This window comes from Buteo buteo, chromosome 26 (genome assembly GCF_964188355.1).
Source record: "Buteo buteo chromosome 26, bButBut1.hap1.1, whole genome shotgun sequence".
Lineage (NCBI taxonomy): Eukaryota > Metazoa > Chordata > Aves > Accipitriformes > Accipitridae > Buteo > Buteo buteo.
Window position 1 is genome coordinate 1101477 of NC_134196.1, and position 206430 is coordinate 1307906.

The window sequence follows — 206430 nt, forward strand, 5'->3', positions numbered from 1 at the left end:
TTCACAGCAAGACATTCATTCAGGTTCAGTGGGAACTTGAATAGGCCAAAACTAAAACAAATAAAGCAAATTAGATCAAAAAGGGCTTCATCGGCTTTTAGTAACCTTACCAGTAGGTTCAAATTAATTTTTTGAAAGCATTCCAGAATAAGACCGGCTGCTCTGGTCTCTGGTCTCCGGTGTTTGTGGGACTTGCTGAGTTTGGAGAAAGCTACAAAGAGCAGGGCAGGGTCGGGGGAACAGGACAGCCTGTGGGATGGAAACACCTCTTGTTAGTTCCAGTTAAGTAGGATAGTAGCCAAGTGCATTGACTGTGCCTGCTCCTGCTTTGTGAGCAAGCATTCATGTAACAAAAATACCATCCTAAATTGCCTTGTCAAAACACTGCCAGCAGTGTTTGCAGAGATCAAGTATTTATTTGGATACGGAGAGCGAATTTCTGCAATGGACTTAAACAGACCAGCTTATACTGCCATTTGCCACCTTTAATTATATGTTTCAGTGCAGGCTGTACGGCATAAGGCGCTCTCTCTGACGCACGAAAAGACAGCTCCCCACTTAGCCCATATGCCTCCAGCCTTGCCTGTGGCTCAGCTGACGTGACCGTGCGGCTGTGTGCAGGTTCTGCTGAGACCCGTGCTGCTGGAGGACTTCTCTCTGTTCGGTGTCTCAGCAGTAGCAGCAGCAGCACCGCAATGAGCAAGTCTGGCTACCTGTACCCTCAAGCACTGTAGACAATAGGGAATCATGACGGTATTTCCAGAACTGCAGAGAAACCTAATAGCTTGGTGAAAAGTAGAAATTAGGTAGCCTGGTTTCTTGTAGCACTTTTCCTGTGGACTTCTTGATGGCTGAGCTCACCTTGCAACATTTCTCTTGAAGGAAACAAGAGTCTGGGTTCTTCTCACCTACAAAATTACTTAGTTGCATGAAACTTGCAAGAAGTTTGTGACTTTAAAACCTTGACTGCTTTGTCAAATTCTGGCTGAGATTGCCCAGGAAGCTCAAAAGCTACTGGTTGACAAAACTGCCAATAGCCCCATTCTGTAACCCTCATTTCTTTGAACCCCAGTTCAAATCATTATTATTTTTGTCAAGCCAGGACTTTTATTTTTAGGTCAGGTCTTCCATTCTCAAAATATGATAGCTGCAAGGTGATTCCCAGGGCTGGGAAAAGTAATCAGAAACATTTTGTCCTATTGCCAGTGTGCTTTGAGGGAGGGAGAAAGGGAAATGCTTCCTCACTAAAGGCCAGACCAATCTTTTTGTACCTTTGTTCGCATTAACATTAAGGGATAACCTGGTGCGAGGGCCTCAGAAGTTGCTTATTACACACTTCCCAGACCTGATCAGAAAGAATAGCTGTCAGTAATATAAACCTATTTGAAGGGAAATTCATGAAGAGCGGGTGGTAGTCTCATGAAGGAGCTGGGGACATCTTTCAAGCCTAGTACCAACTCTGTTAATGGGAGATCTGGCAAAAGCAAACCACCACTCCCGTGAGCCCTGGGAGCCTGCGCTTCCAGAAGAGGGGAAGCTGGCTGTCTGCAGTCAGGACGTGATGGGGATGGGAGCTTGGGTTTCTCCCAGGCTCCTAGTTCAGATGTGTGCTGTGCCTGAGCACCCTGCTGCCCAGTGTCCCTGAAGCAATTTCACGAGACTACAGGGATGGCCAGCAGATGCTTTTGGCCCAGATGGATTCAGCCTGCTCCCTGCACCCTCCTGAACAAATGATCAGGACATGGGAGGGAGGAAAGGAAACCTGGGAGAGAATGTGCTTCCCTGCATCTGCAGATACGCCCTGCACGGTTAGCAGAAGCTGTAAGGGCAGGGCATGGCTGAGTGACCCTGTGGTTTGCAAATACATGCAGTTTTAAAAAATACTTTCTAAAAATGGCATCATTCTGGGAGGTACAAAGGCTTGGAGGGGTAGAAAACCTCTCCAGTAGTGTCTGATCAAATGCAGCCCTTGGAAAGATCAGGTAGTGCCTCTTTTTTACCAGTCCAGTAATACAAGAAACCCCAGCCCACCCCAAAATCAAACAAACCAAGCAAACAAGCAAAAATGAAAAAAAGATATTTCCTCAGCTATTCTTTGTTTTTTTCTAACCCACTCCAGACACAAACAGTAAAGAAAGACCTGGCTTTTGTGCCTAGCTGAGCTGGGCCTAGGACAAGACACAGAGGACTGTAAAGCTGTTTGTATCTCCCTAGGTTGGATGGAGCCAAGATAAACCCTGTTGTCACTGAGGGCAACCCAGAACAGGTTCTGCCTTACACATTACTTCTCACTGCCAGAAGATGCTCTGCTGGCAGCTGGAAATTGCTGGGGTGAGATGAGGAGATTCTCCTCCGAAATACCCAAAAAAGTATTTTCAAGGAAAATTCTGTAAAAAAAACATTTAACAACAGCATTTCCTTTGAGTTCCGTGACATTTGGAGCTCTGGGGAAAGGGAAACCCTAAGGTACCCCAGGGAAGAATTAGATTACTGAGGACCACTCTTTTGACTCATGCTTACATCAGGATCCTGGTCCATACAAGTATTATGCAGAAGAGATGTCTATGTGGAAGGCAATCTCCTCTTTATTTCCTCACAGACTACACGTGGCTACATGTTTAATTTAGTTGTTAAGATAGCTTTTCCCAGTTTATTTTGTAGCCTGTCTCCTCACTATATGAGCTCTCCCTTTCACTCTCCCTATCCCATTCCTGATTAGAGGACACGTCCACGTGGCTTGGGAGGACTGCTCCAGAGGACAACCCTGGAGTAAGCTGCCAGACTGAAGTATGCCATTCCCATGTACATACAGGTTCTTGTGGCTCATGTTTGCTCCACACCATATATACAAAACCCTCTTCTACAATGCATGTTCCTTGCAGTATCCCCAACAGGGCCCTTTCAGCACTCATCCCCCCCCCCCCTTTGTGCACACACATGGGGTCCAGCATCCAGCTTTCCAGCCTAACTCCTCGTTTTGAGACACAGGTGGGGAAGAACTGGGGCTGGAGGGCTAGAGGAGTTTCCCACTGCTCTGGGGAAGGACGTGAAGATGACAAACTTCACAGGGTACATGGGTAGCCCCCAGGATAAACCAGAGAGGCATTCATTGTCATGGTCTACTTCGGTACCTGTGTCATAGTGAAAGGAAGGAGAAAAGCTCTGGATGCAGTGTGTAAGCTCCTGGGGAAGAAGATGAAAACCAGAATGTCTGTGCTTGCCTGGTGCTGAAAAGCTCCCAGTACGCTTCTTGGGACCGGGAAGGGACGTGGATGGCAGTTTCACAACCTGGCTGAGAATAAGGTTTCAGCAGGGGCTGGGAACACTTCTGTACTACAGAGCACTTGCACAGGAGGGATGGATCTCATCTGGATCAAAAGAGACATGGGCTTCTGGCTGTGAGTATTCAGGAGGTTGTCAGTGAACTTTTTAACTGAGGAGTGGGGGAAAGCCAACCAGTGGTGATATTTTTCAGGATGGTGTTCCCAAGCATAAGACATAGTAAATTCTGTACCCTCTAGGGAAGGATACATCATGGGATAGCATAAAACAAGAGGGTTAGCATTCAAAGAAAAGGCCAGGGAACAAAACCAGTGCTGTCATTGTCTCAACATCAGGGCTTGAGGCTGGGAAAAAAGACAGGAGTACTGGCCCATTTTGCTAATATGGTAGGCACTTTGGAAACCTTGAGCTTGTTAAAATGAAGCTCAAAGGAACAGCTGGGAGGATTAAATCCTCACAGGTTGGTGGAGATGGCTGAGGTGACCATGCTGGGGACACAGTGGTAGGGCTACCACCCACCCAGAAAGGCCTGAAAAAGGGAAAGATGCTGGCACTGATAACAGGAGGGAGGGTTGAGAGTGAGAAAGCATCATTCAAAAAGCTGCAGGTGTATCTGAGTAAAGAGCACAGAAAAGAACATAAACTGAAGCAGATTAAGCATAAAAATATAACTGAGCTGTCCAAAAAGGGATTAGAAGATCAGCTAGTTAAAAATTCAAAACTAGTACGAAATCCTCCATCTGTCACAGCATCAGCAAAAATCCTACCTGAGAGCCTGTCAGACCATAGGACTGGCTGTGGCAAATGCCAGTGGAGCTATAATGAGGGTCAGAACAGCCTTCTGGATAAACATAGCCTTTTCAATAATGTCAGCATAGGTTCAGCATGCAAAGGCAGATCTGGCCTTACAAACATCTTGGAGTTTTTTTGATGAGGTCAGCTAGTATGTGGGGAAGAGTGATCTGGTTGATGTGATCTGCCTGGATTACCAAAGGCTTTTGACAAAATTTCGCTGAAAAGACCTTAAAGAAAAGTCAACAGTAGCAGGATAAAAGGGAAAATCTAGCATGGATAGTTGATAGAAGGTTGAAAAAATCATAGGACTTCTGAAGGAAGGTCAGCAGGGAGTTCTGCAGGGTTCTGCACTAGTCTCTGTGCTCTTTAACAAGTTCCTAAACGATGTAGGAGAAGGGGTGAACAGTGAGATGATGTGGTTTGCTGACAGTATGACTGGCCAAAGCACTGGTGCAGTTGTTTGTTTCAGTAAATAACAACATAAATGTAATGTTGATGTCCACTAAGTATCATCTTAATCCATGTTTGCTCTTGCAGCTTGAGGGGGTGGATAATTAAAAAAGATAATTTGCAACCTTGACCCATAAATCCCATAACTCAAACTGGAGCCATTTAATTGTTATTAGTGGTTCTAGGCGTCATTCAAGCTGAGAAGCTTTGCAATAGGTTAACATGAGAGGCAGCAGAGCTGTGGTGTGGAGGGCAGTCACTGGTCTGCCATTTGCTGCTGCTGAGAGCAAGGATGCTTTTGCCTGGAGCATCCCCACCTCCAGACACCCCGGACCTCCCTGGACTGGTCCTGTGCACTGTGGGGACGGTTTCCTTCTATACCTCCCAAACATTGCTCATACAGGTACCACTGCTCGCATCCGTACTGAACTCAGTATTTGGCAGGAGGTATTTGGCTGTCGCGACGGCCTTTATGTCCATCTTGAATCAAGACTCTGAATTTGACAAACCTGCTCTGGAGACTGGTTGTGGACTCTGCCTTTAAGGATAAATTGCATTCTTGATACCTAGATCAGATTTTAATCCAAATCCACGAGACTAACATCTCTCGGAGTATCCTAGGGCTCCCCTCTAGGCTGGGAATTATTTTATATTTGCAGCACATCAGAGATTGAGTGACCGTACAGATCAGATGACAACATTTTGTACTGAACTGGTATGCTCTAGAAAAACGTTTTCACCCTTGAAGCAGCTCTGCAGGCTTGGAGAACTGGAACTGGGCGGAGGGGGTGGATATGGCCTCTCATTGTCAGCCCTTGCTTGAACACAGTGCAGTCAGGGAGCTGGATCAGGGCTCAGAAAGTAAATATGTTGTTCTATCTTGTGCCTCTTTAGAGAGGTGTCTGAAGATGAGCATCCTTTTTTCAGCTTTAGTACAGACCAAGCATTGCATCTGAAACACATTTTCCTCTTTAGCCATTCTATATGCAGGTTTTCCCACGGTGGGTGGTTATGAAGGAATCTAGCAAAAAGCAGTCTCTTTCCCTGAAAATCTCTTCCTCAGTAGGAGTCTTTTCCTCCTTAGCACAGTAGACTGTAAGTAGGCATTGGTAATTGGGCCGCCTACTTCTCACCACCTTTTATGTTTCAGGAAGCATACAGTGGCTGACGAATTTCCTGAAGTATACTCAAAAATCACATCATTTTGGATCCAGGACCTCTGATTACCAGCATGAAGCTACAAACAACTCACACTTTCTTGCTCTTCTGCAACAATTTCAACAAACTTGGGAGGTGTCTGTTATCACCTGATGTGCAGGGAACCAGAGGTAGGGAGGAAGCTGGGGGTTTGCTCATTGCCTCGCGGGCAGAACCAAATGGTGAGTGTTGGTGGTCTCAGTTTCAGATGAGTGTTTGCTCCCTGAGGCTGCCCAGGGACCTAGCACAGCTTTTGTAATACCGATCAGGCCACGATTTTAAATTCCCCTGTTCTGGGCCTCTTCAAGACTGGAGGGTGAGACTTTCCCCATTTTAAGTGTATATCATACTTCTGATTCTAGACAGCTTGATGTGAGGAATACTAATTTAGCCTTCAAGGCCACAGCATTCTTTTCTTTATATTTCTTGGAAAAGAAAAGGCATCAGTAGGCCAACAGGAATCTTTCCCTAGTAAGGCCCCTGGGACAGAATTTCATTTTTTTCCTGAATATGGAAGTGATGGGACAGCTGTCATAGGAATTCTCATTTGAATACATGCCAGCAATAAGGAAAAAATATTGCTCCAAGCAGGTAATTTTTAAAAACCTCTTAGAAGCTGTTCATCAGTTCAAAACTACCAGAGGAGTCTAGTGGAAAAGGAACAAGAGACATGGGTGTATTCACGGTCCCAAAACTAAGCACTTTACATAACACACCTTACATATGCTCAGAAAGAAGGTGGCAAAACAGCCCATCAGAAGTATTCCTCCTCCTCCTCCAGCTCTTCTCTGAAGACGTCTGCTTGCCCAGCTCCACGCAGCTTCCCTCTTTTCACAGGTGCAGTGATGCCAGCAGCTATTTTTGCGCTTAGCTCAGGGCAGCGCTTCAGCTGCTGGACATCTGTGCCAAAGCGCCCCTTTCCTTTGCAGACTCTGCATCCCAGCGTCCTCCAGGAAAAGTGCAGGGAACGTCGCCTGCAGTCCCTGCCCTCCAGCAGCACTGGGAGAGGGGCCAAACTCTCCTCCCCCCAGGACGTTTGCCCACCTGCGCTGAGCCACTGTGGGCTTGTTTTTGTGAGGCGGCAGCTCATCTCCCTGGCTTCTCTGCAGAAAGTGAGGGGGTTGCAGGTGGTATCTGGGTGCTGTGGGTCACTGGTGGTGGAAGGAGGGAAGCGAGAAGAGTTAAAGCTCTCAGTTAGGAAAGGAGGAACAAAGCTAGTAATGCAGGATCTTTCCACAGAGGCTGAGGAGGTGCCTAAATGCAGCGAGAGCTCTTCTGCAAGCAGGTCTTTTCCCAAACCGTGGGTCACAGCACTCAAGAAGTGAAACAGGTCCAAAAGGCAAAAAGGCAGCTCTTAAGTGTCTCGATTAATCACAGAACAGCTAATATGCTTAGCTGCTGATAGTAAGTAAAGGCAGTCGTCCTTTCCTTGCCCAGGGTGGGCACCAACGGGGAGCAAGTGAGCCCCAAGGGCTGCACGCCAGCCAAAAGTTTGAGACCAGCTGCCTTAGAAGAAACAAAACTGGCCGAGGCACCCCTGCGACGTGTGTCATGGTTCAGAGTGGCGTGGGCAAGGACGGGAGTTCCCACCGACGGTTGGTAGGGAGACTTGTACATTGTCATCCAGACCAAAACTGTGGGTCAGCCAAGCCTTTCCCACATTTTGATGTGTTCGATGACAAAAGAGTTGGGGATCGCTAAACTGAGGTGCAGGAACTGTTGTTCTCAGCTGTCTTGAACCCAGAGCTGGTGACTACATCCGATGTCAAGCGCAAGTGGCAGCAGAGTTTTGTTATAAGGGAAATCTACTTGGCTGCCTGCTGGGACTGTGCTCAAACATTTGCATGCGACTTGGCCGAAATTGCCCTTTATTGTCTGGATCCAGAGGGGTGCTGAAGCAGCAGCTTTGAGAGCCTTTTGTAGCCCCTGCTCCACCAAGAAGGGCTCCTACCAGGGCACCACCAGCCCTGCCTGTCCCTGCCCAGCACCTCCTGGGGCTCCCCGCACCCTGCCCGGCTCCCAGCACCCCTTCAGCCCCTCGGAGCCGCCGTGCCGCAGCAGCGCCAGTCTCCAGCTCCCCACAGCCCTGCCCGGCCGCGGCCCCACTGCACTGGGGAGGTGCCCAGTGCCCGGGACTGGGACTGGGACTGGGGCTGTGTCTGACCCCGGCGCCTCTCACCGGGCCTGATCCTGACCCCACCTGCAGACCGACGTCCTGGCCTGGCCTATGTGCGGGAGAGAGACGAGGTTTGTGACAAATTAAAAGTTAAAATGAGCAGACAAATTCATTGCATTTTGCACAGGTTTTGTTTCTTCCCCTGCAAAATTAGATGAATCATCACTGAACCATTTTTCTGCTGACAGGAAATGGTGAGAATTAACATATATAGCTGGGCCTCAGCAGGAGGAGGGTGGAAAACATGAACCAGACAAAAATTGGAGGATCCAAGTGACTGCATTTTTAAGAAATGTGGAGAAGTGACTCTCAGTTCTTCCACCTCCAAAATGGGGATGGGCTTTGCGCGTTTGGGAACGGTGCGGCAATGTGAAATGAATAAATGCAGTGCAGTTAGATACTCATGTGGAAAAGTCAGAAGGAAGGGGAGGAAAAGGAGCAAACAGTTCAGGAAGAATTGTCTTCAGTATGTGTACAAACAGCTGAACACCGAATCTCTGTAAGGTGCTTTTCCTAGGACTTATAATGTCATCTATGGTGGCCACTATGCTTTGTCACCTAGTGACAGGTTAAGCATTGCAAAAGGGACATGCAATAAATGGAGAATTACCTTAATCTTGCAAAAATTGCTTGTTGTCTTGCAGGCATTAAGTTTAGTTTGGATTACTATGTATTTTTTCAAGTTAGTAGGCATATATTACTGGTTATAATAATCTATACTTTTCATGCTGGCTGCGAAGTGCCCTACAGAGGCTTTCAGATCTAGCCCTGCAGTCTGAGCTGGCTCACATTGGTAGCACCAGTAAAAAATGTTCTGTAGGATTTGCTGGCAAATCTTCGTTACTCTACGAGATATCTCTGTTCATTCTGACAGATCATGTAGAGACCGGCAACGTGGAATACCATTGAGGTCCTGTTGTTCTTGTGGGTCTCCTTGTCTAAGGTGAGGCAGCAAAACTTGCTGTAATCGTGATGGCAAATGCATAAGAGGGATGGAGAATCTCTCCCAGCAAGTGTCCTTCCTATCTGCTCCCTTTTTGTGTCTGCGTTGCAGGGAAATGTGTACTACTTCCATGTATCCTAATTAAGCCTGATCATGACTAGAAGAACGACTTCTGGGGCATAATTTCAGGCTTTTCGTGCTGCTAATCACACAAGGGATAGTAGTATTTGGGGGAGGAGGGCAAATTGTCTTTGTGTATTCACTACTGAATGAGGTGACACTCTTCAGCTCTCCTCCTAGGCCTTGATTTTTCTCTGGTACTTCTGCATCCTCCCCCTAATACACACGGCTTGACTGCTTGTGACATGGTCATGAGACTGTATTGTCTTCTTAACAATAAGGGAAGGCAATAATGGAGTACACACATAAGTGGGAAATAAATAAGTAGAAACACTTAAAATAACTACAAAAACCAGCTTCAAGGCCATTTAACATTTGATGGAGATCGATAGCCTCAAAAGAGGAGTAAGACAAGGACTACAACAATGTGCTACAGTGCTGCTCTGGCACAGGTTGAGAGGCTTTTCCTCAGGAGACGGTTGGTGTTGTAGTTATCACTGCTATACAAGATTTAGACATACAGCTGTATTCCATCTGACTGTGTGTGTGTAAGGAAACAGTCTTGAAAATATCAAATTACAGACTGGAGGAAAATGTGCTATTGTGCTGCATTATTACTCTTGCAAAATAAGAGTTGCAGAAAATGGGGGAAATTGTTTTATAGTGAGGTAGAAAGGCTTCTGTCCCAACCCCAGTATTGGCATTGCCCCAGTTTTGGCACTGGTAATGTGAAAAGAATTGGTGAGTATAAAAAGATTCAGCTTACAGACACTGTAACAAGTTTAGTTTTTAAAGGACATCAGGGCTTTTACCAGACCTAGGTGGGATGGAGCAGACATACAGTCATCCACCTGATTTCATGAAACATTAGGAGACATTAATAATTTCACTATTCAATTCTTTATGCCCGCTATTACTATATGAAGTAAATGTGTTACAGTCAAGTTCTCTTGCCTTCGTAGAATTCCCAGTGAACATTGCTCTTATTATAAACCAGCCCACTTCCAACACAACTTTGAAAGCCCAGATCCAGTTTTGCTGAATTTGCCATCTTATTCACCTTCCCTGCCTCAAGGATAACTCCTCAGCTAGGAGACCTCAATGATGAGGAAGAGTTAGAAAGGAAACATAAGTAGGAGAGAAAAATATGTTTATTTTCCTAAAGTCCTTTTTACCATAAATATACGAGAAAAGGTCAAACTGCCTATATGAAGTTTTAAAGAATGGGACTTTGTGAATTAATTGAAGATTAAGGGTCACCCAAAATCTTCAAGAAGTTCATTTGCCTTCCTTGTAGTGGAATCAGAAAGAGGAGTGAAGTGATGTTTTTCCACTCACAGATCTTGTGTTTCATTGAAATAGTGAAGTTGATCATCTGGTCAGCGTCATACGTAAACTGTGCAAGTGCAGTTTGTATACATCAGGTACAAATGCAGCAATATGATGGTGCTAAACTGGCTGATGGCCATTAAACTTCAAGGTAAATGAATTAGGAGCTCCTGCCAGAGACACGAAAATATATACAACATTTTAGCTGATAAGGAGGTGTGCATGCTAATAGAGTAGTCACCATGCTGTAGATAAATAGCTTTGTGCTATTTAATAATAATAGCATATTATATAATAGAAAAATCACTTTGTGCTGCAGCTGAAGATTTTATGTACAGAAGCTGCTGTGACTTGATCTGTAACCTGGAAAAAGAGCAGTGAGCAAAACCTGCAATTTTTCTTCCTGGCTTGGCAGCAAAATATGAATAAAGTGGTGCTTTCACATCTCTTGTAGACTCAATCTCTGCCATTTTTTTCCCCGTGTAACTGAATCATACCAACAGATTTTACAGAAACAACACTGTGTGCTTTATTTAGAGTGTGGTCTGTTTCTGTATGCCAGAGACTTACATGAAGCTCAGTGATTTGACACAGACCTCTTCATCTTTGGTCTTCGTGTCCCAATTTTTTGCATTAACATTAGAGAGCCTTTTGCTATGGTAACAGCAGCAAAGAGTTGCACAGAAAGTAACCCATTCTCACGTAAATAAAGTATACGCTGTCTATTATTTCACGCACAGCCTCTGGAAACTTTAGCTTTGGAAGCACGGGTCAAAAAAAATCCCTCTCTGAGTGTTCCGCTGTAGCCAGAGGTAAAAACCTCGGTAAGAGAAGCGGAGGCACGGCTTGTGGGAGTTTGTGCTACCTCACTCTCTTTGAAACCATTTTATTTTAAAGAATGACACTCTAACTGTTCACTTTATTCGCTAATGTGACAAAGACCTTCTGAGGATTAACACTGACTTTCCTGTCTCTCGTTAACTTTGAAGGACAATTTCTAATTTACAAAGAAAAACAAAACTTTCGCGCTCTCGAGCTCCGTTCGGTTCCAGGACTCGGGATTTATGGTCCCCTCCCTACCCAAACCCCACTCTTTTCGCGACAGGACACCGACGGGCGAAAATAGGCACTTCCACGGCCTCCCACATGTAGGAAAGGGGCAATTTGGTGACAGATAAAATAGAAAAAATCCCGTTTATTATCCCCGAAGAAACACAAGCCGGAGCGCGGGGCGCCGGGCGGCGGGGGGCGGGGCGGGGCGGGCGGCACCAATCAGCGCCCGCCGCGCTCCTATAAATGGGGGCGCCGCCGCCGCCGCCGCCCAGTGCTGCCCGCGCCGCTGTCATGGCCGAGACCGCGCCCGCCGCCGCGCCCGCCGCCGCTGCCCCGGCCCCCGCCGCCAAGAAGCCGAAGAAGGCGGCGGGCGGCTCCAAAGCCCGCAAGCCGGCGGGCCCCAGCGTCACCGAGCTGATCACCAAGGCCGTGTCCGCCTCCAAGGAGCGCAAGGGGCTCTCGCTCGCCGCGCTCAAGAAGGCGCTGGCCGCCGGTGGTTACGACGTGGAGAAGAACAACAGCCGCATCAAGCTGGGGCTCAAGAGCCTGGTCAGCAAGGGCACCCTGGTGCAGACCAAGGGTATTGGTGCGTCTGGATCTTTTCGTCTTAGTAAGAAACCCGGTGAAGTAAAGGAAAAAGCCCCCAAGAAGCGGGCAGCTGCCGCCAAGCCCAAGAAGCCGGCAGCCAAGAAGCCCGCTGGTGCCGCGAAGAAGCCGAAGAAAGCGGTGACAGCGAAGAAGAGCCCCAAGAAAGCCAAGAAGCCGGCGGCCGCCGCGGCCAAGAAAGCGACCAAGAGCCCCAAGAAGGCGACCAAAGCTGCCAAGCCCAAAAAAGCGGCGGCAGCAGTGAAGAGCCCGGCGAAGGCGAAGGCGGTGAAGCCCAAAGCAGCCAAGCCCAAGGCGGCCAAGCCCAAAGCGGCCAAGGCGAAGAAGGCGGCGCCCAAGAAGAAGTAAGCCCCCGTGGAAGAAATCTCTTGCTCCGCTCTTAAACCCAACGGCTCTTTTAAGAGCCACCCACATTTTCTCAAAAAGGGCTGAAACGCTGTAGCTACCACCCGGTTGGGGGGGGGGGGTGTTTAGGGAATGGTAGTGCGCTGGTGAAGGCGCTTGGTGTCAGTTTAGGGACAGGCAGAGCGAGCAGCGAACCTCGGGGCGGCTTTCAAACTCCTTTACGCTGAGCCAGGGAGAGCAGCGCAGCGCGCTGGCGGCTTTGGAAAGCCCGCACGGCGCGGGGATTGGCTGCGGCTGCGGAAGGGCCGGGCGGCTTCGCGGGAGCCCCGTCAGCACCGCCCCGCCCCCGGGACGGGGTAGGGAAGCGGTGCGGGGCCGGGCGGAGTGTTGGTGTGTGGGGGGGTGTGCACAGCCTGGGACCCCGCAGCTAATGCGGATGTTTAGCTGCAGCCAACCCTTTCAAAACGTGCGGCGGGTTTTTGCTACTCTTTCAATTTTATGAAGTTCAAGCTCTTTTACTGAATTTGTTGGTGGCTCTGAAAAGAGCCTTTGGGTTTCTGTGGGAAAAGCTTCCCGGGCGCTGTTCTTCTTCGGCGTTTACTTGGCTTTAGCCTTGTGGCTGTCAGTCTTCTTGGGCAGCAGGACGGCCTGGATGTTGGGCAGCACCCCGCCCTGCGCGATGGTCACCTTGCCCAGCAGCTTGTTGAGCTCCTCGTCGTTGCGGATGGCCAGCTGCAGGTGCCGGGGGATGATGCGCGTCTTCTTGTTGTCGCGGGCCGCGTTGCCCGCCAGCTCCAGGATCTCGGCCGTCAGGTACTCCAGCACGGCCGCCAGGTACACCGGGGCGCCGGCGCCCACCCGCTCCGCGTAGTTGCCCTTGCGCAGCAGCCGGTGCACGCGGCCCACGGGGAACTGCAGCCCGGCCCGCGACGAGCGCGACTTGGCCTTGGCCCGCGCCTTCCCGCCCTGCTTCCCGCGGCCGGACATCGCAGCGACTCAGCACCAAGAGCTGTACGGAAATGAAAACAGCCCCGCGACTCGCCCTTATATCCCCTCTCAGCGAAAGGAGCGAGTTTCGATAGGCTGAGACGGCGACAATACGAAAACAGCCAATGGGAAGTCGGATCGAATTCTAACCAATGGCGATGAACTACGGAGACCAATGACTAAAATCCTCCCTCGGCCAATAAAAACTAAGGCTAGAAGAAGCCGTAATTTGCATACCGTTGCTATAAAAAGAGGGCGCTCACGCTGACTTTCACTCCACGATCAATTTTTTTTCTACTAGAGACGTAGTGAAAGATTGATTGTAATGCCCGAGCCGGCCAAGTCCGCTCCCGCGCCCAAGAAGGGCTCCAAGAAAGCCGTCACCAAGACGCAGAAGAAGGGTGACAAGAAACGGCGTAAGAGCCGCAAGGAGAGCTACTCGATCTACGTGTACAAGGTGCTGAAGCAGGTGCACCCCGACACGGGCATCTCCTCCAAGGCCATGGGCATCATGAACTCCTTCGTCAACGACATCTTCGAGCGCATCGCCGGCGAGGCCTCGCGCCTGGCGCACTACAACAAGCGCTCCACCATCACCTCGCGGGAGATCCAGACGGCCGTGCGGCTCCTGCTGCCCGGCGAGCTGGCCAAGCACGCCGTCTCCGAGGGCACCAAGGCCGTCACCAAGTACACCAGCTCCAAGTAAGCTCTCTGTGCACTCTGTGCCGGAGCTGTTCGACCCAAAGGCTCTTTTAAGAGCCACCAAGTTTTCAGTAAAAGAGCTGATGCTGTGGTGATTTGTTCTTGGTTGTCTCGGAGATTAGAGATATAATGGCGTGAAAGCGCTGCCGGTTGTAAGGAACCCAGTGTATGTGCCTGTTTGCCGTAATCGCAGTGTTCTACATGTTTCTCGGTGGAGCAGAGAACGCTCACGAGTCCCTGAAAACACCCGGGGAGCCTGTTTCACTTTCACGTCAGGTTTAGGGGCGGTTGAGCAATGAAACTAACGAGGTAGGTGTTCTCTTTAAGTGCCCGATTCAAGCGTGTTCTGGATAGGTGGTGCGTCCTACCTTTCCCCGTGAGGCACCGTAAGGGAACAGGGATACATCGAAAGCACAGACGGATCAAGATCACCGTATGCTTTTTTTTTTTTTTCCCGCAACAAAAAGCTTCAGGCTGGACCTGCAACCCGCCCCCCCCCCCCCCCCGACACACACACCGTTTAGCGTTCTCGCGGGCGACCGGGGGAAGCAAACCGGAGCGCTGCACGGCGTTCTTGCCCCCTAACGGCGCAGCCCCGCCTGTGGTCCCGAGCGCGGTGTCCGTCGCCTCGCAGCGCCCTTCCCCGGCTCTCGCCCGCTTCTCCCTCCGCCGCGCCCCGTAAGTCCTGCGGCCCGCGGGGGCGGCGGGCGGGCGGCAGGACCCAGCGCCGCCGCCTCCGCCGGGCTCGGTCCGACCTGAGTGAGGACTGCACGGCGCTGCCCAGCGGGCCCGGCCCGGAGCGGCTCCCGAGAGGGCGGTGATTGGTCGCGGCGGCGCTCGCCGCTCGGAGCCCGTCCTCGCTTCACCAAGGCGCGCTCCCCCGGAGAGAGCCGGCCCTTAAGCCGAGGCGGGGGAGCAGCCAGGGGACGTTCGCCTCACGCCAAACGCCGGCAGTGCCCTGCAGCGTTCCTGCCGCGGCCCTGCACCGCACGCGGTTACCGAGTTGCAGGACAGGGCGAGCGCTCGGGGGAGAAGGAGGCTGCCGTGCGGAGGAGCCTTTGGCGGCGGTCCCCATGCCGGGGGAACGGGGCGGGGGGGGTGTGCGTGAGGGGGAGCGCGTCGGGAAGAGGCCGAGTCCGAGGCACGGGCGGCGGGGCCCTGTTACACCGGTCACTGCGGTGGTTCCTGCCACCTCCCCGCCTCGCAAACCGCTCGCTGCTCGTGGGGACGATCCGCGCATATCTCCTCAGGCAGCCGGCGCTCCAGCGTTTTCTGGGGGGCCGGGAAAGAGCAAGCGGCCGGGCCGGGGCAGGCCGTGGCGAGAGGGGCAAGGGCGGGCGGGTTCGGCGGAGGCGGAGGGAGCGGGGCGGGCCGGGAAAAGGGCGGGTTTCCCGCCGTCGGGGGCCGGCTTGTCGCATATGCTCGCGTCGCCCAATGGCAGCCGGCCTCGCGCGGACGGCCAATCGGCAGGGAGCTTCGGCTATAAATACCGCCGCCGCCGCCGCCACGGCGCGGAGTCCGGCGGGCGAGAGCGCGTAGGGTTGGGTGCGGAGCGATGGCGCGCACGAAGCAGACGGCGCGTAAGTCGACGGGCGGGAAGGCGCCCCGCAAGCAGCTGGCCACCAAGGCGGCCCGCAAGAGCGCGCCGGCCACGGGCGGCGTGAAGAAGCCGCACCGCTACCGGCCCGGCACGGTGGCGCTGCGCGAGATCCGGCGCTACCAGAAGTCGACGGAGCTGCTGATCCGCAAGCTGCCCTTCCAGCGCCTGGTGCGGGAGATCGCGCAGGACTTCAAGACCGACCTGCGCTTCCAGAGCTCGGCCGTGATGGCGCTGCAGGAGGCGAGCGAGGCCTACTTGGTGGGGCTCTTCGAGGACACCAACCTCTGCGCCATCCACGCCAAGCGCGTCACCATCATGCCCAAGGACATCCAGCTGGCCCGCCGCATCCGCGGCGAGCGCGCCTGAGCCTCCCGCCGCAGCCCCTTCCCAGTTCCGGCAGGCACCGAGGCAGCCCACGCAGACCCAAAGGCTCTTTTAAGAGCCACTAAGTCTACAATAAAGGAGCTGTTAGCGCTCTTGGTTTTTAAATGAAAATAAGTCTGCTCATTTTCATTCTAAATCATTTCCATGGATTTCCTTATTCTGCCTTGTTTAGTGTAATAATGAACTAGGAAACAATAATGATGTATTGTTGTTTTCCATTGTGTTTTATAATTTTATTTAAATTCTTCACTGAAATTTCGACAGGGATTTGAAACTGAAATTCGATCACGTTTTGGTAATGTATTTACACACTCAGGTTACACAGAAAGCGTTAACAGCTCCTTTATTGTAGACTTAGTGGCTCTTAAAAGAGCCTTTGGGTCTGCGTGGGCTGCCTCGGTGCCTGCCGGAACTGGGAAGGGGCTGCGGCGGGAGGCTCAGGCGCGCTCGCCGCGGATGCGGCGGGCCAGCTGGATGTCCTTGGGCATGATGGTGACGCGCTTGGCGTGGATGGCGCAGAGGTTGGTGTCCTCGAAGAGCCCCACCAGGTAGGCCTCGCTCGCCTCCTGCAGCGCCATCACGGCCGAGCTCTGGAAGCGCAGGTCGGTCTTGAAGTCCTGCGCGATCTCCCGCACCAGGCGCTGGAAGGGCAGCTTGCGGATCAGCAGCTCCGTCGACTTCTGGTAGCGCCGGATCTCGCGCAGCGCCACCGTGCCGGGCCGGTAGCGGTGCGGCTTCTTCACGCCGCCCGTGGCCGGCGCGCTCTTGCGGGCCGCCTTGGTGGCCAGCTGCTTGCGGGGCGCCTTCCCGCCCGTCGACTTACGCGCCGTCTGCTTCGTGCGCGCCATCGCTCCGCACCCAACCCTACGCGCTCTCGCCCGCCGGACTCCGCGCCGTGGCGGCGGCGGCGGCGGTATTTATAGCCGAAGCTCCCTGCCGATTGGCCGTCCGCGCGAGGCCGGCTGCCATTGGGCGACGCGAGCATATGCGACAAGCCGGCCCCCGACGGCGGGAAACCCGCCCTTTTCCCGGCCCGCCCCGCTCCCTCCGCCTCCGCCGAACCCGCCCGCCCTTGCCCCTCTCGCCACGGCCTGCCCCGGCCCGGCCGCTTGCTCTTTCCCGGCCCCCCAGAAAACGCTGGAGCGCCGGCTGCCTGAGGAGATATGCGCGGATCGTCCCCACGAGCAGCGAGCGGTTTGCGAGGCGGGGAGGTGGCAGGAACCACCGCAGTGACCGGTGTAACAGGGCCCCGCCGCCCGTGCCTCGGACTCGGCCTCTTCCCGACGCGCTCCCCCTCACGCACACCCCCCCCGCCCCGTTCCCCCGGCATGGGGACCGCCGCCAAAGGCTCCTCCGCACGGCAGCCTCCTTCTCCCCCGAGCGCTCGCCCTGTCCTGCAACTCGGTAACCGCGTGCGGTGCAGGGCCGCGGCAGGAACGCTGCAGGGCACTGCCGGCGTTTGGCGTGAGGCGAACGTCCCCTGGCTGCTCCCCCGCCTCGGCTTAAGGGCCGGCTCTCTCCGGGGGAGCGCGCCTTGGTGAAGCGAGGACGGGCTCCGAGCGGCGAGCGCCGCCGCGACCAATCACCGCCCTCTCGGGAGCCGCTCCGGGCCGGGCCCGCTGGGCAGCGCCGTGCAGTCCTCACTCAGGTCGGACCGAGCCCGGCGGAGGCGGCGGCGCTGGGTCCTGCCGCCCGCCCGCCGCCCCCGCGGGCCGCAGGACTTACGGGGCGCGGCGGAGGGAGAAGCGGGCGAGAGCCGGGGAAGGGCGCTGCGAGGCGACGGACACCGCGCTCGGGACCACAGGCGGGGCTGCGCCGTTAGGGGGCAAGAACGCCGTGCAGCGCTCCGGTTTGCTTCCCCCGGTCGCCCGCGAGAACGCTAAACGGTGTGTGTGTCGGGGGGGGGGGGGCGGGTTGCAGGTCCAGCCTGAAGCTTTTTGTTGCGGGAAAAAAAAAAAAAAGCATACGGTGATCTTGATCCGTCTGTGCTTTCGATGTATCCCTGTTCCCTTACGGTGCCTCACGGGGAAAGGTAGGACGCACCACCTATCCAGAACACGCTTGAATCGGGCACTTAAAGAGAACACCTACCTCGTTAGTTTCATTGCTCAACCGCCCCTAAACCTGACGTGAAAGTGAAACAGGCTCCCCGGGTGTTTTCAGGGACTCGTGAGCGTTCTCTGCTCCACCGAGAAACATGTAGAACACTGCGATTACGGCAAACAGGCACATACACTGGGTTCCTTACAACCGGCAGCGCTTTCACGCCATTATATCTCTAATCTCCGAGACAACCAAGAACAAATCACCACAGCATCAGCTCTTTTACTGAAAACTTGGTGGCTCTTAAAAGAGCCTTTGGGTCGAACAGCTCCGGCACAGAGTGCACAGAGAGCTTACTTGGAGCTGGTGTACTTGGTGACGGCCTTGGTGCCCTCGGAGACGGCGTGCTTGGCCAGCTCGCCGGGCAGCAGGAGCCGCACGGCCGTCTGGATCTCCCGCGAGGTGATGGTGGAGCGCTTGTTGTAGTGCGCCAGGCGCGAGGCCTCGCCGGCGATGCGCTCGAAGATGTCGTTGACGAAGGAGTTCATGATGCCCATGGCCTTGGAGGAGATGCCCGTGTCGGGGTGCACCTGCTTCAGCACCTTGTACACGTAGATCGAGTAGCTCTCCTTGCGGCTCTTACGCCGTTTCTTGTCACCCTTCTTCTGCGTCTTGGTGACGGCTTTCTTGGAGCCCTTCTTGGGCGCGGGAGCGGACTTGGCCGGCTCGGGCATGGCAGCAAAGGCGTGGCGCTCACTCACCAACTACCACCACGGTCGAAGCAGCACGTAACGCCGCCTCCTGCGGCAGCTCTTTTATAGCGGCGCTGGGCAAAGCGGCGGCTCAAAGGCCGCGCATCGCCATTGGTTGGAAGTTCTGCCTCGTGTCGTCACGCCGCACTAAGCTGCGCTATTGGACACCTCTCGATTCGCATTCCCATTGGTTGCCGGTACAACGCCTCCCTCCCAGCCTATCAGCGACGGCGCCGCCGCTCCTGCCGGGCGGTATATAAGCGGGCGGGCGGGCGCGGCAGGGAGCAGGTCGCTGTTGGTGCGAGGTGGTTTCGTCTGCGTTTGCCTGAGTCGCTGCGATGTCCGGCCGCGGGAAGCAGGGCGGGAAGGCGCGGGCCAAGGCCAAGTCGCGCTCGTCGCGGGCCGGGCTGCAGTTCCCCGTGGGCCGCGTGCACCGGCTGCTGCGCAAGGGCAACTACGCGGAGCGGGTGGGCGCCGGCGCCCCGGTGTACCTGGCGGCCGTGCTGGAGTACCTGACGGCCGAGATCCTGGAGCTGGCGGGCAACGCGGCCCGCGACAACAAGAAGACGCGCATCATCCCCCGGCACCTGCAGCTGGCCATCCGCAACGACGAGGAGCTCAACAAGCTGCTGGGCAAGGTGACCATCGCGCAGGGCGGGGTGCTGCCCAACATCCAGGCCGTCCTGCTGCCCAAGAAGACTGACAGCCACAAGGCTAAAGCCAAGTAAACGCCGAAGAAGAACAGCGCCCGGGAAGCTTTTCCCACAGAAACCCAAAGGCTCTTTTCAGAGCCACCCACTAGATCATTGAAGAGCTAAATTGCTTTAAATGTGCTTGGAAACACTTAGGAAGCACTAATATTCTTGTCTTCCTTACTAAAAAAAAAAAAGCCATACTTGTATGAATATATTTTGATTTTCAAATGCTACATTAGAGTGTTTTTAAAAGTATGTCTTGCTGCGCGCACAGGCGAGATTATAGAGCATCAAAAAAGTTTCAAAACCTAAAGTGTTTAGTATTTTGGTCTGCAGTTGGATTTACAAGTGCAAAAGAAAGCTTTTTCTGCACCATCGTAGCTTCCTGCTGAGTCGAACAGCCGGGTAGCAAGCGAAAACCAACCCCGCCCCTCCACTGTGCTTCCCCTCCCACGTAGGCGCACACAGGGACGCGGAAAAGAAAGCGTTAAGTACCGGCTACAAAACTGTTTAAAAACAATGGAGTAAGTTATCAAGTCTCTAAGTACTTATGCCGCCTTGAGGCAATGTCCGCTCTCAAATGAGCGAACGATCTCCCCAGCATTGCAGCGGTAACGATTAGAGCAGCACCCAGGGCTGCTCCTATTGCGGGGAAGTTCCTCCCAGTCACGGCGCACACTTCACCAGCTGGTCTATGGCAGACTCGAAAACTGTGAAGCCATGTCCGCTCTGTACTCCCGATATATATATATATATAAAAGAAATATAAACTCCCCTATTTCAGCCCTTTTTGAGAGAATTTGGGTGGCTCTTAAAAGAGCCGTTGGGTTTAAGAGCGGAGCAAGAGGTTTCTTCCACGGGGGCTTACTTCTTCTTGGGCGCCGCCTTCTTCGCCTTGGCCGCTTTGGGCTTGGCCGCCTTGGGCTTGGCTGCTTTAGGCTTCACCGCCTTCGCCTTCGCCGGACTCTTCGCCGCTGCCGCCGCTTTTTTGGGCTTGGCAGCCTTGGTCGCCTTTTTGGGGCTCTTGGCCGCTTTCTTGGCCGCGGCGGCCGCCGGCTTCTTGGCTTTCTTGGGGCTCTTCTTCGCTGTCACCGCTTTCTTGGGCTTCTTAGCAGCACTGGCGGGCTTCTTGGCTGCCGGCTTCTTGGGCTTGGTGGCGGCGGCTGCCCGCTTCTTGGGGGCTTTTTCCTTCACCTCGCCGGGCTTCTTGCTGAGACGGAAAGAGCCGGAGGCGCCGGTGCCCTTGGTCTGCACCAGGGTGCCCTTGCTGACCAGGCTCTTGAGCCCCAGCTTGATGCGGCTGTTGTTCTTCTCCACGTCGTAGCCGCCGGCGGCCAGCGCCTTCTTGAGCGCGGCGAGCGAGAGCCCCTTGCGCTCCTTGGAGGCGGACACGGCCTTGGTGATCAGCTCGGTGACGCTGGGGCCCGCCGGCTTGCGGGCTCGGGAGCCGCCCGCCGCCTTCTTGGGCTTCTTGGCGGCGGCCTTGGCGGCGGGGGCCGGGGCGGCGGCGGCGGGCGCTGCCTCAGCAGCGGGGGCTGGAGCGACCTCGGACATGGCGGTGGTGCGCGGACGGAGCGCGGCGGCTGCAACACCCGCCGCGGCGCCCCCATTTATAGCAGCGCGGCGGGCGCTGATTGGTGCGTTGCCGAGCCCGCCCCGCCCCGCCGCCCCGCGCTCTGCCGCTCGGCTTGTGTTTCTTCCTTCTCAAAAAAGTGTGTTTTCCGTAAAAAAACCGTGACCGCGGCACCCCGTTTCTTAGCATTCTTGCTGGGGACAGAAGATATTTTTATCTTTCGGCGTTTCTTTTGGCTGAGAGTTAAAATGAGTTTCAGGCAAGGCAATAATCCCCGAGTTTGGGGATCGCACGCGGAGCCGGGCGGTGAGATTTTTATTTTTCCTTTTGAATTAAAGCTTTGCTTCTGACAGCACTGTCACAGTGGCAGCGGATTCATGTTCCCGAGACGGTTTTTCATCACGGTAGTGCAAAATAGAGGTAATCCGGAAACATTTTGTTAGCGTAAATTAGCTTTGAAAAGAAGCAAGTAACACAAAGTAGCCACTCCGTTCTGTATCTGGGTTAGGGTTGTTTCCCGTAACGCGGCTTCATCTCTTAAAAATAATGAAACCTTTGGACGTAATGCCCTATTTCGCTCTACTCGGAGCTAATAAAAAGTAAAAGAAAGACGGTTTTCACCAGAAATGTTAATGTGAAAAAGCTCTTTTAAAGCAGCAGGTACCTTCAATATCTCATGAGAACATCGAGAAGTTCTTTCATTGTTTCCCTCAGTTTTCTGCGTCCTTGTATTAATATTTTAATAAACTATATTCCCTTTTTCTTCTCCAAAAGAATTCTTTTGATTAAGCGCAATACATCAAGACATTAATTTGTATGTTCTTATTTTAGGATAGAGTTTATTTTTTTGCTTACTTCTACACTGGACTTCAGGTATTTTGTCAGCCAGAATCAGCAGTTGTGCAAACCCCCCCCCCCCCAAATATGGTGTACATATTTTCTTTATGAAAAACAGAGGTAAGGCTGCAGGCATTTCTTTAATAAAATAATATAAAACAAGTGGCTTAATCAAACAATTTTGTCCTCAGAACTGCTGAGATAAACTAGGGCATGGCTTTTTCCAATCCATATGAGTTTTGTGATGTGAGATAAACTGAATATACATAAAATGATTTTTTCTTGGGATGAGCTGGACAGAGGATTGTCTTGTTCAAAAATATGTAGTACAATGTGGGAAAGGAGACACTGGTGATTAGTTCATTTGGCTTCTTTCACTTTTTCTTTCACTAATGTAATATCACACACCATCTTGTGGAGTTCTGGTGAGGGAGAGATCAGTTTTAAGAGCTTGTCAGTGGTGCCAATTTAGCATGACTAGGATGCACCTAAAGTGTGAGAAACTGCCAAGAGTAGCATTTCAGAGGGGCTTCTGTCTAGAGAAGACAAAACATCAGAATAACATCATATGCGAGAGTATAAAAAAAAGATCATGTGGATTTGGAGCCAATGTCTCTACTGATGTTATATTTCATGGTGGTTTCACCTGCTGACCCCACTGTGGATTGCGGGTTGTGAACTACATCGTCATGGAAGTGAATCTGCTGGGAAGGACACATACCTTCGAGGAGAAAGTTCTGGGGGTTAGTTCAGTAGCATACAGATTTCCTTCAAATTCTGTATCTTACTCTGTTCTATTCACTCATGTCAGAGTCAGTCTACTAGTAGCTTTACCTCAATTCTTTTGATCCTTTGCAAATGCATTTTCCTGGGTTTAGGCTAGGCCTCTGTCCTTCTTCCAAACACCTAATGTAGCAGCACAGTCCTGGAGCAGTCTATATGCTTTCCTAAAAGCTCATTTTTCTGGTCCTCCAACTTTTTACCATATATCTGGACTTCTTAATTTTGTTTTTTACACTCATAGACAGTTAGTTCTACGCTCAGCAAAGGAGGAAATGCAAAGGGATCTTGCAAATGTTATCAGGTGGAGAAGAGGAAGGAGGAAATAATTTTATAAGTGCCCTTTAATTCCTTTAATTTAATGGGCAACCTTATTTAAAAAAAGTTAATTACTTATTTCAAATATTATCTTGAAGAAAAAAAGATTTTAACCTTTTTTTTTCTGTTATGAAGCTTTGTACGTTGATGTATTCAGTAAAAACAGACAGACTTCTGCCTCCTATTTTTCCCTGAAAAAAAAAATAGTCAAGCAAACAGAACATTTATTAAAATACAAAAGGTAGAAGGTACTGCTCACAGTGGACTGGGATATTTGGATGTGACAGAAATTTTTCAGATCTTCAGTCAGAAATGCAAGGACTCATTTTTCTCCTGCTCCGGTATTGGATAAATGCTTTCATGAACATCTTTTTTTGAGCCCATGTGACTCGGTGCCCTGTAGAATCATAGAATGGTTTGGGTTGAAGGGACCTTTGAAGATTACTGAGACCAACCCCCCCCTGCCATGGGCAGGGACACCTTCCACTAGACCAGGTTGCTCAAAGCCCCATCCAACGTGGCCTTGAACACTGCCACTGACGGGGCATCAACAACTTCTCTGCCAACTTGTTCCAGTGTGTTCCACCACTTTTGTCATCAAAAATTTCTTCCTTAGAACCACTCTAAATCTACCCTCTTTCAGTTTAAAACCATTGCCCCTTGCCCTGTCATTACAGGCCCTGGTGAAAAGTCTTTCTCTGTCTTATTCTTATAAGCACCCTTCATATAGTGAAAGGCTGCAATAATGTCTTGCCTCAGCCTTTTCTTCTTCAGGCTGAAAAACCCCAACTCTCTGAGCTTTTCTTCATGTGAAAGAGAGGTGTCCCTTGAGGGACACCACTCATTACTGGTTTCCATTTGGATATTGGGCCACTGACTATAACTCTTTGGTACAACCACCCAGCCAATTCCTCATCCAGCAGTCCATCTATCAAATCCATACCTCTTGTCTATCACCTCCCTGTCTTCCATATACTCCGACATAGCTTCCAGGAGGATCTGCTCTATGATCTTACCAGATCACTGAGGTGAGGCTGACTGGTCAGTAGTTCCCAGTGTCCTCCTTTTTACCTGCTCCCTGTTATAAAGGAATATCACACCATTTTTTAAAATGGGTGTAACATTCCCTTTTCTCCAGTCACTGGGGATTTCACCTGACTGCCATGACTTTTCAAATATTATGGAGAGTGGCTTGGCAACTACATCTGCCAATTCCCTCAGGAAAACTGAGACAAAAAAATTGCTGAGTACCTCAGCCTTCTCTGTGTCAGTTGTCACTAGATCTCCTGTCTTATTTATTGGGGGGTACATTTTCTGTAGTCTTCCTTTTCTGATCAACTGCAGAAGCCCTTCTTATTGTTCTTCATATCCCTTGTGAAATTCAGCAGCAGATATGCCTTAGGTTTCCTGATCCCATCTCTACACACCCAGACATCATCCCTATATTCTTCCCAGGATGCACGTCCCTGCTTCCACTGCCTGTGCATTTCCTTCTTGCACTTCAGTTCAACCAGAAGGTCCTTACTGAACCATATTGGTCTCCTGCCTTCCTACCTGCTTTCTTACATATGGGAATCAAGAGCACTTGTTTTCTAAGAAAAATGTCCTTAAATAGCTGCCAGCTCTGTTCTGCTGCTTTATCCCTGAGGGCAGTTTTCCAGGGAGTCTTATCCACTAGTTTCCTAAACAACTGAAAGTTTGCTCTGCTAAAATTCAGGGTCTTGACTTTATGTTTGCCTGGCCCATATCCCTCAAGTTCCTGATGGGCCTGGGCCCAGGCTGCCGCCGTCTTGACCTCCCCAATTTGTTCATTTGTGTTGGTGAGCAACAGGTCCAGTAGTGCTTCTCCTCCGGTTGGGCTGTCTTTCACCTGGATTAAAAAATTTTCCTCAACACACTCCAGGAGTCTCCTGGATGGCTTACAGCTTGCTGTGCCGCTTTTCCAGCAGATGTCAAGTTGACTGCAGGATCAGAGCCTGTGAGTGTGATGTTTCCTGTAGTTGAAGTACGAAAGCTTCATCAACATCCTCCCCTTGATTAGGCGGCCTGTAGTAAATACCAACCATGAGGCTTCCTTTGTTGGCTTGGCCTCTAATTTTTACCCGTAAGCTCTCAACTGTTCATTGCTGTTTTTCAAAGACAACTTTGTGCAATCAATCCATTTTTTTTACATAGAGCCACCCCCCCCCCCCCCCCCCCCAACAAGCTCTTTCCTTGCCTGTTCCTTCTGAAGTCGATAGCCACCAATTGCAGCACTCCAGTGTTGTGATTCATCCCACCAAGTGAACTATGACTGTGCTGGACTTTTACTGTTTGCTCAGGAGATATATGGAGGCATCCATCTCACAGACGCAGCTGAGGAGGCAGGACTGCAGCATACATATGCTTATTTCAAACAGGGTGAACAAGATCATGCATTAAGCCTATAGCTGCACAGCCCCATTAACAGGTTTTTCACCTTGGCCTGCCTAAGGCTGCACAGCATCTTCAATATTTTCTCAAGCAAGTAGCTCTTCCTGGTGCCTGTGCTGCTGAGCTTCATATTTTATGTGATCCAGGTAAATTCATTCCGACTTATGGGTGCTCCAGGTACACAGAAACATAAATGAAGTCAGAGAGTCACTCAAGGCAATTCAAATCTGCCCTTGATGTAATTGCAGACTTGGGATGATTTGGGAGATATCTGTTGTCCGTGGATGATGGATTTTATTTTAAAACTGATTTATCATGATGTTCTAATTCATAACCATTGTTACATGAGTAAGAAAACTTCATATCTCAATAGGGAAGTGGTTACGACTGCATACTGTTAAGTCTCCAGCAAAGGACTCTTCCTCATGGTAAAAGGTTTTTGTATTCATACAGATTTAAAATACCCAGATACATCAGTAATCTCTTAAAATAAGAAATCCATGACCAGAGGTATGGCAGGCATTAGGCAGAAAATTTAGTTATTACAAGGGGAACCATGGATACAGCTTTCTTATTTTCTTTTTTAAATTATCTCCTTGCAAAAATATTCAGATTTTTTAAAAAAGTTTTGTTCTGGTTCAAAGCAAGAGAGAAATAGCTCCTTGATCATTCCAGACCACCTAGTTTTTGATAACTTCCAAGCTCAGTTAAGAGATAATTCCAAGGATCATTTCAGAGCAATCAATCAGTCAAATTATAAAGTTTGTTGTTTAGTATTTAATGTTTCAATGTGCTATAAATATAATATGTATGAAAATGTTACTGTATTGGATGAATGTATACGTGTATATTAATGGTTTAATAAAAGGCTTAATTTTTCCAGTAGGTAATGTGAACTTAGGTAGAGAGAAAGCAGCCAGTCACGACTCTTCCTTTCTGCTTAACCCATGCCTTTAATAAGCTGGGGGGTACACAAAATACGGCACGTCTGGAAAATGTGTGCACAAGCTGGAGACCAGAAGGATGTGTAGAATGGAAACTCTGGGTATCACTAATTCGAATATTTCTAACTGTTCAGGCAAATGTTCAAGATCTTTTGGGGGGAACATGAACAGGTGAAAATGCATTTCAATGCCACATGAATGTGACATTTCCTTTGCTGCTGCACACTCTGTGCATGTGCCTGGGATCTCCCGGTGCAGCCTGCCTGGGCTGCCGTTGCCTGCCCTGTGCATTGGGGAACACCAGCTCCTTCCCTCTGCGGGTTACTCTGGGGAAGGAGGCAGCACTCCCTTAGGCCGTCTACTCCACAAACAGCCTCAGCAAAGGTGCTGCGCCACATGGCCAAGTTTTCATTTCCATTTCAAGATGGTGAGAACAATATTTTAATTTTGACTTCTGCCTGGCCTCTGCGACTGTGTGGGTCTGGTTTTTGTCAGGGTGAAATAAGAAGGGACAAAAATGTAATGGTATATACCTTGTTGCAGAACTGAACTGTCCTCTAGGTCTCCTACAAGCTGCGGGCAGCGCAGGCAGAGATTGAGTGGCTGAGCCAGTTCCTAGCTGCCTGGTCCTTTGGCTCAGGAGACCCGTGATCGATGGTGGAGAGCAATACTACAAAATGGGAAAAGTGCAATCCGCTGCAGTACTTCAGGATGTGGAAGCCACCTAAGCTACCCATCTTCCTTGTAGGCTCTGATACATGAGCAGCAGAGCATTGCAGGTGAGCACTGAGAAGAAAGCTGAGACACTGGAATGCTGATATACATCGCTCCTTCCCAGACATTTTGGGGTTGGGAAGACCTATGCATTTCAGAAGGAGCTTGTGCTCCTCTCCTTCCAGGTGATACCCAGGAAGTCACAATGGCCTTTTTGCTCCCAGGAGCAACTGTGGTTGTTTGCTACAGTCCCTAACTGCTGTTTCCTCCACCTCTCTCCTCAAAAAAAAGTGCTACAGGCCTTGCAGATTATTCTGGAATCTTCCTTGACAAGGTTGCTCTGCATGCAGCCCAGTCTTTGCAGAATAAGTGAATCTCATTCACAGAATTAGGTCAGCAAAATCAATGGCATGTACCTATAACACCGCTAATTTTTGATGATTCCTTCTCTTAACATGTCTCATGAGTTCCCTGGCTGCCCCACCTGTCAGTATGACCACTGCAGAGGAAAGTGTGGAGCCACCACCAGCATCCACCTCCCTACAGAAAGCTGCCAACTATCCCTCGGACATACAGGCACTCGAGGCAGGTGGTCAGTGTGGCTCTGCTTTGATTCACAGATTCCTTGAGATGGCTTTCTCTCCTCAGGATATCCTGCATTTGCATCATTATGTCACCTCTGCCACTAGCTCTCTCCTTTGTCCATTGCTTTATTGCCTGACTGCACACAGACAACTGAAGCAAGATAGTGAGGGTGGTAACTATTGTCTGTTCAGCTGGACAAAGAAATTGTCTTCTCTGGTGCTTAAGAATACTCACCACAAACTTCTCCTGTCTGTCTAGGCCTACCATAGTGATATTCAGGACATTCCTTGGCTGAGTTGCTACAGCTCAAAGCCACAATTCAATGCCACAAATCAGGAATCAGGACATTTGATGAGGCAGGGAAGAGGTGGATGCTACATGTTCAGTAATGACAGGCATTGCTTGTATGCTGTAAGGGAGAAATGGTCCTTCCCTAGAAGAAGGAGTGGGGATGGGAGAGAGCTGGTATGTGGCAACTTCCTGGGAACAAGGGGAATAAGGAACAGAAGGCACCTTCAGATGGGTGAGGTGGGTAGGAAGGACAGGAGAAGGAAATACAAAACAGACTGATGTCCAGTATTATTCACACCTATGATACTTTGCAGCCAATATTCATAGAAGCAGATGCAGTATTGAACCGTGTCACTCCAAGTCAGCAATAGGTCATTATTATGCAAATCAAGGGGAGCCTGCCCTGATACTATCCCAGCATCAGGTATTTGAGAAGGTGATGGCATGTGGAGCTAGAAAAAGTAATCTGTACAGGATCAACAGTGAAGGCTGATGTCTCAGGAACTGTGAGAAGTGGCCGAATGTTTAGTTCAATCCTCAAATCTGTCCTACCATCACTAACACCCTAGATGGGGACAGATGTGTAAATGATGGCTATTTGAAAGGGGAGGAGATTCTATATTAAGTCTAAGTTAACTTCAGTAAACACACTCCTAGGTGGACAAACAGGTTCCACAAAGTCTGGGGGGAGCAGCAGGAGGGGGCTGCCCCACAAGGGCAGCTGAGCTGGGAGATGAGGGCGACAGCGGGGCAGGCAGGGCCGTGCTGTCCCCACCAAGGACACAGCCCCGCAGCGGCCGCCCATGGTGAGTGGGGCAGGATGGTGGCAGCGATCAGGGACAGCCACAGCCCCCGGGCGCTGGGCAAGGCCACGGGGACGAGGCTGGGACAAGATCGAGCCAGGGAAGTGCAGCTAGTGGAGTCAGAGATGCCCAGGCACAGCGTGTAAGGTAAAGCCTGAGCCTCAATACAACCCCAAAGCCACGAGGTTAAAACCCATGGGTGAAGGGCAAGATCTTGAGAAATCCTCAAACAAGTCACCTTCAAGTCTGGCAAAGGGAAAGGCAGAAAGAAGGTCCTAGCAACAAGCAGTACGTTTTCCTAATGGAAACAGCATTCTATTGGATGCAGAAGTACGGGTAGAACAGCAATGAAATCTGCCTGTACACAGTTAATGTGATGATTAAAGCATTTTTGCTCTGGACTGGCGGCCCAGGGTCCGATTTTCCATGGCGTGGAACCGGCGCCCAGAACTCCCCTTCCAAATGTCAGTCTGTGTTCAGGGAACCAGTTCTTCCGTAAGAGCTGAAAGAACACAAAAAGTTAGGAGAGGGCAGGCTGGCCGAATAGCTCTGTGGGCTGTTCCTTTGGGAAAGACAGTGCTTTGCAAGAAGAAAAGGGTGCTAAACCCCCTGTCTTCAGATGTGCAAATGTTTTTGTCTTAGATACGTTCCCATTTCCTTTGATATCGGGTTGGTAGATCCACCCTGAGCAATGAGTTCAGCTCGTTACTCGTTTTCAGCTCTCCAAACAGTTTAGTTCATGTCTAGAAAGAAATCAAACTAACCTTTGTGGCTCATATGTTTTTGTTTCCCTATGCTTGTGGCTGCCAGGCAAAGTTTGATAATCAGCTCCCAAAGGAAAACTGATTTGTACTGCCTGGGATTTTTTTTTTTTTTTACTTGGCCTTCTGATGCTGATTCCAGCTGTTTCCCACCACCTCTTTCCATGGCCCTTAGCTTTCTCTCCCAGACAATATGCAATACACACCATTGTCTATTAGGAAGAAGACTTCGGCAGGCGATGAATAGCAGAGAGGTGACACACATCTGCAAAAATCCAACGCGAAGAGGGCTGTTTCCCGAATGAGCGAGCTCCGCCACAGCCCTGGGCACCAGCAAATGGAGGGACAGGGGGTCTGGGGAGGGGTCCAAGACTTCCATACAGGGCAAACCACAGATATTCGGCAGTTCCCACACTTAGAAAACTTGCACGTACAATCGCTTTTCCCTCACCACCCAGCCGAGGCGGAGCCCCAGTACCGGGAGGAGAAGCAGGGCAGGATCACCGCCGGCCCCACGCCGGTCCCTCCGCGACAGGGCAGGCGGGGTGGGGTGCAGCGGCCGCGGAGAGGGGCTGCTCCGGGACACGGCCGGGAGTGGGCGCAGCCCCTCTGGTTCACCCCTGCTGCTGAGGGGCGACAAGGGTTAATCTGGGACCCACGAGTACGAGAGCTCCGCTCAAGGGCTTCGGCAGCGGTGCAAGAAACAGGTTTCCGGACCCCTAACACGGCCGCTTCCAGAACGGAATAGCCCGTGATCGGCAAAGGGGCCGGCGGAGCGCCCCGGGCAGCGGGTACTGCCGGCGCGGCGCTGCGGCGGCTTGCTGGACCGAGGAAACCCGAAATGAAACTGGTAAAAGATGATCGGCGCGAAGTGCAGCCACGCTCGCTCCCACGTCGTCGAGCAGCAGCAGCAGGAAGACCTGGTGTCCCCTTCCAAGCGCTCGGGGGTCCCCACACGGAGCGCTTGTTACAGCTTCTCGCAACAGCCCGCTGGCGTGTTCCAGTGCACTGCTTGTTTCAGCGTACACATCCTTCGCCTCCTTAACGTTCCCTATGTTTACCGTAAAATGATAGGCACACACACATCCGTAAAATGACGTGCAGACACACACACACAGTGTGCCTCCGACACACACATCGCACTGTGCTCCCGGAAAAGACAGTGCGCCCCGAAACGCACACTAGATTTTTCACTCCCCGATGCAAACATCGCCGTGCACCGCCCGACACACGCATCGCCCTGCGTGGGGCACCGCCATCCCTTACACACACACCGCTCCGCACCGACGGACACACACATCGCTCCGCACCGACGGACACACACATCGCTCGGCGTAGGACACGGCGATCGCTCTGCCCCCCCCGCCCCGAGCACATTGGCCTTATGTCCCGACACACAGCGCCCCCTGAGACCGACACCACACGCACCACTCTGCCCCGACAGACACGGAACACACGGCTCCGCTCCTTCCCTACACACGCGCGGCTCTGCGCCGAGGGACACACACCTCACTTCTCGCCCCAAAGACGCTCCTGTTGTCCTGAAAGCAGGGTCGTTACCCGCTGTGCGACAGACCATCTCACACGCTCAGGAGAGACGCTGGTTTATTCTGCGCAGGGTGCCCGGTGGACATTCCACAAATCAAGCACACCAGATTGATCAGGTGTGTCCCTTTTATACAGTAACAATTGCATCTAATTTATTAAACTACTCCTATCTAGTACGTATTCAGACTACCTAGTGCATATGCATAGGATTACATACATAACCATGACACATCAATTGCCTTCTCCGCATGCGCGGGCGTCTCGGGTGGCCTTCGGTGGTCGTTTGAGGAGGTATCCCCTCCTCACTTTGACTGCTAAGTCACTCTATATCGAGTCAATGTTTCGTTTTTCTGCCAAGAGGGACACATCATCAATCAGGAAGAATAGAAAGGATCAGAATTGGTACTCCAGGTGAGGCACCATTAATCAGGAAGAATAGAAAAGCTCAGAATGATCTTGGCTAACTAACTTAATTTAAAACAGGATTTACTAACTTAATTTAAAACAGGACTTTCTAGTCTACCACAGGATTTGCAATTTCTGACATCACTCCCATCACCCTGCAACCTACGATCCTGCCACCTCTCTGCTCCCCAGCACACACAGACAGCCGCGGATATGGCTCTGGGGTGATGATGAACACATTGCTCTTCTCCCCACGACAACACCCATCGCTCTGCAGCCCCACAACATGCATTGTCCTGCACCTGACTGAAGCACATGTTCCCGGGGCAGAAACTCCCCACGCTCCCCATTTCCCTGACCTCGCAGAGTCACGGGGCCATCGGAGCGGGAGCTTCCGTACGTGTAACTGGCAGCCCACTGGAAAAGGGCTCCCATGGGCAGTGGTGTTACGTGCTGCTTTGATACTGGTGATAGTCGGTGAGTGAGAGCCGTGCCTTTGCTGCCATGCCCGAGCCGGCCAAGTCCGCTCCCGCGCCCAAGAAAGACTCCAAGAAAGCCGTCACCAAGACGCAGAAGAAGGGCGACAAGAAGCGCAAGAAGAGCCGCAAGGAGAGCTACTCGATCTACGTGTACAAGGTGCTGAAGCAGGTGCACCCCGACACGGGCATCTCCTCCAAAGCCATGAGCATCATGAACTCCTTTGTCAACGACATCTTCGAGCGCATCGCTGGCGAGGCCTCGCGCCTGGCGCACTACAACAAGCGCTCCACCATCACCTCGCGGGAGATCCAGATGGCCGTGCGGCTCCTGCTGCCCGGCGAGCTGGCCAAGCACGCCGTCTCCGAGGGCACCAAGGCTGTCACCAAGTACACCAGCTCCAAGTAGAGCCTCTCCCGGATCCGCAGTTCTAACCCAAAGGTTCCTTTAAGAGTCACCAATTCTTTTGTTTGAAGAGCTTTGTCATTGGTGTTTTCGGACAGTTATTTAGTTTCTTTGTCTTGTAAGTCTCGCTTGCATAGTGTCCTTTGGAACGTGTTTTTCATCGGTTATTGCAGTTTTTCCTATGTGTGTCAGTCTGAGGTCTTAACCTGAAGCTGTAAAACGCAAAATGACAGAAATTTTGGAAACGCCCATCAGAGGGCAGCAGGGGCTAAGGAATCGCAGTCATTGACGCGCGATTAGACCTTACCCATCCGAATGTTAGTCTGTTCTGAAACCATTAACATTGTATTAGGAACCTTAGAATAAAAAGTACTAGGAAATAGCTTAATTATTCCTTTAAGACATAAATTTTAAACGGATTTTTTTTTTTTCCCAGGTAGGAAAGACCAATGAAGCAAAACACTAAAACCAAAAAGTGTTTCCTTACTAATTAATTACTTAAATCCTCAAAGAGTTTTACACTATGTTGGCACATATTTATGACTGATAACATAGTTTATGTTATGAGAACAGGGAAAAGGGATGGACTAGAGCTGAAGACACCAGGAACTTTGATTGAGCAATGGCATGCAGCAAGCAGACATAGCAGGGAAGGTGCCCAACGAGCTGGCAATCGAAGCAGCCCACAAGAGTGCACACATAAGAGGCAGTGTGAAGAAGGCTTACCAGGAAGGGCTAGGTTCAGTAGGGCATAGGAAGCCATAAAGAGTTAAGTGTACAGACCAGAGTTAGAGGTTCTGTTCTAAACTATGTTAGGGGCTTTAGATCACTGGAACTGAACATTGGTCATTAAGGTAATCAGAGAACACAGCATCGGTAAAACTGGAATAGAAAACAGAAATTAAAGCTCTTTTATTGAAAACTTGGTGGCTCTTAAAAGAGCCTTTGGGTCGAACAGCTCCGGCACAGAGTGCACAGAGAGCTTACTTGGAGCTGGTGTACTTGGTGACAGCCTTGGTGCCCTCGGAGACAGCGTGCTTGGCCAGCTCGCCGGGCAGCAGGAGCCGCACGGCCGTCTGGATCTCCCGCGAGGTGATGGTGGAGCGCTTGTTGTAGTGCGCCAGGCGCGAGGCCTCGCCGGCGATGCGCTCGAAGATGTCGTTGACGAAGGAGTTCATGATGCCCATGGCCTTGGAGGAGATGCCCGTGTCGGGGTGCACCTGCTTCAGCACCTTGTACACGTAGATCGAGTAGCTCTCCTTGCGGCTCTTCTTGCGCTTCTTGTCGCCCTTCTTCTGCGTCTTGGTGACGGCTTTCTTGGAGCCCTTCTTAGGCGCAGGAGCCGACTTGGCCGGCTCGGGCATGGCAGCAAAGGCGTGGCGCTCACTCACCAACTACCACCGCGGTCGAAGCAGCACGTAACGCCGCCTCCTGCGGCAGCTCTTTTATAGCGGCGCTGGGCAAAGCGGCGGCTCAAAGGCCGCGCATCGCCATTGGTTGGAAGTTCTGCCTCGTGTCGTCACGCCGCACTAAGCTGCGCTATTGGACACCTCTCGATTCGCATTCCCATTGGTTGCCGGTACAACGCCTCCCTCCCAGCCTATCAGCGACGGCGCCGCCGCTCCTGCCGGGCGGTATATAAGCGGGCGGGCGGGCGCGGCAGGGAGCAGGTCGCTGTTGGTGCGAGGTGGTTTCGTCTGCGTTTGCCTGAGTCGCTGCGATGTCCGGCCGCGGGAAGCAGGGCGGGAAGGCGCGGGCCAAGGCCAAGTCGCGCTCGTCGCGGGCCGGGCTGCAGTTCCCCGTGGGCCGCGTGCACCGGCTGCTGCGCAAGGGCAACTACGCGGAGCGGGTGGGCGCCGGCGCCCCGGTGTACCTGGCGGCCGTGCTGGAGTACCTGACGGCCGAGATCCTGGAGCTGGCGGGCAACGCGGCCCGCGACAACAAGAAGACGCGCATCATCCCCCGGCACCTGCAGCTGGCCATCCGCAACGACGAGGAGCTCAACAAGCTGCTGGGCAAGGTGACCATCGCGCAGGGCGGGGTGCTGCCCAACATCCAGGCCGTCCTGCTGCCCAAGAAGACCGACAGCCACAAGGCTAAAGCCAAGTAAATGCATCTAAGACTAATCAGGAAGCAAAATGGACAAAAAAAAAAGGCTCTTTTCAGAGCCACCCACAGTGGTCATAAGGGACTGAGTCACTCTTTGCTTTCGGTTCTTCTAGGGAATGCAGACACAAACATGTAAGCTGTTTTTCCTTAAAGTGTTTACCTTAACTATGCTGTTTTCTCTGCCTGCTGAAGTTTTTTTTAGGGAGCTTGTTTTATTAATATTAAATGTTACTTTTAAAAAATTTGGGGCTGATCTACTGAGGGATTCAATGTACTTGTTTGTTCCTTTTTTAGAATTCCTATTTTTTTAATAAATCATTTTGATGCCTTAAGAAAACCTGGACATTCTTAACATGTCAGTAGTGGCGCCTGGTTTTATACAATACTAGAGTAAACATTGTACTGCCTAGTAAGAGAATTCTGGCTTTGTTGTAGTTGTTCTTGCAGTATTTATTGGAGGATGATATAAACCAAAGTATTCATATCAGTCTAGGTTATTTCTGTTCTGTTGGAAACTATTAAAGAGTAGCAGATCGCTGTCACAACTCTGGGCAATGCAGCTCTAAAATTTAGAGAGAAAGGGAGGGTGGGGAAGCAAAGAACACACAAAGAAATAAAACCCTGAAGAAATGATGCGGTCCTGGCAGTGACCCTGAACCAATTATTTCACAACAGGAGGGATGTTCCCTCCCTCGGGCTGCTTGTTGATTTCTATTTTTCGCTGCATTTTAATGCTGTTGTGAGAGAGTCCTGCTGGCTTTCCTTGGCAGAATTAACTCTGCAGAACACTAGGGAAGGATTTCGGCCAGGGTTACCGGTGTTCTCAGTTCGCTGCCTGATGTGATATGCCACCACACTGACAGCTGCTGCTGTATGCCTGGAAGAGCACTATTGCTTTTAACTTTGTTTTTCTCGCACTACTGACTGGATCCACCCCCTCTTTCCCATGAGGTGTGGGGAGTTTTGAGCTCCCACCTCATTTTGGGAGCAGGCAAGTGGCTCTTGAAAGAGCTGCTGCTGTTCCAGCAGGGCATAGTGTTGACTTAAAGTTTTCTCTGCTTTGATGTTGCCCTGCTTGCTTCCAATTTCCTTCTGGCTTCAGTGGGGCTCCTTGCTGCTTTTTTAGCCTCACAGTCTTGTGCCGACTCTTGGCCGCAGAGGCCACCAGCTGCCTGACTTTCCTGGGGCTCCTTTGCGCTCTGTGGAGGCAGACACGGCCTTGGTGGTCAGCTTGGTGGCACTGGAGCAATAGGAGGGGTTTTCCGTAGGACCAGTTTTCCCCATCCCTGTCCTCCAGTATAGGGAAAAGGGAGATGTGGACTATTGTATCTGTGGACCTGGTGTTCACTGAGTTTAGCTGTCCTAAAATTGAGTCGGTAAGAAGTTCACTTCCCCCTTCTACAGGGGAGGGAAGTTTCCACTCCCCGCTGGGTCTGTCTTTGTTCCACATAATGAAACTGCCGTCTGCATATCAGAAGCACTGGGAATTGTAGCAAAAATGGGGAAGAGTCCTGTGAACCCCCCGGGTATATGTTCGTTACCTCAATGTTGTGTGAGAGGATTTAAATTCTAGGCTCTAGACTGTAGAAACTTTCAAGAAGACAATCTTTTGGATTTCTTTCCCTTATAAATTGGTGCTCTGGTATCAGCAGTACAATTGAAATAGTACAGAAAATAGTCTTCATTATCATTCTCGTAGCTGTGCCTCTTATTTCCCTGTTGCAGAATGCATTTAGGCAATATGTGGCTCTAGTTTCAAGTTGTCCATGTGGGTAACAGCCTTAAAAACCCGATAGGACTATGTGAGGTCTAAACCGTGAAGGGCCAAAAGGCCTCAAATGTATATTGTACAGCCAGACACGTTCGTGAAGTGCGGTTTACCACAACTGGGCTAAGTGGGCAGACTGGTTTTGAAAACAGATGTATTTCTTAACAAGGCGAGTGTGAACACCCGCAGTCTCCTAAGCGGCACAGGCGGAGTTCCCGGTTCTTTCTTTAACAACAGCTCGGGTTTCCAGCCGCTGAGTGGGGAGGAAGGTGCAAACGCCGGTGACCCAGAGACAAAGAGCGATCCGCCTCCGGGGCCCGGGTGACTGGGACCCCTCTGCAGCCCTGAGGAGCCGGCTCTGCGGGCGGCCGGGCAAAACAAAAGGCAGCGCAGCCTCCGCGCCCCCCAACCCCCGCGGATGGGGAGCCCCCAGCCCTCCGCACCCCCCGCGGATGGACAGGGGGACGTGGGCTCTTTCGGACGGCGGACCGCCCAGTGGCACTCGGATTGAAGGGCTGGCTGCTCACCGAAACGAATTAATTATGTATGAATTTGTTTCTTCGTCGGGCGTTTTATTCCTTGAGAGAGGGAAGCAGAAAAAGAACCGAAACACTCAAAGGGCTTTTCATGTCTACGAAGCAGCGTTGGGTTTGCTGCGTGATTTCATCCCACGAGTTTAACTTGGGCACGTTAACGGGGGAGAGTTTAGGCTGAAGCCGAATTATCTCGTCGCTGCGTAAACGCAGCGGGTGGCGGAAAACGGAGCGGACGGGCCCCAGCGGGACCCCTCGCTTCTCCAGCGGCGGCGAAACCCTCCGGCTTTGTCGGTCCGGCCGTGGCAAACGCAGGTTTTCCTGCCTCCCGCGCCGGTGCCGGTGCCGGGGATTCAAGGACCGACCCTCCCCCGGGGGAGGAGGGAGCCGGGCTCCGTTGCGGCCAGGTCGAAGCGGGGAGTGCGGCGTAAGACGGCACATTCCGGGAGGAGAAGCGGGGAGGGGGCCTCGGGCCGTGCGGGGGTCGGAGGCTGCGCCGCTCTGCGGGACCCGGCGCCCCCCGCCCCGCAACGGGCTCCGGGGAAGTGGGGGAGAAGGGAAAGGGAAGGGTCGGCTGCCTCCGGGGAGGCCGGAGCAGGGCCCCGGATTTCTAAACCCAGAAAGAAGCGACTTCCTTTTCACTTTTTCACCAGCTGAGGTATTTTTAACTCTGTCATTGTCAAGAAATAAACCTGTAGGGGAAGGGGAAGAGCCCGCAGTATTCAATTCGGACAAATGCTGTAAATAAATCCCGGTTGTTCTGAAGCTTCCTGATGTCCCCTGTTGTTTATAACCTGTGCCATTTGACTTTCATGCAAATGTTCTCAGGTGGAAAGTACTGTAAGAATGAAAAAAGTGTGAAAGACTTATCTGCCTTCACGGTGTTATGAAAAGGGTTAATTGTTCTGACTGTCTTTATCAACGTTTCAGAAACACTCATTGTTTGATTTTTGTCCCGTCAATAAATGCACAACTAGAGGCTGCTTCTGTACGTCTGGAGTACAACAGATACACGTCCCATGAGGTTTTGCGTGACATTTAAGTATCGATTAACGTTAAAACTCGAGGAGCTAAATGCGCCTTACACCCATGTGGCCATTTCCCTTTCTCCGTAGGATTTGTACCAGCGATTTCAAAAGGCAGAGTTTAAAAGCTCCTGCATGTAGGGAGTGGAACCAATCCGGAGAAATTGTCTGGGCTTCCTGAGCCAGCTCAGTTGAGCCCAGGCACCCGGCTTTGCCTGTGATCCTGTCAGTCCGGTCTGCTGGTGCTTGGAGCGCGGGAGGTGGCAGCCCTATTTAAAGATTATTTCAATGTGTAGAAAGACTGGGGCTATGATATTGCTATGGCAATTCTTCTCCTCTTTTCTAAGCGGGATGATGAAACATGCTAACCTTGCTGTGTCCCAAATGCACAAGCCAAAAAACCCTTTATCATGTGCAGTGTTTGGATTGTTTCGCGTTGCAGTGGCTGCTACTTGCTGCAAAAGGAAAAGGGGATGCACACAAGAGATGCATGCATTTCTTCATAGCTCTGATGCTGCATAAAGGTAGTGCAAGATCCCTTACTCTGTCTGAAGTCCAAATTTCAATGGTAATTCTCCATGTGTGCCATCCTCCTATTTTGGGAATTATTTCTTCCATTTTCCTATGACCCTTCCAAGCACAAAATCTACATGCAATGCAAGCAGGACTACAAGTACAAAAAAAGGTTGTGGATTTTACTGGTGATGAAAATTCCAAGCTGTCCTGATATTCCTTTCATACACAAACTACTTATTTTCTATTTTTAAAATGCAAGTATGTCCAGAATTGCTTCCTGAGCTTTTCTGTGTTAAAAAATGAATGTAAGAACCTCTGTGATTAATACTTAGTATCATTTTTGACAAGGAATGCTTTTGGAACCACCTCTCCATCAGGACAGGCCATCAAATAATTTAGTTCTTTGCAGCCACCAAAGAAGTGCAACCCAAAACCTAAAAAACCCTTTCCACCTACACAGGCCTCTGGTTCTGACCCCAGTTCCCGAGGAAAGAGCTGTCCCTGCTCACTGTAACGCTGCTTCCTTCCTTGTAGGTGAGTGAGCGGGGAAGGCAGAAGGGGTGTTCGCAGCTCCCTCCCCCTCTACTTCCAGCCCTCTTCTCCAGTGAGGTTTGTGCCATGTCTTGAGCTGCGCTGTGCTCTGATACAGCACAACCCCAAGACCAGGTTTTTGGAGCCCAAGGACTCAAGTTTTTCCTTTACAACGTGAACCAGGAACATTTTCATTACTGGCCAAAAGCATTACATCAAGGTGTATGTAGGACCGAATCTCTTTCCCTAGCTGCAATTGATACTTTCTCCCTCAAGGCTAATTATTTTGAAATACATTCTTTTCTATTAAAACTGGAAAAAAAAAAAAGTCTCTGGGAAAATGACATAGCAATAATTTGCCCTATGTGTTGAGTAATTATAATCTCTGGCCATTAGGAAAAACAATTTCATAAGTAGGGGAGTGGATATTGATTTACTCCATTAAAAAAAAGAGCAGGAAATAGTATAAAATTGCTATAGCCAGGGTGTGATTTGTTCAGGTTTTGGATCAGGTGTATGGCATTTATTTCTTGTTTCTGATTCACTGTCCGGTCAGTTAACTAGAGAATACAGTTATTTGTTTACCCAGTTAGTGTATTTCGTTTTTGCAGAAATAAAAGCACTTTTTTTTTAAACATGATGATTTATAAATATAAATTTTCCTGTAGGTATGCTGATCTAGTGAAGATATAAGTCTTTCCAAGAATGCTGCTAACTTTATTATTCAATTAAAAATAAGATAGGGGAAATTTTTTGTAACTGTTCAGACTGTTCTTCAGTGTTCTTTACAGCTGGTTATCCACTACAGGACTAAACTGTAATGTAACTGTTAATTTGATATACAAAAGGTTGCTGATATTAAAAAAAAGAATTTTGACAAAAATGTTTGTATAACCAAAAATAAATATACCCTGTATCCTATATTTCAGTTGCTGTGAATAAAGAGGTATTTTGAAGATAGACATGGAGGGTAGATAAAAATACAGCACAAAGGTCCTGTTTAAAGATTATGTATTCTAGCACTTCCCAGTGTTGAGAATTGTGAGGACTAATAGCCTGGTTTAGCACTAGAAGATAAAGTAGTCGAAGCCTTAGTCCACAAGAGGTGGCTGAGAGTAAACATTTTGTTCAAACCAATGCTGCAAACACAGAACTAGCTGAAACCAGCAAATACAAGCAGAATGAAGAAGATAAGGACCAAGGAAACAATTCCAAGAGAATGAGGTAACTTCAGAAGGCGGCCAGCCCGGCGAACAACAAAACCAGTAAGTCAAGAGACCACAGACCAGAAGTAAGTGACTAGACTTGGGGATCGGGTGATGGGTGGTACAGGTACAACTGGGGGCACAATCTGGGGTAGGGGCTCCCTCTTTGGAGGCACCCGGCTTGAACTGCTCTGCACGTGGGGTAGATAAACCACTTATTTACTCAGCGGATTGGAGACTTGTCTTCTTGGAGCAGGAGCGTAGGGCCGAGCCCTGTTGAGGTGGCGCGTGCATAATTCCTACCGTGGTGTAGGTGGCAGCAGGATAATTCCTGCTGCACCAGGATGATGTATTTGAACGCGGTGCCATCTTACTGCTGTTGGGTGATGTCATCTGGGTAGAGTGGATTTAAGAATAGAAAGAACACTGCTTTGGACTGAATAGAAAAGAACATTAAAGAGCATGAATGATGGAAGAATATGCTGTCATTTGATTTTATATGCACATTATTTGCTTTATTAATTTTGCATGTTCATCCTCCTGTGGGATAAAATTGTTATGTTTGTTATATTTACTAAGCCTAACTCTTACTTTTACCTTTGGTTAAAAGAACAAGCACACAAAATTTTCCATGGTAGTTGTTTTTTGTCATGTCAGAGACTTTGGTCTCAGCACTGATAGAAAAATAACGGATGTGATAGAATCAGATCTGATGACACGCACATGCAGGTAGAAATGCTATGTTCACGTTATAGCCCCTAATATTGCTTTATCATTCATACTGAGATTGGAAGTAGCAATCATAAGCAACATTTTCTTTTCTGTTGCATGAAGAGTTCCAGGAGCCTAGAAACAATTTCACATACTAAAAGAGCCTTTAAAAAAAAAAAAAAATCCCCTGAAATTTCTGTGAAAGCTATGTTAATGAAGTGTGCAGCATGCAGCTTACAAAGACAGGAAAGGCAAAAAGAATGCTTATGGATTCCTGAGCTGGGAGGCCAAAAGACACCACCAGGCTCCTACTTCAACTCAGGCAACAGGGCTGCCCTGTGGTAGCTGTAGTTTGAACTAGGGTTTATTTTTTTAGGACAAGATAATTAAATTTGACTTTTACGTGACTGATTATAGAGAATAATAGCCACTGACAAATTCTTCGGATGATGATCATCACTGTCAAAATATGAGCACTTTTAGTATATGACATTTTCTAAAGTCCCTTTCTAGTGACCCACATATCCCCTTACACAAAAACCTGGAGACTGAAATATGCCATGGTTCATTAATCTTTTTAGATATTAGACATATACAGAGGCCCAGAATGTGCAAACTATGTTTCAGTTTGCACTAAGGCACTTGGAAAGCAGGTCTCTAATCTCCATTTGAAGCTGCTAAAAAACAGAGTATGGAGGATGCCTCTTCCCACTCAATACCTGAAATCCCATCCAAGAGGTGCCCATCAGCCTTCAAGCTGAAAGTAACTGATAAATTGATGACAGATTAACGAGACCCCTCGTGCCTGTCTCTGTACCTGTACTACCAAACATGCAGTCAGTACGGGAAAGGTTGACTTTTGTGATTCTGTGGTCCCTGTATGAAGTAAGTGTGTTCAGAAATCCGCAGAACATGCTTAGAATGCAGGATTATTCAGATCCCTTTTGAAATAAGGCAATACTGGCTTTGATCTGCATCTACAGCAGCATCTAATTATCCAGGAATGAGGTGGAGTGATTTAGAAAGCCTGCGGATTGAGGCTGAAAGACTTTAGGGCTGATTAGTAGCTATATGATAAACTCTGATAGTTTATGAAGCCAGCCCATAGTGCCTAGTTTCTTAGATTTTAATAGTTTTAATACATTTAATGACATATAAATACAGGAAAGGTCAAATAGGTATGAAAAAATATTCATCTTCACTTTGTGTTTTTAGTTACAGAGGAAATATTCTCTACCTAAAGCAGTTGTAGGGAGAAGCTATACACGCTATTATAAAAAAAATAATCACACACAGAGTAGAATTAAGAAAATTACTGAAGATAAATAACTTTTAGAAAGGACTTCTGTGCTGTATTAATCACTGGGCTATTGGTAAAAGCTTATTAAGATAAATGTCACTTACTACTACACAAATTCTTTCACTGTAACCACCTGTCCCTTCAGCTACAAAAGAAAAGATGGAGCACCATCAAGTGGTAGACATTGTTATAGCAGTTACAACAATGTACGTGGATCAGCTTCCATTAGTAATAATTTTGACCCTTTCCCGACTAGAAAACTACAGCCTTTTTTTTCCTTCAATTTACAACGCATATAACATGAACGTACTTAGAATTAATAGCGATGTATTGCACAAGAAAATAAACACATCACAATCTTAGAAAGAACTGTATTAGAACTAAGGAAACTACCACCTAGAAAGAAAATACAATAATAAAAAAGCTTTGGTTACAGTAATTTCAGTTATAACAGATCATTTCTTACCCAGATAAAGTCTATGTTCCCCAACACAATACTGGAGAACAATTAATTCATCAAAATTAACCTTAACTGGGACTTAAAAAACTGATCGCAAGAACTCACACTGAAGAATTGAAAGTGTAGCCCTTTTATTGAAAACTTGGTGGCTCTTAAAAGAGCCTTTGGGTTAGAACTGCGGATCCGGGAGAGGCTCTACTTGGAGCTGGTGTACTTGGTGACGGCCTTGGTGCCCTCAGAGACAGCGTGCTTGGCCAGCTCGCCGGGCAGCAGGAGCCGCACGGCCGTCTGGATCTCCCGCGAGGTGATGGTGGAGCGCTTGTTGTAGTGCGCCAGGCGCGAGGCCTCGCCGGCGATGCGCTCGAAGATGTCGTTGACAAAGGAATTCATGATGCCCATGGCCTTGGAGGAGATGCCCGTGTCGGGGTGCACCTGCTTCAGCACCTTGTACACGTAGATCGAGTAGCTCTCCTTGCGGCTCTTCTTGCGCTTCTTGTCGCCCTTCTTCTGCGTCTTGGTGACGGCTTTCTTGGAGCCCTTCTTGGGCGCGGGGGCGGACTTGGCCGGCTCGGGCATGGCAGCAGAGACGCGACTCCCGCAGACCCCAACCGCGGCACAGACAAACGCAAAGAGGCGAAGTGAGAGGAAGTGGCCGAATGCCACGTATTTATAGCTCCCTTATGCAAATGAGCAGCATTCCCTCTGCGTACTTCCATTGGCCAGAACACGAGCGCGCGTCATAGCTCCCCTATAGCCGCCTTTCATTGGTCGGAATTCGATTCACCGCCTCATTGGCTGCTCAGAGGAGACCTACTTCTCAGCCTATCAGCGAAGGGGCGAGGTGGGAACAGTGAGGCTATAGCTGAGGAGCGCTGGCTGCTTTGCTCTGTTCTGTTGCTGGTTGCTCTTAGAGGCGAGCGAGGAAGCAAGGAAAGCAGCAAGGAAGGATGTCCGGCCGCGGGAAGCAGGGCGGGAAGGCGCGGGCCAAGGCCAAGTCGCGCTCGTCGCGGGCCGGGCTGCAGTTCCCCGTGGGCCGCGTGCACCGGCTGCTGCGCAAGGGCAACTACGCGGAGCGGGTGGGCGCCGGCGCCCCGGTGTACCTGGCGGCCGTGCTGGAGTACCTGACGGCCGAGATCCTGGAGCTGGCGGGCAACGCGGCCCGCGACAACAAGAAGACGCGCATCATCCCCCGGCACCTGCAGCTGGCCATCCGCAACGACGAGGAGCTCAACAAGCTGCTGGGCAAGGTGACCATCGCGCAGGGCGGGGTGCTGCCCAACATCCAGGCCGTCCTGCTGCCCAAGAAGACTGACAGCCACAAGGCTAAAGCCAAGTGAGCCCAAGGCAGCACGTTTTCTCTTCCGGAGAAAATAATCCAAAGGCTCTTTTAAGAGCCACCCACAAAATCATAAGAGAGCTCAGTTATCCATAGTATAGTTACGCCAGTTAATACGAACTACTCGACCCGTGTTTTTTCTTATTTTCTTCATGTTTATTAACAGTATTTTTGGCTTGGTGATAGTAGCAACGCTTTCCATGTTTTTGTTACTGCAAAGTCGTGCCAAAATGTCCTCTCAAAGCAAGTTTTTTCCTGGGATGGGCTCTTTCCCGTTTAGTCCTAAAGCCAGAGAACACGGGAACGCTGTATTTCGGTGAGAGCTCCCGTCCCTCCCCCCTCTTCCGCCCTTTTCTTCTCCGAGAGTGGCTGAACCAGCACCAGAGATACGGGGCGTAATCGTCTTCGGGGAAGGGGGGGAAGGGGCAGCGGGCCGGGCTCTCCCCGGCCAATCCTTGGTCAGGGCGGGCTTTTTCAATACTTAAAACTCGCTCTTTCTCCTCGGGAACAAAAGGAACGGGAGAGCTCAGGGCTATTTTCGGGTCAGTAACGAAACCCTCCCCTCCTCCCCCAAACAGACACACCACCATTTAAGGAGACACCTTCAGAGAAATAATACAATAGATTAGACATGGCTCAGTAGTAGCGTGCCCGGCAATTGCATTACTTTTGTTACAAAATATATCCTTAAAAAAAACGTACATCCGATTTTTATCAAAACATTATAAAACATTGCTTCCTGGTAATCAAACCAATTACTCGGCAAAAAAAAAAAAAAAAAGATGTAAAAGTCTACACTTCCCTAAAGCCGCCGCGTTATACCGTGCTCGTTAGCGTTTCTTTCGGTAATTGCAGGGGAAAAGAAGACACAATTGATCTCTGACGACTTACGAATTACTGGATCCTTGCTGCAGGTTACTGACGACCTCGGTGCCTCAGCTCGTTTAGGGAAAGTGTGGGTGGCTCTTAAAAGAGCCGTTGGATAACAAAAGACGGAGAGCAGGACTCTTCTAGTATAATTTACTTCTTTTTAGGCGCCGCCTTCTTCGCCTTGGCTGCTTTGGGCTTGGCTGCCTTGGGCTTGGCTGCTTTGGGCTTCACCGCCTTCGCCTTGGCCGGGCTCTTTGCTGCTTTTTTGGGGCGGCCTGCCTTGGTGGCCTTCTTGGGGCTCTTGGCCGCTTTCTTGGCCGCGGCGGCCGCCGGCTTCTTGGCTTTCTTGGGGCTCTTCTTCACCGCCGCCGCCTTCTTGGGCTTCTTGGCGGCGCCGGCGGGCTTCTTGGCCGCCGGCTTCTTGGGCTTGGCGGCGGCTGCCCGCTTCTTGGGGGCTTTTTCCTTCACCTCGCCGGGCTTCTTGTTGAGACGGAAGGAGCCGGAGGCGCCGGTGCCCTTGGTCTGCACCAGGGTGCCCTTGCTGACCAGGCTCTTGAGCCCCAGCTTGATGCGGCTGTTGTTCTTCTCCACGTCGTAGCCGCCGGCGGCCAGCGCCTTCTTGAGCGCGGCGAGCGAGAGCCCCTTGCGCTCCTTGGAGGCGGACACGGCCTTGGTGATCAGCTCGGTGACGCTGGGGCCCGCCGGCTTGCGGGCTTTGGAGCCGCCCGCCGCCTTCTTGGGCTTCTTGGCGGCGGCCTTGGCGCCGGGCGCGGGCGCATCGGGGGCGGCGGCGGGAGCGGTCTCGGACATCGCGGCGGCGGCGGCGGCAGCGTCCTCTGCGGAGCAGGCGAACACAATTGGGCTGGCGCGGGTCAGATGCTCGTATTTTTAGAGAGGAGCCGCGCGGTGATTGGTGCGTTGCAGAGCCCGCCCCGCTGCACGGCCGGGGAGCCCTTCGGTGTGCTCGATTTGTGTTTCTTTGGACTCACAAAAGTGCATTTTCCTCGGAATTTCTGCCACCAAATCGCCCCGTTTCCCCGGTGAGGGAGGAGAAGAGCAGGTACTTGCGTTCGGGAGAGTTTCCAGCCGCAAACACGCGGGCTGAGTTAAAGGAGAGGCGATAAATCCCGTGTGCTGCTGCTGGGGAGACCTCTGAAGAGAGAAACTTTTGTTTTTCCTTGCAAATTAAAAATTTCCTTTTGACATAAATGTTGCAGCAACGGCTCAGTCTGGTTCTTTAGAGGGTTTTCTTGGGGTCGAAGTTGAAACCGGCCGATTTAAAGCTATTTTGACAGTTTAAATTGATTTTGCAGAGGAGGAAGTAACACAAACTCCTCTTTCAGCTCTGAATATGGATTAAGAACCGGTTCCTTTGACCATGTGTTTTACCTCCTAAAACGCTAAAGTCTAGTGAAATAGTGTCTCGTACAACCTCCTATTGCATTTTTTATAGAGCCATAAGCAATTTGTTAAGATCTGGAGATTTATGAACACACAGTTGCTTTATTTTGTCTTCCTGGAATTTCAGTAGAAGGGAGGCAAACTTACCCTGCTACCTTGTGCTGGGTGTTTTCTTTCTTTTGTTTGTTTTCCATATGAATTTCTGGGCCAGTTATTAAGTAAATCAAGCTATTTGCTCTTCACGTTGCATTTGAATTTCAGGTAAACAGTCATTTGATATCTGATGTTACAAAACTGAAGCCTTGTAAAAGAAAGCAACCTCCTAAACTTCTGGTGATACTGAAATTATCTGTTGTGTCTCTAGTAATTTAAGATGTGCAAGGACTAGAATAGCAGTTTAGTAGTTATGCTCTTCCTTCCCAGAGAGTATTATCTTGCTATGTATTTTCTCTAATAATAGTAGAATTTAAAAGCGTGTTAACTGTTTGGTTTGGGTTTTGGTTTTTGGGTTTTTTTTTACATGTTTCACACAATATGTCTGCACAAAGGTTTATCTAAAGCCAATTCTGAATCCTCTTCCCACTCTAAATAAAACCCACCTAATTCTTCCTTATGTATTTTACAGCCATCACTGAAGCGAGGAAATGCTTTCAGGACAAAAAGTAGAGCACTTTGTGATAACCTGAGTTTTAACAAGGGGACAGAGAGGTAGGCCATAGGTCGTTCCTAAAGAACCAGGAAGAATTCAATCAGTGTTGATATTTAGTGGAAGATGATGTAATATTCTGAACAGAACAGAGCTCTGGAGTAATATTCCATTAATCTTTACCTGATTATAAACAAGTGTATTATCCATTGCCTTTTCTAGTTATTTAAGAATCACAAAGGCTACACTTCAGCCCTGTCCTCTAATTTCATTTGATATTGCCAGATATAACATATAATGTGAACACAGTATTTAAGTACGTATTAGCAACCAAAATTTCAGATTGTATGAAAAGGTAGTTTGGGGTAAGTGTAATCCTATTTCAACTTCATTGCCTCATTTACAATGGCTGTTTTGTAAATACTGAATGTGTATGTAACACGAAAACATTGTAGTTTGCTGTAAAATTGGGTTTCAGTGAATACGAAACTGTGAATAAATGCAATGAAGGGAAAAATTGCAACCTGCACCCTTGAAGCAAAAAGTATCAGAAAAAAAAAAAAGGTTGCAGGAAAAGTGCACCTAAAGCTCTGAAATGCTTCAACAGGAAGATAATTGAGAGAAGGGCTAATCAAACTGGGAATTTCCTAGTCTTGTTTGTAAAAGTTATGTAGCATAAAATATGGATACAGGAATGAAATAAATTGGAGTGGATGCGGTATTGAAGATATACCTTCAGGAATTACCAAAACTGAAGTAAATAAATACATTTTTTAAGCCTGTGTCCTCTACATGTGTTTGTAAATTAAGGAATGAGACTTTCCACTGACTTGACTACATAGTGAAATAGAGTAGCAGTGCTGGGAGGAGAAGACATTTAACAGCTACCAAGACACTTCATGGCACACAGACAGGGGAAAAGTGTAGACCATGAGTGACATGTCAGCAAAATGGAAACTCATGTTGCCTCCTCTTGTTATTTTGAACTCATACATATTTACTTCAGTAACCTTCACTGGAGGAGATTTAAATACTCCAGCCCTCAGCTGTGGCTTCACAGAGTGTTGATTCACATTTATTGGTGGCTGAATCGAGGTGGCTAAAATGGTCGCCATCCCAGTTGTCTGGCTTTTCTCCCAGCAGTTGCTACCCTCTCCCTGTTCCCAACAGGGACAGCTAAGAATATGTGTAGCAGCTTCTGATCTCCAACAGTTAGTCTACTGTCTTAAAATAAGCTTCAGAAATTTTGTGACACAGAGAGAAGCTCTGATATTTCCGTTTTCATGGCTTTGCAGCAAAGACATAAAATATCTTCAGCAATGTAGAATTGCTGATTGGGACACGTGTTCTCCTTTACATGAAAGAAATGTATGCAGGAACATTTTGGAAAGTCAAGGTGCATTTTAAAAAGAATTTGCTCCACAGTCAGAGCAGATAGCGTAGAAGGAATGGACAGATGTACTCAGGCAAAGAAAAAATGTGGTGAAGTGTTATATAAAAGGCAGGAATGGCAATTTCACCTCCAGCTGAGCAAATGAGAAAAGGAAATAATCCTGGTTTTGGTATAGGATGTTGTAGAAAGTCTTAATGAAGAAGGCGCCACATAGACTCTGAATTGCAGTTTGGCTTTTCCAATGAGACTGGAGGGAGGCAGACCTCATCATTCATTAGAAGAGGAGAACAGTGATATCAGGATTTCCAGAGATACTTTTGGAGAGAGCATCACTGTAATGTCTCCTACATCCGAATTACTTCAATCCTTCTCACCTCATGGGCATGCCAGCAGGCCACACTACATCACAAACCTGCACAAGATTGCAATCTGAACCCCGCAACTCACTTCCCTTCAGATACCCGGGTCTGTCCAACTTTTGCAGTTATCTATTAAGACCTCTTGGCATAAACAAGGAGACAAATGAACCACAGCCAAGGGCTGGCACTGCACTTGAGAGCTATCAAACATTCCCATCTCCAGTTTAGCACCTGCCAGTACTTGTTCCTAAGAAAATGAACTCTGGGTTATATTTAGATATTTTTGCAATAATGAGAGGTAGCACAGTAAGCGTTCTTCTCAAGAAATTTTGTTAGGATGCATTAGCATGAGAGCTAGCCACACAAATGTGGCTAATGGGCTGCTATACCTGCTGTAGGTGAGTCCTGTGGTCAGTCATTCTTGGACAGCTGGAGGAAATGCAGCTGATATGCCTGTGCACCACAGCCCCTCTCCTTCCTTCAAGTGATAATTTCCAGAGAGATTTAGGTGAGGCCTTTGCATTATGTGCTGTACTCCAGCATACATGTTCCGCAGGAAAGAAAGAGGTGTAAATACTCCCTACAACCATGATTACGCTCCTATTAGTGTTACACCCATGCCTTACTTGCCCTTAGTGACTTCATCCTTCATTTGAGTTACAAATGTAGTAACTCCTGTGATCAAACCAGCCAGCACAGTTTAACTGCTTTTAACCCTTAGCTAAACAATTTTAAAGTGGTACCTACCAAACTACAAACTTGTTGCAGCTCAGCCAACAAGTCTCTGCCTTCATAACACTGATGTTGTTGCTGCTGCTGCTCTTAAGACTCCTAAGTGCACTGAGGCCACACAAGGCCTTTTAAATCCAGTGCACGGCTGAGCATCTCCAGTGGGCAGGACAAATAGGGTAGGGCATCGGATGACTGTCCCCATAGACTCAGCTTCCTGGAATGTTGCACGCTCCTCCCTGTACTCTTGGTTAAGGGTTGGGGCACCTATTGTGGCCTCTCTTCATCATTGTCATGGCATGTCATTTGGGAATTGAAAACCTCTAGTCCAAAACTTGGATATGTCCGAAATTAGGAGGCACTAGGAAGGATGTCCTTCCTAGGAAAGCAAAAAAAAAACCCAGCAAAAAATCAGGGGGCCAAATCCCTTCCCAGAAAAGCTAATGAGGAAATAAGATGCACTTTATCCTCTACTGTATGGGAGTTTACCAGGTTAACATGTTTTTACTTTTCTCACACACAGGCACAGAAAAGGTCCTCACTGTCGGTCAGATATCAAAGAAAAGAATTATTTATGTCTTAAAGTACTTTGGTCTTCTAAAACTAACCTAAGGCACTTAAGAAACTGTCTTCTGGACCACCCTGGCATGCGTTGAATGCAGTCATCAACCAGCGACTGAGGACCTCAGGCCCTGGGCAAACTGTCCATGAGAGGTAAGCAACATTACCAGAAGCTCCATCAGCCATGGCTCCCCAAAGAAATGGTCTCCTCCTGAACTGACAGTGCCCCTCCTTCACCTGCATTCAGTAGGGAATTCCACCAAGGAAGGGTGGCACCACACTGTCCTTTCAGAGCAGCCTCTCCATCAGCACTGAAGCCTGGCTGCTCAGGGAAGTGAGCAGCCCCCACAGAGCAATGCTGAGCAACCCACTCTTCCTCCCCACAACACCCTGGCACTTCTGCGTGCTTTCTGCCCTCCACTCTGTCCTGTGTGTGTGCCAGGGCTCCTGTGAACACTGGTAAAAGGGAGGGAGCAATGTGGCCAACCCACATGCCCCCTCCAGCCAGAGCCGTGTACCCATGGGGGGACGAAGTGTCCTTGGGCACGTAGTGCGGGCACAGCTGCCCTGCAGTCTGCCATCTCCCTGGCTGGTGACACCCCAGGCACTGATGTGACAAGCTTCCAGGTACATTTGGGTTAGCAGGCAACCCATTTTTTTGCCACACAGGCAGTGATGGTGGCACCCAGACACTGTGTAGGCTGGACTTCTGCCATCGATGAGAGCCAAAGCATTGTCACACACCATGTGAAGATGCTCTCATTAAGTGATGCTGCCTTGCCGGTTTTCCTCAGAGGTGTGGGGGTGAAGCAGATACTGGCTCCAGATAAGGCTGCTTGTGCCATCTTTCTAGAGCAGGAGTACCGCAAGGTAGCAGTTGGGTGCCAGCAATATAGGTTGGCTGTCTTCCCATAGAAGGGAGCAAAAAAGTTTTGAAGAGTTGTTCAGTGTGTAAGAGTGCTGTGCTGTAGCTTATGTTTTTTACACTACGTGGTTTGCAGCTGTGCATTCCGTGGCTGGTGCCAGAGTGGTACTGTCCCTGGTTAGGATGTCATCCAGACTGCCAGGGACACTGGAAGGGCCGGCTGGTGCCCAGATTTCCACATAATATACAAATGAGGCCAGTCACTCAGCACTCCTGCTATCAGACAGTTAGGAAGTCAGGAATCTGGCTTCACAGGCTCATGAGAGTATATATATACACACATATATATATACACACCGTGGGCAGATTCAAGAATAATGTATTTCACCTATTTTGCCTGCAACCTGCCTTGTATGGTCTGGTCCCAGAAAGAAGGATTGGCTTCTGTAGTTAAGTGTATTAAATCTAAATCTTGGTCTTCCTGACATAGTTTTTTTCTGTTTTGGACACTGCAAATGCAATCAAGTTTTGGCTGATTCCTGCATGAAATAAGTAGAATAACAGGTTTCACTTTTGTGTGCTGTTTGAGGTTAGTAGTTTGTAACATCTTACATTTAATTGTATGGTTAGCAGGATCAGCACACAAGGCCAGCACTGAGCAGCTAAGAGCAAGGATCACCCTATGTCCAGCTATATGGAGGTGGTAAATAAAGAGAAACCAGCTGGGGTTTTGGGTTTACCCAAACTGCAATAGGAGACACCTACAAGAAAGGAAACTTAATAGCCCAAATTACCCAAAGGTGTTGAGAAAAGGGCCTGCTGATCAATAAATTGTTTTGGGTAATTCTGATATTAACTGTCCAGATCTAATGCATGTTCCTTTGTACAAATATCTTCCCTGTAGAAAAAAAAAAGAAGAAAAAAGAAGAAAAATACTAAAGAAAAAAGAACCAAAACCTAAGTGGATGCAAAGGTGTAATTTGTGTTTGTTTTGTTAATTCTTTAGAAGAAAACAGGCCTTGACATGCTTGAGTACATGTAAAGAATTTCAAGGGTTACCGCTGTGAGCCACATCAGTGGATGAGGACAGAAATGTTTGTTTGCATTTGACACTAATGAAAATAAAAAGTTCTTACACTTGAAAATGGTTCAGATTTACATTTTTCTTTTTTTTTCATTTTACAACGTGCTTATTCTTCTAGCATGGTGAATGGTCTTAGCTCCGGGGTTTTGGGCGGGGGTGTTGTCATCTTCTTCTCCCTAGGGTAGCAGGGTCATCTGGTTATAGTCTCTTCAGTGTTAAAGGAGACACTGGCTCTACTGGGCTAGTATCGGGGACACACAGTCCATAAGTCTGGGAGAGGACAGATGAAGAATACAGAGTGTAGTAGCAGAACATGTTTCTGCAGTTAGGAATATCACCATGGATGCAGTCTGGGGAGAAATGAATGGGCAATATGAGTGGGGTAGCCCTGAGATTGTGCTGCCCTTTGAATTGCATTCTGGATGGACACTTATGGTCATAACACTGGAAGAACGGAGTAATTCACAGGGAAGTTCCATCTGGGCCGATATCCCATCTGTGACAGAGGCCAGTAAAAAAAAGAGTGTAATAACAATAGCTGATATCTCATCAAAATTATGCCTTAGGTCCTAGTGATTTGTAGGCCAGGGATTCACCAGGTCCGGGGGTATCTTTGAATTGGAGAGCTTTGAATGGATTTTTCTCCTGTGTATTTATTGATTGCTTTCTCTGGACATAAAATCTCTCATTTTTCATGCTTTAGGATGTGGCTTTAGCATGACAAGTTATAAAAGGTTGAGGAACAGGTACAGAGAATGGTAGATGGACAAATGGGTGACAAACATGTATACTACATGGAGTGTATCCCTTCCATAGAGCACATACTCATTTATATACACTTAAGTGTCCTCAGTGTATCTGTGTGTGTTACAAAATGGTGCTGGAAAATATGCTTTCTATGGTGTAGATGAAACGGGACAAAGTGGCAAAGAGAGTGAACTGAACGCCTTTTCCTGTAGCTGAAGAGAGGTGAAAAGAATACATTTCAAGCAGAGGGAATGACAAGTCATTTGAAAGAACAGTGAAAAAGAAATCGAGTCTTCAGGGTCAGGCAGAGACATTCCTATATAAAATATCTGAACTGAAAGATCCTGGGAAAAAATTACCTCACCATTATATTTTTGGATCCCATCACTCACACAGACCTTCCCTCCTGGAGTCACTGTGACTGAGGCAGAACCAAATGCCAATGTCAGCGAGACAAAGGGTTGTCAGAGTTCACAAAGATCTCCCTGAGACCTTCAGCCTGAAGGGCTCTCCTCTGTCTCTGTGGTTAATGACGTGTGTATTCAGCCATGATAAGCACAGGCAAATTCTCCATATTGGAATTATGCTAATCTCATACCCCAGTGGGCCCTGAGCTATGAAAAGGAAGACTGCAAGAATAGCCAGCAGAAAAGAGGTGTGGATTTAACAGTCATGATGACTGATTTTCAGAGTTATGAATCATACCAAAATAACAAAGAGAAATGTTGTCCCTGGCAATGTGCACTGGTGAAAGGAAAACATGTTATATGAAATAAAGAGTATCTATCCACTCAGAAGGATGTCAGGCCTTTGAAAACATGGAGGTACACACGCACATAGCTGAAGTAGCTATTTTGGTTGTGCATTTGACATACATGACTGATTTTTATCATGTTAGTAGCAGTGATCTAAATGGAAACATAATGCTTTCTGAATGTGACCAGGATGTCCGGGACTTAATATGAAGCAACACTCCAGACAATAGGATAGAAAATGAAGGGTCTTCTCCAGTTCTATGCTGAAAAAGCCCTTTCTGGACTCACCAGTGATGCTGTTATCTGAGAGTTAGGAATAGTCAGCTTCTAGAAAAAAAAAAATGTTTATAGATGTGATTTTCCTGATGCTTCACAGCATAAGGCCACGGAGGGGACATGTCAGTTCTTACATTTAACAGCCGGTTCTCAATACTACCGTCGAGGTCTTGCAACGTGAGCTCAGAACTAACGAGACATGGTCAGCATGACCCTAACAAAGGTCCGCGGAGGCCTCAAAGCCCCCGGCTCCCTGCTCAGTGGCACCCTCGGCCGTCAGAGAAGGAAGGTCTGCGCGCCGTCGCCCCGCCGGGGGGGGGGCGGGTAGATGCCGGGAAACGGCGCTTCAGGGGCCGCGGGGCCGGGGAAGGCGGGCGAGGCGGAGGCGGAGGCGGGGAGCGGCCGGCGGGGAGCGGCCGGCGGAGCCGAGCGGGGCCCCGGGGAGGGGCCCGAGAGCGGCGAGGGGCGAAGGCCCCGCCCCGCCCGCGGAGAGGCAGGCCCCGCCCCCGCCGGCCGTGCCCGCCCCTGCTCCCAATCAGGTCGGTCCCCTGGCTATAAAGGCCGCGGCGCGGGCAGCTGCGGCTCACAGCTCGGAGCGGCTGGAAACGTGAGCAGCATGTCCGGCAGAGGCAAGGGCGGGAAGGGGCTCGGCAAGGGGGGCGCCAAGCGGCACCGCAAGGTGCTGCGCGACAACATCCAGGGCATCACCAAGCCGGCCATCCGGCGCCTGGCTCGGCGCGGCGGCGTGAAGCGCATCTCGGGGCTCATCTACGAGGAGACGCGCGGCGTGTTGAAGGTCTTCCTGGAGAACGTGATCCGCGACGCCGTCACCTACACCGAGCACGCCAAGAGGAAGACGGTCACGGCCATGGACGTGGTCTACGCCCTCAAGCGCCAGGGACGCACCCTCTACGGCTTCGGCGGCTGAACGTCTTACTTCGCTCCCCGACCGACCACCTCGAGAACCCAAAGGCTCTTTTCAGAGCCGCCCACTTTTTCCATTAAAAGAGCCGTGTCGCGTTGCCCCCCTTCCCCGAGTTGTTGCCACGTTTCTGCTCCCTTCCCTTCCGTGTCCCCCGTCCTCCTTATCATAACCCCGCCCCCCCTCGCTTTTTTCGTGCTGGCCTGGAGCCGGGCTGGCGAGCTTTGCAGTCCGCCTCTCGGTTTCTCTCTAGCGTCCTGCTGCCGCATCGATCCCCTTCCCAGCTCTTCTGCCTCCTCCTTCTTCCTTTCCGGCAACCGCTTTCGGAAGAGCTTGCTGGGGCACTGCGCCCTGCCAGGCGAGCGCTCTCCTACTTTGCGGCTCTTCCCGAGGCATTTACCGACGCCCAGAAGTCCCTGGACACCGCCGGGGCCCTGCAGGGCGAGCCTAGAGCCTCTCTCATCCGCGGCTGCGTGCGGAAAAAACACGGGCCGGGGCAACAGCTCCCCTCCTGCCCCAACAAAAGAGAAATAAAATGGAGGAAAGCAGCGAAACCCGGCTCTGTCTCGCCGAGTGCAGGGCGGCGCATCCTTCTCGTCCTCCTGCCCGAAGCGGGGCAAGGGCCGTGACCACACCGGCTTCACGTCGGGCGGCGAAGCGGGGAAGGGAGCTCGCTCCCGCGCGGAGGGATGGGGGGGGGGGGGTGTCTGGCGGCCTCCGACAGGAGCCGGGCCCCGCCCCGGCGGCGAGCGGGTTAAGCGCCCTCGCTCTTTGAAGAGCCCGCGCGGGCGGCGATTGGCTCCGGGCGATTCCGCGCTCGCTCGGCAGAGCAGCGCGATCGAGCCTCCGCCCGCCAGCCGCTGCGGGGCCCGCGAGCGACACGCTGGCTTCCCTGCCGCGCCTGAGCGCGGCGGCTCATAACTGCCCCGGGGCGCCTACAGAGGGAGTCACCCGCCACCCCACGCCCCCTCGGAACGAGCCGACCCTCCCCTGAGGGAGGAACGCACGCACGCCGTTCCCCTGCCCGCCGCGCAGCAGCATCTCCAGCTCCTTTGCGAGGCTGTTGGTGGCTCTGAAAAGAGCCTTTGGGTTTCGCTTCTGTGCTCGGGGCGCTCCTCCCGGCCCGGTTCACTTGCTCTTGGCCTTGTGACTCTCGGTCTTCTTGGGCAGCAGCACGGCCTGGATGTTGGGCAGCACCCCACCCTGCGCGATGGTCACCTTGCCCAGCAGCTTGTTGAGCTCCTCGTCGTTGCGGATGGCCAGCTGCAGGTGCCGGGGGATGATGCGCGTCTTCTTGTTGTCGCGGGCCGCGTTGCCCGCCAGCTCCAGGATCTCGGCCGTCAGGTACTCCAGCACGGCCGCCAGGTACACCGGGGCGCCGGCGCCCACCCGCTCCGCGTAGTTGCCCTTGCGCAGCAGCCGGTGCACGCGGCCCACGGGGAACTGCAGCCCGGCCCGCGACGAGCGCGACTTGGCCTTGGCCCGCGCCTTCCCGCCCTGCTTCCCGCGGCCGGACATCCTCTCTCCGTCGGTCGGTCACTCGCTCCCTCGCTCAGCACTAAGCTCCCGCCGCCGCCGGACAGAACCAGGTGAGTTACCCGCGCCCTGCGGCCCGCCCTTATATCCCTTCCCTTTGCGCCGCCGGCGGCTCCTGATAGGCCGAGGCCCCGACCGGGGAACGCGCACCCAATGGCCGAGCGAATCCCGTCCTGGCCAATAGCGAGGGGCGCAGCTCCGAAAGGCCTCCGCCCTCCCTCTCGAGGCGCCCAATGACGAGGCGGCAGGGGCGGGATTCGGCAGGCGGCTCCGCCCGGAACGAACGATCTCTCCCGCCGCCACCGCCGCCGCCCGGAGCCGCGGGGCCCGCGCCGCGCCGCCCCGTAATTGCCTGTACTTTCTCTTTGGTTTGAGTGTTTTAGAGCAGCCGGGTCGGCAACGTGCGCCTTGGGAGGCCGGAGCTGAGGAGGGGGGAGAGAGGAAGAGAGAGGCACGGTGACTGTGTCAGCGAGCGGGAGTAACGGAGGGGAAAGGGGGGGGTTTACCGGGAGAGCCGAAAGGCGGTACTCCTCCTCCCCGCGTTGTTTCACGCTGGGTCTTTTCCCCGCGGGAAGATTTCGACCCTTCCCAACACCGGGTCACCCCGACGTTTTCCGGCCTTTCACAACTGTACGCGGCTTCCATGCAGCGGACAGTCACCACGGCTCCCTCCCTTCTGTCCTGCCCACCCCAAATCCTGAGGGGAACGCTACTGGAACGTGTTTCATTAGGATGAATCTTAGGAATAATATACAGTAATATTATTAAGAAATAAAACTTGTCCAGCCGTGGAACAGCTCTTTTATTGTGTATGGAGTGGCTCTTAAAAGAGCCTTTGGGTTTGTTAGAGTACTTTCTCAAAATAGGTGGTAAATTTCCAAAGCGGTTTATGCACGCTCTCCGCGGATGCGGCGGGCCAGCTGGATGTCCTTGGGCATGATGGTGACGCGCTTGGCGTGGATGGCGCAGAGGTTGGTGTCCTCGAAGAGCCCCACCAGGTAGGCCTCGCTCGCCTCCTGCAGCGCCATCACGGCCGAGCTCTGGAAGCGCAGGTCGGTCTTGAAGTCCTGCGCGATCTCCCGCACCAGGCGCTGGAAGGGCAGCTTGCGGATCAGCAGCTCCGTCGACTTCTGGTAGCGCCGGATCTCGCGCAGCGCCACCGTGCCGGGCCGGTAGCGGTGCGGCTTCTTCACGCCGCCCGTGGCCGGCGCGCTCTTGCGGGCCGCCTTGGTGGCCAGCTGCTTGCGGGGCGCCTTCCCGCCCGTCGACTTACGCGCCGTCTGCTTCGTGCGCGCCATCGCTCTGACACCAAGGAGCCGGCAGGGAAGTACCAGACGCAGTGACTGCCGCCCGCTAGTCGGGGAGTATATATAGCGGTAGTGCCTTCTCTGATAGGCCGAGGGCTACATCCTGGTTGTCATTGATTGGTGGATTCGAAGTTTAAAAATCCCGCCAGGGGCAAGTACCGCCCACCCCCTCAGTTATTGTTCTGGCTACAGACCGCTGCCGCCTCAGCAGGCCGTTCCTTTATCACTGTGTAGTTTTTCCATTTCTGGAAACCCCTCATGCACTATTGATTTCAAATTCTTTTCAGCATTGTGTGAGTTAATAATTAAGACTTCCCTTTTGAAAGATTTTATTCATTTCACTGTGTAATTTTCCATTTTTTCAAGCACAGATTTCTGTGCAGAGTTCAGAATAATAAATTTTCACTGGAAGATACAGAACTTTTTATTTAATTACTTTAAAACATTTCAGAAACAAACAGTATATGAAAAGAGAATAGAGGGAAAAAGGATGGCAGTTGAAAAAGAATAGGCTGGAAAGGAAAATAAAACTAAGATATTAGAAAAAACCCATTTCATTAAAGAATCAAAAAGATTCACCCCTTTTATTCCCTTTTTATACTAGATGAACACATAAATGGGGCTGAAGTTTTAGGTGCAATCGGACAGTGACTGCCGAAACCGGTTTCCAGTAGCGTTCCCCTCAGGATTTGGGGTGGGCAGGACAGAAGGGAGGGAGCCGTGGTGACTGTCCGCTGCATGGAAGCCGCGTACAGTTGTGAAAGGCCGGAAAACGTCGGGGTGACCCGGTGTTGGGAAGGGTCGAAATCTTCCCGCGGGGAAAAGACCCAGCGTGAAACAACGCGGGGAGGAGGAGTACCGCCTTTCGGCTCTCCCGGTAAACCCCCCCCTTTCCCCTCCGTTACTCCCGCTCGCTGACACAGTCACCGTGCCTCTCTCTTCCTCTCTCCCCCCTCCTCAGCTCCGGCCTCCCAAGGCGCACGTTGCCGACCCGGCTGCTCTAAAACACTCAAACCAAAGAGAAAGTACAGGCAATTACGGGGCGGCGCGGCGCGGGCCCCGCGGCTCCGGGCGGCGGCGGTGGCGGCGGGAGAGATCGTTCGTTCCGGGCGGAGCCGCCTGCCGAATCCCGCCCCTGCCGCCTCGCCATTGGGCGCCTCGAGAGGGAGGGCGGAGGCCTTTCGGAGCTGCGCCCCTCGCTATTGGCCAGGACGGGATTCGCTCGGCCATTGGGTGCGCGTTCCCCGGTCGGGGCCTCGGCCTATCAGGAGCCGCCGGCGGCGCAAAGGGAAGGGATATAAGGGCGGGCCGCAGGGCGCGGGTAACTCACCTGGTTCTGTCCGGCGGCGGCGGGAGCTTAGTGCTGAGCGAGGGAGCGAGTGACCGACCGACGGAGAGAGGATGTCCGGCCGCGGGAAGCAGGGCGGGAAGGCGCGGGCCAAGGCCAAGTCGCGCTCGTCGCGGGCCGGGCTGCAGTTCCCCGTGGGCCGCGTGCACCGGCTGCTGCGCAAGGGCAACTACGCGGAGCGGGTGGGCGCCGGCGCCCCGGTGTACCTGGCGGCCGTGCTGGAGTACCTGACGGCCGAGATCCTGGAGCTGGCGGGCAACGCGGCCCGCGACAACAAGAAGACGCGCATCATCCCCCGGCACCTGCAGCTGGCCATCCGCAACGACGAGGAGCTCAACAAGCTGCTGGGCAAGGTGACCATCGCGCAGGGTGGGGTGCTGCCCAACATCCAGGCCGTGCTGCTGCCCAAGAAGACCGAGAGTCACAAGGCCAAGAGCAAGTGAACCGGGCCGGGAGGAGCGCCCCGAGCACAGAAGCGAAACCCAAAGGCTCTTTTCAGAGCCACCAACAGCCTCGCAAAGGAGCTGGAGATGCTGCTGCGCGGCGGGCAGGGGAACGGCGTGCGTGCGTTCCTCCCTCAGGGGAGGGTCGGCTCGTTCCGAGGGGGCGTGGGGTGGCGGGTGACTCCCTCTGTAGGCGCCCCGGGGCAGTTATGAGCCGCCGCGCTCAGGCGCGGCAGGGAAGCCAGCGTGTCGCTCGCGGGCCCCGCAGCGGCTGGCGGGCGGAGGCTCGATCGCGCTGCTCTGCCGAGCGAGCGCGGAATCGCCCGGAGCCAATCGCCGCCCGCGCGGGCTCTTCAAAGAGCGAGGGCGCTTAACCCGCTCGCCGCCGGGGCGGGGCCCGGCTCCTGTCGGAGGCCGCCAGACACACCCCCCCCCCCCCCCCCATCCCTCCGCGCGGGAGCGAGCTCCCTTCCCCGCTTCGCCGCCCGACGTGAAGCCGGTGTGGTCACGGCCCTTGCCCCGCTTCGGGCAGGAGGACGAGAAGGATGCGCCGCCCTGCACTCGGCGAGACAGAGCCGGGTTTCGCTGCTTTCCTCCATTTTATTTCTCTTTTGTTGGGGCAGGAGGGGAGCTGTTGCCCCGGCCCGTGTTTTTTCCGCACGCAGCCGCGGATGAGAGAGGCTCTAGGCTCGCCCTGCAGGGCCCCGGCGGTGTCCAGGGACTTCTGGGCGTCGGTAAATGCCTCGGGAAGAGCCGCAAAGTAGGAGAGCGCTCGCCTGGCAGGGCGCAGTGCCCCAGCAAGCTCTTCCGAAAGCGGTTGCCGGAAAGGAAGAAGGAGGAGGCAGAAGAGCTGGGAAGGGGATCGATGCGGCAGCAGGACGCTAGAGAGAAACCGAGAGGCGGACTGCAAAGCTCGCCAGCCCGGCTCCAGGCCAGCACGAAAAAAGCGAGGGGGGGCGGGGTTATGATAAGGAGGACGGGGGACACGGAAGGGAAGGGAGCAGAAACGTGGCAACAACTCGGGGAAGGGGGGCAACGCGACACGGCTCTTTTAATGGAAAAAGTGGGCGGCTCTGAAAAGAGCCTTTGGGTTCTCGAGGTGGTCGGTCGGGGAGCGAAGTAAGACGTTCAGCCGCCGAAGCCGTAGAGGGTGCGTCCCTGGCGCTTGAGGGCGTAGACCACGTCCATGGCCGTGACCGTCTTCCTCTTGGCGTGCTCGGTGTAGGTGACGGCGTCGCGGATCACGTTCTCCAGGAAGACCTTCAACACGCCGCGCGTCTCCTCGTAGATGAGCCCCGAGATGCGCTTCACGCCGCCGCGCCGAGCCAGGCGCCGGATGGCCGGCTTGGTGATGCCCTGGATGTTGTCGCGCAGCACCTTGCGGTGCCGCTTGGCGCCCCCCTTGCCGAGCCCCTTCCCGCCCTTGCCTCTGCCGGACATGCTGCTCACGTTTCCAGCCGCTCCGAGCTGTGAGCCGCAGCTGCCCGCGCCGCGGCCTTTATAGCCAGGGGACCGACCTGATTGGGAGCAGGGGCGGGCACGGCCGGCGGGGGCGGGGCCTGCCTCTCCGCGGGCGGGGCGGGGCCTTCGCCCCTCGCCGCTCTCGGGCCCCTCCCCGGGGCCCCGCTCGGCTCCGCCGGCCGCTCCCCGCCGGCCGCTCCCCGCCTCCGCCTCCGCCTCGCCCGCCTTCCCCGGCCCCGCGGCCCCTGAAGCGCCGTTTCCCGGCATCTACCCGCCCCCCCCCCGGCGGGGCGACGGCGCGCAGACCTTCCTTCTCTGACGGCCGAGGGTGCTCCCGCGGCCGCCGCGTTCTGCGGGCGTCGGGGCCCTGTCTGAAGAGCCTCGGTGGGTCGCGGCCCAGCGCGCCCGTACGGCCGGTGTCGGCGGTCTTGAGGCCCCCGCTGACCTTTGGAGAGGGTCGGCAAGCGATCGCCCGGGACACCTGTGCCTGGCAGGGTTGGGAGTTAATTTCCATCACTTCGCCGGTCTTATTCTCTCCTGCCATCTTCTCGGCACCACTTCATGTTCTTCAAACGTTTTCTCATCACTGTTTTGACAAGATGACATAAGTGTTAGAAGCCTCTGTTGGACTTTCGATTGTTGTTGTTATTTTTCACAGCATTATCATGAATATTTTTAATATTACTGTACTGCTATACATGCAGCACAACATACGTATCTTTTGCATATCAACATTTGTTTATAAATTACCCAATCGGCAAGTACTAATTATTTCCAAGAATGAGTGCAGATCTCATGGTTTGGTTTTCCCTTGTGCATAGCACTAATCCTTGAACTCATAATTTCTAGTTCTTTTGATGATTGGTAACTTATACAGGGAATGAACATGACAGTACATTATAAACTACCTGAACCGGGTAGAGTTTACAGTGAATATGGCTGTCAGAAACGATATGTAAAGTTTATTTTCCTTTCTCCCATTTGACTTTTTTAGATATGGGTTTGGGGCCTACATATGCCCTGGAATACTCTTATATAACATTCCATATGAAAAGAAATATATATTGCCTAGAAGATTACGCACAATTGTTAATTTATAAAGCAATAGGCCAATTATAGCAAATATGGTATTAAGTACCCATGAAAATTCTGAAAGCACTTCTTACAGTTTTTCTTAATTCTGTTCCCTATTATTTTATGTTGTCTCCAATCAAATTTTTCTCACAATTTTCTTCTTAGCTTCTTACCTTCATAAATCATCAGCCTCCAGTCCACAGTTTGAGAGTTTGGGGTTTTTGTTTGTTTTTCAGAAAAACAGCAGAAAAACATTTTTATATGTGGATGAATTTCTGATTTATATGTTACAATCATGAAGCTGACCTCTTTATATTTCATCAGTGAGGACCACCAATGAAAATGTGTAATTTGAGCATGTCAGCTGTAAACTGAATTTCAGAATGACTCCCAAATGCACCAAACAACAGAAATCACTTTGAAATATCTGCCCTGGCCTTTGTTCCTGTATATGCCCCTAAATGCTTTCAAATATGTGAAGCCTTAGAATGTAATATTTTGCGCACATCGTATTTGACATGTTTCTGAATTACATTTCCACTCAGTTATGACTTGTCTCATTATCTTCACCCTCTCTCTCCACATTGGTGCGTGCTGAAGAATTCACCTGATAACCTTCTTATGCGTGCAAGGGTTAAAATCTTTACGAAATAACAAAGCAGCAGGGTTTAGGCTGCTGGGACACAGTGTCCCGTGAATTTTGGGGGGTTACTCACAAGTTCCAAGCACCAAAAACTGGGTGGAAGCTCTCTTGACAGCTTTGCCTTGTTCCACTGTCAGTTTGCAGCCATTAGGTTATAGGTAAATCATTCTCTTGTATTATGTAAATGCTCGGTTTAAAGATTCATCACCGTGGTATTAAAGGACAAGAGGAGCTTCAAGAATTAGAGGAGGAATGGAAGTCTCTCTTTTAGCAGAAGAGGCAATTGGCATTTTATGTTACTGTAATAGAAAGTGAAAGAAAAAAAAGTCCTGTTATTTTCTTGTGTTACAAATTTTATTTTTTTTAATGTTAAAACTACAGCATTGATTTAATAGGCTTTGAAGCAGGCAGAGACACATTCCTTTCAGTGTAGAAATACCTAGAGATGGGTCTAAAGTAGCCCTCAGAGCTTGGGCTGTTACACAGCAATAGGAATTAGGCTAACTGCTATCAATGGAGTTGGGGAACTCCATGTACTGCTTTTGCATCATGGAGGAAAATAAAAAAAATTCCAAGTGCATAAGGAGTTTCACAAACGTCCTTGCCTTCCCTTACTGCTATACCAAAACTTTATCTACTTGTGCCATCTCTGGGGTTTCCAAAGGGTAGTAAGTGCCAATTGCTTGTGGGCAAGAAGGTCCCATTCACATCCTAACCCTGCAATTCTGGAAGGAGCTCTAACAAGATTTTTAGAAAAACACTCTGGGTCACCTCATTCTTCAATCAGTTTTGGGAATCTGCAACTTGGAAAATGATTCTTTCTAGCCCATACTTCGATCTATGCTGTCGACTAAGCATAAATTGTTCCTTCTCATCATTCTCACCTTTATGCCACTAAGCCAGCTCCAGCAGCAGCTGTTAGTGTTGTGTCAGCCATTAGTTAATGCTGTGTCAGAAACTGTTCTTGCTCCACATAAGAAAAAAAGAGAAATGAAAAGTACCAGTCCATTGGAGCTTCTGAGTGCTGAGCAGCAGGGTTTCCATCCTCTCAAGAGTGCTAGAGGACAAAAACTGGAAGATAGAGAAATAATTTTCATCTGTATTTGAATGGTGTGCCTGTGATTTAAAAATTATTCCATTTCTTGACAATGTGGCATGTTCTGTTGTCTGAAAAAAAACCCCAAGATTTTGAGATGTCTTTCAGATGTGGAATGCAGACTCTTCTGAACATTTTGTAGTGCATATCTCACTATGACCTACAGCCTATATCCAGAAATTTGTTGGAAGAATAAACTAAGATTGACCTACAACCAAGGAAGACTCTCATCATTGTGGAAGCCACAATTCATGGTGAAGAAATTAGCTGCTGTTCATTTGTGCATGGTGGTACTGAAAATACTGCATCAACATTTATTATAGGGCATATTTAATGGCCTAATAATTCAGGAAAATAAATGTCAGGAGAGACAGAGAAAAAAACAATGGGAGCCTATGACTTTTAAGCAGAAAGAAGCAGAGTTTCATGATTTCCTGAACGTTAGGACACCTGTGCTTGCCATCAGCTTTGAAAGAGGGCATTAAAATGCAGGGCAACAATCATGTGCTACTACCTACCCCATTCTTCCTTGGAATAGGAGTAAAGGCAGATGTCCACTTTCAGTAAGCAGTCTGCATAAAGTTAAGTTGATCCAAAGTAGGTGTGGGGTTTTGATGCAGAATCAGAACCGACTACATTCTCCTGTCAATGATTCATTTCATTTCCTAGTAACCTGTTAAAGCAATTCTGGGTAGAAGTTCTTCATAGGCCTGTTCTAATTCATGAAAGTGTTTATTTCCTGGAAGGAAAGTAACACTATTTTATTAAAATGTTTCAGTATTTTCATTGACACTTGCTAATTCTAAAAATTAAGGAAAGGTAGATGGCGTGGCAATACCCAAATACAATTTCTGCCTGAAGAAATAATGGAATATCAAAGCCTGAGGAAGCCTTCCTGCTGTACCTGTGTAACTGCACCAAGTTCCTGTGTTGAGCACATGTTCTCTGTTTTGGTACTTACCTTAGTTTTACAGGCTGAAATGCATTCGCTGGGAGACCTCACAAAGCTGTATTTCTTCCCACATTTCACCTCCAAGCAGAGAAAAAGGGAAAAAAAAGGTATGTAAAATCAGTAGAATAACTGTAGTCCTTGCTTTGATTTCAGTCCTTTAGCATTTTCAGTTAAACATGCGTGATCAGACGTTTCTCGAATGTCACATGGAGACTCAAATCAGTGTATTTGTATGTTCTCACAGTCCCAAGTAGCGGGAACTCTACGTTGTACCAGCATTTCATGCACCCTGTTACACTTTCTTTTAGCCCTGAATAGATCTGCTCACCCGTTTTTAGGAGCTGGTAGTAGCCTGGTACCTACTGTATGAAACACAACATTATTGCAGGCAGACTGTTAGCTGTTTCGTATTAAAAAGAAAGCAACATGCCATTGAAAACGAAGGAAGAAAGTGAGAATTCATCTACTGTTTAGAATATGGAGCTGCCAATGACCGGGGAAGGAATCCTCTTGAAAAGGTTTAAATTCGTACCTTACTTCTGAAAGGAGAAAAGCAGTGAATCACCACATGCTGTTATCAAAGCACTTAAAGTGCAACATTCATTCATTAGAACAAAGAAATTAGTTTTGCCTAATAAAGTGTCCTGAGTACCGAAGACGCCCTCAGAGGACCGAGTTTTCAGCTTTAACTCCCCGTCCACTTCAAATTTCATCACACCCCAGATTCTCTTTCCCAATCAATTTTAACAAACCGCGGTGCAAAGACAAGTACATTTTACACGTTGTCAGACTAAAATCCGACACATTGCGGTCGCAACTATCCCGACTCCTGAATATAACAAACGAAAGCGGCTTCGTTAAGGCGACATGGAAGGTGCAGTGACACAACATCAGCCTTCGGAGGGGCCGGTCGGTGCTTTGTTCCACTGAAGGACTGAACCCGGCGTGAAGTGCCATCGGCTTTCACACCCGATGCTAAAGCACAAACGTCTCCCCCGAAAGCATCAGCTAAAGACACGGCGGTCGCTGAAGGGACACGAGCGGGATTGCGGGATTTCGGAGGGGAGCGGCGCGGCCGAGGCAGGCAGCGCTGCAGGCGCAGCCGGGACCGCGGGGCGAAGCTGTGTTACTTCCACGGCTTTAATCTCGATTTACCCCGAGACCAACCGTTCAAACCACTCTGTTTTTTGCCCTGTGCTGGAGCGGACCTTCTAAAGCACAAGATTCCACGCCGGCTGTGCCCATTCAGCTGTTGGCCAAATTTTAATTTAAAAGATAAAAGGAAAGCTGCTCTCTCCCGAGGTCTCTGCGGCTCCACGCCGCGGAGTTTCTGGGGTCGCTTTCCCCTCATTTCTGCTCCTTCCAAGGGGAAACTCCGCCAGCTGGTCGGACAGGCGCCCCCCTCCCCGCCCGCGAAGAACCGGGGTGCATCGGCGGTAAATTTCGGGAAGAAAAAGCCCTTTTGGGACCGGCAAGAAACACAACGGGCGCGGCGGCGGGCGGCGGGGCGGGGCGGGGCGGGCGGCACCAATCAGCGCCCGCCGCGCTGCTATAAAAGGGGGCGGCGGCGCCGGCGCTGCTATTGTTCGCGCGGACGCGGCGGGAGGCGCCATGGCCGAGACCGCGCCCGTCCCCGCGCCCGACGTCGCCGCTGCCGCCGCCCCGGCCCCGGCCAAGGCTCCGGCCGCCGCCAAGAAGCCCAAGAAGGCGGCGGGCGGCTCCCGAGCCCGCAAGCCGGCGGGCCCCAGCGTCACCGAGCTGATCACCAAGGCCGTGTCCGCCTCCAAGGAGCGCAAGGGGCTTTCGCTCGCCGCGCTCAAGAAGGCGCTGGCCGCCGGTGGTTACGATGTCGAGAAGAGCAACAGCCGCATCAAGCTGGGGCTCAAGAGCCTGGTCAGCAAGGGCACCCTGGTGCAAACCAAGGGCACCGGCGCCTCCGGCTCCTTCCGTCTCAGCAAGAAGCCCGGCGAGGTGAAGGAAAAAGCCCCCAAGAAGCGGGCAGCCGCCGCCAAGCCCAAGAAGCCGGCAGCCAAGAAGCCCGCTGGTGCCGCCAAGAAGCCCAAGAAAGCGGTGACAGCGAAAAAGAGCCCCAAGAAAGCCAAGAAGCCGGCGGCTGCCGCGGCCAAGAAGGTGGCCAAGAGCCCCAAAAAGGTGACCAAGGCTGCCAAGCCCAAAAAAGCGGCGGCAGCGGCGAAGAGCCCGGCCAAGGCGAAGGCGGTGAAGCCCAAAGCAGCCAAGCCCAAGGCGGCCAAGCCCAAAGCGGCCAAGGCAAAGAAGGCGGCGCCCAAGAAGAAATAAATCGTCCTGAAAAAATCCTGTCTGCCTTGCAGATAAACCCAACGGCTCTTTTAAGAGCCACCCAAGTTTTCCCAATAAGAGCTGAAACGCTTTATTTAAGTTTGGGGTGTGTGTGTGTAATCCTTATTTCTGTTTTTTTAGCACTACTCTTCTGCTTAATCAAGGTGGTTCCGATAAGAGCACAAACTTTCTCGCTCTTGTTCCCGCTGTACGGCTCCTTTCAACACAGCCGGGCGGGTGTGGGTGCAACCAGCTTACCGTTAGCCGCAAGAAACCGGTGCGAGCCCGAAGTCCCCGTGGAAGTCGGGCAGCGCTCACGGCGGGGGGGGTGTGTGTGCTGCAGCTCCCCGTAGCTTCTCTCCGATCAGCCGGGGGCGAAGAGCCGCGCTCGGAAGCGCTCCCGCCCGCTCCCGGAGTTTTACCGGTTTCGAAAAGCCCGCGCTGCGCAGAGATTGGCCGCGGTTCTCGGGCTTTTCTTGTGTACAGCAGTTTTCGGGTTAAACAGCCGCTCCACTTTTTTTTTTTCCACTCGGCGGAAGAGGTTTATGAACTTCCTGGGTACGCGCTCGCTACCCCTCCCGTGGGCTTTTTCACTCCCAGCCCACTTCTGTCCCCTGCAAACTCGTCCCTTCCCTGGAAATCGCAGGACAAGCGGGGTCCGAAAGGACACGGGTATTTTGAGGAGCCTTGCGAGAAGTCCTTGGTGCTGCCCGCCGGTCCTTGGCCGGGGGCCGGGGGCTCATTTTGGCAACGGAGACTCTGAGAGCGGTAGGAACCCGCGGGGGTCGGAGCCTCCCGCGCATCTCCCCCCTCGCTTGGGTTTATGACCTCTTCCGCTACATAACATACAAACCTGCAGTCATATCCCACTTTTTTTCCCCTGAAATTATCAGGTAACATCCCTTCACCCCGACAGCCCAAATTCCTGAGCTTACATGCCTGGGCCCCTGTTTGGAATGGAGATGTGCCTACCAGACCCTCAGAGTTACCATAAGCAAAGGGTGTTGGGAGTCACACCCACAAATTCTCAAAGGGTTTCACCCAACAAGTTGCTCTGACCGGAGGAGAGTGGGTCAACTGCTATTTTCCAGCCTGCTACAACTAGTCAGAGGGGAATATGGTCAAACAGCAGGTACGCTGCTGTAGCAAACGTGATATTCATGCTTAATTTATCTTTTTACAGCTGACCCCAAAAAGGCAAAACCCAGCTACAGTAGCATGGGCAAAATGGTATCACGCATCCATGCTAATTGAATTGACCTCGGTGGGACGGCCCTGGAATAAACATTTCAGCCCCTGGAATGAGTCGGAGTAATGACAGCAGTTCATTCTTGGCCTGTTGCAACTTACACTTCCTGCTCGCTTGGGGAAGGCATCAGGGCACTTCTTTCCCTTTTCTGAGAGGTAAGGGGGAAAACTCAAATTATTGTAACTGTTTTTTAAGAAAATTCTGTTGGAGCAGTTACCTACCTTGGCTACTGCAGTAGTTGAGATTTAGAAAATCAGTGCATTACTGAACACAAGTGGTAATGGAGAGCACTGCCCTATGTACAATAATACCAGTTTAAAATACCGTTACAAGCAGAGTACATAGCTGTGGCTTCAGCTGAATGGACTTTATAGTCCTTAGCTGGAGATAGCTGCCAAATAATGTAAGAGATTGTTCTACACTACAAACAAGTGTATGTGTATGCAGGAACACTGAATGGAATCTGTACAGGCTCCAGTGGATATATTGTCCAGTACAGGGACAAAATTAACATCAAACCGAAAAATCCCTCTAAACTTGTAAAGCTGAGCTGGGTAGCCTAGCATAGATACCCACTGGATAATTTTTTTCCCAACTGGAAAAAGTGAGTACAGTGACAAAGAGCAAGAGTGCTCTGAGAAAAATCAGCTTTCAGGGACCACCGTAATGTCATGTCTATGCCAATTGCACACTGGCGTATCAGTCAGTACCCCTAATTCATTGTTTCTCATCCCCCTTCCCCCTTAGCCTGTGCACTGCTAGCCTTGTGGATGCCAGCTCATCTCAGCTGAGCATGTACAACTCCACACTGATTGTCCCTCAGAAATAGCTTATCTTAAATTACTGAGTCACTGCCACAATGTTTGATTACTGTCTGTCCCTCAGGGCCCCACATCATCTTCAACAGGCCACTTTCCAGCTTCCTAGGAGCAGTTTCCTATTCTGGTCATAAGAGAAGTTGATATGCTAAGAAAAAATCAGGGGATACTACTCTGCTGTCATGGTTCAAATTTCTAGCTAACCTGCTGAGCTGAGGTTGAAGCATGTGATTTGTGATTGCAGTGGAGAGGGAACATATCTCACTGTTGTATGGCATCCTTTTTGGATATCTGGGCACTAATTTCTTTCCCAAGACATCTCCATGGCCATGCAGCTTCTATTTACTGAACTTTTTATATAGGCTATTTCATATCCTTAGCTTGTTCCATATTTGCAAACTGCTCAGACTAATGCATATTCTAAGATGAACAGCAGATTTCTTAAATTTCTACAATACCCTCACTGCATGGACATTTTCCCACCCTACAGACTCCAGGGAACATGAATACCGCTGCCTGGAACACAGGTAATATGGTAAGCAGAGCTTTAAGACCTCGGGCACAAAACACATTTTGTTTTTTGTTAATAGTGCTGGCCTGGGAACTGGATTGGAATCAGGCTGAACAGTAATTCTGTGTAATGATTTGATGTGGAGAACTGAGCAGCTGGTGGTCAAAGAGGAGGTGGCTTAACAGGAGGCAAAAAAAAGGTGGTGTTTAGTGAGTGGCTATGCTTTGACAGAATACACAAGTATCCACTTTATGATTTTAAATGTTAAGCTGCTCAAAAATTTGGAGGAAGGTAAAAAAAAAATGGGTTCAGAATTGGAAATTATAACAAGGAAGACCTGCTTTCATTTGTTTTCTCTTCCATAGGGTGAACTTTTTATTTCACAGATTTACTTATTTATTAAAGTAAATAAATATCAAAAGTCTGTGATGTTCCAGCACTAGAAGTAAAAATGGAGAAAGAAAATAATGGCAAATGAATCCATGAGTGAGATAAAGGTCTACATATAGCAGAACAGACTCTCAGCAACCTGGCAAGAATTCTGTCGAAGTTACGTTACTCCCTCACAGAACAATAAATCACTGTGTACTGATGAACACTTTTGTATAATGGGGTTACAAAATTTTTCATCAGCGTTAGTCACCACAAAGCCAGATTGCCTGTCAGATTACCACAAAACCAGGTAATTTCCTGGTACATGTATTTCTTTACCTCTTTGTTCTCTGGTAGTGGGTTCTGTTACTCCTGTGTTTTTTGTGTGTGTCTGTCTTTTACTGTAATTGTTGTCATGCGGGAGTAAGAGTTTATTCTGCATAGTCTCAGCATTTGAAAAACAATAAAGAGGTCTCTCTTAAAGGCTCACTTCTTAAAAACATCAAAGCTGGAGTTTTATTTCAAGTGAAACTATTCCACTACTATTATAAAAAAAATCTTCTGCATTTGTTACAGAAAATTGGAAGCTGGTCTTCAATAAAAGGCTGAACGATGTTAGTTCGGGCGCAAAGATGTTTAAAATAGGGATATGCTGTTGTTGCATATCCTCGGTAGTAGTGAGCACCCTAAGCTGAATAAAGCAAAGAAAAAGCCCTTCATAGTATCCTGGGCTGAATAAATGGAGAGATGTAAATGCCTACATTTTAAGACTAAGTTTACAGGTCCTCAAAAGGAAGGAGCTGAGTGGGGAGACAGCTATAGTGTATGGACAGGAAGGTTGGGACAGCTGGTGTGGAGTCCCCAAAACTAAGAGTGTGATATGAATATCATTAACACCAGACCTGTTCTCAGCTGCTTGCATGGCAGTATAGATTTGGGCCAGCTTGGGTTTGGGTACAGAATTTTGCCCAGACACCTTTGACTTAGCAAGGTTACACAATAGAGCTTTTCTGCCACAAGTTTCTTTTTTTTATGACCTAGATCACAATGCACCCAGTGCGGTGCTGGGCAGTGGGGAATACCAGCCACATTTCTCTGTGGGGATTTGAGATCCCTCTTCTCCAGAACGTGTGTTTCTGTCATTGTCCTGGTTTCAGCTAGGATGGAGTTAATTTTCTTTCTAGTAGCTGACATAGTGTTATGCTTTGGGTTCAGTATAAGAAGAATGTTGATAACACACTGATGTTTTCAGTTGTTGCTAAGTAGTGTTTAAGCTAAGTCAAGGATTTTTCAGCTTCTCTTGCCTAGCCAGCATGAAGGCTGGAGGGGCACAAGGAGTTGGGAGGGGACACAGCCAGGACAGCTGACCCAAACTGGCCAAAGGGATATTCCATACCATGTGATGTCATGCCCAGTATATAAACTGGGGGGAGTTGGCCTGGGGGGGTGGATCACTGCTCAGGGACTAACTGGGCATTGGTTGGCAAGTGGTGAGCAATTGCATTGTGCATCACTTGTTTTGTATATTCCAATGCTTTTATTATTATTGTCACTTTATTATTGTTATTATTATCATTATTAGTTTCTTCCTCTCTGCTCTATTAAACTGCTTTTATCTCAACCCACGAGTTTTACTTTATTTCCCCTGATTCTCTCCCCCATCCCACTGGGTGGGGGAAGTAAGCGAGCGGCTGCATGGTGCTGTTACTGGCTGGGGTTAAACCACGACATGGGCATACAGCCTTGTGTTATTCAGTGGATAAGAAAACAGATGAACAGGTTTTCTTGAGGTGTTTTTTTCTATTGATTCCAGTGATTAATAGCAACAAAAGAAAAAACAGGAGAACTGCAAGATCCCGTCCTGCTCTTCTGGTAGCTGATTAGCAGACCCAAGAACTTGGTAATTCTCTGCTAGTAGATGCAACATCTGTATCTGTGGCCTATGGGAAGATAGAAAGTGATTACTGTTTTATATTGTATCTTTATGAAAGGATACATTATATAAAGCCGCCCATCTTGTAAGGGGAAAAAACCAAACAACGTCCATAAGAGGGCAGCAAACCCTCAATACTGGAAACTTTTTTCACCCTTCCTGATCATTTTCAGGTCGAAAATGACCGAATGATTTTTGTTAAATATTGTTTCTTGTTTTCAATAGTAAAACCTCAGAAGATTTTCCTGCCCCAAGGCAAGAAAACCCAGAGTTGAATACCTTCCCCTGAAGGACAAAACCACCCTTCTTTTTATGTAATTAATTTTTCAATCTCTCTAAAAAAAAGCCACATTGCTGTCTATGCCACCACAAGAATGGAAAGTACCATAAAAATATTCGTCCAAACCAACCGTTTTACCTTAAAAAAAATAAAGTGGAGCACGTAAGGGTTAAACTCTCCATCAGTGTACCTTTACTGCTAAACTCTCCTTGAGAAAACGTTCAGAAAGGGCGGGAAATGGAGATGAGAAAGAAATTCAAGGAGGGGTGGAATTTCTCAGAAACACGATTGGGCAGATTTTGCTGCAAGATGCTCCATTAATAAAACCACGAGGAGCAGCTGTTTAAAACACTGAAGCCACACGTGAGAATCAATGCAAGAAGGTGAAATTGCACTACATAACACCTGCCCGTAATTTAAAATAATTACAGTAAAAATTCAAAGAGTAGTTTAAGTGATTCAGTAACTGGGATAGCGTTCTATGATCGAGGTTTTACATCTAAAGGATTACGACGTATCAAAGATTTTAAAAATTATATAAACTATTATACACACAGACCCAATGTCTTTCCTATCTGGAGGAAACGAAAGGACCGGGAAAGGGCGGCGACACCGAACCGCCTGTGCGGCGGGAAGGGAAACTCGCCCGGAACCCGCCGTTTCTCTGCGAGCGGGGCGCGCGGTAGAGAGAGCGGGGAGATCCGGCGGGAGCGAGCCCCAAGCCCCGCCCCTCGTCGCTGCAGTCCCCAACCAGGTCGGCTCCCACCGCATAAAAGCCGCCGCGCCGCCCCGCTCCGGCCACACTCCTTCCTCGGGGCTGAGCAGCGGCAGCATGTCCGGCAGAGGCAAGGGCGGGAAGGGGCTCGGCAAGGGGGGCGCCAAGCGGCACCGCAAGGTGCTGCGCGACAACATCCAGGGCATCACCAAGCCGGCCATCCGGCGCCTGGCTCGGCGCGGCGGCGTGAAGCGCATCTCGGGGCTCATCTACGAGGAGACGCGCGGCGTGCTGAAGGTCTTCCTGGAGAACGTGATCCGCGACGCCGTCACCTACACCGAGCACGCCAAGAGGAAGACGGTCACGGCCATGGACGTGGTCTACGCCCTCAAGCGCCAGGGACGCACCCTCTACGGCTTCGGCGGCTGAACGTCTTACTTCGCTCCCCGACCGACCACCTCGAGAACCCAAAGGCTCTTTTCAGAGCCACCCACTTCCTTCTAAGAAGAGCTGTTACATTGTTTTCTCTGAGGGGACAACTGAACTATCTGCTCTCCGATTTCCAAAGCTTATTAAAAGTAGCGATTATGCAGTACTGCAAAAAGATCTTATGATAAGATGCGATCTGATGTTTTAATTTTGCTGTTACTGGCAGAGCTGGTTTTGCTGTGTAAAAGACGCCTGTTTCTGTACTCTTTAAATTTCCTTGCAAATATGTACCCCACTAAATATAATTTCAATTGCTCTTTGTAATCAAAAGGGAATGTTTTCCTTTTTTTAATCTTTGCTCTTTAAGTATGGTTATCTGGAGCATTCAATGTCTTGTACTTTGAAATTTTCATTTAACTGGGGGTAGATAATCAACTGCACGGAAGAAAGGGAAACAAATTTGTCACCTAGGGAAGAATACGAAAGTCGGTCTGAAATAAATGCTTTCTTTTTGACATTTCGAAATAAATTTTTTTTGTTACTATAGCCTGTCTTCAGTTCTTTGTCAATGATTTTTTTTTTTCTTTTTGAAAGCTACTTCAGGAGTAAATCTATATTAGATTTCCAAAGTAAATAACGGGGAGGGGGGGTGGTGGATCATGAATGAAAATGCGTCCCTGGCAGCACATTTCAAGTAAATGCGTCAGAAGGAGCCTTTTGCAAAGACTTTTCTTGTTCTCTCATAAAGGGAATACTCCCGTCCGGGACGCGCCTCTAAAGTATTGGTGTTCTATTTCCTTCACCACCGGAGGAAAAAAAACCGCAAAACCAGTTTTTCGGGTTTATATAAAACCATCGCTAGTTATTGACTGCTCGCAAACAAGGGCGATCAATAACTACTTACTGTCACTTCTGTTTTTCATACAGCCTTAACGAGTAGGGGCAAAATAAATAATAGAATAATTCCCTATTCCTTTTAAAACTCTGAATTTCACAAAAAAAACCATTGTCTAAGTATTTTACTTGATGATACTGTGACGAATTTCCTCAAGAAAAAAAATATGAGAAAAATAGCCTAAAAGATGCATCTCGATCGTTATAGCTCGTTACATGTTTGTTATGGATACAAACTTGCATTACAGGGTTTCTAAGTGTCTGTATCTGTGTTTTGACGTACCAAGGGCTGTTTCCTTTGAGGCTTTGGGAATAATGTGCGTGTTACTGTAAGATGGAGCTCTGTATGGCTGTGAAGGAACTTTTTTCTTCTTTTGTAATCAGCCCACTAAAAAAAAAAATTAAAATAACTCGCGCTTTAAGAACAACTGCTGAATTTGAGCCTCCACAGAGCACTGAATATGTCAGCAGCCTGGCGGAGAGGGGAACGCAGAGAAACAGAAGGGATCCGAGCGCTGACTCTGCAATGCCCGCCCGCAGGCTTCGGGCTCGCCCCGAGGGAGCCGGGACTCGGAACGGGGTCGCGGTGGGGGAGAGCGGGGGTGTGGGCGTCGGCGAACTCCTCTTCCTTGGGCCCAGGCTGGGATTCCCACCGTAGCCAATGAGGTCGCGCTCCCTTTCATCCAATCAGAGACGCGGCGGCGCTATAAATAAGGGGACTGCAGAGCTTCCTTCATTCACTTCTGGCCCTGACAAGGTGAGAGTTGTGTCCGGTTACCGATGGCGCGCACGAAGCAGACGGCGCGTAAGTCGACGGGCGGGAAGGCGCCCCGCAAGCAGCTGGCCACCAAGGCGGCCCGCAAGAGCGCGCCGGCCACGGGCGGCGTGAAGAAGCCGCACCGCTACCGGCCCGGCACGGTGGCGCTGCGCGAGATCCGGCGCTACCAGAAGTCGACGGAGCTGCTGATCCGCAAGCTGCCCTTCCAGCGCCTGGTGCGGGAGATCGCGCAGGACTTCAAGACCGACCTGCGCTTCCAGAGCTCGGCCGTGATGGCGCTGCAGGAGGCGAGCGAGGCCTACCTGGTGGGGCTCTTCGAGGACACCAACCTCTGCGCCATCCACGCCAAGCGCGTCACCATCATGCCCAAGGACATCCAGCTGGCCCGCCGCATCCGCGGCGAGCGCGCCTGAGCCTCCCGCCGCAGCTCCTCCCCGGTTCCAGCAGGCACCGAGGCAGCCCACGCAGACCCAAAGGCTCTTTTAAGAGCCACTAAGTCCACAATAAAAGGGCTGCAACACTGTTTCTAAATGGGCACGCTCTGAAAGTAACGTTTTCTTCCTTTTTTCTAGACTGTAGCATTTGATTTTATGGCCCTAGCTCTTTTTTTTAAAATTGTTATTTTTATATATTGCCTGTGTATAAACATTTGTCTTTCATAAACCCCACAAGGCTCTAAATTTCCTGCTCTGCAATTTACCAGGGTGCTTTGCAAACAGTGGAGGGGAGCAACAGGCACTTAATGAACACTGGGTGAGGAAGGAGAAAAAAAATTCAAGGGGCGGGGGGAGGAGGTCAGTATATTAAAGGACGGTGAGCAGAGAACATCAGGCAGAACAGAGTTTTTTACATCACTATGACTTTGCGGAAAGCAAAACAGTTTTCAGGGAGAAGGGGGCAGGGACACACCACTCGCTCTGGGACAGGCCCAGGCTCAGGAGCTCTGCACCTCAAACTCTTCAGGCTGGCTGGGTCTAGGCAAGAGCAGAAACTTCCTGCAACTCATTGGAATTGTGTTACTGTTGAACCCAGCTAAGGCAGTCTGTTTTAACAATACTTAATTCCAGGAGCAATATGTCACAAAATATCGGTTTTGAGGCTGGCCTCAGAATGATGGATGATCATGTTGAAAAGACAAGGCGTGTGAGGCTGCTTTCTCACAGCACAGAAGCATACCTATGAAGGCCAAGAAACTATGATTGAAAAGTACTATACACAGGAATAACTATCAGGTTTGTTCAGATATGTTACCTTTATTAATACAAAATTTTGAAAATAAGGTTATGTATTTCCGTTCTGGTTTCAGTTGCAGAGGGGAAGAGAAAGACCCTGGTTCCTCTTCATCTTTCATTAAGTGAACTGATCCTTTTTTGTATGTTTCTTCTTCTGTATGGGGGTAACTGGTACTGGTAGCCACAGTGCCTGTCGTGGTGGTTGGAGTGGCCACAGCGCCTGTCACTTTGTTGTCAGATCCAGAGACCTTCCCTTCCCCTTGAGGGTGCTGAATAGTGGTGAACGGGGCTTGACAGGCATGGACCAGGCCCCAGCACATTGCAGTGACTTGTGTCTCCCTGGAACTATCGGGATGACAGCATACTTTTTACAAATGTTGCACTAGTTTTTCAGGATTCTGCACTTGTTCAAGGGTGCAGTTCCAAAACACTGGAGATGCCCACCAACCATTTGCCCATACTACCCCACACACTCTGCCACTCATAATTTTTCCAGCCTTGGGGCAGATCTCTGTGTGATCTTAAATAGCTGTTTAACCCTAAACAACTAACCATATTCTTGGAACCACAAAAAATAAACCACATGGATAAAGACAGGCGTTGTTAGGTTAGAGGTGACGGGGAAAGACAAGTGGATGGATACTGAGAAGAATTAAAACTTGTGAGTGAAGGAAAAGCATATATATGTGTGTCTATACATATAGCATATGTACACATATGTGTATATACATTCATACCTACATTGCTATGCTGTGACTAATAGTTGTATCTACCTTGCTTTCCCTTCTGAGTAGTGTTTCAGAAATACACCCTATGAAACTTCTTGCAGGGTTCCCCAGACGCCATACTCAAATACCTAAATTTTTATTTCAGACTGACTTGGCTGGTCATATTTATAGAAAGGTATTGGACAGGCCAGGTAGCATTGTCAAGGGCAGAGGAAAAGATGTGACAACAAAGAAGCAAAAACCAGAGGAATCTGAATGTTTTATTTGTCAATGAATAAAAAAAAAGGTGACTTCTCCAAAATACTAAAAGAGCTAGAGTCTGCAAGACTTGACACAATCAACAAAGAAATTGAGCTAGACACCAACTGTAATTTCCTGACTAAAACACTGTATTGAATCAACTGAACTATGGTGAACATTGACCTTCTGATTCTTCTGGGGATTCCTCTATTGCCTCCACCTTCTTTTTTTATCATCAAACACAAAATACTTGTCCTCAGTTCTCAAAACCACATAAGTGTATGTCCTACAGGCCTGTCATTGGTTACAAAGCTGCCAAGGCCTGACAACCACTTCCTTTCCCTCAGCTGTTTTGGTCCCCCCAAAAAGCCACAAAACTTTCCCCTGTGCCAGTGCTCTCCATTTATTTGGAAAATGGGAGGGGAGAATTCCCAGAAACACCCACCAGATTCTCTTCATTTCTACCAAGATGTCCTTTGTCCTCTGAACCAGCCTTTCCTCAAAGTCATAAAGCAAGCAAATAAAATTAAGACTAAAAATGACAATTAGACTAATTTATTGAATTTTCCATTTTTATCCTTTGCATAAGGCTTATATTCATAGCGCTTTATTTTTATTCATCTCATACTTAGAGACGTAGGGCTCTGAGATATCAAATACAATGTTAGGATTTTTAGGGTATATCCTAGTAAGAGCAACAGTAGAGTAAATTTACAGCGTTTTTTAATAAAAAGCTGTTCGAAGCTTTTTTCCCCAATGCCAACTCATGTTATACCTTCCACATTGCTTAAAAGTAAAAACCCACACTGCTCCATAAAACTGTTGCAAAATAAAATATTTTACAGGAAGCATCAAGTCTGGGGAGGGTGCAGGGGATCAACTATCATAGGTTTTCTGTCCTACTCTTTTTTTTTTTTTTTAATTATAGCTCTTACCACTATCCATAGTATTTTCCATTTACCTTGTCCGAGCATTTTTTCCAACTTGTACAGTTACTTTTTCTGTATAGTCGATTAGACATTTCCAAGCCCCTTGCTATACAGCATGTAACAGTCCGCTCAAGAAATCAAACATTTTGAAACAATTCCTTAGAAAGCCTTATAAACATGTTTTCTTTGGAATAGCAGTATCTGATTCCAAAGGCCTCTTGACAACAGAGTACAGAGAAAGCAGATGAGCACAGACATAGGGAGGGTGGGGGAAAAACAAACTAAATGCTAGCATTACTATTTATGTAACAGCCAAAAAATTTACACTACCTTAAAAGAATTTCAGGATTTAGTCTTGTATCCAAATATCAAAAAACACCGTGTCACAGCTCTCTTGTGCAATGTGGTGGCTCTTAAAAGAGCCTTTAGGGTGGGTGGATGAAGGATGACGGAGCGGGGGCCCCCGGCAGGAGCCTCAGGCGCGCTCGCCGCGGATGCGGCGGGCCAGCTGGATGTCCTTGGGCATGATGGTGACGCGCTTGGCGTGGATGGCGCAGAGGTTGGTGTCCTCGAAGAGCCCCACCAGGTAGGCCTCGCTCGCCTCCTGCAGCGCCATCACGGCCGAGCTCTGGAAGCGCAGGTCGGTCTTGAAGTCCTGCGCGATCTCCCGCACCAGGCGCTGGAAGGGCAGCTTGCGGATCAGCAGCTCCGTCGACTTCTGGTAGCGCCGGATCTCGCGCAGCGCCACCGTGCCGGGCCGGTAGCGGTGCGGCTTCTTCACGCCGCCCGTGGCCGGCGCGCTCTTGCGGGCCGCCTTGGTGGCCAGCTGCTTGCGGGGCGCCTTCCCGCCCGTCGACTTACGCGCCGTCTGCTTCGTGCGCGCCATCGCTCCGAGAGACCCGAAACGCTTCTAGAAAGCCGCGCCGTGGAATGACACCGCTCCCTTACCGGGGCGGCTTTTATAGCATGCTCGCCCGTCTGATTGGCTGGCAGCAACACGTCGTTATGATTGGATACTTTCGAATTCGAAAAGCGCGCCTCGGAAGGGCGCCTTTTCGCCATCCGCCCTGACCCTCCCTCCGCCTTGCACTCGCCGCTCTTGTTTTCTGGTTTATATATTTCTTGTAGCAATTTTTTATAGTGTATCTCGAAAATGAAAACCTGTAATAAAAAGTGTCGAAAAGGGAAATGCTTAGTTGTAAATTTTGCTGTCCTGAACGCATAGAAGGTTCATGTTCATTTTGTGTTAATTCACTGAGGCTTGAGCTTTGAAAAATAAGTGTTGTACAGCGTATCATCAATAGGATTCTTTATAACAGTATTTTTGGGGCTTGGGGTTTGGTTTTGGGTGGGTTTTTTTTGTTGGGGGGGGCGGCTTTTTTTTTGGCAGGGACTTGTTTGCTGCTTTTGGTTTTTCTGTTGTTTTTTTTCTTTTTTTTTTTTTTTTTACCTAGAGTAACTTTAATCTGGAAATAATAGAAAGTAATACCATAGCTAGCACAATAAATGCTTTTGGATTGAGGTGAATTCACGTGAAAATGCAATAGTTCAAGGGATACTGTTTTCAACAAGATTAAATTTCTTTCAGCCCAAGTAGGATTCCCAGGCTGTTGCTTGCTGAAATACAAACTTCTAGTACATTTCCATTTTTCCCCACTGTGTTTTTCTGCTGTTTTGCTAGCCAGGAGAGCTCTCCTCAGAGCCTGAGCAGAGAAGAGCTGTCAGGTGAAGGGAAAACTGCTGCTGACCCTGGATACAGAGAACTGCTCTAGCTTCAGCAGCCATTAAAAGAAAAAGCTTCCCAAGCTTCAACTCACTGGATGCACAAAGAATAACAAGACAGCTCCCTAAAAAGCAGTCAGGTGACAGACTTGGGATCATTCTGGTATTTATAAAGTTTTATGAGAAGGGGCTCAGGGGGTGACCAGCTGGGACACCTCCCACCCTGCTCCCACACATTTTCACGTGCCAAGAGCATTGTTACAGGGATAACGTAACTTAAATACGTATCTACTGCTGTTTACTCCATCAGTGGAAAAACACAGACCAGGAGAGATGCCCACAGAGCGATGTGTAACTGCCTCCAAGCCCGGCCAGATCACTAGCTCAGAACAGGATTAGTTTATAGTGTTTTGCTTTTCAGCTCATTTATTCGGGGAATAAACAAAAGAAATCATTTAATTCTAATTGCACTAATTTGAAATCAATAGCTTGGAGTTTTACTAACTTAATATTTACTTAACCTATTAACACTATACACTTTATTATCGGGGGCTTAATCTTAAGAACTACCTATATAGTAACTTACAAAAAAACCAATAAATTAAGAAAAGCAAGTTTTATAGAAATTCACTTTCCTTTTACCAGCTTTGAAGCAATACAACTCTTTTCCAGATTAAGTGGGTGGCTCTGAAAAGAGCCTTTGGGTTCTCGAGGTGGTCGGTCGGGGAGCGAAGTAAGACGTTCAGCCGCCGAAGCCGTAGAGGGTGCGTCCCTGGCGCTTGAGGGCGTAGACCACGTCCATGGCCGTGACCGTCTTCCTCTTGGCGTGCTCGGTGTAGGTGACGGCGTCGCGGATCACGTTCTCCAGGAAGACCTTCAGCACGCCGCGCGTCTCCTCGTAGATGAGCCCCGAGATGCGCTTCACGCCGCCGCGCCGAGCCAGGCGCCGGATGGCCGGCTTGGTGATGCCCTGGATGTTGTCGCGCAGCACCTTGCGGTGCCGCTTGGCGCCCCCCTTGCCGAGCCCCTTCCCGCCCTTGCCTCTGCCGGACATGCTGCCGCTGCTCAGCCCCGAGGAAGGAGTGTGGCCGGAGCGGGGCGGCGCGGCGGCTTTTATGCGGTGGGAGCCGACCTGGTTGGGGACTGCAGCGACGAGGGGCGGGGTTCCCGCCACTTCTTTCTGGCTCCGTCACAGCGGGATGGAGCATCGCCTGCCGTTACCTGTTAAACAGTGCTGTAGGGTCTGCGAAGTAAACACAACATTTCACCCTCCCCCCCACACACAAAAAAGAATCCCAACGTCGTACACGTTCGTAGCAACTGGAGAGGTTTTTTCCTCCTCCTTGGATTTGTATAAACCCATTTGCTGTGCATATGTGTCTGTATTGTATTTTCTTGCAATGACCGAGGTTTCTTTGAATTACTGTAAATTCTCATTATTTTCATGCTGTTGTTCATTAACTGCTTTACTTTATTTGTATTCAAAGTTCTATAAACTTTCAGGATTGTTAATGTTTTGAAATCTCTTACTGGCTTTAGGGAATATTCCACAATATCTATGCTGTCAGGCTTTCTAATATATTGGGTTGGTATTTAGCTTTCCACGCCCCATTTAAGAAAAGGGAAGATTGATTCTCTGTTCCCATTATTACATAACCAATTTTTTATGTAAGCACATATTAACCAGAAGGGGGAATGGAATCTCTTTTATATTATTACCTTTATATTAGAGTGTGACTTTTCCTAATTTTGCCCCGTTGGAGTTAGTGCTGTGGGGATTTTTCCTTATTTTTTACAAAATATGCTTTAATATAACTATAGATTTACATTTCTGCTACCTTATTTAGCAAGAAAATCACCTTTCTTTTGTACTGCAGATCAAGCTTTTCAATCTTTAGCTGTTGTTTTATGGGTCTAAATCTATAGTGGATACAGACAAGATTCTGAATTAGTATTTATGAAAGTAAGGAGCAATCCTTGTCTAAGGATGTTACAAATGTCACCTTATAAGAACATCCTGAGCTGGAATAACTACTAGACTATCACATAAAGATGGGTTTCTTTTTTTTTCTGGGAAAAAAAAAGGTGGGGGTGTTATAATTTGGTTTTCTTCTATCCTTTTATGTAGGAAAAGGATACATAATTTCTACATACTCTTTTAAACTGTGCCATGTTAGAACATATGCTAAGTAGTTTTTCTCTATTGTGCTACTAAACTGGGAAGGAATATCTTCCCTCAGTCTATTTAATAATGATGGAATTCCAGTCCATCATAAAACCAAAGGAGTGTTTTGCTCTCTACAGTCATATTAAAAGCTTAAAAGAGGATCTCGTTATCCTCTTAGCTCCACTATTGTTTCTAATACTGTCCCTAGATGTTTTCATGGTCAATATCAAATCTATGTCTTTTCAGCATCAGTTTTTGGGGGGTGAGGGGGAGTTGGTTTTTTTTTTCAGAAGATGATGACATATATGATTTAGATGAAAATTTTCTTCTCCCTAACTAGTCTGCATCACTTCAGAAAAGGAGTATATTAAGAAACATGGGAATGACCTTTGCTTTTCCCCTCTTCTAATATGAAGTAACCATCACTGAACTCTTCTAATCAGTTACTATTGTTCCCCTAGCAGAGGCATTCACAGCTTTTACCTGGGCTGTAGCAACTGTGCTTCCTGCTGCAGAGGTGCAGAGGAATGCATAGGTGTAATGGGGAGTGTCCTTAGATTTTGTCTAGTCCTAAGCATAACTCCTTTCTCTTCCTGGGAGGAGTGAACAAGTGAGCCGAGTATGGTACTGGCACTTAAAAAATGTATTATGCTTGCTACAGTTCTTGTTTATACAGAACTAACAGGTCACAAAACAGTAAACAATCTCAAGCCTTTTCTGCTGTAACTAGCCTAAAGAAGGATTCCAGAATAGTTTTTGGTTTTTTTTTTTAATTATGACTTTCTTTTCTTCACTTACTAGTTCCTCACTAGCAGCAGAACACCCGATTTCAATACCCCTCCCTTTCTGCTCCCCAACCCCTGCCCATACTTACTAGTGACAGTGCTCAAGCAAAACCACTTAAAATGTTGTTCTTTTAGCACATGTGTAGATTAAACACAAATTCACAACAAGATGGAATCAAGCCAGATTTAATTATTTGAGATAGAGGCAAATGACTAAGCCTCTAGTGTGCTGAGAATATATGCTGTCTATACTCATGATTTTTACACTCAGCTTTTGGTTTCCATTTGTAAGTTTTCAGCTACCTTGCTTATATTCTGGTTTTGCATCCTCTAGGTAATTAATTTAATTGTTTTTCATATGTGTTTAAAGTCTAGCACAATAAGATATGGGTCCTGTAGGGTATTGTGTCTGTACTGATAACCTCAGCGTGAATAATTAGAATACGCAATTATTAATTTAATACTGACTTAAAAAACATAACTCATTAAATGCTAATAGAACTTTAGGCTTCAAGTTTTAGATCAATATTAGGCAAAAAGTTTACTGTCAGACACTATATTGTAAGAATATATGTGAATAAACTTCTGGAAAGGTATTAATATTTTTCAAAGTAGTAGTTTTGAATTTTGTATGAGTATTGGACAGGTTTTCATATTCCTTGTGCTTTCCACTCACTGGCAGCTGGTGCTTCTTTCCCTATTCAAAATATTCTCTGCCACTTTCAAAGGAAAAATAGAATTGCAATCTGTCCTTTGTGAATGAGACACGTTGCGCAGACCCCTGCTTTGCATTATTATCATGCTCCTGTGATCTGCCATGCTGAAAACATAGTAGATCTCATCTGAACTATCTGAGGGAGAGAAACAAACTGTTCCCTTGCACCAAAAACCTGGGCAGTTTTGACAGACCAGCACACCCCCACAGTGGAGGAGAGCTCGGAAGAGAAGGGCAAAAAGCAATGAGCTTGGGGAATAATGTACAGTAAAGAAAACTGCACTTATCTCAACACCAGGGACACTGGATGGTTACCATGGTTTTAGGTCAGACAGCTACACCAGTGAACCATCAGGTTCCCTCAGACAACTAACAAAGAATAACGTCCTCCTGAGCAAGCCAGACCAGCATGACAGGGGAGCAACGTAAAATATAAAAACTGGACAACAAATAAATCAAAGTTTGAAGAGAGCAATGGGCTTGAGATAGTTTCAACCAGCATATTCCTTCCCAGTGACTGGGGAGGTCCAGCATTGTGACGATAAGCATATAGAGACCAGTAAAGAGAATCATGTTTGCACTGTGATTCATCTGTATATTGCAAATGATACATTATGCTTGTGATGCGATTTCTTACTTCGCTAAATCAAAATCCCATGTAATGCCAAATATGCTCAATAAGGGTATTTGATATTAAACATTAAACTCTCCTCATGCATAATATCTAAAAGAACCTGGTCAGAGAGTATTGAACTCTGACAGCACAGACATGTGGTCAGCTGGGACCTGTCTCTACACATGAGTAAGACTGTAAACTGCACAAGGTCTGACTTCTTTGGCATGCTTCAGTCTTCTAAATCTACCCCGGTGGTCCTCATTCTCTGTATACCCATGCCTACTTACCCTACCTTCAGTTCAGCATGTAAGCCATGCTACAAAGCTGTGCTTACTGAGATTGAGCAGCCCATGTGATTTTGGTAAGAAATATTTTAAGCACAGAAAGCTTTTATCTTGAGGCTGAGGCCCAAGTCAATGTTTGCATGTGTGGATTTGCTATTTGGAAGGAATCTCCTGGAAGTAGCACAGTTGCAGAAGTGGTTTATGCTGCTTAAGTAAAGCTAGCAAACAATGTCACCTAATGTTTAAACATCGAAATGTTACAGCTATCAGCTTCCCAGTGTGTGGATCATACCCATCTATTTGATAGGTATGCCAAGAGATCTGGCGGGACTGTGGTCATGAATTTAGTTTAATGATTGGTACTTTGATAACTAATTTCATCTCTCCCCTCCCCCTTCCCCACCAGATGAGAAAAGTCAGAGGTGGAGAGACCCATTCTCATCTTTTTATTTAAAGGCTCCTCCTCAGTCAGAGATACAAGAGGTTGGGCTGCAGCTCTGGTTTGGACTGTTTCCAACCTTATTCTAGCTGCCAAGTCCAGAAATTACACAGGGACTGATAAATCAAGAAAAGACCTCTGTCAGCAGCCCAGGCTGACCTTTGAGGATGCAGTTTGCCTTGCACAGAGAGTGGCTTCTTACAGATCAGAAGATGATCCACAGAGGGGCAAAATCTTCCAGAAATCATCTCGCTTCCCCTGCCCCATGCCAGCTGCGGGCAAGTACATGTTGTCTGAGTCACTGCTGTGTTGCTCTGCAAACCAGCAGGAGCTGAATGCCGTTTCCTCATGGAAAACAATGTCACAGGATTAGTCTCCAACAGCGGATCACAGGAAGGGACACTGCACACGCACTTCCGAAGGAATGTTGTACTTGGCAGGCACCGACACCGAGGCACTCACATGGTCCTGCCACCACTCACACCTCCTCCCTACCAGGCCAGATGTTTCAGGGTTCCTTTCAAAGCAAAGCTGTTTGTTAGAATCACAAAAATACGCTTTCTGGGGCGTTTCTCTCACACAACAAGGTACCAGCTGTCAGGACAGCTGTTCAGGGCCAGCCTAGCATGCCTTTGGAGTAGTGAGTGTGGTGTGTCTCAGTCTACCTTGGAAAGAGAAGGCTTGCATGGGCTTCACCCCCACCACACCATGCACAAGCTGCAGTCGTGCAGGCTCACTGAAGAGCTGGTACAGCTGAATAGGTCTACAAAGAAAGGCTGGAGGAACTCCAGGCTGGGGTGTTGGGAAGACAGTAAGATAACCAGTTCCTCATGTGAAGCTGGTTTAGGACATGGAAAAGAAGGGACAGGGTCAATAACCTGCAATCGGGGGGCAGGGGCATCCTTTTGCCTATGTTGTTTTCCTCCCTTGGCTCTGGGCTTCCCCCAGGAAGACAGCAAAGGACTTCTCCAACAAGTGCTCCAGGTGGTTTCCCAGGACCAGTGTGGCCCATGGAGCTTGGAGCTCTATAGCACACCATGCAAGTCTGCTCCTGCATTCGTGTAAGGGATGGCAAACAGCAAACCAGCTACTTGGCAACCCCAGCTGATGCTTGACTGCTTCTCTTAAATCCTTACTCCGCTTTCTAAACTGGCATTTGAAGCAGTACAGTTCTCCTGATTCGTTGACCGTTGATTAAGCTAGAAAGATGTATTATGAAAGCATTGTAAGCACAATCTTTCTTGCACATCTGAGACTGATCAGCTCCTCTCCTTGCCTGGGCTCCTGCGGTAAGCTTACTGGGCAGTAAGTTTTACTGTTGAACTCGGCCAACTCTTGCAGAGTTGTAAGCACTTAACAGCAGCTGAAGTAGTGCCCTGTCCAAACAGTCTCTCTGGGGCATAGTTTTCCAAGTAATGAATCTACTGTGGGTATCCCTGTAGGAATATATTGAATTTTGTCTTGGGCTGTGTGTTTCTGGAGGAAGCCAAGTCTGGAAAATGGTGACGTGCATTGTGTCGGTGTCTCCAGACACTACTGCTGTGCTTTGTCTTTGTTACAGTAATACTTGGTTAGAAAACCAAATACTTCAGTTGGAAACCCCAGCTGCTTACAGGGTTTTATTTATGCTAAGGCTCTGGACGCAGCAGCAGGCTTGCCTTTAAGGATGCAGCAGTTGAGAAAGCCACCACAACGCCCAGGCCCTGTCCAGGTCAGACCAGTCGTTTCCCAGCCTGTGCCAATGCAAGTAGCTATTCTGCTTCAGATGCAGAACTTTGCACTTCTCTTTGACAAATTGTGCAAGATTTCTTTTGGCCCATACCTCAAGTTTATTAAAGTTCCTTTTAACTGAGTGTCTTACTGTCTACCCTTTTAATTTAGTATCATCCACACATGCTAAGGCTACCTTCTCTCTTATCATCCAGGTCATTCCAGAAAACACCAAATGATATCAAGTATTCGGCCCAGAGGCATTCTTTTCTTTACTGGTTGCCCCCAGACACTAAGTTGTTAACTACAGCCCTTTGACCCTGTGCTACAGACAATTTTCAAACATCTAACAGCCTGCTGATCCTGCCCGTACTCCCTCAGATCCCAAATGAGAATGCTGTGGAAAATGGTTCTAAAAATATTACTAAATGCAAAGTGTATTGCATCCAGAACTCCTCCCTTGCCTACACAGATACTCTCTAATCTATAGTTCTGTAATAATTACTAGTAATTAGACATCAGTAATTTTTGTTGCCCTCCACCCATCATCAAGAGTCAACAAAACCTATTTTATTTCTGACAGTTGCTTAGTCTCACTGATTCTTGGAGACCCTGCTATCTTCCCAAGTAAAATTTTCTACTCCATATTAGAAATTATTTCCTTACTGCTAACTTGCTGCAGCAAAGAACATTAGTTCCTGTACTTCCTAGAATGTACACTGAGGAAAGATGACTTCCTTCCTCTTCATGCTTTAAGTGTTTGAGAAGAAACTTCAGTTTTTCAGCCTTCTTTCTGAGTCAGGGAACTCCAACAGTATGTGCCTTTCCATTAGGGAATAGTTCCTAGACCTCTCTGCTAAGTACTGTTGCACCTTCCATGTATTCTCTTATTGTTCACTTCTCAGTACCTGAAGTTCAGTACTAAAAACTAGGCCTAAAACTCCAAGTGAGACTATACCATTCCTGACTACAGAGGAAGACCTTGTTCATCTGTCTTGCAGATGTTGTCATTGTGTTCCTTTCCTAATACCTAGTAACCGACTGTTGTTGATTCATTGTCAAGTTATAACTATAACCTGAAGATCCAGATCTACTCAGGTGCTAGTCAACTGCTACTGTCCAATATTTATAAAACTGCTATATTTCTTTCCAGGTGAAGTATCTTACACATTTTTGAAGACAGTGTCTCCAATTTATCAGGCATTTTTCAATACATAAACTGTCCTCCATCATTCTAGCATTTCTTTGCTTGTTGGTACCCATAGCACTTCTATACAGGCCCTGTAGACTATAATTCAAATCATAAATAAAATTATACCAGGCCTAGGACTGATCCCTGCAGAACTCTCTTTGACACAGCATTTTAATTTCATAGCTGACAATCATAAACATTTAAATATAACTTTCTACCCTGGGGGATGGGAGGTGTGTGTGTGCTAGACCAAGTTTCCCTGATTATTAGTTTCACTTCTAATATTTTTCTAAAATGAAATAAAATAGAACAGAGAGAAAATCTGCAGTGTATCAGCCAGCTCTACGGAAGCATTGCATCCTCTGCTGAGACTCTTTCTAAAGTGAATTTTGGAGCAAGCCAGTTAAACACAGTTTTAATTTCTTCCCTTATGTCTTAAAAAGCAATGTCTGTTTTGAGTGCTAAACATTCTTGGGTTTATTCATATCTTCCTTGAATTTGGCTGAACTGGTAATTAGTACAACTCGATATCAATGAGCTATTCCTTCCCCAGGGTGTGCTGAGTCTGTAAACCTGATCAATGCATAAATCTGTAACCCAGAATGCCTTATTATGTGCTTAGTTCTTCCCCATATTCTTCAGATACCTTGAGAGTAACTGTGCCTGCGCAGGCTGGGGGCACAGCTGGGTCAGCTGCATATTCCCCCAGGTAAGCTTCCAGCATCCTATTTCCCTTCACTCAGCATGAAGGGCTAGAAGTACTTTTGATAGCTTAGGAAATGGCATCTACTAACACGTACATCCTGAGTGACACCGAAGGGGTAGGACGTAGATTTTCTATACTGATGGCCTAGTTTCAATTTCTATCTCTGACTGAATCAGTATTTGCAATCTGACTCACAAAAAAAGAATTGTCATTTGACTGTTGTGCACCTGGGAGCATAGACAGCATGTAACATAGGTTCAGATATCACATTTCAATTTTTTTCCAGGCACTGAGTGAGAGTTACAGGTAGGGTTACATTTCCTCACTTTTGCATGCAGGTCCCTATATTTCTTTGTCTTTCTGCATTTACCCGCTTCCTCTTTTTCTTCAACTGAAAATAATACTAAGTCAATTGGTCTACATAACATAGTAGAACAGAATTCTGCTTATAACTGGGATTCCTATGTGCAGTACTACTATTACTACTAATGATAATTCTCAGTCCCAGGGATGCATGGAGAGATGTAAAATTTGATTAAAAGAGGATCTCTGATCCAAAGGCTTTCTTTCAGAAGCTGGAAGGAATATTTTGATGCTTTAAGCTGTCATTTTCTGGACAGACAAGGAGATTTTGAGGCTGATTCATTAAAATGCACAGCCCTTCTTTTTTTCTGGTTGGCAAATACTTAGCAGGTATGTCAGGCAGGAGAGTCACCTCTCCCTACCTTTTAATCAACATGAATGTAGATATATTATTTTTTAGCGTGTCAGTTTTGCTGAGACTCCGACTAGCCTTAACAAGACCTACAGTCATGGACAACATGATCACTGAGCCAAGTCAGGGTGGCCTAAACTGGTCTTGACGATCCTTGAAACTAAGGGCTGTGTGAGAGTTAATGTTTTTTGAAGCTAGCTTTATTTAACTACCAAAATTTAAAAAACAGCAGGAGTGCCACTCAGGGTTAATCACATAGGTTTCACAAATTAACCTGAAGAGGTAGTATTTGCAAAACAGTACTGAGGGAAATGATAGTTTCCCTCCAATTAGCACTGGTGAGACCCATCTGGAGTGCTGGGTCCAGTTCTGGGCTCCCCAGTGCAACAGAGACATGGACGTAAATGGAGTGAGACCAGCAAAGGGCCACAAAAATGATTAAGGGATTGGATCATCTCTCACATGAGGAGAGGCTGAAAGAGCTGAGACTGTTCAGCCAGAAGAAAAAAAGGCTCAGAGGAGCCTTATCTATGTGTTCAGATGCCTGATGGGGGGAATAAAGGAGACAGAACCAGAGTCTTCCCAGTACTACCCAGGATAGGAGGCAATGGGCACAAATTGAAACACAGGAAATTCTGCTTAAACATAAGGAAGAATTTTTTGGAACAGGCTGCCCAGAGAAGGTGTAGTGTCTCCGTGCTCTAGCTGACCCTTCTTTGAGCTTGGGGGTAGGACCTACTGCATTAGGTGTTAGTTAGATACTTTTTTTTTTTTTTTTTTTTTTTTTTTAGGAGATCTGGTTGAAATACTTGTCAGTATATTTTTGTTAGCTTAGTTGAAGTATGTATCTAAAAGGATACAGGCTTCTTTACTACTGACTGCCCTTTGACTTCTTAACTCTTCCCTACTATATAAACTTTATAATTGCTGAATTAGCTGTCAATATAGTTGCAGCATGCCACAGACTTGACTAATGTCTTTTGACCTTGGTATTATGTTTTTATTATTAATATTTAGAGTGATTACCTGAATGTCTGCAAAATCATTCTTTGTCAAGAAGATATCATGCTTCAATTAAAAGTTTGTAATTTCTCTGGGTCCTCACCAGGCTAACAATAGCAATTGTAATTAAATGAGTGTAGGCGTTCAGCTAAATTTGGCTAATCATCTTATCTGGATTGTTTCCTGCAGTCTGAATGTCTAATTTGCCTCTATTTGTCTAATGTCTATCCGTTTCTCCTCCATGTGGAGCTTCTGTCTTGATAAGAAAAAAGTCAAGTGTTTTCTCTGCTATACAGTTTTAGGAGTGAGTTCTTGTGTTATCTGTGAACTATTTTTGTTTTGAAGATCCTTGCATCGGAAAATACACTGGCAATTTGTAGGATCTTCTGTAATCTGCAGTAGCACCTATATTGCTAGGCAAGGAAGGAAGCCGGGGCATGTCGTGTGATGATGCATGGAAAGAAGGTTCTGCTTTGGGGAAGTAAGATATGCATTTTAAGGAGGGATAAGAAATTGGTTTGAAGACCTGAGTAGGAGATAAACAGAGCCTGCATTTGGACAGGGTGCTTGGAAAGGAAAACCGGGAGAACTTTCAATCTTTGCTGTTTGATTGAAATTTAATATAAAAAGAATCATAATTAGATATTTGTCTCTTCACATGGAAACTGCAAACAATTTTTATTACCAGATCACTCTCAAAATTTTTTTTCAAGTAATGTTGCTTGGCAGGAAGAAAAGTTCTCTGTCAGGTTGCAAAACTGTTCCATATTCTACCACTGATTTGCTAAGTTATGTGGTGAGATGTTTGCTTTGTCTTTTTCTCTTATCTGTAGAACACCCCGGGCAATACCAATGCTATTTGTAAGGTAGATAGTGATTGATGTCTCTCAAAACTGAGAATTGTTATTTGATCCAGTGTTGCATATAACAGCTATTTCCAGCAAAGCAAACCCGAAAATTGTTCAAAGCTTCTGACAAGTTTATTTCATCCAATTAATTAGAAACTATCATTGCTGGGGCCGGAGGGAGCAGAATAACTCTAACAAAGCCTTCCCTTTTCACACCACCTCCTAGCTCTAAAGCCTTTCTCTTTAAAAAAAGATCGCCTTTTGTAGAAACGGTTGGTAAGACCAGGAAAATTGTCACTGCTCAGAAGTAGGCCAGGAATAATTCTCTGTGCAGAACAGAGCCAGTGTGATGGTTGAGGAATAGATACAATAAAGGATGCTGACACAAAATGCCGGAGGCCGGCTGCCAAGTCTTCCAGTGTCTCAGGCTACCAGGGAAAAGCAAAGAGCTTCAGAAGTGCGGCTCAGAATAGGGAGCAGGGAACTGTTTAAAAGACACGCAGATTTACACGGACGCATCCAGAACTAAACGTGGGAGAAGTCCTAAATCCTGCTCTTCGAAATCCTCAGATAACAACCTTCTTCATCTGCTTTCCTTGTAAAAACAGAGACCATCTTGTCCCTTTAAAACTTGTCACAGCGCAGGGACAGCAACCCCTGCGTGCTGTGGATGGAGGTCAAGCGACTGCCGCTGCGCAGGGAGCGAGCTCGGGGGCTCCTCGCCCCTCTCCTCCTGCCTCCCGTCTGTATCTCAGATCTGCAGCGGTTTAGGGGGGCCGGGAAGGAAATCTCTCCTCCTCCGGTGGACTGACAACAGGTTTACAAAGAGCAAACTTGAAGGGAAACTTGCCCAGATGCGTGGGCGAGAGGGGTGGTGCTGGTGAAGAGGATCCCCCCCCGGGCCTACAACTGCACTCCTGCACCAGTGCGTACTGTCCACTCCCAGTTGCTCCCAGTTGCTCCCAGCTTCCTGACCAGTTTCGAGTGTAATAAGCCAGAGTCGTAGAGCTCTAACACCAAATCGTCAAAGCTACAGAGATCAAGGCACATTAAACTTATTTCAGTCCTTATTCCCAGAAGAACGTGCATTACAGAGAGCTGACAACCCTTCCCGGCTCTGTCTTTTGTATCACTTACGGTCTGATCCTGCTTTATGCCCATCTCTGTTCACCAAACCTGGAAAAGAAGCATAATGCCCTTATCTTGCCGCAAGGAACTAGCTTTTTACCTGTCAGGAACATATTCCTCCTATTCATTTGGGTTACCAGCCTGAGCGGTGAAACTCTATGGCTAAGGTGGATTTGGTCTAGTTGCTTATGTGGGACCGATGTCACGTTCACGAGAAGCGTGGCAGATTCCACAGCCCACTTCAGTATGCCTTTCATCCTGGTTTTTACTGTGGGGTACTGAAAAGCGCAATTTTTCCCTTTCTCTGCTTTTCCTTTCCTCTCCTTCAGAGTATTTGTTAGCTGGCCTGCACGCAGACACAATAAAATAAAAATAGAACTAAAAGAGAATATGAAAAATTGACAGTTCATTGTTTTCACTTCTGTTATTCTAATGTATTTCATGTATCCTTTCCGTTTTAATCTATCTCATTTCACCTAAAACTACTTACTATTAAGTATAACTTAATTGTGTCTTCACCATTTAATGTATGAAAATAAATGCCAGGGCCTTTTGCAACATACTACTTGTCTTCTAGAATCTGAAATTCATGTGTGCTAGAAGACATGCTTCTTTGTTGACACAGTCCACTGACGTTTTGCATGACAAGTTTTTACAAAGTACAATGGGGCAAAATATTAGGTTTGGGCTTAATTTGTTCTTTTCAATCAAGGAAAAAAAATATCTGGCTGCTTTTTAATTAGAAGCCAGTCCAGGCTTTTGTCTTCTGATTTAATCAAAAATTATCCCAAACTATTCCTAGCAGTCCTTAAAAAAATTAATTCATTTCTGTTGTCACTTTGTGAGGCTTAATGATTAAGTGGGATCATAATAATTAAAGCTGATTCTGATTTATGAGGATTGTCTGCAAATTATTTCAATAAATATCTGAGGGTTTGGATGAAAACCTAAATTGGCGAGCGTTTTCCTTTAAAGAAGAGAATGGCAGGTTTTATGAAACCTATGGGGGGGGGGGGGAAGACAAAAAACCCCAACAACTTGTGTCCAAATATTTATAGGTAAAATTGAAGCTGAAGCATTCTGTTCACGCAGGCCAAATTTCCACATTATTTAATTTATTTGAGAGAATCGAGGCTTCAGCAGGCACCGTTAATGTTTAGGTAGCATACGATACATATTAGTGTATCTATACGTGATTGACATTTTTACCCTGTAAGTCTGCTTCTGACTTCTGTATGTCTTAAAGAATAATAGTATACACTACTGTAACCGAGAAAGCGTTAATCTAGCAGTTTATCCGGAATTTATATGCATTAACTAGGCATTGACAGCTTCATTTTGTAAACAGAGACTATTTGTAAAAATATCAAAATCTTGCTGTTCACTTAGAGAACTCCGCAAAAAATGCAGAGCCCTGACAAGTTCCAGACACTTTTCAACAGTATATATATTCCTCTGAAGGTCTCTTATTTTCCCGAAACTCGAAATTCTGTAGAAATACTGTATCCTTAATAGTTAAAGATATGGTTAAGGGAGCCGATTCTTTATCCATATTCAAAGCTCAGCCATGAAATTGTGTTACTTCCTTCTCTTTGAAATCAATTTACGACAAAAATACCGAAGCTGCCCCCTCGGTTTCTATCCCAATCTGGAGAAAAGCCCCTAAAGAATAAGCCTGCGTTACGGGGGAGACTTTTTATCTACGGGTTTTATTTTAATTTAGAAGGAAAAACAAAAGTTTGCCGTTGCCGGGGTCTCCCTGCCTTCACAACGCGGCGTTAAACACATCTTTTCTCTCTCATCTGGGGTCCCAACAGCAAGAAACTCCCCCGAATGAAAGTCCACCGTCTTCTCTTCGCTCCCCGAAGAAGCTGGGGCGATTTCGTGGCACGCATTTTACAAAAAATATGAATTTATAACTCCGAAGAAACACAGACTCGGAGGACGAAAAGCTCTTCCTGGCTAACAGTTAGGCGGGCTCTGCAAAGCACCAATCACAGATCACCGCTTCGCTATAAATTCAGGCATCGGGGTTACTGTAGCCCAATTACTTTCTTTTGATTAGGAAGGAGCCTCTGCAGCGATGTCGGAGACCGCTCCCGCCGCCGCGCCCGCCGTCGCGGCCCCCGCCGCCAAGGCCGCCGCCAAGAAGCCCAAGAAGGCGGCGGGCGGCTCCAAAGCCCGCAAGCCGGCGGGCCCCAGCGTCACCGAGCTGATCACCAAGGCCGTGTCCGCCTCCAAGGAGCGCAAGGGGCTCTCGCTCGCCGCGCTCAAGAAGGCGCTGGCCGCCGGTGGTTACGACGTGGAGAAGAACAACAGCCGCATCAAGCTGGGGCTCAAGAGCCTGGTCAGCAAGGGCACCCTGGTGCAGACCAAGGGCACCGGCGCCTCCGGCTCCTTCCGTCTGAGCAAGAAGCCCGGCGAAGTGAAGGAAAAGGCCCCCAAGAAGCGGGCAGCCGCCGCCAAGCCCAAGAAGCCGGCAGCCAAGAAGCCCGCCGGCGCCGCCAAGAAGCCCAAGAAGGCGGCGGCGGTGAAGAAGAGCCCCAAGAAAGCCAAGAAGCCGGCGGCCGCCGCGGCCAAGAAAGCGGCCAAGAGCCCCAAGAAGGCGACCAAGGCTGCCAAGCCCAAAAAAGCGGCGGCAGCGGCGAAGAGCCCGGCCAAGGCGAAGGCGGTGAAGCCCAAGGCAGCCAAGCCCAAGGCGGCCAAGCCCAAAGCGGCCAAGGCGAAGAAGGCGGCGCCCAAGAAGTGAAGTGTTCAAGTGGAAATACTTAAACCCAACGGCTCTTTTAAGAGCCACCCACTACTGTCCCAAAAAGGGCTGACACACTCCGTCATCGAGCTCCGTGCCTGCAGCAGAGCTACCCACACGCCACTATCTGCGTGGGACGTTCGTCTGTGGAGTGGATGGGACGCTAAACTTCCGGCCGTGATTACGCTAAGACTTGGAAAAATAAAGTTTACATTCCCTGCGATAACGCTTTCTGAAGGCTGACTTTTTTTGAGCAGCGCAAGAGGGTGTATGTGTTAAAGGGACCGCTTAGGGCGGGTATCGCTCCGGGGCGCGGAGGTTTCTTTCGGTGCTTTAACCGCCGCGGTCCCTAACAGCCCGGGCGCGATCGCCACACCTCTTAGTGACCGTAGCCGGGAGCTGTCAGCACGGCTTCTCCGCTCCCTCGGCAGTGACCTTTCCGTTTGGCAGCGCTGTCGTGGGCAGGTCTTTAATCTCGGCGTGACTTTACCGACCTGCTTTTTTTGAGGAGGAGACTGCCGGGGCGGGAGGCGGGTAGAGCTCCCAGCGGTCCTCTTCCGCACCCTGCCGGCCAGGTAGCGGTGCAGCCGGAGCGGCGGGAGCTCTGCCGGGCGGTTGGCCGGAGCCGCTGCGGACACAGCGCTTTGCGCCGGGGGCTCCTGCGGCCGGTTGAAGCGCAGGGAGCGAGAGCGGCGCGGAGCTCCCCACGGCACCGGTGGCTCCGGGAAGCTCACCCGGGGCCGGTTGTGATTGGCTGATGGGAGAAGCCGCAGCCGCTTATTGGGCGAGTGGAAAATTTCGAAAAGCCCGCGCTGCTGCCGGCGGACCGAGCGCTGCCCGCGCCGGCTCCGCGTTTACCGGTGATGCCGGCTCCACGCGTCCCCGGACAGCTCGTCCTCCCAAAGCGTCTACCCCGTCTCAGAGGTGGCCTCGCTTCTCCTGGTCTTCTCGTTCTTGCCTTCCAATCTACCAGGCTGCTTCCTGTCTTCTCATACAGAAGGGAAATTTTTTAAGCTCAGACTATCCCTGGACAGCTATGCAAAAAAGGGGAATGGGGTCTTTTATTTTTCCCTCATCTTCATTTTTCGGGGCGTGTCTTAACGTAGCTACTGGAAGCTATGTGACTTTATTTGTGATGGAACGTGTAGTATAATGTACCGCACCTCACATCTCTGCTGAGAAAAGCCGAACAATATTGCTGACATTTATTGAAAAATATTTGTGACGGAACATGTAGTATAATGCACTGTCTCACATCTCTGCTGAAAAAAAGCTGAAAAATACTGCTTACATTTATTGGGAGAGTATTTGAATATTAAGTCATTAAGTAATAGTTAACACATTTGAATTCACTTGAAGCTGTAAAAAATTCATCAAGGATTTCAGAAACAGTTAATTGCTTGCAAGCTGTTATAAATGTGATTTAACAGACTTTTAATTCTATTTAGCGTTTCTTAAGTGCAATTTCACACATAAGACGCAAGATATTACTGTGTTAAAGCTCTTTCAAGGAGTATGTGGGTGGCTCTTAAAAGAGCCTTTGGGTTAGAACTGCGGATCCGGGAGAGGCTCTACTTGGAGCTGGTGTACTTGGTGACAGCCTTGGTGCCCTCGGAGACGGCGTGCTTGGCCAGCTCGCCGGGCAGCAGGAGCCGCACGGCCGTCTGGATCTCCCGCGAGGTGATGGTGGAGCGCTTGTTGTAGTGCGCCAGGCGCGAGGCCTCGCCGGCGATGCGCTCGAAGATGTCGTTGACGAAGGAGTTCATGATGCCCATGGCCTTGGAGGAGATGCCCGTGTCGGGGTGCACCTGCTTCAGCACCTTGTACACGTAGATCGAGTAGCTCTCCTTGCGGCTCTTCTTGCGCTTCTTGTCGCCCTTCTTCTGCGTCTTGGTGACGGCTTTCTTGGAGCCCTTCTTGGGCGCGGGGGCGGACTTAGCCGGCTCGGGCATAACGACTACACTTACCCCTCTTTCACAACGAAACCAGCAGCTAAAATGGCCGCAGCGCCCTCTATTTATAGGGCTGTTATGCAAATACCAGACCTCTAACCCGTACAATTCGATTGGACTTTCCCTCACGGGGGTGTATCTTTGTCGCTGATTGGTTACTATAGGATCCGTCTTCTCATTGGTTGCATAAGTGACGACTGTTTCCAGCCAATCACCAAGCGTTAATCCCGCCCAGGGAAGGGATAAAAGGGAGCAGACGTTGCGTCAGGATGATCGCCCCGTTGTTGTCGACCAGGGCGCGGTTGTAGTTTTCCACGCGCCTAAAGCATGTCCGGCCGCGGGAAGCAGGGAGGCAAAGTCCGAGCTAAAGCCAAGTCGCGCTCGTCGCGGGCCGGGCTGCAGTTCCCCGTCGGCCGAGTGCACCGGCTCCTTCGGAAAGGCAACTACGCGGAGCGGGTGGGGGCTGGAGCGCCCGTCTACATGGCGGCCGTGCTGGAGTACCTGACGGCCGAGATCCTGGAGCTGGCGGGCAACGCGGCCCGCGACAACAAGAAGACGCGCATCATCCCCCGGCACCTGCAGCTGGCCATCCGCAACGACGAGGAGCTCAACAAGCTGCTGGGCAAGGTGACCATCGCGCAGGGCGGGGTGCTGCCCAACATCCAGGCTGTGCTGCTGCCCAAGAAGACTGAGAGCCATAAGGCTAAAAGCAAATAAGTTCAGTGAGCAGAGCTGCTCAGGCTTTTCACAATATAACATTATAACCCAAAGGCTCTTTTCAGAGCCACCCACGCAGTCAGAAAAGAGTTGTGTTGCTTTCTTTACAAAAGTGTTTGGGTGCTAAGAGTTAATATGCTGATTTTGTTACAAAGCTAAAACCGTGTTCTGTGGCAATTTCTTAAAACTTCCGGCTCTTACAGGAGAAGGGTGATAGATTTTTCTAGCTCCTCATCCTTTTTAAATGAAAGAACACTAATTGCATTTGTAGTGATTTATTGATTCTCTTGTGTTTTTCTTGTAACAGGATTGGTAAAATGTTCACACTTATTGTTGAATCTGCTCATCTTTTATGACTCTACAGACTACTTATGGTATGAAATGGGGGGGGGGGTGTGTGGCTAGAAGGCTGAGGGGGAAGTGGAAAAATCTTTGCAGCATGAAATTAAATGGGAGAGCATCCCAAACCCATATAACTACATCTAAGAATGAAGAAAGTCTTCCTTTATAGGCCTTTGTTCTTTAAAAGGTGTAAAGCTTCCCTATGACTTAATTTAATTCAGAAATACCATGAGAAATGCTTTAGGGGAATTGTCTCATTTTGGTCTAGATCCTTAACTAGTCAGACCTGCACTGTAAAGCAACAGTCTTTCCATTCAGAAGAAATTCCATGCAGTGCTGGTGTATTCCTGTTTGAAGTATAATTTTCAAACTTGCCCCTCTTAAATTTCCTCACCGTGCATAGCTATTCCTCTTGTTACGTCAGTGAACAGTGAGCAATATTTGAGTTAATCTACATTGTTGGCACAAGTATCACCCAAGAGCACAATGTTAAAGCTCTTTAGATTCACAGTTATAAATTATGAGAGTCTGGCTGGCTGATTCCTCTTGCTCAGAGGTTCCCAGAAGCTGCACCTGCTGGCCAGCAGCACCCTGCATTGAGGCCAAAGCTCCCACCTGTGCAGCACCTCTGCCCTCCTCATGCCCTGGGGAGAAGGAGGAATGCTCTGGTCTTAGAGGAAGGAAATTATCACCTATGGCAAGATACTACCCCCTGCGCCTTTCCTCCCCACCCCGCAAGCAGAGAGGCTTTTAAGTAGGACTGTATCATAACCCAAGTGGGACATCAGGGATTGTTTGTGGAGAGAAACATAGAGGAGGAGAGCTGTCTGGAGCACCAGACTCTTCTGGGATGGTAACGGTATCTGTGCCTAAGGGTTTTGTTTGTGAGTGGATACATTTAGACCTCTAATGTTTTCATTACGCTGTTTTATGGATCAGTAGCTGCAGATACGCATCTCCAGCAATTACACCTCTCTTGAAGAACTGCAGTGATATAAAAACTGTGTTTAACATCACAAGTCTTCTATAGTTTCCAGAGCAGTTCCCTGCATATATGTGTTTCAGAAGATTGCAATCATGGAACATTTTGGCTTGGAAGAGACCATCAAAGATCATCATGTCCAACCCCCTGCCCTGGGCAGGGACACCTTCCACTAGGCCAGGTTGCTCAAAGCCCCATCCAGCCTGAACGCTTCCAGAGATGGGGCAGCCACAATTTTTCTGGGCAACCTGGTCCGGTGTCCCACCACCCTCATTGCAAAAAACGTCTTCCTTATGTCCCATCTAAATCTACCCTCTTCCAGTTTAAAACAGTTGCCCCTTGTCCTGTCACTACAGGCCTTACAAAAAGTCTCTCTCTGTCTTTCTCTTTTGAAAGGCTGCAGTAAGGCCTCCCCAGAGCTTGCTTTTCCCCAGGCTGAACAACCCCAACTCTCTCAGCCTTTCTTCACGGGAGAGGTGTTCCAGCCCTCTGACCATTTTTGTGGCCCTCCTCTGGACCTGCCTGAGCAGGTCCATGTCCTCCTTGTGCTGGGGACCCCAGAGCTGGATGCGTTACTCCAGGTGGGGTCTCATGAGAGCAGAGTAGAAGGGGAGAATCCCCTCCCTCGACCTGCTGGTCATGCAGCTTTTTATACAGCACAGGATATGGGGGGCTTTGCGGGCCACAAGCGCACATCTCTGGGTCAAAGCACGGGAATACCAGAGAAAGCCCATGGGGGTGAGGGTATCTGTCTCCAGGAGTGGGATTTCTCTGTGAGCAAACTCCTGTATGTGGAAATCAGTTGGTACCACAGGAGAGGGCCTCAGCCTTCTCTGAGTGTGGAGGTAAGTCCAGCACATTTCTCCAAATTCTTCTTGTCATCTGACCAGAAATTCATTATTTTCTTTAGAACTTCATTCCAAACACCTCTTCACTCACTACTCTGCTCACCTCAGTAACTGGATTTTCACCCTCTCTGACACTTAGATCCACTTCTTCGCATTCCCTACTTTTGTTCTTAGCCACTGGTGGTTTCACCAGCTGCGAACCCTGTGCTGCCATCACACTGATGAGGCCTCAAATGGAAATGGAAATCTCCTGCAAGTCAGATGGATTACATGATAAGAGTGCTGGCAAATCTACTGGTATTAAAGACTCGTGGTTTTCAAGCAAATTCTGATGGATGAAGGAATGTAGCAAAGCAAGTTTAAATAAATGAGCTTTCTTTCAGTTGCCTATGCAACAAACAGTAGTAAAGAAGAAATCCATATGGTGCCTCAGCTGTATCACTGGGTTGCAATACACCTTCACATTCTAAAGAACTTGTAATGCAAAAATACCTCCAATCAAGCTCCCTCAAATGTTACAGATCACAGTTATATATAGGGATAACTCAATGATGTCAGTCCATATATCAAAAGTCTTAGAATTTCATAGCTAAAAAGTAAGATGAAAGGCTTTTCTATCCTTTTCCACCTTTACTTTGTTTGCAATGTTAGGAATAATGTACTCTATTAAAAAAGATCTTACATGACTTTATTTTGCATAATATTATTACTATTATTACAGGTGTAGCAAATACAGATATGGATTTCAATTGCCATATAAGCTCTCAAGAAAATTAGAAGCTACTTTGCTGTTGGATATAATACACTGATGTGATGATTTTTTTACTAATTTTGTACTTTCTTGTGCAGTCATGGTGAGATGTTGCCTTACTGCAACAAGCAAATGCAACTTCCTCATTATAGTTTAATGAGGAACTAGGGTGACTGTCCTAATTAAAGCACACTTGAAAAGCTACAGATTTTTTTTTTTTTAAATGGAGCAGAGGCTTGCATAGGTTTCCTTTCTAATTTAGCTCCTAGCAATATGTGTCCAAATTCATGAGGAAAATGTAGTACGTATAACCTGGGGATTGGATCCTAAATGATCCAAATAATAATTGGTCTCTAATCAACAGTAAAAGCAACTTCATTAGGGATTATACTCAGCAGCAAAATTTTCTTTCCGCTCTACTTATTTTTGTCTAAGAAAACCCTCTGGTCCATGACAATACTGACTATGTCAGTAAAAGAAACACTTAGGAAACACGCCTGTGGTCACTTGCAGCAACCAAGAGGCAAGGCAGCCTCCCAGAAAGCAGGATTTTAAATTACATCAAATGTGCTCCAGACTTTGGGGAAAGGGGTTTGCAGCTAAGTAATCTGTAATCTACTGGTCTCAGGCTCTGCATCACTCATTTCTGCTAGGACACTTTGGAAGATTATTTTCCAAATCTTCCAGTGTTTATACTGCTAGAGGGAAAAGTTATACTAGGATGCTCACCCTGCACTTAGGAAGAGTTATGAAGAAATTATGATTTTGACAAACTGAAAGATTTTGTGTAATTCATTTAGGCTTCCTTTTGTATTCAGAAGGTTGTTTATAACTGCCTCAGGAAACATATCTAGACACAGATCTTCAGGTATAAAGAACAAAGCAAACTTTGTGGAGCCAAATGGTAATGTTAGGCACCAGCCTGGCAGATCCACTAGCAAAAAACCGCTTTCAGTTACTCTATAAACAGTTTTAGTTCATTCTGTTCAGTCAAAAAGAGAATACAATCTAAATTATAGCTGGTTTTGCCTGTCCATGTTGTATATAGTTGAGTGGCAATTCCTTAACTTATTTAAGATAACAGTTTGAATGAAAATGGAATTCACAGTGATAATTATAAACATAACAAAGACTTGTACTTTTTTGAACACCTTTAACTTAATACATGAATATCGCAATCACATTTTTCCCTTGAATTTAGGGAATATATTCTGCCAAGAAATATTTCAGAGATGTTGCCTAAATTCTGTGAATGATGTTCCAGAACGACACTACATAAACAACTGTAGAAATTTTAAAGTGCATCAATAATTTTTAAAAGTTAGACCTGTTTGAAGTGCACAAAATCCTAATGATATAACAATTGGCAAGTACCATAGCTGTATCAATTCTCTTCTGTGTAAGTAACATTTTAAATCTTAACACATTTAATTTAAAAATATAGTCCCATTAACTATTTCAGTAGTTCTTTGTTCACTTTACAAATACAGTCCAACATACTGTAAGCAGCACGCGTGTGAAGTTTGTTACCAAAAGCGTGACACACACAGCAAAATTTCTGCATTGCTCATTTGAAGAATTTTTTTTCGTTTATTTATAATTTCTGAGATGTCATACAGACATGGTTGGTAATGTCTGTCATGCTTTCTTTCGCTTGTTGCATCCAGCTGCTCGTTAAGGAGCGCTGCTCCATTGCAGGGGCCGGCAGCGAGCCCGGCGCTGCGGGGCTGGGGCTGCCCGAAGAGGGGAAAGGCGGACGGTTCCTTCTGCGCTCCCAAGCAGCCGCTCCGAGTTCCTTTCACAGGAGCTTCGGGTCTAGGAGTTTTCCCACCGGAGCCCCTGTCTGCCGATTTTCCCGGCCGCTTAGGGCCTCGCTCCCTGCTCCCTCTCGCACCGACCCGCAGGCCGCTCCGTGCGGACGCGAAAGCGCTGAACGCTCGGGGCGCAGCCCGCAGGGCTGCATGGAGGAGGGAGCAGCTCTCGGGGCCGCAGTGTCCGGGTACGCAAAGAAAACACGGAGCCGCCACGACCGAGGAAAACAAAGAGAGCGCGGCCCGGCAGACGTCCCCCCGGGGCTCCCACCGAACGAGGAGGGGAGCAGCGGCGGGGCGGGGCGGCAGCGCCGAGCGCGGCCCCAGATTGGTGGGATTTTGCCGCAGACCCGCGGGCAGCGGGGAGGAACCGGGCCGGGGCCGGGGCCGGCACCCCCGCTCCTGCCACGGGCGGGGGCCCAGAGCGGCCTCGGAACCGTCACCGTCACCCGCCCAGGGCCGGGCCGGGGAAGAAGCAAACAGGCGCGCAGGCGGGCGGCGGGCAGGGGCAGCGCGCAGGGCGGCCCGAGTGCGGGGAGCGCGGGGCGGCAGCCCGGCCCGAGTGCGGGGAGCGCGGGGCGGCAGCCCGGCCCCGCTCGCCGCCCGCAGAGCCGGCGGACGCGTGGCGGGGGCCGGCGCCGGGGAAAGCGCCTCGGCCGCCGCCTCGCGGGAAGCCGGCGCCGAGGCGCGCGGGGGCCTCCCGGGGGCGGCGAGCGGGGGAAAGGGCGGAGACTGCGGCCGAGCCCCCGCCTCCCCGCCGCCCGCCTGCCGCCGCAGTCCTCAACCAGGTCGGCTCCCGGGGAATATACCGCGGCTCCGCGGTGCCGGCGGCGGGCAGTGCGAGGCTGCGGGGAGTGCCGCCATGTCCGGCAGAGGCAAGGGCGGGAAGGGGCTCGGCAAGGGGGGCGCCAAGCGGCACCGCAAGGTGCTGCGCGACAACATCCAGGGCATCACCAAGCCGGCCATCCGGCGCCTGGCTCGGCGCGGCGGCGTGAAGCGCATCTCGGGGCTCATCTACGAGGAGACGCGCGGCGTGCTGAAGGTCTTCCTGGAGAACGTGATCCGCGACGCCGTCACCTACACCGAGCACGCCAAGAGGAAGACGGTCACGGCCATGGACGTGGTCTACGCCCTCAAGCGCCAGGGACGCACCCTCTACGGCTTCGGCGGCTGAACGCGCATCTCGGACCTTAACGCTGTCAAAACACCAAGGCTCTTTTCAGAGCCACCCACACGTTTCACAACGAGAGCTGTTTATTACTTAAGTTGAGCTTCAAAAGTGTTAAAGTATTTTGAATTCTTTGATAATTGTTAGAGCTCTTACAAAGTATTATCCTTCCCTAAAGGTTCTAAAAAAAAAAGTCCCGAGTATGCAAAATACCCAGTGCACAGAGATCAGAGGTTTTAAATAATGTCGTTAGTGACTGTAAACTTAGTGCAGCTTTTATGAAATATTTAGATTTATTTTTTCTCACTAGTGGAGGCAGTACCGCCATTACCGTAACTGCAAATCACAGCAATTGTGTACATACAGCGCCCAAGCTGTGACGGTTGCAGGGCGGAAGTGCCTGTAATTACGTTAGTATTTTTTACTCCAATAGGAATGGAACAATTACAATCCTCTAATTTGCATAACACCCTTATAAATAGGGGGGGCAGGCGCCATTTTCGGTGTTGTTGAGGTACAGTGAAGACCTTGGAAAGAAACTTTTAAGGATGCCTGAGCCGGCGAAATCCGCTCCAGCACCGAAAAAAGGCTCCAAGAAAGCCGTCACGAAGACACAGAAGAAGGGCGACAAGAAGCGAAAGAGAACAAGAAAGGAGAGCTACTCGATCTACGTGTACAAGGTGCTGAAGCAGGTGCACCCCGACACGGGCATCTCCTCCAAAGCCATGAGCATCATGAACTCCTTCGTCAACGACATCTTCGAGCGCATCGCCGGCGAGGCCTCGCGCCTGGCGCACTACAACAAGCGCTCCACCATCACCTCGCGGGAGATCCAGACGGCCGTGCGGCTCCTGCTGCCCGGCGAGCTGGCCAAGCACGCCGTCTCCGAGGGCACCAAGGCTGTCACCAAGTACACCAGCTCCAAGTAAAACGGTTTTGAACTATAAACCAAACGGCTCTTTTAAGAGCCCCCACGCTTTCCTAAAAAGAGCTGTAACCACAACTAAAGTTTTGCTCCCGGATTTGTGAATTAAATCATATAATAGTGTATGTTGTATTTACTTGGGAGTAGTAAGAATTCATTTTCGCAAAAATGTTCTTGTAGTAATAAACAGCTCTCGTTGTGAAACGTGTGGGTGGCTCTGAAAAGAGCCTTGGTGTTTTGACAGCGTTAAGGTCCGAGATGCGCGTTCAGCCGCCGAAGCCGTAGAGGGTGCGTCCCTGGCGCTTGAGGGCGTAGACCACGTCCATGGCCGTGACCGTCTTCCTCTTGGCGTGCTCGGTGTAGGTGACGGCGTCGCGGATCACGTTCTCCAGGAAGACCTTCAGCACGCCGCGCGTCTCCTCGTAGATGAGCCCCGAGATGCGCTTCACGCCGCCGCGCCGAGCCAGGCGCCGGATGGCCGGCTTGGTGATGCCCTGGATGTTGTCGCGCAGCACCTTGCGGTGCCGCTTGGCGCCCCCCTTGCCGAGCCCCTTCCCGCCCTTGCCTCTGCCGGACATGGCGGCACTCCCCGCAGCCTCGCACTGCCCGCCGCCGGCGCCGCGGAGCCGCGGTATATTCCCCGGGAGCCGACCTGGTTGAGGACTGCGGCGGCAGGCGGGCGGCGGGGAGGCGGGGGCTCGGCCGCAGTCTCCGCCCTTTCCCCCGCTCGCCGCCCCCGGGAGGCCCCCGCGCGCCTCGGCGCCGGCTTCCCGCGAGGCGGCGGCCGAGGCGCTTTCCCCGGCGCCGGCCCCCGCCACGCGTCCGCCGGCTCTGCGGGCGGCGAGCGGGGCCGGGCTGCCGCCCCGCGCTCCCCGCACTCGGGCCGGGCTGCCGCCCCGCGCTCCCCGCACTCGGGCCGCCCTGCGCGCTGCCCCTGCCCGCCGCCCGCCTGCGCGCCTGTTTGCTTCTTCCCCGGCCCGGCCCTGGGCGGGTGACGGTGACGGTTCCGAGGCCGCTCTGGGCCCCCGCCCGTGGCAGGAGCGGGGGTGCCGGCCCCGGCCCCGGCCCGGTTCCTCCCCGCTGCCCGCGGGTCTGCGGCAAAATCCCACCAATCCGGGGCCGCGCTCGGCGCTGCCGCTCCGCCCCCGCTTTGGACGCTTCATGTGTTGCTTTTTAATTTTTTATTTATTAGTGTTTGCCTACGTAGATGCCTTCCCCAGCTGTATTTAAATAATCTCTGCCAGCCGCGTTCTCTTCGACCTCCAGCTTCTTTCTTTACTAAGTCTTTCTACGTGTTGCTTAAAAGAGGAGGGGAAGGAAGCACTCAATCTCGTGAAAAAGAGGGGTTTCTTCCTTTATTGAACATAACATACTATTTCCTTCTTGCGGATTAAAACGTGGTCAGTTTATTGGTTTTTTTCCCTCGCAGCACATGCGCACACACATACACACAAACACATACATATATCTGTCATGCCTTTACCTATCAAGCATATTTTTTACCCTTGTGAGAAAAGCTGAGAGCCTAAGGAATTATTCTAAGAGAACAGACCATAAGGAAGCAGCACAAGTTGCAATGTTATGTTCTGGGAATGCTTCCTACTGGGGAAGCAAGAGACCCATTCTTGCCCAGCACCTCAACAGAAACAAAAAACTATTGCAATAGTCTCACACTAATGCCTGGGTTATCTCCTTGCTAAACACGTGCCTCTTAAAATCAGAATGCTACTCATATTGTTAATGGTTAACAGCAAAATACAGATCAGTGTTCTAATATTACTAACTTTACCGGCTTAAGGCAGACTTGGTGAAACTTTACTTCCTGACGCAGATAATATTAAACTAATTTATACTGAGATTAAACACAATTTCATAGTCAAAAAAAAAGAAAAAAATGGTTTGGGCTACTTAGGGGTTTTCCTTTCTTCTTTTTAACAGAACGGAGTCTTACAAATTTCTAGTTATTTTGGCAATAATAAACCAATTTCCCATTTAACAGACCAGTATTGAAATAAACATAAATAAGTCTTCAAGAAATGTAACAATTAGAATTTCTTGAAGAACTTTTCAGGGATTTTCTTTTGATGTGGCTTCTGCTTTAATTTGCATTTAGTCTTCATATCCTGAGAACTCATAGCTTTATGAAAGATCTTCACTGGCATAATTTTATGTAAGTTCTTTGGCAAATAGGAAAAAAAAAAAAAATGTGTTTCAGTTTCAAACCTCCCACTCCCCTGCATCTTTCTTATTTATTAATCATAATGGCTCACACATTTTTAGGGTGATTTATCTAGTGTTTTACCTTTACCAACCCTCCCTCATGCCCCAGAAATTGTACTAGATACATGTGCAAAAAGGAAATTGCTATCCTTTTAGAGAATGTATATATGTATCTTTATGTATATTACTTTTTCCAAACAGAGAAACATAAGGCAGCAGGGTTTTTTCCTTTAATTATCTGTTGTTATCTTTTAACTTTTTCCATTTCCCTCCTCACCAGACAACCTTGTTCAAAACTCTTCAGCCTTCTTTTATACAATTTCATAAATCTATTGAATGAATCTGTTTATAATTCAGGCAACCAACTGTTTCGGAATTGTGAGTACAGCATTTAAGGAAGTGTCATAGCCCATTTGTTTTGGTTTTGTTGTTGTTGTTGTTTGTTTGTTTGTTTTTAATCCTTGATATGAGGCCCTCCTGGCTTTTCTGCTTAGTCATCTTCTTATAAACACCACCAGTCAGCTCTGATTCCTACATTTAAACTAGAGTCTTGTACAATTAAGTGTTAGATTCATTAGCACGTGTGTCAGCCTCCAGTCAGATAAGCCTCTTATATTTACAAAGCAAAAGCAATTAGCAACTCCAAAACCCAAATCAGCGTGTTAAGTAAAGACATCCATAGGACTGATAAATAAATGAAACAGTTATGGAAAGATATCTCAAGGAGGAGAAAGGATACAATACTATCCCTTTTGCAACAGCAAAGAGCTGGAGGAGCCTCATGGAAGGTCCTAGGGAAGTTCTGGGAGCTCAGTTTGCATTTCGGGGGGACATGGGTGAGGGTGGCTGTGCTACATAGTATAGTAGTGGAGCTCTGCATCTATACTGGGACAGCGTGGTGAATTAGCAGGAACTTTAAACTGTACTTTTAGTTAAATAGCTGATAAATAGTAACTCCAAAATGTTATTTCTAATATGTTTTTTTAAAAAAATAAACCTAAAAAATTAAACCAAGTCCCCTAAAAACTCTTGAGGATACAAGGTATCAGTATTTGGAAATGTTCTCAAAATACAATGTATACAAGTGTTCATTAAATACAACACATTTCAAAATACCTCTAATGTGATCTTAGAGGCATTCATTCCAGGGCCCTCAAACCAGATAAGTTTAGAACTTCCTAAGTCTAAAGACCCTAGAAGTTACAGATATCTGAAAATGTGTAACTGCATATAGACACGCACACAGACACACATATACATACAATTGCTATTCAGTCTTCATAGCACGTATCAGTATTGACTACTTCACATTAGATGGGCTGTTGATTTTATTTCTATGCAGACTGCACTTGTGCTGCTGCAAGGTGAACTCAGACGCTGCACACACTTACCAAACCACCAGTGAAACAGCAAGAACTGGCCTGGCAGTGCTGCTGCCTCTGTCACAGTTTTCAGGCATTGGATGCAGAGGTGGGGTGACACGTTCAGTCCGGTGAAACTTGTGTTTGATATTGGCCTAGACTGAGATTAGCAAAGTAGCCTGAGAGCACCAGACATTGGCAACCCTTGCATTTTCTTTGGTGTCTGTGTAGTTACCTCACTTAGACTTTTAAAATCATCTCTCCTGGAAGAGGACTAGTCCATATCCATGTAAAGGAGCTTCATTTTTTTTCCTGGATATGTTCCTTTTCCCTAAAAATAAAACAGAACAACAACAACAACAAAAAAAAAATCTATCAGGTTACCCTGTTTGGGAGAAGTAATGGGAAGATCAAAACTGGCACAACTAAGGAAAATAACATTTAGTTTCAACAACTAGCACCATAATTCATTTAGGAGAAAGGGACAAAAAGAAAAAAGGGAAAAAAAAGAAGAAAGCTTTCTTAACATTTTTATTTCACTATATAACTAACTTACATTGTAGCTAGCATGATTCTTTGCTGGGAAGTCCTTTAATCTCAGTGTGATAGTGATTTTGACAACGAGCTGGTTGACTGAAGAAAAGCATACAGAAATTCTCAAATGTTACTTATCATTGCATTGGTGGAGTGGGGTTCTTAACTGCTTTTCATGGACTAACAGTCTGAATTAATTCTGAAAATGTTCAGAGCTCAGCTCACTGAATTGGCATCTGAAAGTTTTACATTTTATTTTTGGCTGTTCCTGAAAGACTGTGTCCCAGAAACCTTCTTCCCTTTTCTGTCATGCTTCTTACACCATACATTAAGCTCTGCATCCACATGTACATTACAACATTGGCATACTGTGCTAAAATTGACAGGAGCATACTGAACATTTCTCAAAAATTATCTTGTGTGCCCTCTGGAACAATTTGTTCCTTATTAATAGCCTCACAGATTGAAGCTCTTACAGGCCAGCACTTTGTATAGCTGTACTGGTCCATCCTGATGGATCAGTGTTGTGCTTGGGATAACATACAAAAACACAGGTGCAGAGAGAAAGGGGATGCTCACAACTATCTCAAATATTTATGATATGGGTCAGGCATGCAAGGAAATGTTGGAAGGTCTTAGGAAACATGTAGTGGTGGGTCAGGATAAATGGACAAGAGAGCAGCAAAAAAGATACACAGGAGATTTGAGCAGCTTTTTTAATGTCTTGACTACATTTAATCTCCAGACATAGATCAGAACAGATGACACAGCACAGTACAGTCTTTGCTGATGTGTAAAGATGCAATGATCAAGCCCAGTAACACATTTTCTTCCCAGTCCTGTGCTAACAACTTGTCACAGTGCTTGAGGGTAAAACAGCCTGCAAGGCAGAATCAGTTCTGGAACTGAAGCCATACGCTACCGCTGCCTGGAAACTGGGTAACAAATAGTTCTCTCTCTATGATTAACTATTAACTGATGTTAAGAAGAAAAAAAAAACACCACCAAAAAAACCCCACAACATCTAAACATTGATGTCCTGCAGCAAAGCACAGTGCAAGAATTTACAAGGAAGGGAAGGCATTTTTATTTTAAAGCAAAAGTTATTTCACTCACACATCCCAACACACACTTAGAAGACCAAGTTTGCAAGTGGGCAGGCCAGTATTGCTTGCAGGGACAGGCAGGACAAGGAATACTTGCTGTGAGCCCTCAGCCAGTCTCCAGGGCAAGGGAGGTGTTGGCTAAAATCTGCTCATCTTCAAACGGCCTCTTGTGCAGTTTAGAAGTTAACAGCAATTCTATTCCTCTGTCTCTCCAACTTCTAACACTTCTGTCACCATCAGGACTTACTCACCAACTGCTGTCTCCGTAGCTGAATGCCTTGTTGGTCCAGGACTGATCATTCTCTTCCTCTCCTCTTCTCTCAATTGCTTTAGTTCATACTGTCCCTTGCTTTGTGCTCCACACTGTTTTCACAGCCTGGGTGTCCCAGATGAGCTGCAGGTAGACATTTTGAGATCGTGATTACCTAGTACCCAGGAGCAATTGACACCCCCCATACTTACAGCTATTCTTCTGCTCTTCTCTCTGGTGCTTGCACATCCTGCCTATTTCCAGAGTTCCGGGAATATGTGGGCTTTCACATTTTTGGACAAATCTGAATTTTTTCCCCTTCTCACTATTTCAGTTACTAATGCTGTCTGAGTACTCAGAGTTGTAAAGGTCACCAATCTTTCCTGAAGGAGTTTAAGGCTTCAGAGTTTAGCAGTTAGAGAACAGTGAAGTGTTCACCAGAAGTCAGGAGGGTGTCTTTTGTAACACTGCTGCTCTGTACTGTCACCTAGGAAATTAAGATATTCCTACAGAGTGTGAGAGTTTTCACACAGACTACAACCTGGATACTTAGGGAATTTGCCACAGTGCTGTCCTATAAGCAATAACTGTTCCTGGGTAAAAGAGATTAAAGGACCCAGAAAGGTCTCCTCTCCTGGACTCTAATTTTACAAAGAACTTTGTGCTGGCAAGTAGTACCTGCTACAGTTCTTGTGGTCTATGCTGCAGTATATTTTCCTAACTTTCTAAAAGGCATTGAAATGCTTGTTGGACCCAAGTTTAGAACTAGGGCAATGCATCTTTTACAATATATAGAGCACTGTAACACCACCACCTTATAGTTAGAAGAGTTTGTCTCTCAAAGCCAAGGTATCAAATTGAGCTTACGCTTTTCATCCACTATCTGCTTTTAATCAAATTTGGTTTGCATTGGTTTATATATTATGTTCTACGAGTAGATTGCCTTTTTATTACTAGCCATTTTTACTTCAGTAACAGCTTTGCTGAGAACAGCACTTCCCATTTGACTATTGCTTCATACTGTTATAGAAGAAATTTGATTAACTGTATTCTTCTCTCTGAATAGTCTCATTTAGCACTAGTAGCTAAAGTAGTTGAAGCCTTAGGCCACAAGAGCTGACCAAGAGTAAACTTTTTGATAATACTAATACTGTTAACACAGAACTAGCTGAATCTCTCAGATAGGAATGGAATGAATAAGATAAGGACCAAGGAAACAATTCCGAGAGAATGAGGTAACTTCAGGAGGCGGCCAGCCCAGCAACAGTGAAAACCAGTAAGAAATCAAGACCACTGACCAAAATTAAGTGATTGGACTTGGGGATCGAGTGCTGGGTGGTACAGGTATAACTGAGGGGTGTGATATACTGTAGAAGTCCCTCTTTGGAGGCACCCAGCTCGAGCTGTAACCTGAGAACTGAAAGAGCAATTGGAAACCTTTACACTTGGACCTTACGTTAATCAGCAGCATCCTAGGGTCAGACCAAGTTATGGTGGCCAGCAGACAAATCCATAAAAATAGTAGCTGACAAACAGTACTTCCTAAAGCTCACCTATCTATAATATGTACAAACGTCGTTATCACGACAGTATGAACATCTACAGTCTGAAAGATGCTTATACTCAGCTGAACATACAACATGACTTAAAAGTGGGAAAGAAGAGAGAAAAGGGGCAGCAATGCAGAACTGCCCAGGCTGGCTGAGCTCAGGCTTCACTGTTTGTGATTACTGAAGACTGTAACAAACAGGCGATTCACTTATGAAGCAGCCCTGAAAAGGATTTGCAAATGAAAAGAATGTGATAGCATGTTTAGGATTTATCTTTAGATACTGGCTTGCACAGAAGCCACCATACCACCTTTACAAAGTTTTTACATTACAATAATTAATTCAAATGAAAACCTCACCTTTTTCATATGGATATATCTATTCAAGGTTTTTCAGAAACTAGTAAGTGTCAAGTAGGGCTGGTTCAAATATTTTTGTTCTAGAAAGATGCTTTCATCAGACCTTCTTTTATATATTTCTGATGAAAGGAAGTATTTCACAAGGACATCAGTGGTTATGCTCTATCTTACCCATGGGACAGATAGGCAGTACATTCTTCCAAGCAGTGATTTGAGCCAGGTCATACCAACACAGTACTAGATCACTCACAGAGGATAGCTAAACAGCCAGGAACAGTCTTAGCCAAATATCTTACTGAGCATCTAAAATCACCTGCAAAAGCACCTTATATGATTACCAACAGGCACAAGGGCAAAGCATGAGCAGTTTGCAAACCAGTCCTCAGCTAGTCAGCACACTGGTCTTGCTCAGAGCCAGCTTCTACCTGGCAGTATTCATTAGCTCAGGCTCTCCTGCAAAAAAGAACAGAAATGCTCCTGGACTTTGCTGGTACCAGAGAGGCCTCCACTTTTACTCTCATTTTGACTCAGGAGATCTTGCTCTAAGTCACCTGTGTGTGTCTTAGACTGAAGAAATATTACATCAAATAAACTGTGTATGGCAAATTCAGTTTTATTTCTAAATCATGATATGATTGGGTTTTGTTTTAGCAAACACCTTCCAGGAGCTATTTTGTATCAGTCTTAACTGATAATCAGTTTTTCCTCTGAATTTATAGCAAGTGCAAGATGTCTTTCAAGTCTAAGTAGTTTATCTTCACCCAAGAAACCCAACTTAAATACTCATTATATCAGTTCTTGTTCATACCTTATGAAAGGATTCCCCCCCCCCCAACCAACATCTGATTTGGGATTTCTATTGTTCCTCTTTTATACTGAAGTGATTCAACACCATATGCAAACCGATGGCACTCCAGATAGGATTTATCACTTGCGTAAGGAGGGAAGAGCAAAGCCCACTCTATAAGCTACCGTCAACCACTGTTCCCATATCACTACTGCAACCATCTGCAGCTGTTACAGGCTTCAAAATCCACACAGTAAATTCTTCCTACTTGCATAGCTGGTCCACTAGGACAAGCTATGGTAAGTTATTATAAGTGTCTTTCATAACATATAACACCCCAAAACTACTTCAGACTCAGGCGTTATAATTTAGAGTTTATATGAGCTCACCCTTCCTGCAAAGATCCTTGCACATCTCTTTCCTTCTCAGCTGATAGAGTGTTAGTGGTTTTCACAATTCAAGCATTCAAGTCTCAGAATGAGTCCAAATAATACTGTTATTTATTCAAACAGTCCACAGCCTTCAAAAGACTAGAGGAAAAATGACAGAGATTAAGGCAAATAAAAACCTGCTTCCCTGTCTCACTCCTCAAAAATCATTTATTTCTTCAACATGCAAAAAACCGTTATTTTTTACCTAAAATTCTGCTGGAATTTAAGAATTCTGGCCATTGGATTATACAAGATACTAAATATCCACAATACAAAATATTTAAAATAGCTATTTTATTGGATTTAATTATAAATAATTTTATCATAAACATATGTAAACAGGCTTAGATAAATAGATCTCTCGCTATCCCAGGCAGTAACAGGAAATGAGTTTGCTTTCACTAAGACTCATTTCTGCAATCTCACTAGTAACCATCTATTACAAAAAAAAAATCTGTTCTGAAAAACACGAATCCTATGTCAATGAACAAATGGGGGGGGGGGGGGGGGAATCATATAGAGTATCTTAATTCCCAAAGTACTATTCTCGATGCCTTCCCCCCCACACCTTATCCCTCCGAGGTTAAGTAACAGAAAATGGCTGAAAGTGAGAAAAACAAGGGAAAGAAAATGGTGTCGAGGCTCTTGATTGGTCAGATTTTGCTGCAGAGTCCCAGTCCCTGACACAGGGACAGGAAGATTTGCTAAGATGAAGCGTAATCAGCAGCTAAGAGAAAACCAAGTGTCTTGCAGATTTAGGCTTTCCAAAAGAAATATTTTATCTCCGCAATTCCCCGTGGCTCCTTGTTTCTGAGTTTAAATGAGGGATGCAGTCAGCTCAGTCTGACCGCTTCTTAAAGGCACAGCTGCTCACTTGTAGCACTGAAAAACCAAAAAGACATTCTTTCCAATACTGCAGTGGAACAGCAAGCTCCCCAAATTACATAAAAAGGCCTACAGTATAAAAAAATATTGAAAGGCGACGGAAAGTCAGAGATAATTTTGGAAATCTAAATTTTTCAGGCACCAATTGCAGATTTATTGAGTAGGAGAGCAAGGGGTTGTGCAGCTGAACTTACAGGCAGGGAGAAACCCCGTTTTCCAGGTAGGTGCACAAAACTCACCAAATATGACGGATAGGAAGAGCCTCCATTTACACAAAATTCTGGACTCAAGGTCAAGTTTTTAATCACTAATACTCCTTGGAAGACGCTTCCTCTGTACTCAGTTCAGCAAATATTTTTGGGAGCCTAAATACAGATGGAGAAAATTGATCCAAATAGGCGTCTCTAATCATTCACACCAGATATACCCAGAATATACCCAGAACCATGAAGGATGCCACGAGTATGTCCCCAGGAAAACATCAGAAAAAGCACACCTCTTTTGGAAACGGGACTCGCAGAAATTACCCTTGCCGCTGCCCTACCCCCAGCTCTCTCTGGAAACACAACGCTTACCACAGGAATAAAATAAAAGTGCTTGAGAAGGGCTGAAGATGCCCGGGGGACATCGCTCACAACAGGGACAGACCACGAGTGATAAAGCACTGAGAAAACTGCCGAGCGGGTGGGAACGGGCTCCTTGAGCCTTTAGAAATAAAACAACACCCACACCAAAAAAAAAAAAGGGGGGGTGGGGGGTGGAAAGGAAACAATATTTCTGTTGGTACAATAAACCGTAATGTTGTTACCATAAGAACATAAACTAAACGCAGCACAGCAGGAGACAATTTACAATAGCATTAACTCTGAACACATCTTCTCTAATCGACAATGCAGAGTGCTGTAAAGTCTTGCCTTTATAATTTAAAGGTGCTGTGCGTGATTACTTTCAAGACATACAGGCAGATTAAAAATGTATACAAATCTTTTAGAGCTGGGTATCTTCTTCAGAAAAGGAAAGCCCACGGTTAAAACTTTTTCCTTACCAGCTAAAAAGGAAGTAGAGAGAACGTGTAGAAAGGAATTTTGACCCTGAACGGAGACTTGCCCTAGCATGACCACCTCAGCTGGCGTTAACCACACCATGCCGTTTCGCTACGGCCAGAATAATTTTCAACCCCTCTGAAAAGTGACGTACACGTTTTGTTTGGTACTTACTCGGCGGGATACGGGCTCTTGGTCACGAAAAGCACATGGAAACACATCGCTGCCCACACAGGACTAAGAGTTTACAGCTCTCTTTAGTGGCCATGTGGTGGCTCTTAAAAGAGCCTTTGGGTTTTCGGTAGTCTGAGAGATCCGTTTGCTAGAAGCTTAAGCACGCTCGCCGCGGATGCGGCGGGCCAGCTGGATGTCCTTGGGCATGATGGTGACGCGCTTGGCGTGGATGGCGCAGAGGTTGGTGTCCTCGAAGAGCCCCACCAGGTAGGCCTCGCTCGCCTCCTGCAGCGCCATCACGGCCGAGCTCTGGAAGCGCAGGTCGGTCTTGAAGTCCTGCGCGATCTCCCGCACCAGGCGCTGGAAGGGCAGCTTGCGGATCAGCAGCTCCGTCGACTTCTGGTAGCGCCGGATCTCGCGCAGCGCCACCGTGCCGGGCCGGTAGCGGTGCGGCTTCTTCACGCCGCCCGTGGCCGGCGCGCTCTTGCGGGCCGCCTTGGTGGCCAGCTGCTTGCGGGGCGCCTTCCCGCCCGTCGACTTACGCGCCGTCTGCTTCGTGCGCGCCATCTTCCCCGGAGCCGCCGCCGAGCACGGAGCAACACAAATCTGTGCGGAGAGCGGCCGCCGGGCCGCTATTTATAGCCATCACCGCCCTGTGATTGGCTAGCGGGAAGGCACACATTCCATTGGACAATGGGAAGCATTTGAAAAGCCCGCCGTCCGGCGCGGAGCGGGGGGCGGGGCACGGCCGGTTCCCGCGCCGCAGTCCCCTCCCGCGCTGTCTCGGTTCCCGTCTCCTCGGCTCTGCCCCGCCGAGCGGGGCCGGTGGCGGCCGGGCGCTCCGCCACAGCGGTAACCCGCCGGCGGACGCGGAGTTTTTACCCCGGCCCCGCAGCAGAGGCTTTTATCGCCGCCTCTGTCCCGGGCAGCCGGGATTTCAGCCCCCCTTGCGAAAGGCTTCTTTGAAAAACCAGCCTTCCCTGCAAACATCCTGCACCACCTGAAGTTCGATAAAGCGCTCTGGTTCACTTTTTTTTTTAAGCATGAATTATTTTTTACTTGTATTTTCCTATTACGTTGTCACTTAGGACCTATGAGGAACCACTTTATTCTGCGGCACTTACTCTGCATCAGAGACGACACAAAAAAAACTACGTCACATCCATATCAAATCTCTGGGAGTAATGAAATTACATTGTTCCCTATAGCATTTCACTTCTGCTGCATGTGGCACGATAAATTTCATTAAATATTGTCTCCCAAATATCACACGTTCACAGACTAATCCTTATGGAGCTCTGAGTAAACAAGCTGCTCTGGCTTTTGGCCAAGTCAGTTGAGAATGACAGCTGATGTTTAAAAGGGACAACATTTTATTAGGAAAGGTATAAACTGCATTAGAATAAAGCTGTTGTTAAAAAATAAATAATTCTTTATTTCATGCCAGAACAGCAGAGGGAAAAAAACAAACTGAATGCTACCGTGCATATTTCTCTGTACTTACTGCAGCTAATTGTTCTAAAATGAGGAAAGAAAACCTCAGTAGTTTTAGAACTCGATTATGTGCTTAACGGCCTTTTGATTCAGCTGCCCAATGAGCAGTCAGGGTAGGCACACACAAAACCACCCCAATCATTCCCGGTACTTTTAACATGACAAGTATTTTCTCTACTATTAAAATGTCCTAGTCTGGGAACGAAAACAGCACTAAATACAAGTACCACTCACCAAATCGAATCAGTGTGAACGACTCTTTTACTGAAAATGTGGGTGGCTCTTAAAAGAGCCTTTGGGTTAGATGATCTTCCAGAGATTTACTTGGAGCTGGTGTACTTGGTGACAGCCTTGGTGCCCTCGGAGACGGCGTGCTTGGCCAGCTCGCCGGGCAGCAGGAGCCGCACGGCCGTCTGGATCTCCCGCGAGGTGATGGTGGAGCGCTTGTTGTAGTGCGCCAGGCGCGAGGCCTCGCCGGCGATGCGCTCGAAGATGTCGTTGACGAAGGAGTTCATGATGCCCATGGCCTTGGAGGAGATACCCGTGTCGGGGTGCACCTGCTTCAGCACCTTGTACACGTAGATCGAGTAGCTCTCCTTCCTAGTCTTTCTACGCTTCTTGTCACCCTTTTTCTGCGTCTTGGTGACAGCTTTCTTGGAGCCCTTCTTCGGAGCAGGAGCGGATTTAGCTGGTTCCGGCATTTTACAAGCCTGTCGCTACCTGTCTACCGCAGGAACGACGTAAATACAATAGCGGCGACCCCCGTATTTATAGGGACGGTATGCAAATGAGATGACTCAAGGCTGTTCTTGTCTATTGGACAATCCGGCTTCGTGATGTCAAACCATCTGGCACCTCCGATTGGTCGCAATTTCATCTCTCTTCCCATTGGTTAACTTCACAATCGCAGCCTCCGCCAATCAGAAGTCCCACCGAAGCGCAGAAGGAAGGGATAAAAAGGCAGGGTGGCAGCTCTTACCGCATTTCTTCGGCTCCCGCAGCTTGTTTTTTTACTCTTTTACGCAGGTTTGCTTTTTGTTTTTTGTTTTTTTTTTTTTAATTCTTGAGACATGTCTGGCCGCGGGAAGCAGGGCGGGAAGGCGCGGGCCAAGGCCAAGTCGCGCTCGTCGCGGGCCGGGCTGCAGTTCCCCGTGGGCCGCGTGCACCGGCTGCTGCGCAAGGGCAACTACGCGGAGCGGGTGGGCGCCGGCGCCCCGGTGTACCTGGCGGCCGTGCTGGAGTACCTGACGGCCGAGATCCTGGAGCTGGCGGGCAACGCGGCCCGCGACAACAAGAAGACGCGCATCATCCCCCGGCACCTGCAGCTGGCCATCCGCAACGACGAGGAGCTCAACAAGCTGCTGGGCAAGGTGACCATCGCGCAGGGCGGGGTGCTGCCCAACATCCAGGCCGTCCTGCTGCCCAAGAAGACCGACAGCCACAAGGCTAAAGCCAAGTAAAACTCTTCCAACAAACAACCCAAAGGCTCTTTTCAGAGCCACCCACATCTTCCCTGAAAGAGCAGGAACACCCCACCCTACAAATACTTGCTTCTCTGAAACTGTGTTTTGTTATCTCTGGAAACTTTACAGAGGTCGAGGGAAGGTTTCTGATGCATAAACTTACTATATATTCCTTCAACTTTATATTTTGCTGATCGGTGTAGGTCCCTGCATTTTCCTTTAAGAAGTTAACGTACTTACGTAAGCGTTTCTCAGCTTCCGTTTTCTGAAGAAAACAATAAAAGACAGCGGTTTAGACTGGGGTCAGTCAGCGCAGCGTGGTGTGGGTAGGGGGGATAAGCACACGGCATGGGTGGGCTCGCTGCTCTCTGCTCTGTGCCTTCAGTGGGGGGAAGCGGCGTTAATCCCGCGGAGGTGGCCGTGGCGGGAGGGGAGGGGGCGGGGTTTCTGTGCCCGCCCTCGGCGAGGGGCGGGGCCGCCGGCGTCCAATCCGAGGGTAGCGCGCGGTTTTCAAACGCTGGGCGGGCGGGGCGCGCGTTTCTCCCGGCGCAGCCGCCGCTGCTCAATTCCGCGGGTGTAAAAGGAGCCCGAGTGTCCTTTGAGTGGTGGCTGCTCTGTTCTTTTGCCTGCTGGGGCTGGAAATCGTACTGGAGGATCGGGACTTAAGCTAAAATACGCTCAAGTGTATTTTTCCATAGCGTGTGGGCCCGTATAGCAGCGCTATGGAAAGTCGTATATACGCGTGGCAGGGCATCATCGTGTACCAGCCTAGACTTGAACTGATGTTTCAATTCTTTCTTTTTCATTCTGACAGTGTGGGTGGCGTTTAAAATCACTGTTGGGTTTTTTTCTGTCAAACTTTCCTTTCCTCTTAGTGTTTCCCCCTGGGCTCTGCCTTCTTCACCTTGGCTGCGCTCTTTGGTACCACCTTTTTGGGCCTCTTGGCCGCGGCAGCCGCCACCTTCTTGGGGGTCTTCGCTGCTGCCTTGGCCTTCTTGAGCGTGGGAGCCCCCTGCGCTCCGTGGAGGGGGTCCCGGCCTCGGTGATCAGCTCGGTGCCGCTGGGGCCCGCCGGCTTTGGAGCCGCCCGCCGCCGCTTCGGCTTCTTGGAGGTGGGGGCCAAAGCGGTGAGTAGTCTCGGACACAGTCAGAGGCAGGTTTTAAAAAAAAAAAAAAGGAGAGGAAGGGGGTATCGGGGGATAGAAATCAGGATAATCAGCAAGGGGCTGGTATTTATAGAGAGGATCCTCTCCGCCGTTGGTGTCTCGGGGACTCTGTCCCGCTGGAAGGGTTCTCTCCGCTCTGTTTCTTCGGAACCGATTTGGGTTTTTTTTTCTTTCACTGGAAGGGACACTGCATTCCTGCCTCTGTTAGGCAGATATGGGTAAACCAAGATCTTATTTCTTTTTCTTTCGGTGGTGGTGTATGCAGACGAGAACAAACCCAGCGGGAGGGGAGGCAGGAAAGCACCGCCGGGAGCTGAGAGCCCCGGGCTGGGGCGGGTGTGTGTGTGTGTGTGTGTGTGTTTTCTTTGTTCTTTAAAAGTGCCCCTGGAGACCTAGGGTGAGGAACACAGTTGCTTTTTGCAGTGTCCTCCCTCGGGAGGCGGGGGAGTGAGTCACTGTGGCAAGGCATTAATCGAAAATGTTTTTCAAGAAGGGAGAGGTAACACTGGAGTGCCTGGCTGAAGTGGTGCTGGGAAACAAGATGAGAATCGCGGGACTTGTTTGAAAATGTACTTGCTTCTTACACAGTTTTCAAGGTGTGTTGGTTTGGTTTAGTTTTGGGGGTTTTTTTGGGAGGGGGCGTTGGTGGTTTTCTTATTTTTTCCCCGAAACGGGCAGAGGACGTTTTTTTTTCCTTTTTATCAGCCCTCTCTTGTTCAAAGAAGTAGTACTAAGTACTGATCACCTGCTATTCAGAGATGGACTTTATTAGTAGCCATGCTGAAATTCGAGGCTTAGAACTAGGTTTAAAACATTTAAGGATTACTTTTTGTTTAACAATCTCAGTTTATTTGATGTAGTATACTAAGAAAGACAACTTTCTATAGGTGGATATTTAGTAAGGGGGGGGGGAGAGATTACCTGGGTCTGAAGCAGAGCACGGCTTTGCAGAAGGTCCTGATCGGGCCATTTGAAAATCCCATGATTTGCAACAGAGGCCTCCCAGGTCTCATTTTTGCCCTCAGAAACACAGGGTGAGGCAGGAGCATTTGTCTCTTTTCAGGACCAATGCTCACACTGAAGTGCCTGAGAAGGAAGGGTGTCTGTTTTGATTCTCTTGGAAATTAGGGAAGGAGGGTTTTTTTCACCACTGATGTTTGAAAAATCACTCAAAACCACAGGTATTCTAACATTTTCTTTTCAAATGAGACATGGACAGCTGGAAATCTAGTCTAAAGCATTATTTTTTCTATTCCTCACTAGAAACTAGTTACACTCAGTAATGATGAATCACAAAATTTACCATTTTGTTCTCTGCCTTTTTAGCCATGTTTCCCCCTTGAAATTGTGCATATAAAGAGCTCAGTTTCCTTTCATAGCAGTTTATGACTGATGTTCTGTTTTCTATGCCACCAACAGTGTTTTCATGATGGTTTTTAGCATGTTTTTATTCGTACAGGCAAAGTGATGAGTTCTGTATACCAAATCCTCTTTTTCTTTAGCTAAAATATGACTGGAATATTTTCCTGCAGTTACTGCATATAGTTCCTCTTCCTTGTTTCTCCTGACCAGCCATCCACATTTAACATAGAAAGGCAATATATTCTTCCATCTCATGTCACTATGCTTGTTATAAATGAACTTATCTTGTCTGCATACCATAGTTAAATAAAAGTCCTACATATATTAAAATAGAAGAGAGAATTGGAGTATAACACCTATTTACTTATGTGACAGATGAGACTTAAAAAAAATGCCCTTTAATAACAATATTTTATTTCAGTTCAGATGCTGAATTTCTAATGAATCTGGATCCTTCCTCAGATTTCTTTCCAACTATTCAGACAGCCTAACCTCTCAGATTTCTACATAAAGGAGGAAGGCTGTAGATTTAAGCACAGTGCATCACAGTTGATGGTGGTCATGAAAAACATTTAGTGTCATAGATGACTTTTACTTTTGACTTTTAAGTCCACACAAAGTATATCCTTAAGCTTTAAAGTACTAGTTATAGCATAGGTAGTGCAATCTCTCAGATAGTCTTCTCCCAAAGCATGTTATTCAACTTGTAGTTACTTCGTAGTTTTCTGTTTCTCCATAAAACACTAGAAGATAATAAGCAAGGTAATAAAAACAAACAAACAAACCCCATGCTCAGTTGTAGAAATTTCCCAAGTTTGCAGGCAAACAAGTAGAACAGAACAAAGTCATAAAAGAACATTCACATTTCATTAACTTTATCATAGTGACAACAGTGTTTTGGAAAAGTCCCTAAATGTTCTTTGCCTTCAAAAAGTCTTATTCATGTTTTTATTGAAACAGACTATGCTTGATTTGCTCTGGAATGACCTGATTGTGAACAGCATAAAGTCCTTGTCCAAACTCCCTTGGTACTTAGCAGTCTTCCTTAGTCTTAGAGGAAGGTGTGATTTTTTTTATCCCCACCCCCCCCAGGAAGAAAAGTTGCTTTAGGCTACTGTATTTACAAAAAGTGTAGGCACGTTAGAACATTTGCCTACAAAAATGAATAGAATTATTTGCCTGCTACTGAGGGTATCTCCAACTGTGTGCTGTTCTTTGTAAAAAAATATTTGAACATTTATGCGACACAGTCTATACAAAGGTTAAACACACTTACAGGTCTATTCATAGATCACTCTCAAATGCTTTCACTTAAAAATTTAGTTCCTTTAGTACCTTTCTGCAGCTATACATAGCAAACAATGCGATCAAGTAGGAGTATCTTACAAATCTGGTGTAATGTATAGAAACGTTTTCAATAATATCAGTAATTAACTTTTCATGTTCCCTTGAAAACAGGCTTGCTTAGACAGCAAATGAGGTTTAAAAAATTGATATTATTGTTTATTCCTCTCGGATACACAGCACAGGATCAACTTAGACATTGGTAAACATGAGAGAAACTCATGTGTCTCCATTCACAAAATTTCAGAGGCACTGATGCTGCCACTCAGGCCATGTGAATGACGGGATTGCGGTCTGAATGCCAGTTGCACTGGAGCTGTAGGAACAGGGCAGAAACTCGCATTTGCCAGTAACAATAAACGCCCCGTGTGTATCTGCTGTGAACAAAACAGCAGCTCGCCATGAAGCTCAGGTCATTCCTGGGACGTCTTTCTCTTTGCACCTTCACGGATTCCCCCTGATATTACTGAGTACCGGGGGAATCGATGCCTTTGGGGCATTTCCCCCTCCCCGGTCCAGAACCACAAAGCAGCCGAGGCTCGGCCGCCGCGGAGGGGGGGGGGCGGCTCCAGGCACCGCCCGGCTCCGCTGCAGCAATTTCTGACCAATCCTGCCCGGGAAGGAGCTTCCCTCCTTCCTCCTCTTCCTCCTCTTCCTCCTCTTCCTCCTCTTCCTCCTCTTCCTCCTCTTCCTCCTCTTCCTCCTCTTCCTCCTCCTCTCCCCTTCTCCGCCCCCCCGCCCCTCTCCTCCCCGAGCCGTTCCCATCCCGTTATTCCGCAGGCGGGGAAGGGGACTCTGCTGTCCCGCACCCCCATGAAGCGGGGACCGACCTGCCCTGGCTGCTGTTAAAACCGGCCCCCGCACGGAACACCTCCGGTGCTTCTTCCATCGGCTGTTGGTTTCATTTTAACTGTGCTTTTTTTATACTGTGGCTGCTGCCCACGGTTTAAACAAAAAAAAAAAAAAAAAAAAATCAAGCAAAGAACAGTCAGGGTTCCAGCTTGCTCTGTTAGAAAATGCTATTTTGATTCTGCAGACTTCATGGCTAAGAGAGCAACGGGCCATCCTGAAGGGTAAACGACTTCTGTAAGGTGCCTGTGATCACTAGAGCATTTTTGCCCTTGGTCATTCTGTCCCGGAAAACTTAACACGTGACTGCACAGTACAGAAACAACCCTACTGTACTAACTGAACTGATGCAGATAAACCTTTTGCCTCTCCAGATGGCATTTCTATATATGACTTCTTTAAGAAATCAATTCTTTCAGGTCTCTGCACACAAACACTATTGCTCTTGACGTGTGGGGAGGGATTTAAAATAGAAACCAAGTCCTTCCCTCTTTCTACGGACACTGCAGCTTCTTCCTGCCATGGAACTTCCTTTATTGCCTCCACAAGTAGTTTGGGAGAGAACCACAAACAGGCGGTTCCTGGTCTGTACAAACCAGGGTGCTAAATAACCTGGAATCCCTGAAAAAAATAGTGAAATGAATATGAGCTTTTTTTTTTGGGGGGGGGGGGGGGGTAGATTGGTTGGTTGGTTGTTGGAGGGGTTTTTTGACCTTGAGAGGAAAACAAAACGGATCCTCAGCAAATGCGTGTAATTGAATGGCAGCTAATACCACCAGGGATCAGTGTAGAAGTCTTTAAGAGGTGGGAACTATTTAATACCAATGTTAGGAAGTGCTCGCAGTTATGCAAGCAGCTGTGTTCTCCAGAATTGACTTCTATAGAGAGATGGCTCATCACCTTCAGCTCTTCTCTTTCATCTGGAAAAAGTCTGTAGACATAAGGAGTCTGTTTACTTATTTACATTTACAATATTTAGGCAGCTTTTCTGGTGCCAGTAATGTTTTGGTTAGTAACTATAGTTAGATTTGACCTCACTGAACTTGATAGATTTAGCCACTGACCTTACAGATATTAAAGATAAGTACAAACTTCTTTACCCAATAATTGTCTCTGTCCTGAAAGTATCCTAGTACCCTTAGTAGGGAAGCCATTTTAGACCTTAAATCATCTCTGTCACTTTTCTCAGAACTTTCTTTTCCAGTTGCACTACATCTTTTCTTTGATTTAGAGGGCAGAAGTGTGCATAGTACTCAAGGTGCGGCTATTCCAGAAAATGCTACAACAGTACAAAGATACAATATCCTCTGCTTTGCTCTCTGTTCCTCTTCTGGTGATTCTTGACATTCACATTATTTTCCTTTTAGTGCTTCTGAGCACTGAACAAATGATTTGTTTAGTTATTTATTCATTGTTTTCAGATGCAGGAGGATTTTTTAATTAGGATCAACCTGGAGGGCGCAGTAAAGATGGAGGATGGTGACGAGACAGTTCTGAAGGCTGAGTCAGGGACCAGGGGCAGGAGGACAGTCAGTGAAACTGAAAACTATGGTCAAAAGAAAGTGAAAAAATGAGGAGGCTGAAATTTATTTTCATTTAGTGACATCCAAAACACTTAAAGCTTGGAGAACCCAAGATGTGTATGTCATAAAGGTCATGGCAAGAGCACTGTTGCAGGTCAGGCAAATGGAGATCTTGTTTATCACCAAAAGGGTGGCTTGATTTGCCACCATCCATTACGATCCAGAAGTCCAAGTCCATGTGCCTCTATAGGTGGTGAAGTTGCCATTAGTTGCTGGTCCTGTGCACTCACTGTGGGTGCGCAGTGTTAACTGCTGAAGGACCTTGGAGCTGCATCAGAGCAGCTCTGATCCTTTTTTACCTGGGGGAGGATTTCAACAGAAAATTTCATATTAGATGTGTGCATGTGTTTGTGTGTATGCATGCACATATGCTGGAGGTGTAAAAGGACAGTATCACAGAGAACAGCAGCATAGGATAATCATTATCAAGATAATACTAATAAGATTAATATTTAATTACTATACATTGAAAAATGGGGAAAAAATAGGTCATTACCTTGTAAAGGACTTTGTAACTTTCTCCTATGTGCTTTTTATTTTTGCTTTCAGCCCAAGCTACCCCTTGTCCATCTCTGTGAGTTTGGAGATAACCAGCGAGGGTTACTGCATAAACACATCAATGCCTGAAAAGGTAACGCTTTTAAGAGTCAGTAATTAACAAGTACATCTATGATTTTTAGTGAGGTTTATGAAGCTCTGTCAGAGAGAGACCCTGCTGTTCCTGGGGTAGGAGCTGCCACGATCCATGCTGATTTCCAGCTTCCACCCGGAGGAAAGCGACTCCAAATGCACCAGCTGGAGCCTTCAGCACCCAGCAGGAGCAGAGCCCGGCAGCAAACACAACCCTGCCGTGCCCTGGGAGCAGTCAGTGCAGGGGCCAGGCGCCTCGGGTTAGTCCACGTGAATGCGAATGGAAACTAGGGCTGAACTGACCAAACCTCAGACAGTCCAGCAGTAATTCAGGGGCATATTGAGCTGTCAGGTGTGAAATGTGGCGTTTCTGTTAAGGGGATAACCACAAGTCATGGCAGTGGGGCTGTCTTCTGTTTCCTGGCAGATGGCCTGTGCAGAGATTGACAGCTTGGAGTCTCTATGTGAGTAGGATGCACAGAGCATTCATTTTGCTTGTGCTGCAATTAAACTTGTGATGCAACTCAAAACAATTTTTTTTTTTCATGGAATTAGATAACTTCTGTAATGTTTTCATCATCTTGATTGTCACTCTAGGCAAAAATCCATCTCCATGATTAGCTGGACTTCTCCACTTCACATGATTGTGCTCCAAGAACACTTATGTTTCCCTAGGAAATACAGTTTTATTCCTTTCCTTCACAAATTTTTCACCTAAGTAAAATAGCACATTTGCCGCAAGCTTCTGCTTTAGGAGGAGAAGCAAATCTGTATCTCCAAATTGCAATATTTCTGTCCCAATACTTTTAGCTGGTTTAAAAAATACACCAAAGAGACTTTCTAAGTTGATATTAATTCTCCTATTGAACTGAAAATACATGTGCTGGCAGATCTACTGAGAGATCAGCAGCTCCTTCAGATAACTAAACTGTTCTCCTCAAAACCCCAAAGAAAAGTAGATCACTGAAGAGAAAACAAATTTTGAAATTCACGTTATTCAAGAGCCTCCTCAAGGGGATGCTTGTCTCTTGGGAAGGCCAGGAGTATTAGCAGGGATGGCAGGATGAGAGATTGAAAGCTGATGCAGAAGGGAAGAGCAGCACTACAATCTGCTATGACATACCTAGAGTGGGAAGAGGAGTCGAGTCATTTTCTTGCTCTTTCCCACCCTCACCCAACCTGCTCCTTCGCTCCAGTGTGCCCTGGCTGCCTTCCCACATCATGGGAAACAAGCTCAAGGCTCCCTGATCAGGAAGAGGCAAGCAGAATTTTTCACCCTCCACTTACTGTCTTGATTAATGGGAAAAGCTGAATTGTAAAAAAGAAAAAAACCAATAATTAATGGGTAGTTCATATACTCACTTGTTGGTTTTTAGTAATAAAATCCACGTAGGAGTGAAGGATGAACACTAGCCATAAAATATAAGACCAAGATGTCATATTAGGAAGTGAAGTGTTACTCCAGAGTTCAATCAGTGCAGATTGCTCAGAGCTCCTTCCTTCTTTTGCAGAATATTGAAAGGTTTGAGCTCCTGTAAACAGGATGTATGCCCCTCCTTTTAGTTAAATTTTGTCTATATTCAGGAGTGCCCCAACACTTCAGTAATATACACACAGTTATTTTATACCTACAGCTGCCAGTGAAAGGTTTAGAAAGATACCACACACATACATTATGCTAAAATAAAAACATGAAAATTAAACTTTCTGTTCTTTTGTTTGGTAAAGACAAAATGGGGTAAGCATAACTTGACTTTTAACAATCATGAAATATAGAATACTATTTCCTCACATAACCCAAGCATGCTGTAATCCAGCAATTTATGTGCCTGTATGTTGCTATCATATCTGTAAAGATTCTGCGTAAAATCAGTCACAGTTAAAATTCAGGCTTTAGACCATCTGTGGTTTTTCTCCCTTTTGAAGTTAAGATATTGCTTAGGTCAGGAACAAATTACATTATTAGCTGTTTTGGTCCTTCAGCTGGGTTGTCACTCTTAAGAAGTAATGGACCTTGGATAAGGGTGTTTATTTAAGGAATTCTAATATTAAAAGGATTAAGAAAGTATGATGCAAAAATAAGCAAAGGTTACATTTCATAGGAAAAATATTAACCACACAATAAATGCCACAAAAATAGATCTAGTGAACTAAAAAGAAATGAGAAGTGGATGCTAAAAGAGATTGCAGCCTTTTGACAAAGTACCAATCAACATTTAACCCCACTAGGCATAGGAGGCGAATAGGGCAGCCTGCAAGGCAAAATACTTATTCCCACTAAATCACATGACAAGAATGAAATTGTTTAAGTGGATAATCTACAACAATATTAACACCTAAGGCATTTGAAGTCATGAGGTGAAATGAAGGCAAAGCTATAGAAAAGATATGCAAAAAAATTATGTTATTAAAACCAAATGTGCCAGATGAGAAGGGGAGAATAATTCTTTCAGCAGTCCTGAAGAGAACAAAAGAGGTCCTTTGAATCTAGACAAATAGAGGGAAAAACACACTAATTACTGCCAGGGAAAATGTCTATGATATTAAAGAGTGAGAGAAGTAATAGGCAGGGAAGAGTACACTTTGTAGTTATGCAGAAGATTTACTGAGATTTCTGTTGTATTCTATTTATGCTGCAACCAGTAAATGGGGGAGAAAAAAGGGCTGAATATAAATTTTTCTTTCTCAAACAGTAAGTGAGCTGATAAATAGTGTGCAAAGGCACGGTGATTCTAATATAAACTGAGGAGCTTCACCTGTACCAATAGCACCATAAAGGTTGATAAGCAAAGATAATTGTGCCTTTGCTATTTCTGTAGAACTAAATTGGGTGTTATTAATAAAAGCTAATAAAAAAACACTACAGAGCTGGCTATCTACACATGAAAATAATGAAAGTAGTGGCCAAATATGAGCTGAATAACATACATACTAGAAGTCTGTAGACTGTAGAGAGAAAAAAAAAAAAACAAACCCCAAACACCCTCCCTCCAAAGCCCCAAAGAGAGAAAACTATTTCAAGAAAAACGGATGAAAAAGGACAAACAATGAAACGAAAATGTGACAGCTCAAAGGGAAACGGCTGTGAAATTACCAGGCAAAAACTTTTCATCATCAGGAAACAGTACAGGAGTGAGGACCCATTAGGAAGCAGGGAAAAGATGGGGGGGGAGGGGGCGGAATCGAACAAAATGAGATACCTGACCAACCAAACACGGAAAATAAAGCCTCTGTATTTCACACAGATATAATTAACCAGGGGAAAACGCCTGACAAAAAAAAGAGATGGTAAATAGGGAATGTTTGGAATAGCATTTATTTTACGATCTTTCAAGGACAATGTAACAATACCCTCAAATATATTTCACGGCGAATTTAAATACTAAGTCATACGGAGAAATTAAAACAGCGTGTGTGTACACGCGGGGTTTGAGGGGTTTCTACACGGGTCGTGTCCCCGGGAGACACCGCAGCAACCCCCGTACCTCGGACCCGTGATGCCGACAAACCCCCACCAAAACCAACCTCTCCCGAAACGATAAAGCTGCCAGCTCGGCCTGCCGGAGCCCTTCACGGCTCCAAAGCCATTCCTAAAAGGAAAGGCTGCCCCCAGGGAACGTCAACCCAGAGCGACCTCACCCAAGTGGAAAACACCGACTGACCAGAACGCCGCGACCGCCGGGTCCCCCCCCCCCCGCCCGGGGGCTCTTTGTGGGAGCGCCGCGAAATGGCGGCGGCGGCGCGGGCGGGGCGGGGCGGGCGGGAAGCGGCGGTCCCGGCCCCGCCGCCCCCATTGGCTGGATTTTGCTGCAGACCCGCGGCCGGCGGGGCCCGGCTCCCCCAGCGGCACCGAGCGCCGCGGCGGCGGCGGGGCCGGGAAGCCGGGCCGTGCGCGGCGGGAAGGAGGGGGCGGCCGGCCCCGCTCCCGGCGCCGCGCTCCCGCGGCGGCGGCCGCCGGGGAAGCCGGGAAGCCGGGGCCGGCGCCGCGCCGCCCGCCCCCGTCGCTGCCCGCAGGGGGAAGGGCGCGGGGAAGAGCCCGCCCTGGCCCTGCCCCGGCGCAGTCCTCAACCAGGTCGGGCCGCCGGCAATATAGAGAGGCGCTGGCGCTCGTTCCCGCCACACGCTGCCTGGGTGGAGCGGGGCGAGAGCATGTCCGGCAGAGGCAAGGGCGGGAAGGGGCTCGGCAAGGGGGGCGCCAAGCGGCACCGCAAGGTGCTGCGCGACAACATCCAGGGCATCACCAAGCCGGCCATCCGGCGCCTGGCTCGGCGCGGCGGCGTGAAGCGCATCTCGGGGCTCATCTACGAGGAGACGCGCGGCGTGCTGAAGGTCTTCCTGGAGAACGTGATCCGCGACGCCGTCACCTACACCGAGCACGCCAAGAGGAAGACGGTCACGGCCATGGACGTGGTCTACGCCCTCAAGCGCCAGGGACGCACCCTCTACGGCTTCGGCGGCTGAACTCGGTTCCTGGGATAGGTTACGCTTCTAGAACACAAAGGCTCTTTTCAGAGCCGCCCAAGCTTTCAAAAGAAGAGCTTTAATCGCTGTTCGTGTGCGTGTCGTCTTCCCGTAGTTGCCGTGAGGTTCGGGGCGGGGGGGGGGGGGCGGCAGTAGAGCAGAGGCTGGGCTTTCGTCGCAGTCTCCACCCGTAGCCTGCGGGTCCTTCCCCAGCCCTCCCAGGCTCAAACTGGAGGGCGTGCAAGGGGAAGAGGGGAACGAACGTCCCGATCTTCCTCCGGGAAGAACACAGGAGGAGCGCGTGGGGCTCCCTGGGTTCACGGAAAACATTCAGGTTCTGAAAGACGGGTGCGTCCTTTATCCACCCCACCCCCGCCCTGCTTCTCTGTTCTCCTGTCCCGTCCCGGTCCTTCTTCGAAACGGGAACGGAAGGGGCGGGCGGGCAGGCGAGGAACACCGGGGGCCGAGGGCTCCTGCGCCAGCCGCTCCCCCGCCACCGGCTTCAGCGCGGCAGCCTGAAACGCGAAGCTCGCGAAATGGCGGCACTCTCCTCTCTGCTGCTCGGGGAGGGGGGGGGGCGGGACAGAAGAGCGGGAAGGCGGGAGGGAACGAAACGGCTAAGAGCACTCGCAGCGCCCCGGGGGCTGCGCTGCAGAGGAAAGAGGCCGCGAGCCCCGCGCGAAAACGCCTTCCCTTACTGCCCTGCTGCTGCTGAAGGGCTGCCCGGTCCCTACAGCAGACACCGCTCTCCACTCCCCCTCCTCCCACCCCACGCCGGCAGCTTGAAGCGGGGAACCTCACAACTGCCGACACACGCGGCTAAGGGGTGGGGGGAGCGGTGGTGTCCCACACTACCTGCTACTGGCAGCCCGAACCTCCCGCAGTTATCCCCGACTCGGCGCTGCCGTGAGCACGCACCGGAGCGCCCGGCACAAGCTGTGCCCGCGCCCGCCCCCAAAAAAGCAGAGACACAGCTCTCTTTAGTGGCCACGTGGTGGCTCTTAAAAGAGCCTTTGGGTTTGGTGGTGGCAAGGCAGGAGCCTCAGGCGCGCTCGCCGCGGATGCGGCGGGCCAGCTGGATGTCCTTGGGCATGATGGTGACGCGCTTGGCGTGGATGGCGCAGAGGTTGGTGTCCTCGAAGAGCCCCACCAGGTAGGCCTCGCTCGCCTCCTGCAGCGCCATCACGGCCGAGCTCTGGAAGCGCAGGTCGGTCTTGAAGTCCTGCGCGATCTCCCGCACCAGGCGCTGGAAGGGCAGCTTGCGGATCAGCAGCTCCGTCGACTTCTGGTAGCGCCGGATCTCGCGCAGCGCCACCGTGCCGGGCCGGTAGCGGTGCGGCTTCTTCACGCCGCCCGTGGCCGGCGCGCTCTTGCGGGCCGCCTTGGTGGCCAGCTGCTTGCGGGGCGCCTTCCCGCCCGTCGACTTACGCGCCGTCTGCTTCGTGCGCGCCATTACCGCTCGTTTCTTTGCTCCCGGTAGTACAAGACTGAGCGCAGCGCACTGCTGAACGCGACCCACCCGGAGTCCCTTTTATAGCCGGGCGCTGCTTGTTCATTGGCTGATGGAAAGGGCCGATCTCATTGGGCCGATTTGAAAATCCCGCGTTAACCCCCTCTGTGCTGAAGAGCGCTCTTTGATACGTGCAGCACAGGCTTGATGTTGTCATTTTGCCTTTGTTCGAAAACGATTTATCTTCTTGCTAACAACTTGTCCTCATTAATTTTGCCCTTCATCAAGTTAATTCTTCTCATAGAGTTCGCAAAAGGAGTCTTCTACCAAAAGTATATAGAAATAAAACATACACATTCTCCACAATTTTCAGAAAGACTTTTTTTTTTTTTTTAGGTTAATGAAATAAAACCTAGGTATGTAAACGGCCGGTTACTTATATTTAATCGTTATAAGTTAATTGGTGAAGTATTTCCAGAAGAATTGAATGCTGTACTTGCATTTCAAAACTAAAACTCCAATACTACTTTGGCTTTTTAGTGGCTAATCACATGTTATCATATCATATACTTACAACGTAGACCCCGTAAGCACGATTCAGAGTCTCAAGGAAGTCATGAAAATAACAGAAGTAGTAAATACAAGAGAAATAAAGCTTTAAAAGCCCTTCAGGCTTCCCTGAAAGAAAAAGAAAAAAACACCACTGTTTCTCTTTGCAAAGGGCTGGGGCTCGGGGCGGTACCGCCGTGCTTACAGGTTGTTTCGAATTACCCAATTAAATTCTTCGCTTTTCCGACCAATCAGAGCCGAGAAGGCGGGGCCTCTACCCGCTATAAATAAGACCCACAAGACCGCGGTGCTTGTTTCAGCGACTGACCGGAATTTGGGGAGAGGATGGCGCGCACGAAGCAGACGGCGCGTAAGTCGACGGGCGGGAAGGCGCCCCGCAAGCAGCTGGCCACCAAGGCGGCCCGCAAGAGCGCGCCGGCCACGGGCGGCGTGAAGAAGCCGCACCGCTACCGGCCCGGCACGGTGGCGCTGCGCGAGATCCGGCGCTACCAGAAGTCGACGGAGCTGCTGATCCGCAAGCTGCCCTTCCAGCGCCTGGTGCGGGAGATCGCGCAGGACTTCAAGACCGACCTGCGCTTCCAGAGCTCGGCCGTGATGGCGCTGCAGGAGGCGAGCGAGGCCTACCTGGTGGGGCTCTTCGAGGACACCAACCTCTGCGCCATCCACGCCAAGCGCGTCACCATCATGCCCAAGGACATCCAGCTGGCCCGCCGCATCCGCGGCGAGCGCGCCTGAGGCTCCTGCCTTGCCACCACCAAACCCAAAGGCTCTTTTAAGAGCCACCACGTGGCCACTAAAGAGAGCTGTGTCTCTGCTTTTTTGGGGGCGGGCGCGGGCACAGCTTGTGCCGGGCGCTCCGGTGCGTGCTCACGGCAGCGCCGAGTCGGGGATAACTGCGGGAGGTTCGGGCTGCCAGTAGCAGGTAGTGTGGGACACCACCGCTCCCCCCACCCCTTAGCCGCGTGTGTCGGCAGTTGTGAGGTTCCCCGCTTCAAGCTGCCGGCGTGGGGTGGGAGGAGGGGGAGTGGAGAGCGGTGTCTGCTGTAGGGACCGGGCAGCCCTTCAGCAGCAGCAGGGCAGTAAGGGAAGGCGTTTTCGCGCGGGGCTCGCGGCCTCTTTCCTCTGCAGCGCAGCCCCCGGGGCGCTGCGAGTGCTCTTAGCCGTTTCGTTCCCTCCCGCCTTCCCGCTCTTCTGTCCCGCCCCCCCCCCTCCCCGAGCAGCAGAGAGGAGAGTGCCGCCATTTCGCGAGCTTCGCGTTTCAGGCTGCCGCGCTGAAGCCGGTGGCGGGGGAGCGGCTGGCGCAGGAGCCCTCGGCCCCCGGTGTTCCTCGCCTGCCCGCCCGCCCCTTCCGTTCCCGTTTCGAAGAAGGACCGGGACGGGACAGGAGAACAGAGAAGCAGGGCGGGGGTGGGGTGGATAAAGGACGCACCCGTCTTTCAGAACCTGAATGTTTTCCGTGAACCCAGGGAGCCCCACGCGCTCCTCCTGTGTTCTTCCCGGAGGAAGATCGGGACGTTCGTTCCCCTCTTCCCCTTGCACGCCCTCCAGTTTGAGCCTGGGAGGGCTGGGGAAGGACCCGCAGGCTACGGGTGGAGACTGCGACGAAAGCCCAGCCTCTGCTCTACTGCCGCCCCCCCCCCCCCGCCCCGAACCTCACGGCAACTACGGGAAGACGACACGCACACGAACAGCGATTAAAGCTCTTCTTTTGAAAGCTTGGGCGGCTCTGAAAAGAGCCTTTGTGTTCTAGAAGCGTAACCTATCCCAGGAACCGAGTTCAGCCGCCGAAGCCGTAGAGGGTGCGTCCCTGGCGCTTGAGGGCGTAGACCACGTCCATGGCCGTGACCGTCTTCCTCTTGGCGTGCTCGGTGTAGGTGACGGCGTCGCGGATCACGTTCTCCAGGAAGACCTTCAGCACGCCGCGCGTCTCCTCGTAGATGAGCCCCGAGATGCGCTTCACGCCGCCGCGCCGAGCCAGGCGCCGGATGGCCGGCTTGGTGATGCCCTGGATGTTGTCGCGCAGCACCTTGCGGTGCCGCTTGGCGCCCCCCTTGCCGAGCCCCTTCCCGCCCTTGCCTCTGCCGGACATGCTCTCGCCCCGCTCCACCCAGGCAGCGTGTGGCGGGAACGAGCGCCAGCGCCTCTCTATATTGCCGGCGGCCCGACCTGGTTGAGGACTGCGCCGGGGCAGGGCCAGGGCGGGCTCTTCCCCGCGCCCTTCCCCCTGCGGGCAGCGACGGGGGCGGGCGGCGCGGCGCCGGCCCCGGCTTCCCGGCTTCCCCGGCGGCCGCCGCCGCGGGAGCGCGGCGCCGGGAGCGGGGCCGGCCGCCCCCTCCTTCCCGCCGCGCACGGCCCGGCTTCCCGGCCCCGCCGCCGCCTCGGCGCTCGGTGCCGCTGGGGGAGCCGGGCCCCGCCGGCCGCGGGTCTGCAGCAAAATCCAGCCAATGGGGGCGGCGGGGCCGGGACCGCCGCTTCCCGCCCGCCCCGCCCCGCCCGCGCCGCCGCCGCCATTTCGCGGCGCTCCCACAAAGAGCCCCCGGGCGGGGGGAACTCGAGCGGGAGTGATGGTCTCTGTGCCCACCTAAATCCGCTGGTTTATAACGAATGCTGAGTAAAGTTGTCATTCCATTTTTAAATTGTTTTTCCGTGTGGACGACACGTTGGGATTTTTGTCGGGGGTTACGCCAGTGTCCCCCAGGTCCCTTAACTGCGTGATCGGGCGGCATTTTTGTGTTTACAGACCGAGGTGCTGTTGAAGGAACTGATTTGTGTATCTTGTTAATATGCCCATGACAAAAAACTAGATTGTTTCTGGTGCTTTTAACAATGTGGCATGTGTGTGTTCATTTTTCATGGTCTTGCTCTTTTGTGACGCATAGTATCTCAATGTATTTCTTTTGCTGGTTTTTCCCTTCACATAGCTTTGGACCCAAACCATGTGTTTTACCAACTGTCATCTACATCTTCACTCAGAGGGAAGAAAACATCATTTTAACGAGTCAACTGATCTTAATCATCTTTAGAAATCTCAAATTTCCAAACGCCATTTATTTCAAAAAATGCATGGCAACTTTCTGTCCCCCCCTTTATCCTTCCCTTTCAGCTTGTGGCTTTTTCAGTACAGTTAGTTTATGCTGTACAAGTATGACTTGTACATTTACTGTTTCTCTAAGTAGTGATAAGGTCTTCAGATGACAGTGACACTCAGCAATTTAGAAAACTAGAAAACTCGCAGCAGTAGATGCAATGTATGCAGCGTATAATACAATTATGTTTCATATTTCAGTGTCAACACATAAAATGTCTACAGTAGCTACCTATAACCTTAAAACCAGACTTCTCAAATGTGATTCTAATATAAATCATGCAGTTTAGAAATTTTCCAAAACTATCACAACTGCTAGGCAGCTGTGCCTTATCATCAATATGTTTCTAATAACCCCAAATGCTATGTGCTAAGTATCTTCTGTAACGGTCTAGTTGTTTTATAACTTTCCCTGGTATTTCTGCTCGGTTCTTTTCTCTGTATTCCACACAGAGAAATATGTGAGACTAAAAAGAAGTGATGTTCAGAAACCAATCTAAATCTCTAACTCTTACCCTACCACTCTTAAAAGTCTGTCTTTTTGTCTCTGCTTGTTTGCTTTGATTAATTTTTTTTGTTTTTGTTGGTTTGTTTTTCAGGAGCTTTTGGCATTGGCAAGTAGTACTCTGTAAGCCAAAGATAATACACAGGTGACTGACATTCTCTTACTAGATAAGTGGTCCTCCAGCATTTCTGACTGAAGATGCTGCAGACCACATTGTCCAGGAGCTGCCTGTCAGGTTGTGGACTTTCTTAGACGTTCATGAGAGAAGTTCTGTTACCAGGCAGAGGTGTTCTCAGTGAACTGCTTTTCCAGGTAATGTTTATGCCAAAATAAACTCATCAGGCTCACAGCATATGTGGGGAGCTAGATGTTTAGAGGTGGGCCACTCTGGCTCCTCTTCTTGCTTTGCTCAAAGAGAAAACTGCTTTTCTTCACTTTAAAAGGCAGATAAAATGCCCTCCTGTCTTACCAGATTTTCTCCAAGCTGATCGAGTTGCTACTGGCAGTGGCAGGGGAGGCAGAGCAAGTGGGGATGGATGAGCACCCGGCACACCTCTGTTCCTGAGGAGGGGGAACAGGGCTGGGGGGTGGACACAGAACCAGAGACCATCACAGAGGCAGCACCATGCTGTTCTCCTCAACATCGGTGGCTGCTTTTGTCTCCCCAGTTTAGGTGTTAAGCACAGCAGAAGCATTTGCAAGCAGGCGTTACTCACTGGGAAAGAGAAAGGTCCCACACTTTCCTCACCTGGCTCCCTTTCAGGCAGTACTGTTTTGGATGTAGGCTGGAAATAGTTGTGCATCCAGAACTCTGCCCAACAAGGTAAAAGGAAGAAAAAACAAGATGCAAAATGAGCCTGGTAAGGTGGCAGATCTTTTTATTTCTTCTACCAGTGTCCAGAATCTCTCTCACTATCCTTACAAATCTCCCTGAACAATTGGTTTGTTGTGATTTTAGCAGTCTCACCCACTTAAATTACATTTGCCTATGCTAGATAGGTTTCTTGTATGTGCCTGTGCCATCTGTCTCCTCTGCTACCAAGAAAGTCTAGACTTTGGCCCTTAAGGGTTCCAAAAGGAAACAGCTTCATTATAGCACTGGCTATATGATAGCAAACTGTCCAGTCCTAGCTTCATTCAACCACAAATTAAATTGATCCCTTTAAAAGTGGATTAGAGTGTTCTAATTTACTGATGAATGAATTTATAACTGTAATTTATAATGTTGCCATGCAGCATTTTAATTAAAAAAAGAATATTACCCTTTTTCTAAACATACAGGCTAATACTATATTAAACAAGACTTCCTCTATTATATAAAAAAACTAGTACATCAGAGCTCCTAATACCATAAAATCATTTTAGTCTGTTTAAACAATTGTATTTTCTTCTTGCACAATTAAGTCAACTTAACAAGAAAACAGCCAGAATTTCTGATTCATGATAAATTGAAAATTCAATTTTAAATCCACGATTTATTTTTATTACCAGGAATATCTTGGTTTTAACTTAAAGAAATTAATCTAATCTTTAATACATCCCAAAAGAAGTCTACATTCTTTCAACTTACAAATTAAGTCAGAACTTCCATCTCATTTATAGTCCTGAAAAAAAAAGCCATGTTCTGTGGGCCAGAAGAATTAATTCCAAACACAATTAACAAAGCTTAGTACTCCAGAGCCTCTGTATCTTTTCTGGTTGTCATTTTTCCCTTTTCTATTTAACTTGTGGCTGTTACAAATGCAGGCTATTATGTGAAGTATGCAGGTATACTTCTCCTTGAAGGAAAAAAAAGAGTAGCAAAACCCCTTGCAATTTTCTCTAGGTTTCTTTTTCTTTTTTTCTTTTTTTCTTTTTTTTTTTTTTTTTTTTGTGGAGAAATTCCCGATAACCACACTTAGTACCTACAGACCCGCCCGAGGGAGCAGCTGCCGGAGACACCAAGCCCGGATGCTCCGGGGTGACCCCGGGGGCGGGGCGAGGCCAGACCGCAGAGGACGAGCTTCACCACCGAAGTGGGCGATTGAAAGAGCTTGTTGTGATTGGCTGATAGGATTGGAAGGATTAACCAATAGTAGCGTGGGATTTAAAAAGGACCAATGACAAAGCCGTTCGTACGGGGAGTGATGTCACTGGCGCCCTTATCCAATAGAAGCGCTGATAGCTGAGGCCCCAGATTTGCATAAGGCCCCTATAAATAGGGGAGTAATCGCATTATCGGGCACTCCGGTGCTCCAGAGCAACCTGAGAGTTGTCGTTATGCCCGAGCCGGCCAAGTCCGCCCCCGCGCCCAAGAAGGGCTCCAAGAAAGCCGTCACCAAGACGCAGAAGAAGGGCGACAAGAAGCGCAAGAAGAGCCGCAAGGAGAGCTACTCGATCTACGTGTACAAGGTGCTGAAGCAGGTGCACCCCGACACGGGCATCTCCTCCAAGGCCATGGGCATCATGAACTCCTTCGTCAACGACATCTTCGAGCGCATCGCCGGCGAGGCCTCGCGCCTGGCGCACTACAACAAGCGCTCCACCATCACCTCGCGGGAGATCCAGACGGCCGTGCGGCTCCTGCTGCCCGGCGAGCTGGCCAAGCACGCCGTCTCCGAGGGCACCAAGGCTGTCACCAAGTACACCAGCTCCAAGTAGAGCCTCTCCCGGATCCGCAGTTCTAACCCAAAGGCTCTTTTAAGAGCCACCAAGTTTTTCAAGTAGAAGGGCTGAATTACTTAATATTTTTTTTTCGGGAGGTACGTGAATAGTCTGCTCGTTTGCACATCACTGGAGAATAGGTTTTGTAGATATCCGAAATGTTAATTTTCAAGGGGAGGGGTCTCGGTAAACACCTATGCTCGGCATGCAGAGTTATACTTGTTTTTTTAAAGCTAAGAAACGAGTACATGCTATTGTCTCTGGTCTTGAGTGTGGCTAAACAGCAGCAGCAACTTTGTCCTAGTGCTTTACCAGCTCTCGCTGTTCAGGACTCGGGAGCCCGCGGGGGAAGGTAGGTGTCCTTTTACTTTCTAAGGGCTTTAATTTCTCTTACCGGATAGATCCGGTAGAAAATCCTAGATGCTGTTAAGAACTGGCTTTCTGTACACTATACCTGTGAAATAAAAAAATCGTATTTCTGCCTCTTTCAGGGACTAATATTTTGAAAGCAGTTTCTGAAACAAGTCTTCCAGTCGCAGTTGTAGCTTGGTTTCTTTTTTTTTTTCTCTCTCCGTACGTTCCAGTGCGCGCCCCCAACACCGTGGCTTTTTTCAGTGGAAGTACCCGTCTGTACTCGGATTAGGCAACAGGGAAGGATTTTTATTTCCGAGGGGTTTTCCGGTTTAAAACGCCCCTGTCGAAACTTGCGCAGCAGTTGGTTCTCTCCCTTTTTTATTAAAAAAAAAAAAAGTTACGAGCATTAAGCTGGCGGGGGGGGTCTGCGAGGCACCCGGGGGCTGGGAGTGTTGGAGCGCGGGCCCCCGGCTCTCCCACCCCGCCACAGCAGCCGTGCTGCCGGCCGGGCTCCCTCCCTCCGCGGGGCAAAGGCAGAGCCGGGACACGGCCCCCGCGTTCCCGGTCCCCCGATCCTCTCCCCGACGCGGTGCCGCACGTCCCGGAGCGAGCGGCGACCGCTCCCCGGGGTGGGGGGGGTGGGGCGTCACCGCCCGAGTGGGCGGGGCCTGGCGGGAAGGAGGGGCGGGGCTGGGTGGGGCAGAAGGCGCCAATCCCGGCCCAGCGCGGGACTTTTAAACTCCCCCGGGCGCCGCAGCGATCGCTGCTCCGCCGGGACCGGCCGCGCCGGTCAATGGAGGGAGGGAGGGAGGGAGGGAGGCGGAGCAAGCGCCGGCGATATCGCGGGTCTCCCGAATTGCACGTAAACATTTCCGCTTTAAGGAAGCCCGGGGCTCCCCCACGCAGGCTGTGCCGAACGCGCACGTTTTGAAAATGGTAACTTTTTTCTTTCTGCACGAATTCCTGCTAAAACCGTGTAAAGATTTGCTTTTGCTGCTGCCGTTACCGCAGCGTTCCAGCTCTTTTTCGAGACTGAGTGGGTGGCTCTTAAAAGAGCCTTTGGGTTTATTTAAATGAGTAGACTCTGTAACTCCTTCTCAGGCGTTTTACTTCTTTTTGGGCGCCGCCTTCTTCGCTTTGGCCGCTTTCGGCTTGGCTGCCTTGGGCTTGGCTGCTTTGGGCTTCACCGCCTTCGCCTTGGCCGGGCTCTTTGCGGCTTTCTTGGGGCGGCCTGCCTTGGTGGCCTTCTTGGGGCTCTTGGCCGCTTTCTTGGCCGCGGCGGCCGCCGGCTTCTTGGCTTTCTTGGGGCTCTTCTTCACGGCCGCCGCCTTCTTGGGCTTCTTGGCAGCGCTGGCGGGCTTCTTGGCCGCCGGCTTCTTGGGCTTGGCCGCCGGCTTTTTCTTGGTCGCCTTCTCTTTCGTCTCACCCGGCTTCTTGTTCAGCTTGAAGGAGCCGGAGGCGCCGGTGCCCTTGGTCTGCACCAGGGTGCCCTTGCTGACCAGGCTCTTGAGCCCCAGCTTGATGCGGCTGTTGTTCTTCTCCACGTCGTAGCCGCCGGCGGCCAGCGCCTTCTTGAGCGCGGCGAGCGAGAGCCCCTTGCGCTCCTTGGAGGCGGACACGGCCTTGGTGATCAGCTCGGTGACGCTGGGGCCCGCCGGCTTGCGGGCTTTGGAGCCGCCCCCCGCCGCCTTCTTCGGCTTCTTGGCGGCGGCCTTGGCGCCGGGAGCAGAGACAGCGGGAGCGGCGACGGGCGCGGTCTCCGACATCGCGGCGGCCTCGTCCACGGCTCGGGGGAACCACTGGGCCTGGAGCAAGTCGGCGGCCTCGTATTTATAGAGCGGAGCCGCGCGGTGATTGGTGCGCTGCAGAGCCCGCCCCGCCGCCCGGCAGAAAGGGCCCTTCGCCCCGCTCGGTTTGTGTTTCTTAGGAGGCGAAAAAGCCGGTTTTTAGCAGCATTTCTGCCCCCGACCCCCCCCCGGTTCGCAGCGGCGTGGAGGAGGAAGACTGTTGTTGCCCTCGGCCGAGTTTCCCTTCGAAGAGGCAAAGGGTGAGTTAAAAAAGAGGCGATAAACCCCGAGTCCTGGACCTGGAGAGACCTCGGGAGACAGAAACTTTTGTTTTTCCTTCTAAATAAAATCCGCGACGTGGGCAACCGAATCTCCAGAGTAACTGATTATTATTCTTCAAAGGGTCTTCTCCCGACCCGAACTGAAAATCGGGGGTTTGAGTCGGTATTTTCACGGCAAATTGATTTCAAAGAGGAGGAAGTAACACAGGCTCATCTTGAGCACTGAATATGGATTAGAAATTAGCTTCTTTGTCCAAAATCCTTTACCCCTTTCAAAATAATTAAAATAAATTAAATTAGTGCATTATGCAACAAGGCAAGAAGCAGATGAAAGTGCCGTGAAGGGCTGTTTGTGCCCCAGAAGGAGATGACTTTTTATAGCACAGCAGCTTGTACTGTGTTGCTCAGTGGGCACAATACAGGCATGGTCCCCTCGTGCTCTGCTATAGAAATATTTATTTTCTTAGTAAATCGGGTGACATAAGAACTTAACAAGGCCAGTTTTTGTTAATAATCATAAGCAGTGCCCTATCACTTTGTAATTCATCAGAGTTTTTATTTTGATACAGCTTGATTGGTGAAAATCTGAGTCATCGTTATCTAAGGAGACACTGGTGCCACTGATTTTTCCATGCTTCTACACAATAAAACTTGCTCGAGTTATCAGCTGGGACTCCCCTTTCACAGCAGACAGCAAAATATTCCATTTTTTACTGTCCAGTGACCGATTCCTGCATTGGAAGTAATGTTAGAAAGGGCTTACCCAACTGATGTAACTGCTATAGTAAAACAACCGGCTGCTAGCAAGAGGGGGAAAGTCTTCATCTGCATTTTATCAAGAACATGCTTAAATAAATTAAAAATAAATGCATTTTATTTTTCAGAGTACAGAGAATTAAAAGAAGTATTCTCTGATTATATTCATTATTGCCTACAATCCTTTGTTTTGCCAGAGGCCTGCAAACTGCTTGTTACCTCCTGTTATTGTAACTGTCAGTGGTACTAAAATTTTGGGTGATGTTATGATTCACGTACTTCATGTTTTCAAATGGGTAATTATTACAACGTGTTTATTGACCCACAACCACTGATTTTCTGTTTCTATTTCACCACCTTTATGGTAATGTTCAGCACTATTTATAAGGTAGGATCAAAACTGGCAACAGTCCTTTTCACCTCAAATTGCCTCTCCACTGATTACCAATTATTCTCAAACCCATTCAGATTTCAGGCAGGAAAAGGGCACAGCAGCTCAAAGCCACGAGAAAATTGTATTAAAAATTAAGAATTCAGAATGCCTGTTGTTATGAAGAAAAGATGAGGTCTGTAGGTCAGAAGGTTGTTTAGAGGGGGGCAGGGTTGTTTTTAAAGACCTGAGTGACCTCAACTTCCCACCGGGCCAAGCTGGCGCAGGAGAGGTGCGGGGGGGGGGGGGGGGGGGGGGGGGGGGGGGGCGTGTGTTCCTTCCTGCAATAAATCATCAACTTTGTGTCTTTCTCACCTTTGCCAGAGCAAAATGATTCTTTTCACAGGGAATAAACCTGGTTAGTTTTAGGACACACTTACCAGTAACTGCCATGTTACTTTGTAACGTTGGTTGTAAAAAAACCAAACGTTTTCAAATGCAAAGATGATAAAAAGGGTTGGGGTTTGGACTTTTTTTTTTTTTTGCTAGGATCTGCAGCTCCTTTTTTGAGGAAGTGGGTGGCTCTAAAAAGAGCCTTTGGGTTACTTTTGAGGTGGGAACGCTCCTCAGGTCCGTTTCACTTGCTCTTGGCCTTGTGGCTGTCGGTCTTCTTGGGCAGCAGGACGGCCTGGATGTTGGGCAGCACCCCGCCCTGCGCGATGGTCACCTTGCCCAGCAGCTTGTTGAGCTCCTCGTCGTTGCGGATGGCCAGCTGCAGGTGCCGGGGGATGATGCGCGTCTTCTTGTTGTCGCGGGCCGCGTTGCCCGCCAGCTCCAGGATCTCGGCCGTCAGGTACTCCAGCACGGCCGCCAGGTACACCGGGGCGCCGGCGCCCACCCGCTCCGCGTAGTTGCCCTTGCGCAGCAGCCGGTGCACGCGGCCCACGGGGAACTGCAGCCCGGCCCGCGACGAGCGCGACTTGGCCTTGGCCCGCGCCTTCCCGCCCTGCTTCCCGCGGCCGGACATCGCTCCCGACGCTTCGCCCTGACGTGAGACGCGCGCCGCTGCGCCTCCCCCCGACCCCCGCCCCCCCTTTTATAGCTTCCCCGCGCCCCCCCGGCCTGCTTGCTGATTGGTTGTCGCACGCTCTCCCTCGCTCCGACCAATGGCGCCGCGGATCCAAATCCAGCCAATGGGCGAGCAGGAGGCTGGCCCTCCCCGCCCAGCTGCCCCCGCCCGCCCGCCGAGGAGGAACGGGCCGGGCCGCCCCGGCGCACCGGCGGGTCAGACCCCCCGCGGTCCGGTCCCCTCGGCTCCGGTCCCCGCGGCTCCTTTCCGCCGGGCGAAGCGGCCGCCGCTGGGCCCAAGAGGCCCTCCAGAAGGCCAGCTTCTCGGGAAGCGTGTCCCCCGCCTGCCTCGGGAGAGCGGAGCCGCCCGGGAACGGGGCGGGGGGGGGGGAAACCTCTGCTGACGCCGTCGCTGCCGTTTTAGAAATCGTCCTGTGCTTAGGACCTCAGAAATGCTACCACAGGATTGCCTTTTTTTAAAAAAAAATATTATTGTTGTTACAAAGGAGAAACGTTCCTCTCCGTAGGAACGTTCACAACCCAGCACTACCGGTAGGGTGCAGAAACTAGGCAGGAACACGTAACGGGAAATTTGGCTGATTCTGGAGACAAATTACTCAGATATTACTGTGATCAAACGAATACGGTACTATTTGCAAGGCTGTTCAGCAGAGCATTAGATGTCAGGCTGTCACACTTTTACTCAAGCTGGAGAACATCTCACTGCACCGATAAGCTGAAGTGACGTCTTCAAGGTTCAGGATGTTTGGACAGTCTGGCCCTGTCTTACAAAGAGATTCCTGTTCATTTTTCCTCCTTTGCTCTAATTACCCATGGTTTCTCTTTATTCCCTGTTATCTTTTTCTCATTCTTTCATACACTTTGAGCAAGAGCAGACACTATCCTTGTCCAAAGCACTGAAGGAGCCTGCACCCTGGACTTAACCACGTCCTTCTGCCACCCCAGTGTTGCACAGCAGGCTCTTCCTCCATTTTCCCCACAGCATATGATTCTGCTCTTGTTTCCCTAAATTCCAGTTCTGCATGACTTTTTGTTCCCATCTTCATTCCTCGATGTTTTTGTACTCTAACGTGTGGTTCTCCTTTGCAATGCACCCCAATCCTATGATATGGATGTCATAAAACTACAGTGAAGGGAGTAGTGCGTGTGCCACTTTGCTGCTTACTCCAGATACTAGCATTGTCATAGTTCAGGGAAAGACAAGGACATGAGTCCCACCAGGCCATCCACCATAGCCTATGGAGAAAAAAACAACCAAACCCCAAAAAACCCCAAACCAACCAAACAAACAAAACAACATTTCATCTGTGCTCTGCAACTTGGAGATCAAGAGAACTACATTCTTCTTTCCAGAAGGGTATAACAACAGGAATTCTGATCTAAGCTGTCCAGCGTATGCCAGTCACCAGAGGATTACAAACAAGGCAAAATAAAGAGAACTTCACAGCACACACAAAGTACTGTCACAACTTTTTTATTTCTGGGTAACTAAGACCAAGTCCCTGTTCTGAGGGTTCAGAATATTTAGGAAGCATCTTTCCTTAGTGGTATGATTCAGTGGATTATGCCAAATTAACTAATCTCAGGAGTCTTTTTCTATTTCCATCTTATGCAGCACTGACCTTCAACAATGCACTGGGCAAGTCACATCTCTGTGGCTCAGACCCTTCCCAGCCTTTTTCCTCCCCACGATCATTTTTTTCTTCTGTGAACACTACTCAGAGCCACAGACGAAAAATGTGACCACAGGATGGAGGTGGTATTACTGAGAAGAATCCTAAAACTCTGTATGACCACAATACAAAAATAAAAACAAATTGGCCTGGGTTAATGCTACCAGTTGTCCAGAGCTGAGAACATCTGTTATAGAGTTGTAGAGAACATGGCATTACAGGATTGTGTCCATGACCAGTGCCATCATAAGGTAAATACATAATTGTTTCCACAGGCTGAATATGCCAGAAGCTTTCTATTGTGTTCTTTTCTCCCTTCTAAGAAAGGTCCTTATCCCGTCAGTTCCTCTTCTCCTCAGGCTGCTTCCTGGGAGGGAAGGCCAATACTATTATTAAACCGAGGGTCAGAGGTACCACAATGATGCCCCTTCCCCCAAAAATCGCCATTCACACATTTCACTTATTAAAGAATAAAGAAAGAATAAAGAGAAAAATGCATCTTTAGGCATATTTAGGAACTTAAAAACAAGAATATAGCAGAATTTCAGTCTAAAAAAGCATACATTATTTATAACATAGCTATTGCTTTTCTTTTCTGAGGTTCAGAATGCCTCTATCTGCCCCCAAGGCCAGCAAAGAACCTCCCCCCCTTCCACCTACTACTAGTTTCAGACAAATCACACAGAAACCAGTATTTTGATACACTGAACATTTATTGTCTTTCACAAGACAAAATGAAGTTTCCCCGGCCGATGAAAAGCCATCAGGATGACCATAAAGGGGATAGGGTGCAAAATTCCAGTGTACAGTATACGCAACAAATTACCTCCCTGACTGCCCTGGAAGAAGGATGATTGATCAATCCCACTGCAACTAAAAAACAGGATTATAAAATATTTACAGAAAAGAACAGTACAGAAAATAAAAACTGGACAACCATATGCGTATGAAATGCTGCCAACACTTTTCTGGCTCCTTAAAAACCTGTTCCGCTACCCTCACCAGAGCATTCAGGATGTGCAGGGATTCAGGCAGAGCACAGTCACCCCCCGCTCCCACGCCCCCCTCCCCAGAGTACCATTAACTCCCTCCGAGGAAGGGGGAGGACCTGAGGGGAAGCAGCATGACCTTCTTTAATTTCCTTCCACCAAGTGGACATGCTAGCTCTGAAAGGAGGTCCCCAGCCACACCTCATCTGCAGCGGTCTCTATTCAGAGCATACTGGCAAGTTAACCTGTGGGTAAGGAACTATTCCCTGTCATGCGAGCCCTTTCGTTGCTTGCAGGAGGACCTTTCCTTCTCCTCCCTCCGCGGTGGTCTGATCTGTGTTCAGAGGGGCAGGAAAGCTGACTAGGACTAGGACAGGTCACAGGAGACCTTCCATTTCCTTCATGAAGGCTTCATACACATCATCCTTTGTCTGTACAGAGATAGGGGCAGATGATCCAGCCTTAGGGGCAGCTTTGGTTAATGGGAGAGCAGGCTCATCATCCTGTTTTCTCTGGGAGGCAGCTGAAGCCCCTTTATTCTCCCGGCGCACTCGCAAAGCAGTGGGCACAAAGCGAGTGATCTCTGCCTTGGGGTTAGTGATCTGTGGCTTGGCACTGATAGTGGCCGTGGCTTTCTTCTCAATGGTGGCTGCACTGGTGTCATCCGCCTTGGGGCGCTGAATCAAGCTGGGTGGGGCACTCAGTACCCCAGGATTTGGAATGGGAGCTGGTGGGAAGAGCCCAGGTGGGGCAGGTCCTAATGGAGGCACCAGAGGTGGCCGTAACATGCCTGGGCGAGGAGGAGGGATACCTGTAAGAAGAAAAGAAAGCATGAGCTGACTCCACACCTGGGAGCCTTAAAATCTTTGGTCAAAAAGGTGCACAGGCTCAGAAAGCCAAGAAGAAAAGACAAAACAAAAACACCCAACAAGATGCAGTAGCACTGACTTCAAAAAAAAAAGAAAAAAAGTTTTCAACCCTGCACCAACTACCAGGTTGAAAATGCTGCTGCTCCTCAGACTTTGAAAGCTACAGGAGCCTGCCTATTGCTCCCTTTCAAATTTTGAAGTTATAATCTGAAAATAAAGTTTCTTGATGTTCCATCCCACAGGAATTTCAGAGTCATCAGAAATGTATGACCATGCAGAAAAAACAATATCCCTATCTCCAACTTAAGCGGAGCACCATTATAGCACCCCTGGGTTGCTCAGAACGGTTCAGCAGAGATTTAAACTCTGAAATTCCCTTTTTGAGGACAGATTTCTTGCTACCAAACTAAACACAGCAGTATGGAATTACTTGTTATTACATAGAAAAAGATACAGCACAATGCAGCCACAGAGACAGGAACAAAGGCAAACTAGTAACCCCTTATACTTCCTGGCTTGGTCACCACAGCAAAAACTGGGAAAATAAAGCAGGGAGAGATTTGGTGCTGAAGCAAACAGAACAGTTTACCTGGTGGGGCAGGAGGGGGCAGGCGAGGAGGAGGCCCGCGAGGAGGAGGACCTGGGGGCAGACCTGGGGGGGGCCCTGGGGGCGGGCCAGGTGGTCGCCCAGGCGGCGGGCCTGGTGGTAGAAGTCGAGGTAAAGGCCCACGCAGTCCTGGTAAGCCAGGAGGTCTCAGGAACGGAGGAGCTCCTGAAAGCATGCACACAAGTGAAGAGAAATTTAGCTCATGATTAAGAAAACCTCAAACTATCCTATTGGCTAATACTGAAGATCCTCAGCAGGAACTTGAAAGCTGCTCTAATGCTAGCCAGCTGCCAGATTAAACAGATCTTCTAAAAAAAAAAAAAAAAAAAAAAAAAAAATGCAGCAGTCTTTAGACTGAAGAGGAAAGTTTCTTCATAGTAGTCAAGTATCTTCTCCCACCTGTAAAAAGGGCTCTTCCCCATGTAATGAAACAATAGCAGAGAATAGCTACTGAGGTGAGGTTGTTAGAATTTAAACAGCTAAAAGTGAAAGAATTTTTCACTCTGGCATTTAATTGAGAGCCGAGAGCCTGCATCCTTCAAACCAGAGTAAATCAAGTATTCACCTGGTGGAGGGCCAGGAGGAAGGCCGGTGGGTGGGCCTGGGGGCCTCAGCGGAGGGGCCGGCGGTGGTCCCAGCGGAGGTGGCCCAGGCATAGGAGGTGCCTGTATCTGAGTTGGAGGAACAGGCTGCGGAGGCGGTTGCTGCTGTTGTGTCTGGGAAGTTGCAGTAGATGACCCCGTCTCTGCAAGAGCTTCCTCACTGAGTTGTTGCTGCTGCTGTTGTTGTGATGTCTCTTCAGACTCTGAGTCCTCTTCCTCCTCCTCCTCCTCTTCTGAATATTCTTCCACTTCTCTCCCTTCTTCTGGAATCTCCTGACCTGGAAATGGAGACATACTTATAAAATCAGTCCACAGGTAGGAGCTTTGTGAACCTCGGAGAAACTTGAGCATGCAAAACAAAAGAAAAAGAAAGATAAACCTTACTTCAAAGGAAAGAAAATTGATCACATCTTACTGTTAAACAGAAAATGAAAATAAAAAAAATTTAAGGAAAAAAAAAAAAATCACAGTTCTAGATAGAGCTCTGCCACCAAGAGCTATGTGTTCCTGTGGGAGGTGAAACTTCTATACCAGCCTGAACTGCAGGTATTTGATCTATGGTTTGGGGGAGTTTGCGGGGAGGGGGAGGGTGGAAATGGGAACATGACCTCAAAATAAACATAATCGCCATGTCCAAGAAACTCCACTGTCTTTGAAAGATACTGGGGTGCCTTTCTAAAAAACAAAGAAACAAACAAAATTTTAACTCAATGGTTAACTTATTTCTGCAGAAGGATACTTTTAGGGAGTACAAATCCTTACAGATTACAGGCTGAGCCCATAGACAATCTCACCCATCCTTTTTCGCCAAGAGGTTCATATTTCGTTTGAGCAATTGTTTAAAGGCAAGATAAAATTAAGAAGAAAAAAATCCCAGTACATCAAAAAAAACCCCTTAAGTTGCTACTACAACTTCAACTCTGCTATGCAAAACACACACTACTAGACAAAAAAACCCAACTAGACTAAAAAACCCAACAAATGCCTAACCACAGCTTATACTCATAGCAGAGCTTACACTGTAGAGTAAAACATTTACTCTATAAAATAAAAACTGTGCCAACTAAGTAAACCTACCAGAGAAAGCTTAAATGGAAGCCTAATGGCATATCTCCACTTATATCCATCTCACTCACCTGCCATTCGTAACATCATAGCCTGGAGTGGAGTCAGTTCTTTCATGTTCTTTTTCTTTTTCCGTGACTTCCCAGGCATGTCTGCAAACCGTACGCTATGACCTGGGGAAAGCAAAGCATGGACAAGGGTGGTGGGAGGTGGGAAGAAAATAAAAAAAATCAGATAGATTTAAGTCTTCTACCTGGTATGGATAATGTGTCATTCTTACATAAGGATGCTCCTTACGTAGGAGTTAACATTGGTGTTCCTGATTATTTGAAGTTTTGCTAACCTAGTATTCTCTATCAATTGGTCGCCCCCAAGGAATGAAGAAAAAAATATTACCCAAAGGCATTAGTAGTATGAAATTTAGTTGTCTTAGTTGTTCAAGTCACTAAAGAGTGAGTATATTTTACACTGAGGCTTAATTTTTGTAGGGTACCCTGCCAATCAATGCTTCAGGTGAAAAATGGCTAGTGGCCTTGCCAAGTTAACTTAACAGTTAAGAGAACAGGTTCATCTGAAAGACGCTTCACTTCTAGTTTCCTTCTGATCTGTTCACTAATGAAAATTCATCAGCTGGAATTTAGGTGAGTTACAGAGCTAGCTGGCTAAACAAAATACTTTCCTCCCAGTCAGGAAAACAGACACAAACTCTGTTAAGTAGTGTCTCTCTTTTGAAAAATCAAAGCCCAGTCTGTAACTCCCCATCATACCTGATTTCTTTTCTTCACCACCTTCCCTCTCCTTGTCATTATCACGATGCAGGAAGTCCTCGCCTTCGCTGTCTGCATCTGACCTATCGCTGTCACTATCATCACTACTCTCATCATGCTTGTCTTGATCCATATCCTCAGGATAACCTTCATCTTCACTAGTGCTGGACATATCATCATCATGCCCTCGCTGTCCTGCAGGAAGCAAAGCATTAGGAAATGCATAAACTCCAAATACACTGGTGTGAAAGACAGTATTTTGTATGTCTACAGTTAGAAAAATCCCCCTAGGAACAGCATGGGCATATTGTCAACCCTTTACTGTTTAGCACATATTCTTAAAGAGTATTTTGGAAAGTCGATTTATAAGATTTTCTATTAACCAGCTGGTTAATTTGCACAGCAAACAAGTGAAGGCAACTCCCATCTGCAACTCATTAGTTCACTTCTACTCAGCAATTGCTCACCATTTAAATATTTTGATGCTTTCTGGTATGCAATAAAGCTGATCCACCCATTCACAAAAGTTTCTAGGGATGATAAAGTACCTGTGTGAAAAGGAGGACCTAAGTTTTCCTAGCAAATGCATACCCAGGGTTGGCTGGGGTTTTTGTTGTTGTGGTTTTGGGTGGAGGGGTTTTTTGTTGTTTTTTTGGTTGTGGTTTGGGTTTGTTTTTTTTAAAGGAAGACTTCTCTGAAAATGGATGGGGTTTTTTAAGGGATAACATGTACCATGTTTCAGCACTGTTAAGAGTACATGGGGAAAATATCCAATCTGTGCAACCTAACAAAAGAAAAATCTGAAAGTTATAATTAGACATTTCAATATTTAAAAATATAGCTGATAACAAAATTGCAGATACTACAAAATACACCAGAATCACCTCAGAAGTGCAATCAATCACTTAAGAAGAGTCCTTCAAGTAGTATTAACACCAATATTGCCCAGAGAATACCCTGTGTAGGGTACACTAAGTTCACGGCAGTACTATCCATAGCAAAACAGGGAGGTCAAGGAAAACCCCAGACAGTAATAGGTAAGTCCTTACCTGCTTCAGAACTGTAAGAAATCTCCTCTTCTCGCCTTCGAGGAGCCATCTCCAAGGTGAAACCCACTTTACGGCCATACATCTGTAGGACCTGAGGTGGGGGTGGCCCTGGAGGAGGTCCAGGGGGCTTCCTGCCTGGAGGTAAACGTGGAACACCAAGCCCAGGAGGAGGAAGTACAGAAATGGACCGAACTGGTGGTCTGGAAATAATAAATGAAATGAGAAATGTAGGAACACAAACAAATGAAAGCAAACATGCGCTTAATAGAATTCTTTAGCCTTCTCTCATCATTGCTTAGACAGCAGCCTTCTAAAAAGAAACATGAGCATTTATAAAGTATAGATTTGTCCCAAGGAGTTTACAACCTCATAGGAAGACATGATTGCTGAAGATGAGAGAAAAGCAAGCTTCTCAGAAAGCAACTGAAGAGAAGACTGGAAAAAAAAAAAAACAAAACAAAAAAAAAACAACAACAAGGATTGAATCCCACCACAGAAGCAGAATGAAGAAATCACAAAGTTGGTGAAAACAGAAGGCTATTCAGAAAGAAATAGAAAGAACTAGCACTAGAATGAGAAACCTGATAATCAAATAAACTAGAAGCTTAAACTGAACATACTAGCAAGACAAAAAAACATATATGGCAATTTAAGGGGCATTTATGTTCAGAGTGGCAGGGCTTTAAGTTTTACTGATATGCAGAAAGACAAATGCTAGAAGACATAGTGTATTACTCAAAGCAATTTAAGCAACAACCTGCAATAGTAGGGAAAGATTAAAAAGGGCTTTGGTTAAAAGAAAGTACAATTCACTCACACAGAATTCCTGATTCTGCTGGTCAATATTACCTCTGCTTCTATCCCTAGCTCCTCCCCAGTAATAAGAGTGCTCCTTTTTTTACTCCCCCTCCAAGGTTCTTTTTCTGCTTACCCATAGGCTGATGTCTTCTTGAGGATAGAAGGTGGTTGGGCCCCTGGAAGGGGAATGTCCTGTATGAGGATGTTGGAGGGAGCATGCGGCATATCTGGCAAGGGAATACTTTCCACTTCCACATGCTGAGCATTCTGGGGAAAAAAAGAAAAAGAGAGAATGGGTTACTCCCACAGAAGCTACTGCACAACCTCATTACCTTTCAGAGTACACAACACATGGGACCTGCCATCACTTGCCAAAGGTGTCTGTTCTTAGGGCATGTTATCTTGCAGCAGTCCATGAAAGACATTTGGGAAACCGTCAACAGTAAAAGCTTTCAACGCAAAACAAAGCACATGCAGCACATCCATTAGAGGCTTTAGTATTTCAGTCAAAACCCAGTCAGGTTTCCACCTCCCTTTAGACCTTCAGTCTCCAAAGCGAACAGGCTGCAGACAAGTATGCCTGTATTTTTTAAGTATCCAGAAGGCACAAATCACAGGCTGCTGCATATTCCAAAGGAAAAAAAAAAAATCTTAGAGATACTTGCACTTGGGCAACATTATGTTCTCCAATATGGTAGGGAAGAATGTCAAAGAAAACTCTTTAAAGGACTGCCAAAGGATTCTCATTATTTCCAGCAACAGATTTAGCAGAAATTCACAGAAATATCAACTGCACACCCACAGGCTCGCTCTCTCTTTAATAAAGAAAATAAATTCTGATATTGCTGATTTGCAACATAAATTTCCCTTTCTCCTCTAATTTCACGTTGCATGAAATCAGTTTATCAGAGACAAATACAGACTTGACAACCCTCATGCTGTCCTTGCTGAAACGCTGTAACTGGAGATACTATGCAAATTAATATAAGTACTTAACACGGGCCACATAACATATACACTGGTCTCTTATAAAGTTCCTCCGTAACAGTCACACCTAATGAGCAGACAGAGTATACACTATCACAGTTACAAGCCTGAAATAATAAGCATTACCTTGACAGCATCAAAATACTGGCTGAGTTGTGATCTCTTCTGCTCATACTCCACTTCCAACTTGCGCAGTTCTTTATAGATGTCAGGATTCTCCTTCTCATATAGCCGCAAAATACGCTCAAAAGTCTCACGGAGTTTTTTGCGTTTATCTTTTAGCACTTTCTCATTAAGTTGTGGCTGCTGTACTGGGTTAAACTCTAAGCCAAGACAGAAAAAAAACAACTCAAAAATGTGTAAGTTACTCTACTGCATAACTGTGATGAATGAAACAACTTCAAAGCAAACAACTTCCAATCCCCATTTTCAGAAAGTCCTCAGCCTTATGACAATCCCCTCCTTCAACTCTTAAGCTACTACCAGGCACACTACTCATTCTTTTTATCAGACATCTTCTTGGGGGGAAAAAAAAAAAAAGTCATCTTTGATGGCACCACATCACCTCAAATCATAATCAATCCCCAATTAGTCATAGAATCTCCCATTCTAACAGGAAAGGAAAAAGGTTACTCTATTTTAGGCTCACAGTTGTCCCTTAAAACTATGTTATGTGTCTACATAAACCACTGCCTAAGTCCAACACCTGGTACCTCTCACTCACCCATCTCATCCAGTTTTTCCATGTCCCGGATAATCTGCTTTGGATCTTTCATCTTCAGTACAGCTGCCCGTACCATCATTCGTTGCTTTTTGTTCTAAGATCAGAGATCAAGCAGATCAGAGAAGTGTCACAGGAGAAAGAGATAGAACATTTGTACCAAATACAAATACCCCTTCTCAATATTCCCAGTCTGCGGAAAAAAATATGCCTCAAAATGCCCTGCAAATATTAACTATGGCACAAATCAGCAGCAAAGGTAATTAAAACTTCTGGGAATTTTAATTCCACTATCTTGATATTTACAAATGCTTCTGTAATTCATTCACTCCAATTAAGACAAATACAATCAATAAGGTAACCAACTGACAAAAGGTATACTTTTTAGTGTATTTTACTGTATGTGAATCTTGGGTGGTTTATTTGTTTTATTTATTGGGTGGTTTGTTTTTTTTTTCATTCCCAAGTACTTACAATAATGTTTCAAAAAGCTGTAATCTTCACAAGTTAAAAAATGGCAGATGAGATATAGTTACTCAAAACAAGATTTCTATGTTTTCTTAAACTACTTGTCTGGACTGTTATTTTCCAAAGTCAATCTTAGGATATCAACCAAATACATTACAATCACAGACATGATACATAGTACAGGAAATGCCAAGTAAACGTTCCCGATCTCTTTATTTACCTTCTTTAGTTCCCTTTTCCGAGCTTCCTTCCCTAGAGAGGAGGGGAAAAGAGAAAATAACAACTTGAAAGAGACAATCAAATCTATGAGGAACCTTTCCTTCATCAAGACTAGCAGTTTCTCAACAGTTCACTCATTTTACAAAGACTATGTCTTGGTTTCAGCTGGGATAGAGTTAATTTTCCTCCTAGCAGCTGGCAGAGTGTTATGCTTTGGATTCAGTATGAGAAGAATGTTGATAACACACTGATGTTCTCAGTTGCTGCTAAGTAGTGTTTATACCAAGTCAAGGATTTTTCAGCTTCTCACGCCCAGCCAGCTTCTCACGCCCAGCCAGCAAGAAGGCTGGAGGGGCACAAGTTGGGAGGGGACACAGCCAGGACAGCTGACCCAAACTGGCCAAAGGGGTATTCCATATCACATGACATCATGCCCAGTATATAAACTGGGGGGAGTTGGCCTGGAGGGGTGGATCGCTGCTGGGGAACTAACTGGGCATCGGTTGGCGAGTGGTGAGCAATTGCATTGTGCATCATTTGTTTTGTATATTCCAATCCTTTTATTATTATTATTTTGTTATTGTTGCTATTATCATTATTAGTTTCTTCCTTTCTGTTCTATTAAACTATTATCTCAACCCATGAGTTTTAGCTTTTTCCTACTGATTCTCTCTCCCATCCCACTGGGTGGGGGGGAAGTGAGTGAGCGGCTGCGTGGTGCTTAATTGCTGGCTGGGGTTAAACCACGACATACTGTAACTGCTTAACTCATCTCCGCAGTGAGAGAGAAATACAGCATGAAATAGATTGCTATTTCATGTGTGTTATGCAGAAAGAAAATGAGCTATAGCAGTCTTTGAGAAGCAGGGGTGTTTCTATACAAAAAGAACAACAGGCAGCAAAAGTCATAGTGATAAGTGCGGTCATGAAAGGATTGCTGCCCAGAAGCTGAAATGGAGTCAACAACAGACAACACACTTTAAAAATATGTAGGCTTTGAGTATGCATCTGAAATAAAGCATATTCACCATGGAAGTCTGGATTTTCTTTATCTGCTTAGCATTGGTAACATCTGGCATGTTACCAAAAGGGAAAAACAGTTAGACAACTCCCTAATCTAACTAGAGCATCTGCAAAATTTGACATGTTCCTCAAATTCTAGCCTTGGACAGAAGAACTACGTCCCAAGAAGCAACTTGCAGTTTAGCCAACAGCTAAGTACAAATACCTCTGAACACTGATAATTACAGTAAAAACTAAGAGTGAAACACTCAGAGAAGCACCAGCATGAAAGCAAGCAGCCTCCTCAGAAGTTTTTATAGCAGCCAAAACTGAGATAATATTTTTCAAGTTAGGGAAACTCAGTTCCGATTCAAAAGTGAAGATCTTATCCTCAGAGAAAGCTTTTTATCTGCTTCCCTAGGATCGTCACCCCCCCCCATTCCCATCTGCTTAGCTTTCACAGATACTTACGGGCCTGATCCGTGGGATTCATAAACTTCCCACTCTTGGTGGATGATGTGGATCTCCGCCCCATTTTGACCTTTTTCCTTCTGCCTCAGAAAAAAAAACTTTAAAAAAAGAGGGAGAGACCTGGAAAAGATGACACGGTTTCAGGTCCTACGCACCAGTAGCTCAAGTATGCTTATTTCTCTTCTCTGTATCAGCAGGTTCCTCCCTCGAAAACCTCAAATACTTGTAAGGTCCTCAAACCCTACTACAGGCTCAGGCATTCACATCAAAAATCACCCTTCTTTAACTAAGTACTACTATTTAACTAAGTACCTACTTACTACTACTTTACTAAGTACCTGTTTTAAACTAATCAACTAGTTCGTTGTTATTGATTCCAAGATAAACCAAGAAGCCTCTTGCTTACACTACAGAGGGGCACAGGGGAGGGAGAAATACACACTCGATTTTTCTAAGAGCGTATCAGAGCCATTCTACCTTTTCATTTACTCTCATAAGAGCTCTCCAATTTTTACCTTTCTGTTCCTTTCTGTTTCAAATGTTTCCCACAAATTTCCTCCCTTCTTCAGGCTTTTAAGCTGCCCTTGATTTCTCTCCCCAGCACCCACTGCATCCATCAGCAATTGTTCTGCACAAATCCATGTCGTCTTCTCCTCCCCACAGACCACTGCCCTTATGCTCTCTACCTCCACCAGTATTATTGCAAGCTGTGTTACGATGACTGGAGAAGAAAAGGTTACTCTGGAAAGGATTATTTCCCATCTTTAAACAGCTTTTCAATTTACAGACAACTACATAAGTGTCCAAACTAAAGCCAGGGATGGTGCCTCTCACAGCTTTAATCTCCCCCCACCTCCACCCCTACTTCCCTGCCAAAACACCACTAGAAAAACCAACCCAAAACCAAAAAACACAGCACACAACAGATTCCACCCCAAAATCTAAAACATCCTCTGAAATCTGGGAGGGGATGGGATGCAGCTTTCTAGTCACCGTGCTGCATCCACAGAGATCATGACCAAAGTGAAAGTATTCATAAGTCCAGTCCGAAGTTCTCTGCAGCCTCACTGCAGTTGCCATGTGCATCCTTGTTCCCTAATTACAGAAAATGCCACTTTTAAAGCACTAAGGTGTTCCTACCAAGCTCCAAGCACTGGCCATATTCAATGCACTGACTAGTAAAAATCTACAGAGCCCTGCTCATGGCTCACACTATCAGGTTACGCTCACAGCCGGCCTGCTGTTCGCAAGAGCACCCCGTGATTTGTGATCGCCAATAACATACCTCCTACTTACAAGATTACACCGATTATTATTTTTTTTGCAAGACACCATCATTTCTGTCGGTGGGAAGCTCACCAAACAGAGGTAGGAGTTGCATTTCCATCCCGTATTTCCCACACTTCTAACATTTAAAGGGTAAAGGGAAAGAGAAGAAACTTCTGAAACCTCGATCCCAAACCCTGTTAGGACACAACGCAAAGCTCTTCAACGCAACAAGTTAACAGCCGAAGGAGGAAAAACCCCAACCGTTAAATTTACGATACTTTGGCCGCTGGGGAACGAGGCAGAAAGCCTCCCCTCCTCCCCCGACGGAGGAAGAGAAGGCGGGAGCGCAAAACCGCCTTCCTCCTCCTTCTCCTCCTCCTCTTCCCCTTCCTCCCAGGCCAGCACCGTCCCGCTCCTCTCACCCCTCCGGCCGGCCGGGGCGGCCCGGCTCCCTCCCGCCGCAGCGGCCTCTATAACCCCGGCGCTCCTCGCCGCCGCGGCCCCGCCGCCATCTTGAGCCGGGACCGAGTGGCGCGCCGCCGTAAAGCGCGACCGCCGCGCGGAACCGCGCTCCGGAAGCGGGCGCTTCAGCGCAGCCCGCTCCGACTCTATGATTCCGCTGCTCTTCTCTCTCCCGCTCGGAGGCTCCCCCTCTATGGTCAGTAGGCCCTGGTCTGCCTCTGTGCCCTCAGTGCCTCTCCCAGCAAAATTCCCCGGGCAGATGAGGAACCAGGATAAAGGCAGATGGAACGTCCCCTTGGATACCTGTGAGGGCAGGCCACAGAGCGTGGGTGCAGGCTTAAAGAATTGTCGGGCGAGGGGAGATGCGGGAGAGACGTTTTTCTGCGCGCAAATGACAAATTCACCTTACACCAGTTTCCTTCTGCACAAATTTCTAACGGCGCTGCAGAGGAGTGATGGCACGTTACAGCCTGTTTGATGGGTTCAGAGTCAGTCACTAATATTACAGAACCTGCCCCTCTATTTGCTAAAGCAAAATTGGTCTTTTACAAAAGTTGTGTTGTTAAAATTAATACAGTTATTGACTGCAAACAAAAATGCTATCCAAAGCTTAACAGATCTTTTTGTGATAAAGCTTTTCTTGTTTGCTAAAATTTTCCTTTTTAAGCTTGAATCTTAGGCAGTATATACTGCAAGTTGATAAATATATCTGACATATACTAGAGAAGGAATCAGCCCAATCTCTCTGCTCATTACTTCTAGCTGAATGTATTTCCTCATTCTGACAAATGTGCTTTTTTCCTTAGGTGTTTGCACTTTCCACATATTAAAGACCCTTAAAAAGTTCTCATTTCTTCTGCATGAAGAATGTGTCACCAGCATCGGATACTGTGTCTCTTTAAAGCGTTACTCAAAATAACATTAGTTTCAGGAGGCAGGTTTGTGGGGACCCAATATACCTAGTGAGTGGAATGATTAGCTTATCCTCAGAGAGTAGAATTTTTTTTTTTAAGTACCAAGAACCCCAGGGATCCACAATTATTTCTCTCTTCTGAAAAGTTGACATACTTTTCTGTAGTATGCCTACTTTTCTACGGACGTTTTTCTCCCACCTGGGAGCAGAGGTGGTCCGATCTCTGAGCAGGATTTGTAGAGCCCCTGCCTGGGGTGAACATGCCATGCAACAGGATCTCGTTCCCTTTTTTTCAAATAATGGAGATTTAGCTGGCAAACTGGGAACTTTATGAAGGATTGCGGCAGGGTAGGTAAAAGCACGGCTGTAAGTCACGCATTGCATTAACTGCACAAAATCCAAGTTAGCAGACGGCCAGCCCGGGAGCATCCTCAGAGCCAGGGCTTCGGGATCTCCTGGCGCCTGAGGGAATCTTGCAAACCATGTACACAGCCGAGTCCTCCCCGCCTTGACCTGCTCTTTTATATTGTTTTTGTTACCAGAAAGAATGTGCTGCAGGGCAGATTTTGGTTGCAACCATCCAGTGTTTCTACCCCAGGTTTGAAAGCAGCTTAGGCTGTTAGAGTTTCTTTTCTCCTTTGGGGCTGTTCTTGTTGGGAACACCCATATTCTACAGTTTTAATCCTTTGTCCAGAACAACCGCCTGAGCAGAGGGAGAATGCTGGAGGGGGTGCATCCCTGCCGTGTGCCATGTCACCGGCGAGGGGGACAGCCCAGGCTGTGCAGGTTGGCTGCTCCTCTGCGGGGCATGGGGTCTTCTGTCGTGACAATGCCAGGCTCGGTGGGGACAGCGGTACGGCCGCAGCCCGAGCGGCTTCCTCCCAGCGGCGTCTGCTGACTGGGAGCTGGTGTGCGGGACAGCGGCCCTCTCACATTTTTCACTTGGCGCTTCATTTTTCGCTTGTCACACCAAGGGTCAGCGCCGGGGAGTCCAGAGGAGAAGCATCAGCAGGGCTGGTTAACCCCAGACCGGTTATGGCATCTCTGGAGGACCCAGTGTAAGACTGGTCAGAGGGCTGGAGAGAGCAGGAATTATTTCTTATTTTGTGGGACAGAGTTTCAGTTACCAAGCGGGAACAGAGCTAAACTGTTTCTGCTCCACCAGGTGCTCTCCCTCGCATCTAGCTGGTCAGTTCAAGTATGTAACTGTCGGTAATGCAAGTAAATCCTATTGATTTTCTTATCGCTAGAGTTAGGGGGAAAGAGTTTGGGAAGGTGCCAAGCGGATCGTCAGGTTTTCCACCTCCAAAACCACCTTGTTATGGCCAGGTGTTGCCATACCCCTCTGTGAGGTCACGGGTGGCCCTCCGAGCTCCCTGGGGACGCTGGCCCGGACCCAGTGACCTCACAACCTCCTGCCCCATAAGCAGAGGGACGGGCTGCTGCCCGCCAGCCTCCAACATCTTCAACATCTTCCAAGGTCTCATGGGCACGAGGACACCCACCAGCCCTGCTGTCGCGGGCAAGCCAGCTTTCCTTTAAGCCCACCAGGAACAAGGATCTATCAAGAGGTGACTAGATATTGTATATCTTTATGCTCCTCATTGCATATCCCACTTCCCCTGACACTGCTTCGAATTTGCTTTCGAGAAAATGTGGACAAACTGCCTGAAAAGTGCAGGAGATTTGTTTTTATTTGTCTCCGCTATTCTCGTACAGCAGTGATTGGCAATCTCGCAAAGATATGTACCAAGCTGGTGGTTTTTCTTCCTAAATTAGAATGTACATTTGCACGTAGAAAGTCAGCAGGAGCCAGGGACTCCTGCCTCTCCAACACTCAAATATTGCTGTTCTGCTGATTGACAGTCTCCTGCCTCTAAACAAGTACCTCTAAACTGAGTGCCGCTCGCGTCAGGAGACGGGAGATGTCACGTCTTAGAGAAATGGTGTCTCAGGTCACCATGTCACCCACCACAATACCTTGTGTGAGGCAAGGCAGTGCTTTTTGCTTCCTCTGAATTGCCTCTCCTGACCCACATCTCCCAGTCTACAGCTTGTGCTGGTCCCAGTTTGTCAGTCCCTAGCACCCATCCATGCTCCTGAACCCTGGGCTTTCTCCTCGATGGCTGGCAGAACTGCTTGAGAGCTAGCAGCTTCATTGCCATCTAGTGGCTTTTGAGCACAAAAGCAAAGAGGAGTCAGGAAAGATGATTAAAGGTGGCAACAGCATGGAAAAAAACAAACCAAAACAAACAAAAAAACCCACCAAAACCCAGAATGGAAGGGTTATGAAGCCAATGGAGAGCTTCCTGTTGTCATCTCACTCATCTTTTTACTTTCACAGGCGTGACCTAGTTAATATAATCATCTAATATTGCTAATATTGAATATTAATAAACAAGTATGAATTCGAGTATGCTTTTAGTATGGCAAAAGCTGATACTAAAAAAGGAACCTATACACAATCCTACTAGATTAGTCTATCATGAAGATAAAAAAGGATTTATAAATTGCATCTGTAATGAAGATTTTAATCTTTTTTCATGATTTGGTTTAAGATTGGTTTTTCAGACAGAACAAAAAAAAGCAAACCAAGTACAGGAAAGAGAGGTCTCACAATATTCAGGTACTTTTTTATTAATTCTTAATTTTTTTTTTTCAAATATCAAAGCAAAAAAAGCAAACCACAGCAAATCAGAGCAAGAGACTGCAAATCTTGTTCTTGCCTCCAGCTTTGTTTTTAATCTCAAAAATAAGGACATTTGGCAACATATTGTGAAGTGCAGAATCTGAGCAGGCTCTTGGCAGTCCCACATTGGTGGGACTGGGTAAAGCATGTGAAAGTAAATTTAGTGCATTAATAGGGCTGTAATCCTACAGACACTTGTACGTGTGTATAATCCCATTTCAATCAACAGAGCAGCAACTCTGCACAGAAATATTTACCTGTGGGTTGGCAGGAGCAGCGCATTACTGAGCGTAAGAGGTTATTCACAGCCAGGCATGCCTGGAACACTGTAGCTGGTTTCTCTCAGTTTGGGGGCAAGGTTATGTGTGTTTGCCTGTAGGCCCATGCTTCTCTTAACTGCTAATCTATTGGGATTAGAGTTTATTTAAAGAAGATCTCTGGCTGGCTCCTTAGGCAGGGGTGGGACAGGAAATATCAGTTAAATATGCTTCAGCTAGACCTTGTAAGCAGTTCAATGAACAGGGAATTCAGCCTACCAGATTTAGCACTAATCCACACTAAGAGTTTCGCATCCACAGCCGTCCTGGTGAGCCCTCCAAGGGGCTTGATGAAATTGTTTCCTCACATCATGTTGCCATCTTTGATATAGAAACACAGTAAGAGAAAAATCACACCTTCTCACCACTGCAGCTCCAGGAATGAATATTATTGTCACTAGTACGAATTACAGTTCAAGGTTATCTACAATGCATTTCAGAAAATAACTGGAGGAAAGTTGTGAAGTATTTGAAGCATTGCCTTCCAGAAGCACCTATAAGCCTGTTACCTATTAATATATTTCAGTGCCAATTCCCTGACCTGTCACATCTCTTGCTCTGCTGCCACTAATAAGAAAAAAAGCCATCAGTAGTTCATTTACCATAACAAATCAAGAAGGATTCTGCAGGTGTAGCTGCTGCAGCCACTGTCACAGCAGGAGGGAGAACTCAGACTTTATTCACTGAACCTGCTGTCTCACCAAAGAAGTCACTTCTCGTATGGCACGCTGGTACTTTTCTGAGGCTGCTTTAAACTCAGCCAGGTGCTTCTCGTAGCTTCTCACAGCTGCCAGAAGCTGGTTCCTCTCCACAGCTCCCAGGATGGCGTGGAGGATCATTTCAATGCCAAGCCCGAGAATGGTGATGCTGATTCCCCCGAGAACAGATGCCCCGATCTGCGCAAGGAGACTGACAAGCTTGCTCACAGTGAGAGTTATAAGATTGGAGCCAAGAAGTTTGATAGCTACCATCCCAGCTGTTGAAGTCGCTTCTCCAAGAACAATGGAAAAAACTTTATGAGCTATTGCAATTTTCTCCAGCTCGGGCTCTTTGATGTCATACAGCTTCTGGTACAGCACAGGCTCCAGCTTTTCCTTCATGTCACTATCAATCTTCTGTACCTGATGCTGAATCTCACTCATCGCTTGAATGATAATGTCACAGTTCTCCTTGACAGTGCTGTGCTCTCTCATCTGAATGTGGGTAATGGTGCAGCCCAGGTGTTCATTCAGCACGCCAGCCAGCTCATTTGTTGCACGGAAATTTGTGGACATGCAATCAAGCAATTCCTGGTGCAGATGGATCAGTTCTTGCCTTCTCTTGGGGTTATCTGGGTAAAGGAGGTCACTCAGCGCCATTCTTCAGAAATAGGCTACTTCAAGAGAGAAAAGAAATCTCTTACTCGTTCAACACCCATAACCCTAGCCCTTAAAGAGCAGTGAATTGTCCTTTGTCTCTGCCTCACTGGTTCTTTTTACACTCAGCAAGTCAAATCCCAGGGCATAGCTTGTAAATGTAGAAATCTTAATTCTTGTTTTCAATCTTTAGCCAAATTATTGGAAAAGGACCTTATGAGACATGGGACATACTCAGAGCAACAAAAACAGCTAACAAATATGTAATCAGCAGATTGGTAAAATGAACATGGATCATTCTTCACCTGGGAAACTGAAGATTGTAGAAGCTGAACTAGTACACTAAACATTGGAACAATTTTATCTAATCAGCAAAATCTAAAATAAGCTGTGGAAATGAAAGGCCTATTCTAGACACACTTTTGTATCAGCCTATTTTCTTCAGTTAGTGACATGTAATTTTTCAACAATTATGATGACTGGTGGAGTGGGCACAGTCTGCAACACCATAAGGGTGTTTCATACCAGTGTAGCTTATTTCTCCTTACATTCGAGAGAAAATGTTACTAATATTGGCACTCTGTGCTTATACTAATAAACTCACCCTTGGGAATTCATAGAGAATAGTAAAATTATCTATAACAAACCCATCCTAACCTATATCACCTTAACACACCTCCCACTGTGTTTCCTTCCCTGATGTTTAGCCCCCGTTCCCTCATTGTTTATTCACCTCCCTAACGCCGTAATCGATTCCCCATTGTTTTTTTCACTCGTGAACACCAAGCAGCTGCCCACAGCCCCGTGATGTTCAGCATGCCGTGTAAGCACCGTGAGGTGCAGGAGGATGTCAGTGATGGCAGACTGCCTGCCTTGGAGCACGCACCAGCTTGGAGCCCCATTCCCTCCACCGCCAGGCTGTCCTGCGCGGAGGTAATGTCGGGAGGTGCTCACCAAGCTCCTAGGACACGACTGAACAGAATCTGGCCTTCCCTTACCACTGTGCAGACCAGAGCATGAAATTTAAGTTCTGTGATTCCTCCACCCCAAACACTCGTGTCTAATCCTTATGGTCACCTTATGGTCATCTCTGAGCTGTCGCTGGTTTGCCAGCAAAAGGGCATATTTAATACATTTTTCTTCATTACCTGCATGTCAACATACAGAGTCCAAAGTAACTGAATTCCCAGTGTTCATGGAGTTACTCCTTATCACTAAGCTTGAGTAACCAACTCTGCGCCACTTCCCTTTAACACAACACCAGCTGCAAAGTAAAAATGCTTTAGCACAATTTTGACTTAAATGCATATGTCTTTCTTTGCAACAGGGGCAAACTATGAATGAGTAGGATGACTAGTTTCTTTGTTGGTACTTAGGCGTTCTTGGCCCTCTTATTGCAAATCTGGGCCACTTTTATGCAGTGCTTTGCATTTTTCCAAGATAAATCTCTTCTTGCTGTTGGTGGCTACATATCAGAGTTATTGCTACTAATACTTATGTGTAGGGGACTAGCTAGATTTTCCTTCTTAAAAAGATAACTTTTTGTCATTTTGGTCCTTTGTAGTTCTTGCATTATCTGCTAATTGCAAACCATCTGACACTGACCCAGCTGTATTTTACTAAACACACCCTCCCCACAAGATCCCTGTAGAAAAACAGAATGATTTCAACAGTCCCCTAGCCAACTTTTAGTCTCAGTGTTGAAATACAAGCCAGTCTGAAGAGAATTGTCCCCACAGTATTTTGCACAGTACTGTACAATTCTTTCAGCCACTTACCTTGTAGCTCTGTCAAGAGAATAAATTCTTTAACACATCTTTCTTTTTCTTCAAGCTGGAGGGAGCAAAGTACATATACAGTAAAGGTTTGTGATTTTCAGGAAACATAAAGCCATGTCAATGCAAGGTATGATTTCATATCGGTCCTGCCTCAGGGATGTTGCTGGCTTGCTCTCTGAGTCAGTGTGATATTTAGATCATTTCTACTCCAGTGATGTTTTGTTGAAAGGTCATTTGGTTTTCCTTATTTGTAGAAACTGAGAAGACAAAATGTTCTAAGAGGAATAGCACTTCAACAAACATTTTATGTACCAGACAGGTGTGCAGGAGACTTTTAGCATCTCTTCATTATGCATGAGTATTTCAGCTTCCTAGAACTGCTCTAGATTTTATGTCTCTTAATGCTAAAATTATCTTTTACTCTTCACATTAACACTTTTGCTAGTTTTTACATTTGCTTTCTAGAGTTAGGCAGGCCACATATATTTCCATATTTCTGACTATTTCTCCAGCTCCAGGGAGACTTTCTCCAGAAACTTTTCTAATGAAACATTTAGACTGCCTACCTGATTTTGTCCGAGTGCTTCTGCAATCAGCTGAAATGTGTATGGGACAGTGATTTCATCCTCTTTTCCCTGTGTTCCTCTGGTGGTTTCCAGCAGCATGTGATGAGTTGGGGATCCAGAGGCTGGCCTTCAGCTGGGTCCTGTTGCCTGCCTGCTCATCATTAATTCTATTGTGTGATGTTTACCCAAATTCATCTTATTTTCTTCCTTCTTTCGCCTTCCTTCCAATTCTAACAGATTTCAGTTTATTTAATGCTAGCTCCCAATGGTTAGATCCTCCAAAGGCCTTCTGTTCCTGGAGGTAGTAGGTACAGCACGAATCATCCTGCCTACATCAAAGGTACCATCACAGGTACCTACAGCCATGGCTGAAAGGGAATGGTATTACTTGCCATTCTCAGAACTTAAAACATGTTGGACAGCACTGTTCATTCATACAGGTACAGGGTTAGGGTTTGTACTGGGATTTATACATTTCTATTTTTTATAAGTATAAACAATAAACACCAAGGCTTGCAGCTATTCCTTGAAATACTGTATTGTTGCCATGACTGGTTTTGTACATCTGTGAATTATGAAAGAAAAGTTGGACCGAGACAAGGTGGGATGAACTGACCCCAGCCCCATTCCCCGTCCCCCTGCGCTGCTGGAGGGGAGGAGGTGGAGAGAACTGGGAGTTGAGCCTGGGAAGGAGGGAGGGCTGGGGGGAAGGCGTTCTAAGGTTTGGGTTTACTTCCCAATATCTTTATTTTTATTTGATTGGTAGTAAATTAAATTAATTTTGTTTCCTCCCTAAGTTGAGTCGGTCTTTTGCCCGTGACCATCATTGGTGAGTGATCCCTCCCTGTCCTGGTCTCAACCCATGAGCGTTTCTTTATATTTTCTCCTCCTCATCCCGAGGGGAAGGAGTAAGCGAGTGGCTTTGTGGTGCTTTGTTGCCGGCTGGGCTGAAACCAGGACAAATGAGTACTCTGCAATTGCCAGCTTGTTTTCCCCTGAAAGCTGACCTATTGTATTTGAGCCAGAGTACCAAACTCTCCTTGTTTTCAGAGCTGTAGGCATGAGATGAGCTGAGAGAGAACACTAATGATTTAACTATTACATTTCTGCAGTCGTCAATTAGTTGTGACTCCTGTTCTTAACTGAGAATACCATGCAGTCCTAAAATACTTCTTCCAATATTGGACTGAATTGAATTGATCAGGCTGGCAGCTGCCTCTGTGTCACATTCTGTAGGCTGGAAACTGATTTCAGGTCTTCAAGGTTTGCAGTGTATGCAAATTCTTCCCTTCTAGAGTCTCTATCATTTGGAACATGACAGAAGATCATTTAAACAATACGCAAGCAGTTTTGTTCCTACTTTACTCCGGGTCTTTAGGGAAGACTAACAGCTGTTGTTTCAGACCGATTAAGTTTGAGGGAAGGACTTCATCTGGAGTGCCTGTCATCCTTCTGTGCTGCAATTTGCCAGGTCCTCTCCTCTGATCCTATGAGTGGAAGGAGCGGTGTGGAGTCCCAGAGCCAGCTCTGGCTGAACAGCAGTGGAGGCTAAAATCAATTTTGCCATTTCACACAATTTCAGACCACTTTTGCCATGGGAAGGGAAAGGAGGAAGAGCCAGAGTGTTGAGCTGAGCGCTGAGAGAAAATTCTTAAAAAGCATGAAGTGGGATGGGAAGGTGCAACTGCTTGGACACATCTAACTGCACATCTAACCACAGCAATAGCTGATGCAACTTGTCTACTGCCACCAGTCTGGCTTTCCAGGGCTCTGGCATAAGCAAACACAACATCAGGAGCAGCCCCTCAGCCACGTGCCATCCCAGGACTGAACCTGCAGTTGGCCTTGGGAGAACTCTTAGGTGCAAGCAGAAGGACATAACTTCCTTAGCAGTCAAAACAGTAGCAAGACGGGAGCCCAAGCAAGGAGAATGTTTTGTGCTTCCACCTATCAAGGGATGCTTGCAACATCTAGCCACTGTATGAACTGACAGATATGGGTCACTTCACGGGAAACTGTAGCCTGACAAAACGTTGCATTACTCGGTCTTCAGTTGCTTTGCCTCTTGAGTGTAGATGTTTGATGCATCTGACTTTGCTGTGTCTATTCCCCCCTCTCCAGAATGAGTTTAATTCTGTGTAGACCCACCAGTATATACAAACTGAAGGATTATATTTCTAAGGATGAAGTAGATTGTTTGCTAGGACTCCCATAAATTTACCAATAAACACCAAAAGGCAAGAATGATTCACTTACACCACTTCCACTGCTTCTCAGATTGCATGCTGAAGGTCAGAGTCATACTTCCTGCAGTAAAGATACTTGCAGCTGTTTACACCATATTTTGCTGGCCTGCTTGGTAAGACCCCTGCAAAGGCTGACAAAGAGCTTTTTCTGTGTTTTCTTCTAACTAATGGCTTGGGGAGGGTAGGTCAGGTGGGTTGATAATTTGTGATATTAGTTTTGGAAACGTAACATTCTAGCAGAACATATATCCAGTTTTATTCCCCTGTGTCTTCTGGTTTTCCTCTGTTTCAGAGTCAGGCCCCACTCTGGAAATGTTAGCCCTCCTTGGTTTTACGAGCGATAAAGAAAGGCTGGTCAGGGCCTGCCAGAATCTGCATGACTTAGTGTACATCTATGTCTCTTCAATCAACACAATATTCCGACTCCTCAATGCTCATCTTGGCACCAACTTCTCCATAATGTCAGTAAAAGAAAACTTCAGCATTAAAGAGAACCTGCAGCTCCTGGTCAGTGCTTTGAAGGAGATGCAAGCCACCGTGGAATCAAAAGACAAAGACGTACAGGAAATCATCGGCCACAGTTTGCATGCTAAGTTTGCTGGTCCCATCACCTCCCTGCAGGACAAGATCACTGCAGTAAAGGAACTTCATGAGAATTATAAGGGGGTTGTAGAACGTATCATGGGTGTACTCATTGCAGTGATGTTGAAACATGACAATTTCCCTGACACAGTAGAGTCTGCTGTTCATCAGTTATTGAGTTCACCTGCCTTATCCCTCCAAGTATCAGAACTTCTCATGGACTATACTGATATTGTGAAGACGCTGCAACAAAATGAGACACCAAGTACCACAGAAAGCAGCCCCTCCTCGAGTGGAACATCACAACATCTCGGGCTTCCCTTCCTACCCTCCCCCTCTTCACTTCTTGTTTTCCTACAGGCTGTCCTTGGAGGACACAGATCCACAGATAAAAGCCTGAAAATAGCAGCTGACTACTTAGAGGAGGCTTTCAGGGTGCTGAAGCCACCTTGTGAAGCATTCCAAACCTTTGTTAAAATGGTTGAAGCCTGCATTCCAGTGACAACAGATAAGCAGCAAGAGACATAAATGTGCTGATGTGTCAGAAATCCATCTTGATTCCTGTAATTCTTACATAGGAAAGAGTTTAAGCATGTTTAAACACACATACAAGGGTATCTGCAGCAGCTGCTTCTGGTCTTTTCATCTTTTTTGAAATCTGGGCTTAGTATCTTTGAACATTTAGGGGGCAAAATCAAGTTCTGACAACTTATTGTTTGAAATCACTAGTAAACCAAGAGCAACAAGAAAGTAACATGAAATATAGATAGAAAACAAGCCAAGAGTAAAATAGCTCTGTATTAAATCTGATTTAGCAGCCTGGGCAAGCATGTCTCAGGATTTCAGGGACAGTAGTTCAGTTTCACAGAACATGTTACTAGGTTTTAGATGATTAGAGGATGGCCTCTGCCATTACAGATGCCTAAATCTGACACACAAGAGGCTGAGCCTCAAAATCCTCCATTTAATCTGCTAAAACCTGAATACATCCAAATTCCTGAAATGCCTACCTTTCTAATGTTAATATTTCTCATGTGCCTAAATTCTGCATTCCTTGCCACAGGATTTCCAAAGGAATTGCAGCACCAAGCTTATATGGAGTTGCTCCGAGAGTCAGCAGTTCACACAGGTGCTTTTGGCTGTCCTTACTTTTGGCTAACCAGCTGATGGGCAACTTGTGCAGTCCTCATGTTCACATCTTGTTCGGATAGCTTACTTGTAGCTTACTGTTTTGCACAGGGGATGGTGAGTACAGAACTCCGGCTTCCTGCCAAGATCAGCAGTGGCTGAAAGCTGGGGTCATTTGTGAAATGTGTCAGTGAGTTTCAGTTCAATTATTTGGTGACTCCACTGCAAAGTTAAATCGCCATGCCTGGTCTCCTTGGACCAGTGAGATAACCGCTCTGGCTGTAGCCTCAGCCCAGGGCTGCTGTGTGGGGGCGAGGGACAGGGGGTGGAGAAGCAAGCAAGGCATGTTGGAAAGGGGGATTGCAGGCAGAAAATGTTTCTTATCATTTCCACACTTACTTTTTGGAGATGGGAGAACTTCATAGCTGTTCTGGCTTGAGTATCTAAGGCTCCAGAACTGCTAAATGAACTCATAAAGTGAAAGGAGTCTATAGCTAAATCAGAAGTTCCAGTTCCAATTTGTGATGTTCATTCAATGTCCAGCACTAGACATTGAGGACCAGAGAAGTAGAAAGGCACATAAATGAATTTCAGTCACATCTAACACCCAAGAAGACAGCAGTGGGCTCCACAGGCTCTCCTTCGTTTCGGTGTGAAATGACCAGCATGTATTCATCAGCCACTAGAGTACCGTTATGAACAAAGGATCTGCCTGAGTTTTTCAGAAAAAATGCTGAAGTCAAACATGAAAGCTGAAGACAGGCCTGACAAGTGTTGTGATCCTCTGCTGCTAAGTTCATGTCTCAAGGCAGCTTCATGCTTCTGTCCCCCACGTGGGAGATGCTGACAGTCAGGTCGAGGTGAGAGCTATGGCTTTGGCGCAGGAGGTCACGCAGCAGGGAAAGACCGGCGTGCAACCCGGCGTGCAGCAGCCACTGACTTCACTGTCCCCTGGGACCCTGCACTCAAAGGAGATATGCAAGGCTGCACACTTACCCGCTCAACTTTACCACCATGGTGCCTTTTGCATCCCACAGACAGACTCTTTCTCACTAAAAATAAAGCTACTAAGAGATCTGTAAAGAGTCCAAAGTCTGTGTGTGTCTTTCCTGAGTGCCTAAGGGAAAAGCTGCCTACAGTGAAGGGTGTCACTGCTCCGCTCTTCAGAAAGGCCGTGGATAACTGCCCTCCTACCTGAACGGGTCCAGGGAACGCCGGTTTTGATAAATGAGGCTGAATGTTCCAATCCCAGCTGGAGAGCTGCAGCTGAAAGCAAAGGGAGGATTGAAACTTCTGTAACAACAGGAACTCCAGAGACTCGTTTCCTGTGAACTCTTCTTGCCCGCTGTTCCAGTGTATCTAGATATCTAGATGCAGCCAGAGAATCAGTTGTTGTGGGCCAAGCACAGGAAAACTCCAACTACGCTAGGAAGAACAGCAGAGGCGAGGGCAGTGGAACCGCTGTTCTTGCTTCTTGAAGCTGAAAGAAAGTCAAGAGAGCAGTCATTTAGACCCCTTTTGGCTGCCTAAAACTTCCTGCACTTGCTAACACAGCCTTTGCTCTGAAGAGCCATTTCCTCAAATCTACCTACTACTTTGGCTCAGGTCCAGGCACAAACTCTCACTCCTGAATGATTATTTTGTGCTTAAAGGTTGCATTGACACACTATTGCTCAGAGAGACGAGAGCAAGAGTCCTGTACTGGTGGTGGACCCACAGAAGGACAGGGCTGTGGAACAGGCTCAGTGAGGTCTTCAGTACAACAGTTATCTATGGAGCCAGGACACTACAGTGTGTGCTTTGCCAAAGGATACCTTTCATCCCTTCTGCCACAGGAGAGAACACACAACTAAAGCAGCAATAGTTTTGTCCTGAGGCTTGAAGTGTGGCAGCCTTGCAAGCCACCAGGATAAATATCTGAATTCAAGCTGCCTTCAGATCTCATCTGCCCTTGCCGTAGGAATGCTGGGGACCCGCGTGCCTGTGTCCTATGAGCTCCTTGCAATGGCAGATGGGATAAATGGAAGCTGCAAAGAACCCTGAGACCTGCTATGTATCAGGGGGATTCGTCTTCCGTCAGCTGTGGGGTGCTCCCAGGTTTCATGACAAACGGATGAAAACTGGTTCGTGTGCCTCTTGCAGGGAAACACGGCGGGGAAGCTGCAGGTTTGGCCGTGAGTGTTGCCCCATGTAGGTGCAGCTGGGGAGGGCAGCGTGGGGTGCTTGGGACCGGACTGTTCCGCGCCCCCCGCAGGAAGGGCTGTGTACAATACCTGCCACCAGCTGGCACTGGTACTTGCTGTAGTTCCCCACGGAATGCAGATGCAGCCGGTTACCGTGCTGTGTCCGAAAGAAGCTTTTCACGAGGAATATCTCGTAAGGGGGAATGAGGACTTCCTTCTCGGACGTGTAGTAAGAAAAGCCTTGCACAGCTGCTCCCAGGCAAGTTGTCACCGTGAACAAAGTTTCATTCCCAAACTTCCGAGCTTCGCTCCAGAGGTGGGAGGTGGAAGTGAAACGGCCAAATCGCACCCTGCTACCTACCATGGCCTCGATATATAAGTCTTTCACACCCCTGTGCACCCGGTAGCACTTACGTTTCCCCATGCTCTCCTTGCTGCTCTGCCATTGCTTCATTATCTGGATAGCAGTCGTCAGGTAAAAGTGAAAATATTTGAAACTGAAGTTGTGTCTGTAGTACTCTGGAGAGCTTCCTGCCGTAGAAGTGGCCCAGTTCAGCTGAGAGTGCAGGGAAGAGTTCATGGTGTAAGCCATGAGGACGATGGCATGGCTCTCACGCATCTCCCTCAGGAGACCTACAGGGCTTTTTAACAAAGCTTCCTGAGCCTTCTTCCAGAGACTCAAATAGTCCTTGTTAGCAGCTATTTCCTTTTGGAAATAGTCTCCTCGCTCCAGTTCTTCCATCACCTGCTCTCTGCATCCCAGGTACTGGTCATCAAAGGAATGCAGAGCCATATCCATCATGAGGTGGGACACAGCCTGCAACATAAAAGCAAAGGAAGATTAGCATCAGACGTGTGAACGTTTTGTGTACCTCTATGGATGCAAACCAGGTTTTTCCCTACCCTCTTCTTGCTCCTTTGTCATTACTGGCAGAGCAAGCCCAGCAGGTAGGCATCTTTAACAAGCCCTTCCTGAGCAACCTCAGGTTATTGTCCAAGCCCCACCTCAGGCATATGCCAGCTAGGATACCAGAGTTCTTCTTTTATGTGGATTAGTAGCTTTAAAATCTTCAGGAGAGTTTGCTCTTCAGAGGGTGGGGGTATAAAGTCTGCAGGACAGACCCATCGTCCATTTATTTCAATATTGTGCTCCTGATTAGTAAGTGGTTTTGAAGAGAGAAAGAATAAGTAAAACAATGTGCGCGAGGCAGTGCAGCCTGAACACATCTCAGGGGTGAATTTCTTCCTCCTGTCTCATCATACCTCTTGGATGTGTTTCAGCTCCAGAGAATGATGTTCAGTACTACAATACAGTAGCACTGTGCCAAAACTTTCATTCACCCAGTTTGTCTTACTGAGGCCAGCTGGGCTGGTCATGTAAATAATCATTAAACACATGAGTAGGGATTTACACAAATGGGTGCTATAACAGGAAAATAACCTCTAATATACCCTATCTATGAAATGGCACACAGTGTTGGTTTTGGCTTGGATAAAGTTAATTTTCTTCATAGTAGATGGTATGGGTCTGTGTTTTGGATTTGTGCTGGAAACAGTGTTGGTAATTCAGGGATGTTTTCGTTACTGCTGAGTGGTGCTTACACAGAGCCAAGGCCTTTTCTGCTTCTCCCCCCACCCCAGCAGCGAGCAGGCTGGGGGGGCACAAGGAGTCAGGAGGGGACACAGCTGGGACAGCTGACCCCGACTGACCCAAGGGATATTCCAGACCATAGGACGTCATGCTCAGCATATAGACCAGGGGGAAGGAGGAGGAAGGGGAGATGTTCAGAGCGATGGCATTTGTCTTCCCAAGTCACCGTTAGGCGTGATGGAGCCCTGCTGTCCTCGGCACGGCTGAACACCTGCCTGCCCATGGGAAGTGGGGAATGAATTCCTTGGTTTGCTTTGCTTGTGTGCGCGGCTTTTGCTTTATCTATGAAACTGTCTTTATCTCAACCCATGAGTTTTCTCACTTTTACCCTTCTGATTCTCTCCCCCATCCCACCGTGGGGGGGAGCGAGTGAGCGGCTGTGTGGGGCTTAGTTGCTGGCTGGGGTTAAACCATGACACACACTAATTATCTGTTTCTAGCATTTCTAATTAATAAAAACCTTGTATAATAAGACCTAAGAAATGCTCTGTGTTATGACATTGTTCTTTTTGCTTTTTGATCTCCTAGTAGACTAGTCAAGTACTGTAGTCAGTTGATAGTTGAATTCTACATGTAGATATTCACATCATCTCAAATATTCAACCTAGATGCACAACCAAATTGATACCTTTATTAACCCCTCAAGTTATACTGGCCCATAATCTATACAGAGATGCAGTTTATTTCTCCTTGATACCATAATTTCTTTGAGACAAAGCTAAAAGGCAGCCACAAATAATAGAGCAATATTGTCACTGTCCTACCCAACAACACACTGCTTTTGTCAGAGCCTCGACTGAGACTGGCTGGAAAAGGAGAGGGACAATTCCATGAGACGTACTCACAAACACACCCTGGGAAACTACCTGGCTCCAAACAAGAGGAAATTTCCAACCAAGTAGTTAAAAGGAATTAGGACAGGTAAGAAATTGAACAGAGCAACTGAAAGCAGAAGAGTTTAAGCTGAACCCAGAGCTCCTTAAAGAATATGTTTCAAATGAAAAAAAAAAAAGATTTTCTCAGTAGGATGAGCAATTTCACATAAAGAACAATGTTTACCCCCTCTTACCAGCCTTTGCATGGAGATCAGCAACAGAAGGCTGGCCAGCAGCACTGGCATCCTAGAGTCCACCCAAGACACTGTAAAGAACATTGAGCTCAAGTAGAGGTCATTTACATCTGTTTCTTTCCCTTTTTTCTTGAACTGGAAAATTCTGCTGTTTGTAATTTGCACTCAGGTTTTGCTGCTGACAATTCTTCAACCAAAGAACATTCACCAGATTCTTACAGCAATTCAGAGGTTGTTGATCAAACCAAACAGACAGTTTACTGGTAGAAGTGTGCCCACAATCCATAAGGAAGGGTCTGATTGCACCAACTCCCACTGGTTAGATGTGCTTCACCTTGATCATTCTCTTAATTCCAAGGTATCTGGTGTTCTTCTTGAAAAGGGAAGAAAACCCTGGCTTGGAGAATTCTAAGGTGGTTCTCTCCTGAGGAGTGATGTGTCAGGATGAGGTGGAGAGCACTCCCTGGTCAAGAGCTTAAAAAGCCCTTTTAAAGAAGTGCAGAGCTCTGATAAAGCCAACACAGAAATGCCGGGTAGGTTGGGATCCCATCTGGAAGCAGAGATAACGTAACTGTCCTCCTCCTTACCTCCCTCTGGTTTCTAATAATCTGCTGCCAATCCTACCCTTCCACCACTGCAGAGTGGCACTGTTGTTGAACTGTTTACATTGGGTATACCCAGAATGAGTGTGTCAATACAGATTCTATACTGAGACTAACCCCTCTCTAGTAGCTGCTTTCCAGTCACCCTTCCAAATAACGGCAGTGAGTGACTCACCTGCAAAGCCCCATGGCCTCTGATAACTCTCCTGCATGGAAAAAGAGCCGAGACGAGGTGTCAGGGCCTTGTTCCAACTACAGAGAAGTGAAATCCATTTTCCACTGCCTGCCAGTGATAGGCTGGGTGAGTGGGGGCACCTGCAGACACGGTGCGATTCCCTGAGAAAAGGGATGTTTGTGCAGCTGCTTGGATTCTGTGGGCAGAGAGCATTTGCCAAGTATTGCTGAAACAGAGTGAGAGATGACATAAAGGTCCCGTACGGGGTTGCTTTCAAAGGGATCTATTACACTGCACCAGCTAATGCTGCTGACAGTATCTGCAGCCACTGGTGATACAGATGATGACATGAAGGCTGATGCAAAGTGATAAATGCAGCCTATCTACTTCTTCTTGGCATTGCTCTATCATCTTGGGCTGTATTTCAGAAAGTGGTTCTTCAGCCTCTAAAAGTGAGTCCACAGAAGGGCTTGTGACTTTATTCAAAGGCATCTCCTCTCCTGTTTGTGTAGAGATAAAAAGGAGCTGAACTGTGACAGGCTCCAGTGGGAACTTGACAATCGGAATGACCAGCCCCACTAAAATGTCAATTCAGCTGCATATAATCCAGTTGCAGATTATGTCCCCATTTTTCCCTTCTGGCCTCTTAGTGTATGTTGTAGGATGAAGTGAACGAGGGAGAAAGCCCACTCGCTCGCATTTGCATTTTCAAATGCTTGAACAGCAACGTAGTGTATTAAATGCAATAAATGCAATGGCCATAAGATGGCAGCAGAGGATTTTTAGTGGTACTTGACTCTGCATTAACCAGGCGAAAATCGAGTCCCTCCATTCCCGCCTTCAGTTCGTAACGTGTCTTGTGCGCTCAGAGCCCCAGAGGTCGTCCTGACTTCAGCCCATAGAGAGATCTGGGAGCACAGAGCAGATGACATGATTGAGGTCTTCGTGTGCAACTTCCCTGAAAAAAATATTTACTGAAAGGAAGAGAAAAATATAAAACTAACAGAAAGATGCAAATATAGACAGGAAGCTTCATTTTCTTTTTGTGCCAACAATTCTGTACAACAACAACAAACCCCCTGACTTGTTAGTATGGCAGATATTAGGATTTCACTGATCTCTCTAGTATTTTTTCCAGCAAAACTTTCACTGCTTTCAATGAGCCCTTTGTTCATTTTTATTAGATGGCGTTCAGAGAGAATTTTGCTGGGAGCAGTGAAGCCCCATCAGTTTATGCCAATAGGAGAACCGGTCCCAGGTATTTGACCAAGACAACCAGACGTACTTATTGACTGTCTTCTCCTTGGCCAAGGTCAGCATAGCCAGTGAAAGCCACAGCAGCTTGCCAAACAAGAGATGCTCACACTCACACTGGCAGCTCTGGGCTTAACCCGTGTCCTTACTTGAGGGCAAGGTCCTTCGCAGCACTGCTGGACTCGGTAGGTGGTGAGTCAGCAGAGCCTTGCCCTCCTCTTCCTCACTGCCACCGTGTGCTGGGACCGCGACCTGAGCTTCAGTGTGGTCACTTCGGATTCTCACTGGGGCGCAGGAGGGGAGACGGAAGCCTCACGCACCTGGATCCTGCTCTTCAAGGTTCATAAAAGCAGGCTTTATCTTCTAGGCGTCCCTAACCGCAGGTGGAGGTTGTACAGAGGAACAGAGAGGAGCAGCACACCAACCTGCTTTACATAAGCAGTATTTATTGCAGTCAGCAGCTGGGGATGGCTGCACCAGCTTACATGCAGCCAGAGAGATCCATTCCGTCTTTCTCCGTCTCCTGAAGGTCAGAAGTCCCTGTGCTTGGAGACGGGTTCTCCATCTACCTCTCAGGGAAGAAAAGCTGACAGAGCACATCAAGGGAGGCGCTGCAGAAAGTTGCTAAGGTATAATATTCATAGCAGAGGACAGAATGAAGTAGTGCAGAGGGAAGAGGATATGTATATAAATACACACACTTTTTTTATATATATATATAAAAGCATGAAAGAGATACAAGTTGCCTTGAATAAACCAAATGCTAATCCAACTTCAATCCATCCTTGAGCTGATTTTGGTTTTGTTTATTTCATGAAGTTTCTTGCTTTTTTTCTTTGCTTTTTTTTGAGCTGTTTAGACACTTTTACTTTCAAGTATCAGTGCTAAAGCATCAGAGAGGAACAGATTATTTTTTTGTTCTGCTTGGGTATATTCAGTTTCACCAGAAACCAATTGTAACAAAAACAAGAGATTTCCAAGTTACTTTTTACAGACACTCACTGAGTGCAGCATACAAATGGAAGAGCTCATCTGAAAGGACTTCTTAAACACACCTTTGGGGATTTATCGATTGTTGCTATACAGGCAAATTTTGTGACAGAATAATCAGCAGTGTACCAGAACCTGATTTCTGGCTATGTAATAGTATTTCCACAATTCTGTCTTTACAAAATGATCCTACACTGGCACATATTTAGGGTAATTATACTGCCTGAAAATACTGAACTTTCCCAGTCACTGTACCAGGAGGCAGCCGTTCTGCCTTCTTCCCAGTGAGCATCCCGGGATCAGATCCATCACATTTACACATGTTGTGATATTCTCCTTCTAGAATACTGCTGCATTTTGTACAAGAGGACAAAAGGTCCTGTTACGTTTCTAAGGCATGCGTTGATTTTCTTGAGAGGAATCACAGTCTTTTCACCTACTGCATCATGGAGATTCAAAGAGAAGGAGGTAAGACAGATTCTTCTCAACCATTTCTAGTAAAACTCAAAATACCACAAAAGATGACTGAAGAGAAACATTTTTTTATGAAAGGAAGAAAGCTAACGCAAGCTGAATAAGTGGGATAATTATTGCCTTGGTGTTCCAGCTGGCTAGGGAGACAACGGAAGGAGGACCCAGCCTGGATGTTTTTCTTCCCTCCTTCCCACCCACAACCTCCTTTCTCTTGGGGGGTTCAGAGTGGTCCCAAGCAAAATGAACCCAGTGACCGTCCCATGTTCAGTATCTCCTAAAAAAATGGTTGTAGGCCATGGAAAATCCTATTTGGTCAGAGAGATAGTCACAGGGCGGGTAGTTTTCACAACGCTCGTGCATCTGCTCCATTGGATTTTTGTAATGCTCAGAGTACCTGGAGGAGACAGAGAGAGAGATGCCATTCTGCAGGTTCAGTTGATGCAGCTGGAGAGGTTTCACACCCGTGACACTAACCTGAGAAGAGTGATTCCCCAGGGTGCCCTAACAGGGGACTTCTCATGGTAAGTTAAACATCTACTTACGTGGGCATAGACTGCTTGATTAATGCTGGGAAAAGTTGGAACTGAACCCACCTTAAAACAATTGCTCTTGAGGTTTTATCATCAAAGGAGACCACAGAAGCAGTTAGTGCTGGGGGTTTTGTCCCCAGTCTCATTCCCCAACTACCCAATAACCTTTGTTGTTGTTGTTGTTGTTATTTATTATTTATTTATTTATTACCTGGTTACCTTTATTTGCTCCCAGTTTCTGCTCACTCTCCTGCTAGCCACTACTTTGCTTTAGCTTAAGGAGTTTCCTCTAATCATCTTCACTTCTGTTGTTGACCACAACACTGTCCCCACTCAGCTTTTCTTTTGCCAGGCTAAGCAAGCCCAAATCTTTTAGTCCCAGCTATATGCTCTGGATGTCCTTCTCAGTTCCTGTCCCAGGTTTGGTTAATCTTCCCTGATGATTGTACACAATGCTACAGGAGAAGTCCCACTGGTATCTCATTAATTGTTATTTTATTTCTGTATGGTATATACCCTGCAGCACCCTTAATTCCATTTGTTGCATCCATATTTCCGGACTAACCTTACCTCACAGTCAAATAATACCCTGAGCTGTCTGCCTACCTCAGTCCTTCCTGATTAATGCTTATAGCAGAAGCTACTTTTATGATGCCTCACCTGTAAGGGGGTAGTCAGTACAGCCAGTAGAATTGCTACTACTGACTTTCATCTTGGTTTTAATCACTGCAGGTTTCAACATCACCCAGTTCCTCTGCTACAATATTCTGATCCTCTCTTCCAGAGATGGGGCATCCCAATCTTCTATTATCTAAAAAACAATATTACCCTTCCAGTCCAAAGGTGGATTGAGCAAAAATTCTTTCTGCACAGGCCTACGTGAGACGATGGCTTAACAAACTCTTCCAGGAAATATATGAAGAACATTCTTGGATGACCTCAAATTTCTCCAAATATTTATAGCTAGGATTTCTCCAAATCTTTGTGCCTAGGATTTCTGCACAAATGGATGTAGGATCTACAGCTTCAGAAAGAACAGCCATTCTGACCGATCCTCATCCCTGCTTCCTTTCTAGGGAGCCAGAGGCAGTGACCAAGGCTCTGTGATGCTCATTATCCTGGAAACTGGCTCTGATGACCCTACAGGTTAGAGCGGCTTCCAACTGGATTCCTGGTGTCCCCATGGCTAGCCCAGACAGCTAGTACTGTCTTCCTGCCTGGGAGGAATATCAGAGTCCAGCTATGAGCTCTCAAAAGGATATTTATGAAAAAAGAACTATTTGTCTATCAATAAGTGTCTCCTACAGCCTTTTTGCTTCAACAGGTGAAGGTAATAACATAGATGTGCAACAAATTAATGCCTCGTCATGCCCTCTTGCCTTCCCACCCCCTCTTCAGAACAGGTCCAGAGTCCAGCTCTCAGCCTGACTCCTGAGTTGTTACCATTCATACAGGCTGGATCTCTTCTGCCTCTTCACAAAGGCATTGGCAACTTCTTTTGTAATCTTGATGCCTACCAAGAGAGGACACAGCGGGTTAGAGCTGCAGGGCCATGGTCTGTGACAAACAGAGACCAGTCTAGCCTCTGAAAATGGGCAGTCTACTCTCTCTACTAGCAGATGGCTGCCACGAACCATCCTAACTGCCCATTCACCTCTCCCCACCCCACTGTCCACTCAAGCCCAGCAGCTGGGCTCCCTCCTCACTCCAACCTGCACATCTACATGGAGCAAGGGCTCTTCAGGCATAAGCTCCATTCCCTTATTGCATGGCATGACCTGAGTCCACAGCAAACGTGCAGAAGGCAAAGTCATGACAGCATAAAATATGAATAAGGAGAAAATGAAGGGAATGGCACCCTCTCTCCCCAGCCTGCCTAACTACAGACTCTTGGCTTCCTTTCTATATTGTGACTTAGATGGAGGGTGATGTGGGATACCGGCCACCAGGCCTTAAAATTGCCTCTAATGAACCATAAGCAACAGGCGGTCCATGAAAATACTGATGCTCACGTGTGCAGAGTTCCATGAAAGGTGAAGGGTATAAAATAATGCCAGTAAACATCTCCCAGGGAGAAATACACCCAGGAGGTGCGAAGATCCTGGTGTTCAGGACTTGGAGAACGAGAGGTCTTTCTGCCATGACAGCATCGGCCCCTGCTCTCCACTAACACACCGTGTCAGCGCAGTTGCTTAATTGCTCCCTTGGATTTGTGGTTGTGCAAACACTGGGGCGCTGCGGAGAACCCCACAAACAGCAGGCAGAGACACTTCGCTCCCCAGCCCCGGCCACGGTTCGGCACCGGCTCGCTCCGTGGGACAGACCCGCACCAGCCGAGGTGGGCACAGATGCCGGCACACCAGCGACACGGGCAGCGGCGCACCAATATGCGTTTCGGCCGGGAAACTGGCTAACTGCCGCTGGGGAAAAAGAAGTTTCTAAGGCTGCTGTCTGTGGGGAGACGGTGGGGTTTGTGCCCTTCCCTCGTCATCGCGGGGTGACTGTGTTTCTGTTTGGCAGGTGAGAGGTGCCCCCTCTCTAGCAAGCTGGGGTTTAGTCTGGATCAAAATACCAGCTACACAGAAACTGCCAGTTAATGAGCTGTCAGAAATCAGCACCTTTCCCTGAACGCTCTTTTTTTTTTTTTTCTCTTTCCCAATCTGTGTTTGTATTGGCTCACTGGAGAAATACCAGCTTTCATGCTCCTCAGCAGCAATGTTATCCTTTAAGGTGTGAGAAGCAGAGACAGGGGAGAACGAAAGGCATTTTCCATACAGATTTCTGCCAGGATCAGCTTCCTGCAAAAGCTGTGGACATCCCGAAGTGTGTACAAATCCCCATGTCCCAGGCGACCTGACAGGAGGGACTGCAGCCCTCGGGAGCAGCCAAGGCAGGCGTTTGCTTTCAGGCTCTCCAGGCTGTGGGATCTGGCAGGGACGTCGCGTCCTGTTGCCGTGCGGCACCAAAACCTTTCTGCTCTGTGATCCTGCACGTCAGAATCGCTGCTCAGCAGACAAAAAAGCCCCCCGTGCCTGGAGGCCCTGGGGCACATTCTGCTCTCTGGACAGTCTGGGGACGCAGCAGTCGCTTCGGATATCTCTCTGAGGCCAGCTCAGAGGAGCGAGGAGACCGGCCGTGCTGCTCCACACAAACCACCCTGTTTCGCAGAGGGGCAGATGCCTCCCGCTCCCAATAAACCTGGAGGCTGCTGGAGGGTTGCGGAGGTGCAGGCTGTGCCCGCAGCGATGCCAGGCTGCGGGCGCGGGGAGGTCGACCTCCCCGGTGCCTCCGACCCCCGTGGCTGTGAAAAGCAGCCCCTCCGTTCGCTGCAGGGGCTCCTGCACCTCGGGGGCTGCAGCGCCGAGGGAGCGAAAAGGGAGCAGCGTGGTTCGCGTTCACCCCTCGAACGTGGCACGGGGGAGCAAGGAGGCGGATGGGGAGGAACGGAGCTGAGCGTCGGTCACTGCGATATACTCACTGGCAGCGCTGGGAGATCCTGAGGGGTCTTTGGGATCTGGAAGACGGACAGAAAGGAGCTGGGTTGAGTCCTCCTCTGCTCCACTCTGTAACTGAATCCCGCTGGCTGCGTCCAGCTCCCCACGCTTTCCCAGAAAGTCTGTTCCTCCCAAAAAGGGTTTTATTAACACCCACCATTTAGACAGACTTCACCACCACAGCAGAATTCGCCCGTTATGCCTGGGCTTGTTTCATTTCAACTTCTTCTGAGCCAGATTAGATAAGACAATAAACATATAACCACTGTGGAAGCTGGAGGAAGACCTTCCTCCTTCTCCCTCCCCACCCTTGCTAAGAGCAGGGACAGCTAGAGCTATGGGACCATTTGAGCAAAATCCCAGATTTGGAGAGAACCTGAAGATAGCTGAGCATCTCCCCTATCTTTGGAAAGTGAGGTTTCCTTAGCTCTGGGGAGAAATCACAACCCATTGATAGGGAAGAGAAATAGGGCCAAAAATTAGGAACTACTCTGTCCTCTCAGCTTTCTGGCTCAGGGCTGAGGTACCTGGCTCACCAGCCCTCCCAAGAGGAATTTACACACTGTATTTCTGTGTGTATTTCTTAATCCTTAATGCTCCCTACACACACCCAAGGAAAGCGTCTTCTAAGAGAAATGGAAGGTCTCCTAATCTTGGCTCTCCCACACTGCCCTATTTCACATTTTTTTTCTTCCACTCTTTCACAATACTTTTTTCAACAGTGTCAGTTCCACCCAAGTCACCAGGTATTTGGCATAAGTGTATTTATGGGCAGAAAGAGGACTCCAGAGACCAAAAAAATAGCAACCGTGCTTAAACAAAACTTTGTGTGAAAAGGGTTGTGTGTAGTTCTATTTTTAAGCAATGTATTCCTTGGATTTAAAAAAAAAAAAAAAAGGAAAATTAGAAGTTACTCCAAGGCCATTAAGCATTCTGAAACATAATAATGACTCAAAAAAAAGCAGATACATACTCAAGGTGAAAAAGTAAGAAAAAGACTGACAGAAAGAAAACACTGATTAAACAAAACATATTTGACAGTATTGAATCATGACATACCTGATGCCAAGGACTGAATGAAATTTAACTCTGAATGAGATAACACAGGAAAAGACAGAGCTCTCTCCTGCTCAGCTTCTCTTTTGCTGCTGTAAAGGGAAAATACTTGTTTTTCTGATCTTCCCCCCTTTCCCTCTCTCTTCATCAATGATGGAGCTGCCACTACGTGATCTCTTCATCATGAAGTCACCATCACTAAATCACCTTCAAATGTGATGTGCTCTTATTTCAGCGGGACAACTCCCTTTTTTTTAACCAACAATAGAAGGCTTTTTTTCCTCCAGAAGTTCTCCACATCCCACATTCCCCTGCAGGTGAAGGCTAGACTGGGTACCTGTCTGTGATCCTACAGCCCTCCAGGGCTGGCAGGCACAAAATCCCTCTCCCTGTGGTCGACACAAATCTGCCTGCAGCTCAACCCTCTTACTCAAAAGTGAGCACCCAGCATACCTTTTCCAGTTCACCTAAATGCTAAACCGATTTAATACTTAAACATATTAAAATATTTGAATTCTCTGCTGCAATTCAGTGGTGCAATTGGGGGGGGGGGGGTGTTGACCAGAGGAAGCAAGTGCCCAGCAAGACACGAGGCAGTTTATCCCCACTGTGCAATGACCGGCGGTGTTCCTCCTCCTCCCGAATCTCTGCGTCTCTCCCAGACTGAAGCTGCAGGGCTGAGCACCGCTCCCGCGAGCCGTCCCGGGAAGACGTCCCCTTACCTTTCTCACAAGAGCAGAGAGCTGCCAGGACCAGAGTCACCATCAGCGGTGCCAGCAGACTCCTCATGTCTTCTTTGGCTGCCCTGGTCTCCCTAACCTCAGAGCTTTCCTGGAGGTTACTGAAGTTCTCCAGAGCTTGCTTTTGGGCAGTGGTTTATATCCTGTGATCGCCTGGAGAGATCGGGGCTCTGGCTTGTGTTCCTGTGTCTGAGCTCCAAAACAAAGCCCGTCCTTTGGGCCAGGAGATGTTGGCTCCTGGCAGGCATTGTCACATCCATCTCAGGACTTGTGACATTTCCAGATTTTACATGAAGTTTTGAATGGGAGTGGTGAAGAAAAACAACTGGAATAAAAAATCAGTTTTATTATGAACATGAAAGTCATTCAGCTTCGTGCAAGAAAGCCAGGGGAGAGACTAGCACACCCTGAAGCAGAGCAGCTCTTTTCGTGTGATGGGGCTCTCTCGTGAGAAAAAGCAAATGAGACAGAACTCAGTGGTGACCCTTCCCACCCCCCCCCCCCAACCTGACACATTCCCCTGAAGGTAAAGAAACCTATAAATCAATTTGCATAGGGCAAACACACAGTAGATTTTTGCTTCAGGCAGTTCCACCAAACCACTTTGGAGAGCTGAGATTTTTATACTGTTGGGAACTTTGGTAGTTAGTTTGAGGGAGGGTCTTTCTTCTTTCTTCCTGGAAATATTCCTAGTTTGGAAGCTTTAGTTTGGCTTCTACTGTCAAAAAATCAAATAAACCTTTGGACTCCAAAAGTGTTTTATTCTTCAGGACTTGGGTGGCATACTTGGTATGTCAAGAGCCCTGCATGGGCTCTTCTACAGCCTATCGACCAACAACCCCACACTCCCCAAACCCACCATCCAAGTTCCCAAAGCCATGTCCCATAAACAGCATATGGGTCACATCTTCCTCCACCTCACATCCAGTGCTCATCAGCCCCACATGCAGGGGACATGTCCAAGGGTTACAAATTAAAGCCTAAAAGGGAGTCAGAGCCATTAGGGATTTTGCCAATCCTTAGAAACACTGTCTTTTAGCTTAGAGAAATTTCAGCATTTGGGGGGGTGCAGGGCGGAAGTTTAACTTTTCTACAGTCCAGGAAAGACTGAATATACATACTAACAACTTCCAGCAAAAGTATCTTAAACAGCAACAATTTAAAAATAAATAAATATCTAAAAATAATAGGTATTCTAGGAAAGTTATGCTTCCAAAAGAATACTTGAAAGAATATAAATACACAATTCTAGTAATCCAAACAGTTTTACTTCTCTTCCTAACTTTTCTCAAGCTTTCTAACCAGCACGTAGTCTCTTAAACATGTTTGGTTATTGCTTACACTAACGAAATCCCACACAAATCTCTGATATTATTTATTATTTATACTGGTAGACTGGAGGTTGGCATCACGAGATATTTCTGGACACAGACCCACACAACACTAGCCCTGTGCCTTCTGTTTTGGTAATGTCACAGTGTCAAGTCAAACCCAGACACTGCAGACTTGTTGACTTTAGGGTATGAAAGTTTTGCTGCGGTTGGTGATCATAAGATCCACCTACTTGGGAACATGCAGAACAAGCATGGGTGCAAATATACCTAATCCGTATGGCTATTTTCCCTTAAACCCATTTATCTCTGACTTTTTCCTTTGGACAAAACTTTAGCGACTGTCAAGGTGGAGTTTCCTATCGGAATTGGTTTCAATAAATAAATCATATTTCTTTCCAAAAGTTCAACTTCCAAGCTGGCAAAGCCTTGAAGCATATTTTGGAGGAAGATGCTTGTTTATAATGTGACAGGTAGATTCGGCTCTAGGCTTAACTTCACAGATTAGTCAACAATTCAATACTTTATACCTCATAGCCTTTGATAGCGTGCCATGCATCTTTCCCACTTCTATAATTCGCAGGTGCCTGTGGAAGCCTGGAGATGCGAATATTGAAACCAGCCATGCTGAGCTGAGATATAAGATGTTACGTCTCCTACGCACTCCACACCAAGGAGTGTCCAAGCTGCTGTGGCTGCCGACCAGCCCAGAGCAGCACTGAATTCTCTGCTGCCTCTTGACCTGGGGACAGGCTCTGCGAGGTGCCCTGGGGCTGGTGACAACGCTCAGCAACCTGTGCACGGGGTCAGGTCACATCTTGGTTTCAAATGAGTTATGAACAGTAAACCGAAATTGTTCTAGGTGAACAAAGTTGGGCTTGACCCCAAACACTGGGTTTCTTTGATTTGTTTATGTGCCACCTGGAGCCCCTCTTCACCTTTGGTTTCTGCAGCTTTCTAGCACTAACCAGAATCATTCCAGGTGGAAGTAAGGGCATGAAAGGGGATTCCAAAAGGAAATGTGAGTAAACTCTATACCACACACTCCTTTCTACAGGAATACCCTGCATCAAGGCCTGAGGGTAGCTGGATACACAAGATGCCATTTACAGGCTTTTTCTGTCACTAACTCTTGCCCTAACTTTGTTTTTAAGATTAAACAGCACCTTCTGAATTTTATTTCCCCAGCTGAGGAAAGATTATAGATTTAATTTTCAAAAAGTGCATCTCACGCTGCCTTCTGAACAGCATACCATTTTAAGATGTCTTAACACTGGGAACTGAAATTTGTCAGTGACCTCTAAAAGAAGCCACTTATACAGCCTGGAACAAAACACTGTAGATCCTTTCAAACTCATGTGATTGCAAGGTAGTGACTTTTCCATAACCCACATCAGATTCTATGATAAACTCAGCTTCTTCGTGGAAAATTGCGCGCACACACACACACACACAAAATACTGTAACTGATGAGAAGATAGTATCAAACCAGCAATTTATTGTGTAGTAAACACCCACATCCTGAACTCTCTCTTATCTCTACTATATCAGCTCAGCACTAATTAACACACTGTAGGAATCCATCGCTACATGGGAGAGAAGCAGCAGGCAGGATAACATACAAGGACACAAGCAACTGAATATGTTTCAGAGCCATTGCATTTTTTTGGGAGGATACCCTGGGCTCCAGCCCCCAGGGCAGGGACAGGTCATGCTTTACTTAGTCCTCCTCCTCCCCATATCATCCCTATAAGCAGCAGCATAGCCATGTTGCAAATTGTACAGTTTGCAGGGGTAGTAGTCCTCACAGTTCTCCCTCTGATGTTCCCGGGCCGCCTTATGACGCTCCCTGATCCTGCAAAAGTAGGAGAGATGATGGGTAAGTGCTGTCATCTTAAATATCTGTCTACGGCCCCTTCCTGCCCCACAACTCCCCACCAGGATTAAGGGGCCATCACCAGATTCCATCATCCAGCTACAAAGATCTTGGCACACCAACTTCTGTATTCACCGCACCCAGGGGAGCGATCTGACTACAGCAGGAATGTTTTGCGTCCTCAGGTCTGAGGACTAGAACAAGATCTCAAACCGAGCTTCCTTTCTGGCCATCCCACACTGATGCCCTCTCCTTCTGTTGGCATTTCCTTCAGACAAATTAAGCAGAGCCCTCCCAGCACGTGACATGTCCTCAAAGCCAAGGACTTGCTCTGTGCTGTCCGTGTTCTGGCTTCTCCCAGGGTTGGGGACTTCACAGGCACCTCACATTGAGAGAGGGACTGAGACTTCTCAGAAGTCACCATGGCTGCCACCCCTGGTACCAGCCTGTGCATGGCAAGGAGGGACCTCTCCCACTCCCACCCTCGGCGTCCTGAGGCCATAACATACCTCTCCTGAAAGATGCCTCTTAGCCTTGCATCAGGCTGCATGAAGTCATTAGCTCTGCGCCTGTTGATGAAGGGATCTGAGAAGGCAAGAGGTTGTTCAGATTAGATAGACACTTCTTCAAGGCCAAGTTTCAACAAAAGCTAGCTTCCGCATTTATAACAGCCTCCTCGTCTGCCCTCCCACACACAGTGAAAACCAGGACCTTTTAACATTCCCTGCTGTCCACCCTGCTGGTTCATGCACAGGCTCTCCCTCAGGCTTGCACAGCCTGTACGAAGTGTACATGCTGCTCTAGCTCTGCTGTTATTCAAACCACCCGGGGTAAAGCTACCATGATTTTGCTGCCGCAGCCCCTCTGCATGAGTGGAGCTTGGCCAAGAGGTAGATGCCAAGCTGCGCAGACCGCAGGAGGTCTGGGCATGCTCAGCAGAATTAGCAGAATACTGAAATTATAGGTAAAACCAGGGAGGGCCTCAATAAGTCTACCTGCCTCCAAGGTTAGGCAGTCACTGAGCAGTCTGTGTGGCAGTTTTGGACTGAGGTGCCTGAAGGTCCCTTCTGTCCTTTTTGAGAAACATCACAGTCCTATTGCAGAGTTCAGGAGTCTGTGGAAGTCTTTGGCATTGGCTCGCACATGTGCCTTTGTGCTTCTGACTAGCTGCTTGTGAATTCCCTCTCCCTAATGGTCTAATTTCTTTTTAGTTTCAAACCATCTGTTCTCTAACCTCTCCAGGTTATTGCTTCCATGGTGAGACCCTCCACCCTTTCCTGCTTCTCCTGTAACACTAACTCTCTCTTCCAGACCAAGGATCCCTCCTGCCCACACATCCCACCTGCTTCTTCCAAGATGCTAGAAGTAAGGCTCTCCCTGTCCTTGGGGAAGTACAAATCATGTCACTGGCTTCTGCAGTACCTCTTTCTGTGCTCACAGAGCTTTTTGAGCAATGTCTTTTTTAGTGCCACTTAACCTGTTTTAGGTGGATGCAGCAGGGATCTAAGTTCATGATTCTTTGTTTTCCAATTCCCATTATACTCTTTGCAAAACAAATTGGTATGCACTTGTGCCCAAACATGTGAAGTTGTGGGTTTTTTTAACTCACTTCCCATTCATCCTGCAACTCCATCACCCACTAAATTAAATTTCCCTGGCCTGAGTGGTTCTGCCTATTTACTCTCCACAGTCAAGTACAAGGCAATGGTCTTGGAGATGTCTGTAGCACACTTGAAATTCAAGAAAATAGTAAAGCAGTCTCTTACTGAGATACTCATGGGATTCGATGCTCTCATGGGACTCTGGGGAAAGAAAGAGTAAAACATGTGATAAGACATTGTATTGATGGGATTCACAGACTTCCACACACCACAGATCAATAGAAAATGCACACAGAAAGCAGAGAAGCCAGGTTTTAAGGCACCTGTTTAAAAGGAAGAGAAAGGGATCAGTGGCATGACCTAGCACTTATATGAGGAGTTCAGGCTGTTCAGGAGTTTAGAATGAAGCAACCTGGTATCTTAGCCAGGACTTCAAGGCTTGTGCTTGGTCTTCCAGTGTGTGATTCTCAAGCACAATTCCTCACCTTCATGTTCCTGACACTACAGTGGATATGATACCTCGTACCTTCAAAGCCTGCATGTGCGCTAAGGGAATGGATTAGCAGTGAGATGTGTTTGACTCTTGCTGTTTCATACAGCATCTTAATTCCCACAGTATGGAACTGTGTGCCTGACAAGAAAAGGGAGCTGGTATTACAAAAGAGAAAGGGAAATCTCCCCATTAACAAGTAAGAGTTAAGAATAAGAACTCTTATTGTAGTCCGGACAACAGTCCAGAAAGAGGAGCAGCCTGAGAGGTGAGCTGGAACAGAGAGGAAGGGGCTGAAGCATCCTGGACCACAAATCACAATGACTGAAGCTGCCAGCTCTGGAGCAGGACTAGGAGGGTCTGACACAAGGGCAGAAAAGCTGGCAAGGGATCAAGTTAAGGGGAAAGAAGACACAAAGCCACAAAGCTGAATAAAAAACATCTGAACAGACCCAAAAATGTCTGCAGGTTTGGAGGTATCTCTCTACCCAGTAAAAAAGGTCACCTACCATAGCAAGTAGCAGCCATCACGAAGACAGCCAGGAGCATAAGGATGATGAGAGTGCGCATTGTGCCAGTGCAGGGAGGAATCTTTCACTCTGTCTCTCTCGCTGTGTCTCGCTTTCTTCCCACTGAGGGCAGCTGGAGATCCTGGGCCGCCTGCAAAATCAGCAGTGGAATGTTTATTATGAAAACAGAGCCAGGAGGGGGCCCATGAAAGAGCCTGGGGAAGGCAACGGCTGGCTGGTACACACTTTTTATGGAGCCATTACAAAACATCCTCTATTAGCAGATTGAATCAGGTTTCGGGAAAGAGGGGGCATGCCCCCTTCCTCTCCCAGTTCAGGGCTGGGGGCCATAATTCACAGGCAAGCATGTCGCTAGCACTCCATGCTCAGAAAAGCTGGCCTGCGCAAGTGGAAGGAATTTCAGGGGCTGCCGGGGGACCAGAGGGAGAGGTGGATGCTGATCCCAAATGTAAATGTTTGCCTTTCTAATTTTTCCTCTGATCTGCCCTCTTTGCCCTCGCCATCCTCTGTCTGGATACACCCAGCCCAGTCTGTTCTGTCAACTTTGCCAACAGAGACATGAAGAATGAGGCTTCAAACACTCCCTCCCCACTCGACCCCCCTCCCTCCAGCTGGCCCCCACTTCAGTCCCAGCCTGCCAGTCATCAGAGGAGGAATCCAACCCTACTGTCCCTTCCCCTCTCCTATTTTACCGCTCCAGGAGTGACAAGCAGCAACCTAGAAGAATCCCTTCTGCTGGAGGGATCATGATTTTTGCATCGAGATTACAGCAGCACCCAGAACTCTATCTCTGCAGGTCCTCACTGTGGTCCTACCCCTACATTCCTGTTCCAGCCCAAGCGACAACATCTTGGGGAAGGCAGAGGTAACCATATCTCCCAGGACTGCTGCCTCTCTGGTCTAGCACTAGTAGTCCTTGCACCAAAGTCAGGTGTTAGCGGAAGGCTTTTCAGGCGGGATGAATCTCCCAGGCCAGTAGTCTCTGGGAGCATTACCTCACCTTCTAGCACCCAAAGGGCTTGCCTGGGACCGATGTCATGGACAGCAGCGATGGACAAAAGATGGGGCGTTCCCCTCTTCAGCTCTGTGGTACAGTAGGAGGGAGTAAAAGAAGAAAGGAGTTACAGAGATGGCCATCCCTGCTCAGTGAAAAGCAAAGGGGAGTAGTTTGCTAGAGGCAAGACAGGAGGGAAGGTCGGTACCCATCGCCTACCAGCCATCCCCCATGGCAGTGCTGGGGCTGGGACCATGCACACTGCCTGGGGATGAGCCTAGGGAACAGCAACCACAGTTATGTCTGATCCAAGCTGTGGTGACCACCTGTTTTGTCCATATGTACACACAGGCGTCAGGATTTCTCACTCACAGGGTGCTGTCTGAGTGCACTCTGGGTGCAGACCATTCCCCCCAAGCCACTGTGGTGGTGTCACTGCTGTCACCTGCAGAGGCTGGACTGGGGAACCACGCTGCAGGTGACACAGCCAAGAACTACAGGGACAGCTAGCCAGAGCCTAACACTTCCCCAACGGGGAGTAAAACTTCAGTGGAACAAGATTACTCTGGGCTTTACAACTTACCCTTCCAATGAAAAATTCATGGGCCTTGCCTGAAACTTGTGGTCTCTGGGAGAGAAACTGAACAGGGCCTTCAACTTCAGACCAAAGAGAAAGAATTGCTTTTCTTCCCCATTATCCCAGCCATGCGGAGAGCAGCTGAGTCCTGCACCATCAATGCCCCCCAGACCATCCACCTCCTGCCTGTTCAACACTCAGCCTGAGATGAGGAGGAAAACTAGGTTGTGCTGGGGCAAAAGCCAGAAGTATGCTATAGACCCAAGGTCAGAGGAGAACTGAGACTTTTCTGCCTTCCCTCCGTGGCCTGCCACTCTGGTCTCTTTAAAGGATTTCTCTGTTCTGGGATTGTTTGCATTCCTTCGAGCCCACGGTTTTGGAGTTAGTGTTGAATGTGGATTTTATAGGTTTCCTGAATGTCATGTACACTCTGGGAGCCCATGGGAGCTGCCAAGAAAGGGAAGCTTGAGGGAGAGGCTGGAGGAGAAAGCACAGCAGTAAAGCACTGGGGCACAGAGAGGAAGATGCTGGGAGTACTTTGGAAGGAAGGTGAGACTGCGCAGTGGGAAACTCCAACACACTTTCCAGCCAAACCCTCTTTATTTATCTGTCTTCAGTAAGTGCAGAGCACTCTGCTCCCTGGAAGACTCTGCTCCCATTTCAGAGGGCTCTCATCCCAGAATGCCTGGAGCATCCCTTGCCATCAACCACAGGAGAAGAGCCACAAACACCACTTTAACCCAAGTCTTTCATTTTTCACCACAGAGGCAATGTATTTTCCAAGGGATGAATGAACATGCCAGCTGCACAGCCCTATACCAACAAAACTCCTTCGGGGAACACTTTTCCTTGCAAAAGTACATCTCCTTTACTCCCCCCACACTCCATACTTCTCCAGCACACCTCTCCCCTCCCCAGCATCAGTGGGCTGCCCCAGAGGTAACACCATGCAGCACAGTGAACCCAATACCCCTGCTTTCTAGCAGCATCCACTAGTTAGAAATACAGAAAGAGGAGCTAAGATGAATTGCCTGCAAATGCCAGGGAAATCTCCGCAGTCCCCCAAATAAAGGGGAGATCAGAAAAGCAGTCCTCTGACCTGTCTCCTGCTGGAGAGGAGAATCACAATGTTATGCACGCCATAGCAACCACTCCTAACACTTTGCAGCTGTGAAGCACCAACAAGGCATTAATAATGAGCAGCTGTCCAGGAAAAGCAAGGTAGTCCCTGCATACTCACTAAGACGTTGCTTCCCTGTCAGCCTGCAGCTCTTGTCTGAGGGGGCAGCTCTCACAGTGTCCTGGACCCAGGACTGAAGAAGATGGGCCTTTTATTTATTAGCATGGATCAGTGACTCCTCCCATCTTCTGTCTCCCACCCTCGATCCACCCCCAGGCCACCACCTTCTCCGTCAAAAACACCTTCTTCCCACAGCCGGGAAACGAACAGCCTCAAGGAACTGGAGCCAAGAGGGAGAGGAGGGAGCCAGAGCAGACACCAGGGGCTGGTGGGGGCACAGCCACAGCCAGGCTGCTTTTCTGTGCCCAGGAGCAGTGAGTGGGCAGAGGTCTGAGGACAAGCTCCAGTCTCCCTCCTTGCAGCAAGACCCCCCCCTCTTCCACCCCCTCCTTCCCTGGCCCTGCTCTAACTAGAGCCATGCTGCTGGCCAGGGCACCTGTTCTGCCATGGGGAGGAGGACAGGCCCCTTCTCCCATCTCCTTTCATGCTGCTTTTGCAACTCTCTGATTCCCTGCTTAATGGCAGGCTAATGTCAGATTGAAAACTCACATAACAAAGGTGTCTGCTTTTGGAGGCACTTCTGAAACCTCCAAAAGTGACAAACCCTATGAGGCAAAGAGCTGGTTTACACAAACCCAGGCTCCCGAGGTGCCCCTCACTGCTCACACCAGACCCACAACAGTGCTGGACAACACATCAGACAACCCAGGACGTGTGCTTGCTGGACTGGGCTACTGGGCTTCTGGCCCTGCCTGCATCCGAGCCAACAGCACACGTGCACCACGCTGGGATGCTGAACCCGTGTGAGCAGCAACCCACAGCAGCACTTCCTCGCTCAGCAGAGATCCACGCCTGTTGCATGCTCAGTGTGGGTGCTGGCAGGTCCAGTCCTTAAGTAAGGGTAGGCACAGCCTGAGGGACTGAGCTCAGCAGAGGTGAGATGGAGAGGATGAGCAGCTGCAGAATCAGTGGCTCAGGAGGTTAAGAAAGAAAACCCATCACATCTATTCACTAACAAAAAAGCTGGCGAGTATGGCTTGTCTGGTCCAGAAAAAGATCAAGTGTGGCCTGACTTACAGCCTTGGTTGCAAAATGAAAATAACAGCATAACCGTGGAGTTAAAGAACACCAAATGATTGGGGCAGAGGTGGGATTTGCTGCACTTTTATAGGACACCTTGTCATCTTACAGCATTTTTGACCTATGTACTTTTGCCTGGTTCCCAAAGAAGAGTGAGGGGCTCCTGTCCAAGGGTGGGATCTTTAGCTCCTACAGTGCTCAACAAATCTGGGGAAAGTTCAGACCTACCTGTGGCAACAAGGTGCCATGTTACGTGTGTCCTTGTACAAGGAGCTCTTGGCCCTGAGAGCCTGAGAATAGCAACCTTGAGCTGTCCTCAAGGTATAGGGCGCATAGTCATGAGACACTTTTGAAAAGCAGGGCAAACAGGAGGTCATTTCTTGCCCTTTTCTAGCACCCTTCAGGGACAGCTGAATATTGAGCCCTGTGACATGCTGAACCCTGAAAGAAATCAGGACCCAGATCTAGTCATCCTCATCTACCTAGATATTGGAAAAGCTTTGGCCCCAGTGCCACCTGGCAAGTTTTCAGTTAGGTTGGAGAAAATGGGCATTAAAGCCATAACTGTGAGATGGTAAGGAACCAGAAAAATGGGGCAGAAGCTTGAGCAATGGAAAGGAGAAATGTTGAGAAATTACTAATTGAATTTCCCGTGGGACTAGTTTTACTGAATATTTCCATTAACGACTGGCTTAAAAAGGGAATACTTGTTGAGAAAGTTTGTTGATAACAGAAAGCAAGAAAGCAACATCAGTGGAAAGGAGGCCTGAGAGCTCATATGGGAGGAAGAGGATGACCTTGAAAGTTGGAGTAACGGAAACAGAGTAATATGCAATAGTGCAAAGGCAAGGGCTTCCATGAGGATTAGCAGTAAGAATCCTGCTGTAAATTAAGAGTTCATAAACTGGAAGTAAATGGGGAACAAAAGGAACAACTATGAAACAATAATCATAAAAGTCACCACAGAATACTGATTCTGAGATGTCTACTGAGAATGTGCTGGCAGAGATGGGCACCTGTTAGTGCCACTGGATAAGATATCAGTGAGATCTCAGCAAGAGTCCTCTGTATGGCCCAGGTCACCCATGTTCATGGAAGAAGAATTCCTGTAGGAAGTGGTGTAGATGAGGACTAACAAGGCGAGGTGATCTGCAGTTACCCCCAAAATGACAGACCTTTTCACCACAGCCTGTGGGATTCACCAAGCCTCTCCTTCCCTGTGTTGTCCACAAGGCTTTTCCAGCAGGACAATGGACTAGCAATTAGATTTTGTTTCTGGTACTCTTCCAGGGCCTGTTTCAGAGCCCACAGCTCTCCTGTATAGGAAAAGTCCCATTTCCAGCCTCTGTGTCTTTAGGGCCATAATCCATATCCACGTATCCCTCACCGAGTGCCCAACTCATGTCAGGAAGGCTTCAGTAGAGTCTCTGAGCACTACGGCAAGGGAATAAACACTATCAGCTCTGCGACAGAGCAGGGTTTCCAAACCCAGGTTGCCCAGAGTATCAAGTAACTGGACTCACCGATCTGTACAGCCCTTTCCAAGCTTGCTCCTGTGTTTCAGGATGCAAGTTAGTCAATCACCACGTGGACTATGGCTTAGGAAGTGATTTCTCAACTTGATAAACAAGTGCTTTTTGGAACAACTAGTTCTACAGCACATGAGAAAACAAGACTTTATTTTTACTTTTTCATTTAGTCCTAAGTAATACCTAGGAACTGATCCAAGAAACAAGTATAATTGAGCCACTAAGTAACAGTGTCTGAGTATCCACAATATAATTAAAGTCAACAACCTCATGGAATAAATCGTGCTGAAAACTAGCATACTGACACTAAGCTTTAGAAAGAGAGATGTTTTTTAAACACAGGAGCTAGTCAAAAGACTATGAATAAAAATAAACAGAACACATTTCAGACATTTAAAGGTCTTGATATACATATCTGAATGTGTGTTAGCTCTGGCAGAAAACTCACTCACCTACCCGAAATTAACCCTAAAACTAGTTCAAAAGCTAGTTCTACCTGGGAAAAACAGATTTAAACACTTCAAAACTAGATTTTAAAAGTTCCAAAGATTAAAAGAAAGGGGGAGCACATAAATAGGAGAAATCTAGTTTCATAGCCATCAAACAATTTTTTTTCAAAATAACTGAAATGATTCATTTCCATTTCAGTGGTGGGGTGGGGAGAAAAGAGTAATTTCATAATAAATAAGTGAGGGTTTTTTTCCCCCCAAATACTTAAACACATATCTTTGAAATCTGTTTCCACATTTCCCCTGAGAAGAATTTTGCCCCCAGCATTACAGCTTTGTGCAAAAATAAAAGTTTCTAGTGCAAAAATATGTATTGGTTCTAACTGAAACTTCTTCTAACAAAGTGAATCTATGTGTAGTCTTAGGAGTGTTGTAGAAACCACCGTCTGAAGCTTACAGATAATGTCAGTCTCCTGTGGTGGAGGAAGGTTCCCATGCCAGCTTACAGCTATTTTCTTTCATGCTTCCTCCAGCATTTTGGGCCAGGGTGCATTTTAGAAACTCCTCTTTCCATCCTGCACAATGACTTCCAGTGACTTTCTCCTGCCCACAGATGCAGAGCACACCTGCACGTTCAACCTGAGGGGTGTCACTGGACTCTGGGACAACTGGTTGCTCAGTATCCCAGTGCCAAGGAGCAGGACTGAAATTAAACACCATGAAAATGCCCAGATCATTCCTCCCTGACCAAAGCCAGAGAGTGAGAGGATAATTCTTCTTCCATCTGCAGTGTCCTACAGAATTTGGGCCTGCCTCCACATTAGCCATGACCATAAGGAAAGGTTTCCAGCTGGTGAGCTGTGGGGTTTGGTTGGCTGGTTGGCTGATTGATTGGTTGGTAAATTAGGGGTATTTTTAGCCACTGTATTCTGTTGGTAGTGGCAAACGTTTAACCTATTGAAATTCAGAGATTAGTGGCCAGACACAACCTCACAGCTATGGTCTATGGAGTTGTGATCCTCGAAATTATTCCTTGTAATCCATCAGACTTCAAAATGAAGCCCAGTGTCCTGGAAAAATCACAGTCTGGGTATAAATACAGGAGCATTTGGGGTCAGCAGTACAGCTAAATGGGAATTCATTGCTCTCCATTTCTGCTTGCTGTAAAAAGTGAGCCTGGCTCAAGCCTTCAACTCCAATACTCAGCAGTCTCCATGGGATATCACTGAGTTACTTTAAAGACTGACTCTCTCTGTTTGGCCAGGACTTCCCAGAACAGCTGTGTTTGGCTGAAACAATGAAAAAAGATTACTGGTAACGGGAAGTTCTTGAGCACAGAAGACTAAAATTTCACAGAAGCCAGACCAAGTTTATTTAATTCACTGAATAAAGCAACCAAAGCTAAGGGCTAACTCTGTCGCTTCCTTTGGCTTCACCCCCACCCACCCACACATGTCCACATACACTGATCAGCCTATTTCTACTGCTATCTGGAAAGGAAGGAAGAGAGAGGATAATGTTAATATTATTTGGATGTTGAAAAAATTGGCAGAGGGTTCTGTGTAGGGATTAAATAATCCATACAAGTAAGTAGAATTGCTTGTACTTCAAGCATCCTATGAAAAACTGAACAAGCAAAAAGTTTGAAGTCTGACTATAAAAACAGAGTGTGCTTCTGGGTTACACTCTTGTGGGAAAGGGGAGCAGAAATCTCTCTTCCTTTTCCACCCCCACCACCCTCGCTTCACCACATGAGCACAAAAATGTCCTGCCTGATTCATTCTTTGGGATCAGATGAGACTTACCCGCCTTATTTCCTGTCCAGACATGCAGATGATAAGAAGGCAGCTGTGGTTTCACTCTTCTCATCCATCTGGTAAATAAAAAATAACAATAATGCCTCTTTTTTCAACAACAAACTTAGATAGCATCTGAGATCCAAAATCTGCCAGTCCTTGTGAAGCCAAGATTGGACTGAAACATTTCTGTTCTGTCTTGAATGCAGGAGGCCACTGAAATATTTACAAGCATCCCTGTAGTGTTATATACGTTCCTTTGTTCTATCACAAGTTCAGCATCTATAGTACCATAAATTTTGTCTTTAGTAAGTAAATAACTTTTTCTGTGGCACACCAAGCCCCTGGTCTTGGCCTCTCTTGTCAATATCTGATAGAGTTCAAAGGAAGCCTAAGGGTTGGGGGGAAATGCACGATAGCCAGCTAATGGTGAAATGCTGTTTACAGCAAGAAGAAAGACATTCTTATTCCTTGAAGCACAAAATCTGATTACTCTTATCTTCCTGTGCATAACTACAAATCATATTAATGTTCCTAACATCACATGCTAGCCAAGTCATTTGGCATGATGACCTTCCTTCATAATGGATTTCACACACTAATTATATGCTCTTTGGATACATATTTATTGTTTATTTGTATTAAATTTGACAAGTTACTATTTTGTGTTCTCATGAAGCAGGAAAGAATTTTAAAAGGAGAAGGAAAGATAAATTAGAACAATTTTTATTGGTTTTCAGTTAGCTTTTCCTTCTTCCTAAAATGGCACTGGACTCCAGAAGTCCCCACTTTACCAGGGACGTCTTTGTCATTAGTGGTCATAATTTCCTTTAAATTATAAAAGAAACAATAAGAATAATATAAATGGAGAACAAAGTAGAGGTCTGGGTGTGGAAGCACTGGGAAGAAAGGCATAAGAAGGGCTACAAGAACAGCATATATTGATGGCACCTAGATTAGCAGATCATTAAGATGTCAGCATATTGACACATGGATCCTCTGGACACCCAGACTGGGAAAAACAAAGCACAGTTTCAAACAAGATATGTCCTAAAACAAGGGACGGAGTACACCTAAGACTTAATAAAAGGAAAAATTCAAAACACTAGAGATGATGGTGCTAAGATAAAGAACAGGATTGAGCCATAAGATACCTAGATGAGGAGACAAAACACGATGAGACCTAATGATACTCAGAGGTGGGAAAAGGTGGAGAGACAAAAGACGACAGTCACTGCCAGCTCCTGAAGGATGTGAAAGATGCATCTAAAATGAGTGTATGGAGGTCAAACTAAGAGAAACCCAGCAGACATGATGAGGCCTCCAGAGCCCATGCCTTGAATCTTCTATGTGATTGCAAGAAAACCAAATAGTATGAACAACTGCATCTTGGTGCTTGTGAGTATGTGGTTATGACAGTCTTAGTCTGAGTGAGTGAAATCAGTGTGGCTTAAAATAAAGTAACCTTCCCTTTCTATAGTGTCTCATATTGACCTCTGTTACTGCAATATTGCAACAGTGTTTACTACAAAATGAAGTATCAAAAGGTAACATGAAGACTTTTTATGAAGTCCTCAGTATGGAAAAGTCTTCATCCAAACCCATCTCACATCATTCTGCAGCTTTGGCATTGGCCTGTGTGGTAAGAAGCTTCTTTCAGAGCTCTTTCCACTTTGGCTCATGCTTCTTTTAGCCAGACACTGGGAGGAAACCCTGGACAGATGCACAAGAAAAAGAGCAAGGCACCAGTGCTGTAGGCATGAGGTGACATTCTTGGATTCAACATCCTCCCTCACTTGGCTTGGTCAATGTTGGTTGGGGTCTGCTGTGCTGAAACTATCTGCCCTTTTTTCTCTCCATACCTGATAAAGGATGGCGTTTTAAGACTCAATACAGGTGCCAAAAATCACATAAAATCACACTTATGACTTATAGCATATATCAGTCCTAGAAGTTGCATACAGCTTTTTCCATAGCAGGACCTTTCTTTAAAGACTCTTGCCAACAAAGACACTTTTGTCCTTCCTGGGCTTTAACTGATGTTTTTTCCCCTCTGTTCTACTAACAGCATCTGCTTACAATACTTCCTGGCACCAACTGGGCTGTATTATTTGGGATTTCTCTTCTCACTGTCTCCCACCTACAGCCATGCCTGCACTGGAAAATGTTGCTGTACATTTATCAGCAAAATACACTGCATGAGTCACCTATTGGGTACACAAGCATTTATAACTCTGCTGGCTGGCTAAGCTTCAGATTAATGAGAACATTGTTTAATACATTTTCCTAAAGCAGACATTGTATGAGAATCTCTGCTGTGCATATGTTATTTACCAAACACCTGTACACATCTGTAGAACAAGCCTTCCCCCATGTTACTTGGCCAACCATCTGCCTGTCACTTCAGCTCTGATGTAGGTGTCTGTCTTGATTGTCATTTCACCAGTGAACCTGCTGGAGAACCTAATAAATAAAATACCAATGCTACTCAATAAATAAAACATACTCACCAGCTCCCAGAAAGACCCTTGTCTATTTTGAGACCTGAGTGTACACCTGAAATGAACGGCTAACTCCAGTAAGGACTGCTGTCAGGACAGTCCTTTCATTACAGTCCCCCAGAGACCTCATTAGGTGTAAGGTCCTGCTTGTGCCAAGTGCTCTACAAACCCCAGAAGGGAGAGACCTGTGGGTACGTGCCTGTCCTCGCCCCTCCATAGGAGAAGAGGCCTGTCTGGCAGGAGCACCTTCCTCAGTTGAGGACCCCCTTATCACTGCCTGCCCTTCCCAAGCCTGGGGCTTGGTGATGACAGATGATACACAGGCATCCCAAAGGCTCAGACATCAAGTTCACCCTATTTTTCAGCCCCTGGAGCTCTTCTGCATTATCTGATATCTCTGGCCTCCTCTGCGCTATCACTCTAATGATACTCTCTTGCTGACCCCCAGCAACTATTGCAGGCACTAAGCCTCTCCTCTCCATTCTTGCCCCACTTGGCCAGTGGGACACACTATGGCACCAGCCCCGTCTGCTTCTCCAGGCTGTCTGTCCCCTCCGCCACAGATATGGCACTGCCATCTCCCACCCGCTCCAGGCCCTGTTCGGCCCTGGGGAAGAGCCTGCAGGAGGGTGCCACAGCCGGGGGAGAGTCATGGAGAGGGGCTCCAGCTGCTGGGGAGAGGGGCAGGGGGAGCATGCACAACGAAGCCCCTGCCTGGATGCCCCAGGTGCACACCAAAGCTGCTCTATCGCTCCCCTCCTTGGCTGGACAGGGGAGAGAAATTATAACGAAAGGCTTGTGGGTCAAAATAAGGACAGAGGGAGATCACTCACCAATTACCATCATGGGCAAAACAGACTCGACTTGGGGAAAATTAACTTATTACCAATCAGTTCAGAGTAAAACCCCTTCCCTCCACCCCTCCCTCCTTCCCAGCTCAACTCCACTCCCTGTTTTCTTTATCTCCTTCCCTCCAGGAGAGGCAGGACAGCCTGCCTCACCATGCTCTTCCTCATGGACTGCAGGGGACTCTCTGCTCTGGCACCTGGAGAACCTCCTCCCCTCCTTCTTCACTGACCTGGGGGTCTGCAGGGTTGGTTCTCTCACATGTTCTCACTCATCTCCCCAGCTCCAGTTTCTGTTCCACAGTAACTTTTTTCCCCTTCTTAACTATGTTATCCCAGAGGCACTACCACCGCTGCTGACGGGCTCAGCCTTGGCCAGTGGCGGGTCCGTCTTGGAGCCGGCTGGCACTGGCTCTTTTGGACTATGGGGAAGCTTCTAGCAGCTTCTCACAGAAGCCACCCCTGCGGCCCCCCTGCTACCAAAACCCAATCCAGAAACAAACTGCCATGCAAACCGAATACAGAAGCAAACTGAGGTCTTGATACCCTGGTGTCTCCACTTTCCATTTGGGAGTGTTTTGGGACAGATGATCTTGCCAATCCTCTCAGCCCCCTCCCTGCTGTTAGTGGGAGCCTTTGCTGCTTTTGTCAGTGACCTTGGGGAAGAGGCCTCCCTGGGAATTTGCTAAGTGGTGGTGAGGCTGGGGAGAAGCAGAGGAGGAGGGTGCTTGTCTGGAAATGGAGCCTCCTCCCACACACGCCACCCACCCGTGGCACGTCTGTTTGTCACAGAGAAATTTACAGAGACAGGTTTAATACATTAAACATAAACAAACCAGCGCCAAGCCTTTGGCTGCTCGTCACGGCTAGAAATAGAAGCCAACCACTTCAGGGGCTTTGGGTTTGCATGCTCGATGAATTCCCAGCACAAGGACAGATGTTCAGCTAACCCCAGCCCAAATCAAAGTAAACACTCCTGCCTGGATTTTCAAAAAGACAGCACAGAGGTGAGTTGGAGAACATCGGTGCCATTCAAGGCAATGGGCAAGGAACAAGGAGCAGCTCCCAAGCAGCTCGTCTTGGGGAGCTGAGGGTCCCAGCAAGGACATGAGGGCATGTTATGAGCAGGACCACAGTACGCCTGGCATAACAAAGCTAATGATGTAGCTCTTGGGACTTGCTTCCTCTGCGCAACACGTAGTCTTACAAAACCAGTAGCACCATAATACCTTAGAGACCACTGCCCTGTCAGGTATGTCTGAGGATTTGGAAGGGGAGACAGGACAAGCAGACACACAAACCACCTCATTTCCATAAGAACAGCCACAGAAATAATCCTGTCCTATCATGTGAAATGCTGGTAAAGCAGTTTCTCAAGTTCTAAATATCCTGGATACAGCTATAGTTATTATTAAAAGAAAGAAGGTTTTATTGTCCTAGGTCACGGAGCCATACCTGCCAGGAAGGACTCCACTGAAATAGCAGCTGCAGGACTCAGAGACCAAACAGAAACCTTCAGATGAACAGGGCCCCCAGGGCAAGGCAGCTAATCCATTCCCTTGTGTTGCTAAAGTCTTGCTTCATCACCACTCTGATGGAGGGTGCCTCCTGGGTTCTCTCTGTTCTCCCTTTGCGAGGATATTTGTTCTTTTTAAAAGGGAGTGCCTGGGGCACGTGCAATGTGGCAGGCACCTTCCCTTGGGAGCAGCAGGATTATGCTTGGGACAGAGCTGCCTCCAGAGCATGGCGTGGGCAAAAAAAAGAAATAAAATCACAGCAAGGGTCAGAGGGCCTGTCATTCACACAGAGACAGGGACCCAGAGGGGAGGAGGAGGGTGCACCCCTATCCTGGAGTCTGAGAGGGGCCATGTGGGGTGGTTTGTACCCTTGAAGCTCTCCACGCTGCTGGACAGACAGAAAGGCAGAAAGAAGAGACCCAGGTTTGGGATACTGACGACAACCCTAATGGGACGATTCTTGGGTCACCCTACTCCTGCCTGCTTCTCTGTGGGTGGATTGCATCTTTCCAGAGTGGTTTGCATCTCTGTGTAGTGGCGGTGAGTTATCAGGTCACAGGAGAGACACCAAAGACATGCTGTTTCCATGCTAGGGAACTGCAAGACAGAAGTAGTTGGAAGACCCACTAACTGTGGCAGCATCCAGCTTCCTGGATGACAGAATGGATCTGTGGAAACAAGACTGATGACCCCTTTGATATAAGCATTGCTACCTCAGTTACAGCATCAGAAACAGCCTTTCACTTGAACAATCCCTTCCTTTCTGCCACTGTCTTGCCAAGACTAAAATGAACCAAGCAGGGGCTCATTCACATTTTCCTCTCACCTGCCATAGGTATTTTTTTAATATGCAAAGGCATTTTCTTAATATCTTCTTAACAAAGTATTTTCTTTACTGCCAGAACCTCAACAGGGGAGAAAGCCTGAAAACATTGCTACAAGATGGGGTCTGAAATCCAGGATGCCCAGTGACCCGAGAGAGCACTGCAACTGCATTGGGAAAGCCACGTGGCAAGGGAGCACATTCCCCATTGCCCCGCACAAGTAAAAGGTAGTTGCTCCAGGAGGCAAGCTCTCACTGGCAAGGAGTCAGAAATGGAGAGAAAACAGTGATCCAGACCTGTTCAGCTTCAGCTGTGCCAAACTAGAGCAACCAAACAAAGCCGCCTTTCATTCATGGCAAAAGACTGCCATTTTGACTTAAGAAAATAGCCCTTGGGACTCACAGGGAGATGGAGGATGAAGAGAAAGCATGGCCATGTGGCTAAGGCTCAAGAGATCTGGATGCAGGAGATCTGGGTTCTCTCTCCAGGTCTGCTCACCGGCTTCCTCAACAATCTGGGGTAAGTTACTGTCTGTCTCTTCTGTTTCTCAGCCAAAGAACAGAAATAATTGGCCAAGGAAAATAAAGTCTTGTTTACAATGGGAAGTCATGAAATAGCCTAGGGTCAACACCCACACTGAATTCTAAAATGCCAAAGAATACTCAGAGTACATCAGATTTATACTGAAAGTACCACAGTACCAGTTGTAAAATAAATACCAGTTAAATACCAGTTGTATTTTAAAACACAATCTTTTGGGCTGTCCTGGTTTCAGCTGTGGTAGAGTTAATTTTCTTTCTAGTAGCTGACATAGTGTTATGCTTTGGGTTCAGTATAAGAAGAATGTTGATAACACACTGATGTTTTCAGTTGTTGCTAAGTAGTGTTTAGACTAAGTCAAGGATTTTTCAGCTTCTCATGCCCAGCCAGCAAGAAGGCTGGAGGGGCACAAGGAGTTGGGAGGGGACACAGCCAGGACAGCTGACCCAAACTGGCCAAAGGGATATTCCATACCATGTGATGTCATGCCCAGTATATAAACTGGGGGGAGTTGGCCTGGGGGGTTGGATCACTGCTCAGGGACTAACTGGGCATTGGTTGGCAAGTGGTGAGCAATTGCATTGTGCATCACTTGTTTTGTATATTCCAATGCTTTTATTATTATTGTCACTTTATTGTCGTTATTATTATCACTATTAGTTTCTTCCTCTCTGTTCTATTAAGCTGCTCTTATCTCAACCCACGAGTTTTACTTTTTTTCCATGATTCTCTCCCCCATCCCACTGGGTGGGGGGAAGTAAGCGAGCGGCTGCATGGTGCTGTTACTGGCTGGGGTTAAACCACGACATGGGCATACAGCCTTGTATTATTCAGTGAATAAGAAAACAGATGAACAGTTTTTCTTTAGGTGTTTTTTCTATTGATTCCAGTGATTAATAGCAACAAATGAAAAAACAGGAGAACTGCAAGATCCCATCCTGCTCTCCTGATAGCTGATTAGCAGACCCAAGAACTTGGCATTTCTCTGCAGTTGCCCACACAGATCAAGGAACCAGAAGTGGACTGCACCAATGCTAACCATGTCTTCTGGTACCTATGGAAGTAATGACGTGCTATCTCAGTCCTGTCCAAGAAAGTTACAGATTGCAGTACTATCAACGCCTCAGCTGCTAGATAAAAGGCAAGAAATAATGCGGGTGATATAGGCATTACACAAACTAGATGACATGGGTAGCATAGAGTTGCACAAAGCCCCAAACAAGATGATGAAATGTGGACTCTGGCCTAAGAAGAGAGGGAGGTGGGTGACATGAAGGGTATATAATACCCATAACACAGGGATAGGGAGAAACCTGGAGTGCACACACAGCCCATGAGTTTAGGCTGGAAAGTGGATGGGTCTGGCTTTTCACCCTGCACATGGACAGGATAGGGGGGGCTCCAGGGGCTGCTGTGATGCACAGGGGATTCAAAGGCTTGAGCCCTGGTGAGCGCATGGGGAGGAGGACACAGTGCTGGTTGCAGCCGTGATACAGAAGGCAACTGCACAGCTGCCATATGTGGAGGCCTGGGGCAGGCAGGGAGACAGTTATCTATGGGCCTTTCCTCTAACCTGGAGAAATGTGCTGCTTTGCAGCTCATGGGACTAGCCTGGCTGCCTGTATTTGTAGGTATATTAGCAGAGAAGTGAGAAGTTCAAAGGGGAGAACAAGTACTTTCTTCTTCAGTGTGCATCTTGTGGCTTTGCAGGTTTTTCCACTGAGAATATTCCTCTGAAGTTTCCTTAGTGACTGAGCCAAAATGGATCAAAGAGGTACTTGATTCACAGCCCCAGAAAAAACACTACTATGTTCTCCTCTCCATCATTATCAGTTCCCTGTGGTACCCACCCAGAACCTTCCCTCACTGACCCTTGCCTGCCCCTGGCCACATCACCCCCTGACCTCCTTTCCTCCTCCCAGACCAGCCTCTGGCTCTTCCCTGCCCTCCTCTTTCACGGTCCTGCAAACCACTTCCCCGGTCACATCCTTCAGACAATATTTCCCCCTCCTGTGTCAACTGCCCACCCCTTCACCAGCCTGTGGGCTGCTGTTAGTGGTACTGAGGGGAAGCCATCCTGTGCAGAGGTGCAGAGTGACTCAGCCCTGCAGTCTGTCTACCTGCAAGAGAGGGTTTGCTTCTACTATTGCTGCCCAGATTTATTGATTCCTCTTCCTTCCAGATGAACAGAGGTGTCAGACGGCCATGCTCTTCGTCCTTTCATTATAAGGAGGACATCAGTTCCTACTATGTCTTATGCTAAATCTTCACTATCCCCTCCCCCTCCTGGGAACTCCAGCACAGCTCAGTGCTGGACTTCTGTGCGTGGGATGGGATCTGACCCGAGCACCATAAAGTTCACCCTGTGACAGCTATTCTGGTATATACCAGAGAGAATTTTTAAATTTTTATTCAAAGTTGGCAGGGCCCTGGTGCCTAGCACGGTCCCTAGAAGAAAGGCAGGAGGTTCAGTCAGGACTTCAGCCAGAGAACAAGACAGGCAGCCTCGCTGCACTGGTGGCTGTCCTGCTCCTCTGCACGAATAAGGCACCAGGGCTGCAAGCCCTGGGAGGTGTCTCTTCCCTTCGTGCTGGCAGTCAGAGGCCTCTGAGCATCTCCCAGGTACCCCTGAGAGCAGGAACAATCCTGACCAGACAGACTTACATGCAGAGGTCAGGGGCTGGCTCCTCTTCTCCAGTGCGAATGCTGTTCTGGTCCTTCTCCTGCTGGGCAGAATCCCTGTGGCTTGGCCAGACCCAGTGCTCTGTGTGCAGGGGACTGGAGCAACAAAGCTGAGGCGCAGAGATGTCCGTACTGAAAGTCTTGGTTCAACCTGCAGCAGATAAGGGCTAGTTCAGAGGTCTAATTCCCTTGCATCCATTCCACCCTTGCATTCAGACTTTGGTTTGGGCCCACACTACACAAAAGGGAAGAAACAAATTCTGTGCTCAAGGACAGAAGTGAGCAGAGATGGCAACCCCAACAGTTGATACACCACACATACCATGTTGAACTCCCCCTTCCCCAAACAGCCTTGCCCAATCTGATATTCAGTATAATTTACACAAAAGTGGCACTGCATCAGCTGCCAGAAAAGAGGGAATAAAAGCAGCAGAGAGCTGAGCCTTGCCCTGTAGACCTCAGGAGGACAGAAGAGCAGCAACTCTCAGCACCAACTCATCCCTCGGGTCTCTTGCTGCCCGGTGGCATTCCTATCCCAGAGTCAGACTCCTGAGGGATGTGTGTACCCAGGAGAGGTGCTGATGAAAGCTGAACACTGCATGGGGAAACACCCTGCCAACCAGTAGGAAATGCTGAGGAAAGGGCTGTAACATAAAACTCTGCATCCCCAGGGCACTTGCAAGTACCAAAGGGAAGTGCCCAAGGGAGCTGAATGGTGCCATTAGGATCTGGCAGTTGGTTTCTGCCCTGGTAGGGTATGCAGGGAGCACTCCTGGGCCCCAGCCCTCACCTTTGAGGAACATTTACTTATTTTATGCCACACATAGCAGTTGGGGGGGGAACACAAAAATGTTAGTCCCCTTGTTGAACCTCCAGGTCTTTGCAATATTCTGCTTCTGGAGGCGTTCAAATCCTTTCTCACCAAGCATGAATGGATCTTCCACAGTGCAACCCAATTCCCTGTTCCCTGGGGTAAAGAACAGCAGCTCTCGCACGCCTCTGCAGCCTCGCTTTGCTGTCAGGCAGGCTCAGCTGCTATCTTAGCTATTTTGAATGTCCCTTAAGTTCAGGCACTGCGGGCTCTCACACCACAGTATCTATCTCCACAATACTGAGGGGAAAGGGAACCCCCTCATCCTGCCTTCTGCCAGCTCGCATCCAGCACATCCTCCCCTCGAAAACAAGCCCAGCCTCCCTGGCCAGCTCAAAACGTTTGGGCCAAAAACATCACAAATTCAAGTCAGAGATAACACAACCGGGGTCAAAACCCAAACTAAAGCAACGAAGATTGCCTCTCCATGAGATTCTGCCTGTGATTTCTACCTCGGATGGTCCATCGCAGTGACTAAGCCCACCAAAGCTGCATTGCAGAAGCCTTTGAGCACAGGGATTAATTAAGGCAGATCCCCTGGTTCCACAGCCAGCGCTGTCTGTGCCCAGGGCATCCTCAGTGCAGCACTCTAGGGCTGTCCATGCTGTGCAAGCCCTGGAGAAAACTGCAGAGCAGCTGGAGGAGGAGGAGGCTTTTCCTGTGGCTGCACTGCGGCTCCCAAGGTTGTTGGTTAGGTGCAGAGTTCTAGAAGGTGCAGAAGGAATTAAACTCCCCAGTGTACATAATGAAGCTCCTGAAAAGCTGTCCCTATAATTAGCTGTGTACACAGCAAACACAGCCACTGGGGAACATTGCTTTTGCTCCCAGGCTTGTTTGCAGAACCAGAGCTTCATTCATGTCCTGTTTTGTTTCCCTCCAGCACTGAGGAAGAGTCACGTCGCTGTGCCCAATTCCTGCAGCTGTTGTGTCCGCACAGGGCCAAGGCACAAACCTCAGACACCCATGCAGTACACTGTTTTGTCTGGACCACAGAGGTGTGTGACACTGGAAACGTCTACGACGCCAAGGCTCCTCGCAGGTCTTCCCACTTTACCTTACTGCAGAGAAAGCAGTACAACCCTTCCTAGGGAGGAATGAGCTATAGCCATAAAAAGCAGCAATTTTCCCACTGAGGGAAAGCAAGCGGTGCTCTTGCTAGGAGATACAGCCCTGCATGTTCCAGGACTGGTATAAAACCAGGAGTTCAAAACCATTACACACTGCTGACATGGGGATGTTGGAAGGCAGGTGTGAGTTTGCTCTGCCGGGGCTCTGTGTCAAGTGTGAGGCAAGCCATCTCTGATCCTCAAAGCTGTAGTGTGTGACAGAGTCTGGGATGAGACCCCGTGGCTCCTCAGTGTTTCAGAGGGGCTGAGCCCTGTGCTCACACCTTCACACAGCCATAGGGTCAGAGACAACTGATCCTCCCACCACCATGCCCCTCGCACAGGG

The 206430-nt window shown here is 48.0% G+C and overlaps 45 protein-coding genes and 1 long non-coding RNA gene across 53 annotated transcripts; 20 read left to right on the forward strand and 26 right to left on the reverse strand.

Moving 5' to 3' along the window:
• The first annotated feature begins 11630 nt into the window (after positions 1-11630).
• LOC142044924 (histone H1.03-like) lies at positions 11631-12686 on the forward strand. The gene has a single exon (XM_075057923.1). The coding sequence runs from the start codon at positions 11637-11639 to the stop codon at positions 12297-12299; it is 663 nt and encodes a 220-aa protein (XP_074914024.1). The 5' UTR covers positions 11631-11636; the 3' UTR covers positions 12300-12686.
• Positions 12687-12819: 133 nt separating this feature from the next.
• Positions 12820-13325, reverse strand: LOC142044925 (histone H2A-IV). Its single transcript, XM_075057924.1, has one exon. It carries the CDS (start codon positions 13281-13283, stop codon positions 12894-12896), a length of 390 nt encoding a protein of 129 aa, XP_074914025.1. The 5' UTR covers positions 13284-13325; the 3' UTR covers positions 12820-12893.
• Positions 13326-13567: 242 nt separating this feature from the next.
• Positions 13568-14080, forward strand: LOC142044926 (histone H2B 5). Its single transcript, XM_075057926.1, has one exon. It carries the CDS (start codon positions 13609-13611, stop codon positions 13987-13989), a length of 381 nt encoding a protein of 126 aa, XP_074914027.1. The 5' UTR covers positions 13568-13608; the 3' UTR covers positions 13990-14080.
• A 1393-nt stretch (positions 14081-15473) lies between these two features.
• LOC142045091 (histone H3) lies at positions 15474-16078 on the forward strand. The gene has a single exon (XM_075058254.1). It carries the CDS (start codon positions 15541-15543, stop codon positions 15949-15951), a length of 411 nt encoding a protein of 136 aa, XP_074914355.1. The 5' UTR covers positions 15474-15540; the 3' UTR covers positions 15952-16078.
• A 96-nt stretch (positions 16079-16174) lies between these two features.
• On the reverse strand, positions 16175-16872 carry LOC142045090 (histone H3). Its single transcript, XM_075058253.1, has one exon. It carries the CDS (start codon positions 16815-16817, stop codon positions 16407-16409), a length of 411 nt encoding a protein of 136 aa, XP_074914354.1. The 5' UTR covers positions 16818-16872; the 3' UTR covers positions 16175-16406.
• A 1402-nt stretch (positions 16873-18274) lies between these two features.
• On the reverse strand, positions 18275-18803 carry LOC142045093 (histone H2B 5). The gene has a single exon (XM_075058257.1). The coding sequence runs from the start codon at positions 18744-18746 to the stop codon at positions 18366-18368; it is 381 nt and encodes a 126-aa protein (XP_074914358.1). The 5' UTR covers positions 18747-18803; the 3' UTR covers positions 18275-18365.
• Positions 18804-19032: 229 nt separating this feature from the next.
• LOC142045092 (histone H2A-IV) lies at positions 19033-19692 on the forward strand. Its single transcript, XM_075058256.1, has one exon. The coding sequence runs from the start codon at positions 19103-19105 to the stop codon at positions 19490-19492; it is 390 nt and encodes a 129-aa protein (XP_074914357.1). The 5' UTR covers positions 19033-19102; the 3' UTR covers positions 19493-19692.
• Positions 19693-19828: 136 nt separating this feature from the next.
• LOC142045089 (histone H1.01-like) lies at positions 19829-21069 on the reverse strand. Its single transcript, XM_075058252.1, is given in 2 exon segments — positions 19829-21033; positions 21036-21069. Coding segments are annotated over 2 exon segments (744 nt in total). The 3' UTR covers positions 19829-20323.
• A 10406-nt stretch (positions 21070-31475) lies between these two features.
• On the forward strand, positions 31476-33035 carry LOC142044902 (histone H2B 7-like). Its single transcript, XM_075057883.1, has one exon. The coding sequence runs from the start codon at positions 31935-31937 to the stop codon at positions 32313-32315; it is 381 nt and encodes a 126-aa protein (XP_074913984.1). The 5' UTR covers positions 31476-31934; the 3' UTR covers positions 32316-33035.
• Positions 33036-33189: 154 nt separating this feature from the next.
• On the reverse strand, positions 33190-33836 carry LOC142044901 (histone H2B 1/2/3/4/6). The gene has a single exon (XM_075057882.1). The coding sequence runs from the start codon at positions 33674-33676 to the stop codon at positions 33296-33298; it is 381 nt and encodes a 126-aa protein (XP_074913983.1). The 5' UTR covers positions 33677-33836; the 3' UTR covers positions 33190-33295.
• Positions 33837-33962: 126 nt separating this feature from the next.
• LOC142044900 (histone H2A-IV) lies at positions 33963-34941 on the forward strand. Its single transcript, XM_075057881.1, has one exon. The coding sequence runs from the start codon at positions 34033-34035 to the stop codon at positions 34420-34422; it is 390 nt and encodes a 129-aa protein (XP_074913982.1). The 5' UTR covers positions 33963-34032; the 3' UTR covers positions 34423-34941.
• Positions 34942-42363: 7422 nt separating this feature from the next.
• On the reverse strand, positions 42364-43289 carry LOC142045031 (histone H2B 1/2/3/4/6). Its single transcript, XM_075058144.1, has one exon. The coding sequence runs from the start codon at positions 43044-43046 to the stop codon at positions 42666-42668; it is 381 nt and encodes a 126-aa protein (XP_074914245.1). The 5' UTR covers positions 43047-43289; the 3' UTR covers positions 42364-42665.
• Positions 43290-43412: 123 nt separating this feature from the next.
• Positions 43413-43934, forward strand: LOC142045030 (histone H2A-IV). The gene has a single exon (XM_075058143.1). The coding sequence runs from the start codon at positions 43418-43420 to the stop codon at positions 43805-43807; it is 390 nt and encodes a 129-aa protein (XP_074914244.1). The 5' UTR covers positions 43413-43417; the 3' UTR covers positions 43808-43934.
• A 19-nt stretch (positions 43935-43953) lies between these two features.
• LOC142045029 (histone H1.01-like) lies at positions 43954-45540 on the reverse strand. Its single transcript, XM_075058142.1, has one exon. The coding sequence runs from the start codon at positions 45484-45486 to the stop codon at positions 44827-44829; it is 660 nt and encodes a 219-aa protein (XP_074914243.1). The 5' UTR covers positions 45487-45540; the 3' UTR covers positions 43954-44826.
• An 8523-nt stretch (positions 45541-54063) lies between these two features.
• LOC142044966 (histone H4) lies at positions 54064-54529 on the forward strand. The gene has a single exon (XM_075057995.1). The coding sequence runs from the start codon at positions 54109-54111 to the stop codon at positions 54418-54420; it is 312 nt and encodes a 103-aa protein (XP_074914096.1). The 5' UTR covers positions 54064-54108; the 3' UTR covers positions 54421-54529.
• Positions 54530-55484: 955 nt separating this feature from the next.
• On the reverse strand, positions 55485-55981 carry LOC142044965 (histone H2A type 2-C). Its single transcript, XM_075057994.1, has one exon. The coding sequence runs from the start codon at positions 55930-55932 to the stop codon at positions 55543-55545; it is 390 nt and encodes a 129-aa protein (XP_074914095.1). The 5' UTR covers positions 55933-55981; the 3' UTR covers positions 55485-55542.
• A 755-nt stretch (positions 55982-56736) lies between these two features.
• Positions 56737-57277, reverse strand: LOC142044860 (histone H3). The gene has a single exon (XM_075057801.1). The coding sequence runs from the start codon at positions 57246-57248 to the stop codon at positions 56838-56840; it is 411 nt and encodes a 136-aa protein (XP_074913902.1). The 5' UTR covers positions 57249-57277; the 3' UTR covers positions 56737-56837.
• A 1328-nt stretch (positions 57278-58605) lies between these two features.
• On the forward strand, positions 58606-59107 carry LOC142044822 (histone H2A type 2-C). The gene has a single exon (XM_075057736.1). The coding sequence runs from the start codon at positions 58659-58661 to the stop codon at positions 59046-59048; it is 390 nt and encodes a 129-aa protein (XP_074913837.1). The 5' UTR covers positions 58606-58658; the 3' UTR covers positions 59049-59107.
• Positions 59108-60067: 960 nt separating this feature from the next.
• On the reverse strand, positions 60068-60533 carry LOC142044825 (histone H4). Its single transcript, XM_075057740.1, has one exon. It carries the CDS (start codon positions 60486-60488, stop codon positions 60177-60179), a length of 312 nt encoding a protein of 103 aa, XP_074913841.1. The 5' UTR covers positions 60489-60533; the 3' UTR covers positions 60068-60176.
• Positions 60534-65872: 5339 nt separating this feature from the next.
• Positions 65873-66671, forward strand: LOC142044879 (histone H1.03-like). The gene has a single exon (XM_075057830.1). The coding sequence runs from the start codon at positions 65886-65888 to the stop codon at positions 66570-66572; it is 687 nt and encodes a 228-aa protein (XP_074913931.1). The 5' UTR covers positions 65873-65885; the 3' UTR covers positions 66573-66671.
• A 5870-nt stretch (positions 66672-72541) lies between these two features.
• On the forward strand, positions 72542-73425 carry LOC142044881 (histone H4). Its single transcript, XM_075057832.1, has one exon. It carries the CDS (start codon positions 72568-72570, stop codon positions 72877-72879), a length of 312 nt encoding a protein of 103 aa, XP_074913933.1. The 5' UTR covers positions 72542-72567; the 3' UTR covers positions 72880-73425.
• A 1101-nt stretch (positions 73426-74526) lies between these two features.
• On the forward strand, positions 74527-74995 carry LOC142044880 (histone H3). Its single transcript, XM_075057831.1, has one exon. It carries the CDS (start codon positions 74554-74556, stop codon positions 74962-74964), a length of 411 nt encoding a protein of 136 aa, XP_074913932.1. The 5' UTR covers positions 74527-74553; the 3' UTR covers positions 74965-74995.
• A 1795-nt stretch (positions 74996-76790) lies between these two features.
• LOC142044963 (histone H3) lies at positions 76791-78593 on the reverse strand. Its single transcript, XM_075057992.1, has one exon. It carries the CDS (start codon positions 78564-78566, stop codon positions 78156-78158), a length of 411 nt encoding a protein of 136 aa, XP_074914093.1. The 5' UTR covers positions 78567-78593; the 3' UTR covers positions 76791-78155.
• A 1487-nt stretch (positions 78594-80080) lies between these two features.
• On the reverse strand, positions 80081-80482 carry LOC142044964 (histone H4). Its single transcript, XM_075057993.1, has one exon. It carries the CDS (start codon positions 80454-80456, stop codon positions 80145-80147), a length of 312 nt encoding a protein of 103 aa, XP_074914094.1. The 5' UTR covers positions 80457-80482; the 3' UTR covers positions 80081-80144.
• Positions 80483-93742: 13260 nt separating this feature from the next.
• On the forward strand, positions 93743-94684 carry LOC142045049 (histone H1.01-like). The gene has a single exon (XM_075058172.1). It carries the CDS (start codon positions 93793-93795, stop codon positions 94456-94458), a length of 666 nt encoding a protein of 221 aa, XP_074914273.1. The 5' UTR covers positions 93743-93792; the 3' UTR covers positions 94459-94684.
• Positions 94685-95862: 1178 nt separating this feature from the next.
• Positions 95863-96442, reverse strand: LOC142045051 (histone H2B 1/2/3/4/6). Its single transcript, XM_075058175.1, has one exon. It carries the CDS (start codon positions 96408-96410, stop codon positions 96030-96032), a length of 381 nt encoding a protein of 126 aa, XP_074914276.1. The 5' UTR covers positions 96411-96442; the 3' UTR covers positions 95863-96029.
• Positions 96439-97465, forward strand: LOC142045050 (histone H2A.J). Its single transcript, XM_075058174.1, has one exon. It carries the CDS (start codon positions 96738-96740, stop codon positions 97125-97127), a length of 390 nt encoding a protein of 129 aa, XP_074914275.1. The 5' UTR covers positions 96439-96737; the 3' UTR covers positions 97128-97465.
• Positions 97466-102707: 5242 nt separating this feature from the next.
• On the forward strand, positions 102708-103095 carry LOC142045053 (histone H4). Its single transcript, XM_075058177.1, has one exon. The coding sequence runs from the start codon at positions 102724-102726 to the stop codon at positions 103033-103035; it is 312 nt and encodes a 103-aa protein (XP_074914278.1). The 5' UTR covers positions 102708-102723; the 3' UTR covers positions 103036-103095.
• A 145-nt stretch (positions 103096-103240) lies between these two features.
• LOC142045052 (histone H2B 7) lies at positions 103241-104107 on the forward strand. The gene has a single exon (XM_075058176.1). The coding sequence runs from the start codon at positions 103578-103580 to the stop codon at positions 103956-103958; it is 381 nt and encodes a 126-aa protein (XP_074914277.1). The 5' UTR covers positions 103241-103577; the 3' UTR covers positions 103959-104107.
• Positions 104108-104160: 53 nt separating this feature from the next.
• Positions 104161-104548, reverse strand: LOC142045054 (histone H4). The gene has a single exon (XM_075058178.1). The coding sequence runs from the start codon at positions 104530-104532 to the stop codon at positions 104221-104223; it is 312 nt and encodes a 103-aa protein (XP_074914279.1). The 5' UTR covers positions 104533-104548; the 3' UTR covers positions 104161-104220.
• A 78-nt stretch (positions 104549-104626) lies between these two features.
• Positions 104627-112500, reverse strand: LOC142045083 (uncharacterized). The gene is made up of 3 exons (XR_012654523.1): positions 111660-112500; positions 109427-109569; positions 104627-107866 (listed from the first exon to the last, which is right to left on the reverse strand). It is a non-coding gene; the product is annotated as an uncharacterized LOC142045083 (long non-coding RNA).
• Positions 112501-114749: 2249 nt separating this feature from the next.
• LOC142045080 (histone H3) lies at positions 114750-115270 on the reverse strand. Its single transcript, XM_075058238.1, has one exon. The coding sequence runs from the start codon at positions 115219-115221 to the stop codon at positions 114811-114813; it is 411 nt and encodes a 136-aa protein (XP_074914339.1). The 5' UTR covers positions 115222-115270; the 3' UTR covers positions 114750-114810.
• A 1121-nt stretch (positions 115271-116391) lies between these two features.
• Positions 116392-116897, reverse strand: LOC142045082 (histone H2B 8). The gene has a single exon (XM_075058241.1). The coding sequence runs from the start codon at positions 116847-116849 to the stop codon at positions 116469-116471; it is 381 nt and encodes a 126-aa protein (XP_074914342.1). The 5' UTR covers positions 116850-116897; the 3' UTR covers positions 116392-116468.
• A 237-nt stretch (positions 116898-117134) lies between these two features.
• On the forward strand, positions 117135-117894 carry LOC142045081 (histone H2A-IV). Its single transcript, XM_075058239.1, has one exon. The coding sequence runs from the start codon at positions 117219-117221 to the stop codon at positions 117606-117608; it is 390 nt and encodes a 129-aa protein (XP_074914340.1). The 5' UTR covers positions 117135-117218; the 3' UTR covers positions 117609-117894.
• A 10764-nt stretch (positions 117895-128658) lies between these two features.
• LOC142044870 (histone H4) lies at positions 128659-129092 on the forward strand. The gene has a single exon (XM_075057811.1). It carries the CDS (start codon positions 128694-128696, stop codon positions 129003-129005), a length of 312 nt encoding a protein of 103 aa, XP_074913912.1. The 5' UTR covers positions 128659-128693; the 3' UTR covers positions 129006-129092.
• Positions 129093-130006: 914 nt separating this feature from the next.
• LOC142044831 (histone H3) lies at positions 130007-130489 on the reverse strand. Its single transcript, XM_075057748.1, has one exon. The coding sequence runs from the start codon at positions 130456-130458 to the stop codon at positions 130048-130050; it is 411 nt and encodes a 136-aa protein (XP_074913849.1). The 5' UTR covers positions 130459-130489; the 3' UTR covers positions 130007-130047.
• An 848-nt stretch (positions 130490-131337) lies between these two features.
• Positions 131338-131797, forward strand: LOC142044830 (histone H3). The gene has a single exon (XM_075057747.1). The coding sequence runs from the start codon at positions 131350-131352 to the stop codon at positions 131758-131760; it is 411 nt and encodes a 136-aa protein (XP_074913848.1). The 5' UTR covers positions 131338-131349; the 3' UTR covers positions 131761-131797.
• A 918-nt stretch (positions 131798-132715) lies between these two features.
• LOC142044888 (histone H4) lies at positions 132716-133145 on the reverse strand. The gene has a single exon (XM_075057850.1). The coding sequence runs from the start codon at positions 133112-133114 to the stop codon at positions 132803-132805; it is 312 nt and encodes a 103-aa protein (XP_074913951.1). The 5' UTR covers positions 133115-133145; the 3' UTR covers positions 132716-132802.
• Positions 133146-136838: 3693 nt separating this feature from the next.
• LOC142044833 (histone H2B 1/2/3/4/6) lies at positions 136839-137782 on the forward strand. Its single transcript, XM_075057750.1, has one exon. The coding sequence runs from the start codon at positions 136875-136877 to the stop codon at positions 137253-137255; it is 381 nt and encodes a 126-aa protein (XP_074913851.1). The 5' UTR covers positions 136839-136874; the 3' UTR covers positions 137256-137782.
• Positions 137783-138630: 848 nt separating this feature from the next.
• Positions 138631-139734, reverse strand: LOC142044829 (histone H1-like). Its single transcript, XM_075057746.1, has one exon. The coding sequence runs from the start codon at positions 139376-139378 to the stop codon at positions 138719-138721; it is 660 nt and encodes a 219-aa protein (XP_074913847.1). The 5' UTR covers positions 139379-139734; the 3' UTR covers positions 138631-138718.
• A 1709-nt stretch (positions 139735-141443) lies between these two features.
• LOC142044832 (histone H2A) lies at positions 141444-141860 on the reverse strand. Its single transcript, XM_075057749.1, has one exon. The coding sequence runs from the start codon at positions 141831-141833 to the stop codon at positions 141444-141446; it is 390 nt and encodes a 129-aa protein (XP_074913850.1). The 5' UTR covers positions 141834-141860.
• Positions 141861-144262: 2402 nt separating this feature from the next.
• Positions 144263-156004, reverse strand: WBP11 (WW domain binding protein 11). 2 transcript variants are annotated; one of them, XM_075057820.1, is made up of 12 exons: positions 155874-156004; positions 154183-154302; positions 152711-152742; positions 152026-152119; positions 151428-151624; positions 150448-150581; positions 149517-149716; positions 148468-148662; positions 147772-147873; positions 146599-146913; positions 146016-146198; positions 144263-145368 (listed from the first exon to the last, which is right to left on the reverse strand). In XM_075057820.1, exons 2-12 carry the CDS (start codon positions 154244-154246, stop codon positions 144935-144937), a joined length of 1950 nt encoding a protein of 649 aa, XP_074913921.1. In that variant the 5' UTR covers positions 154247-154302; positions 155874-156004; the 3' UTR covers positions 144263-144934. The 2 variants fall into 2 exon arrangements, with proteins under 2 accessions (XP_074913921.1, XP_074913922.1); XM_075057821.1 differs by having other exon boundaries at positions 154183-154280; positions 155874-155980.
• Positions 156005-159392: 3388 nt separating this feature from the next.
• SMCO3 (single-pass membrane protein with coiled-coil domains 3) lies at positions 159393-163704 on the reverse strand. 2 transcript variants are annotated; one of them, XM_075058130.1, is made up of 3 exons: positions 163532-163670; positions 162966-163020; positions 159393-161204 (listed from the first exon to the last, which is right to left on the reverse strand). In XM_075058130.1, exon 3 carries the CDS (start codon positions 161188-161190, stop codon positions 160513-160515), a length of 678 nt encoding a protein of 225 aa, XP_074914231.1. In that variant the 5' UTR covers positions 161191-161204; positions 162966-163020; positions 163532-163670; the 3' UTR covers positions 159393-160512. The 2 variants fall into 2 exon arrangements, with proteins under 2 accessions (XP_074914231.1, XP_074914230.1); XM_075058129.1 differs by having other exon boundaries at positions 159396-161207; positions 163532-163704.
• Positions 163705-168755: 5051 nt separating this feature from the next.
• Positions 168756-174633, reverse strand: ART4 (ADP-ribosyltransferase 4 (inactive) (Dombrock blood group)). 2 transcript variants are annotated; one of them, XM_075058128.1, is made up of 4 exons: positions 174571-174633; positions 172391-174075; positions 169761-170487; positions 168756-168967 (listed from the first exon to the last, which is right to left on the reverse strand). In XM_075058128.1, the coding sequence occupies exons 2-4, from the start codon at positions 172472-172474 to the stop codon at positions 168873-168875; spliced, it is 906 nt and encodes a 301-aa protein (XP_074914229.1). In that variant the 5' UTR covers positions 172475-174075; positions 174571-174633; the 3' UTR covers positions 168756-168872. The 2 variants fall into 2 exon arrangements, with proteins under 2 accessions (XP_074914229.1, XP_074914227.1); XM_075058126.1 differs by having other exon boundaries at positions 172391-174141; positions 174571-174583.
• A 579-nt stretch (positions 174634-175212) lies between these two features.
• LOC142045023 (osteocalcin-like) lies at positions 175213-181973 on the reverse strand. 3 transcript variants are annotated; one of them, XR_012654498.1, is made up of 5 exons: positions 181688-181973; positions 179894-180031; positions 177859-177928; positions 177076-177226; positions 176143-176279 (listed from the first exon to the last, which is right to left on the reverse strand). XR_012654498.1 is itself a non-coding variant. In XM_075058131.1 (4 exons), exons 1-4 carry the CDS (start codon positions 181752-181754, stop codon positions 176150-176152), a joined length of 405 nt encoding a protein of 134 aa, XP_074914232.1. In that variant the 5' UTR covers positions 181755-181838; the 3' UTR covers positions 175213-176149. The 3 variants fall into 3 exon arrangements, 2 of the variants coding, with proteins under 2 accessions (XP_074914232.1, XP_074914233.1); XM_075058131.1 differs by lacking the exon at positions 177076-177226 and having other exon boundaries at positions 175213-176279; positions 181688-181838; XM_075058132.1 differs by lacking the exon at positions 177076-177226 and having other exon boundaries at positions 175213-176279; positions 179894-179929; positions 181688-181837.
• Positions 181974-184514: 2541 nt separating this feature from the next.
• On the reverse strand, positions 184515-190484 carry MGP (matrix Gla protein). 3 transcript variants are annotated; one of them, XM_075057752.1, is made up of 6 exons: positions 190345-190409; positions 188534-188617; positions 187513-187663; positions 186679-186714; positions 185422-185497; positions 184515-184891 (listed from the first exon to the last, which is right to left on the reverse strand). In XM_075057752.1, the coding sequence occupies exons 3-6, from the start codon at positions 187571-187573 to the stop codon at positions 184753-184755; spliced, it is 312 nt and encodes a 103-aa protein (XP_074913853.1). In that variant the 5' UTR covers positions 187574-187663; positions 188534-188617; positions 190345-190409; the 3' UTR covers positions 184515-184752. The 3 variants fall into 3 exon arrangements, with proteins under 3 accessions (XP_074913853.1, XP_074913852.1, XP_074913854.1); XM_075057751.1 differs by lacking the exon at positions 188534-188617 and having other exon boundaries at positions 190345-190484; XM_075057753.1 differs by lacking the exon at positions 190345-190409 and having other exon boundaries at positions 188557-188617.
• Between the last annotated feature and the right edge of the window lie 15946 nt (positions 190485-206430).

Bases quoted from the DNA above. Each gene is read 5' to 3' on its own strand.
- LOC142044924 (XM_075057923.1), top strand. From the start codon at position 11,637: ATGGCCGAGACCGCGCCCGCCGCCGCGCCCGCCGCCGCTGCCCCGGCC.
- LOC142044925 (XM_075057924.1), bottom strand. From the start codon at position 13,283: ATGTCCGGCCGCGGGAAGCAGGGCGGGAAGGCGCGGGCCAAGGCCAAG.
- LOC142044926 (XM_075057926.1), top strand. From the start codon at position 13,609: ATGCCCGAGCCGGCCAAGTCCGCTCCCGCGCCCAAGAAGGGCTCCAAG.
- LOC142045091 (XM_075058254.1), top strand. From the start codon at position 15,541: ATGGCGCGCACGAAGCAGACGGCGCGTAAGTCGACGGGCGGGAAGGCG.
- LOC142045090 (XM_075058253.1), bottom strand. From the start codon at position 16,817: ATGGCGCGCACGAAGCAGACGGCGCGTAAGTCGACGGGCGGGAAGGCG.
- LOC142045093 (XM_075058257.1), bottom strand. From the start codon at position 18,746: ATGCCCGAGCCGGCCAAGTCCGCTCCCGCGCCCAAGAAGGGCTCCAAG.
- LOC142045092 (XM_075058256.1), top strand. From the start codon at position 19,103: ATGTCCGGCCGCGGGAAGCAGGGCGGGAAGGCGCGGGCCAAGGCCAAG.
- LOC142044902 (XM_075057883.1), top strand. From the start codon at position 31,935: ATGCCCGAGCCGGCCAAGTCCGCTCCCGCGCCCAAGAAAGACTCCAAG.
- LOC142044901 (XM_075057882.1), bottom strand. From the start codon at position 33,676: ATGCCCGAGCCGGCCAAGTCGGCTCCTGCGCCTAAGAAGGGCTCCAAG.
- LOC142044900 (XM_075057881.1), top strand. From the start codon at position 34,033: ATGTCCGGCCGCGGGAAGCAGGGCGGGAAGGCGCGGGCCAAGGCCAAG.
- LOC142045031 (XM_075058144.1), bottom strand. From the start codon at position 43,046: ATGCCCGAGCCGGCCAAGTCCGCCCCCGCGCCCAAGAAGGGCTCCAAG.
- LOC142045030 (XM_075058143.1), top strand. From the start codon at position 43,418: ATGTCCGGCCGCGGGAAGCAGGGCGGGAAGGCGCGGGCCAAGGCCAAG.
- LOC142045029 (XM_075058142.1), bottom strand. From the start codon at position 45,486: ATGTCCGAGACCGCTCCCGCCGCCGCCCCCGATGCGCCCGCGCCCGGC.
- LOC142044966 (XM_075057995.1), top strand. From the start codon at position 54,109: ATGTCCGGCAGAGGCAAGGGCGGGAAGGGGCTCGGCAAGGGGGGCGCC.
- LOC142044965 (XM_075057994.1), bottom strand. From the start codon at position 55,932: ATGTCCGGCCGCGGGAAGCAGGGCGGGAAGGCGCGGGCCAAGGCCAAG.
- LOC142044860 (XM_075057801.1), bottom strand. From the start codon at position 57,248: ATGGCGCGCACGAAGCAGACGGCGCGTAAGTCGACGGGCGGGAAGGCG.
- LOC142044822 (XM_075057736.1), top strand. From the start codon at position 58,659: ATGTCCGGCCGCGGGAAGCAGGGCGGGAAGGCGCGGGCCAAGGCCAAG.
- LOC142044825 (XM_075057740.1), bottom strand. From the start codon at position 60,488: ATGTCCGGCAGAGGCAAGGGCGGGAAGGGGCTCGGCAAGGGGGGCGCC.
- LOC142044879 (XM_075057830.1), top strand. From the start codon at position 65,886: ATGGCCGAGACCGCGCCCGTCCCCGCGCCCGACGTCGCCGCTGCCGCC.
- LOC142044881 (XM_075057832.1), top strand. From the start codon at position 72,568: ATGTCCGGCAGAGGCAAGGGCGGGAAGGGGCTCGGCAAGGGGGGCGCC.
- LOC142044880 (XM_075057831.1), top strand. From the start codon at position 74,554: ATGGCGCGCACGAAGCAGACGGCGCGTAAGTCGACGGGCGGGAAGGCG.
- LOC142044963 (XM_075057992.1), bottom strand. From the start codon at position 78,566: ATGGCGCGCACGAAGCAGACGGCGCGTAAGTCGACGGGCGGGAAGGCG.
- LOC142044964 (XM_075057993.1), bottom strand. From the start codon at position 80,456: ATGTCCGGCAGAGGCAAGGGCGGGAAGGGGCTCGGCAAGGGGGGCGCC.
- LOC142045049 (XM_075058172.1), top strand. From the start codon at position 93,793: ATGTCGGAGACCGCTCCCGCCGCCGCGCCCGCCGTCGCGGCCCCCGCC.
- LOC142045051 (XM_075058175.1), bottom strand. From the start codon at position 96,410: ATGCCCGAGCCGGCTAAGTCCGCCCCCGCGCCCAAGAAGGGCTCCAAG.
- LOC142045050 (XM_075058174.1), top strand. From the start codon at position 96,738: ATGTCCGGCCGCGGGAAGCAGGGAGGCAAAGTCCGAGCTAAAGCCAAG.
- LOC142045053 (XM_075058177.1), top strand. From the start codon at position 102,724: ATGTCCGGCAGAGGCAAGGGCGGGAAGGGGCTCGGCAAGGGGGGCGCC.
- LOC142045052 (XM_075058176.1), top strand. From the start codon at position 103,578: ATGCCTGAGCCGGCGAAATCCGCTCCAGCACCGAAAAAAGGCTCCAAG.
- LOC142045054 (XM_075058178.1), bottom strand. From the start codon at position 104,532: ATGTCCGGCAGAGGCAAGGGCGGGAAGGGGCTCGGCAAGGGGGGCGCC.
- LOC142045080 (XM_075058238.1), bottom strand. From the start codon at position 115,221: ATGGCGCGCACGAAGCAGACGGCGCGTAAGTCGACGGGCGGGAAGGCG.
- LOC142045082 (XM_075058241.1), bottom strand. From the start codon at position 116,849: ATGCCGGAACCAGCTAAATCCGCTCCTGCTCCGAAGAAGGGCTCCAAG.
- LOC142045081 (XM_075058239.1), top strand. From the start codon at position 117,219: ATGTCTGGCCGCGGGAAGCAGGGCGGGAAGGCGCGGGCCAAGGCCAAG.
- LOC142044870 (XM_075057811.1), top strand. From the start codon at position 128,694: ATGTCCGGCAGAGGCAAGGGCGGGAAGGGGCTCGGCAAGGGGGGCGCC.
- LOC142044831 (XM_075057748.1), bottom strand. From the start codon at position 130,458: ATGGCGCGCACGAAGCAGACGGCGCGTAAGTCGACGGGCGGGAAGGCG.
- LOC142044830 (XM_075057747.1), top strand. From the start codon at position 131,350: ATGGCGCGCACGAAGCAGACGGCGCGTAAGTCGACGGGCGGGAAGGCG.
- LOC142044888 (XM_075057850.1), bottom strand. From the start codon at position 133,114: ATGTCCGGCAGAGGCAAGGGCGGGAAGGGGCTCGGCAAGGGGGGCGCC.
- LOC142044833 (XM_075057750.1), top strand. From the start codon at position 136,875: ATGCCCGAGCCGGCCAAGTCCGCCCCCGCGCCCAAGAAGGGCTCCAAG.
- LOC142044829 (XM_075057746.1), bottom strand. From the start codon at position 139,378: ATGTCGGAGACCGCGCCCGTCGCCGCTCCCGCTGTCTCTGCTCCCGGC.
- LOC142044832 (XM_075057749.1), bottom strand. From the start codon at position 141,833: ATGTCCGGCCGCGGGAAGCAGGGCGGGAAGGCGCGGGCCAAGGCCAAG.
- WBP11 (XM_075057820.1), bottom strand. From the start codon at position 154,246: ATGGGGCGGAGATCCACATCATCCACCAAGAGTGGGAAGTTTATGAAT. The intron at 152,743-154,182 runs GTAAGTATCTGT...CCTCCTCTCTAG, and splicing joins GAATCCCACGGATCAGGCCC to GGAAGGAAGCTCGGAAAAGG. The intron at 152,120-152,710 runs GTAAATAAAGAG...CTCTGATCTTAG, and splicing joins GGAAAAGGGAACTAAAGAAG to AACAAAAAGCAACGAATGAT.
- SMCO3 (XM_075058130.1), bottom strand. From the start codon at position 161,190: ATGGCGCTGAGTGACCTCCTTTACCCAGATAACCCCAAGAGAAGGCAA.
- ART4 (XM_075058128.1), bottom strand. From the start codon at position 172,474: ATGTTCTTTACAGTGTCTTGGGTGGACTCTAGGATGCCAGTGCTGCTG. The intron at 170,488-172,390 runs GTAAGAGGGGGT...TTTATGTTGCAG, and splicing joins TGATCTCCATGCAAAGGCTG to GCTGTGTCCCACCTCATGAT. The intron at 168,968-169,760 runs GTATTGTACACA...ACTTTCTTTCAG, and splicing joins CCAGTGCCAGCTGGTGGCAG to CTTCAAGAAGCAAGAACAGC.
- LOC142045023 (XM_075058131.1), bottom strand. From the start codon at position 181,754: ATGAGGAGTCTGCTGGCACCGCTGATGGTGACTCTGGTCCTGGCAGCT. The intron at 177,929-179,893 runs GTGAGTATATCG...CTCTCTTGGTAG, and splicing joins AGGATCTCCCAGCGCTGCCA to GCATCAAGATTACAAAAGAA. The intron at 176,280-177,858 runs GTAACAACTCAG...TGTCTCCTCCAG, and splicing joins AGATCCAGCCTGTATGAATG to GTACTCTGAGCATTACAAAA.
- MGP (XM_075057751.1), bottom strand. From the start codon at position 187,573: ATGCGCACTCTCATCATCCTTATGCTCCTGGCTGTCTTCGTGATGGCT. The intron at 186,715-187,512 runs GTAGGTGACCTT...TTCTTTCCCCAG, and splicing joins GATGGCTGCTACTTGCTATG to AGTCCCATGAGAGCATCGAA. The intron at 185,498-186,678 runs GTAAGAGACTGC...TTGCCTTCTCAG, and splicing joins CGAATCCCATGAGTATCTCA to ATCCCTTCATCAACAGGCGC.